The sequence below is a fragment of the Leptopilina heterotoma genome, unplaced genomic scaffold, assembly GCF_015476425.1.
Source record: "Leptopilina heterotoma isolate Lh14 unplaced genomic scaffold, ASM1547642v1 Lhet_65, whole genome shotgun sequence".
Lineage (NCBI taxonomy): Eukaryota > Metazoa > Arthropoda > Insecta > Hymenoptera > Figitidae > Leptopilina > Leptopilina heterotoma.
Genome location: NW_025111152.1, coordinates 1,969,163 through 2,210,622, shown reverse-complemented (window position 1 = coordinate 2,210,622; position 241,460 = coordinate 1,969,163). Strand labels below are relative to the sequence as shown.

The following is a 241,460-nucleotide window of genomic DNA, read 5'->3' as shown; positions in this document are numbered from 1 at the left end:
TTATAATAATTTAAATTGAATTGAAATAAATTAAAAAATACAAATACTGGCCCGGTACCGTACCGGTTGAATATTAGTGCCGGCCCGGTACTGCTGCCAGCTGTAATGTCGGTTGGACTTTATAAGCTCACTTTGCATTTACTTTCCATATGCAGGTTTAGGTTAGCGAATGTGGTGTCGACTTTGCAGCCTCAGGGTCCGGAGTTCAATTTCTCGAGTCTTCAGATTTTTCTATAATTGTTTATGTATCTCTGTTTCAGCATTTAATATATTTACTGTTTCCAATTTAAAATTAATAATAACATTGATAATAATAATAATAATTAAACAATTAATCAGACTGACATGTAATTTTTTTAACCGGTTGTTTTTTAGTGCCGGCCCGGTACTGTGTCAGATATTCATTAGTGCCGGCCTGGTACGGTTGCCGGATACCTACCGAAGTTATCATCCCCCAGTAAAAAAAGAAGTATTGAGTGGAGCGTTTAGGAATTGAGTGAAGCTCTGAGCCAATACGGATTCGAGTAAAAACCGTATTGGGACGTTTGACTCAATCTTTTTTTCATCCGCCGAATACTGTCTTATTTTAGCATTAAAATTAAAATCACATGACCAGAGTACACATTATAAATTGAAAGCACAATTGTCCTGGAATGTAAAAATGCCAATTTCGATAAGAAACAGTGAATATTTGTTAAAAATTGGTAAAAGCAAAGTTTGACAAGCGCGACTGAATTTACCATGTGAATAAATGAATTGGTAAGTTTAAATGGACGAAAAGAAATCTACTGTTGCCGACAGAAAGTTCCTAGAGAATTGTAAAACAATGAAATTTCATTGTTTTGTTCAAGATTTGTTGAATTTACCACAATTCTCTAGGAACTTTCTGTCGGTAGAAGTAGATTTCTTTCAGTCCATTTCGTCCATTTAAACTTGCCACTTCATTTATTCACATGGTAAATTCAGTCGCGCTTATCAAACTTTGCTTTTACCAATTTTTAACAAATATTCACTGTTTCTCATCGAAATCGGCATTTTTACATTCGAGGACAATTGTGCTTTCAATTTATAATGTGTACTCTGCTCATGTAATTTTAATTTTAATGCTAAAATAAGACCGTATTCGGCGGATGAAAAAAAGATTGAGTCAGACGTCCCAATACGGTTTTTACTCGAATCCGTATTGGCTCAGAGCTTCACTCAATTCCTAAACGCTCCATACTCAATACTTCTTTTTTTACTGGGCCGGCAATTTACCGGTACTGCGCCGGTGGAATGAACACAGTTATGCCGGTACTGGACCAGTACCTAGCCGGTTGTGCAGCTGGTAATAAACCGGCACTAAATGCCTTCCAACAATAACCGGGCCAGTACCGCCCCGGTGGATTATTCGGTACCGGCCCGGTACGTATGCCGGATACCTGCCGCAGTTATCATCCGGCAATTTGCCGATACCGAGACGGTAAAAATTACGGTCTTATGCCGGTACCGCCCCGGCACTTATAATCCGCCGTTTGTACCAGGCCGGTACCATCCCGGTCGTCAATTTCTACCTGGGAATTGTTGGATCGGGCTAATATTTTCACAGTATTTAGTACTATGTATGAGTTGAAGTGTATGTATGAGTATGTATGTATGAGTTGAAGATTTTGGATAAGTATGAACAGTGAGTTTTCTAAAAAATCGTAGCTTCTATATTATAAAGTAAAAAAAAGTTTGACCTGTATGTTTTTGGTAGGTTTTTTCACGCTCTTTCAAATGGTGAAAAGATTTTTTTAAAAAATTCAAAATTTAACCCTTTTTTTGAAAATTAAAAATTTTTTTGATTTTTTTTTCAAGAAGGACCCTTTTTCTTTTTTTTGTACCAAAAGAAAGCTTAAAATATGTACTTTCAATAACTAAAACGAAAAAAATGACGTTTTTTGTTGTTTTCGAATTATTAATTATTTAATTAATAAAAATGAATAAAAATTGAAATATTTTACAACAAAATAAAGTTAACGCAATTCTGAAGTTACTACTGTAAAGCACTACAAAATCTGCATCCAAAGAGGCCAATATGAAGTATTTTGGATAAATTGACGTTTTATAAATTGTTACATCCTGTATATTTTTCACTTTTATTTTTCAAATAACTTAAAATGGGCCCTATAAGAGTTACACTAAACAGACTAGACAAACATTCGAAAATTATCTTCTTCCCAAGAAAATTCGTTTAAACAACATTTTTATCGCTCACAGATTGTACCGTAAAAGGCAGTTCAAATTTCATCCTTCTTAACAGTTAACTTTAACCTTCCAAAAAAATAGGGGCGAGTCTCCAGTTGTGAGACAGTCAATTTGTTTTTAACATGCAATATTAAAAAGCCGATTGGTTTATATAAAAACATTTCTTTTTATATGAGCCAACTTTATCGAGTACGCCGAAGCGGATATATAAACTGTTTTTGTTAAATACCAACACTGTGTGTAATAATCGACTAAAAAGCGTTTTTTCAATAAATACAAAGTAATTTTTTTCCAAGTTAATTAATTGGAAAAGGTAAATGTAATGCATTTTCTTTTAGTGTTTTTCTTATATTTTGTGATGCAATATTGCATTGTTCCAATCTACGGTTGAAAATAATTTAATTTTCCTTTTTCAAAATAGCGCCAATTTCTGGGTGTGAGACACAGCATATCGCCAGTTGTGAGACGGTGTCAACACCCATCTGGGCAGCATAAAAAATACGACTTTGCAGGCATATTATTTAAATGTTGTTTTGATTTTTTTTTCTAGTATTTTTGGGCATGTCAAGTGGAAAAAAGTCAATTGATTCAGAAGAAATCAATTGTAATGCTCTTGTTGAAGCTATTAAATTGCCTTGGATCCAATAACTCGCCCGACGCTCGGAGGCACGCGCTAATACCAGTCGGGTAGCAGTGAGTGGTCCAGAGGCGCTCACTGCTCACTGACTGGCAGTTGCACGTTCCTCCGAGCGTCGGGCGAGTTATTGGATCGAAGCCCTGACGGAGGGTGTTGACTGAATGTGCGCTTATAAAGTGCACATTGGGTGCACATTTTTTTAATATGAAAATATTGGATAAAATTGATGGAAAATGTTGAAATAAACATTTTCAGTGAATAAATAAACATGTTTAGAGTAAATAAAAAAAACATTTATGATAAATAATTTTGAAACTAATTAATTATTAATAATTGAAGTGTGTAATGTTTGAGAGTAAGTCAAACAGTGCATGCCATTTCTTTTTTTTCTTGGTGAATAAATGCTTATAATATAAAAAAAGTGTTTGAAATACATAAAGGAATGTTTAAATTATTATACGTTTATTTTACCTTGTATTGTTAATTGTTATTTATTTAAGAAAAATAATTTCTTATAAAATGTGTATTTTCTAGTGAGAAATCTAGTAACATTAGTTTTTCTATGAACCGGAAGCCGTGAATATTTGTATGTTTAAAGGTGCAATCACACTTCTCTGTTGAAATCCAGTTCACAGCTAGTTAAAAAGGTGTTTCTACAATAACCTGCAAATGCATTTATTTTGTTTGATACAAAATAATTGCACAATCTGATTATAAGTTTCTTTAAATTAGTAAATTGAATATAAATTATCATCAATTCATATGCAGAGAAAAATACATGTCTATTTTTTTGCATCTGCCTCGTGCATTTTTCACTTATTTATTAGAATTATTAAAAGTTTTTTTTTTAACTTGACATGTAAACATAACCTATTATATTTACATTATTATCCGTGAAATAAATTCTTTTTGTCCACATCTAAAGTTTGACTTTTGTTTTGTTTGTTTTCTTGTTTAGAAAAAACGGATGTATTTTTCATGATTTATAATAAAATAATATTTTAAATTGGGAAATTTTAAAAAATTATGATTAACAAATAAATGTTGTTTTTTGTACGATTTTTATAACAAATTTTGTTTGAATGATCTGAATTATGCAAATTTTTTGTATTTTTATCTATAAAAAATATAAGAAAATTGTTAAAAAATTATCATTAAGAAATAGGAGATGTATCCAATATAAATTTTCATAAGAAAACAATTTGAATTACAATTGCTTTAATAAAATTCAAATTTTTTTAAAAATACTTACAAATTCTATTTGTCAATTGCAAATTTTTTGATTTTTATAAATGAAGGAAAACATTTTACTTAAAAAAATGTTCTGTTACATTTCTTTACGAATTTCTTTAATTGTAAAATTATTCAAAAACAATCATTTCTTTTTTAAATATTTAATTATTATTATTTTTCCACAGGAATTAAGATTTTTAAAAATGTCAAATTCAAACATAAAAGTATTATTATTTTATGTTAAGAATATTGTTACTGTAACTTCTTAAAAATTATTTCTAGCATTTGAAATCAATTATAATTTTTTAGAATTTTTAACTAAAACTTTTGTCTAAATCAACAATTTTTAATAACTTATGAAAAAGTTCTTTGAGAATTTTTAAATACATATTTGCTTTAAAATTCAATTTTAAGAAATTTCGATTATTCGGAAATTCTTCAATTAAATATATTAGAAACTAAAAACGATAAATAATTCAAAAAAATTCTATTAAACAAATTAAGAAAAATTAGTTTTATAGAATTCTTAATTAAAAATATGAAAAGTTTAAATTTTCAAAGATTATATTTTGAAATTCACTTTTAAATCCATATTTATTAGAAATTTCTAAGACAATTCAATTATTTAACTATAAAAATAAATATTTTATTAAATAATTGAATGTTTCTTAATATTTTATTTTCTAAAAAAATTTTATCAACAAATTTTTAAATAATTGAATTCTCTTCACAAATTTTAATAAAACTTTTTTAAGAATAATTGCATTTTTCGAGAAATTTGATGAATATTGTATTAAAAATAATTGAAATTTTGCCAAGCATTTTATAAAAAGCTTTGAAAATAATTGAATTTTTGAGAAAAATTTTATTATTTATAATGTTAATCGAAATTTTGACAAAAATTTTTGAAGATTTTTAAACATAATTGAATTTCTGTGAAGAATTTTTTAAGCAAAGAATTGTATTAAAATTTTTGACAATAATTTTATTCTTTAAAGAAATTTAATTAAAAATTTATTCAAAATAAAACTTAAATTCTAGTAAATAAATTGTAGTAAAGGTTATTAAAATAATTAAATATCTGATAAATTTTAATAAAATTTTTAAGAATAATAACTTTTTTCGAGGAATTCTACTTTTTCTACTTGCTACGAAACTAGAAAAAACAAACAGGAAATTTTTTTCGCTATCAACAAAGTTTTTTCTAGTTTCATAGAAAGTAGAAAAAGTCTTTATAAAAGGTTTGAGAAAGAAGCAAAGATATCCGAAGATTTTCAATAAAAAATTTTGAAAATTGATGAACTTAGCCAAAAAAAAATATAAAAATTCCAAATCTTTACAAACAGGATATTTTTTTACTATCAACAAAGTTTTTTCTAGTTTTGTAGCATGTACCGAAAAGTCTTTACAAAAGGTTTGAGGAAAAAGCAAAGAAATCCGAAGATTTACTATAAAAATATTTAAATTCGTTGAACTTAGCCAAAAAAAAAATAGGAAATTTGTAATTTTGTATTTTTCTGTCCAAGTTCATCAATTATTAAAAATTTTTCAGAAAATCTTCGGATTTCTTTGCTCCTATCTCAAACTTTTTATAAAGACTTTTTCTACTTGCTACGAAACTAAAAAAAACTTTGTTGAGGAAGAAAAAAATTTCCAGTCTTTAAAAATTTGGAATTTTGTATTTTTTTGTCTAAGTTCATCAATTATTAAAATTTTTTCAGAAAATCGTCGGATTTCTTTGCTCCTTTCTCACAAAAAAATTTGTTAATAGTAAGAAAAATTACCTGTTTGTAGAAATTTGGAATTTTTATTTTTTTGGCTAAATTCATCAATTATTAAATTATTTTTAGAAAATTTTCGGATTTCTTTGCTTCTTCCTCAAACCTTTTGTAAAGTCCCAGTAAAAAAAAACTAATTCAAACGGATTGAAATGAATTAAGATTTTTGGTAGAAAGCGGGATTCATTCAAGCTTTTTGTATATTCGATTGAATTCGATTGAATTTGCCTGAATTTGTGCAAACGAATTCGCATTCGAAAGAAATGACCAAGGCATGCATTGAATTCGTGCTGGCGAATTAAAAAAAATTAAAGGCCCCAAAACTTGTCCATTGAATTAGTAAGAATAGAAGGTTTGGAATTTCAATACAGTTTGACGAATTCAGGAAAATTGCAACATAGCTGCAATTCGTATTTGTCACAAAGCGGGATTCACTGAAGCTCTTTGTGAATTCTTTTTAATTTATTTCAATTAGTTTTTGTTTACTGGGGTCTTCTTCTTCTTGCTATGAAACTAGAAACAACTTTTTTGAGTAAGAAAAACATTTCCAGTGTTTAAAAATTTGGAATTTTTAGGGTTCCGTACCCGGTAGGAACCCTATTAAAACGGTTATGGAAAATGACCATGTACACCCCCCCCCCTAGCGCTCACAGTTTTTTACCTAAAGAGCTGAAAACTGATACACTTTTGTATTTTCACGTGTAGATTACAGAAAAAATATAGTAGAAATGATTAGAATTGATCTTCATTGCGTTTTGAGCGAAAACCTAATTTTTTTTAAAAATTTTTGACAATAATTATACCTATGCTAGTTCTCTCAATTCTTAGTCTAGTGGACTGGCGTTATACATTTTTATTTATTTTTTCGTCTAGATTTCAACAAACATATTTTTTTTAGCCAAAAACACAAAGTTTTTAAAAATTCTGTCAAAAATGCGTGTTTTTTACCCTAGCGCCCACAGTTTTTTATCTGAAGAGATGAAAATTGGTTATTTATTTATTTTCACCTGTAGATTACAGAACAAATACAGCGAAAAATATTGGAGTTGTTCTTTATATTTTTTCAGCAAAAATGTAGAAGTTTTAAACGTGGGTATGGAACCCTCGGTTTTAGTACGAGTTCTACTCGCACTTGTCCGGTTTTTGTATTTTTTTTGTCTAAGTTCATCAATTATTAAAATTTTTTCAGAAAATCGTCGGATTTCTTTGCTCTTTTATCAAACTTTGTCTAAAGACTTTTTCTACCTGCTACGAAACTAGAAAAAACTTTGATGATAGCAAAAAAAATTTCCTGTTTGTAAAAATTTAGAATTTTTTTTTTTTTATTTTTTTTTTCTTTTATCTTTTTTGTAGACTCTTTAAGAGTTAATATTTTTATCTTCATCATTGTTATGCAACTTTTGATTAAGATTAAATTATGAATTATTATTATATGAATAATGTATATTATGTATTTTATTGTACTTTAAAAATTGTTCTCATGGTTTTCCTAGAACAAAATAAAGGAAATTCTAAATTCTAAATTCATCAATTTTCAAAATTTTTTCAGAAAATTTTCGGATTTCTTTGCTTCTTCCTCAAACCTTTTGAAAATTCTTCTCTTCTCTCTTCTTAAAGACTGGAAATATTTTTCTCTTTCAACACAGTTTTTTCAAGTTTCGTAGCAAGAAGAAGACTTTACAAAAGGTTTGAGGAAAAAGCAAAGAAATCCGAAGATTTACTAAAAAAATATTTAAATTCGTTCAACTTAGCCAAAAAAAAATAGGAAAATTCCAAATTTTTAAAGACAGGAAAATTTCTTCTCCATTATCAAAAGTTTTTCTAGTTTCGTATCAAGTATAAAAAGATTTTTCAAAAGGTTTGAGGAGGAAGCAAAGAAATCCGAAGATTTTCTAAAAAAATTTTGAAAATAATGAACTTAGCCAAAAAAAAAAAAATTCTAAATTTTTACAAACAGGAAATTTTTTTCGCTATCAACAAAGATGTTTCTAGTTTCGTAGAAAGTAGAAAAAATCTTTAGATAAAGTTTGAGAAAGGAGCAAAGAAATCCAAAGATTTTCTGAAAAAATTTCAAAAATTGATGAACTTAGCCAAAAAAATAAAAAAAAATCCAAATTTTTAAAGACAGGAAATATTCTTCTCCATTATCAAAGGTTTTTCTAGTTTCAGTAGCAAGTTAGAGAAGATTTTTTTCGCTATCAACAAAGTTTTTTCTAGTTTCGAAGAAAGTAGAAAAAGTCTTTACAAAAGGTTTGAGAATTTTTTTTGAGTTTTTTTTTGGCTAAGTTCATCAATTATCAAAATTTTTACAGAAATTTCTATGAAATTAGAAAAAACGTTGTTGATAGCAAAAAAAATTTCCTGTTTGTAAAAATTTAGAATTTTTATTTTTTTGGCTAAGTTCATCAATTATTAAAATATTTTTAGAAAATCTTTGGATTTCTTTGCTCCTTCCTCAAACCTTTTGTTAAGTCTTCTTCTTTTTGCTATAAAACTAGAAAAAACTTTGTTGAGGAAGAAAAAAATTTGGAATTTTGAATTTTTTTTGTATAAGTTCATCAATTTATTATTAAAATTTATTCAGAAAATCGTCGGATTTCTTTGCTCTTTTCTTAAACTTTATCTAAAGACTTTTTCTACTTGCTACGAAACTAGAAAAAACTTTGTTAATAGTGAAAAAAATTTCCTGTTTGTAAAAATTTAGAATTTTTAATTTTTTGGCTAAGTTCATCAATTTTCAAAATTTTTTCAGAAAATCTTTGGATTTCTTTGCTCTTTTCTCAAACCTTTTGTAAAGACTTTTTCTACTTGCTACAAAACTAAAAAAAACTTTGTTGAGGAAGAAAAAAATTTCCAGTCTTTAAAAATTTGGAATTTTGTATTTTTTTGTGTAAGTTCATCAATTATTAAAATTTTTTCAGAAAATCGTTGGATTTCTTTGCTCTTTTCTTAAACTTTATCTAAAGACTTTTCTACTTGCTACGAAACTAGAAAAAACTTTGTTAATAGTGAAAAAAATTTCCTGTTTGTAAAAATTTAGAATTTTTATATTTATTTCGACTAAGTTCATCGAATATAAAATTTTTGCAAGAAAATCTTCGCATTTCTTTGTTCCTTCCTCAAACCTTTTGTAAAGTCTTCCTCTTTCTTGCGACGAAACTAGAAAAAAAAAAAAAAAAAAGCAAGTAGAAAAAGAGGTTTCAAAATGTTTGAGAAAGGAGCAAAGAAATGTGAAGATTTTCTGAAAAAATTTTAATAATTGATGAACTTAGCCAAAAAAATAAAAATTCTAAATTTTTACAAACAGGAAATTTTTTTCACTATTAACAAAGTTTTTTCTAGTTTCGTAGCAAGTAGAAAAGTCTTTAGATAAAGTTTGAGGGATAAAAAAATTTACAGTCTTTAATAATTTGGAATTTTGTATTTTTCTATCTAAGTTCATCAATTATTAAAAATTTTTCAGAAATTCTTCGGATTTCTTTGCTCCTATCTCAAACCTTTTAAAAATTCTTCTCTTCTCTCTTTTTAAAGACTGGAAATATTTTTCTCATTCAACACAGTTTTTTCAAGTTTCGTAGCAAGAAGAAAAAGACTTTACAAAAGGTTTGAGGAAAAAGTAAAGAAATCCGAAGATTTTCTGAAAAAATTTTGAAAATTGATTAATTTAGCCAAAAAAATGTGAAAATTCAAAATTTTTACAAACAGGAAATTTTTTTCGCTATTAACAAAGATGTTTCTAGTTTCGTAGAAAGTAGAAAAAGTCTTTACAAAAGGTTTGAGCAAGGAGCAAAGAAATCCGAAGATTGTTTGCCAAAAAAAAAAGGAAAATTCCAAATTTTTAAAGACAGCAAAAATTCTTCTCCATTATCAAAAGTTTTTCTAGTTTCGTATCAAGTATGAAAAGATTTTTCAAAAGGTTTGAGGAGGGAGCAAAGAAATCCGACGATTTTCTGAAAAAATTTTAATAATTGATGAACTTAGACAAAAAAAATACAAAAACCGGACAAGTGCGAGTAGAACTCGTACTAAAACCGAGGGTTCCATACCCACGTTTAAAACTTCTACATTTTTGCTGAAAAAATATAAAGAACAACTCCAATATTTTTCGCTGTATTTGTTCTGTAATCTACAGGTGAAAATAAATAAATAACCAATTTTCATCTCTTCAGATAAAAAACTGTGGGCGCTAGGGTAAAAAACACGCATTTTTGACAGAATTTTTAAAAACTTTGTGTTTTTGGCTAAAAAAAATATGTTTGTTGAAATCTAGACGAAAAAATAAATAAAAATGTATAACGCCAGTCCACTAGACTAAGAATTGAGAGAACTAGCATAGGTATAATTATTGTCAAAAATTTTTAAAAAAAATTAGGTTTTCGCTCAAAACGCAATGAAGATCAATTCTAATCATTTCTACTATATTTTTTCTGTAATCTACACGTGAAAATACAAAAGTGTATCAGTTTTCAGCTCTTTAGGTAAAAAACTGTGAGCGCTAGGGGGGGGGGTGTACATGGTCATTTTCCATAACCGTTTTAATAGGGTTCCTACCGGGTACGGAACCCTAAAAATTCCAAATTTTTAAACACTGGAAATGTTTTTCTTACTCAAAAAAGTTGTTTCTAGTTTCATAGCAAGAAGAAGAAGACCCCAGTAAACAAAAACTAATTGAAATAAATTAAAAAGAATTCACAAAGAGCTTCAGTGAATCCCGCTTTGTGACAAATACGAATTGCAGCTATGTTGCAATTTTCCTGAATTCGTCAAACTGTATTGAAATTCCAAACCTTCTATTCTTACTAATTCAATGGACAAGTTTTGGGGCCTTTAATTTTTTTTAATTCGCCAGCACGAATTCAATGCATGCCTTGGTCATTTCTTTCGAATGCGAATTCGTTTGCACAAATTCAGGCAAATTCAATCGAATTCAATCGAATATACAAAAAGCTTGAATGAATCCCGCTTTCTACCAAAAATCTTAATTCATTTCAATCCGTTTGAATTAGTTTTTTTTTACTGGGACTTTACAAAAGGTTTGAGGAAGAAGCAAAGAAATCCGAAAATTTTCTAAAAATAATTTAATAATTGATGAATTTAGCCAAAAAAATAAAAATTCCAAATTTCTACAAACAGGTAATTTTTCTTACTATTAACAAATTTTTTTGTGAGAAAGGAGCAAAGAAATCCGACGATTTTCTGAAAAAATTTTAATAATTGATGAACTTAGACAAAAAAATACAAAATTCCAAATTTTTAAAGACTGGAAATTTTTTTCTTCCTCAACAAAGTTTTTTTTAGTTTCGTAGCAAGTAGAAAAAGTCTTTATAAAAAGTTTGAGATAGGAGCAAAGAAATCCGAAGATTTTCTGAAAAATTTTTAATAATTGATGAACTTGGACAGAAAAATACAAAATTACAAATTTCCTATTTTTTTTTTGGCTAAGTTCAACGAATTTAAATATTTTTATAGTAAATCTTCGGATTTCTTTGCTTTTTCCTCAAACCTTTTGTAAAGACTTTTCGGTACATGCTACAAAACTAGAAAAAACTTTGTTGATAGTAAAAAAATATCCTGTTTGTAAAGATTTGGAATTTTTATATTTTTTTTTGGCTAAGTTCATCAATTTTCAAAATTTTTTATTGAAAATCTTCGGATATCTTTGCTTCTTTCTCAAACCTTTTATAAAGACTTTTTCTACTTTCTATGAAACTAGAAAAAACTTTGTTGATAGCGAAAAAAATTTCCTGTTTGTTTTTTCTAGTTTCGTAGCAAGTAGAAAAAGTAGAATTCCTCGAAAAAAGTTATTATTCTTAAAAATTTTATTAAAATTTATCAGATATTTAATTATTTTAATAACCTTTACTACAATTTATTTACTAGAATTTAAGTTTTATTTTCAATAAATTTTTAATTAAATTTCTTTAAAGAATAAAATTATTGTCAAAAATTTTAATACAATTCTTTGCTTAAAAAATTCTTCACAGAAATTCAATTATGTTTAAAAATCTTCAAAAATTTTTGTCAAAATTTCGATTAACATTATAAATAATAAAATTTTTCTCAAAAATTCAATTATTTTCAAAGCTTTTTATAAAATGCTTGGCAAAATTTCAATTATTTTTAATACAATATTCATCAAATTTCTCGAAAAATGCAATTATTCTTAAAAAAGTTTTATTAAAATTTGTGAAGAGAATTCAATTATTTAAAAATTTGTTGATAAAATTTTTTTAGAAAATAAAATATTAAGAAACATTCAATTATTTAATAAAATATTTATTTTTATAGTTAAATAATTGAATTGTCTTAGAAATTTCTAATAAATATGGATTTAAAAGTGAATTTCAAAATATAATCTTTGAAAATTTAAACTTTTCATATTTTTAATTAAGAATTCTATAAAACTAATTTTTCTTAATTTGTTTAATAGAATTTTTTTGAATTATTTATCGTTTTTAGTTTCTAATATATTTAATTGAAGAATTTCCGAATAATCGAAATTTCTTAAAATTGAATTTTAAAGCAAATATGTATTTAAAAATTCTCAAAGAACTTTTTCATAAGTTATTAAAAATTGTTGATTTAGACAAAAGTTTTAGTTAAAAATTCTAAAAAATTATAATTGATTTCAAATGCTAGAAATAATTTTTAAGAAGTTACAGTAACAATATTCTTAACATAAAATAATAATACTTTTATGTTTGAATTTGACATTTTTAAAAATCTTAATTCCTGTGGAAAAATAATAATAATTAAATATTTAAAAAAGAAATGATTGTTTTTGAATAATTTTACAATTAAAGAAATTCGTAAAGAAATGTAACAGAACATTTTTTTAAGTAAAATGTTTTCCTTCATTTATAAAAATCAAAAAATTTGCAATTGACAAATAGAATTTGTAAGTATTTTTAAAAAAATTTGAATTTTATTAAAGCAATTGTAATTCAAATTGTTTTCTTATGAAAATTTATATTGGATACATCTCCTATTTCTTAATGATAATTTTTTAACAATTTTCTTATATTTTTTATAGATAAAAATACAAAAAATTTGCATAATTCAGATCATTCAAACAAAATTTGTTATAAAAATCGTACAAAAAACAACATTTATTTGTTAATCATAATTTTTTAAAATTTCCCAATTTAAAATATTATTTTATTATAAATCATGAAAAATACATCCGTTTTTTCTAAACAAGAAAACAAACAAAACAAAAGTCAAACTTTAGATGTGGACAAAAAGAATTTATTTCACGGATAATAATGTAAATATAATAGGTTATGTTTACATGTCAAGTTAAAAAAAAAACTTTTAATAATTCTAATAAATAAGTGAAAAATGCACGAGGCAGATGCAAAAAAATAGACATGTATTTTTCTCTGCATATGAATTGATGATAATTTATATTCAATTTACTAATTTAAAGAAACTTATAATCAGATTGTGCAATTATTTTGTATCAAACAAAATAAATGCATTTGCAGGTTATTGTAGAAACACCTTTTTAACTAGCTGTGAACTGGATTTCAACAGAGAAGTGTGATTGCACCTTTAAACATACAAATATTCACGGCTTCCGGTTCATAGAAAAACTAATGTTACTAGATTTCTCACTAGAAAATACACATTTTATAAGAAATTATTTTTCTTAAATAAATAACAATTAACAATACAAGGTAAAATAAACGTATAATAATTTAAACATTCCTTTATGTATTTCAAACACTTTTTTTATATTATAAGCATTTATTCACCAAGAAAAAAAAGAAATGGCATGCACTGTTTGACTTACTCTCAAACATTACACACTTCAATTATTAATAATTAATTAGTTTCAACATTATTTATCATAAATGTTTTTTTTATTTACTCTAAACATGTTTATTTATTCACTGAAAATGTTTATTTCAACATTTTCCATCAATTTTATCCAATATTTTCATATTAAAAAAATGTGCACCCAATGTGCACTTTATAAGCGCACATTCAGTCAACACCCTCCGTCAGGGAGGCCTTAATTGTGTTTATTTGATAGTCATATTTTGGCGAATAAATATTATTATTTAGTATATAATAATATATATTATTAATATATTTAATTATTTCTACTAAACATAACGTTTTATGTCAAACTTATTAAATTTTAGCAATTTTTAATGAGTGTCTCACAACTGGAGACATTTTTTTTTGTTGACAAAAGCGATGTGCTCGGAAAATGTATCGTAAAATTTTTTGAGTTCATCGAAACACTATACTTTCTTTTAATAAAAGTTGCGTATTTCTGTTACCTTTCGAACGGTGTATTTTATTTACAATTTTGTTTGCCCGTTTACAATTTACGGGTCAAAAATAAAACCCGTCTCACAATTGGAGACTCTCCCCTACATTTTCCGAACAAAAGTCAAAGTGTTTCCAAATGTTAAAGGAAACCATAAATTGTAATATAATCTATGACCAGATGTCTAAAGAACGACCTTTTTAAGGGTACGGTCGAGAGTGCATACATATACACATTCTAAAATGTGTTTAAACAACAGCAACGTTAATTTTTATTTGCAAATGAACAATAAATAAAAATGATAAATAATTAATATTTTAATATTATTAATAATGTGTATAAATAAATATTTATTGTTTATAAAATAATTAATAACAGTACCCAGTAAGAAGTAAGGAATTGAGAAGAATTAAACATTTTTAACTTTTTACAGAAAATGTTAGATTATCAATTTTTTTGAATTCCGTTTCTGTCCAATTCCTATGTATTCCTTTTTGAGGCAAAGATTTCTTGAAAGTGAATTCCAATCAATTCCGTTTTAATACTTCTTAAATTTTTGAATTTTTGTGAATTCCGAAATACTGTGTGATACTCGGTAAGTTCAATTTCTGTCTATTCCGTTTTAATATTTTGTAATTTTTTAATTCCTTTGAAGTTTGCAACACTTTGAGATATAAGTGCTTCTAAAATTCGGTAGTCATAGTACAGTTTAAACAGCTGAGCGGACAAGCTGTTTGTCTCCGACAATGAAACTTGATGGTTCAAATCTTCGGACCGACAAATTTTTTTTCCGCTTAAAATATTAAAACGGAATTCAAAAGAATAAACTTAGCTTTTTTTCGGCTTCTCCAAATGAAAATGAAAAGAATTGGTCACAAACGGAATTCAAAAGAGTTAAAAATTTCGAATTCTTATTAATTCCTTACTTCTTACTGGGAAATAAATACCCACAAAGAATAATTATAAACAATAAACCAATAATAATTCACAAATTATTAATAATAATTTATAAAAAATAAAGGGTGCACTTCCGAAAGCAACATAGCTGCGATTTTGTTGAAACTTTGTATACTTACGTAATTTTGTGCCCTGATTACGAAAATCATAGTGAAAATTGGCGACTAGGTCATCTTCATGGTAAAAACCATAAAAAACACCATAAAATGTGGTTTTTTGCGTTTAACTCGCAAAAAACGCAAAATTTCAAAAAATGTTTCATACAAAAGATATAGATTTTACAAAAATGAACATATTTTGTTTTAACTATTTTCCCCTAAAATTGTTAGTTTTCGAGAAAAATGCAAAAAACCATAAAATACCATAAAAATTGGTTAAAATATGCTCTCAACCCGGACCCAATGCCCTTCCAACGTTTCCCTTTAAAAAAGCCCTTTTTAAAGTGCCTGGTGGGACGGAACATCTCGGAGCCGGGCGAAGCCCGGCTTCGCACCTGTCCTCGTCCTTTTTTACGTAGAAAGAGAGTCAAATTGACTTTCCTGTTGGTACTAGAAGGTACTCAACCCAGACCCAATGCTCTTTCAACGTTTCCTTTTAAAAATGCCCTTTTTAAAGTGCCTGGTGGGACGAAACATCACGGAGCAGGGCAAACTAAGTTTCAGTTTGATCAAAATTTGAGTTTGGCCCAACCAGGTCTTGATCAAGCACGCTTAAGCCAGACTGAGCCTTTAACTGGCTTCCTGTTTCGAACCGGGTTACGGCCAGGGTCGGTAAATGTATTATAAAGCATCAGTCATATGATATTTTTTATGGTTCAGACAAATTTATGATATTTTTTGGTTTTTTACGATTTTCTCGAAAAGTATTTAGTATTGGAAAAAAACGTATAGGAGAGAAAAGATGTGTTTTCCCAATGGGAAATGCCAGTGTAGTGCCGATGTTTACCACTGGCTTAGTACTCAGACGATTGTTCGGCGTAGTCTAACCGAGCCTCGACAATTAGTGCTGGCGCAGTACAGAATTTTTGTTTCGCCGAAGCTTGGACAAGCCATGGCGGCAAGTGCTGGCTGAGTATAGAAAAATTGTTCACAACGCTCTTTGCCAACATTGCTTTTTTGACATAAACTTGAAAAAAATTATAAAAAAAGTTTAGGAATGTTTATAAATATAAATTTATTGAAAAAAATTAATATTTTACTTTTCAGTTGTTCATTTTTTATTTTTATGAAATTTAATTATAATAATTTAACATAATTGTCTAATTTTGTAAATAATAAATTATTCTTACTATGAATAAAAAATTTTTAAAAAATTACCACGTAATTTAAGAATGACGTAAAATGTTAAATGCAATAAGTAAAGTAAAGTAATTTAATTATTAAAAATTTAGTTTAATTTATTTTATTTTAATTTATTATTTCTAACGCCCAATGGGAAATGCCAGTGTAGTGCCGATGTTCACCACTGGCTTAGTACTCAGACGATTGTTCGGCGTAGTCTAGCCGAGCCTCGACAATAAGTGCTGGCGCAGTACAGAATTTTTGTTTCGCCGAAGCTTGGACAAGCCATGGCGGCAAGTGCTGGCTGAGTATAGAAAAATTGTTCACAACGCTCTTTGCCAACATTGCTTTTTTGACATAAACTTGAAAAAAATTATAAAAAAAGTTTAGGAATGTTTATAAATATAAATTTATTGAAAAAAATTAATATTTTACTTTTCAGTTGTTCATTTTTTATTCTTATTAAATTTAATAATAACAATTTAACACAATTGTCTAATTTTGCAAATAATAAATTATTTAAACAAATTAAAATTATAAACAAAATTTAAACTTTAATCTCAATAATAATTTGGTTCCTATTAAAATACTATTATACTTCTTACTATGAATAAAAAGTTATTAAAAAATTACCACGTAATTTAAGAATTACGTAAAATGTTAAATGCAATAAGTAAAGTAATTTAATTATTAAAAATTTAGTTCAATTTATTTTATTTCAATTTATTATTTCTAACGTATCCCTATTTTTTTCTCATCTTTGACTCAATAATTGTATGTCTGTGTCTGAATGATACTGAGATATTAATACTTTACTGTACACATGTGTCGTTAGCATAGTGGTTAGAGCGTTAGTCTGTTAGTCCGTAGGTCGTCGGTTCGATTCCCCTCGTCAGCAATTTTGTTTATTTTCATAGGTTTGCGATATTTCTAGATTCCAATCGTTAGGTACTAAAATATGAAAATCTAATGCACACTTACTGTAATTGTTTATTATTTAATTTTTAAATGTTATAAACAATTTTTTTCTACTTCATTTACTATGTCCATTGTTAGTCTCCATCTTTAATACAATTTCTTTAAGAAGAGAAATATTTCATGAATAATAACTATTTATTAATATTATTTACCATTTTGTTGTTAAATTATTTATAATTATGAATTTACGACTAATTAATAACAATACGGCATTTATTGCGGCAATATTCTCAGCCAGCACTGGTCCAGTGCTGCGCCAGCGCTGTCTGGCAGCACTGACAGACAGTACTTCGGCAGCGCCAGACGGCGTTATCATCCCAGTGCCATGCCAGTGCTGGCTCTCAGCCTTGCCGCCAGTGCTGCCAGTGCTGGCGCAGTACTACGCCAGTTGTAAATTTCCCATTGGGTTACTAGGACTTACAACTTTTGTATGAAACATTTTTTGAAATTTTGCGTTTTTTGCGAGTTAAACGCAAAAAACCATATTTTTATGGTTTTTACCATGAATATGACCGAGTATCCAATTTTCACTATGATTTTCGTAATCAGCGTACCGAAATACATAAAAAAACTTTATTTTGTTAAAATTACATGTCCTTTTAGGGGCCGTCCATAAATCACGTGATGCTATTTTTGACCATTTTTGACCCCCCACCCCCCCCCATGTGATACACTATTGCATGTATTAGCGCCATTTTATCTGCAAGTCGTGATAAATTTGTTGACCCCCCCACCCCCCCCCTAAAGTGTCACGTGATTTATGGACGGCCCCTTAGTTCAGAGTATATTTTAACCAATTTTTATGGTATTTTATGGTTTTTTGCATTTTTCTCGAAAACTAACAATTTTAGGGGAAAATAGTTAAAACAAAAAAGGATATACTTACGAAAGCAACATAGCTCCGATTTTGTTGAAACTTGATATACTTACGTAATTTTGTGCCCTGATTACGAAAATCATAGTGAAAATTGGCGACTAGGTCATCTTCATGGTCAAAACCATAAAAAACACCATAAAATGTGGTTTTTTGCGTTTAACTCGCAAAAAACGCAAAATTTCAAAAAATGTTTCATACAAAAGATTTTTATTTTTATTTCTATTTTACAAAAATGAACATTTTTTGTGGGTGCACTTCCGAAAGCAACATAGCTGCGATTTTGTTGAAACTTGGTATACTTACGTAATTTTGTGCCCTGATTACGAAAATCATAGTGAAAATTGGCGACTAGGTCATCTTCATGGTAAAAACCATAAAAAACACCATAAAATGTGGTTTTTTGCGTTTAACTCGCAAAAAACGCAAAATTTCAAAAAATGTTTCATACAAAAGATATAGATTTTACAAAAATGAACATATTTTGTTTTAACTATTTTCCCCTAAAATTGTTAGTTTTCGAGAAAAATGCAAAAAACCATAAAATACCATAAAAATTGGTTAAAATATGCTCTCAACCCGGACCCAATGCCCTTCCAACGTTTTGGAAGGGCATATTTTTATATCGAAATCATAAATCGATATATATATATATATATATATATATATATATAAATATAAATATATATATATATATAAAACCATCGAATAGTTCATTCGTCGAATGCTCAAATAGTCGAATCGTCATCTGTTCGAATTGCCAAGTAGTAGAATGGTAAAGTAGTCAGAATGATCAAAACGTCGAATGATAAAAGCACCGAATGCTTAGAACATCGAACTGTTAATTCGTCGAATGCTCAAAACGTCGAATGCTAAAAACATCGAACTTTTGACGATTCGACGTTTTGAACATTCGACGTATTGACAATTCGATGTTTTTAGCATTCGACTAAATGACGATTCGACGTTTTGAGCATTCGACGTTTTGAACATTCGACATTTTTAGCATTCGACGTTTTTATCATTCGACGTTTTGAACATTCGACGAATTGAGAATTCGATGTTTTTAGCATTTGATTAAATGAGGATTCGATGTTTTTAGCATTCGACGTTTTTATCATTCGACGTTTTGAACATTCGACGAATTGATAATTCGACGTTTTGAACATTCGTCGTATTGACGATTCGATGTTTTTAACATTCGACGAATTGATAATTCGACGTTTTAAACATTCGACGTATTGACAATTCGATGTTTTTAGCATTCGACTAAATGCCGATTCGATGTTTTTAGCATTCGACGTTTTGTCCATTCGATTACTTGGCATTCGACTTTGTACTGGCTATTTGTTAAACAAGAGGCCATTAAAACAAGAAGAAGAAGAAGGCATTCGACTATTTGATCATTCGACGACTTGGCGATTAGGGGATATTATGCATGCGTCTCCGCGAAAGTCATTCGCGAATGCAAAGCATGAGTTAGAAAAGGACAGTGATATATTTGTGTCCTTGTCTATCTCATGCGTCTCGTTGGCGAACGACATTCGTGAACCTATTGTGCGTTGGACTTAACCCATTACTACCTAGCGTTACCAGCAGTTACCAAGCGGAAAAAGTTTTAAACTTTAAAGGCTCTTTCACAAATTACTAAAGCTTACAATAATTTCGTGGGAGAGAAAAGGATACAAATATCATTTTGTTTGCCTTTTCCAGAAAGAAGGACGGAATCTATTTCTATTCTCTTCTCTCTCATAAGAAATCAAATTACGATATCTGATTTATGTAAAGGTTTTGTTGCTGCGCAAATAAATATTATAATTAAAATTGAAAATGTATTTCGACGCATTATTCTATTATAGTAATTGACGTGTGAGTAATTCACAAATAATATCGATAAAAACTCAAAATTGAAAGTCAGTACTCGACGTTGAATAGCCAAGTTGATTGTATTTATTATTTTAATTGAAAATTGTGTGCGATTTATAATAACCCTACTAAAAATAAAATCACAAAACGACAGAAATTTAGTCAGAATCTCTGATGATTTTAGGCTGCATTTGTTACGATTGCAGCCAGAGAACGTCAGGCTTGAGTCATGTTTAATCAGAAAGCTTCAAAAGTAGTCAGGTTTTTTATACAAAGTCGACACCCTTTTTTACCTGGAAAAAGGTCAACTGACCGTCATAAAATTAAAGGGAAATCTTTTTATTTGTTTATATTCATATTTATTTAAACATTATACTTGTTTTTCACCGACTTAGAATTCATCTAACAATATGCTCTTATTATGTATGCAATATATCCTTTAGAACTTAAATTCAAAAATGATATCCTTTTTTATTTATCAATTACGGTTTTCGAGATACGTTACAGTTTTCTTAAAAAAATGTTTTTTATAATAAATTTTAGATATTTGTAATTGTGGAGATTTCTAGATTTTGAATTTATATTCTTTTTACTTGAAATTTTAAAAATGAAAAACTTTTGAGCAATAAAAATTAGGTTAGAAACCCGAAACTCGTAACAATAGACCCGCGATTCTATTGTGTGAAAAAAGGGCTACGCACAAATTTCAAGTTTTAACGATACTTTACATTTACCGACTATATTTCGGTGAGGGGCTGTAAATAAAAAAAAGATTTCAATGCTCAATAATCGCAATCCATAAACATCAGGATTCAACAGGAGCATAAAAAATCCTTTAGTCAGAATTAACCAAAAGCTTCAGGAAACGTCAAAGTAGTCACAAAACATCAAAATTTCTGACGTTTTCTCTTTATTCCTGATTTTATTTTTAGCAGGGAATTTATTTTTTTTATATTTTAATTCATTGAACTGTTAATCAAAGAATGTGAAGAAAAATACTGTGTTGAACTGAAAATTAATTATTAATTTGTGCAACTCAAAATAATTATAAACTATTCATTAAATTAATTAAAATTTAAAATTAATTAATTTAAATTTAAATTTTTAATTAATTAATTAATTTAAAATTTAATTTTAATTCGTTGGTGCTTTGTTTCGTTCGCTTATATGTTATTAATAAACTGTGAGTTGTGCGACAATATGTGATTTGAATTATTTTACATTCCCCTGTGGCTTTTGTAAGATTGAGCAGCCCGGTAAGAAGCGAGGAATTGAAAAGAATTCAGAAGTTCATTTCTCTTGAATGGGCGAATTTCCAAAATAATCCAATTCGGAGCAAGGAAAAGTAGCAAAATCTATTATTCTTAATTGACTTCACCAAAATATGAAACGCGCATTCAAAAGAGTGAGAGAGAACAACAAAACAGTCTGCTAAATTTCTATTCCACTGAATTGCTTTACTATAACTCAATATTTCACTTGTAAAAAAGGTTAGGTTTTGAAAACTTGACGTTAAACATGGAACACTTGAAAATTTCTTTCATTTATTTCAATAAGAGAATTTTTTATTTTATCGTGAGCACTGTGCGTTTTTAACCATATTTTCACTAGTTTTAATATTTCATTTTAATAATTTAGCACTGAAATCACAATGAAATTCACACGACGCGAAAAATAGCTGTCACTGCGTTTTATTTTAAGACAATAACTAGAGGAGCTCCTACAAATAATTGGAAAGATTAGGCTTTTTCAAATTGTTTGTCAAAAGTTCTATTCCTTTTAATGCGTTTCTAAAATTCGAAGCAGTCAATTGAAAAGAATAAACAATTTCTATTCGTTTGAATTGACTACGTAGAATCGCTTAAAGTCGATTGAAAAGAATAGCTATTTCTTATTTTTTTCAATTCGCTTTTACAAGATTTACTTTGTCGACAGGCTTCACAGTGCAAAATAAGTTCAAAAAAGGGGAATAGGGGAATTTTTTATTCAAAATAGGGGAAAATCTAAACATATTTTTTAGTTCAATTTGGACTCTTATTTTATAAAACCACTTTAAAAATTACTATAATTTAAAATTAATTTAGTTTATAACATTTATTAAACATTAATTTATAAAATTTATCACATTCCCAGGTGCGAATTTAGGTTGGCCGCCAGAGTTTGAAGGTTGGCCCAAGGTTGGCCTAACTTTGGCAAGCAAAGTTTTGGTTGCCAGAGTTTGCCCAACTTTGTCAAGTACTTGTGCCCACAGTTGGCCCGACTTTGCAAGCCAACCATTAAATGCAGAGTTTAACCAACCGTCGGGCCAACTTTGGCGACAAAGGTTGGCACAACTTATCCAAACGTAGTTTAAAAGACTTTCAGTTTCGGTTGGCCGAACTCTGGGCCACGGTTGGCCCAACGGTTGGCAAAACTATGTGAAACACAGTTTAATTGACTTAAACTTTCTTGGTTGGCCGAACTCTGGGCCACGGTTGGCCCGACTGTTGCAGCTTAAATATACATTTTGCGTTATGCACTCCCATGTGAGCGTAGCGTAGTGGTCAGTGTATAAGTCTTCGGTGCGTTAGGTTAGGGGTTCGATCCCAGCGAGCGATAGATATTTTCGAAAATGTATGTATGAGATTGTGTTTAATAATAATAGGTAAAGGTCATATCTGATGTTCCCGCTAATAATAACCTGTTAATTGTTTAAATAATTTAGTTTTTTAATAATTTTTTACCTTTGGCTGTTGAAGTTGGCCAAACTTTGAAAATTGTGGTTGGCCCAACTTACGCATCTAAAGTTGTGCCAACTTTGGCGTCAGTCTTTGGACCAACCATTGAAATGTATAGTTGGCACAACATATATGCATTGTAAGTTGGGCCAACTTCCTTATGAGTTGTCGGGCCAACCATCGTCGCCATTAGACGGCGACCGTTATCATCTGTATGGTTGGCCCAACCTCTGGCACGAGAAGTTGGACCGACTTTGTAAAAGTTGGCCCAACTATGGGCCGACCAAAAAATCGCACCTGGGTTATATCATTCACAGTAAAAACAAAGTCTTAAATTTAATGGTGGCTACCCAGTAAGAAACGAAAAATTGAAAAGGATTGAAATAATTCAAACTCTGTATGGTGTAGTAGAAATTATCCAATACTTTTGAATGCCATTTCTGTCCAATACTATACTATACTATACTACTATACCATGATAGGACCACGTTTCGTCTAAAAATGAATGCTATTCAATTCTTTTTGTAATTTTTAACAAAGACAAAATTTTTTTCTGAATGCTTTCCAATCCCATCCGAAATTATTACAGCCTGTCATTATATCACTTTTCAATTTTTCATTGGAACCGCGTTTCTGCATGCATTCAAGCAATCTTCTGGATTTTTGTAATTTATAAGATACATACGTAATATTATTACGTTCAATATTATTATATTGAAAAACAATTATTCAATATATGTATTATATAATAATAAAAATATAACAAGTTTCTTTTTTAACGAAATATTGAAATAGTCCTAAATATACATTCAATTAAGTATTGAAAATATGGCGGTATCATTGACGCGTAGTAATTCTACAAGTTTTATTTCAGCTTGTGACACTTGAGAGTATTTAAGATTTGAGAGTCCCATGCGAGCGTAGCATAGTGGTTAGCGTGCGAGATTTCGGTGCGTAAATATTCGGTTAGGCGTAGGTTCGTACCCCAAGCGTTAGGATTTTTCAAATGTCTATGTAATAAAAAATTGCGTTTAAGTGTATAAAAAAATGTGTAAAGTGAACTGTCAATGAATTGTCATTAGTATTTATCTTTTGCAATTAATTATTATTTTTTGTATTGATATTTGTTGAAATTATCATTTGGATCCGACCCGGTTGTCAGTCGGTAGAATGCCAGCGCTCAGCTGGCTATTAAATGAAAAATCCGCGGTCGGTAGAGTGCCAGGTCCCAGCCGGTTGAATTATACACGGAACGGCTTCTCCCGGCCGGTCAGCGGGCGGTAGAATGCCAGTTCCGAGCCGGTTGCCAGCGCGCTCCTGGCCTAGTCACTATTCGGTAGAATGCCCGTTCACATTCGGTTGGCAGGCGGTTCCGAGCCAGTACAGTTACACCGGCGTCAGTACGGGCTAGGATCCGCGCCGGTTGGAAATTTCCGCCTGGGATGGTCTACTTCCGTTTACACCTTGAAAAAAGACAAATTTCTGGCTTAAAGGAAGACTTTGTTTTTACAGTGTTCCTAAATTGTACGATACTTTTATTTTGTTTTCTATTTTTCTATTTCTATTATTTGTTTTTTGCTTTCTACATTTTATTTATTGCTTTCATAGCAAATCTAAATATTTTAATCCCTAATATTAAAAATACCGAATAATTTTCCCGAATTGGTACGTACTGGGTAAGGCTTTCTGAAGTGTACCAATGGTTTTTGAAGCCTGTTCTTAATGAAATAATTTAATTTTCTTTACAGCATTTTATTCTAGGTAGAATTTGAAAGTATTACCAAAAAAAAATTTTAGGTCCCACATTTAATTTACAAATTACAACTATTTTTGTTACGCGCTGTAACAAAGACATGGCGCGTGCAGTTTCAATTGGTTTCAATTTGTTAGTTATTAGGGGTCAATTTTGAAAATGTTAATTAAAATAAAATGCGGACCTTAAAATTTTTTTTGGTAATAGTTCCACATTTTACGTAGAATAAAATGCTGTAAAGAAAATTTAATTATCTCATTAAGAACATGGGACGTTTCACGTTAAGTGTGCCACCCCGTTGGCCAAAATTGAGAGCTTCCTAAAAAATTGGTTATACCCAAAAGTTATTCATATATGTAGGTACTTTCGAAAAATATGTGGCCTTTTGAAAAATCCAATATGGCGGCTCCAATATAACCTATAAATGTATCTAAATTAAAAAAAAGCGGCCTAAAAGTGCTAATAAAAAGGGATTGAATGAGGAAATCACCTATGAATTGGGGGTAAAATTAGCACAAGGATACATACTTTGTATTCTATAAGCAAAAACGTTAATTTGATATCGAATTTCAGAAAATAAATATGGCGGATCCAATATGGCGGACAAAAATTTTTTTATTTCATCAGATTTGATTGAAAGTTGTTACTCAGGGGTTTTTGGGGTCGCTGATGCCGAATCTGATGTTTATTTTCAGAAATTCAAAATGGCGGATCCAATATGGCGGACAAAAATTTTTTTATTTCATCAGATTTGATTGAAAGTTGTTTCTCGGGGGTTTTTGGGGTCGCTGATGCCGAATCTGATGTTTATTTTCAGAAATTCAAAATGGCGGATCCAATATGGCGGACAAAATTTTTTTTAATTCATCAGATTTGATTGAAAGTTGTTTCTCGGGGGTTTTTGGGGTCGCTGATGCCGAATCTGATGTTAATTTTCAGAAATTTAAAATAGCGGATCCAATTTGGCGGACAAAAATTTTTTTAATTCATCAGATTTGATTGAAAGTTGTTTCTCGGGGGTTTTTGGGGTCGCTGATGCCGAATCTGATGTTAATTTTCAGAAATTTAAAATAGCGGATCCAATTTGTCGGACAAAAATTTTTTTAATTTATCAGATTTGGTTCAAAGTTGTTACTCGGGGGTTTATGGGGTCGCTGATACTGAATCTGATGTCGATTTTCAGAAAGTTTTATATGGTGCGTTAAAAAAATGCTTTTTTTTCCTCTTATGCTTTTTCTGAAAATCGACATCAGATTCAGTATCAGCGACCCCATAAACCCCCGAGTAACAACTTTGAACCAAATCTGATAAATTAAAAAAATTTTTGTCCGCCAAATTGGATCCGCTATTTTAAATTTCTGAAAATTAACATCAGATTCGGCATCAGCGACCCCAAAAACCCTCGAGAAACAACTTTCAATCAAATCTGATGAATTAAAAAAATTTTTGTCCGCCAAATTGGATCCGCTATTTTAAATTTCTGAAAATTAACATCAGATTCGGCATCAGCGACCCCAAAAACCCCCGAGAAACAACTTTCAATCAAATCTGATGAATTAAAAAAATTTTTGTCCGCCATATTGGATCCGCCATTTTGAATTTCTGAAAATAAACATCAGATTCGGCATCAGCGACCCCAAAAACCCCCGAGAAACAACTTTCAATCAAATCTGATGAAATAAAAAAATTTTTGTCCGCCATATTGGATCCGCCATTTTGAATTTCTGAAAATAAACATCAGATTCGGCATCAGCGACCCCAAAAACCCCTGAGTAACAACTTTCAAGCAAATCCGATGCATTTTAAAATTTTTCTGTCCGCCATATTGGATCCGCCATATTTATTTTCTGAAATTCGATATCAAATTAACGTTTTTGCTTATAGAATACAAAGTATGTATCCTTGTGCTAATTTTACCCCCAATTCATAGGTGATTTCCTCATTCAATCCCTTTTTATTAGCACTTTTAGGCCGCTTTTTTTTAATTTAGATACATTTATAGGTTATATTGGAGCCGCCATATTGGATTTTTCAAAAGGCCACATATTTTTCGAAAGTACCTATATATATGAATAACTTTTGGGTATAACCAATTTTTTAGGAAGCTCTCAATTTTGGCCAACGGGGTGGCACACTTAACGTGAAACGTCCCACATGCTTAAATTTTCATTTGTTTATAAAAATTTATTATTATTTAAACAAATTACATGATAATTTAAAACTATAGAATTGGAGTTTTAAAAAGAAAGATTTTTTAAGTAAGTGGTTAAAATTTTATCAAATTATGTCGATTAGTTTTCAAGTAATTCATTTTTTTCGAAAAATCCTTTCTTAAAAAAGACATGGAGTGGAAAGGTCGAATGTATCGAAAAGTATTGAAGTAAAGAATGGGCAATGAGAATGTAAAATCTTAATAGAAGGGTGTTTTTAAAATTGTTTATACATGTGAAGGTGGCGCTGCACTCGTATGTTATTTAAAAAGAGCGCGTTTATATAAATTTTATTTTTGTTAAGAGAAAGTACACATAACAAATCTTATTTTGCATTGTCAAAAAAACGTCAATATTTCAAATATAAATAAGCAAATTATTAACTGAAAAAATTTGAATATTATTATTAATGAAATAATGGACTTGGACAATGGACATATAAAAACTAGCACCGTAGACGGCCGCTTGCGGCCGTCGGAGGAGCTAGTGTATTAAAAAATTAAATTGTTAATAACTTTTTAGAAAACAATTTTTTTTGAAACTATTTTCAGCTATTGTTTTTATTATTATTTACTTTTAAAATATAGTGTTTGAATGAAATTAAAATACCCTTTGATAATGATAATCATGAGTACTCTTCAAAAAGCCTTTCCCTACTGTTTTACCGAATGCACTTCTCCCGAATTCATATATCCCCGAAAAAAAACATTTTATCCATTTTTTCCGAAAGAAGTTGTTTTAAAATTTTTGAAAAAAAATTGTTTTTCGAAATAAATTGAATTTTTGTTGTGCTTTAGCACTTTTTATACACAATTGAGGGTTCCATCAAAGAACCGGTTATAAGTTTTTTAAGCTCGAAATCATTGCCCTGTAAATAAAAAATTAATCTGTTTTTAATCCCAATTTTTTGAGAAACATTTGAGTAATCTTGCTTTATACCAATATAAAATGTTTTCAAGAAATTAAAATTTTAAATCCTTTTTTTATTTAGAGGTCGAGAATTTTGAGTCACAAAAACTTATAACCGGTTCATTGATAGGGACCCTCAATTTGTTATCTTTGAACATTAATTTTGTGCTGTTTTGATATACTTTTCATCAAAATGCATTCGGTGAAAAATATGTTTAGGTAAATTCTGGTGAATGGTCGGATATCATTTTAAGAAATGTAATATTTTTTATAGCTTCACTTAATAAATATTTTAATCAAAATTTATAAATTAATAAATTATCGACATTGAAAATATCAATATATTTAAAATAGTAAAATTTCAACTAGACTTTATTTGTTTCAAAAAAACTTTATTTTGTTTAAATAAAAGTTTTATTTATGTTGAATAAAATTTTTCTTTAAAACAACTAAATAACCTAGATGGCTCTGAGACAAATCTACGTTTATTTAACTGAAATGAAATATATTTTATATAAAAAAAATTTTTCTCTTGCTATACAACACAAAATAGGGGAAAGAAGTAAAAAATAGGGGAAAAAGGGGAAATATTGATAAAAAAGGGGAAAAGGGGGAATTTTTTGAAATAGAGGAAAAAAAGGGGAATAGGGGAAACACTGTGAAGCCTGACTGTCGATTCAAAAGGATAGGATTCTGTATTTTTTTTGGAACGTTGAGAAGCAGAAAAATTTTGCGCATTCAAAAAAATAAAAACTCTTAATTCTTTTTTATCATCTCATTGACACGAGCAATAGAGAAGAATTAATTTTTCTGATATTTTGCTGTTCACAGAGGAATTGGATTTTTTTGGAAATTCGCCTATTCAGAAAGATTAAAAAATCCTCGTTTAACAGAATATTTCTGGAAATTTAATCTTTTTCTATTCCTCGCTTTACTTAAAAATTTATTTAAAAAAATGATTTTTATCATAAAAATTCTTTTGAAAGTAATGTTCAAAAATATGTTTTATTTTAAAAGTTATCAAATTTTAATTCAAAATGTTTTAATTTTCCAAAGAAGTGTAAAAAGCCTAATGTTTTTGAAATGCTAGTACAGACGGTACAGACTGTTTGTTATGAATGTACATAACCTAGCGTTGTGTTGTCGTGCTTGTGATATTATTATATTCTAAATTTAATGATTTAATTATTATTATATTAAATAATAATGAACAGACAACACAACGCTAGGTTATGTACATTCATAACAAACAGTCTGTACCGTCTGTACTAGCATTTCAAAAACATTAGGCTTTTTACACTTCTTTGGAAAATTAAAACATTTTGAATTAAAATTTGATAACTTTTAAAATAAAACATGTTTTTTAACATTACTTTCAAAAGAATTTCTATGATAAAAATCATTTTTTTAAATAAATTTTCAAGTAAAAACCTTTTCAACATTTACTTATTCAAAAATACCCGCCATGAAAGTACATTTTCCGACCATGAAAATTCATCAAGCCGATTGCTTGACCAATCTACCGGAGGTATAGAAGCACCTTTACCGGGAGTTTTCATCCTGCTTTGGACATTGAAATTTTCTACAATTATTTTAGGAGGTAAAAAACAACTTTTATATTGTAATGGATATTTATTTACATGATAATTAACATTGAACACTTATTTAGCTTTCTGTTTTTCCCCTCTTCGAGTTTTCATTGTAAAATTCACTTGTTTACGTTTCCACAAACAGAGGATTTTACATTTACATTGTAAACATTTTTTTCTTAAATCCTAAACAGTTTTCTAATTGTAGAATTTTAAAAACTGTGAACTTATTTTTTTGTTTATTTAAATATTTCTCTTTTTCTAAAATTTACTTATTCTCGTCAGGTACTGAGATGTCTAACCAACCTGCTTGTTCGCGCGGAGTGCTCACCTCGGGTGGAGAAAGCGTACTTCCAGAACGAGACCAACAGGAAGGACTGTCGTCCTCATTAGTCTCGATTGATGACGGTGAAATACACGGTGATCTTTCCGGCATCCCCGAACCAACGCCTGGTCAAATATACGCTACATCAACTCCAGCTAAGAACCTAGATTTGCTTACCGGTATGAACATAACTCAATTCCCTGATATGTCCTCATCCCAAACACCCAAGCGCAAAAGAGTGAATCCTTCCCCCACCACTAATGCTCCCACACAGCACAATGATTCTGGCGAGTCGCTGAGGCAGACTGCTAAGAGGGCCAATAATATGGTGATGCTTGGTGATTTTGCCCATTCAGTGGGTGAACACTCAAAAACGATCTCTGACACGCCTACCATTATCGCGTCCCCCTCCATCCATGCTGGGCCTGACGAGGCATTGGTTACCCTTGCTGATCCTGCAGCCAACACCGTGAACTCGAACGAATACATTGTCTATGAGGAATCAGACCTGAATTGGCATAGCACTGGTACTATGTCCCTCTATACAGCCTTCAGTGCATCTCCCTTTGTTGTTTTCATTGAAAGTACGGTGTCGGGATTAAATCTCGGCAAGTTAGACCCTATCAAGGTCATTGATCTCCTTACTCCAATTGTCTCTGGGGGTAAACAAGTCTCACGAACCGGCATAAACCAGATTAAGGTCGAGTGTGAGCATTTTCAAAGTGCCAATGACCTAGTTTCCTCCGCCGCCCTTAGAAATGGTGGTTATAGGATGTTCATTCCTGACACCTTTCTCCATAAACGGGGTTTTACTGACTGGTTTCCTCCTGAGCGTTCGGTCAGGGATATAGTCAGAGTCAGTTCTCCTGAGGAATTGAAGAACATAACCTGTATTAAAAGGCTGGTGCGACCACCAAACATTATTACCAACAGAGTTGAGTTCTCCTTCAACAGTCTCACTGTCCCAAGATTCATCACAGTCGGAGGATTCTCAATCCAAATCACCCCGGTGATTCAAAGACCCCGTAGATGCTTTAGGTGCCAGAGGTTCTGTCACACCAAGAACCAATGCAGGTCTACCTACCCCTCATGCGAGCATTGCTCAGGTAGACACCTCACAGACTTGTGTCCTTATAAAGAACTGCCACCATGCTGTAAGAATTGTAAGAGAGAACATGTCGCCTCATCGAACCTGTGCCCCATCTTTAAGATGGAGTTCGGGATCTTGAAATTGAGATATACAACAAATTGCAATCGCTCTGAGGCAAAGGCGATGTTTTTTGCGGAAAATGCAGATCTTGATGGAGTCATTCATTCTAGGAATGACTCCCTCATAGTTGCCCCCCCTCTCCCTGATGGACTTGTTGAACCTGAACCCACATATGCTGCTTCGGATAAGGCTGACCCTCGAGGGGAGGAACTCCCTTCTACCTCTCAACAAAAGACATTAAATCTCTCTTCCTTAAAATTGAATCTTCCACCGTGCACAACGGAACAACTCACTGCAGTAGATACATTAATTGCTTTAAATAGATCGAACTCTGATTTACTAGGAACTATACAAGAAAATCTGGCCTCTCCTATCTCTCAGTTGAGATCACTCGAGGATGAGTTAAACGAATACCTCAACCACTGAGGATCGTGGAGTAATGATGATCAGTATTGAGGGATCATAATTAATTTCAAATAACTCGTGTTGTTTATTGGAAAAGGGAACAATGAGAAAATTTGGTCTTTTTATATCCTTAAATTGCATGGTACTATTACTTTTTCTTTTTAACTGCATGTCCTTATCTTAGTTTCATACGAATGCACTCCCAATATAATTGGGTGGTTGGTTTGTTACATTTTTTTTCTTTTCTGTACGTTTGTTTCTGTTGTTCTCTCCCTTTTTTTATTGTTTTTGCGTTCTACTTACTAATTAATTTTGTCCTGAATGAATGAAGGATTGCATGTTTCTAATTTCCGACTGCCACAACAGTCCTTGATTTGAGTCATAATACACTCACGTAAAACGCCTAAACTTATATTTTCTGATTAAGAAAAATAAATAAATAAATAAATAAATAAACAAAATTTTTAAAAATTAAAAAATAAATAAATAAATAAATTAAAAGGAAAGAGGAAGGAAGGAGGAAGAAAAAAAGAAAAAAAAACAAAACCGTTTTTTGTTCTTGGTGTAAGGTTTTTGATTAGTGTTGTTCTCTGATTTTTCTTTTTTCTTTTTTTTCTCTTCTTTTTTTTGGAAAGAAGGGAGAAAAGTTTGAGCCGTTTATTGTTGTAAAGGGGATGGAAGTAAGAGAAAGAAAATTTAGGCTACTTAATTGTTATACTTCTCCTTTTAATTTTATTTTTAGTTAATTCTGTTCTTCCCTCCTTGTTTATTTTTGTCTTGGTTTGTGTTTCATCCCCATTTCTTTGCTTATTTGTGCATCCTTGGTCTCTTCCATCCTAAGTCGTTGCTTACTACTAAATATTACATTCTTACAAATTATATGAGTTAAGCTTTTATTTTTGTCTATTTTCATTGATAGGATGTCCTCTGCTGTCGGCCGTAGAGGCCTGCGTTATGGTAACTGGAATGCACACAGTGTCCTGAATAAGAAACCAGAAATCGAGTCATTGCTTCACACCCACAAGTTAGACATACTAATAGTTACAGAAACCTGGCTCACGAATAAGGTCCCAGTGTGGCAAATTAGAGGCTATCTCACCTTCCGTCATGATCGAAGGAGTGATCACCCGGGGGGTGGGGTGATGATTTTGGTTAAACAGGACCTAGCTGTTTCCCCTATTATAATTTCAAACTTAACACAGAGACATCTTGATTGTGTGGGAATAAATATCATCACAACCCAATTCAAAGTCCAAATCCTGGGAATATATGCACCCCCAAACATTAAAGTTCCAATGAAACAATGGACCGATCTTATCGAGAACTGTTCTTCTCAACATCCGATTATCTTTCTGGGTGATTTTAATGCACATTCTTGGACCTGGGGTTCCCCCTATTGCAACTTGAGGGGCAACGATCTCACCCAGTTAATTGAAGATTACGATCTGGTTCCGCTGAATGACTCTCTTCCAACTTTTGTTGGTGGTGATGGCAGGAACAGTAGTAATATCGACCTGATTTTCGTCTCCTCGCGGTTGTGTCAGTTTTCCCGCTTTGAGGTGGTTGAGGAGACTTACTCCTCGGATCACTACCTGATTGTTGCTGATCTGGATCTTCTCCCTAAATACATCAAATCCACAACTAATCGACTTAACCTTAAAAAAGTAGACTGGACCGAATTTTGCTCTCGGATTGATTCTTCCGTCGAGACCCTCGAATACAGTCTCAATGAAAACAATCAACCTCTAGAAACCTATAAACTATTTATAGAAAAGATAATTCAGTGTTTGACGGACTCGGGGGCATACTTTCCTTCACGCTTGAGGGGCACACGTAAGTCTCAACCCCTGTGGTGGGATGAAGAGTGTGACCAGGCTCTGGTGCGGAGGAGGGTTGCCAGGAAGGAGTTCATTCGGCTTCAGACAAACACCAATCGTTTGAGATTTAACGAAATAGATAATGAGGTTAAGTGGTTTCTTAGAAATAAAAAGAAAGTTGCCTTTGTTGAATTTTGTAATAACATCAGCCCTACAATGGGAATGAGTCATATATGGTCCAAGGTCAAAGCATTTGCTACGGCCACCCAACCCCTGAGAACGGGGATTTCTACTGACCCTAACTCTGAAATTTTTATAAAATTACAGAATGACCTTGTCCAGGAGGAAGTCCTACCAACACTGCTCCCACTGCTTACTAACTTTAATGGCGACTCTCTGATCAATAATCCTTTTTCTAAAATTGAATTTCACAATGCTATAAACAGCATTAAAAAAAATACCTCACCCGGCCCAGATTTTACTAAATCAATATTCCCGGAATCATGGAGAGATACTAGAGTAGTCTTCTTGCCCAAACCTCAGGGAAAGGGTTATCGCCCCATTTCTCTCACATCAAATGTCTGCAAACTTTTTGAAAAAATTATTCAGAAGAGACTCGAACATCATGTCGAATTTTACGATGGGATTCCTATGAATCAGTTTGGATTTAGGAGGGGAAGGTCGACGACGGACTGCGTTTCGGTCTTTGTAACTCCCAGTAAAAAAAAACTAATTCAAATGAATTGAAACGAATTAACATTTTTGGTAGGCTCCAATTCGTATTTGTCACAAAGCGGGATTCACTTAAGCTCTTTGTATATTCAATTGAATTTAATTCAATATGTACCAATTTGTCCAAACGAATTCGCATTCGAAAGAAATGGCCAAGGAATGCATTGAATTCGTGCTAAGGAATTGAAAAAAATTAAAGGCTCAAAACTTGTCCAGTGAATTGGTACGGATAGAAGGTTCGGAAGTTCAATACAGTTTCACGAATTCGGGAAAATTGCATCATGGCTCCAATTCGTATTTGTCACAAAGCGGGATTCACGAAAGCTCTTTGTGAATTCTTTTTAATTCATTTCAATTTGTTTTCGTTTACTGGGTGATGTTACTAAGGGTTTTACTAACCGAGAACATACATTCGCATTAGCGGTCGATTTAAAGGGAGCATTTTCTAATATCCTTCCACAATCTATTTATAATAGATTAATGGAACTGGAAACTCCTGCAAGAATAATCAATTTTATCTCTTTTATTATTACGGCTAAACATTTATACTTTGATTCCGAAAGTGAAAAATCTAGAGATTCTTTTATTGGTGTACCACAAGGTGGAGTTTTGTCCCCGTTGTTATTTAATCTGTCGTTGAGCAGGATTGGTGAGGTTGTTCCTGGTGCAGTCAAGTGGTTGATGTTTGCTGATGACCTACTTCTGTACATCACATCTAAGGATCTCCAATCCTCCCTCCGTCTCCTGGAAAAAAACTATTTTGGATTTGACACCTTGGCTCGCAGAAGTGGGCCTGTCCATATCCCCGGGAAAGTCCCAGCTGACTATCTTCACAAGATCAAATGAGAATTTCGAAAATTGTTTTATTGAAATCGAAAATTCCACGGTCACAGCACAATCTGAATTGACTTACTTGGGTATAATTCTGGACAGAAAACTCGGTTGGCAGAAACACGTAAGGGAAATTTCGCAGAAGGCGACCAAAACGCTTAATGTAATCAAATCAATGTCTAGGATCTCTTGGGGGGCGAGCCCGTCATCACTGCTCACCGTATTCAAGGGGTTAACTCGCTCACATCTTGAATGGGGTAGCCAGTTCTTTGCCGAGTCGGCCCAGAATGGTCTGAGGTCTTTAGATCGGATCCAAAATCAGGCCTTGCGAACTATTCTCGGTTGCATGAGGTCAACACCGATTGGAATACTCCTTTCTGAGGCTAATATCCCACCACTATCTTTGCGAAGATCTCTTATCAACAGGCGTCATATGATCCGCAATCTGTCCTGGACTTTAAATCCACTCTTCACAAAATTACAATGTTTACAAAATAGAATCAACCTGAACAACCAAAATTCTAATCCCTCTCCAATAATTCGATTGCCTCTGTTGACGGCGTTTGGGGATGTATCCCAGATTATGAGTAGGTGCGGCAGGATCAAAAAGCCCTCCCTCCGATTTGAAATGACCTGGAACGATCTCATTAGAGATGTTGATGTCGACCTCCAGATTGGTCTGGAGATCAAATCACATGTCTCGCCGGCACAGGCCTTTTCTGAATTGCTTCTGGCCAAGTACGAGGATTTCACTGACATTTATACCGATGGATCACATGATCCAGTTAAGAGCACTTCGGGTGCTAGCTTTGTCATTCCAAAACTAAATATAAATTTCAGTGTTCGTTTGAGCGGTCTCATGCTGATAGATACATGCGAGCTTTATGCTATCCTCTCAGCCGTTAAGGAGGCTGTCCAACAGAACCTGGACAATATACTGATTATTTCTGACTCACAGAATGCCCTCAATGAAATTAAATATCGTTTCATTAACCCCTCGCTACACCCTTTACTAAAGAGAATCATGAAGGAGATCAATGCCCTTCTGGATAGAGGCAGTTTAGTCTCGTTCATTTGGATCCCCTCTCACTCGGGTATCCGGGGCAACGAACTTGCTGATGGTTGGGCTCGTAATGCCCTATCCCTCCCCTTTGGTAATCTTCAGGGTGGCCCTCCTGGCGATCTTCTTCGGCTGATTGGCAGGGATTATGAACATTGGCTGAATCTCACATGGCCCTATTCCTTCTCCACTCCTCTAACAAATAAATACTTTAATCACATCACAGTTAAAACAAAAAGGCCTTGGTTCCGGGGTGTCGAGACATCAAGGAGAAATATCAATACTATAACTCGACTACGTACTTCGCACATCTGCACGGGAGAGCACTTCGCCCGAATGGGATGGACCTTACCTCTGGAGTGCCCTTGTGGCAATGACTTTAAATCGTTAATTCATTTATTTAAAAACTGTCCTTTGCTCTCTGCTCAGAGGCCAGCCCTCTAGGCATTTCTGTTGAAAAGGTTGCCACAATTCAATTTTGATGAGTTTAATATTGACCAACTAATTTTCAATCCAGATCTTGAAATAACAGTTAATATCGGTAAATTCTTTTCGAGTGGGAACATGATTATATGATATAAATTTCAAAGATATCTGATTTTAAATAAATTAAAATTTAAAATTGTAATTAGTTTTGGACTTTCTGGATGGGCTCTTTAATTGAAGCGAGTTGAATTGTATACTTAAAATTCCTATAACTTTTTCCTCTCACTATGGCAGTTGACTAGAATAATAGTAATGCTTGCTTTGGATTCCTGAATTAATTTTTATCGCAAAATACCTTACAACAATGGATATATCTTACTGATCCATAATTGTGCCAACAGAAATTTTGTTTCCTTTTTTTTAAAAAAGAAAAGAATTAAAAACGCACAAACCTCGCGCCACTACTATCATTGGCGTCAACAACAGAAGGACGCACACACGCCTCCTCAACCAACCAACACTAGTCATAACGGATCTAATGGAAATCACTGGCCGATGTATGGGTCGCAGCTAACGGCTCTGTAATAGTCGTCAATCGAGTAATCGCTTACTACAAGCCTGACTAACTTTGGACTGAAATAAAACTAACTACTAGGACAATTCTAATATAAAAACTCCGGATTAATACGTTCAATTATTAATCAATTAATAGTACTGGCTATTTGTATATACAAGAGGCCATTTAAACAAAAGAAGAAGAATCTCATTGACACGAGCAATAGAGAAGAATTAATTTTTCTGATATTTTGCTGTTCACAGAGGAATTGGATTTTTTTGGAAATTCGCCTATTCAGAAAGATTAAAAAATCCTCGTTTAACAGAATATTTCTGGAAATTTAATCTTTTTCTATTCCTCGCTTTACTTAAAAATTTATTTAAAAAAATGATTTTTATCATAAAAATTCTTTTGAAAGTAATGTTCAAAAATATGTTTTATTTTAAAAGTTATCAAATTTTAATTCAAAATGTTTTAATTTTCCAAAGAAGTGTAAAAAGCCTAATGTTTTTGAAATGCTAGTACAGACGGTACAGACTGTTTGTTATGAATGTACATAACCTAGCGTTGTGTTGTCGTGCTTGTGATATTATTATATTCTAAATTTAATGATTTAATTATTATTATATTAAATAATAATGAACAGACAACACAACGCTAGGTTATGTACATTCATAACAAACAGTCTGTACCGTCTGTACTAGCATTTCAAAAACATTAGGCTTTTTACACTTCTTTGGAAAATTAAAACATTTTGAATTAAAATTTGATAACTTTTAAAATAAAACATGTTTTTTAACATTACTTTCAAAAGAATTTCTATGATAAAAATCATTTTTTTAAATAAATTTTCAAGTAAAAACCTTTTCAACATTTACTTATTCAAAAATACCCGCCATGAAAGTACATTTTCCGACCATGAAAATTCATCAAGCCGATTGCTTGACCAATCTACCGGAGGTATAGAAGCACCTTTACCGGGAGTTTTCATCCTGCTTTGGACATTGAAATTTTCTACAATTATTTTAGGAGGTAAAAAACAACTTTTATATTGTAATGGATATTTATTTACATGATAATTAACATTGAACACTTATTTAGCTTTCTGTTTTTCCCCTCTTCGAGTTTTCATTGTAAAATTCACTTGTTTACGTTTCCACAAACAGAGGATTTTACATTTACATTGTAAACATTTTTTTCTTAAATCCTAAACAGTTTTCTAATTGTAGAATTTTAAAAACTGTGGGATTCTTTTAAATTAATTTAGAATTTAAATTTCGGCCGATGTCACGGAAGGAGGCTACTTCTGATTGGTCTTTTGTTGAAATCATCATCAATGTCGTGTAGATCCGGGGGATCAGCGTAACCACTATCTTCATAGCGAGTGCATCTTGATCCAGGCGATCTCGGCGGATGGACCGGATGAATACTGTAAAATATAGTTCATTTGAAATTATAAAAAAGAATTTTCTACTTAGATTATAAATATTGTAGAGTCAGTGCAAATGATAATATACCTGGTACATCTAGAAGGACTGGTTTCTAACGGTTCGTCATATCTTCGTGACAGCATTGTAAAGTCTCTGTGTGCTGCAATTATTTTCTGTAGGCGGGAAATTATTTCATAGTCCGGTGAACATATTGGTTCGGTTAATAATTTTGCGACGGATGCTCGGAAACTCTGCAACTGTAAAATGTTTAAATGTAACGATTTATGAAAAAAGGTACCTGAGAAGCAAAGACTTGTAGGTTATGTTTTATCGTTATATCTTAAATATAATATATATATTATTCTTTTGTAACTTGTACTGTAAGGCGGGAAGTATGAATTTTATAACTCAGAATAATTAATAAATTTGTGTAAGTTCAATTTCAAGTGTATTGAAACTTTTAGGGTGAAATAATATCCTGTACCGCTCCTGAGATTACGTATAGCCGTAAGAATGAGTTAGAGAAGGATAGGTATATTGTTTATCCTTCTCTAACTCATTCTTACGCTTACGGTTACGATTGCGGTTCCAGTTACAGATCTATTCTGCGTTGGCCTTAATGAACGATACTCAGTCCCCGCGATCCCCACTCGGACTGATAAGTACATATATAAACTGACGCGAAGATCGAAAATACGGAGTCGAAGTCGTGCTACCGCTGACGAAAGTAACGTTGATACGAGTGTTTTCGATTTTTTTTAATTTTTCGTATTACCGAACTCCCATTGTTGAAAATACGCATTTAATATCGTTGACTAGTTTCCTTTTAAACGTAAACCTACAATTGTTTTCTGCTTAGACCCTCTTCTTCATAGCATGTCACAAATAGTTTTATAAATAGGTATAGTTTAACAATATTTAATAATAGGTAGTTTTATTGATGCAATTTTTTTATTTAACTTTTCATCTTTTCTGAAGGAGCTTAGATCTAAATTCTGCAAAACATACCTGTGATTCTCTACGAGTTGTTTCGGTCAATTGTTGTCTAACCTCGAGAAGTGTTTGTTTAACTTGAGTTAATTCATCTCTGACAAGTTGCATCGAATGATCGTTAATTGATCTCTCCTGTTCTGTTGTTTCACTGGTTGTTCTCAACTGATCCTTCATCATTGTCACTTTTCTGTTGTATCGGGTCCTAAGCATTTCACTTTCAACTAGTCTCTTTTGAAGTTCTTCTATTTTCCTACTGCGCTCCAATGCAGCTATCTGAAACATTTTCCTTTGTAAGAACAAGAAACAAGAGGACATATTTTTTAATCTTACTTTGTAATCCGCAGCCTCCGTTAATTGGGCACTCAATTCCCTATTTCTTGCCTTCTCATCATTGGCTTGCATCTGTAAACGGTCAATTTGCTTCGATAGCTTCTTTGCTCTGTAAATAATGAATTTGTTGACATTTCTCTCGACTTCTAATACAAAACAAATTGTTTATAATTGTAAACAATTTGTTTGCAATAAAACAATTTTTATTCAAAAAAAAGAAAGAACCTAAGATTTGCCTCGTCCCTTTCACTCTGCAACATTGATTTCACTCGGACACTATCTTCCTGAAGACTAAGCTTTCTACGAAGAAGATCCAAATGAAGATCTCGTCGCTGCAATTGTTCTCGAAGAGTTCGAACCCTTCGTTGTAGTTGATAAACAACCGAAGTCTGAAAGAAACGAATGAGTAGATAAAAATCGGTAATATGCTAATTTCTGTATTTATCCTCCTTGGACTAGCCCCACAAAGCACAGTATTTTTCTGCAAGTTTGCTGCAAGTTTTCCATGCAAAGTTCGCAAGTTTGCATCCAAGTTTGCAACAAACTTGCATACAAATAAAATTGTCACCCTCTTGGCAAGTTTGCAATGAAAACTTATGGAAAATTTGCAGCAAACTTTCTAAAATACCTAAAACATTTTTCAAAAAAATTTTTTTTCAAATTGCATATATTTTGATGAACGATGCCTTCCCTGTAGGGAAGGTGACTAAAATATAGTGCGCAGCTCTAGATGTCATAGTAAACTACCCTACTGAAAATCCCTATGTAGGATCCTACATAAGATCTTACATAGAATACTAACTATAAATTTATAAAAAATCCTAGAATTATTGTAAGAATCTACGAAGAAATCCATAAAAAAGCACATATGGATTTGGCACAGGATTTTTTATGAGAATTGGTATAGGAACGCCCATTCGTGTTACTGGATAAAAATCTACGTTAACTCCAATATGATTACCTACATCTTTTCTGATATAATTTTGGTGTCAATTTCCTATGTCAATTTCCTTTATCAATTTCCACCATACTTACCAATATAAAATCTTACAAAAATTCTTACCCAGGTGCGATTTTTTGGTCGGCCCATAGTTGGGCCAACTTTTACAAAGTCGGTCCAACTTCTCGTGCCAGAGGTTGGGCCAACCATACAGATGATAACGGCGACCGTCTAATGGCGACGATGGTTGGCCCGACAACTCATAAGGAAGTTGGCCCAACTTACAATGCATATGTTGTGCCAACTATACATTTCAATGGTTGGTCCAAAGACTGACGCCAAAGTTGGCACAACTTTAGATGCGTAAGTTGGGCCAACCACAATTTTCAAAGTTTGGCCAACTTCAACAGCCAAAGGTAAAAAATTATTAAAAAACTACATTATTTAAACAATTAACAGGTTATTATTAGCGGGAACATCAGATATAACCTTTACCTATTATTATTAAACACAATCTCATACATACATTTTCGAAAATATCTAATGCTCGCTGGGATCGAACCCCTAACCTAACGCACCGAAGACTTATACACTGACCACTACGCTACGCTCACATGGGAGTGCATAACGCAAAATGTATATTTAAGCTGCAACAGTCGGGCCAACCGTGGCCCAGAGTTCGGCCAACCAAGAAAGTTTAAGTCATTTAAACCGCATTTGACAAAGTTTTGCCAACCGTTGGGCCAACCGTGGCCCAGAGTTCGGCCAACCAAGAAAAATCAAGTCAATTAAACTGCGTTTCACAAAGTTTTGCAAACCGTCGGGCCAACCGTGGCCCAAAGTTCGGCCAACCAAGAAAGTTTAAGTCAATTAAACTGTGTTTCACATAGTTTTGCCAACCGTTGGGCCAACCGTGGCCCAGAGTTCGGCCAACCAAGAAAGTTTAAGTCATTTAAACTGCGTTTCTAGAGTTTTGCCAACCGTTGGGCCAACCGTTGCCCAGAGTTCGGCCAACCAAGAAAAATCAAGTCAATTAAACTGCGTTTCACAGAGTTTTGCCAACCGTTGGGCCAACCGTGGCCAAGAGTTCGGCCAACCAAGAAAGTTTAAGTCAATTAAACTGCGTTTCACATAGTTTTGCCAACCGTTGGGCCAACCGTGGCCCAGAGTTCGGCCAACCAAGAAAGTTTAAGTCATTTAAACTGCGTTTCTAGAGTTTTGCCAACCGTTGCCCAGAGTTCGGCCAACCAAGAAAAATCAAGTCAATTAAACTGCGTTTCACAAAGTTTTGCCCACCGTCGGGCCAACCGTGGCCCAAAGTTCGGCCGACCAAGAAAGTTTAAGTCAATGAAACTGCGTTTCTAGAGTTTTGCCAACCGTTGGGCCAACCTTCAAACTCTGGCGGCCAACCTAAATTCGCACCTGGGTAGTTAAAATCTTACTTAATAATTATTAAAAATTTGTCTGTATAGAATCGTAGAAAAATTCCTACATTAAATCTTACTTAATTATTAAAAATTTACCTATATAGAATCATACCAAACTTCCTACATAGAATTTTACTTACCCTATTAAAAATACCCACATGGGATCCTACATGGGATCTTACGTGGGTATTCTTATACAAAAACCTGTATATAATATCCCAGATCCCACGTATGAATCCACATGGGATCCCATGTAAAAGCACATGTATATTTGGGACACGATTTGAAACAGGAATTCATGTGGGAATTTGAGTTTGTGTATATCTTAAAAATCCACATGAATTCCTATGTGAGAATACATAAAGGATTCTATAAAGGATTTCATATGGGTTTTCATGTTTCATATATAAGATTTCACATACGATTTCACAAAAGATTTAATATGTGATTACATTAGGGATCCATTGTGAGAATTTTCAAAGGATTAAAAATTATTTAATTAAAAATTAAATAATAAATTGTATTAGCATTTCAAATCATCAGGAAGAAAAAAAATTCGATAATTTGAAACACTTCTTCTGAGCTATAAACTCTCAGTTATATAGTGTTAAAAAATCATGTTAACAGGGGGAGAAGTCGCTCTCGCCACCTGGCGGTGAAAGTATATGAACTGTAGTATTCTGTATCATTAATAAAAAAAACCACATGAGATTCTATGTAAGATCCCATGTGGAAAATTATATGGAAAATAATTTACGATCTCACCTGGGATTTCATATAATTTTCATTTCTATGTAAAATCCTACGTAAGATCCCATGTAATTTCTTATGTTATTTCCCGCATATGAAACCATATGAGATCTTACGTAGGATTTTACATAGGAATGAGAATTATATAAAATCACAGGTGACATCGTATATTATTTCCCATATAATTTTCCACCTGGGATCTTACATAGGATCTTACGTGGTTTTTTTTATTAATGATACAGAATACCACAGTTCATATACTTTCACCGCCAGGTGGCGAGAGCGACTTTTCCCCCTGTTAACATGATTTTTTAACACTATATAACTGAGAGTTTATAGCTCAGAAGTGTTTCAAATTATCGAATTTTTTTTTCTTACTGATGATTTGAAATGATAATACAATTTATTATTTAATTTTTAATTAAATAATTTTTAATCCTTTGAAAATTCTCACAATGTATCCCTAATGTAATCACATATCAAATCTTTTGTGAAATCCTATGTGAAATCTTATATATGAAACATGAAAACCCATATGAAATCCCATATGAAATCCTTTATAGAATCCTTTATATGTATTCTCACATAGGAATTCATGTGGATTTTTATGTAGATATACACAAACTCAAATTCCCACATGAATTCCTGTTTCAAATCGTGTCCCAAATATACATGTGCTTTTACATAGGATCCCATGTGGATTCTTACGTGGGATCTGGGATTTTATACAGGTTTTTGTATAAGAACCCACGTAAGATCCCATGTAGGATCCCATGTGGGTATTTGATATATATTATATATATATTATATATATATATAATATATATATTATATTATTATTATTATTATTATTATTATTATTATTATTATTTATATTATATTATATATTATATATTATATATATATATATATTTTTTTTTTTACCGAGAAAACTGGAGAGTCAAATTCAGAGGTTCAAAAAGTGTATGTTTCCTTTGCTTATGAAGAGAGTTAAATAGTCCTTCTAAAATAAATTTTGAATTGATAATGGAAATCTACTTGTATATTCTCTCCCATTATATCTGAGGGTTATAAGTTGCGCAGAAAATGTGTACGATCTGATGCGCGCGAAATTATTTTTCTGACATTTTATGTATTTAATTTAGGGGTTAGGTTGCCATATTTATTCATTTCGCGCCGGATAAGGAAGGGATTTCTCAAGATGGTTAATTTGTCCCTCTGTTATAAACTCATTTTCCCTCCAAGAGAAATGGCACGAATATCTGTCAATGGTGTATTTGAACATTTAGATTGTTATCCAATACACGGAGAAAAAGGAATAGTTGACACATCCAGATACATGGATATCACAGCCATATTATATTGAAAAATACGGGATATCCATAGTTAAGGTTGCTGCATCCATATTCTATGGCTGGCTGTATATTGTTGGAGCAGCAAAAGATCTATGGTTGGGTGATCCATAGTAATGGAAATGGGAAACAAAAAATTGGAATCACTCAATTAATTAAATTCAATGTCACTTGAGATATTTTATACACATTTTTGTTAATTAATACACACCACTTATTGAATAACCGCATATTAACGAAATAAATTATCAACCGATGGGGGGAGGACACGAACCCTAGACCTAACGCATACTAAACACTAACGCTATCCACTACACTATACACACAACTACAATATTTGAGCATATAATATTCCTTATATACTCTACACATATTTCATGAAAATGAATTTACATAAACACAAATAGACAATAACGATAATAAATAATAAACAATTGTAACACTATTTATACACAATAAACTCACAACGAGATTATATAGACGCGACAGGAGACCGACAAGCGACGGACAAATTGAGACGACCATTTTTAAATGGATGCCATGATAATGAATTGCGCGCAACATGTATCGAAATCTTGAACTAACTATGGATCTCCCAACCAAAGTTTATATGGATGAGGCAGCCATATGTGAAAATCCATAGCATGAATTGTAAGCCCAACCATGCCTATGGATGTCACATCCATATTTAATTCAACAATATAATATGGCTCCCTCATCCATTGAATATGGAATGTGCTTCCATTCTGAAAGTTGTCTCTTCCATTGAATTGGATAACACAACAATATTCTGCTCAACAATATTTTTATGGATATCTCTTCCAGACCTTTTCTTTCCGTGTAGCTAACTCTCAAATATGAACGATTTGTCCCTCCAGATGTTTAGTCCAATACTCCAGTTTTCTCAGTGTAAGTACGATTCTATGTAGGAAGTTTGGTATGATGCTATATAGGTAAATTTTTAATAATTAAGTAAGATTTTATGTAGGAATTTTTCTACGATTCTATATGGACAAATTTTTAATAATTATTAGGTAAGATTTTATGTAGGAATTTTGGTAAGATTTCATGTAGGTAATTTTTTAATAATTAAGTAAGATTTTATGTAGGAATTCTGGTAAGATTCCATGTAGGTACTCTCTAAATCTGAATCAGCGAAAAAAGCGCTGCCCAGTAAAAAAAAAGTATTCAGAATAGAGAAAAAGTATTGGTGGAGACGTTCGGTGAATGCGTTTTCGCGACAAAACCGTATTGGTGGGTTACGGTGAATACATTTTGCTTACCGTGAATACTTTTTTTTTTAAACTTTCGATTTAAAGATTCCTAAGCAAAGTTGAGAATATTTATAAAGAGCGTAACTTTGACTTTGACTTTGACGTTACCGGCGGAACTTACTGTTTCACATACATTTACTTGGGTTTCTCAAGTTTCTGTCGGTATCGTCAATGTTCCTTTTCATCATCATACGTTGTAGGTTTGTCACATTTAATTTTTCATTTTTTCTCAAAATTTCTTATTTCCTTCTCGCAATCGTCATTTTTATACTTCAGGTCACTTACGCTCTTTATAAATATTCTCAACTTTGCTTATGAATCTTTAAAACGAGAGTTTAAAAAAAATGTATTCACGGTAAGCAAAATGTATTCACCGTAACCCACCAATACGGTTTTGTCGCGAAAACGCATTCACCGAACGTCTCCACCAATACTTTTTCTCTATTCTGAATACTTTTTTTTTTACTGGGTGTTTTAACCAGTGAACGAAGTTTTCACTGAAAAATAGTGGAATTTACTGAAGATCAGTGGATGTCACTGAAGCAATCAGTAAACTCTGCGTGTGCGCAGAAGTGTAAAATACTCGTAGCGTCATTTCTATGCAAATGTGTCACATTACGCGGAATGTTTTTTTTTACATTAGTGACAAATTAATTTAAATTGGATGAAATTAGTGATTAGTGAGTAGTGATTAAAGTAAACATTAAAGTGAGCATATTTTCTGTGGTTTCGGTGGTGAATTTAATAAATTTTCAAGTGGTTTTCCTTGAATTGGAAAAATAAATTTATAATGAAAATCTAACTCTAAATTCACAAAAATATTAGTGTTTTAAGTATAATAAAAAATAATAAATCATATACCCGTAAACATTTTAGACACATATTATTGCAAAATTTTATAATTGTTGGTTATAAATTGATTGAAAAGAAAATTAATACAGCTGCCATATTCGATAATACGTAACCGCTGATTGGACCAGCGACTATTCGCTGATTCTCAGTGGCATACTTATAGCTATTTGAATTAGCGACTATCCGCTGAGAATCAGTGAGTTTTCGCTGATTCTGATTTAGAGAGTAAATTTTTAATAATTAAGTAAGATTTTATGTGGGAATTTTTCTACGATTCTATATAGGCAAATTTTTAATAATTATTAAGTAAGATTTTAACTAAGAATTTTTTAAGATTTTATATTGGTAAGTATGGTGGAAATTGACAAAGGAAATTGACATAGGAAATTGACACCAAAATTATGTCAGAAAAGATGTAGGTAATCATATTGGAATCAACGTAGATTTTTATCCAGTAACACGAATGCGCATTCCTATATCAATTCTCATAAAAAATCCTGTTCCAAATCCATATGTGCTTTTTTATGGATTTCTACGTAGATTCTTACAATCAATCTAGGATTTTTTATAAATTTATAGTTAGTATTCTATGCAAGATCTTATGTAGGATCCTACATAGGGATTTTCAGTAGGGTACTGCGCATACATTTAAGTTTTTGCTATTTGGCGCAAGTTTGCTGCAAACTTGCAGTGCAAACTTTCCAAGTGGGTGACATTTTTATATTTATGCAAATTTTCTGCAAACTTGCAATGCAAACTTGCGAAATTTGCATGGAAAACTTGCAGCAAACTTGCAGAAAATATCTGTGCTTTGTGGGAGATGATCTAAAAAATGGAATAATTGTTGCGGCCAACTTTATTGTGACATTGTCTACATTTTTAATATACGTGAGATATTAAAGGAGTTAAAGAAGATTCCCAAAATCACTGCGGTACACGGAGAGAAATTTATAGTAGTGGGTAACATAATTGTGTATTGTGGTTAGGGTGACCATCTTTAATGCTACGTATACAGACGCAGCTATCTAGATAGTCACCGTTACCATCAATATCATCAGGAGTAACATCTTGGTAGTACGGGGTACAACTATATTTTTTTTAGCATCTGTGATGGTTGGCAATAGCATAATGATAGTATCGTGTAACATCATCTTTTTAACATCAAAATCTGACTATCCATTTCTCTCAGTGTAGGTGCTCAACAAATTTTTTCTTGTAAAAATAAACTAAGAGTTAGTGCAACATTTTCTACAGGATTTTTAAAACAAGCGCCTATTAGCTTACTTCTTTTAAGCAAGGCAGTTCGTGGTATAATCGTTCACGTCGAATCCTGGGAAACGTCGTATAGCTGCAACATAATAGCTGCAGCACAAAAGTGCATGCACATAGTATAACACACACAAAATTTTGTTGTCAATTTAAATGCACACAACACAAAACACAAAAACGACAATCAAACAAAAGATGAAAATAATTTCAATTGTTATTTTACCTTATCAACTAATTTATCAGTTTCCAATCTTGACAATTGTTCGGCGCGTACAAGTAACGACTCTGTCTGAAGATCCATGCCAATTTCTTGAGAAATCTCGTCCATTTGCATTGATTTTCCTAGTCTGTCCAAAAATGCTAAAAACTGTAAATATGTGAAAAATATTTCTTAAAAAGTATCAAATTTTTAAGGTTTAGCAATATTAAGGAAGTGATTTTGCCATCTTTTTCTACTTGATTTTACTGTTAATAATTAGCCTTGTATTTTATTCATTAAGGTACCCGGCCTCCATCCGGGTAGCGAATCTTTTCAATCAATTAAAAACACAGGCACACAAAAAAAAGTCAAAACCCCTACAACCCCCTTAACACCCGCAGGGTGGGAGCTCGAAATTCGAATTTTCACGAAAAGTCGATTAGGGTGTCTAAACCTACGTTTGTTGGGTCGCTGAAACCAAAAAAGACTACCAAAATCAAATCCTTTCCACCCTCAACCTCCTACAACCCCCTGCAATAATTTTTTTCAAATAAAACGAACCGATTTTTGGGAAATTGAAATTAAATATTAATTATCAAAAATTATTGCAGGGGGTTGTAGGGGGTTGAGGGTGGAAAGGATTTGATTTTGGTAGTCTTTTTTGGTTTCAGCGACCCAAAAAACGTAGGTTTAGACACCCTAATCGACTTTTCGTGAAAATTCGAATTTCGAGCTCCCACCCTGCGGGTGTTAAGGGGGTTGTAGGGGGTTAAGGGAGGGAAGAATTTGTCACAAGGGACGCAATTTGCAAACGTGAAAAGTCTGAATAGCGCGTCGCGTCGCCGGTTTACTTTTGACTCGTGTTTTATTAATAATATATAAGTCCATAAATTATATTTATAATTGGTGAATCTTAGACAGAAAGTTTAGTTTTATTAGTATGTTAATATTTTAATTCGATTATAAACAAGTTTATAAACAGTTTATAATCTTAATTTCACCTAATATATATGTGCATTAGCATTTAATTCTTTATCTTAAAGAGAGAAATTTCCACTGATAGTTTTAATAATTGTTGTTTGTTATAAGAAATTAAATGTGACATATGTTTATTTTAATAAAATTCAAGAATATGAACATACACTGTAAAAACAAAGTCTTTCTTTAAGGCGGTGTCAAAGTCGATTGGATTTTTGCATTGAGCTTCAATGGAAAAATCGCATCGACTTTGACACCGCCTTTAAGCTCGAAAGTCTTTTTTCAAGGTGTAAACGGAAGACTCCCCAATTGATACAAGTAAGGTGTTAAATAAACTGAAATTCAACTGTAAGCCTGTAAGAAGGCTGAAATTTAGCTACCCAGTAAGAAGCGAGGAATTGAAAAGAATTGAAATAATTCAAACTCTGTATGGTGTAGTAGAAATTATCCAATACTTTTGAATGCCATTTCTGTCCAATACTTTTCTATACCATGATAGGACCACGTTTCGTCTAAAAATGAATGCTATTCAATTCTTTTTGTAATTTTTAACAAAGACAAAATTTTTTTCTGAATGCTTTCCAATCCCATCCGAAATTATTACAGCCTGTCATTACATCACTTTTCAATTTTTCATTGGAACCGCGTTTCTGCATGCATTCAAGCAATCATCTGGATTTTTGTAATTTATAAGATACATACAGTGGCAGATTTTGTAAAAAGTGTTTGTGTTCAAAGAAAAACTTGCTGAAAAATTGATTGTTTACCAATTTAACGTCATTTAAACGAGTCAGGGCCGTTATTCTGTTAGACAATAAATCATAACCTAAAAATTTCAGAGACCTTTAAACACTTTTAACCCTCTTAACTGATAATTTAATAATTATTCCTTTTTAAAATAGCAAATAAATTCATGAGTGCAGTTATTTGAAAGTAATTGAACATTCTATATGTCAACAATATTAGTATTATATTATTATACTACTGTCGCGGAATTCAGAAGCATAGGACAAAAATGGTATTCAAAAGGATAGAATTTTTTTAATGCTTCTTAATCTTTGCTTTCTTACTGGGTATTCAAGAGGATTGATATCGTTACTTTTCATATTGCTCTCACTGGATAGAAAAGTATTGGACAGAAATGGCATTCAAAAGAATAGAATCTTTTTAATACTTTTCAATTTTTCGTTTCTTACTGGGTAGATGGTTTGGCTGAATTTTAGCCTTCTTATACTAGCTTACAGTTGAATTTCAGTTCATTTAACACCTTACTTGTATCAATTGGGGAGTATTCTTTTTAAACTTCTAATCATTACTGACATTCAGCCAATATGGTCTACTTCCGTTTACACCTTGAAAAAAGACAAATTTCTGGCTTAAAGGAAGACTTTGTTTTTACAGTGAAGTATTCAAAATATATCTAAAAAAATGCTTACGTGCTGTTTATCTCTACGTAACGTTTCTCTCGAAATTTCACAGGATGATAATTCTGATTCAAGTTTATGATATTTCGCTTCTAATGCAGCTCGCTCTTCCTCTAAATTTCTAATCTTTATCATTGTGGTCTCGACCATTTCTGCTTGACGATTTACTGACTCTGTGGTGACATTAACTTTTTCTTTTAGATTTTGGATTTTCTGTGTCAAAAGAGAAATTTATCACAAAATGGAAAAATGACTTTGAATATAAGATAATAAATGAATTCTCATTTAAAATAAAATATTATTTTTATTTCGGTTGCTTTTAATATAACATTGACAAATGTCAGTACCACAGCTTGATCTTTGTTATCGGCGAGAATTTCCCTTAATCGATCCTTGATGGCATTCTCATGTGATTCAACGAAACGATTTGGTGTACTGAGAAGAATAGCCATCGACTCTAATAGATGACGTAATTCATTATGAACCCTCTGTATTTTTTCTTCCTTGATTTTTAGATCCTCTGAAATTGTTCCGAACATAAGTTTTCTTCACTTTCAATTAGCACTTGTTGATCGAAAGTGAAGAAAGTTTAAAAGAGAAATGACCAACCTCGTAATTGGCAGATTAAAGTTTCCTGGCTGGATATATTTCCGCTTGCGCTAGTTATGCTGCGATTCGCATTCACTAGCTTGTCTCTGACATCGTTTAGTTCACGTTCGGCCACTCTGTACTGCATTTCCAGACATTCTTTTTCCTGAAGGAAAGAAGAAAACAGTTTTTTAGGGTATTCGCAGAAAAGAACTAAAGGTACAAAGAAACAGGTACCCGGTAAGAAGCGTACGAATAGAAAAGAATTCAATTTCCAGAAAATATGCTTGAAAACGAGAATTTTGAATTATTCTGAATACGCGAATTTACCTCGAAGCTCTATTCCACAGGAACCATCAAAATTTTAGAACAATCAATTTTTCTCTATTCCCTATTGAAAATCCCCATATGGGAAACCACATGGGAAACCACATGGGATCCTATGTCAAAAACCATGTAAAACCCTACTTTCATGAAGGAAACCACGTGGTTTACCATGTGGTTTCCCATGTCAAACCATATGGGAAATTGAGACAGGATTTTAGTTAGGAATAGACATGGGGAATTTGAACAGCTCATCTATGCATAAAACCATATCAAATCCCACATGTTTTTCCCAGTCAAATCCTAAACAGAATCCCATGTGAAAAACAGTATCATTTATTTATAATTACAGTACCGTCCGCAATTGTCAGTCCACCTATTTTTAAAGGAATGACAAAAATTTTTTAACATAAAATTCATGAAAACTAAAATTTTTTTTGGTTTATATTTTGAAAGACGATAAAATTTTGAAAAGAATAAGACCTTACAGAAGTCATTTGGCCAAAATTTGTAGAAGATATTCCTAAAAATCGTCATTTTCAATGTTTTACAAAAATTTAAATAACTTCTAAAATAATGAACGCTTTTTAATAATCTTAGGCTTATTTTAAAGGTCTTTTTCTACGGAATAAGAATTACTTATAGGCATTAACCTGTCATTTTTAACTTGGAATAAGCATGACGTCAAAATTGGACAAAAAATTGGAAAAATTTAAAATCAATTTTTTGTACTAAAAACTATTCTAGAACATATATAAAACATGATATGGTGTAGATTTTTCAAGAAAATTTAATAAAAATATATGTTTGAATTTCAAAAATTATTTTTCTTTTCATAATATTATTTCAAATTTTTGAATTTTTTTGTCCAACTTTGACGTCATGCTTATTCCAAGTTAAAAATGACAGGTTAATGCCTATAAGAAATTCTTATTCTGTAGAAAATGGTCTTTAAAATAAGCCTAAGATTATTAAAAAGCGTTCATTATTTTAGAAGTTATTCAAATTTTTGTAAAACATTGAAAATGACGATTTTTAAGAATATCTTCTACAAATTTTGGCCAAATGACTTCTGTAAGGTCTTATTCTTTTCAAAATTTTATCGTCTTTCAAAATATAAACCAAAAAAAATTTTACTTTTTATGAATTTTATTTTAAAAAAATTTTGTCATTCCTTTGAAAATGGGTGGACTGACAATTTCGGACGGTACTGTATTTTCCCAAGTCAATCCCCAAGTGAAAAACAGTATCATTTATTTATAATGATTTTTTCATGTCAAATCCTAAACCAAATCCCATGTGAAAAACATTATCCGCCTTATTGAATATCCCTACATGGGAATCCACTTGGGATTTTACAAGGGATTTCACATAGGATTTTATATGGGAATTGACATAGCATTTCATGCAAGATTTCACCTAGGATTTAATGAGATATCACATAGTATTTTATTAAAGATCCAATGAAGAAATTTTCAAAGGATTAAAAATTATTTAATAAAAAATTAAATAATAAATAGTATTAGTGTTACAAGTCATCAAAAAAGTAAAAAAACGATCATTTGAAACACGTCCTCTCTGCTACAGGTTCTCAGCTTTTATATACTTCCAGAATCGTCTCAACAGCGAGAGAAGTCACTTTCGCCACCTAGCGGTGAAAGTATAGGAATTAAGTATCATTACTAAGGAAACCATGTGGAATACCACGTAGGATTCCATGTGGTTTCCTACGTGGGGATTTACATGGGATTTTACTTAGGAATTTAAGTAGAAATAAATTCCCAAATGAATTCCTAAGTAAAATCCCGTGTAAATCCCCACGTAGGAAACCACATGGAATCCTACGTGGTATTCCACATGGTTTCCTTAGTAATGTTAAAGATTACTGTCGCTCCTATACTTTCACCGCTAGGTGGCGAAAGTGACTTCTCTCGCTGTTGAGACGATTCTGGAAGTATATAAAAGCTGAGAACCTGTAGCAGAGAGGACGTGTTTCAAATGATCGTTTTTTTACTTTTTTGATGACTTGTAACACTAATACTATTTATTATTTAATTTTTTATTAAATAATTTTTAATCCTTTGAAAATTTCTTCATTGGATCTTTAATAAAATACTTTGTGATGTCTCATTAAATCCTAGGTGAAATCTTGCATGAAATCCTATGTCAATTCCCATATAAAATCCTATGTGAAATCCCTTGTAAAATCCCAAGTGGATTCCCATGTAGGGATATTCAATAAGGCGGATAATGTTTTTCACATGGGATTTGGTTTAGGATTTGACATGGGAAAATCATTATAAATATATGATACTGTTTTTCACATGGGATTCTGTTTAGGATTTGACTGGGAAAAACATGTGGGATTTGATATGGTTTTATGCATAGATGAACTGTTCAAATTCCCCATGTCTATTCCTAACTAAAATCCTGTCTCAATTTCCCATATGGTTTGACATGGGAAACCACATGGTAAACCACGTGGTTTCCTTCATGGAAGTAGGGTTTTACATGGTTTTTGACATAGGATCCCATGTGGTTTCCCATGTGGTTTCCCATATGGGGATTTTCAATAGGGTTGCTCACGTCGATTTGCAGATAGAAAAGAATCTAAATTGTCTATTTTTTTTAATGCGCATAGTTTTATGGTATTAAAAGTTCTTGAAAAAAATATGGAGTTCTATTCTTTTGAATTGACTGGATTGACTTCTAACGCAATTCTAGGTAGTCAATTCAAAAGAATAGAATGTTCGACGAGTAAATATAAAATGTTTATTCTTCTCAATAGACTGCTTCGAATTTCAGTAGCGCATTAAAAGGAATACAACTTTTGACAAACAATTTGGAAAAGCCTAATCTTTCCAATTGTCTGTACACGGAGAGACTTTTAGTTAGAAAAATTACTTTATCGTATTTCGATATTTCTAATAAAACGTAAGAATTTAGGGATAATCGAGGTATAGTTAGAAGAATTCTAATAAAGATTATGGAAAGACATAGTCAACGTCACTTTTGGTAATAAGTCTCAAAGTTTTTTGAATCTTTTCTAAAGCTTTATACTAAAAGTGAAGATCAGGTGACGCTACCCACAAAGCACAGACATTTTCTGCAAATTTGCTGCAAGTTTTCCATGCAAATTTCGCAAGTTTGCAGCAAACTTGCATAAATATAAAACCCACTTGGCAAGTTTGCAGCAAACTTGCGCCAAATAGCAAAAACTTAAATGAATGCACAGTAGTTTACTATGACATCTAGAGCTGCGCACTATATTTTAGTCACCTTCCCTACAAGGAAGACATCGTTCATCAAAATATATGTAATTTAAAAAAAAAAATTTTTTTTAAATTTTTTAGGTATTTTAGAAAGTTTGCTGCAAATTTTCCTCAAGTTTTCATTGCAAACTTGCAAAGAGGGTGACATTTTTATTTGTATGCAAGTTTGCTGCAAACTTGGATGCAAACTTGCGAACTTTGCATGGAAAACTTGCAGAAAAATACTGTGCTTTGTGGGTACATATATATAGCATAAATATAGGGTAGGGGTATATACAAAATGCGTTACTAGGCACGTGTATACGTATATAATACATATGTATATAAATATATACATGATTTATTATAATATTATTACACAATTCAATTGTTTAATCACTAATAACTTTTGAAACGTTTTTAACAAAATACTTTCAAGACGATGATGACGCTCGGTTGTTTGCTGAGTGTTCGCCTAACATTAACTTGGTCTTCGGTTGTGGACGGAACTGTTCGGAAACCTTCGTGAAAATATTCTAATAAAATTTTGTAAAAATTCAAACTGCTTACCATTTCAGAGCGTGTTAGTATTGAAAATAATACAGTATCTAAAATTTTTTTACATTTAATAGTATTCAAAATAGTGGGTTTACAAATAAAAATATCAGAATGTATTATAAATAAGTTCCATATTCTCGTATTTGCAATTGTCTTAACATCAAATGATATTCTTTCTAAACTTTTATACTAACTTCTGTTCCCTAAAAATTACAATAGTAGATAAAAAAATAACACTACTTATTATTATAATAAGAACTATCATCATCCCCAGATAGCACAAAAACTTCCAATAAGTTTCCAGGAAGCTTCCCGTGGTAATTTCGGAAGTTACCTTCGGTAGCTTCCTAGAAACTTCTCTAACATACACCAATGTCCGCACTTGGAAGCTTCCCATGGAATCTTCTAGGAGGTTTCCTGGAAACTTCCTTGGAATCTTCCCTTGGAAGCTTCCTGCAAATTACCGGTGGAAATTTCTTGGGAGTTGTCAAAGAAAGTTTCCTGGAAGTTACTAGGAAGTTTCCAAAAACTATTAATATTTTTGTTAATGAAATTTTATTATTAAAAAAGCTTTAAAAAATATGAAATATTCATATTTTGCATTATTATAAAATAAAAAAATGAGTTTAATAAAAAAAAGGATTTTCATAACTACAGCACATGAGGGTCAGCGGACTCGAACCACAAGTCATAGGCCTCCAAGTGTGCTGCTGCAATGCGCTCAACCAAATCGCCACATGACATTGAGAAGCTAATTTATATATTATATATTTCATTCTATCTTACAGGAAACTAATTTCTATTTTATCGACTTATGATTATTAAAAATATTAATTTGCGTCAACTTTGTTTGACTTTTCTTAAATAATGTGATTTTTTCGACTTTTCTTCCTCATATTGCAATAAAATTCTAATTTTTGGGAATATAAAAAACTACTTGAATTTCAAAGATTTAAAATTAAAATTATTGAAAATTTCATTTAAAAAAATTGGATAATTTAAACTAAAACTCTGAAAAACTTTTATTCCAATTTTCTTTTAAAATTAATTAAATTTTTAAATTTGTATATTTAATTTTAATTGAAAAATTTTCGAATTATCAAAATATCGTAAAATTTAATTCAAATGAAATTTATTTGTAGGCATATATTAAATAAATCCCTTTTTTAATAATTAAATAATTTAATAATTTCAATTTTGGAAGAATTACTGTTGGTAATAATTAATTAGAATTAATTAAATTTTAGAAAATATAAAATTGCATTTTTTTAAATAACTGTTCTTGTAGAAAATATTTAACAAAATAAGTATTAAAACAACTTATAAAATATTAATAAATAATTTAATTTCATTATCTTTAATAAATTTTAATTAAAATTGTTTAAAAATCTAAATTTTCAAAATATCAAAATTAAATTATTTATTAATATTTTATAAGTTGTTTTAATACTTATTTTGTTAAATATTTTCTACAAGAACAGTTATTTAAAAAAATGCAATTTTAAATTTTCTAAAATTTAATTAATTCTAATTAATTATTACCAACAGTAATTCTTCCAAAATTGAAATTATTAAATTATTTAATTATTAAAAAAGGGATTTAATTTAATATATGCCTACAAATAAATTTCATTTGAATTAAATTTTACGATATTTTGATAATTCCAAAATTTTTCAATTAAAATTAAATATACAAATTTAAAAATTTAATTAATTTTAAAAGAAAATTGGAATAAAAGTTTTTCAGAGATTTAGTTTAAATTATCTAATTTTTTTAAATGGAATTTTCCATAATTTTAATTTTAAATCTTTGAAATTCAAGTAGTTTTTTATATTCCCAAAAATTAGTATTTTATTGCAATCCCTACTAAAAATCCCTGTATAAGATCTTGTACAAGAAAATGCACACGTTCAGCAGCTGAACTTGTACAAGTTCTGGTAAGAACATGTACAATTTCTTGTACCAGGATTTGGAACAAGTTCTTGTATTAGAACTTGTACAAGAAAATGTACGAGTCCTGGAAGATTCCATGGGAAGCTTCCAAGTGCGGACATTGGTGTATGTTAGAGAAGTTTCTAGGAAGCTACCGAAGGTAACTTCCGAAGTTACCACGGAAAGCTTCCTGGAAACTTCCCCGTGTAGAAATTTGAGTTGGGTTCTGATAGGGTCCTCGCTGTATTTCCCTACGGCTAGCAGGGTTCTGGAAGGGAAAATCTGGTCGGGCCCCGGCACCTTTCATCACGCTCGCGGACAGCGAGGAATGGAAGATCGGGCTCTAGCTTGATTTCCCTGTGATGGCCCTACCAGAAATAGAAAGCCACCGCTAGGACACTTTTAGTTCCCTTCAATCGCTCGGTTTATTAAATATTCGAATAAATACACGGAGAAACAAATGCTGTTGAATCAATGACACCCGGGCATTTTTATGATACAAAAATTTTTTTAGTTGTCGCTATTGCTTCAATAACACTATAATATTGTAACAAAAATATACAAATTGTAATAAAAATATACAAACGATAAATTGAAAAAAGAAAATTAGGTTTACATATTTTTTTATATATTATAAATTAAGTTTCATAGCTACAAATACTTCTATATATAAATCTTTTTTTTTTAACTTGACACACACTCACATACACATCTTTATAATTTTTTTATTTTTTCCAATCGAACAAATTTCCCCTAAACGGCTAAAATACACACACACACACAAATTTATTTTTTTTCGTCAGAAAAACACGGTAATACGGCATATCCCCCGAGCGGTCACCCATCCAAGTAGTAACCGCGACCAAAGTTGCTTAACTTTCGTGATCGACGGGAACCGGCGCGCTGCATTGTAATACATCCGCTTCTTAATATCGACCGCTTACTCTATAGTTAAATACCGTGCTTGAGATTTTTCTCTTATATTAAGTAATAAAAGAATTTATATTTCAGGGAATTTATATTTAATCAGTAATTAAATAAATATGTTATAATAATAATAAATAAATAAATAAATAAATAATAATAATAATAATAATAATAATTAACAATTATTATTAATTATTTATTATTATTATTATTATTATTATTATTATTATTATTATTGTTATTATTATTATTTATTTATTTATTATTTAATTAATAATTATGTTTTATGTTGACAAAGGGAAAAAAAATCTTTTTGTAGTTACATTTCAAAAATAGTTAAAGAAGTTAATTTAGTTAACTCTGTATATAAATTATGAAAAATATTTGTGTTCAATATGAACATTATTTTTTAATAAAAAATTATATACTCAAACAATGTATAATTACATTAGAACTATTTGAAACAAAAAATGAAAACAACACTCCTGTACCTTATAAAATTTATTTTTAATTTATTTTGCTTATTCATTTATTATTATCTTTAAAACAAAGTATAAAATTATCCTAAACTCTACTTGAGAAAATTTTGATAATTCGACAGTTTACTATTTTGAGAAAAAATTGTTTAAAAAATTAAAATAACTTATTATTTTATTTATATAATTAATAAATATTAATTAATATTATTAATTGGATTTCCTAACCCAACGTTTGCGATTGAGATATCGACTCGATATCTCTGTCCAGAATTAATTAAGGGGCCTTACCAGTTTTTTCCAGTACGAATTTCCTCTCTAGAATCCAAGCGGGATCTAGGGAGATATTTCTAATCCGAATTTCCTCACAAGAATCTTGCCAGTTCTAGTCAGGCTTTCCTAGGCTAGATTTTCTGGCGTGGTTCTAGCTAGAATCCAACCATTCGTAGGGAAACGTAGGGAAATTTCTACACGGGTCTTTTTGTGCTATCTGGGTCGTACCTCGATTATCCCTAAATTCTTACGTTTTATTAGAAATATCGAAATACAATAAAGTAATTTTTGTAACTAAAAGTCTCTCCGTGTAGGAGCTTCTCTAGTTATTGTCTTAAAATAAAACACAGTGACAGTTATGTTTCGCGTCGTGTGAATTTCATTGTAATTTCAGTGCTAAATTATTAAAATTAAATATTAAAACTAGTGAAAATATGGTTAAAAAACGCAAAGTGCTTACGATAAAATATAAAATGCTCTTACTGAAAGGAATTTTCATATGTTTAATGTTTAAGTCAAGTTTTGAAACCTAACCTCACTTTCTAGTGGAATCTTGAGTGGCAGTGAGTTAATTCAGAGGAATAGAAATTTCTACTGATTAGCTGTAGATTCTGATTCTTTTGAATGCGCGTTTCATATTTTTGTGAAGTCAATTCAGAATAATAGATTTTTTGAAATTTTGGTGGTTCCCGTGGAATAGAGCTCTGAGGTAAATTCGCCTATTAAGAAGAATACAACTTTTGAATTCTTTTCAATTCTACGCTTCTTACCGGGTAGAGCAATTGGTATTGCTTTGTTTAATGACAATCATTGGATAATTGGTAAATAAATTTGATTAATAATTAATTAAAATTAATTTGTCTTAAATTTATTTCTCTTGACAAGAATTGCGATACAAACCTGACGAAAACGATCCAAATCGATTAGCTGAGTTGCAACTTGACGTTGGAGTTGATCTTTCTCGGACGTAATTCGATCTAACGAATCCTTGCAGGTTCTAAAATCAACTTCTACACTTCCCAAATGAGTTTCGACAGTGGAGCTTTTAGTTCGGAGACGATTAACTTCCTGAACGAGTTCTTCTGCTTTATGAATAACCATTTCTGGACTATGGTGAGTACTATCACAGAATTCGGTATTCAAGGCGTGTGCTAATCTTCTAACAAAATCCTGCAAGTAGATAAATACTTATTATTTTGTAACGAAGACTCTTTAAAGCACCTTCTAATTTTTATAAAAATATGTATAAACCTGCAAATTTAGGCGCGCCCGTTCCTTCAACTGAATCTCCTCGGTAATGTTGTGTTCCACTTGACGAATTTTCTTCTCATACTCTCGTACCTTTTCCTCATGATATTTTACATCCCGTTGTAAACCCTGAATTGTGATTTCATTTCTGCCTTGACACGCATATAAATTTCTCTCCCTATCCTCCAGTTCCTTTAAAATGCAAATTTTATTTCGTAACAAATTAAAATACTGTCCCAGTGAGAAATGAAAGGTCTGACCAACGTCTAGTCGATGTCTAAATGGGTCTTTTTAGACCTCTTAGACGTCGAATAGACGTCGGTCAGACCTTTCATTTCTCACTGGGGTGTGGGAAATAATGCATAATTTTTGTATAAAGTAGATTCAAAAATAAATTTACCTGTATTCGTTTTTTAAGACTTAAAATAACAGAATTTTGTCGAGCTGCCTGTTCTCGAAGCTGATCCGCTTCAACCTGAAGTTCCACGACTCTTTGGTCACGTGATCGTACAGAGTTTTTCATTTCTTGAAGCTAAAAATGTTTGTATATCAATGTAATTATTATTTCAGTGATTTTAGTACTCTCAGTATTCGATTTTCGTAATTAATTTTTCTCTCACTTCAGACATTAATCTATCACGTTTATATTCCAGTGCTGCCAACTCGCTCCTTAAAGCTGTTGTGACTTCATGTGTCATTGCCTCTTCAGTTTCAATCTTTAAATAAAAAAATTTACTCATTCAAATTTATAATAAATATAAAATAATCGCAATTAATTGTAATGCTAGATAAGAAAGGCATTCGTGCTTGCATTCAAGAGAATTCAAGTATACAAATACACCTTCGCGAACGAGATGCATAAGATTCATTTTCACAGGGATCTCCGAAGAGAATCAATCTCTTAAATACATGGAAATGATATATTCTAAATGAAAGAAACATACAAAGTTCAAATAACAAAATGCATTGCTATACAAACTCTATTATACATTTTTCCAAATTATTCATTCTTTCTCTCATATATTTCATTGCTTTCATCCACATTCAAAAAGTGACGAATTTGAACTAGATTCCACGCACGTCTGACTCTGAGTCGCTCCCTTCTTCTTTTTCTTCTTTCCTTGTTAGTGTCCTATTGCAGAGCATATACTCAGTTCACTCAGTTCACCCGGGGGGAAGGTTGGCAAAATGTGGGAAAAGAACTATATTAGTAAAAGGGAAAAGAAAAAAAATAATAAAACCAAAAAAAAAACAACTCATGAAGAGAGAAAAAAAAGAAACAACCCAAAACAAAATAATAATAATTAAAATAGAACCCAGAGCATATGGAAATATGAGTATTTCATATCATTTGAACAACAACAAATTAAATTGTTATATGCGATGTACCCCCGCCTAAAAATCGGCCGAAGGCCTCAACCATCTCATCTGTAGGGCTCAAATCGCTCCGGATCCTCAATCCCCAACCTGTGGACCAAGAAACCAAAAAACTCCGGTCTATTTGGAGACAGAATAGGACATTCATTCAAAGTTCAATCTTCAACAGCTTCAAAGTTCTATTTTCAACCCTACAGGGGCAAATGAGATCCATTCTTCATCCCAAACGGTTAAAATGATCAAGGCAAATGACATGCCCCACAGTGGTCTGAAACCCGATTCTAAGTGGACAAAACTATTTTCTAAAAATTGCTTCAATAAAATTTTAATAAAACTTGTTACTCGGGGGTTTTCGGGGTCGCTGATTACGAATCAGAAGTCAGTTTTAAAAAATTCAAAATGGCGGGCATCAAAATAAAAACTTTAATGGATTTTAATAAAACATTGTATTTAGCAGTTTTTGGGGTCTCTGAATACGAATATATGAAGTCAGTTTTTAAAAATTTTAAATGTCGTATACAATATACACGGAGAAAAAAGGATAATTAAATTTACACTGAGCCCAGCTTAAAATCCCCGTACATGATCCTTAACCCTTAAACCGCACCCTGGGTGTGCGACACCCATATTCTAGCTTTTTACTCTAATATTTCGGTTAAATTCGTAAAAATTGAACATGTGTCGTTATTGGACGATACATTTTGTACTTAAGTTTATGTTCCGTGAGGGACATTAGTCTCCCAAGTGTCTTTGTGTATTTGATAACTTTATGAAGTTGTCGGCGAAAAATTTCTGCTTGTTTGACACCCAGTTTTTGGTTTAGGGTAATTTCAGTAGTTTTAAAAAACTCTTTTTTAATTATTAAAATTAAATAAATCATTATGAAACTTATTTTCCTTCAAAATAGATGTACTGAGCTATATAAGATAATTTTTCCAAAAGATAATATCCTATTCCAGCTTGGAGAACACACTTAAAAGTCCCCGGGTGTCGCACACCCAGTGTGCGGTTTAAGGATGGATTCGGCAGTGTGCGGTTTAAGGGTTAAAGGATCTTGTGCAGGATCCCGACCGGATCCCGTACGGCATTTTGGGACAGGGTTTCTGTGCAGGAACCTTAGCTATCAAAGGTTCCTGTATACAGGAACACTTGCAGGATCCTGACAGGAAACTTTTAAATTTTTTAAATTTTTATATGTTAAGCAACATTTGACATACATACCCAGTAAAAAAAAAGTATTGGAAGAGAGCGAATAGTATTGGCGGTGAGTTTCTGCCAATACGTTTTCGCGTGAAAACCGTATTGGGGGCATTCTGCCAATCCTGCTTTTTCACCGTCAATACTGTCCTCTTGAATCTTTCGATTTCACGTTCATTGACTCGACTTGAGTGTGTACTGTTGATCTATTACCACCCAATGGGAAGTAAACGATTGGTTCAATAATGGGCCATGCTTGGCGAACTCCGTTCCATTATTGGAACATTAATGGCAACCATCATTGGACCACCAATGGTTTAAACTTGGGATGATCACGCTACTGCCAATGATCGGTAGCCAAGCATCGGGCCATTATTAGTTGCCAAGGAATTGCCAAGGATACAAAATCGATTTTCAAAAGCTTGATTTTTTATTGGCAGCCAACAAAAAACCAAGGTTTTGAAAATTGATTTTTTTTAATTATTAATTAAAATTTATTTTTAAAAAATATATTTTTGAAAAATTTATTTAAAAAAAATATATTTTTCAAAATATATATTTTTTTAAATTAATAGAATATATTAATTTAATTTTTCACCTCTGGTAAAACAAAGATGAAAGACTGATAAATTCCCTCACTTTATATCTTACAGTGGAGGGATAACTGTGAATGTCTTTGCGAGAGAGGAGCACGTACTTATATAGAGCCAGTGAAACAGGTCACAAGCGAGAAGAAATCACTAGCATGCACTCTGGCGGCGCTTGTCGGAAGTGGCGCAACGTTGGTTGCCAAGCGCTGTGTCGATAATGCCACGATATGCATGCGCTCCAGAAAACAGTTCCGACAAGCGCCGCCAGAGTGCATGCTAGTGATTCCTTCTCGCTTGTGACCTGTTTCACTGGCTCTATATAAGTACCTGCTCCTCTCTCGCAAAGACATTCACAGTTATCCCTCCACTGTAAGATATAAAGTGAGGGAATTTATCAGTCTTTCATCTTTGTTTTACCAGAGGTGACAAATTAAATTAATATGTTCTATTAATTTAAAAAATATATATTTTTAAAATAAATTTTTGAAAAATATATTTTTTAAAAATAAATTTTAATTAATAATTAAAAAAAATCAATTTTCAAAACCTTGGTTTTTTGTTGGCTGCGAATAAAAAATCAAGCTTTTGAAAATCGATTTTGTTTCCTTGGCAATTTCTTGGCAACTAATATTGGCCCGATGCTTGGCTATCGATCATTGGCAGTAGCGTGATCATCCCAAGTTTAAACCATTGGTGGTCCAATGATGGTTGCCAATTGTTTTGCCAAGAAAAAACCATTGGGTACCAAGCATGGCCCATTATTGAACCAATCGTTAATATTGGCAACTTCCCGTTGGGCACATGATTTAGGGAGCTTTCGACGTTCGCGCTAGAGGTGATGTGAGTATAAATCACAGCGCTTATCTACACGGAGAGAAATCTGTTGCTCTTAGCGCATGAGCAGGCCGTACTGAAAGCGCATACACCATGCGTAAGTTGCAAGAAATCCATGCTGATTTTTCATGGATTTGAGCAACTGTGGCACAAGTGGACACAAAGCTGTGCAAAGTTAGCACCGGCCTTTGCAAAATTAGGTACAGACGTCTGTGCGTAAAGCGAACCAACATGTCTCTAGCGTTATTCGTAGCACATTTCTCTCCGTGTAGAAAATACCCTAAATCAATATGGTATAATAGACCAACATTTTGTCACATTTCATTTGTTTACATTTTAACAAAATTTTATATTTCCTGTTCGTTATCAGCATTTTTACACATTAAATCAATCAGTCTTTTTGATTAAAATGCCAAATCGAGTCAATGAACGTGCGATGAAATTGAAAGATTCAAGAGGACAGTATTGACAGTGAAAAAGCAGGATTGGCAGAATGCCCCCAATACGGGTGTTACGTTCAAATTCGTCACCTATATATTTCAATAGAAACAACGAATTTTATTTTAATTATATAAAATCCATTCAATCATTTTTGTAAACTAAAAACACAATCAACATTGTTACACAAAAACACATATTTATTGGCAATACTCATAAATTCCAACATTAAGCAAATTCTTAACAACCTACTTTTAATCGGGTATTTAGCACAAAGAATTAAGCAAAGTACAATTTTTCTTTATTTTAATATTGCAAGGTAAGGTTTCCTTCAGTTAATTTCAATTATTTCACAATAACGAAGTGGTTCAATTTTAATTTTCGCAAGTACCAAATTCTGCAAGTCGTCAGAATTTCGCTTAGTAATAACTAAGTGCAATAAACTGCATTGAGGATTTTCCCCACCTAATTGTCACTCAATAAAAAGAATTGACAAGGGGAAATCTGGGCAGTTTAATTCAGGCAAAGTTACCTGAACGATATATTGTTTTAGTCGTATAGACTTGATATTTTGTGATTTATTTGTGAATCAAAGGGCGTAGTCCCTAATTGTTGTGCAAAAGAAAATACCCAATGGGAAAAAAACCATTGGCGCATTAATGGACCAATAATGGGAGCCACCATTCCATTATTGTCCCATTATTGGTACCCAATAATGGACCACTAATGGTAAAATCATGGGAGGTCCACGCCGATGCCAATAATTGGCAAACCATTATTGGCACATTATTGGCTGCCATTAAAAAACCAATAATAAAAAAAAATTGTTTTTATTAAATTTTATTAAATAATAAATTTATTTATTTAATAATTATTTTATTTATTATTATTATTTATTGTTATTAAAAATATTAATTTTTTTAATTAATTATTTTATAGAAATGGTTATTATTTTCTATCACATCGAAATGTGAATAACCCTTTCGTTCAGAGTCTAAAAATTTCTCATTTGCTGAAGAGCATTGTTCGTTATCAAGATAAAATTTAAATTAATAATAAAATAATTTCTTTATTTTACTTTTCTTTAAATTCAATTCGTAACAACGGGTTTCACGCGAAAACGTATTGGCAGAAACTCACCGCCAATACTATTCGCTCTCTTCCAATACTTTTTACATTAGAGTTTATAATCTTGTCTGAAGCATGCATTTTTGCGAGATGCAATATATTGTCTGAAGCTTTCGTTACAGGGCTGATGTTAGGCGGAACTTTTCAAGCTTGCAAGATCCTTCCCTCGATAGTGCACTGTAATAATACAGACCTTGTTATGTAATACTGCCAACTATAGTTATACGTTATGTTTAGGAAAGTTTTTGCTTGATTTAAGATTCATCTTTAATTATCTGAAGTCAAAACTATTTTTATTAACTAATTTATATACTAAATAATTAATTAAATCTGTTTTTGACTTTATCTTCAGGTAATTAAAATTGAAACTTTTAATCAAGTAAAAACTTCTCTACAAACTAGTTGGCGAGTTAGGTACCTTTCACCTTGGAGCTTCACGTATATATAACAATATAATAATATATTAACTAACTTCACATTTGTAATAATCAACCTTAAAAACCTCTGAGTGACAAAATTTCAAGCAAATTTAATTAATTTTTTACCTTTTCGGTCGCCATATTGAATCCGCCCTTTTAAATCTTTAACAACTGGCTTCAGATTCATAATCAGTGGCCCCAGAAAATATTAAAAAAGGAAGTGATGTAAAAATCCATTAATGTAGTTAAAATTGTTTTGTCCAGCTAGATTCGTTCTTCCGACCACTTTTGAAGACCGGCGCACACTTTAAACATGAAAATATCGAAAAGTGGCAGAAGGTGTTCGTGGATACTAAAGGTAATGTCTTAATGAACATTTCCCAATAAATTGCTTTTCGAAATAATTCGAAATAACTAACTTCCGCCACTTTAAATTTTGTCATATACAAGTACGCAAACACTTACTTTTGAGGGTTGTTTTAAAATACAAGCATTATCAATAAAAATGTAAATGATACACTGTATACATATTGAACTTGAAAAAGCAACATAAAATCTGTCGATTACCTTAAAAAACTCAAATTGATTTTTTGGACCTAAGCCGTGTTTTGTCGTGGACAGTCAACGATTGAAGTTAACTACACTTGACATACCCATCTTTAAAACGATATATTGTCAAAAGTAATTGATATTTTTAACTTTTGACTTTTGCATTTGAAAAAGCAACATAAAATCTGTCGATTACCTTAAAAACTCAAATTGATTTTTTGGACCTAAGCCGTGTTTTGTCGTGGACAGTCACAGATATGTTTATTTCTTAAAACATTTTTTTAAAAAAGCAACAGTTTTATAGCATGCTCTATTGATTCAAAATAAGGTAGAAATCAAATCACTAGTACATGCTATTAAATTTATAACAGATTTAATTATATCTAAGAAATGCATTTCTTAATATTATAGTATTCTTCGTTAATACTATAACTTCTGTAATAATATTATATAAAATTTATTTAAATCTATAGTCCAATAATGAATAGCATATGTTATTGAACTAACCCTCCCTAGGGGTTTCAAGACCTTGCCGTTGGTGGGAGGCGCACGAGGGGCTTTACCCAGTGGGAGGCTACTTCTCGATATCTCTCGTGGGGAATGGGGGGTCGAACCCTTCAAAATGGGTCGGCTGCTACAGAAACCGAATTTTCTGTGTTTCGCTGGGCAGTGTCTCAGGGCACGGGGATTTAGAGGGATATCGAGAGAGACGGGATGGACAGAGGCTTAACCGCGGGTCCATTCCGAAGACTTCTCACTGGTGGAAGTCTGACCAAGAAGAAACCCTTCCATGGTTACGTTGGCTGTGCCATGGCGATTGAGGCGCGAGTCTCTGCCACCCAATCCGTGATGAACTCGTGTCCATGGATGAATGATACTAGGGTTAACAAATCCGTCAGGTTCTTCCGTGGGGGGGGGGGGTTGGACGGGGGACGACCATCGCTGGGCATTACTTAGCTCTCGTAAAGTTCGGGAACGGTTGTGTTACAGGAGGGGCCCGTCCTCTGGACGACCCGTCCCCGTGGGGGGCTCGAATGGAGGTATCTGTAACGAGACTCCGAGATACCAGGCGAACTCTCGGATGTATTTAGCCTTATCCTTGAATAGAGGCTCTTCAAGGACGGACCTTTTATTTCCTCTTTTCTCGTGGGACCAAAATGGATACTACTAATTTAAACAAAGATCGAAGCAATAACGCGGAACAGGCGGGCATTGCAGAGCCCCCTTCGGGGAATCTCAATGCTGGCGCAGGGACTACGCTTGGGGCGGGGGTTGAGACCACAGGGGACCAAACCTCGCAACAAGTAGATAGGGTTCAGCAACACTTGGGTAACCTTGCCCTTGATGGCAAGAGACTAAGTGGGGCTGCAGTAAGGAGGAGAAGGCGAGAGCGAGCTCGGGACTCTCTGAGAACCGAATCGCATACCGCTGGCTCTTCTCAGAACACTTCTGGAGTGGGGGGGAGGGCGTCGGGGTCCGGGTCGGGGAAAAGACGGCAGGACTCGGAGGAGGCTTCCCCTAGCAATAGAATGCCGCCAAAGAAGATAAGGGGCCCACAAGGGGGAACCTTATCGTTTGCGGAGATCACTAGATCGTCATTAGCCGGGGCGATCGTCGCGGAAGGCTATCCTAGGGTCCAGATGACGTTGGCTAATCTGGACCAATTAAGGGTAGCAATTCATGAGGAGATTGGGGGGGACGAAGTCGGACCCTATCCTCATTTTGGAGAGGTTCGCCTCACTAGGGGAGCGATCCTAGTAGAGTGCCTGGACTCAGAATCTAGGGAATGGCTAAATAGCCGTATACCTAGGTTCAGTCAGGCGTTAGAGGGTCTTGCCATCAAAGTGGTGGATCCGGCTGAGCTAATCAAGCTGGTAAGGGTTGTGGCGTGGGTACCCGGTCCTAGGGTGAACCAGGCTTCAATCCTTAAAAACCTCGGTAGACAAAATACCGGGGTGGATACATCCGCGTGGAGGGTGTATTCGGGAGGCGAGGGGAGAGCAGACCAAGCTTCGGCTGTGGGCTGGACTCTCGCGTTAGGAGTACCAGAGAGCGACATTGAAGCTCTCCAAGCCCGGCAGTTGAAACTGTGTTTTGGGCTAGGTCAAATCACTCTAAGAGTGGCGAGGCAAGGTACTGACACAGCTGCTGGGCAGGGTACCCAGGGAGGGGAAGCGACTGAGGAAACCGTGAATCAGCATTAAAAACGGCTGCTTCCGGGATTCATTGTGTGCAGATTAATTTGCATCATTGTAAGGGCGCTTCGGCGATTTTAGCCAAGAGCTTGACAAAGATGCAGACAGCTTTAGCCTTTATTCAAGAACCTTGGGTTTTCAAGGGGAGAATTAGACGTCTGAACGGCTGTGGCGAGCTGGTTAGTTTACCACAGGAACCAGTTCCGAGGGCGTGTCTGATCTATAAAGGTCTAGATGCTTTCCCACTTTTAGAATTAACTACTAGGGACTTAGCTGTAGTTAAAGCTAAGTATCTAGAAAAGAACGGAAATAAAAGGGAGGTGGTAATAGCGTCCGCTTACTTTCCAGGAACAGGGGATGAACCTGCACCACCAAGAGAGGTGGAGAGGTTGGTAGATTACTGCCAAAGGCGAGGGCTTTCCTTGTTAATAGGGTGTGATGCTAATGCGCATCATGTTGTTTGGGGTAGCACAGACATTAATGACAGAGGCAGAAGACTTTTAGATTTTCTGTTAGATACAGATTTAGACATTTTAAATCAGGGTAATGAGCCGACTTTCGTTACTGTTAACAGAAAAGAGGTGTTGGATATTACGATCTGTTCCAAGTCTTTAGGTGATGGCGTGAGGGACTGGAGGGTGTCTGATGAGGATTCCCTCTCAGACCACAGGCTTATTACGTTTAGATTGGAATCGAAGGATCGGGAACAGAAGTGGGGTCGTAATCCTAGGAGTACCGACTGGGCTTCATATAGTGAAGACCTCAGGGCCTCTATGGCGTGCTTCCCCACTTCCTATGGAACGATGGAGGAGTTAGAGCTTGCAGCGGAATATCTGCGAGATTCTATTATCTGTTCCTTTGAAAGGAACTGTGTAGTTAAGAAAATGGGCTTCAATGGGGGCGGTAAATGGTAACCGTAAGAAAGCTCTTTAATAAGGCTAAGAAACGTAGGCATCAGCGAGCATGGGATGAATATCATACCGCTCGCGATTCTTACAAGAAAGAAGTAGAGAGGGCAAGGGGTGTCAGTTGGAGAAGTTTTTGCGAGGGAATCGAGAGGGTACCAGAAGCTTCAAGGCTTCATAAAGTACTAGCTCGAGACCCAATGGCAAAATTAACTACTATTAAGCTGCCTAATGGGCAGTATGCCCAGGATAAAAGGGAGTGTCTAAAGCACTTGAATGAGGTAAACTTTCCGGGCTTTAGAGAAGGCAGGGAGTAAGACTAAGGAGACTGAACTAATGCTATGGAAGTGAAACCATTCGTCGCATTGAAACTATACGTAAGACTGAAAATTATGGTTTTCGCGCATGCGCACATGCAATATATTTGTCTCTGTCTTTCTCAGTAACTCAGATGCGACTGAGAAAATCATTATAAGCTACAAGTTGAGAAGGTTATGTTTAATGTTTGTGAATGTTGTGCGTTTCAGGAAATATTATTAATAATAACTATTAGTAAATTGAAAAAAAAATTAATTTAATAAATATAAATGTGCATACAAAAATATATACTAAAGAGTGTATATTTTTCAGTGATAAGTAATATATTAATAATATAATGAAATATTTATAAATGTTCAGAATCAATTTTTTTGGTATATAACTACAAAGTGTTTTATTCTTTGTGGAAACAATTGAACAATTCCTAAATAAATAATATTTACGAATTTGTAATTTACTTTAATTATATACTTTATAAATAAACAGCTTTAAATGTCACATAAAAGTTATCAATAAGTTAATTTATTCGTTTGTCGATCATTGTAATATGATGTTTTGCATCCTGGTATGCAACAAACCATAATTTTAAAATTTTATTTTAAGAATCATATGTCAAAACATAACCATAACCTATTGATAAGTTTTTGTTCTCTCACTTGCTTATATTTTACGATATAAAGAGAGAGAGCAATATGCGCATGTACTGCGCATGCGCGCGGAGCATAAGTTTTGTCATTCTGCGAGTATAGTTCCCCTATAGAAAAAGGTTTCATTTTTGAGAGACTTCACACAGTCAGTTCAGTCTCCTTAGTCTTACTCCCTGAGAGAAGGTCTGGAGAACAGCCATGGCATAGGACCAGGTAGGAACCGAGGAGATCGGGAACACTGGAAACTAGCAGCCAGGGTTGTAACTCCGGAAGGGATTGATTGGGCAATAAGCACTTTCAAACCATTTAAAGCTTCAGGGGGGGACGGTATATATCCGGTTCTTTTGCAAAAGGGATTGGATTGTATTAGAGTACCCCTGTGTAAAATTATGAGAGCTTGTATAGCTCTAAGTTATACACCGGAGTCTTGGAAAAAGACGAGGGTTGTGTTTATTCCGAAGGCCGGTCGGTCAGGGTATACTGCGGCGAAGGACTTCAGGCCAATTAGCCTAACCTCTTTTATATTAAAGACGTTAGAGAAACTGGTGGATAATTTTATTAGACAGGAATGTCTTAGAGATTTTCCCCTGCATCAGGGACAGCATGCATATAGAGCAGGCTTCTCAGTAGAAACAGCCCTCCATTCGGCAGTAGGCAGAATAGAGGGACAAATTAGCAGCGGGGGTTATGCGGTTGGCACCTTTCTTGATATCGAAGGTGCCTTCCCTAACACTTCTAGTAAAGCCATTTGTAGGGCAGCCAGGATGCGAGGTGTGCCCGAGCCGCTAGTTAAGTGGATCGATAGCATGCTTCGAGAAAGGGCCCTGGAAGCGGAATATGGTGAGGCTAAGGTAACAGGCCTGGTCTCAAAAGGGTGCCCACAGGGTGGAGTCCTTTCTCCTTTATTGTGGTGCTTGTGGCAGATGAGTTAATTAGAAACCTCAATAGCCAGGGTTATTATACGCAAAGTTATGCGGATGATTTCCTTATAATTATAAGAGGGCACGCAATCGAGACCCTCTTAGAACTTACGGAACGTGCACTTAAGATTGTCAGGGATTGGTGCAATCTGACTGGACTTTCTGTAAACCCGGAGAAAACGAACATAGTAGTTTTCACAAGAAAATATAAGGTACCGAGTTTGAAAAAACCGATATTTTATGGAAAAGAGATTTCCTTTTCTGAATCGGCTAAGTATCTGGGAGTAATACTGGATAAAAAGCTGGTTTGCAGGGAACATTTCGAATATCAGTATGGCAGGTTTTGTACCGCGTTTTGGGCGTGTAGAAGGGCGATAGGGTCATCGTGGGGACTAAGGCCTAATATGGTCAACTGGCTCTATCAGATGATCTTAAAACCAAGGTTTCTTCACGCGGTGGTTGTCTGGTGGTCTAGGACTCAACTGATAACGGTTAAAGAGAAACTAGGCCAACTGCAGGCAATGATTTTCAGGGGTATTACGGGGGCAATGGGGACCACGCCAACAGCTGCGTTGGGATTCATGCTAGCCGAGGTACCTCTGCATATTGCCGCGGTGAAAAAGGCGGCTCTTACTATGAGCAGGTTAACTGCGCAGGGAAGGTGGAGGGTTGGTGGTTTACACACCAAGCTTCCACGCTCAATTCTATCACTACCAGAATTAAGTATGGTGCAAGATAGAATGATCAAGTGGGTGAAATTTAAACCCCGCTTTAAGATCATTACACCTTCCAGAATAGACTGGAAGAAAGGTTTTCCACTTGGGGACGAAGTCTGGTATACAGATGGCTCCAAGATGGACTGCGGTGCAGGCTTCGGAATTTATCGGAAAACTGGCCGCATTAAAGTGGCTGAGTCATTAGGACAATATGCCACGGTCTGGCAGGCAGAGGTCTGTGAGATTTTAACTTGCGCCCAAATATCCATTCGAAATGGAACAAAGGGCAAGAGGATTAGTATTTGTGTGGATAGTCAAGCGGCCTTAGGGGCTCTGAAAAATCCCACAATAGAATCAAAACTCGTCTGGGAATGCCGCAGCGTACTAGATGAGTTGGGTTCAGTAAATAGACTTTCATTGATTTGGGTACCGGGACACTCGGGAATCAAGGGTAATGAAAGAGTAGGCGTCTTGGCGAAAACCGGTTCCGAGACGAAATTTATAGGTCCTGAACCAGCAGTGGCAATAATGCCATGCTTGGTTAAGGGAGCCATAGAAAGATGGGGTGAAAAGGAACATGAGAAGTATTGGGCGAGCGTTGGGGTGGGAAGGCAAGCGAAAACTCTGTTGGGGTTAGCACTCAACAAGAGGCGAGCGAGCGATCTCCTAAAACTCGATAAGATCAGAGTTAGAACCGTAGTTCGTCTACTTACGGGTCATGGACTATTGAACTACCATCAGCATAAAATAGGCAGACAAGTTTCACCTATGTGCAGACTGTGTGGGGAAAGTAACGAAACTTCGACTCACATATTATCTGAATGCCCAGCGTTAGCTAGGATCAGGCTATCTAGCTGGGGTCAAGCAATTATTGACCCTAAGCAGGTGAGCAACCTATCGATAGAAGAGATACTGGACTTCTGGAGAAGAACAGGACTCTAAGAAGTTGCTACAAACGAGCGAACTGGAGTTTGGTACAATGGGTTCTATAACCTAGGTGCTTACTTTCCCCTCTTGAGGAAAATCCAGCTCGATCTCGGTGTCAGATTAGATTAGATTAGATTATTGAACTAACAGTATTTGTATTCGAACGATATTGAACATGCCGTTTATTGCGACAAACAAATATGTCATTGATTCAATAGCATTTCTTCTCAGTGTAGGAATTGGACAGAAACGGAATTCAGAAAATTGATAATTTAACATTTTCTGTAAAAAGTTAAAAATGTTCAATTCTTCTCAATTCCTTACTTCTTACTGGGAATCAACCCCATGTAAACTGTAAGAGCCAGGGCTGGAGAGGCACCCCAACTGACCTTTGAAATGACCGTGAGAACATTGATGGCCTTGCTCGCCCGAGAAACATTTTCCCCACATAGCACAATAGTATGAGGTAAGGTTATGTTGAATACAAATCGTAAGGCTCATAAGGTTACACGATATTGCTGTGGTAGACCTAACGTGAACTAAAAACTTCCGCCATGGAGGTAAGGTTACATGTTAGGGTGTGGCAAGTATATATGATAAGGCTATGGTAACCTTACACGTTAAGGTTGATGTAACCTTGCACGTTAAGGTTGAGGTAACGTTACACGTTAAGGTTTGGCCTTAACGTTTAAAGTTTGGCCAACTTCAACAGCCAAAGGTAAAAAATTATTAAAAAACTAAATTATTTAAACAATTAACACGTTATTATTAGCGGGAACATCAGATATAACCTTTACCTATTATTATTAAACACAATCTCATACATACATTTTCGAAAATATCTAACGCTCGCTGGGATCGAACCCCTAACCTAACGCACCGAAGACTTATACACTGACCACTACGCTACGCTCACATGGGAGTACATAACATTAAATGTATATTAAAGCTGCAACAGTCGGGCCAACCGTGGCCCAAAGTTCGGCCGACCAAAATAATGTAAGTCAATTAAACTGCGTTTCACATAGTTTTGCCAACCGTCGGGCCAACCGTGGCCCAGAGTTCGGCCGACCAAGAAAGTTTAAGTCAATGAAACTGCGTTTCTAGAGTTTTGGCAACCGTTGGGCCAACCGTGGCCCAGAGTTCGGCCGACCAAAAAACTATAAGTCAATTATACTGCTTTTCTTAAGTTTTGCCAACCGTCGGGCCAACCGTGGCCCAGAGTTCGGCGAACCGAAACTGAAAGTCTTTTAAACTACGTTTTGATGAGTTGTGCCAACCTTTGTCGCCAAAGTTGGCCCGACGGTTGGCTAAACTCTGCATTTAATGGTTGGCTTGCAAAGTCGGGCCAACTGTGGGCACTAGTACTTGCCAAAGTTGGGCAAACTCTGGCAACCAAAAGTTCGCTTGCCAAAGTTAGGGCAACCTTGGGCCAACCTTCAAACTCTGGCGGCCAACCTAAATTCGCACCTGGGATTTAATATGAAGCCTTATTGTTAAAGTTTCCCCTCGAAAATTAACTAAATTTCCGTCTTGGTCTACAATTCGCAACTGAATATAGTCTATTGCCTTGACAGCGACTGGCAAGTAAATGACGTGATTTGGTACTTCTACTATTTTATATCCTGGTGGAACAATAGGAAAAAATTCATGAATTGTATGGACTCTTTCACCATTAATGTATGCTCCGGTTGATATGTTACATTCTACTCTTAATGAATTTATTTTAATGATTAATACTGGTTGATCAGACTCATGGTATTATTGAGCTTTTAATTTGCGAGGAAAAAATTCTAACAAACTACCTATAGAATCATTGGGTTTAAAATTAATTTCTTCATCACAATAAACTGTACATTTCAATGTATTATTGTTTGGCTTGATTCTAAAATTAATTCCTTTATTTTTTAAAATTAAATGCAAAACTTGATCAATATCACTAACTTCATAACTTCCTGTGGGTATAATAATTTCTTTATTTCCTGCGTAAATAGTACATTGTACAACTAGTGGCGAAAGTGTGATTTTTCGAGAGTGAAGTTTGCGGCTCGAACGTAGCGAGAGCAGCAATCACTCTCGAAAAATCATTCTTTCACCACGAGTTGTGCACTACGTTTTCTCCAACGCCTTGCGAGGAAAGGTTTCTTCGTGAGTTTCGTATAATTTTAATTTAAAATGTTCTTATGTTTAATATAATAAAAGACGAATGTTTTGAGTGGGGAAGAAGTTAGATACAAAATAAATGTCGGTCAAAGAACAAGAAAAAAGAATAAATTCATGATTTACTTTCGCCACGCCAAATTTACTTTCGCAACGCTAAAAATTACTTTCGCCACGCTGAATTTACTTTCGCCACGCTCTTCAGAGCAGTTGAGAAAAGTTCTACTTTCGCCACACTTTTCTACCAAGAAAAGTACTCCTTTCAGAGCAAGTGTTGGAGAAATTTATGTTTCCCAACATCTATATTAGGAATAGAATTAAAAGTTAAAAATTCAACAAGACCAAGAGCATAATTTTTAAAATTAGACAACTCTATTGGTGGGAAAAATTGAGATACTAAGATGGAAGAATTTCCAGACAACGTTAAAATAAGTGAATCGTTCATGATAAGGTCAAATTAATAACTGACGTTTGAACTAAAAATATTATTTATTTATATGCAAAGTATACAAATCAGGAATATTCAATTGATTACATAAAAATTTAAGACATAAATGTCTGCATACATATGTATTATAGTTTTGATATCGTTTATGATTATATTTTATGCTACCAACACCAAAATATTTAACAATATCCGAAGGTGGCCGAAGATAACCAAAGCTATCGAAATATATGGTTTTATCTTTATTCTTTTTATATGCACACTAGTGTGTACCAGGACCATCTTTATCATCTAGATTAATAATTGCAAATTTAGTTTCTTTAGGACCACGCATAGGTAGTTCATTTTGCATAAAAACTCCTCGAAAATATGGAATTTTTAAATGTTTTGCAAATTTTAATAAATCTAAGTCGGTTAGGGCTCGGTGAGGTAGCTTATTACTTCAAGTTTTTTTACTTGCATCCTTGTCCTGCTTTATAAGGTTTTAGGTGTAGCCCTAGACCTGTCCTATATGGTTTTAAATAGAGCCCTTTTCCCAACGCGATAGACTCCATTGTTTGATTGTGTCGTTTACTTTCCGCAAGTTGACGTTTTGCAGAATTTGCATCATTTACAGCTTTTGCTATGCCAGCTGCTCCCCCTGCTAGGGCCCCTGTTGCACTTAAACCCGCAAACAAAGGAATAAGAAAAGGTAAAATTCCTCCCACTTTAGAAGGTATCGGTAAAACTCGAGGTTTATTAATTTTTCCCCTGCCACGAGCAATTTTAACTGCCAAACGTGCACCTTCAAGTGCTGATTTAATAGTAGACTGTGCATTTGTATCTAATTACATAGATTTTTTCGCTGCGGTTACAATCTTTCTCAACGTTGATTTTTTTTCCCTCTTTTTCTTCATATTTTCTTTTGACTTGATTCCCATGCCCAATTTTGATTTGACCTTCATTGCATTTGTTATTGCGTAAGCTGCAGCTCTTTCACTATAATTTGCGTCAGGAGCAAACACACGATGCCAAGCTTTATCGGCAAGTACTCTATCAGCTGCGTTTCTCGCTTCTATACTTTCCCTATTTTTCGAATAAGAAATATCGTGCTCTTTACAAGCAGCGTCAAGAGGGTTGACTCCTGGATCACCTCGTGCTAATCTCTTCGCTAATTTTGTTCCTGGACCACACACGGAAAAAAATTTCTTGTGAAAATTACAAGATTTCCTGTGCCATCTATGAACGGCGGTTGTAGTATCCACAAACGGCTGAGTTTGGGAAATACACAAACCAGAATGAGTCTTGTCACAAACTTCAGTTTATGATTCAACAGCTTAAACAGTCACGCAGCAGACGACAAGCAGACGTTCACTTGAATTTTCTTGCGCATGCGTGGATTTCTTGGTGTTACAACAGATTGGTTTGTGGTACACACAAACCAGCTTGTTGGAAACACAAAACTCGCCTGCATAAAGCACAACTTAACCTATTTGTATATTTTACGAAAAAGTTTGTGTTTTCTATAAGAAATTTTTTTCCGTGCAGTATTGATAGCCAGGTATATGAAGTTCAAACGGTAATTTATTGATAATTTTATTCAAAACACCTCTACCTCGTCTTACTCCCAGTGGGCACTGGGACGTCTAAAAGACGTCTTAAAGACGTCCCTTTTTGTCCGCGGACGATTCAGGGACAATGATGGCAATGTCTCTGAGTCATCAAAAAGACAACTAAAAGACGTTCTATGTCTGGTCCAAAAGACGTCTAAAAGACATAAGAAAGTACGTCTAAAAGACGTCTTTTGGACGTCTAAAAGACATAAAAGGGACGTCTAAAAGACGTCTTTTGGACGGCCTTTTTACATTCCTTCAGATCTTAAATAAACATTTCTTTTATAACATTTTTTAAGTTGAAATTCAGTAATATTGTATTAAATTTATTTTAAGTTTAATTTTATTTTTTCTAAAATGTGGAGAAATAATGAAAAAATTCCTACGAAGCTGGGATCGAACTCGGGTACCTTGGGCTTGAAGCATTGCACCTTAAGCACCTCAGCCGTTCAAGACAGATATGAACCTCTAGAAAGTTAACGATCTCACTTGTCAATGAAATGAATTTAACTTAGAAAAATTCCAATGAATTTCACATTCATAAATTTCTAAGTCCAAGTTGAACTTAGAAAATAATATTTTCTATTTATGGAAATTTTTCTGTTTTCAAATGTTGAATGAAAAAGACGTCTTTTAGACAGCTTAAAGACATCCCCTCACAGCACCGGGATATTCAGGATATCCCAGAGACGTCCTGGGGATATCGATTTGTTTTCGGAAGTTTGGATATCCCTGGATTATCCTCTGGATATCCATGGACGTCCCTAGGATATCCCAGAGATATCCAAACTTCCGAAAACAAATCGATATCCCCAGGACGTCTCTGGGATATCCTGAATATCCCGGTGCTGTGAGGGTCTAATGGCCAAGACATAGAACATGAATAGGACGTCTTTACACTGAAAAAAAAAGTTCATTGAATCAAGTAGATGCATTTTCTTGACCTGATTTATTTGAAACAAACCCATATTTTCTTATTGGAAGAAATTTATTTTCTTGTGTAAAGTAATTTTGAGCATTGATCACAGTTATTGAAATAAGAAAATATGGGTTTGACATAAGTTAATATCTTACTGTTTCAAACGAACTGTTTTACATGCGCCAAGTCTCGAAAAAGTATTGAATCAAGAATATCATGTTCTCACGTCAAGTAATTTACCTTCAGTCATTTGGTATCTTGAGTCAAATAATTTTTTTATTTCCTTTAAAGCAACTATTTATTTCATCCAACACCCATAGTCTTGAGCCAAGAAAATGGGAAGATTAATATAAGTTAATAATTGTTTCAACTCAATTAAAAATTATTTTGTTTCAAAGAAATATTAATTAATCTAAGCATTTCTTTTACTTGAAGCATTTCTATATTCTCATGTTTCAAAAACATTAATTTCTTGCGAGAATGTTATATTTTCTGGAATGAAATATTTTATTTATTCAATTATTCAATTAAATGTAAGATCTTGAATTAAATCATTCTTTTGTTTCCTTTAAAAAAGTTTTTACTTAATTCAACGCTCATATAATCCTGATTCAAGAAAATACGAAGGTTAATATAAGTAAATATTTGTTTCAAGTTGATTAAAAATTATATTCAATTAATCCCATATTCATTTGAAGAAAGAAATTCATTTTCTTGTGTCAAGTAATTATTAGCATTGAACAGAATTTTTGAATTAACAATTTAGTATTTGGCAGAACTCAATATGTAATTATTTCAACCAAATATTTTACTTTTCCGAAGTACCAAAAAGTATTGAATCTAGAGTATCATGTTCTTAAGCGAAATAATAAAGTATTGTCTGGAGAATTCGTGTTTCTTGAATCGAATCATTTTATTTATTTGCTTTGAAACTTTTTTTTACTTAACACAATGCCGGTATTCTTGATCCAAGAAAATATTTTTCTTCAAATGTATATGCAACTTAAATATCAGTTTTTGAAAACTGTCCATTGAGGCTAGGATGGCATAGTGGTAGCGTGACGGCTTCTGGTGCGTGCAACCCGAGTTCAATTCCTCCGACCGTGGAAAATTTTCTTTCAAGGTATATTTGTTGTATTTGTGTTAAGTAATAATTAAATCTAAATATATATATGTAAAATAACAATTATTTAATTATTTAAATAAAAAATATAAATGTTAATTAATTAAATAATAAAAATGTTTGACCTAAGTATTAGAAAAGATGGGATGGGGGTAAGGGGGGGGAGGGGTAATTTAAGTAAATAATTTACTTGTATTGAGAAAGTATTTTTTTGATTAAAATCTATAAATTTTCTCACATCAAGAAAATATTTTCTCGGACAGAGAACATACTTTCTTGATTTGATACATAAATGATTTTGAATTAATATATTCTGCATTTCTTACATGCTACTTAACTTCTTGATCGAATTCCATATTTTCTTGGATCAAGAATATTTGTTCTTCTCACAAAATAAATGTTTTCTTCATTTAAATCTTGAATTACTTGAACGAACGTTACAAAAAATTGAATGAATCAAATAAAATAATTCAATTAACTATATATATTCTTAGAACAAGAAAATATTTTATTCATTTAATACATTTCATACTTCGTACAAGTCGATTAACTTCTTGGTCAAATTCCATATTTTCTTGGATCAAGAATATATGTTCTTCTCCCAAATATCCTATGTCAAGAAAATGGTTTTCTTGAATCAATACTTTAATAGTCTTGGCCGTATTCAATCCCACGATTTGCTTCAACCAAGAAAATTTTTCTTGGTTCAATACTTTTTTTCAGTGTAAGACGTCTTAAAGACGTCTTTTTGTACAAGTCCAAAAGACGTCCGCAAAAAGACATCCTTAGGACGTCTTTTGAACAAGTGTGCCCACTGGGCTCTTTTTAAAGTTTTCTTTAAACTAATTTTTTTTTTATTTACGCCCATATTTATATTCTTTTCGTGAACAAAACTTTTTCAAGACTAAAGTGGAAATTTATATAACCAATGTATTTATAGTTTTTTGTCATTTGACTACATACAGTCAACCTTTAATGATCTAACAAAAAAATTATGACAGTAACAGTCAATTATTACAGTAATAGTCAATTATCCCAGTTGCCTCCGACAGTAGGGCCTAACGTGGACCTTGCCCAAAGCATGAAAGAGTTAACCATCGACACAAAATCGCAAACATTTCCTAAAAAACTAGACCTAGCAGCATGAAGGAGTTAACTATAGACATAAAATCGCAAACCTCTTCTAAGAAACTAGATCCACATAAACGTCATTATTAGATTTGCATGCGAACGTTACAAGCGACTACAGTGAACTGACATTGAAACTATTAAGAACCTTGTATTTATAGTTTTAACCTCAGTTATCGTAAGAATGGAGTTTGAAGCACAATCGATTAAATTGACAGTCTACAATTTTGACACTCTTGTTCAAGATTGTAATAAGAAAACAGAAAATCGTCATAGAAATTTATTGCCAAATAGTGTGCGAGCAATATTTTGTGGACCGTCAAATTGTGGAAAGACACTTTACTTACTCTTTACTTGCTCTTTTAATACATCCCAATGGATTACGATTTGAAAATGTTTATGTGTACTCAAAATCGTTATATCAACCAAAATACAAATTTTTAGAAAACATTTTGCAACCAGTAGAGGGTGTTGGCTACTTTCCATTTAATGAACATGTGGATGTTGTAGAACCAAACAATGCGTTACCAAACTCAATATTTATATTTGATGACGTAGCATGTGAAAAACAAGATAATATTAAGGCCTTTTTTGCTATAGGAAGACACAAAGCTGTGGATTGCTTTTATTTATGTCAAACATATGCGCGCATTCCAAAACATTTAATACGTGCCCAAGCAGCACGGAATATACCCTGAAGATGAAGGGAATATTACATTTCATATTCGGAGTATTCCAGTAGAATGTTCCAGGGATCTTAAAGTAATATTTAAATGTCCGCCCCACAGGAATATTCCAAGATAACATTGAGGGAATGTTCCACGGTAATATCAAAGCAATATTCCAGGATAATGTTGAGGGAATGTTCCACCGTAATATTAATAGAATATTCCAGGGTCATGTTGAGGGAATGTTTCCAGGTAACATTAAATATGTTGAAAATGCCATTGAATCTCATTTTTACTAAAGAAAGAAGAAAAAAAGAAAAAAAAGTCAAATTTTTTCAAAGTATGAAATTTTGGAATGTTCCCAGGGAATATTCTTGGAACATTCCCTCAATATTCCCTCAACATGAACCTGGAATATTCCATTAATATTACGATGGAACATTCCGTCAACATCATCCTAGAATATTGCTTCGATATTACCGTGGAACATTCCCTCAATGTTATCTTGTAATATTCCTGTGGGGCGGACATTTTAATATTACTTTAAGATCCCTGGAACATTCCACTGGAATACTCCAAATATGAAATGTAATATTCCCTTCATCTTCAGGTTATATTCCGTGCTGCTTGGGTGACAATGTTAATTTACTAGTTTTATTCAAACAAGATGAAATGAATCTTAGAGATATTTATGATGATCATGTAAATACTGATATGACATTTATGGAATTTAAAAAACTTTGCAACTCTTGTTGGAAAAATAAGCATGATTTTATAGTGATTGATAAAGATCGTGATATCAATGAAGGCAGATATAGAAAGTGTTTTGATTGTTTTATAAAATTAGAGAAATGATATTCTTTATAAACAGTTTAATTCAAGACATTGGTCAATCAACATGTCTTCTACACACTTGAAACATTTGCGAAAACAAAAAGACATTCTTGGTCAAATTGCAAAAGCCAGTGATGCTATTCGACGAAAGCATAGACTGATGAAATTGGGCAAGGAAGAAATTGAACAGACTTTAAATAATACCTTTAAACCTATGGTGACACCAATTCAGAAATTAGTTGACGACATTGAAATTGTTAAACAAATTCGACCCGTAAAAATTAAAAGAGAGGGAGACCTTCCTTTAGAGTTTGAAGAAGGTCAAGAAGTTAAGAGAGAGAATGATTCATTTTTAAGAGATGACTTATCATTTGCAACAGCTGCTGATGATGACGATAACGGTGATGATTTTGATGATGATGGAGATGGTAATGGAGATGGAGATAAATCAGAGAAAGATGGTGCTATTTTATATCTTCAAATGTTGGATGAAAAGGGAAAAGATTTAGATCCTTCATATGGAGTTCGTAAATTATCTAAAGGGCAATTAATGATTGGTAATTCAGGAATAAATTTTGAACAAAATAATATTAGTGTAGGTAATAAAACATATCCTGCAACGAAAGGTTTACTTAAGCTTTTATTCAAAAAAAGTTCCAGAAGAAGCTGTTTTAAGTGTAGTTGATCGGGAAAATTATAAAATTGTTCATTAATTTTAACAGTTGTAGAAATTTTTATCATTTTCATGATGAGTATCGACATATTCGGACGTCAGTTTAAAAGCACAGAAACTTCAAATCGAGGTCCACCAGGACTTGGTTTTAAGTTGACTGCTGAAGGAGATTTTAATATTGAAAATAAGAAACTTTGTAATGTAGCTAATGCTGAGAGCAACAATGATGCGGTAAACTTGAATACTGTAAACAAAGTTATTGAATCTAAAGCGAACGCCATCTATGATGTAATCGGTTCTGTGAGAAATGATGTAAATGACAATGTTGTAAAGATTTTAGATTTAGAAGATTTGATAAAAAAATATTTTGAAAATCTAAGAATCAGTATTGAAAGAAATATAGAGATGATGTCTACCAACAAAGACATTATTTTACAATTAGACAGCAGACTGCGCACACTTAAAGGTAATTAGCAATGGAGGATCCAAAACTACAGTTGGTGAAAGAGTTACATAAACCAGCGAGAAAAAATTATAAGCGAAGAAATGTTGACATTCGAGGTATTGATGAGACTTGTCAAGCTGATCTTGTTGAAATGCAACCTTATGCGAGAGGAAATAAAGGTTACAAGTACCTGTTAACCGTCATTGATACATTTTCAAAGTTTGCCTGGGCTGTTCCAGTAAAGTCCAAAAAAGGTGAAGATGTGACTGCGGCAATAAAATCTATTTTAATTAAAAAACTCATACCGAAAAATTTGCAAGTAGATAAAAGAAAAGAATTTTATAATTCATATTTTGAGAATCTTATTAAAAATTATAACATTAATTTGTATTCTACTCATAGTAATTTGAAAGCGTAAATTTGTGATCGATTTAATCGTACTTTGAAGAATAAAATGTGGATGCAATTTAGTTTACGCGGTAATTACAAATGGATAGATATATTAAGTGATTTAGTAAATGCGTATAATAATAGTAAACATCAAAAAATAAAAATGAAACCAATAGATGTAAATGCTGAAAATGAAAATAATTTGATGTTTAATGTATTTAAAAAAGTTGCAGTAAACAGGAAATATAACAAATTTAAAGTTGGAGATAGAGTACGTATAAGTAAAGTTAAACATGTTTTTGAGAAAGGTTATACACCAAATTGGACTACAAAAATATTTACTATAAGCGATGTAAAAAATACTAATCCAATAACATATATCTTGAAGAATTATCAGGAAAATCTAATAAGTGGATGTTTTTACGAGCAAGAACTTTCTAAAGTTAAATATCCAGATGTATATTTAGTTGAAAATGTATTAAAAAACCGAGGATCTAATGTATTTGTAAAATGGTTAGGTTTTGATAATTCTCATAACAGTTGGATAAACAAATGTGAATTGTAATGTATTTAAGAAAGGTTAAATTAAAAATAAATTGAATTGTATGCATTTTTGTATTTATTTATCCTCTTTTTACAATAATTTGCCATTTATACATTGAATATTTGACATTTGTTGAATAGCTTCATTTGATATTTGTTTACAGTGAAATGTGACAATTTCAAACAATAATATCTCTAAATTTAAAACATTAGTTCTTCCCATCACTTTTTGAAGTATTCTACTGTAATGTGTTTTTGATGGTAATATTAGTTTCATCCGTGATAATTAAATATTTCTTGTAAGATGGTTTTTCAAGTGTCATCTAACGGACATTTATTTTACTTACTTATCATATCTATAAGGCAGAAATTAATCATTTCTTTTTTATTTTTAATTTTGTGCATGGTTTCTGAAAAAAATGAATCGTCTCTCACCGCTGGGGTATGATCCCAGAACCTTCCTATTGTCGGTAGGATGCTCTAACCAATTGAGCTACAGAGAGATCCGATATCATTCATTTCAGAAACCAAGCACACGACTTTTCAACGCAAGATACAGTGAGAGGTACATTAGTACAATATTCAAATGTGTTTTTGATAGTAATATTAGTTTCATCCGTGATAATTAAATATTTCTTGTAAGATGGTAATCAAGTGTCATCTAACGGATCATACCCCAGCGGTGAGAAACGATTCATTTTTTTCAGAAACCATGCACAAAATTAAAAATAAAAAAGAAATTATTAATTTCTGCCTTATCGATATGATAAGTAAGTAAAATAAATGTCCGTTAGATAACACTTGATTACCATCTTTCAAGAAATATTCTACTGTAATGTTTTTTAATAAAATCCGCGGCATGTTATGTAGACTTTACATTATTTTTAAAGATTAATTCTGCAATAGACTTTACAATTATATCTTTACTATACTGCAAATTGAATTTTGATAGTTCTACATATTTTTGTTCAACGCAAGGAATAAGTTCATTAAATACCCAGTAAAAAAAGAAGTATTGAGTGGAGCGTTTAGGAATTAAGTGAAGCTCTGAGCCAATACGGATTCGAGTAAAAACCGTATTGGGACGTTTGACTCAATCTTTTTTTCATCCGCCGAATACGGTCTTATTTTAGCATTAAAATTAAAATCACAAGACCAGAGTCCACATTATAAATTGAAAGCACAATTGTCCTCGAATGTAAAAATGCCGATTTCGATGAGAAACAGTGAATATTTGTTAAAAATTGGTAAAAGCAAAGTTTGACAAGCGCGACTGAATTCACCATGTGAATAAATGAAGTGGGAAGTTTAAATGGACGAAATGAACTAAAAGAAATCTACTTCTACCGACAGAAAGTTCCTAGAGAATTGTGGTAAATTCAACAAATCTTGAACAAAACAATGAAATTTCATTGTTTTACAATTCTCTAGGAACTTTCTGTCGGTAACAGTAGATTTCTTTTAGTCCATTTAAACTTACCACTTCATTTATTCACATGGTAAATTCAGTTGCGCTTATCAAACTTTGCTTTTACCAATTTTTAACAAAAAAATAAAAAATATTCACTGTTTCTTATCTAAATCGGCATTTTTATATTCCATGACAATTGTGCTTTCAATTTATAATGTGTACTCTGCTCATGTGATTTTAATTTTAATGCTAAAATAAGACCGTATTCGGCGGATGAAAAAAAGATTGAGTCAAACGTCCCAATACGGTTTTTACTCGAATCCGTATTGGCTCAGAGCTTCACTCAATTCCTAAACGCTCCACTCAATACTTCTTTTTTTACTGGGTATTGCAAATGAAGTTTCACTAAATGTAAATGATTGATCTAAACGTTCAATTGATATTAAACGATATGTAACACTAAAACGTATTGTAAACGTTTCACAATCCAGCACTGTTGCATCACAATCTACGTTGAAAAATCGTATGATATGTTTTACTGCATCACACAATAGGCGCCATTCTTGAAGCTCCAAAGACAATGATACTCGCGGATGGCTGCTTCTTAGTTAAATTTTTGGTATTATATTTCCATTTATGTCTAGTTCTGCTCCAACGACAACTTGTTTTGTAAATGATGGATTCAAGTTGTAAATTTTTGATAATAACATTTCTCTGCATGGTAAATACGACATATTTTGTCAACTACTGGTCAACTCCCTCACACGGAAAAAATTAGTTGCTGAAATTTTCCGCGACTTTCCCTATTGAAAACACCCACATGGGATCCAACATAGGATCTTACGTGGGTTCTTATACAAAAACCTGTATAAAATCCCAGGTCTCACGTAAGAATCCACATGGGATCCCATGTTAAAACACATGCATATTTGGGACACGATTTGGAGTAGGAATTCATGTGGGAATTTAAGTTTGTGTGTCTACATAAAAATCCACATGGATTCCTATGTGAAAACACATATAGGATTCCATAAAGGATAATATTATATATTATATATCCCAGTAAACGAAAACTAATTGAAATGAATTAAAAAGAATTCACAAAGAGCTTTCGTGAATCCCGCTTTGTGACAAATACGAATTGGAGCCATGATGCAATTTTCCTGAATTCGTGAAACTGTATTGAACTTCCGAACCTTCTATCCGTACCAATTCACTGGACAAGTTTTGAGCCTTTAATTTTTTTCAATTCGTTAGCACGAATTCAATGCATTCCTTGGCCATTTCTTTCGAATGCGAATTCGTTTGGACAAATTGGTACATATTGAATTAAATTCAATTGAATATACAAAGAGCTTGAGTGAATCCCGCTTTGTGACAAATACGAATTGGAGCCTACCAAAAATGTTAATTCGTTTCAATTCATTTGAATTAGTTTTTTTTTACTGGGATTATTATTATATATTACTATTATTATATATTATTATTATTACGTTCCTATTTCACATAGGTTTTCACAAAAGATTTGATATGTGATTACATTAGGGATCTATTGTGAGAATTTTCAAAGCTTTTAAAATTATTTAATTAAAAATTAAATAATAAATTGTATTAGCATTTTAAATCATCAGTAAGAAAAAAAATTCGATAATTTGAAACACTTCTTCTGAGCTATAAACTCTCAGTTATATAGTGTTCAATAATCATGTTAACAGGGGGAGAAGTCGCTCTCGCCACCTGGCGGTGAAAGTATATGAACTGTAGTATTCTGTATCATTAATAAAAAAAACCACATGAGATTCTATGTAAGATCCCATGTGGAAAATTATATTGGAAATAATATACGATCTCACCTGGGAATTCATATAATTTTCATTCCTGTGTAAAATCCCACGTAAGATCCCATGTTCTTTCCCGCATATGAAACCATATATGGGATCTTACGTGGGATTTTACACAGGAATGAAAATTATATGAATTCCCAGGTGAGATCGTATATTATTTCCAATATAATTTTCCACATGGGATCTTTCATAGGATCTCACGTGGTTTTTTTTAATAATGATACAAAATACCACAGTTTATATACTTTCACCGCCAGGTGTCGAGAGCGACTTCTCCCCCTGTTAACATGATTTTTGAACACTATATAACTGAGAGTTTACAGCTCAGAAGAAGTGTTTCAAATTATCGAATTTTTTTTCTTACTGATGATTTAAAATGCTAATACAATTTATTATTTAATTTTTAATTAAATAATTTTAAAAGCTTTGAAAATTCTCACAATAGATCCCTAATGTAATCACATATTAAATCTTTTGTGAAATCGTATGTGAAATCTTATATATGAAACATGAAAACCCATATGAAATCCTTTATAGAATCCTTTATTCTATTTCTTCGAATTGATATATTTGCGAATTGTTATTTATGTGAGTTGATATTATCGCGAATTGACTTTTATATAATTGTTATTTTTGTTAATTGTTATTCAGTAAATTGCCATTTTTGCAAAGATTTATTATATCAAATTTCTATTTTTAGAAATATTTATTTTTGCTAATTGTTATTTTGTAAATTTTATTTTTGCGAATTTGCATTTCTCGAATTGATATTTTTATGAATTGTTACTGTTGCTAATTGTAATTTTGCATATAGACATTTTTGCAAATTGTCATTGTTACAAATTATGATTTTTGCTAATAGCAATTTTTCAAATTGTTATTTTAACGAATTTAAATTTTTACGAATTGTTATTTATTCTATTTGTTATTTTTGCAAATTGTAGCAAAAAATTAAAAAAGAAATTTGCAAAAATTGTATATGCAGTAATGAAAATTCACATAATGTCAATTTGCATTTGACAATTTTGCTAAGAGTCATTTTTATTAAATGACAATTTGCAGAAATGACTTTTCGTCTAATTGACAGTTCTGACATGATGACTCGGTTTAACGATAATTCAGCCAAATGACATTTGAGCATAAATTTATTAAATATTTAAACAATAATTTTTACTTAATGGCATATATTGCAAATCACTCCTGCTATAAATATTTGAATTTATGTTTTGTGTTTTGATAGGTACTTACAAAAACTATAATATTTTACAGAAACTTACGTTTTTCAAAGTTGCACTTTATATAGAATTATAGACAGGTCGAAAATAATTTCTCACGTCGATTCGATAGCCGTGGTCGTTAATCGTTTAGATAGATAGGTCATAGATGCGGGGTTCGATTCCCAATAGGGTACAAAAGTTTTTATTTAATTCTTCTAGTTTAATTAAAAAGTTAGTATGTTTGGAGAGCATCAAGAATATGAAATTATTAATGGTCATAAGAATTTTTTATTATTTTTTTCACGAATATTTTTTTCAAAAATATCCGTCCAATTGTAACCAACTTGGATATTCAATTGTGAATCGATATCCAAGTTGAAACAAGTTCATATTGTACAATGTAACCTGCTTGGAATTTCCGGTTTACTGTAATGTTCAAACTGAGACCAGTTCATTTTTAACTTGACATTTCAAATTCAAACCAGTAAATACTTATCTACTAGTTTCAAATTGGAACTTACGTACATTAACTAGCTCAAAGCAAGTAGGTTCCTATTTCTACCCGGTTCTACTGGTTCTTAAATATAGGGCTTCTTATGTACCACACTATAGTCATTCCATAACGCCCAACTAAGACTCTGCTGAACCATATTAACAAATAATCAAAAAAAAAATTAATAACTGTAAAAAAAATCAACCGACAAATACAAAACTAAAACCCATAGGTAAGTAGGGCCAAGTGATGACCGGGGACGAAAAGTCCCAGAAAAAGAGAAAGGAAAAGAACAAGAATTATAACTCCATATTAACCATAGAGAAATTCTTCGAAGATTCCGCGGATTTAGAAAGAGCGGAAAGAAATTTCTCAGAAAAATCAGAAGTAGTATTATTAATTATTAGCATTTGTAACTAGACTATCCGATATATTCCTCGAAGAGGTGGAAGGTGGAGGAACTTCCCCCACACCTGTGCTTTCAGACCTCGAAAAATCAACTTGAGGTCTACGTACAGAAATCTGTTGGAGATTACGAATAATCGCCACTGGAAAACGAGGTTTCAAAATCCCTTGAGCCTCCAGAATGGCATCAGCTTCGTCATATCCACAAAAGTTTTCAAATCTGATTCTCATGACCTCAAATTTTAATGCATAAACAGAACAATCTTTTGAGGAGGCAACATGATTACCGCCGCAATTGGAGCATAGAGGGGGGCTTATTTTATTGTGACAATCTACCTCCTTATGAAAATCCACACAAAATTCACAGATCGGCCTGGAACTTCTGCATTGTCTGGTGATATGTATATACCTATGACATGTATAGCATCTCTTGGAAGGTGAAATAATTGGGATTGCTGAACAAGCAATGTTGGCAATAAATACCGTTTTTGAAATATTTGTTGAAGAGATTGTTATCTTAATAATATCCAAAGGCACAGCAGGGACCACCGCAGCACCATCCTTATTCTGTGGACGAGATTTTGTTCTTCTGCGAATTTTCAACACCTGAGGGCGAAAAGAACGATCTAACAGATCATAAATGTCACCCGCACTAAAGTCAATATCAACTTCCCTGACAAGAATTCGTCGATTGAAAAGAGAAGAAGGAATAAAGGCTCTAAGTCCTCTTTCAACAAGAACCGGAGAGTCAACCAAAGTATTGGCATCCTGCAATTTATTGCAAAAAACCTTAAGTTGGTTTTGCCCATTCGGTGTGATTCTCTTATGTGCAGCGATAATATTACCAATCAAATTACCGACCGATATCTTTTTCATCTTGCCCACGTTGTTATTTGGAATCAACGACTCAATTAAAACAATAAAAGGGGGAGAGGATTCTTGAGTGAATCTTTTCAATACCTCAAGGGATATTCTCTTCCAAGACAAGTATTCTGGAGTACACGTCATAGGAATGTAAGAAGCAATATTATCGGCTTTTCAACATCGACGACCTCCGAAACTCCACTAGCAATTAGTTCAGTTTGCGGAATGTCTAGATGAGTATTGTGAGGGGATTGTTCCAATTGAATAGCTGGAGGGGCGCCAATAGGCTTCTTCAGACAGAAACAACAGAACTCGGTGGAACAAGAGGCAAAACAAGCATTGGTTGTTTAGTTTTGACCTTTTTAGAAGAGTGTTCATCTATCTTGCTAATGGCATCAGGAGACAATTGCCTCTTTTTAAAATCGTTAACGTAAGTATATTTCATGATAATATTAGAATTCTGATTGCCCAAAGTGGAAGGATTAACCTGACCGGAACGAGAATAAGCACCTGCCGGTTTCGATTGTCGGGGACCACCCGCACCTCCAAGAGACAACTTGCCTCCAACTCGCGACAGACCAATCGTGCGTTACTCGATCGAGGCGCGGGTATAAAAGAAGCGGTCTGACCAGCAGCAGGTTAGATGGTCCGAAGACCGTTTTTTCAACGTTACGCTATGATAATGAATAGTTATACTTTTGTCCTTTTTTATCACATGCATTTCGCTCGTGAATCTATTGTGCTTAAGGCCTCTCTCTCGAATTCTAACCTCACCAATCACGCTTTCCTTTTATTTACACCACAATCCTTTACACTGTAAAAAGAAAGGTACTAATTTAGTACCAATTTTGGTACTAAATCGTAATTTGGTTCTATTTTAATACCGAAATTAGCTCTAATTTAGAACCTTTTTTTTACAGTGTAGAGAGCAAAAGGAAAACCCTCTACACTTGAAAACATCTACATTCACCACACAATTTTAGACGGAATTTTAAGTAATTATCTTAAAATTTTGCCAAAAACTTTTAACCCTTTCCAAACGCGTGCACAACTCATTCGAAATGAAAGCCTTTTTAATTTTATTTTAGAATATTCTCTCATATACAATAAAATGAAAAATATTGTATACACTTAAATAAGACGTGAAACAATGCTTCTAGGTTTTCGATTCCCTCTGCAACTGAATTTTAAAGGGATTATAAAATGATCTTTGTAGAAAACTTCCAGGTCATATAGATGCGCGCACGATATTTCTACAGAGCTGTTTATAGGACAAAAGATTACGTGACTTGAAATCGTGCAATGCACGAATAGAAGAGTCTTATGTGTACGGTCGAAATATACTCAAAATGAAACTTTGCAACATTTAGCGGAAATTTAAATATTTAAAAAGCGAATATTGAATATGTAAGATAATTTCATAATTCAAAATTCATTTATCAACTTGTCGATTAAAATTAAAATCTTTAATTTAATTCAATAACGATTGAATGGTAAATATGGCGTTATATATATAATAATTAAAATTTCAAATTAAGAAGTTGTCAAATTTGCAGAATTCAAAATGTCCGATTAAAAAATGGCAGGACAAAAAAGAAATGTGTATGTTTTTTTACCAATATGTAAAAAATTTCTACTAATATTAAAATAGAAGATTCCGAGGTATTATTTTATATATGTACATTACCCAAGGGACCATTCAAGTATTACGTAAGCATTTAAGGGGGAGGGGTCTACACTGAAAAAAAAATTTATTTGATTCAAATAATTCAAATTATTTGAAAAATATTTAATTGATTTAAATACTTTTTAGTTGGATCAAAAAAATATGTATTTGATTTAAATATCTGCAATTATTTGAATCATACTTATTTGAACCAAATAAATCGTACTTGATTCAAATAAATAGTTAATTGAATTGAATAAATAAATTTATTTAATACAAATATTGAATTATTTGAAACTATTCTTTCATTTATTTCACTCAAATACTTCGTTTATTTGATGCAAATAAAAATTATTTGACACAATAAATTTATTTTATTGATTCAAATAAGCGGAATTATTTGCTCCGAATAATTTATTATTCAAAGCTAATATAATATTTTATCAAGACAAATAAAAAAATATTTCAATCAATTAAATAATTATTTGAAACGAAAAAAATGAATTATTTGAAACTGCTCTTTCATTTATTTCACTCAAATACTTCATTTATTTGATGCAAGTAAGAATTATTTGATTCAGTAAATTTATTTTATTGATTCTAATAGACTGGAATATTTAATCCGAATAATTCATTATTTAAAGCTAATATACATTTTATCAAGACAAATAAAAAAATATTTCAATCAATTAAATAATTATTTGAAACGAAAATAATGAGTTACTTGAAACTATTCATTCATTTATTTAACCCAAATATTTCGTTTATTTGATGCAAATAAAAATTATTTGACACAATAAATTTATTTTATTTATAATTATTACAAATAAATTTATATTATTACTATATAAATTTATTATTATTGACATAATAATTAATATTATGAAAAAATATATAAATAAAAATATTACAATAAGTTGATTTTTTAAAGAAATATTGAAATATATTCGTAAATATACATTGAATAAAGTATTGAAAATATAGCGGCAAAATTGTTCACTGCCTTGTAGTAATTCTACAAGTTTTATTTCAGCTACACGGAGAGAAAAAAAGTAAGCGGCTCTACCTGTCGGTAGAGCGGTTGCGTTAAATGCGAAACAGCCGTTCAACTTGAGGTTAAGCACGCTGCTTACTCTCGAGGGGAGAACGGTTCTCCTTTTTGGGAAAAGCGGGTACACTTTTTGGAAAGTAAGCGGCTCTATTTGTGTGGAGAAGAGAACCGATACTCCTCAAAAAGTATAACCGTTCGACGTTTGCGGCGCAACTGCTGCGCTTTATAAAGGGAAAACAGCGCTCTCTTGCCAAATCAAACGGCTCACTTTTTTTTCTCTCCGTGTAGTGAGACATGAGAGTGTTTAAGATTTGAGAGTCCCATGCGAGCGTAGTATAGTGGTTAGCGTGCGTGACTTCGGTGCGTGAATATTCGGTTAGGCGTGGGTTCGTACCCCCAAGCGTTAGGATTTTTCAAATGTGTATGTAATAAAAATTGCGTTTAAGTGTATAAAAAAATGTGAAAGTGAACTATCAATGAATTGTCATCAGTATTTATCTTTTGCAATTAGTTATTTTTTTATTAATATTTGTTGATGTTGAAATTATCAATATTGAATGAAATAATTTTCATACTTGATTCAAATAATTATTTATTACATTAAAATATTCGATTTATTTGATTAAAATAATTTGAATTTGATTTAAATAAATAGTTATTTAATACAATTAAATAAAATATTCGGGTCAAATAAATATACATTTGAGTTGAATATATTTTGAATTTGATTCAAATAATCATTTATTAGATTCAAATATTCTATTTATTTGATTTGAATTAGTTGTATTTGATTCAAATAAATAGTTATTTGATACAATTAAATAAAATATTCGGGTCAAATAAATATATATTTGAGTTGAATAATTTTTGAATTTGATTCAAATAATTATTTATTAGATTCAAATATTCTATTTATTTGATTTGAATTGTTTGTATTTGATTCAAATAAATAATTATTTGGTGCGATAATATAAAATATTCAGTTCAAATATTTATGTATTTGGTTCAAATACACATTTATTGGAATATAACCAAATAAATGATTTATTTGAATCAAATAATTTTTATTTGATTCAAATAATTTTTTTTTTTCAGTGTAGCTATTGCTTATTTCCATTAGAAAAAATGGTGCTAATGCATATAAAAAATCTTACATGGGGGAGGGGGAGGGGGTCTAAAAACCTGAAAAATATGCTTACGTAATACTTGAATGGCCCCCAATGCGAAATTGCCAATGCTCACCATCGGCTAAATAATGGACCAATATTGGCTGCCAACAGTTTTTTCTTGGTCAAACATTGACAACCAATATCGGGCTATTATTGACAGAGTCTTGGGATGATCACGACTATGCCAAGCATTGGCAGCCAATATTGGATCACTACACGGAGAGAAATTTCTGTTAATTTTTGTAAGGAAATTATGGAAAAAATTACTGTGCTTCCGTATAAAATAGGTTCGTTTTGTTGGCAAAGTAGAATGTACCATTAACCAACACAGTTTATACCTAAAAAAACGAAAATATTTGCTGTCTCTTTAACTACAAAAATTACTGTGCTACCTCAACAAAGAAAATACACAGAAAAATAATTTGACATAAAAGCTATTTGTGAATGTGACATTCTTTTTTTACAATTCATATGTAATGAATTAACATAAATTAAATAATGTTTGTTAATTAATTACTGTTAATGTTTATTTGTTTTACATGTGACGCGATTATTATATTCCATGTATATATATCATGATATCAAATCAATATTTGAGGTTAAGTTGAAATTCCATAGTAAACGCATTGTATACAAGGCACACACGTTTGATTTCAAAATTTCTAGGTTAAGTGAAATCATGGACAGGAAAAATGATTTCATTTTCAATATATTTTTATATCGCAATAAATTAAAACATAGAAACGAAAACGTTGCAAAAATTTATCTTGCCGACAGGTGAGGAAAGTACGATAGTATAGCAATCGTAGCAATATTAAATGGATGTTCGTGATACTTCGGGTATCATCGGCCTTCTTCAACTTGACTTCATGCAGGCAGCACAGTAAAAATTTGTGGGGAGCACAGTCTATTTTATTAACCTGCGCATGACTATTTCATGGTACGGTTAATATATTTTTCTTTGGACCAAATTAGAAAGTCCTGGTTCAGCAATTTTTAAGGTGCTTTCAAAGAAATATTCCGAGGCCATTTTGGAAATAAAACTGTTTTCCATATGAAATAAAATTGTGCGCAAGTCAATATTTCTATTCTTCCGATACAAATAGTTCAGTAAAAACATTTTGCACATACTTTCAGGTGACAAGCACAGTAATTTTTATTGGAAATTTCTCTCCGTGTAGGCTGCCAAGGCAAATGCCGGACTTTCCAAGCCATGGTTATTCATTGGCAACAAAGATTGGACCAATATTAATGACCAATTATTCACCAATGCTTTAAAATTAAATTAATGCTTGGTTACCAATATTGAACCAACATTTGAAATCAATATTTTACAAATACCAACACATGGCAAAAATTTTTCAAAAAAAAAAAATTAAATTACTAATCTAAAGAAAGAAAAATAATTAATTTAATTACCCAGTAAAAAAAAGTATTCAGACATAAAGAAAAAATATTGGTGAAGACGTTCGGTGAATGCGTTTTCGCGACAAAACCGTATTGGTGGGTTACGGTGAATACATTTTGCTTACCGTGAATACTTTTTTTTAAAAACTTTCGATTTAAAGATTCCTAAGCAAAGTTGAGAATATTTATAAAGAGCGTAAGTGACCTGAAGTATAAAAATGACTATTGCGAGAAGGAAATAAGAAATTTTGAGAAAAAACGAAAAATTAAATGTGACAAACAGATTGTCAAATGTTGATCAATTACCAATGCTTTTCTGTGCCTACAACGTATGATGATTAAAAGGAACTTTGACGTTACCGGCGGAACTTACTGTTTCAATTTACTTGGATTTCTCAAGTTTCTGTCGGTATCGTCAATGTTCCTTTTCATCATCATACGTTGTAGGTTTGTCACATTTAATTTTTCGTTTTTTCTCAAAATTTCTTATTTTCTTTTCGCAATTGTCATTTTTATACTTCAGGTCACTTACGCTCTTTATAAATATTCTCAACTTTGCTTAGGAATCTTTAAATCGAGAGTTTAAAAAAAATGTATTCACGGTAAGAAAAATGTATTCACCGTAACCCACCAATACGGTTTTGTCGCGAAAACGCATTCACCGAACGTCTCCACCAATACTTTTTCTCTATTCAGAATACTTTTTTTTTACTGGGTAGAACACTCTGTTAAAAACAGAATGTGATAAAAGTCAGACAAAGACAAAATTCGTTTAAGTTTGAGAATGCAAGTGTCTCTTCTTATATAGAAGTGGTAACACAACTTGCTGATGAGTGAAAGAAGCTCTGGCGCACCCTGGTGTTCGATTTTGAAATGTCCCGCGCTGCTTCAAAGTATATGCTCGAAATTACTTTGGATAAATGCCACCAGGGTGCGCCACAGTTTCTTCCTCTCACCAGCAAGTTGTGTTACCAGTTCTATATAAGGAGAGACGCTTGCATTCTCAAACTTAGACAAATTTTGTCTTTGTCTGATTTTTATCACATTCTGTTTTTAACAGAGTGTTCTAATTAAATTAATTATTTTTCTTTCTTTAGATTAGTAATTTAATTTTTTTTTTAATTGGTCATTAATATTGGTCCAATCTTTGTTGCCAATGAATATCCAAGGCTTGGAAAGTCCGGCATTTGTCTTGGCAGCCAATAGTGACCCAATATTGGCTGCCAATGCTTGGCAAAGTCGTGATCATCCCAAGACTCTGGCAATAGTGGTCCAATATTGGTTGCTATTATTGCACCATCATTGGTACTGCTGGCTCCCAATATAGGACCATTATTGCGCCAATGGTTAATTTCCCATTGGGTATTTTAAAATTATGCTGAATGAATATATTGATTTTGGTATATATTTTTAGTTGTGATAAAGATAAGAATGCAAGGAACAGTGAAGAAAGCAAGCACTAGAGGTAGATATGCTCTTAAAATTAAAGGCATTTTTTATTTTTTGCATTATTCTCGAGTGAAAATATATATGTATATAATAATATAGGTAACAACGACAGGTAAAATCGATCCAATGCTATGGCAACACACCCTCGTTCTTCATCTACAGGTCAATAGCTTCTTCCATTGTACACAACTTTCAATTTGAATTTAGGCAATTGGAAAACAAAAAAATAACAATCAATCAAGTTAGGAACTTTATTGATTAATTCCGAAACATATCAAACAAATATATACTTTTATAATCTATAAATTTTGTGCTGAATTTAAAAATTAAGTTAAACGAACAAAGTACATTAAACTTTCAAATGTTTGTATTTCAATAAAACCATTTTTATGGAAAATTCCGAAAATTCAATTTTTTAAATATAAAAAGTTAAATAAGTGGGATTCTATTTTAAATTTTAGAGATTTATAAACTTTTCTAATATTATTAGTATGTAATTTATTATCGCCTACTAATTACAAATTACGATATAATTATATAATTATTATAAATTTATGTTAAAAGGGTTTGGATGAAATAATTGACTGAAAAACTAAATGCTTAGAAACGCCCACACTGGACTCCAGAAGGTTTTTTTGGTTATGTCACTTTTGACATTGCAAAAGAGCCAATAAGAATGTCCCACTTGCGACCTCTACTCGCAGTAATATGAATTAGATTAAAATAGGTGACTTATTGCATCCGACTAATTGAAATTGTAATTACAAAAAAAATTTTAATGTTTGATTAAACTTTGTACTTTATATTCAATTAAATTATACGCATGTCATTTTTTATAATTAAAAATTAGTGAATTGTAATTTTAAAAAAATAATATTTTACCGCAACTAAATAGTTTTTATTTTTCTATTTTTTGTTTATTTCTATTTAAAAATCCTCCTGTAAAGAAAAAAGCAATCTTATAATTTTTGCCAAACATACAAAAATAAAACGAGCAAAAAAATTAAACTAAATTAAAGTACTTGTCTGTATATTTGTTTAGTGTCAAATTGTAACCGTAGCGACAAAGATGTGCCTATCTTAACTTTTATAATTTTAATTTTTTAATTTTCTTTTTTTCGGTAAATATTTTATTATTAAATTTTTTCTTGTTAATCAAAAAATTGTAAAAAATCTTTTTTTAATATTTTGTTTTATAATAAATTATAGTTCTGAAGAGGACAGCTGTGCTGCCGAAACGTTAAAAGAAATGAAATTCTTTTATTTTTATTTTCCTTGACTCGGAGTGATCGTTAAATTTCACTATTTATTAAAAAAATTAAACACTAAAAAATAAAAATAAAAGAAATAATTAAAAATTTTGCCTAATATAGAGCTATAAAATCGATAACAAAGAAATTTTGAAATTTTATTTATAGTTTAAACTCCCAATAAAGTCATAAGTTAAAGAAAAGTTTAAAAACATAAAAATAAAAAAATAAGAATAAAAAATGTAAAAGATTTTTTTAGTTAAAAATCCCATTAAAAGCTAATAAATGTTGAAGATTTTTTGATTAAAAATCTTAAAAATATCAACAAATTCATTAAAAATTTACCTCAAAATAAAAGTATTAAAACTTTCTTTTCATTAAATATTTCGAAGAAAAAGATTTTTAAATTCTCTTAAAAATAAAAAGACGAAAGTGAAAAACATTTAAAAATTTAGTAGTAATTTTGCTCTAAAAAAATTTAAGCAGAAAATGTTGCCAAAGGAAAAATTGATCAAACAAGAAAAGGAAAGAGATTTGCAGGAATAAGCCAAAAACAGATTTGTCTAATTTGATGAAAAATGGAAATATAATAAAGAAAATCATTAAATAATTTTAATATAAACAAAATGAATGTATAAAACAGTATATTTCTGCTCAGTATAATTTTACAGTATATTCAGAAAAAAAAATTGTTTCAACAATTCAAAACTATTTATGAATATAGTCGTAACACGTGACATGTATACATATATACAGTTATTTATCGAAGCAGTGCGGTAAAGAAGTGTTAATTACTCGTACTATATAAACAAATATCAATAATAAAGAAGAAAATTTAAGTGCAAAATTTGCGGTGCATTGTTTTGATTTTGTTTTATTCAATTCGAAAAGACCTTTTGCGATGAGATGCAAAGGGTTTCAAATATCTTCAAATCATCGTCTTCACTTCCGTGCGTTTCCTTCGTATCCTCCTCCGCGGTTACCATAGTACTCATTTTTTTGTCTTTCCTTAAAGATCCCCAGTTGCGCGCCGAATCTATATTATAAATATTTTCCTTCCTTGTAAAATTCGATTTTTTCAATTTATTTCTAAAAATATTGCATGTATATTTCAAATTGTCACTGACATTCTTATTAAAAAAAAAATCCATACAAACATATATATTTTTCACGCGAAACAATGCTTGACAAGTGTTTCCCACGAACGCACGAATGTCAACACTTCAAGCAAGAAAGTACTAATGGTGGGGGTGAGTTAACGTCGCCATATTGCAATTCAACGAGACACAAGATAATCGAAATTTATCGATCCAAGAAGAAGTAATAATTAACTTTTTTATTCTGTTATACTAAAACTTACTACTTAATATTTATATTTTTTCTTTTTATTCTATTTTGATTTGATTTATTCTATTTTATCATACTTATTTTTATTTTTATTATTAATATTTATTCACATATTTATATCAGCATAGCCGTTTAATTATTATTAGACCTATATCACACCCCCTTAATTATTATTATTTATTTATTTATTACAGTCTCCTAATTATTGTTAAAGTCCTCTCACACCCTGCTAATTATCAATATTTTTATTATTATTACTATTTTAGCATATGATTATATAAATAAGTGGTAAGTAATATTTATTATTTATAATTTTAAATAATAATTTAACTTCAACAATTTTGTAAATTTTTTCGTATTTAAAATAGTGTTCTTAAATTCTCGAGAATTTAAGTTGGGGTAATTTCCCTGAGGAAATTACGGTAATTTAATTTTTTAAAGAGAATATAAGAGAATTTAAGAGAATATTGAGAATTTAAGTTTATTTATTTAAATAATGTATATTTATTATTTTTATTAATATAAATACATATAATTCAGCACAATTGCGATGATTACTTTTATCTAAAAAAATTCTTTAAGTTATATATGTAAATAAAAAAAGTAAAACCACAAATTTTTTAAGTTATAAATTTAATGTCATTTGCATTTATAAGGTTTATAAAATATGCGTAACTTAATACGAATAAAAGTTTAGATACTTTTGAATATAGATAAATAAAGAATAAGGATTATATTTAACATTATATACAATGAATTAAAAAATTTTTTAAATAAATATTTTGAAATTATTTGTGAATAAAGGCTTTCTGTCAGCTCTGCTGCGAGAGTAAGAGAGAAAAACCATTTAATTTGAATTTTCTGACTCTCTTGCTCTTATGTGTTACCATGACAACCTGCAGTCAGTAGAGCTGTGCAAGTACCTTTAATATATAGCATTTGTGGCATATTCTTGTTTACAAAATTTACAGAAGAATTTAATTGTTTTTGTATTCATTGCTTTTAAAATATTTCCATTTTACACTCTTTGGTTTTGTTATTTTTTAAATCTTTAAAAATATAGCCACTTTAATTAACAAAATAACAACTACTAAATAAAAACACAACGTCGGACAATCGAATTTACTACAGTGTAACGACAAAAGTGCGGTTATAGGCCTACGCAGAATAGAATCTTTAACCGGAACCGCAATCGTAACCGTTAGCGTAAGAATGAGTTAGAGAAGGATAAACAATATACCTATCCTTCTTTAACTCATTCTTACGGTTACGCTTACGATTGCGGTTCCGGTTAAAGATTCTATTCTGCGTAGGCCTTATGTCACATTCTCTTAAATTCTCAGAGAATTTAATCGTCGGTTATATTCTCGGTAATATTCTCGTTCTCGGTAATATTCTCTGGGTAATATAACCGACTTAGAACACTAATTTAAAAATTGCTTCTTTCATTGAACCCTTGTGAATAGGCAAACATTTATACACGAAAAAAGATAATTACAGATTTTGGTATCCTAATCTTCATAAAAGAAATCTATTTTATCTACTTTGCTTCTTGGACAATTCAATTATATTTATATTCAATGTATATTCAATTAACTTCTATTTCTCAACTATTCTCGAATAAATATTATTTCATCTATTTGAAAATATTAGTATTAATAATAATAAAAATAAAAAATGTACGTTACATATTTTGAAGATTTACAACTTGATACACGAGTTTGCGCGTCATACCCAAAATAAATGACATCTACACACATCTACACAACCCTGTTGATTACGCAAGGAACAGCAAGGAATAATATTCTCAGAGGAAAAAATTCTATAATATACAGCATCAAAGATGCCGTTTTTCAAATTCAGTCATTTTACTGGAAGATTGACAGAGAACAATCGTTTATTACCACTCAATCCAATTGTAAGTAGAAAAATTTTCTACATAATAATTAATAAATGTTTGCATGTTGAAAGTGAGGAATTTTTCTTTAAATCGCTAAACGCGTGTCGTCTGCTACAATCTAAATGATCAATGTCAAATATTTTCATTGAAAAAATGCTTTACTTTCTTGAAATATTAAATAAAAATAGCAATAGGTTTATTCTATTAATATCAAATTTTAGAATAAATAACCTAAATTTAAGATTGTTTGAAAATTATTGAATAAAAAGTGATCATGTAACAGACAGCCATACTCTATATAACCAGATTTTTTTATTTGATAAAAATTCAGATTTAATCCCGACAAGAAGTTCAAATTAAAGTAAAATTAAAATTATTTAATATTTTTTCAGAGGGAAAAAGATTTTTTATTCCATTTAATACATGAATTTTCAACATATACCAGCTATAAGAAATTGGTTACACTTCATCTTTTTGAGAAGAATTAAATTGACACAAAAATTTCTACCAGAATATTAGTTTATCCGAATATTGGTATCAATTAGTTACAATTCGACACAGGGTTTTTATTTAAAAAATTGTTATTATTTGATTATTATTTATTTATTTATTCAAAAACACACAGGCTTTTATTGCCCATAACTTGTATGTTTTACAAACTAAAAGAAATTAGATTTAGATCAATTATATTAATAATTAATCTAAAAGTTGGATCATTTGGGACTGAATCTAATGTCATTTGGAGTTTTTTTTATTAGCGAGCTTAAATGGAATTTTTTAGAAATTTTATTTAATTTTTAACCTTCCTGTCGAATAAAACTGCAAACTAAGCTAAAAATTCAAAATTTTGAATTTTTTGAAAAATTTATTTATAATCTACGAAGATTTGAGACGCCTGTTTATCCCCGTTTATGCAAATGCTCTAATAGTCATTTGATCTAATTTAAAGGTTATAAATATTCAAATGATCTAAAGAACATTGAATATAATGTGATTTTATATAAAAGTCTAATTAATAAAATGAGTTTATTCTATAATTTATTTTTAAGCCAATAATCAAAATATCCAATTCGCATTTTCTATAATCATAAGCAATTATAAAATTTTTTTACGCAAACTTTCAACTGATAAAATAGTTGTATAAGCCAAAGTTTATTTTTTATAATTTTATAATAACCTAATTTTAAAGTGTTATAATTTTTAATTTGTATAAATTGTAATTTAACAAATGTCTGTCAAATCTAAATGTAGTAAAATATAATTTATTTAAATAAAATATCTTTTTTAAAAAATGCTAACAACCTCGAATCGTCAATTGATCAAATATTCAAAACATCTAATCGTCATTTCGTCCAATGCTAAAAACATCGAATCGTCAAATGGTCGAATGCTTAAAACATCGAATCGTCAATTGATCAAATATTCAAAACATCTAATCGTCATTTCGTCCAATGCTCGAAACGTCGAATCGAGAAAAAGTTGAAAAATTTGCTTGATGTAAGTTAACATTTATTTAAATCAAGCAAATTTTTCAACTTTTTCTCGATTCGACGTTTCGAGCATTGGACGAAATGACGATTAGATGTTTTGAATATTTGATCAATTGACGATTCGATGTTTTAAGCATTCGACCATTTGACGATTCGATGTTTTTAGCATTGGACGAAATGACGATTAGATGTTTTGAATATTTGATCAATTGACGATTCGAGGTTGTTAGCATTTTTTAAAAAAGATATTTTATTTAAATAAATTATATTTTACTACATTTAGATTTGACAGACATTTGTTAAATTACAATTTATACAAATTAAAAATTATAACACTTTAAAATTAGGTTATTATAAAATTATAAAAAATAAACTTTGGCTTATACAACTATTTTATCAGTTGAAAGTTTGCGTGAAAAAATTTTATAATTGCTTATGATTATAGAAAATGCGAATTGGATATTTTGATTATTGGCTTAAAAATAAATTATAGAATAAACTCATTTTATTAATTAGACTTTTATATAAAATCACATTATATTCAATGTTCTTTAGATCATTTGAATATTTATAACCTTTAAATTAGATCAAATGACTATTAGAGCATTTGCATAAACGGGGATAAACAGGCGTCTCGAAGATTTATCTATCTTTACATAATCTTCTAATGCTTATATTAAAAGTTCTTCTCAATTGCAGGGCTCGAACTAGGTCCGTAAATCCCGTAAAAGTCCGTAACTTTGCTTGAAGTCCGTAATTTTATTCAAAAAGAATTAAACATTCGGAAATTGTACAATATAATTTAGATATTTTTAGAGAAATTACAAATGATTGCAGAAATTCAATTATTTTTAAAAGTAATAAAATTCTTCGCAAAAATGCAATTATTTTAAAAGATTTTTAAAAATTCCGTAAGTGAGGCTAAATTCGCTCAATTTTTCAATTCTTTTTTAAATAACTTTGGGAAACGATGAAAATAAATGATGGCACTGAAAATATATAATCTCTAACCCTTTCTCTTTCCTATTACTGCATAAAGAAATTAAAATATGTTGCAAAAAATTATTTATAAGCCGTTTTTTTGTGAGCGACTTTACCTTTAAATGAGGGTAAATTCGCTCACCATTATTATTCTGGCAAAATATATTATAATCTGCAAAAATGAAACTAAATATTCTTTAGAATCAGTAAAGAAAAAAATTAAGAATAATATACAAAGTTATTGGAATAAATATTTAATATTGTTTTATCAATAAGTAATTAGATTCAATCATTCAATCAAACGTACTCATAACCATAAAAAACAAGGTTAAGTTTGACAGTTTAGTGCTTAAACCGTTTTAAATCGTCTAATTTTCAGTTATAAGAGTTCTATTATTTAAAAAAATCGAATTATAAATTAAAGTAATTAACATACTTTAAATATCCAGGCCCAAACATCTTTTTTGTAGACTTATTTCATGAGCGAATTTACACAACAAATTTGAATTTTTTTTTAAATTGATTTTTTGCAGCATCTGTTTATTGCTTTCAGTTTTGTGCTTTATGAAAATCATGTTGGAGATACAGAAAATGTAATGTTTAGAAGAATTCAACTTAAAAATTTTGAAATAAAGCTTTATTCCTTATTTTTTTATACTATACTTGTTCAATATGAAAATTATTTACTTGTGGTTTAAACATAATTTTTATTGAAAGTTACCAATAAATTTGCTGTAAATAAATTTTAAATTAAAGTTTAGCATTTATATTAACCAAAACAATTGTAAATCTGAAATATTTCTGTCTAAAAAGTATGTTAATCGAATTTTAAAAAATAGATATCTGTTGAGCGAATTTACCCTACATGCGAGCGAATTTAGCCACACTTACGGATCTTATCAAAATTTCAATTATTTTTAGAAATAATTTAATTTTTCTTCGAAATTCAATTATTTTCAAAAATTTTCCTCAATTCAATGATTTTCAATATCTACTATTTTCATAAAATTTTCCAAAAGAATTCAATTGAGGGCGTGGATCGGATAACTGCCTGTAGCGCATGGCCGAAAGGGACTATACCAGTCAGACAATAGTGAGCGCCTCTAGGCCTCTCACTGATGTTTGACTGGTATATAGTCCCATTCGGCCATGCGCTACAGGCAGTTATCCGATCCACGCCCTCAATTATTTAAAAAAAAATTAATCGAATTCCTCGAAAAAATTCTTAACAATTGTATTAAAATTCGTCAAAAGAATTCAGATATTTAAAAATTTATAGATAAAATTCTTTATGAGAATTCAATTTTAAAGAACATGCAATTATTCAATAAATTGTTATTTTTGTATTTAAATAATTGAATTCTAGTATAATTTTCTCATAAACATTGATTTAAAAATTGATTTCAGTTAAAATTTTAGATTATAATTGAAATGTAAATTTTTAGAAATAATTGAATTTTGAAAAGGTTTGAATTTTTCATATTTTTAACTAAGAATTCCAGGCTTCGCACTCTTCTACTAAAAGCTACTATTTGCTACTTTTTTGATATGAGGCTACTTTTTGGCTACTTTTTTGAGCCTAATGCTACTAAAAGCTACTTTTCTGAACAAATAGTCAAATTTAGATTTTTAGTTTTCACATTTCCATTTAACAACAGTGTTAAAATCTAAAATCGTTAATGAAAAACGACAGTCAATAAGATATTAGGAAATAATTTTACCGACATTTACTCTATCAATAGTGACTGATTATAAATTGTGTTTAGATTTTCTTGAAAATGATAACCTTTAAATTTCCTGTTTTTCCCGGCTTTGTTCTAATTTTTTCCGGTTTTATTTTCTCATCAAATTTAAATTTATTTTATTTCGAACATAAATAAATCTACAAATGGTTTCCAAAATTTGTATTAGATTTTTTATGAATATTTGCCAATAATGTTTTTTTTAATAATTTTAATTAAAAATTTGAAAAATAATTGAATTAAACAAAGAATTTTTTCAATTTTTCAAAAAAAAATCTTGTCTGTTCATAATTATAATTAAAAATTTGATTAATTCAATTTCATTAAAATTTTTGAAAATAATTTAATTGTAAAGAACAATTTAATTATTTATAAAGATAATTGAAATTTCGAGGAGAATTTCAAAAAATTTTTAAACATAATTGAATTTTTGCAGAGAATTTTATTACTTTTGAAAATAATTGATTTGTTTTTTTCGAATTTTATGGAAATTTATGAAAATAATTGAATTCTTGTGAAGAATATTTTCCAAAAATAATATTCAAAAGAATTTAGTAAATCTGAAAACTTTTGCTATTTATGAAAATAATTGAAATAATTGAATTCTTTTGACAAATTTTAATCAAATTTTTAAAAATAATTACATTTTTCGACGAATTTGATTAAAATTGTATTATACATAATTCTATTTCTGCAATGAGTTTTATTATTTATGAAAGTAATTGAATTATTGCGAGGATTTTATAAAAAAGTTTCAAATTATTGATTTAAAAAAAAATCTAGATAAACTCTATTTTTAATAATTCAATTTTTTATGAAATTTTCATTCTTTTAGAAAATAATTGAATATTTGTGTAGAATTTTGTCAAAATTGTTTTTAAGTAATTGAATTCTTGTGGTTAATATAAATGAATTCTTGTTATTTATAGAGATAATTGAACTTATATTGCGAATAAATTTTTAAAAATAAAATTATAATTATACGGTGACTAACTTCCCTTGATTATTTTCGAAAAATTTAAATAAAATTCTTTAAAAGAAGTAAATTATTTGTAATAGAATGTAAAGAAATTTAAATTACATTAAAAATTTTCAATTATTTGTTTATAAAAATTCAATTATCTTGAAATATCAGAATTAAAAAATCTTATTTTTCAAAATTTTCAAAAAAAACTTTGCGAAAATTCAATTTTATTAAAAAATTAGAAGTGTGTAGGGTAGAGTGGGGTAAAAAAGCCATGGTGTAAAAAAGCCATTTGAGTTTTATTTAAAAACTATTAAGCCGATTTATCAGCTGTTTAGAATATAAATACTATTAGGTAATACGCAACTTTTGAATCTAGTTTGAATGTTGTACCTAGATTAATATTGTTTTTATTGTAATTTTAATTTTTTGTTGCTTTTTTGAAAACATTTTGGTGAACTTTTCAAACATATTACAGTCTGATTAAGTGAACGAATAATAAAAATAAATGTTTGTACATAAGGAGAAAAGCATACCGAAAACGTATACAATGTTAATTTTTGGAAATTGAACTGAATTAACAATTTATTTTTGCTTTTTTTAATAACTAGTCTTGGGTGTAAAAAAGCCAGGGCAAAAAATCCATTGAATATTTTGTGAAATTCACTTGTTTTCTATTTAAACTAACCTTCTTATTTTACAAAATTTCTCGTGTTTATTTAATAAAATAAATTAAACACGACGAAAAAGTAGTTCAAAGTGCATTAAAAAAATAAACAATGAATAAACGGTTGCAACGAAATATGTTATCTGTGGTGAAACTTAAAAAGAACTTCTAAAAAAGGTACGAAAAATTGGCAGTGCAAATCGAAAACAGGTAAACTTAATATAATTTTCAATTTTGCTTGCTAAAAATTCTTTCATATTTATTAAAATATTTTTCAAATAAGACTATTTGTCATATAAATAAAGGAAAACTATAAAAATACCTAAATTGATAACATGTTTTGCTAAAATCGTAGGGTGGCTTTTTCACCCCACCAGGTGGTGCAAAAAAGCCACTTACAGTGCTTCCGTAAAACTCTTATAACTTAGTCCTTTCATGAGATAAAAAATATTTCCGTCAAGAATTTTCAAGCTTAATAACTAAACTTTCAATAACAATTGGAAATTTGAGAAAATAATTTTAAATACAGATTTTACAGCATCAAAAGTAAAAATGTGGCTTTTTTACCCCACTCTACCCTATCTTTTTTTAAATTAACTAATAACAATTTTAATTATTAATCTTCGCACTTAGAAACATGAATACATTAGAATGTGACTCCTTGTAAAATTTAATTATTTATCAATTATTAAATTAAAATACTTTGAAAATTCGATTTTTTAAAAAGTTTTTAATGAAATTCTTTCATTCTTTTTTTGTCACCGAGGCTACTATTTCCTACTTTTTTTTCGTAATCGAGGCTACTATTTCCTACTTTTTTTTGTCGTCGAAGCTACTTTTTCCTACTTTTTTAAACTCATAATGGAGTGCGAAGCCTGGAATTCTGTAGAATTAATTTTTTTTGAGAAACTTTAATTGCGGATTTTTTTAAAATTATTTAAAGTTTTTATTTTCTAATATATATTTTTCATAACGCGTTATGAAAAATATCGTTCATAACTAGTGTGAGCAGTTGCCAATTTTTGAACGAGCTCTTTTTTTGGAACAAACTGTAGGCGAAGCTTACAGTTTGTTCCAAAAAAGTGCTCATTCAAAAATTGACAACTGCTCGCACTTGTTACGAAATATACTATAATTGAAGAATTTACGAATAATTGAAATTTTGTAAAATTGAATTGTAAACAAATGAATTTGCAAATTCTTAAAGAACTTTTTCAAAAATTGTTAAAAATAATGGATTTATAGAAGATGTTTAGTTAAAAACACGAAGAAAAGAAAAGTAATAAAATTCTTCTTAGGGATTCAATTATGTTTACAAATAATAAAACTCATTGCAGAATTTCAATTATTTTTAATACAATTTTAATGAAATTTCTCGAAAAATGTAATTATTCTTAAAAAATTTATTAAAATTTGTTGATAGAATTCAATTATTTGAAAATTTGTTGATAACGATTCTTTATGGGAATTGAGTTTTAAGAAACATTCAATTATTCAATAAATTATTTATTTTTGTAATTAAATAATTGAATTCTAGTAGATTTATCTAATGAAAATTGATTTAAAAATTAATTTCAGTTAAAATTTTAGATAATAACTAGCTGTCGTACCCGTCTTCGACGGGTTTTAGTTTCTACTAATATTTTTGAACAGGTGTCTACCAATCGGGAATTTAATTTGACTGGGAAAAACTAATGATTAGTTACCATTAACTATTTCATTAGGAAAATATTACTATTTGAATCAATAAATGACTTTTTCTATCAAATACTATTTTTAACCAATTCAGATTTACAGAACAGTATTAGTCAATTTGTAGTACTTTATGCGATTGTAGTATTTCAATCAGCGACTTTCACGAAAAATTCATGTCGTGTCCGTGTCGTGCCTGGACACGACACAAAGAACGCTAAGTAATTCGTGTCGTGTCCTGACACGACACGAATTAGCAAGTGAATTTTGTGTCGTGTCAAGGCACGGCACGGACACGACACGAATTTTTGTGTTTTTTCGTGTCCGTGTCGGACCCTGATTTTAATTAATATATTAATAATTAATACTAATTTTCCACCAGCTTTTACAGTTATGTAGAGTCTAATTCGAACTAATTGTATCGCAAGTAGACCCCACGTTACGACTGCTAAAATCAAAAATAAGACCTATATTGTAATCTGAAAGTAGGTCTTAAATTTTGAAAAATAAAAATATTACATCAATAGAAATTAAAGCAAAAACAATTTTTTTAAAATGAATTAATATAATAAAACTTTTTTTAATTAGATAAGAAAATTCCCGATTTTTCTAGTCGAATTAAATTCCCGGCTATTTCTCGGGATACCTTTGCGATTAATAGACACTCTGTTAAATGTATTAGTAGAAACTACAACACGTTTTCGATTCTCACATGGAAATCTACATGGGATCCACTTTCATAAAAGAAACTATATGGATTCCCATGTAAACCGTATGGTATAATTTTTCCATATCCCTATTGAAAATTTCCACATGGGATTTTACATTTTACCCGTTGTTGCGTAATGCCCGGATAGAATTTTGGAAAGCAACAACATACCCCAAACATTTCTAAAATTCAAGAAGAAAAATTTTAATTCATAAATAGGAATTTGTTATTTTATTTTGTAATAGACATCAAATTGAAGACTCTAAACTTGTTAATAAAATAAATATAATGAATGTAATTTAAAATTTAGAAACAGCAATCGATATCAATACCAATTTCCTAAAAAAATAAACAATATTCAACAAAAAAAATTAATTAAAAATTTTGTCGAAAATCAAAAATATGATTTTGGCTTAAAAATTCGGATATATTATTTATATTTCATTTTTATAGTGAAAATTAGTTGTATTTATATTAAAAAGTAGCTACATTCAGTCATCTTTAATTATTTGTTTATGGCTTCGCAACTTAAATTTGCTGAATGTGCAAAAAACTATGTAATCGGCCTGCGTGAGCAACCATGAAATACTTTTATCTTAAAACTAATTAAGTTTACAAAAGAAAAAATGATTTTTGTTACAAATTTATAAATTTTTTTTTTGTTTTACTATTAATAATTTTGTTACTTAATTGTTTTATGTTTATCTAGATACCCATTTATGGTCCAATATTCTGCCGTCCAGAGGAAAAAGATACATAAGCGACATTTTTGAAAAAATTGAGTTTTTGGTATCATGGGATTTCTAAAAAAGCTGCATTTAACTGTGTAAAAAAGAATTAAAAAATTTAATTATTTATTGCAAAAAAAGATTGTTTAAAAATGACAAAAATGGAAAAAGTTACGAAATACAGAGTTAAAAGATACATATAGCACTTTGTGGGTTCATATTTCGGTAAACGACGCTGCATACGTCACTAACTTACAGGACAAAATGATACACAAAGTCACTTATGTATCTTCTTACTCGGTAAAGGAGCCTGAGAGTGAGCTGACTTTACAGACTAAAAGAAGCGACTGTCTTTCGACTGTCTTTATGTATCTTTTTCCTCTGTAAAATGGTCTGACAGTGAGTCGAGTTTACAGAAGAAAAGCGATAATTTTACTACACTAGGCTTAGTTCTTTTATATTAAGTCGCTTATGTATCTTTTTCCTTTGGACGGCACCGCTCAGCTCGAGTAAGTTTACCGAGAAATAAAACATAAGCGACTTTGTGCTTTTATTCGTCTGTATTTATCACTACTAGAAACCCGTATGTCCATTTTACAATAGAAATTGTTTAAAAAATTAATTTTTTTTACATAATGAGAAGCAGAATATTTTTTTATTAAATTAATATTGATAAAAAATTTGTTTAAAAAAGTTAATTTGAATTATAGTTCCGGAGGCAAAAAGTTTTCTTTGATTTTCTCGGATTGATGGTAATGTCGCTTATGTATCTTTTTCTTTTGGACGGCAGTATTGGACTGCGGGAATGTATATTAATAAATAAATTATTATAAAATATGAAGAAATCGATTACTCCGAGTCGAGTTATCGATATCTTCATGTTTTATAGTTACGAAAAATTTAATTTATAGTTTCAAGTAAAATGTTCTCTTATTTGACTAGAATTGGTTATATTTTTGTCAGTAAATGGTCCATAATTTTTTCGAAAAAAACATAATATGGGCAATTCCACGTGAGATTTTAGTCGACCTCTTAAAATCGGACAAAAATATTTTTTTTTTATTCTGTATCGAAAAAAAACAGATACGTATTTTTTATTTTTGTTTAATTGTCCAAATTTTCGAGTTATGAATTTTCGAAATTTTGGACTTGTAATTATAGACCTATATTCAGTAGCTTATAAGTCCGAAAATATTGAGTTTAGAAAAAAGTTGCCAAAAAATAAAACTTTTAGTTTTCTTTCGACTTTTAAAAAATGTAAACAAAAAATTTTTTTTATAAACAAATTAATTTTTTTTTAACTTTGGACCAGATTTTTTTCAATTTTTTTTTAAATTTATTTATTCCTTACAATATAGAGAAGATTTTCCAAAAAATCCCGAGATGGGCCTGATGTGTGAAATAAGTTTTAAAACATTTTCAAAAATCACTTGCAAGCATCACAGTGGGATTTTTTTTACAATTAACTTTTTAAAACTGTCTACAGCGAAGACCCTTTTCCTTTTTAAAAAAAAACATAACATAAAAAGGTCGAATTGAAAAAAGTCGAACTCGAAAAGTATTGAAATAAGAAATAAGCATAAAGAATAAAAAAGAACATAGAAAGCACACCTCACACTCTAAATGGAAACGAAATAGATGGAGCTGTCTTGGGTTTATCTCAAGAAAAAATTATAAACCTGTGTTTCAATGAATTACACGGAAAAAAATAATTCGGAAATATATGAAATTTACAACTGGCGTAGTACTGCCGAAGTACTGTCTGTCAGTGCTGCCAGACAGCGCTGGCGCAGCACTGGACCAGTGCTGGCTGAGAATATTGCCGCAATAAATGCCGTATTGTTATTAATTAGTCGTAAATTCATAATTATAAATAATTTAACAACAAAATGGTAAATAATATTAATAAATAGTTATTATTCATGAAATATTTCTCTTCTTAAAGAAATTGTATTAAAGATGGAGACTAACAATGGACATAGTAAATGAAGTAGAAAAAAATTGTTTATAACATTTAAAAATTAAATAATAAACAATTACAGTAAGTGTGCATTAGATTTTCATATTTTAGTACCTAACGATTGGAATCTAGAAATATCGCAAACCTATGAAAATAAACAAAATTGCTGACGAGGGGAATCGAACCGACGACCTACGGACTAACAGACTAACGCTCTAACCACTATGCTAACGACACATGTGTACAGTAAAGTATTAATATCTCAGTATCATTCAGACACAGACATACAATTATTGAGTCAAAGATGAGAAAAAAATAGGGATACGTTAGAAATAATAAATTGAAATAAAATAAATTGAACTAAATTTTTAATAATTAAATTACTTTACTTATTGCATTTAACATTTTACGTAATTCTTAAATTACGTGGTAATTTTTTAATAACTTTTTATTCATAGTAAGAAGTATAATAGTATTTTAATAGGAACCAAATTATTATTGAGATTAAAGTTTAAATTTTGTTTATAATTTTAATTTGTTTAAATAATTTATTATTTACAATATTAGACAATTGTGTTAAATTGTTATTATTAAATTTAATAAGAATAAAAAATGAACAACCAAAAAGTAAAATATTAATTTTTTGAATAAATTTATATTTATAAACATTCATAAACTTTTTTTATAATTTTTTTCAAGTTTATGTCAAAAAAGCAATGTTGGCAAAGAGCGTTGTGAACAATTTTTCTATACTCAGCCAGCACTTGCCGCCGTGGCTTGTCCTAGCTTTGGCGAAACAAAAATTCTGTACTGCGCCAGCACTAATTGTCGAGGCTCGGCTAGACTACGCCGAACAATCGTCTGAGTACTAAGCCAGTGGTGAACATCGGCACTACACTGGCATTTCCCATTGGGAATTGATATTTTTTAATTTTCAATTTTTTTATTAAACTTCAATGGTTTTTACGTAAAAAAGGTTCTTAACAAATTTAATAAATTTTTAAAAATAAGTGAGTTATAATAAAATGAAAAAAACATGTCAAGAAATTTGCAATGCAAATATCTTGAAAAATAATAAAAATATTTAATTAAAATTTGGTATAGTTGTTTAGGACCCAAAATACTATTAATAAGCAAAATATAAAAAAAATCTGAGACATGAACCTTAACTCTCCTGCGAAATGACCCCAATGCGAAGATTTTTAAAATTCAAGGTATTCTCTATTTTTTTAAATATTATTTCATTTTAGACTTTAAATTTAGTTGCCTAAATTAAACATTACAATAAAATATAATAACAATTAGGCATTGCATAACCGGCTAAAAACAAAATAAACACACACCTAACCTCAAAATGAGATCAAACATTTCACATAGATATTCTTCTACATTCATTTGTAGCACTAGAACTTTATTACAAAACTGCACTCACTATTATATTTAAAACTAAAATTTTTATTAATTGAAACAATTAATACACTACGAACTACACCGAGACTTCCGTGTATATCAAAAACGAAGAAACTGAACAAACGCGGGCGCAGGCGCGCCGCAGAGTTTCGCATTCCTAAAAACTGTTTGGGAATGAATCTAAGGACTCTCGCACAGAACAGTCCCCGTTTAAGTGAACGTTGATACAAAGTTTGTAACAATTGAGTAGCTGAATTAAAATAAATGCAAATAATAATAATTGTACCTAATTCTTTTCACCTTTGAATTAATTACGGAATCTGATTGCACTTGTTGAAAGAAGATTATTGGCGTTTATTAAGATATTTAGCATTGATCTTCATTGAAAATCGTTACTAAACTTTTTAGGATAGAGAACCAAAATTTAATATTTCTTCCTATGATAATACAAATCATTCAAATTGTTTTATATTCAGTCCGAAATCTGAATTTTCATTTTTCTCCGTATAAGAGACTTAAGTCTCTTATATATACTAGACTTTACTTTTATTCAGCGCTTGTGAGAAACGGGGTCGGCACATCTTTTATTTCGATGAAGTTCGGGAATTATTATGAAATTTAAACTGGAGTTCTCCTTGATTAGACGCTTGTAAATACTATTTTAGAAGAAATATAATTTCTACGACAAAATTTCGATAATATTATAGACCAGTCCTGTATTTCTACAGGAATTTATTTACAATGCTGATTTTGAAAGTCTCACAAAAACCGTTTCGTAATTAGTTCGGAACGATTCAGATATACTTACATCGAATTTCTAAAAATTTCTGGAACTTTGCACAAATCCTCAATTATGGAACAAATTCAGGAATTCTTACAGAATTAATTTTTTCCGTGTAGGTGCATTTTAATTTACAACATATAAAAATATAAATAAACAATTAACTTTTTAATAAGAAAAGATTAATATAATGTAACAAAAATATAAATAAATTGATTTATAATTACTACTATTTCATTTTACATAATAGAAAAAAAAATTTTCTAATGGAAAAACGATGGATATCAAATAATAAAAAAACAAGAAATAAAAAAATAATAATTAAAAAATTAAAAATATAAAATTGAATGAAGAATAAAGCAGCAACGAAGTCGACCGCGAAGCGGTCGACGAGGCGCTAGTAATTTAAAACAAAGAACACTCAAATATATTAAAAATTATACGCTGTACACGGAAAAAATTTCGGTCCACCGGTTGCGCTGCCTATAGTACACCTGTTGTACTAACGTTCAGATGTAAATGATATCCCGGATTCCATGCGTCATATGCGCCGAAAACAGGAACGTATATTGTCCCCAATGTTGAAGACAACACTTGAACGTTAACAGAGACAAATGCAGTGAATCAAGAAAATAACTACAATTTTGAATCTCAGTTATTTAATTTTGTGAAGAAATTCTTTTAAGGATTTAAAATAACCGTGTATATTAATTTTATAATTGATTAATTAATATTATAAATTCAAATTATTATTTAAATTAATCCAAAAGACGAAAATATATATAAATAACTTTATAAAATTATTATTATGAAAATTTTTAGTATTATATTATTATTAAATTACACTGCAAAAATAAGTATCTTATTTGATATCTTAAAATAAGATGTAAGATGGAAAAATGGTATCTTACATTTTAAAATAAGATGTTTTCTAAAGTATCTTACTGATTTTTAAGATGCTTTATACGTCTTATTTCTTCTATCTTAAAAAAGTAAGATACTTCCTGTAAGTTTTTTAAAGTATCTTAAATTAAGATGTTTCTGTCTCAATAAGATGTTTAGCTATAGGTTACTTGTGAATTGTAAGATGCGAAAAATATTTAAGTTACTAAAACCTAAGATGCATAAAATGTTTTACATATAAGCCCATAGTTAACCTCAAAACTTTTTTCCCAAAAAATATGCTGAAAATGTGTATGAAGATGCTTTTAACATCTTAAATTAAGATATTTTAAATGACTAAAAAGTGACTACCATAACATCTTAGAAATTACTACCAAAACATCTTAATTAAGATACTTCTTTTTGGAGTGTATATATAATTTTATTTAAATTATTGTTATTAAAATTGTAAATTATTTCTGAAAAATTTTTTAAATTTCAAAAAAAAAATTATTTTGTTAAATAAGAATTAGTATAAAAATAAAATTTTTGAAATGTTTAAAAAATAAGGTTAAAATAAAACAAAGTAGTTGTTTAAAAAAATAGTAAAAATATTTTTTTTTGTCTTCATATGTTTTAAATGCCTACACTGTAATTATTATCTTTATAAGATAATAATAATGCCATTTTTTCAACAAAATCATATACGCGACAGCGCATGTACAATATAGCACTGGTCCCAGATTTGGAGACAAATGTTAGACTCCATTCAAAGTTCAACGCTTGCGCAGCATTAATACGACTGACGCACCGAAACTGGGACGAAATATGTCTCGGTTTAAGGGATAAAATTTGAATCGGCTACTAACACAACGGATGTACCTTAACGTACAAACGGTGCACCAAAATTTTTTCCGTGTAGGGGGCCGTCCATATACCACGTGGACAGTTTTTCAAAGATTTTTGACCCCCCCTCCCTCCTTGTGGACACAAAAATACATGGGATCGTGGACATTTTCAAACTTTTTTTAACCCCCCCTCCCCCCAAAAGTGTCCACGTGGTATATGGACGACCCCTAGACAGTTTTAAAAAGTTAATTCTAAAAAAATCCCACTGTGATGCTTGCAAGTGATTTTTGAAAATGTTTTAAAACTCATTTAACACATCAGGCCCATTTCGGGACTTTTTGGAAAATCTCCTCTATATTATAAGGTATATTAAATAAATTTAAAAAAATAAAAAAAAATATGACCCAAAATTAAAAAAAATTAATTTGTTTATAAAAAAAAATTTTAAAAAAATTTTTTGTTAACATTTTTTAAAAGTCGAAAATAAATTAAAACTTTCATTCTTTGACAATTTTTTCCTAAACTCAATATTTTCGGACTTATAAGCTACTGAATATAGGTCTACAATTACAGGTCCAAAATTTCGAAAATTCATAACTCGAAAATTACGTATCTGATTTTATCGATACCACTGATCTCTATATGGGCGATGTCCAAGTTAGTCCCGTGAGGGGAAGTAGCCTTCCCCCACCATGCGGCACACCAAGTCGAAACTGAGTCCCGAGCAACCCTCGCAGCGGGGGCGCTTGGTCCCTCAAACCCTCATTAAGGAAAACTGTTAATGACTTTTCTATAAAAATATAAATTTGTTAAATAGTAACATTTTTAATTTTTCATTGACATATTTAAATTCCTTACTTTCTCACGATTTCATACATATGTTGTTTATAAAAAAAAAGTTAAAATTAAAAAAATTTGTTATTTTTTTCAGATACATAGAATGAAGTTAACTCTACCAAAAACCTTACCTATTATCAAATAAATATTTACTGTATCACTTAGGTTTTATCTAAATCAATTTAATGCTATTTGACCCAATAATTGCATTATTTGAAGCATATACCATTTAACTTAATTTTTTAATTTTAACTTTTTTTTGGTAAACAACATATGTATGAAATCGTGAGAAAGTAAGGAATTTAAATATGTCAATGAAAAATTAAAAATGTTACTATTTAACAAATTTATATTTTTATAGAAAAGTCATTAACAGTTTTCCTTAATGAGGGTTTGAGGGACCAAGCGCCCCCGCTGCGAGGGTTGCTCGGGACTCAGTTTCGACTTGGTGTGCCGCATGGTGGGGATAAGCTGCTTCCCCTCACGGGACTATCTCGGACACTGCCCATATTAACTGGATGGGCGATTGCTGTAGAAAAGTGGCTTCCGGTGTGAAAATAATTGAAACCCTCTACGCCACGCTTTAGATGCCGGTGTAACAGCGTAGAGCGACTTTGATTGTGTGAGTTGCCGTGTGAGTGTGCTTTTGATATAGTGTGTGTGTGTGTGTGTTTGTTTCCAATGTTTTGACATCTCAAGTGCTTTAATAATTTTAATTTAACTTTTGTGATATAAAACACAGACAAGGTGTTAATTTGTTTATATTGTGGAAAAAAAGAAGCAAAGGGTGTTTCTTTTCACATGAAAGTACATATTTAAACAGTAAATACATATTATTGAAGTGTATATTTTTAGGTAATATTTTGTTTCCTTTTTGCGTAGAATATTTTACACACTTTTGCGTATTGTTAAACACATAATAGTGTAATGCTGAATAATTTTAGTTTCCTTACCAAATTAAAAAAATATTGTTCTTAATCAATTATTATTTAAACAAGTTGTTCATTTCATGATCATTAAGCTTCCTCAATATAATATATACCAATTGTTTAATTTTTTATTTTAGAATAATTATTTTAAAGTGTTAAGATAAAATGTCAAAAAATACAAAATTTCAATTTTTTGTGAAAAATTAAAATATTTATTAATTCTATAAATTTTGATAAAATATATACTTTATATACATAAATCGATTCGTTTTTATGTCAGGAATGCAATTTTGACAACAATTAATAAAAATTTTAATATAGAAAAAAGTTATTTCAAAAAATCCAAAAATTAATTTTTTCAAAAATTAAAAAATTGTTGAAAAAATTTTTTTTTTTAGATATTTTTGAAAATCCTTCTGTCTGATTTTTGGTATTCATGACCGTAATACACCTACAAAATTTTATCAAAATCCATCAAGACGTGTAAGAGAAAATTTGTCCACAAGAATCGGTGACATACACACACACACACATACATACACACATACATCCGGACATTTGTTCCTCTCGACGAATTATATATACTACACTTGAAAATTTGTAAAAATAATTGGTTCTAAAAAATTCGGAAATCGACATCACTATAAGGCTTCCTTTATGAGGAAGCAAAATAAAAATATTATTTCAATAATATTTGAGTTTATATAATGTTTGAATACTAAAAGTTCTGTTACTACACGGAAAAAAAAAGTTCGAGGATTATTCGGGAACTTCGTTCTTAACTCTTGGATACGGCGGGTAGTTCACAGAGAACTAAAGGTTGCCTCCTTGACACGTCCGCACACACACACACATTTATCCTTGAAGGTCACATACAATTTTTATTTTTTATTAAGTTTCTGAAATAGAAAAAACCATATGAGAGAAAAATCGACGGCGGCTGGAACAGAACTCGCGTACCCGAGGAATAGAAGTCCGGCGTCTTATCCATCTGAGCTAAACAGGAACGTTAAATACCTCAGCATAAAATAAATATATAAGGCACTCAAGTCTTACTGACTGTGAGACTTGTTGAGACTGGTGCGCACCAAGATTCCTTGACGAGTTCCCGAAAATTTTAGAAACAGTTGCGGCCAGTGCCATGAACTTTACATGAGAAAGTAATGAAAAAAAGACTATTGGACTATTTACAGCTTTTTCTAATACAGTTCCCGAATTTCTTTCAAACATTCATTGATTACCATTGAATGTTCGTCGCTAGTTCAGAGCTGTTACCACGTATCCAAGAGTTAGGAAATAATTCCTGAAATATCTGGGAACTTTTTTTTTCCGTGTATATTAATTAATCAGTTTTTAAAATAAAATAAGTGAATAATAAATTATTTAATTAAAAAAATAATTAACGGTTAATTAATTATTAAAATTAAAAAATTTGCTAATCAGTTAAGTATTTTTCTATACAGCAAAACGTATATCAATCTCACTTTTATATTTAAAAATTTCCGCTATTTGTGTAAAAGTGGGCATCTAAAATGTGGTGTTTCCGGTCTTCTAATATTTTGCAGTTTTAGATACAGTCGCCCATCCAGTTATATATAGAGATCAGTGTTCGATACAGTATAGGAAATAGTATATTAAGCAACAAGGGTATAAAGGCAGCCATTTGTTTACGGTGATTTTTGTGACACGAGTGGAGGTCGAGGGCGCCCGAGACCGGAACAAATCTGCATTACAGCTAGTCGTGATAGTGGGGCGTTTTTGTTTTATACTACCACAAACACATGAATTTCTTGCAATAAAAAAATTTATGACCTACATGTCAGTTTTTATTTTTATAGAAAGTTATTTTCATACACGGAGAGAAAAAAAAGTAAAAGTAAGACCGATACTCCTCAAAAAGTATAACCGTTCGACGTTTGCGGCGCTACTGCTGTGCTTTATAAAGGGAAAACAGCGCTCTCTTGCCAAATCAAACGGCTCTCTTTTTTTTCTCTCCGTGTATGTAAAGTCCAACCACCCCTGTCCGTCTTTCCCAGAAAGTAGTCAGCTTAGTGGTTTGCACTTTAATGTGCAAAAAAGTTCCTCGAGATGGCGCAGTACTCACTACTCGTCAGCAATATTCGTTACCTCATTCATTATTGTATTTGTTGTGTTGAAATCGGTTAGAAATCTCAACTAAATTTTATAAAAAAATGTGAAAGTAAAAAAAGTATTAACATTAAAAACTATTTTAATGTTGTAAAAAGAGCATATTGTTTAAAAAGTGAAAATGTTTTTAATAAGTAGCCGGCAAAGCTTGCCTTAGTTTAAAAATTTTTAAAAAAGTTTAAAACTTTTAAATTTTTATTTAGGGTCAAAATAAGTGAAACCGGCCACTTGAAAAATTTTTATCTCCAATATTCAAGTTATCTATGATTTTTAGTAGATATATGAGTACACTTTTTCCCCCTAAAATATTTTTCAAAAAAAAATTTTATTTTTGAAGTAATTAGGTATTGAAGTTTTAGGTCATTTTATTTTCATTTTATTATTACTTTGAAACAAATAAAGATAATTAAGTAATTTTTTTTTTAAATTAAAGCTTAAAGTCTATACTTTAAAGATGAAATAAAGCGATTGCTAAAAAATGAAAATTTATAATTGTTATTAACAATTCTTTTAAACAATTGCAAATTGAAGAATGTTCTCAATGTTTTTGAAAGATTAAATTACCATATATTGATGCGCAAAACTATAAGGATTCATTTAAAAAAAAGAAAAATGAGTAACTTCCAATATTATAGAAATTATGTAAATTTTGCTGACAAAATGCAAGCAAAAATTGACTCAAGTTCCTGGAAAAAGATAAAATTGCAAACGAATAAATAAGATCTTCTTTTGTTTTGTTAGAAACTTCACGCTTTCAAGCGGATTTTTAAGATTAAAAATCGATTTTGGCCTGCATTTTGGCAGAAAAATCTACACAATTTCTATAATTTTGGAGGTTACTCATTTTTCTTTTTTTTAAATGAATCCTTATAGTTTTGCGCATCAATATATCGTAATTTAATCTTTCAAAAACATTGAGAACATTCTTCAATTTGCAATTGTTTAAAAGAATTGTTAATAACAATTATAAATTTTCATTTTTTAGCAATCGCTTTATTTCATCTTTAAAGTATAGACTTTAAGCTTTAATTTAAAAAAAAATTACTTAATTATCTTTATTTGTTTCAAAGTAATAATAAAATGAAAATAAAATGACCTAAAACTTCAATACCTGATTACTTCAAAAATAAAAATTTTTTTTGAAAAATATTTTAGGGGGAAAAAGTGTACTCATATATCTACTAAAAATCATAGATAACTTGAAAATTGGAGATAAAAATTTTTCAAGTGGCCGGTTTCACTTATTTTGACCCTTTAATATTATATTTTTTATTCATTGTATACGTTCATGTTTGTTTTTGTCTTGAGTAAAATTTCATCTCAAATAATAAATAAAAAAATGGATTAAAGTTAACCCTCCGTCACACACCTAGGGAGGGATTCCCTCTACGGTTTCAGTATTTTTTAAATAACTTTTGTTTTCCTCATTGCAAAATAAAATCAGTTTCTATACCTTTCGACAATTTACTCCTCAACACATTTCTAAAAAAACATTTAGTTTAAACATAATTAATATTTAATTATGAAGCTTCAAAGCCAGAAGAAACTCGAAAAAGTGAGGTTATGTTAAATAAAAAATCAAGTTCTAAAAACATTTTTTGTTCCACTGTTGGTTGATGACAAAATTATATTATAAATATAATTAAAATAAATTGTTTAATGATTTTTTTGCTTATTTGTTAATGTTACATTATTTTTACATGTCGAGTGGAATTTCTTTGAAGATGTGCATTCGTGTAATTAATTTTTATTTTTGAGACCGAAAATTAATTTGATTAATTTTATAATTTAGAATAATTTACTACATATTTGTAAGTTTGTGTTAAAACTAAATTTTTGTTGATTCCTTTGTTTATGTTGTAATGTTGCTTATTTTACAATGTGGTGAGCGATTCCCTCTGAACGTGTGTAAGGTCGGAATATTTTCTCATGTGTGTGACGGAGGGTTAATGCTATTTATATTATCTAAATTTGTTTTCTTTATTTTAAATATACTATTTATCTATGACTTTCCTTTAACTTTTATTATAAATCAGTTTATCTGATAATTTAAACGATTTAAACGAAAGTCATCAGTTTATTGTACAACACATTTATGTATTTTCATACTAATTATTCAATTGTTCTATCATCTTTTATGAGTTAAAAATACAATATTATTTCTTATCGTGTATTTTTAACATCACTAACAACAAGATTTCATTATAAAAACAAATAATTTATTCGTTTCTATGATATTTTTCTATTGCTTTAGTGAATTTTGAGCGAGTGTTGAGAACAGCGCCATCACGTGTTACTTTTTGGCACATGAAAACGCAAACCACTAAGCTGACATATTTTTCCTTCAAAATACATAGGAGTCGGACTGGGGTGGTCCAACGCACAATAGGTTCGCGAAAGTCGTTCGCGAACGAGACGCATGAGATAGACAAGGACACAAATATATCTCTGTCCTTTTCTAACTCATGCTTTGCGTTCGCGAACGACTTTCGCGAACCTATTGTGCTTAGGCCTTAAATAGAAAAACATTCTGTCGGACAAAAATGTTGGGTCATTTGGCGCCTCGAACACGCTCAATATGTCAAAATTACGAAAATTTGTAATTTACAACCAAGTAGCTGATTTTTACAGAATTGAAATTTACTAATTTTCGTCATTTTGACATATTGAGCGTGTCCGAGTCGCCAAAGCTAAATTCATAAGGGAAATGAAGTTTTAAGAAAAAAAGGATAATTTTGTTCAAAAAATTTATTCACACTGAAAAAAGGTTAGAATTTGATAATTCCTTGTTACTCTTACTTACCGACATTAGATATTTCTCGGATGCAGTAAGCACGATTTTGTATTAGCGGTAGAATTAATAAGTTTTTCTTCATTACTAATTAATAATATATTATTATTTATTTATTATATAAATGTTCTTATATAAAATAATTAAATTTAATACAAAATCGTGCTTACTGCATCCGAGAAATATCTAATGTCGGTAAGTAAGAGAAACAAGGAGTTATCAAATTCTAACCTTTTTTCAGTGTGAATAAATTTTTTGAACAAAATTATCCTTTTTTTCTTAAAACTTCATTTCCCTTATGAATTTAGCTTTGTTTTACTTTGAAAATTTATTTCTATTATCTACATTTACTTTAAAATAGTGTTACATTAATAAAAATGCTTTAAAAGGCACCTCGTATACAAGCATCTATACACTTCTCATTACGGAAAAGGCTCGTATGAGAGATTTCTCATATTTCTCATACGAGCTACCGAGCTCGTATACGAACTCCGCGGTCCGTGTATCGAATTTTTTTTACTGGGTACTATCACCTTTAAGCTGCGGTTACACCTCTGCAGGCTGCCTGCCTGCGCAGGCAGGAGCAACGAGAGTAAGGGAGAAGTTTGAAGTCACTGACTCTCTTACTCTTGTACGTTACCATGACAACCTGCAGGCAGGCAGGCTGCCTGCAGAGGTGTAACCACAGCCTTAGCTGTAATGCAGATTTGTCCGACTCCATCTGAATAACAGATACACGATGTTTCGACCTGATGGTAATTAATAACAATTTTAGGCGTGGGCCCATGGACTATATATTATACTAATTTTGAAAGAAAATTTTTTCGATATTTTGTTGATATTAACTCTCTGCTGATGCTAACGATCGTTACCGTCAAAAATCGTCATTCTGGACGTCTGGTGGGGAGTATGGGAGTTACGTGCTTTGGCGATAGAGTGGGGATAAGTTAGCATCGGCTTTAAAAAATGATGTATGCTTAGAGTAATTCCTCTTTATAGGTGTTAAACAAAAATTTTTTTACTACTTGTGATTAAAAATTTTAGAAACCAGTTCCATTGGATACTGCTGAAGTACCACCAATTAGGTTCGACACAGTTAAAACACAAGCTGCTAAATCTGCTGCACCCTCTTCTGCTGGTGGTTCTAGTGTTGCCAATAACCCTGATTACGCTCGTCTTAATCCAAAAAATCATGCATTTATGAAGAAGTTACAGGTGATTGTACATTATATTATCTTCCCCTATCTATAGGTAGTAAATTAAACAATTAAATTCAAGCATAAGTTATCCCTATTAAAAATAATCACGTGTAATAAATAAATTTCACACAAATAAATATTTACTCGATATTCTAAGAATTAGATGCGCTTACTTTCGTCGTTTAATATTTTTCATTTGAATTTTCAGGCTGATTTGGAAGCTCCCGTATACTTGGCTAAAGGAACACCGGACAAAATTCTTTTTGGCATCACTGTTGCTATAGTAGTAATAGCTTCTTTTGAATCCTTCCGATTTTTGTGGAGAAAAGCTAATCCATAAAAAGTTTATAAATATTAAAAAATTTTGTAGATAAAATATGAGATATTCAATACCGTTCAATTCGTTGTAATTCTATTAAAACAATAATCCGATAAATTAACAATAAACTACTTTTTGTTTTACTTCTTTCACAATACATATGGGTAGTTCTACAAACGAGGGAATATTGACATTAATTTTATTTTCAATTTAAGTTGTAAAACTAATTGACTTTGATTAAGTCACTAAAAATAAGCCAATTTCGAAAAAAATTTCTTTAAGAAAATTCACTTCAAAATGTCAAATTGAGGCCTGTAACTTTGTGACATTCAACATAAAAATTTTTAAAAAATTAATTTTTATGTGTTTAGAGACAAAGTTACACTACAAATGGGCAATTCCACGTGAAACTTTTCTATGACATTTTAAAATCGGTTAAACATATTTTTTTTCGTTCTTTATAGAAAAATATTAAATAAATATTTTTTTATTTTTGTATAATTGCCCAAATTTTCGAGTTATGAATTTTCAAAATTTAGGATTTTTAAAAGTAGACCTATTTTGAGTAGCATATAATTTTGAAAGTATTGAGTTTAGAAAAAAGTTCTCAAAGAAAGAAAATTTTGGTTTTTCTTCAACTTTTAAGTAATTTAAAAAAAAAACTTTTTTCAAACTTTTAATTAAAAAAAATAATTTTTTTATAAACAAATTAACAGGCGCGGATCCAAGGGGTGGTTTGCAGGTCATGACCACCCCTTTCCAAGTTAATTTAACGTTGTTTTATATTTATAGGTATATATTAGCTGACCACACCCTATTCTGAAATATTTATATAAGTTGACAACGCTTTATTATAAATGCTGGATTCGCCCCTGCAAATTAATTTTTTTTAAATTTGGACGTGATAAAGGCCGTAGCAGTATAAGCATGTAAAAATGGCCCCCTCTTGGATTGGGTCCATATTTAGGGAATAATTTTGACCTATTATGAGACTTATTTTCACCAAGTTTCAACTCGAAAAAAAATTTTGTTTTTGAGTTATACAATTTTTTTGAAAAATTCAAAAAAATTCAAAAATTTTTTTTCCCTCCGAAATGGTTGAACCGATTTTCATGAAAAAAATTTGTTTGTACAATACAATATGAAAAGTTAATAAAAAAAAATTTTTCGACCAAATTCTAACAAAGAAAGTCAGTAAAAAGTCAGTGAAAAAAAATTTTTTTTAAATTTTTTTTTAAAAAACATTTTTTTTATTGAAATTTTTTTTGCACAACCGCCATTTTTTTTCTATAAAATAATAGTCATTTCAAGAGTAACATATATTTTTGCAAGATGATTGAAAGGGTACTTCATACTTTAAAAAATAAAAAACCGATTTTTGGCCCCTAAATAGTGCAGTTTTCTATATAAACGAGGGGTCAACATTTTTTAAAATTACATTAAAAATTAATTAAATTAAATTTCTAAAAAAGTTAATAATATATGCCTGTTTATTGTAAATATTGATTTTTTAGTATGTACAAGGTTTATTAAAAAAGTAAATGGACGTACACTACCGTCGGGAATTACCGGTACGGCTGCACGCGCACGGCCCAAAAGCATGTCAATCACTGAGAAAACGACTTATTTGATTCAAAAAAATTTTGTTTAAATCAAACTTAAAATATTTTTGCTATACAGTCAAATAAATTTCAGTTTAATTCAAACATATTTTTTGGTTCATTTATAGAAATAATATATTCAATTCAAACAAAATTTGAGGTTGATTTTAAATTATTTCTAATCAACATTTAAGTTTGGATCAAACATAACATTTTTAAACATATTCTTTGTTTAAACCAAAACAGAAAATATATTTGAATTAAACACAATTATTCAAACAAATATTATTTTTGAATCAAAGCAGTAGATATTTTCTATATATGTATGTATATTGGGATCTCACGAACCGATTAAGATTTTTAAACTCTTATGGTCTTAAGTTAAAGATAAAACTTAAACCTATGTAAATTTCAAATTTTTTCTACAATTATTAAAAAATATGCCAAAGTTGAAAAAACTTCAAAAATAATTTTTTTTTTTGTAAATTTTTTTGAAAAGTTGACTAAAAAATCAATATTTACAATAAACAGGCATATATTATTAACTTTTTTAGAAATTTAATTTAATTAATTTTTAATGTAATTTTAAAAAATGTTGACCCCTCGTTTATATAGAAAACTGCACTATTTAGGGGCCAAAAATCGGTTTTTTATTTTTTAAAGTATGAAGTACCCTTTCAATCATCTTGCAAAAATATATGTTACTCTTGAAATGACTATTATTTTATAGAAAAAAAATGGCGGTTGTGCAAAAAAAATTTCAATAAAAAAAATGTTTTTTAAAAAAAAATTTTAAAAAAATTTTTTTTCACTGACTTTTTACTGACTTTCTTTGTTAGAATTTGGTCGAAAAATTTTTTTTTATTAACTTTTCATATTGTATTGTACAAAAAAATTTTTTTCATGAAAATCGGTTCAACCATTTCGGAGGGAAAAAAAATTTTTGAATTTTTTTGAATTTTTCAAAAAAATTGTATAACTCAAAAACAAAATTTTTTTTCGAGTTGAAACTTGGTGAAAATAAGTCTCATAATAGGTCAAAATTATTCCCTAAATATGGACCCAATCCAAGAGGGGGCCATTTTTACATGCTTATACTGCTACGGCCTTTTAATTTTTTTTATTATTTATTTATACCTGATAGTGATAATATACAGAAAAATTTTCCTAAAAGTCCCAAGATGGGTCGATTGAGTTTAAGGAGTTTAAAACTTTTCGCTTGCAAGTTGCTCGTGGGCTACGCTACGCTCCTATAATTTTTAACCGATGTGAGTGTTGAATAACGAAAAATTGTAGGATATAGGCAGAATCGAACAGTCAATTGTAAAAAAATCAAACTGTCAAGCGTAGCGTAGCCCACGAGTTGTTTGTTATTACACAAAATTTAAGGAAACAATTAGAAAAAAATATTTTTTTGAAAATTGTCAAAAATACAAAATTTTGAAAATTTTTGTTGATTTTTGACAAAATGAGCTGTTCAACGAACTCAGTCTTCATTTTGATGGACTAAAGAAGTCCACCAAATTGCAAGTCGATTCATAAAAATTTACTCAAGTTATTGTGGAGACAAAATTTTCTACAGACAGACAGACGAAACTTTATCTCTAAATCAATTATTTTTAATAATTTTCCTAAAGTTCTTCGGGAATTCAATTATTTAAATACAAAAATTCAATCTTTTATAACAATTGTAACTGTAAATGTTTATAATATTTTCAATAAATTGCAATAAAGAATTTCTTAAAATGAATATTTTTTAAATGTTTTATAATAATTTTTGAAAGATGATATAGTTTTTCAATTATACAATTGAAAAATTTTCTAAACAATTGAAATTTGGTAAAATCTACGAAAAATATAAAAAAAATTATCAAATTTTATAAAAATTTTAATTATAAATATGAACATGACTTCTCCGAAATTCTAAAACGTCGAAAAAGAAAATTTTAATTTATTTTGTTCGAAGATAATCAAAAAATTATGATAAAACAATTTTAAGAAATAGTTTTTTTTTAATATTCTTATGTATTTTTCGAAAATAATTGAATTTCTTAAAAAAATTTTTGTATAATTTAACGAACGCTTTGCGCTCAATAAACTATTGGGCGCTTTGCGCTGTAAAGAATATAATATCATATATCTTGAGCGCAAAGCGCTCAAGCCCAATATTCTCTACAGCGCAGAGCGTTCAATCTTTGAGTACAAAGCGTCCAATATTGTTTAATTCAATTATTTTTAAAAGATTTCACTAAATTTCAATTATTTTAAAAGATTTTACCGAATTTCAATTGTATAATTGAAAAACTATATTATCTTTCAAAAATTGTTTTAAAACATTTTAAGAAATTGAGCTCCCGCGTCCAATAACTCGATCTGCGCTTGAACTGAAAAATTCAAGCCAGTCAAGCCGTCAAAAAATGGAAAAAAATAAAAGTAGGAATTTTTAATTTTAAAACATACTACCGTATAGAGCATAAAAATGCGCAACTTTTTTGTCTTTGATATTTTTTTGTGGGACTTTTATTTTTAATAATAATGGACAAAAACAGAATTTTTTTATTCTTCAATTTCATTGAATTTCAAAACATAAATCGACTTTTCTCAAACAAATCTGCATGAAATTAATTAAAAATTGATATACTTACGTACCAGGGTCTACTGAAGACGATAAAATGATTAAAACATTTTAAAACATTAATTGTAAAATTATTTGTTAATGTAAATAAAGACCTGTCGGTAAATACGTTTTCTCAACTTTGAAGAGAAAAAGTATGCGGTGAACTTTCGAGTTGACAAAACTTCCAGTGAGACATTTGTTTATTAACATGTCAAGAAGTTTTTTGGAAATTTTTATTTAAATCGGATGAAAAATAAACAAGATACATAATGTTTAAAAAAATATGCGTCGCGCGGAGTTTTGACATTTTGACGCGAAGTATTCAGGCCTATACTAGAAACCTTTTATCCACTCTTAAATTTTTTTATTAGATTTGTGGAAACAGTAACATATTTTTTCATTACGGAAAAATATCGTTTGTAACTAGTGCTAGCAGTTGCCAATTTTTGAACGAGCACTTTTTTTTAAAATTCTTTTTTTCTAAAAAATTTGTTAATACTGTTTGGTTTTTCAGACCAGATTAAAACATTAAATAATAAATAAAAATGTTACACTGAGAAAACATACTCGATTCAAGTAAAAAAATAATTTTAATTGATTTTGATTAATTTAAATTAGCTTGTAAGCTTAATCCTAATATGTGGACGTCCACATGAAAAGGGCCCATTTTGGCACTATTGGAGTTATATATATGGGCGTATTCCTGGCAAAATTTGGAAAATTTTGAGTGGTCTTAGAACTTTCTTGGTTGAAAATTCGCTGAGTTACGGAATTTCAAAGTTTAGAACTCCAAAAACCTCATTTCGAGAAAAACATAATTAAAGATTGCGATACCAACTAATTGTTGTATTTCTGGTTCTTCTTGGAAGTTATTCAGATAAGAATTGTTTCCAGTTTAGGGCACCTTGAAGATAAAAAACCAACAGGTTTTAAATTTTTAGAACCACCCCCTCCCCTTAATTTTGAAAATACGATAAATCGACAATATGGGCCCTTTTCTAGAAAGGACAGTTTTTCTATTAAAAAACCATTTTTTTACAAGATTAATGATTAGGTTAAATTTTATTGTGACATTTGAAAAAAAAGAATAGATATTAAACTTATTAAAAAATTTTTGACAGTCTCTATTATGAAAAAATTGACGCAATATCCAAATTTTCATTTCGCCAATTACGAAAAAAAAGACTCTAACATCAATATCTCTGGTTCTTGTGGGAAGTTATTCAGATAAGAATTGTTTACTGTCCAGAACACCCTAAAGATGAAAAATCAAGAGGTTTTAAATTTTTCGACACCACCATTTTTAAAATACGGATTACTTTTGCAAATGACCGACAAAATGGGCCCTTTTCATTTTTCTAAAGAACCAATGAAATCAAACAGTTAAATAATCGATAAATTAATGAAAACCGCATGATTCGACTTGTCAAAACATGTAGATTGATAATAAAAAATAAAAAAAAAATTAAGATTTTGCTCCAAAATCACTAAATTGCGATTATCTCGAAAACTAGAACCGACAATATGGGCCCTTTTCATGTGGACGTCCACTCCACATATATAGAAAATATCTACTGCTTTGATTCAAAAATAATATTTGTTTGAATAATTATGTTTAATTCAAATATATTTTCTGTTTTGGTTTAAACAAAAAATACCTATGTTTACAAATTTTATGTTTGATTTAAACTTAAAAGTTGATTTTAAATAATTTAAAATCAACCATAAATTACGTTTGAATTTAATATATTATTTTTATAAATGAACCAAAAAATGTGTTTGAATTAAACTTACATTTATTTGACTGTAAAGCAAAAATATTTTAAGTTTGGTTTAAGGCGTACTTGCGTTTGCGAAGGCAAAAAATAGGTCCCACTGTAATGTTTTTTTTCACAGACATTTTATTTAAAATATTAAAAACGATTTTTGCACCTTAAAGTACATTATAAAAACTACAATAAGAGAAAATTGTTTCGTTTTTTAACCGTTATTTCCGATTCGTAGAGGGCCCCAAAAATTGTCGATCTCAAATTTGTAAGAGTTTGCGGTGCCCCGCATAGAGCCTCTCCTGACTGTCTACAATCAAAAAAACAAAATTTATTCTTTAGTATACATTAATACTTAGTGGACGTATATAATGAAATTAAAAAAAAGTAAAAAAAAAACGAAAATGCGGTACTTTTAAAGTCAAAAATTCAAAAGATCAAAATCATCATTTCTTAAAAATTGACTTTAAAAGTACCGCATTTTCGTTTTTTTAACTTTTTTTTAATTTCATCATATACGTCCACTAAGTATTAATGTATACTAAAGAATAAATTTTGTTTTTTTTATTTTAGACAGTCAGGAGAGGCTCTATGAGGGGCACCGCAAACTCTTACAAATTTGAGATCGCCATTTTTGGGGCCCTCTACTAAGCGGGAATAACGGGTAAAAAATGAAACAATTCTTTCTTTTTGTAGTTTTTATAATGTACTTTAAGGTGCAGAACTCATTTTTAATATTTCAAATAAAATGACTGTGAAAAAAACATTAAATTTCAATTTTTTTTTTTTGGCGACACTTTCAAACTAGAAAGGCATTATTGAAATCTACTGTACTTAGATTAGAATTTTTGCACTTACTGTAGACGCTCCATTATATTTAATATAATATTTAATTTAATATTAGGCGCTACTTTTGTTCTTTTTTGTATACTAGACGACAATTGCGCGCCAACAGTGTTTCGAGTTTGACGATGAAAAATTCATTTTCAAAACATAATTAAATAAAAAGTTGTTCATTTCATGATCATTAAGCTTCCTCAATATAATATATACCAATTGTTTAATTTTTTATTTTAGAATAATTATTTTAAAGTGTTAAGACAAAATGTCAAAAAATACAAAATTTCAATTTTTTGTGAAAATTTAAAATATTTATTAATTCTATAAATTTTGATAAAATATATACTTTATATACATGAATCGATTCGTTTTTATGTCAGGAATGCAATTTTGACAAGAATTAATAAAAATTTTAATATAGAAAAAAGTTATTTCAAAAAATCCAAAAATTAATTTTTTCAAAAATTAAAAAATTGTTGAAAAAAATTTTTTTTTTAGATATTTTTGAAAATCCTTTTGTCTGATTTTTGGTATTCGTGACCGTAATACATCTACAAAATTTTATCAAAATCCGTCAAGACGTGTAAGAGAAAATTTGTCCACAAGAATCGGTGACATACACACACACACACACACACACACACATACATACACACACACATACATCCGGACATTTGTTCCTCTCGACGAATTATATATACTACACTTGAAAATTTGTAAAAATAATTGGTTCTAAAAAATTCGGAAATCGACATCACTATAAGGCTTCCTTTATGAGGAAGCAAAAATCAAATAATTAAACATAATTTATAAAAAATAGACATATTTATATAAAATAAATGATCATATTTTGTTTATTATAAAAAACATTTATTACATGAAGTAATACGAACAAAATCATCAAAAATTAGGCCTAATTTTATTGAAATTTACTCTCTAAATCAGAATCAGTGAAATTCCTACTTAAGATTAGTGAAATTTGAGTAAGAATCAGTGACTTTATTCTCGCGATTTGAATCAGTGGAATTAAACTGAAAATCAGTTAAAAATGACGGAAACTGAAAATCAGGAACTAAAACGAAACTAAAATTTCGAAACGGTTCTTGGTATTTATTCAAAAATAAATTTTATTTACTTATAAAATACTCATATACATTTATTTTATATTTAATTCAGGGTGTCCTGCAAGTACTAAGAAAAAAATTCCCTGACTTTCCCTTGACTCTTCCCTTCCCTTTTTTATAACAAATCTTTAACAAAAAAAAATTATTTGAGCTGGTAAATATTAACGTAATTTTATGGTAGTGAACTTAAACACTTTATTTATCATCATTATAAACCTTCTTTTGTTGTAAACAAAATATTACACACATAAAATCTGAAAAAAACAAAGATAAAATAATCTAATTATTTGTTTGTTGAAAAACCACGATCTAAAGCAGCGTTCCCATGAGATAAAATTAAAATCATTTTCACAAAGTTTTCCAAATTAGAAAAGCTTTTTGATGATGATTTCAAAAATGAAAGAGAACTAATAAACGAAAGTGATTCACTCATTCAAGTATCTGTTCGGCTGAAAATTTAAAAAATAAAAAAAATCTATTTCTTATGAAATTTAAAAAAAAATTCCTGATTTTGATTAAAATTCCCTGACCGCTGGACACCCTTATTAATATATTAATTATTTATATATTATTTATTATTAAACTTTTTTATAATATAAATATAATTTTATTTAAAACAAAAAATTGTAGGATAATAAAAAATTAATAATAAATAAATTTTAAAATACAATATACCGTCAGTTGTCAGTTTCTTCTGACCTTCTTTTCTCTGTTGGTTTATGTATTTCTTTAATAATTTCTTTTAGAATTAATCTTTTTAAATTTATAGATAATACACACTTCTCAGATGAAGCAGATAAATATACGTTTTATTATCTGCAATGAAAGACATTAGTAAAATTAATTATTTTATTAGTTATTAAAATATGTATAAAATTTTTATATTGAATTTAATCTTTCATAACATTTTTTAACATTTAATTTTAACAATTTTAAATATTTTATATTAGAATAAATTTAATATTAATATTATTTACATAAATTAAATATATAAAACTTAATCATTTAAAAATTAATTCAATTAAATTTATTTAACAATTATATTTATCTAAATAATTTCTTATCAATAATAATCAATGAAATATAAATAAGTTTCCTTAAAAAGCACATATTTATTAATTCATAATTTATTTAATTGGATTAAATCACTTTATTACGTCAATAATATATCTGAAGGAATCGCGTTAATTAAGATAACGATTTTCACGAACGTATTTCCAAAAAAGATTGAGACTATTTTTTTAAGTACTTGAAAGACGAAGATGATGAAAAAGATTTGGATAAAGGGAATATAGCCCTCTTACCCACACTACTTTTATTTTAATGTGTAAGTATATGTTCGTATAGTGAATGAACCTCTCTATTTCAAGTGTTCCACCTTTAACCACCTTCCACCTTTAATATTAATTACCGAATGATAAATCCCCTTTCTTTAATTAACTTTATATCTTCATTCAACTTATTTCATAGATTTTTAATAAATTCTTAAAGTTTAAATTTTTCTAAAAAATGCTACTATTAGGTCACTTACCTTATTAAAATATATTTCGACTTCATATTTATGCTCTCACAAGAAATTGTCAAAAATAGAAGAGAAATGACAATCTGAAAATGACAATTTATGAAAAAATTAATGCTATCAATAAAGTATTTGATAAATGTATATGTTGCAATAACTTATATGAATGGAAGATTACAATGAGTATATAAATTATAAATCTTAATGAAGATTTATAAGAGAAATAAGATTTTTGTCAAAAAAAATAAAAAATGAAATTTTTATACATAAAACATATAAGTTTCCTGCAAAGTTGCACTATAAATAGTTCAACTTTTCAATGCAAACTTGCTAAAAAATATTGCACTGTGGGATATTTTTATTTTTAATTAAAAAATTATTATTTAATTTATATGTTTAAATTTTAATTAAAAAACTAAAATAAATTGGAACGTATCAAGTTTGTAGTATAGGGTTCGTCCATATATCACGTGGACACTTTTGGGGGAGGGGTGGTTTAAAAAAGTTAGAAAATGTCCACGATCCAATGTATTTTTGTGTCCATAAGGGGGAGGGGGGGGGGTCAAAAATCTTTGAAAACTATCCACGTGGTATATGGACGACCCCATATTAAACTCAATTTTATTTTCTACAAAATAATAGACAAATAAAAATTGTGGGTATTAATATTTACCTACTAGAATAAAGGAATAAGAGTTTGAAAACCGAACATGTACTGGAATAACTTTCTTTAATTAGATTTGTAAGCGACACGTACTCAAAAAGAAATAAATTGAATTATTATATTGAATGTTGTCGAGACAATTACATATTAATATTTACATGCGTTTTATATGATTCACATGTTTTGAAGTCATTCATTTTTTAGAATTCGATATAGGGATCAGAATTTGAGAAATTTCATTCATTTTTTTTAATCTCCAGTACGAGAACATATTTTTGGAACATTCTTAATTAAGTGTTTGTTATATGGCTCGATCAATTTATGTTATATGTAATATATATTTGATTGACATTGATTGTGTTTTTAGTAAAAAAAATTTATCCAGCTAAGAACTACCTACTGTGGAAAGTAAAAAAATATACAAGTCACACCAAGAAAAATCGTTCAATATAATATAAAAATTTAATTGAAGATCAATTTTTACATAAGTGATCATATTCTGTATAAAAAGTTTCAATTTCCTCATTTTGTAATTAATAATTATAATTCTCTTTTAAATACGACTAATAGTACCAAAAATTTAATTTTGAACAAAAATGTCATTTATATATTATTTTACAATCCAGGGTTTCTTGTAATACTATTTTTTATCACAAACAAGTCAATCTCATAAGTGAAAGTGAAAAAAATAGAACATATTTATAAATCTCTGAAAATTAATGACAATCTTAAAATTAGTTTTTCATTGAAAAACATTTTATTATACGCATTGGGATATTATGTACTAAACTGTTGAATAAAAATCTCAATTTTAGTTTCGAATAAAAATATTTTAAGACAATATCACTTTTATTTTTAAAAAATGATAAAAACATAAAATATCAAATTTAAAAAAAATGTGAGTTCTATATATAGTTTCAGATCTTTTTCTTTATTAACTCTTTCAGACTCAGAATATTGTAGAATTTTTTCGAATTCTAATTATACAATAATAAAAGTATAAAAAACGTAGTTATAAAAACATCAAGAGTTTAACATTTAGTTTTTTAAAAATTGTTATTAATTTAATAAAAGTTTGTTCTAATAACGAAATTTTATTTAAATAATAATAAAATTTCGAATAAATATTTAAATTAAAAAAAATTGCATTTTTGCTAATAATTAATAATATTACTATTACTAAAAATTTTTTTAAAGAGTTAAGTTTTAAAATTAGAAAGAAATTTTTAAATTGAGAAAATGTAGTTAAAAGTTTATACTGAAATTTATAAATTTGGGATTCATTAAAAATAATAGAAATTAAACGCATTAATAATGAAAAAGGACGTTTCTATGAAGAAAAAATGTTTCTAATCTGAAAGAGTTAAATTAACAAGCAATTTGCATTATTATTATTATTTACAAAATAACTCTACTTATCTGTTCGCATCGCAATATAACAGTATTCAACAATATTATAAGTAATTAAAGAGCGCAATTAATTAATATCGTTGACCCCAATTCGAATGAAGATGATTGTTTCGAGTGAATGAAATACGCGGAACAATGAAAATATTTTCGAATTGGAGTGAACACGATATATGCATGTAACACAGTATAAAAAAGTTGTGCAAGTAAAGTCATCAGAATAAAGGTAGGATTGAAAGTGATGGAAGTGTCGTAAGATATTCAGAAAGGATCTGGTATGTAAATATATACACGTAAAATTGTATTTTGTAATATTAATATAATAATAATAGTAATATAATCCCAATAATGAAGTACTACCCAAGTAATAAATACTATAGATACAGAGTGAGTGAGTGAGGGTGAATGTGAGTAAATTAACTAATGGGGCTTAAAAGGTTCCTATGTACAAGTCAACTTTGTACTATGCAACTGACGCAATTGGCCACCTAGGCTTTCAAGCAGACGCACTTTTCTCTCTCTCTCTCGCTCTCTCCTTTCGCGATTTTCTTCCTATTTATTTTTTTAACTCTTACTGATCTACTTGACTTTTTGTGCCCTCATCGCCTCTCTTTCTTCCGTTCAGTCCGCTTAATACATAATTACCTAATCTCAGTGACAATTCACTTGATAAATTATTTAAAAACAATATTTTACACTATAATGGATATATGACGTTACTGGATTTTAATAGAATTTCTTCAACTTCATTGAGAAAGTAACAGTACGGATCTAAGAAACATAACGCAGACCCAATACTGTGCACGCGTATTACTTATTAATCATAATTATACTTATCACCAGGGGCTTGTACGAGGCTTGCATTCATTAAAAAAAGAAAACTACTATAAGTTTATATCATTTATAGATTATTTCGAGTAATGTAAGATCATTATCATATTGATTGGAACACTAGTAATCATAAAAACTTTTTACAAAATCTAATATACAATTAAAAACATTTGGATACATAAACACCTTAAAATCTGATGTTCAATTCATCTATCTACTGTAAGAGAGCCTAATGCGAATTCAAAATCACACCCACAGTTATCCATACGTACCATACATACATACAATATTTTGAGAGAAACGATTTCTCGTCACGTTCCTACCCATTCATTTTACAAGGTTTTTTTTTGACATTTACTAATTGCTTTTTTTAACGTAATTTACGTTAACAATTATTTAAAAAAAAATTGTTTAACCTATTCTAATTGTGTGGGTAAGAAATGTTTTACAGAAATGAGCTGTGCTTTGATTGCTGCATTTCGAAGTCTATTAACCACTTTCGATGATACAGTAGTACAATAATGATAAATTACTCATGTGGACTATCAATAAACGTTCAGTATTTTTATTATAATCTCTATGGTCAAAATGACGGTAAAGATGAGGCGTATGAAATAAACTTCTCTCGCAAAGCCCCAAGTGACGGAACAATAATAAGTGCATGAGAAAAGTGCGCATCTTGCGCAACATCAAAAGACATTGTTGGTCAGACGAGAGCTGCTGCTGTGTGATAGAGTTTCATTAGTGCTTGAACGTGAACAGGCAAACATGAAAGTCTATCCTTCGTGTTTGCATCCACTGCTAACCAAGAAAGTGCATTGTACCCTTCTAATACGTATCTGAAAAGAGCAATAAAGGCGCAATAAATATTTTATTTCTCTTCATTTAATTTAATTTAATTTAATTTCTTTAATTAAAATGAAAACACTTGAAAATACGACACTAACCTTAATACATCGGTGGTATATTGTGAATCAAGTGGATGAGCAGTTAGAGCACTTTGTTGTTGTAACAAATCGTCACTATTCTGTTGAATTGCAGGACTATGTAGATGAAGCGCATTTTTCAAAAATACTGGACAAACTCCTTCCAAATGAGGGCACGCTGCCCAAAACCAAGAAGGCATACTACCAGTTGGAGCCGTTGAAACCAAGTATCCAAGAGCCAAAGGCTGCTGTAAAAGTGTACCAACTTCTTCCGCTTGCTCAGATGCTGTGACCTATAAACATTGATAATTGGCATGTGTAATTAAGAAAATAACTTTCAAATACCAACAGAAACATTTATTATTTTTATTTCAGTTTATTTATTAACTGATTAAAAATTTTATATCGTTTTTAAGTAACAATTTTATTTATAACGGCAAACATAAGATAAAGTCAAAACACAATAGTTTCTTAATTTGTTGTTTCATTCGATTAAAATTCCTTGACTTTTGAAGAAAATTCTTTAAAAATAATTGAAAAAATGATAGACATTTCACTTACTCTTGGTGTGTTGCACTGAAATGGACTACCAGGACCGTCATGATTTCCTAATCCAGAACCCCCACCTTCACCACCGAGTGGCGACTCTTCCTGACGATGAGGACTTCCACTTGGACTCGGACCTCCACCAGCACCAGCTTCCGGCCACACGTTAAATATATCATTAAAGTCTCCCATTCCCTCCATCCCTTCTGGCATATCGTCATTCAATGCGGAGAATAACTCTTCATCTCCAAGTTCTGGACCATTAATATGTTGCTCTTGGAATGCAGTTTGAGAAGACTGGAGAAACCAAAATTCAAATATTTAATACAATTTTGTTTTAAACTAAAAATATTAGAAACATATTAGAAAAATCTGAAAGACAAAATTAACTTACTTGAGTAGTAGCTGAAGTTGGAAAAACAAGAATATGAGTACACGTTACATCTTGCGGAGTAGATAACTGACAGTTAACCGATGCCTGACTAAATCGTTCGTCAGGAGTAAACTGATCGGCCATTAATCTCAGAGTTGAATCCGGCTCTAATGACACTAAGCAAGCACTAAGAACACATGGAGCTGCGGTAGGATATAAAAGACTGCATTGTCCGCAAATTTCCTTTAAATGTTTCGAGGCCTTCAGAAGAGATTTCCTCGAAAGCAACCAACTCCAACCTTTTAATTCACCATGTCCTATGCGACCTATTCTTCCCACAACCAATCGCCACGGTTGGACCTTGAAAAATCAACATTTTTTTTTATTGCAAATTTATATATACAACGCCTCTGTTTCTTTAAAGGACTTCTAAAATAATCCAAAAATTAATTTGCAAATCTTTCCAATGGTGTTGTTTAGAGTATAAAAAATCAAAATTCAATTATTTTCATAAATAATAACATTCTTTGCAAGAATTCAAATATTTTTATAAATAGTTAAATTCTTCGTAGGAATCCAATTATTTTCAAAACATTTTATTAAAATTTCACGAAAGGATTCAACTATTTTCCTAAAATTTTGATAAAATTCTTTGAAACAATTCAATTATTTGTATAAATTGTAAAATTCTTCGCAAGAGTTAAATTATTTTTATAAATAATAAAATTCTTCTCAGGAATTTAATTGAATTGTGTAGAAAAATTTTAATACAATTTTGAAAGATAATTGAACCTGTTGGAGAAATCTTATTAAAATTGTATTGAAAATAATTGAATTCCTTTGAAGAATTTTCTTACTTATGCAAATAATTGAATTCTTGTGGTGGATTTTACAATTCATAAAAAATAATTTAATTGTTTCCAAGAATTTTATCTAAATTTTTGAAAATAATTGAATTTTTTGATGGAGTTTTATCAAACATTTTGAAAATAATGATATATTTAAAAAGAATTTCATCGAAATTTGCGAAAATAATTGAATTTTTATTAAAATTCTTGAAAATAATCGGATTTAATTAATATTATTTTTTAAAATAATTGTATACTTCCGAGAAATTTTATTAAAATTGTATTGGAAATAATTGAATTGTTCTAAAAAATGTTATTATTTATGAGAATAATGAAATTCTTGCGAAAAATGTTATTAAAATTTTTGAATAATAATAAACAAGAATATTTAGGTAATATTAGATTTATGTACTTAATAAGTGAATTCTTTAAATTTTGAATCTGTAATGATTTAAAAATTGATGTTTATTCTTGAAAATATAAAATTTTTTTAATTTACAAAATAATAATAAATGGAATACCGCGTTCTGCGCGTATCATGTGCTAGTTATTAATAAACACGATTACATTAAAAATTTTAAATAAATTCTTCAAAAAATTCAATTACTTTCAAAATTTTCAATAAAAATTATTTAAAAAATTTCATTATTTTTTTTAAAAATTTTAATAACAACATTCTTTGAAAGAATTCTATTATTTTCATAAATAATAAAATTTTTCGCGAGAATTTAATTAAATATTTTTAAATTTTTTGATAAATTTTTCACAATAATTCAGTGATTTTTAATGCCTTAATTTTAAAATTCAAAATATTTCAAAAGAAAAATTATTAAAAAGTTAGAAGACAAAGAAGCAAACAAAAACTAATTTCAAACTGCGAATAGATTCTGAAAAATCAAGTCTTATAAATTTTAAAAAATTTCAATTTTTCAAGAAATTAATTTTTGTTGAAAATAAAAAAAATGTAAGACAGTAAAAGTTATTTATTTACATTTTTCTTAGTGTAATCAAGTAAATTCATTTACACATTTTTGTAAAAGGATTTTTTTCATACTCGTTTTTAATAAAAATTAGAATCACAAAATGGCATAAATTTTTACTTATAATGCAATTCAATTGAAAAACAAAAATAAATTCAATATTATTATAAACTGGTCGTCAATAAGGTTAAAAATATTGTTTTAGTTTCAATATTCTTAAACGTATGTTAAATTGTGATTGAAAATTGTATGTTCATTTAGGAATAGTTTTATTCTTTGTGTAATTTTATGCAATTTGAATATTGTTTGTTGTTAATTTTTAAATAATTCTGATTATAATTTGCATTTGAAAATTTGGGCACTGCTTGCTTTCAAAGTAAGCATTTAATCTTTAAATTTTAATTTCGATGAAAATTTGGCTTTGCTCTATTATAAAATTAAAATTGTCTAAAAAGGCATTTTAAGTCCGTGGTTAATAAGGTAAATTAAAAACGTCTACTTTACTCCCTAGAATTAGAGAAGGTTGATAATTTGATACTTAAAGTTGAAAATGAAGATAAAGATAACTTACCCCCTGTGACATAACACCAAGAATGAAGTCCATCAGTTTTTGCAGACCAATACGTCTTGCGGAAGCACGTTTTCTTCTTTTTCGATTTGGAACGTCAATGTTAATGGCGGTGTTTTCGAATATTTCTCCACGATCGTCCGTTGCAACAGCCAATAACAATGATTGATCTTCGCTCAAACAGTAGCTCAAATAAAGCACAGCACATTCTTCAGGGCCAGCAATTCCAAAAGATTCCGGTGCCTCGCTTTTTGCTCTCAGCGGTGCGAGAACATATGCCGGTGCGTACAGTCGATAGGGTGATTTATTTCGTTCCTGATGTAGAGTGGCAATAGAATTACTAAGTGACTGAAAACCATTTTTCACTGGCTAATCGTTTTTAATTCATTACTTTCAAAAATTTTTTTATTCTTTATTGACAGCCAATACTAGAAAAATTCTAAATTTCTAACGATTTCAATAACATTTTGTAATAAGAGGGAAATATACTTACATCTTTACTTTTTAGGAAAAGATCGGCAGCGGCCGCAGTGCCGAAACCAGTAAGACTTTTAACAGTTGAATTATGATTGAGAAGACGCCGACCTTGCAAGAAGACAGTTAAAGCTAGGGCTCGCATTTCCTCCTGGATTTTTAGTTTTTCACGAGCTCGGCCCAATTCCATTACACTTTCTAAGGATATTAACTGTTAAATCAAAAAGTCAGAATTATTATTCAACTCTTCCAATTAGTGGAACTGGTATTGTTTATTTCTAGAAGATTATTTTTTCCGTTTTAAAAATAAAAATTATACTATTCGAAATTTAATTTTTTTTTTACTTTTTTGATACTTTCTCTGAGGCTAAAGCTACTTTTTTATTACTAATTTTGTCTAGAAACTATTAATTAATTAACATTAATTTAATTTACAAAATTACTAAATTCCGAAAAAGACATGAAAAACGAACACTAATTTTTCTTTTAAATATTAAAATAATGTAATTTTCAATAATTTGAAAAAGACGAAACAAGTCTTAGAACTAATTTTCTTTTTTTAAGAAGCAAATTTTGAATTATTATTTTAATTTTAAAAATGTTGAAGACTTTTTTTTTAAATATTGCTCGTTTTGTACTTTTGTTTAGTTTATTACTTCACTTCGAAACCTGTAATTATTAAAAAATGCATGATTAACCTGAATGCATGATTACCTGAACGTTAATATTTGATCTAATGTTTTCTGGCATACTCCGAACTGCAGCAGAGTATGCTCGTAGTAAAGCTAAAATTGCAAGCCTTCGACGATCAACATTTTCGGTGCCGCCGAGAGAAAATGGATCAACTAAGTAAACAACAATAGATGGAGGTTCAATTTGCTCGTCATCAGGGCCAATTGTTGCAGAAGCAGCAGTGGACGTATTTACAGAAGTTGGCGTTGTGTTGCCTATTGTTGAATTTGCATTCGGAGTTGCATTCGGAGTTTCACTGCGTGCATTTTCTCCTTCTTTGAAAAACAAAATATACATATTTATAAATGAAAATAGAGACAATTATTATTCTTTAATATACTAATATTCAAAATTTGTACCAGAGATGACATAAAAATTTTATTTCATTTTTCTCTCATTTCCAGACATAATTTTTACTTTTTCTATTATTTACACAATACAAATATAATTGTTCCCGTTATTAATTAAGGTTAGGATTTAAAAAATACTGATAAATAATTTTTGAAAAATATTGTTTCTATGTACAACCCTAAAAAATTTTGATAATTGAATACACAAAAACATATTTTTAATATATTTATTTGTGAATAATTTCAATTGTAAAATAAATTGAATCGAAAAATTCAATAACTTTCGAAATTATGAATTTATATATTTATATCCTTTAATTTAGGAAGGACAAAGAAAATTATAATTCAAAACATTTTTAAAAGTAATGAAATCAAATCCTTTCAAATAGATAATTTATTTCAATGCAATTTGACAAAACTTTTAATTGTTTTAATTTTTAAAATTATTTTCAAATGTCTTCAAAAAAATTTTAATTGCAATTTTTCAAAAACCTACTTTTTTAAATTTCTAAATTCAATTATTCATAGCTTCAATAAAATTTTTGTTAAATTTATTGTTATTATTATTATTTATATAATATATTAATAACTTTTTTAAATAAACATTTAAGGGTCAAACCATTTTATTTCGCCTAATGTATTTTTGACCTTTATAAAAAATGTCAATACTCAGGGAAAATATTCTTACATGTTCTGGGATGACGAAATGAACAATGATTTGTAAAAAATAATTACATTTCGTATAAAAAAAGATGTTATAAATTGAGAGTACATGAAAAAAGGTTACATTGACAGACATTACAAAATATTTAAAAAAGGAGTAATCACTTTAAGAAATATAAAAAAAGCGATTGATAGGTATTTATTTTCAAAGACTGAATTTGTGTTTTAAACTTGATAAAAGTATCAAATAATTTATAATAAACTGTAAAATATGTTATTTAAGTTTCTGTATGAAATGTCAAATATCGATCATATTTAACAATTTTTTTTGGCAAAGTAATTTAATTTTAGTAAATCAGAATTATTTGAATAATAAGAATTTTAAATACACTTTAATATTATTTAAATACTTTTTTAATTATCAACTGAGAAATATAAAAAAAATTTACCTTAAAAATTAACCATTCTTCATTTTATCGGGATTTTGAATGTTTGTAACTTCGTTGGAGAAAAACCGATTTATGCCAAATTTTTGGAGCATGTAGATTGAAACAATATCTTCCTGCTGCTAAAATTTCGCGATGGGTTTTGCACTAGTCTTCAAAAGAAATTGATTGAAAAAAGTGTTTATTTTGAAGGTTACAGACAAGTATTATAACTAACTTGAAGTTGGTTTGCTACTTGCGATAAAAGTCAAATTCAAAATAAAACGATTTTTTTAAAGTTAGTTTAAAACAAACCAACTTCAAGTCAGCTATAATACTTGTCTGCAACCTTCAAAATAAACACTTTTTTTTAATCAATTTCTTTTGAAGACTAGTGCAAAACCCATCGCGAAATTTTAGCAGCAGGAAGATATTGTTTCAATCTACATGCTCCAAAAATTTGGCATAAATCGGTTTTTCTCCAACGAAGTTACAAACATTCAAAATCCCGATAAAATGAAGAATGGTTAATTTTTAAGGTAAATTTTTTTTATATTTCTCAGTTGATAATTAAAAAAGTATTTAAATAATATTAAAGTGTATTTAAAATTCTTATTATTCAAATAATTCTGATTTACTAAAATTAAATTACTTTGCCAAAAAAAATTGTTAAATATGATGGATATTTGACATTTCATACAGAAACTTAAATAACATATTTTACAGTTTATTATAAATTATTTGATACTTTTATCAAGTTTAAAACACAAATTCAGTCTTTGAAAATAAATACCTATCAATCGCTTTTTTTATATTTCTTAAAGTGATTACTCCTTTTTTAAATATTTTGTAATGTCTGTCAATGTAACCTTTTTTCATGTACTCTCAATTTATAACATCTTTTTTTATACGAAATGTAATTATTTTTTACAAATCATTGTTCATTTCGTCATCCCAGAACATGTAAGAATATTTTCCCTGAGTATTGACATTTTTTATAAAGGTCAAAAATACATTAGGCGAAATAAAATGGTTTGACCCTTAAATGTTATACTTTTACTGCGATTAAAATGTTAAAAAAATTTCAATTTAAAAACCTTTTAAATTTAATTTATTATTTCTTAAATTTCCTGTTATAACGCTTTTAGTATTCAGTTATTTTTTAAAATTTTAATTGAAATTCTTTTTTAAACCAATTCTTAGTAGAATTCAACGATAATTGAATTTAATTATTTTGCAAATTTTTAGTTTTAACGAACTATTTATTTCATTAACATTTGGTGAATATTTTTTAACAACACTTCTTTTTCTATGCTTTTGGGATCGCTGATTACGAATTTGGAGTCAGATTTGAAAAATTCAAAAAATTCAAGTTGGTGGACATTTTTTTCAAAATTGCTCATATTCGCTTGAAACTTATTAATCGGGGTTATTTTTTTGTCCATCAGGAATTAAAATTTTAAAATGTACTTTCAATGTAAAATTTTTTGAAATTAAATTATTTCTAAACTTTTAACTGAAATTCTTTTTCAAATCAATTCTTATCAAAAACTTTTATAGGAGAATTGAATTTTTTTATATAAAATTTTCTTATTTTACTATTTTTTGAAAATGGTGTTATTTTGATCTACACGAGATGTAAAGAAATAAATAAGAGAAATGTAAAGAAAACGACTCCACTCACCAATAGATTCAGGCTTACTGAGCGTTCCATCAGGAGTAACGGGCATATTTTCTGCTGGCGCAGTTGTTGCGTGCTGTTGCTGTGGTTGTTGCTGATGCTGCTGTTGAGTTTGCGATTGAGACTGAAGTTGCTGCTGTTTATTAGAATGATTATCTCCAGTGTCTAACAAACTTCGATCCTGAATGACTTGAGTCAAATATGGAGCTAAACGATGATTACAAACTGTAGCGTAGAGCCGTAACAATTCTCCTATTTGATTTTCACCTAATAATTTGAACCAGTCGTCGACAGGTTGTTTGGAGAATTTTTCAGTTACTGATTTTCCTACTCGAAGAATACCATCTCGTGAAGCTTTTGAAATAGGAGTGTGCCTTCCCAAACGACAAATCTGCAAAATTTCCATTTTTATTCATTAAAAGTTCATGGAAACTATTTTAAAATTATGTACACGTGCTTCTATCGATTTTAAAATCTTAAGAATGTATTCATTATGTATCAACACTCGGTACCTGAATTAAATATTATATTTAAGCCAGGGCATAAGCATGATCAAGTTTACTCTTCGAGTTCCTGTAGCACCACCCTTGCATGTATGTAACAAGGTTTGTGACTCTAGGCTCGATTCTCAAAATATTTTGGAAAATTGATTTTTAATTTGCCTAAAATTCTAGTATTTCAACTTTAATTATTATTACTTGTTTTTCTTTAATGTTATTAACTTTTTACACTTTCGTTATTAAGATAGACATCGGAATTTTTTATAGTTACATAAGAAAACAAATAAATTTCAATTTTTGGTTCAAAAGAGATAGTATCGTCTCCTAATGTAACTTTTTTACTCTGAATTCGTATTTTTTGACAGATTCTTTAAAACATTTGATTTCTAAATAACTCTTTTTTCAATTTAATTTAAAATAAAAATTAAATTTAACGTTTATTGGAAAGGAAATTGCAAATATTTTTTAAACAGGCCTCAGATCGACTTTGAAACGCAAACCGAAGTTTTTTTAGTCGATTTGAAGTGAGGATCAAGTTTTCAAAATTTGCTTATAAGCATTTTTTTATTTTGAAAAATTGAAAGAAATGATTTTCTCACATAACCACTACGGTTAATTTCAAGATAGAAAATTTATATAATAATCTATTTCCATAACAATGCTTTCTTTATATAAGACGTTTTATTTTAGACTAGCAAATGTTACGCGCGATACATGATATTCAGTTTAATATTATTATTATAAAATTCAAACTCGAAAATTTTGAACATACTAGAATTTTATTACTTTTGAAAATAATTGAATTTCTGCAATCATTTGTAATTTCTCTAAAATTCTCCAAGTTATATCGTAAAATTTACGAACTTTTCGTCTTTTCTCAATCAAATTACGGACTTTACGGACCTTTTTTTTAAAAAAACTGACTTTTACGGACCTTTACGGGATTTACGGTAGAAAGAATAGAGTAAAAGAATACTGTACCTCATAAGTAGTAGAAAGTTCACGAAAGAATGTTTTAACTTTCTTGATAACACATTCATTGTCAGGCGCTAATATGACGTACGCTACATCTCTAGACCCGGCGTATGGTTCCAGTAGAAGCTTTTCCCAATAACTGAGAGCGTACGGTGAAAGTGAAAGCCAATCTCTGTCGTAGCCGACGACCAAAGCCGGGATGGGTTGCGGCTCGCAGCGATCGTCAGTACCTCTGCCAGCCAGACGATGGAACTGCCTCCAGGTAAGTGGCCCCGTAACAGTGTACGGCGCTTCCCACATGCGAGTGGTGCACTTCTTCTGCACCGCTTCCTGCAAGAGCGGCTGAAGCACCCTCATCATCCGAACAATGTCCCCACTGCACTGCGGCCCCTTCGCGCGCAGGAAAGCCCACTGATGTACGCCGCTGTTACGATTGATTCGCTCGTTGTGAGTGCCGTCCATTTTGCCTTGGTCTAATGCCGTCAGGGAAACCTCGTTTCCATCATTGAACTCTAACACATTCACTGTGGGTAGCCAAGCGGGATAACTCTTTGTCATGGCGTAAATTCTTGACGCCCTATACAAACTACTGGCTGAGCTTTCAACAATTAAACACTGATCTCTCAGCAGATCCAAAATATCGGGCGGCAATGAATCCAGAGCTTCGGGTATCTTACTGCCATTGCAGGAGAAGGGGGCGAGGGAGCCCTTCTTCTTCTCGGCGGGATCCTCGGCAATTCCCGTTATTTCCATTTCGTCTTCATAGAAGAGTCCAGCTTTATGAGACAGTCGTCGATTAACAACTGCACTGAAACCGCAACTACAACGAATTTGATCGTCCTCTTGAAAGAAGCTGTTGTTTGCTGACCAGGAACTCGCCAAGTAGGTGCCAGCGTCAGCGCCCTTGATGTTGCCCACCACCTTGGGACTGGCATTGCAGACGCACAGACTGCAACTGTCGAAGTTGTGGTCCCGAAAGATGTTGAGGGCCGTGTCGCCAAGGAGAATGTTGACGACGAGGGAATTTGATTCGGGCACGCGGATGGGTCCAGGAGTGTCGGCCTCGATGCTGTTTGGATTCTTGTTGAGATAGGAGGACGTGGTGGAAGTGGCGGGGCTGGGTTGGTCGTAGGGTGGTGGCGGCGGAGGTGGAGGAGGCGGAGGTGGTGGTGGAGGCGGTTGCCTGCCCGACATGGTAACGTTGTGTCCGCCTCGGTAGGGAGTGCCCGCCGGTGCTGGACTCGGTGGGCACAGCAATTGTTGCACTGAACTCGGCCTAGTGGGTGGTGTTGTTTTCTCGGAAATATTGGACGTTGCATTGCATTGCCAAGAAGGTCTGTAGACGCAATGCGATGGCAGTGAGATGGGCGAAAGAGCTTGGCTCGGCAAGTTGGTGAGAGGAGCGTATTTCGAGGAGCCAACGAGTTTGCAAATTGTAGCCGGCTTGAAGACGTACGACCAATCATCAATCGGCTCTTCAGGTGGAGATCCCATGTTGGGATAAATGTCTGGAAGGTGCCTGAAGGACCTTTGAGAGGTAGATAGTTCCGATTGATCCAGGGGCATGTCACTCAACTGGCAGGGCGATGCCACCGGATTGTGCTCCAGGGAGGGTGGAGTGGGGAACATTTTTGACAACTCTTCTGGTCTCAGAACACTCACGTTTCGATTGTTGTGTTTGTTTATGCTATCCAATTTTGATTCCTCATGCAAGCCACCTGATTTATTGGACCCAGGCGGTGTTTGTATCTGTAGTTGATTTAAATTCTGAAAGGAAAAAAGCATATGTTTTCAATAACTTATAAATACTGCCGTGCAAAATTCAAACACCGTAATTTACTTCTCAGTAACTTTTCAAAGCAAAGCTATGAAAGTTCAAATAACTTCATGGTGATTTTCGTAACAATTTTCTTCAAAAAATTAAGTTACGGTGTTTTCTTTTACATGGAAAAATAAATCATTAATGCTTCATAAATAAAATAATAGTAAATTTAATCTAAAAGATATATTAATATCAGTATGAAAAATAAATAAATAATATGTTGTTTTTTTCTAATTTCTAGAAACTAATTCTTTTTATTTTCTTATTTTACGACAAAAATTTCCATATATTATATCACATTGAATTATTCTTTAAAGAAAATAGAATTTATAGTGACAAGTATCTTTAATCAAATTTCAATAATTTAAATTTTTAATAGACTTTTAATTTAATGTTTTAACAGACTAATGAAAAATCAATTGCTCTCGTGAAATTAAAACTTTCTCTTTAAGAAGAACATATTCAGTTTCAAATGCTCATAATTACTTCCATTTAATATTATCAAACGACTTAATGTAAATTGAAAAAGTTTTTTCTGATTTACTCTAAAAGTTATTAGATACTTTAAAAAATATTCTATTACAATTATAAGGTAATTTACGTGAAATATCCCAAGTTAAAACTTCAACTTCTTGGAAAAATTGAAACTCGGGGAATTTATTGTTCAATCAAGTAGAAATGTGACCTAAAAAACATTTTTAACTTTTTCGAAAATTTGGAGGGGGTAAAGGGGGGTTAATTTTACCAATTTTGCTAAACACCGTCTACTTTTTCAATTTTTTCTGTATATGGGTGATTAAATTTAAAATGTCATTTTTGATCCTACTAACTTTGATTTATCGATGTTGGATTTTGAACTTAACGATACTCTATTTTGGTTGACTAGAATATATGATGGACAAAAATAATAGTGGTCGAGCAGGTGGAAGCAAATTTTAATTTTCACCAGGTGAAAAACGATAGGCAGAAATGATAAGAAATTTTCTGTTTTCGTTTATTCTTTTCTCAAATAAATTCTTACAACTTTAAAAAGTTAAAATATTTCAAATTACAATAATGAATGTTTCAACATGACTTAAAAAATATTTGTAATGAGTTCTGCCATAAATTAATATACTTTTGAAGACCAAAAAGACATATGAACATTGAGGGACATCACTGACATTTTTGAAAGATTTCACTGATAATTTTTTTTTGAACAGTGAGAATAAAATCAGCTTATAAATTACAATCCAGTATCAAATCTTCATTAACTGCATATAAGGAGTAAATTTAACACAAATTTATTAAAAATAAAATAACAAGCTGCAAGAAACAGAATTTTGAGGGGACACCACTGACAAGGGACACCACTGACATTTTGATTCATTTCTCAATTTCGAAAAACAAAGACTTTATTTTTAAGTTAAAGTCGGTGCGGGTTTTAAACCACGTGTAATACCTGAAAACGAGATTCAATAATATTTAAAAAATATTAATATTATAAACAATTTTTCGATGGGGACACCACTGACATGGTGTGGTCGACAAACTGATACTTGCTTTCTGCCACCAACCGTACAAGTTATAGATGTGATAGAATCTTGTAATGTTTTTTCTTTAAGAAGCTATACATATCACCAATACTATTAACGCTTAATAAGGCAATTATCTGCACTAGGTTATTTAAATATCAGACATGATATTGAAAATTTGCGATAATTACTTAAAAATATGAAACTTACGGACAGGCGATTTTGATTTTTTTTCTAGCACTGGATCAAAATTATTCTGCCAGCACAATTACTATATAAAAATATAGACTCTTAGCTGTACAAAATAATTTTTCTGGTACTTAAAATGTGAGAATCAACAATTTTTATTATTAGGTAAAGTTCTGATTTCTTAAGTGCGGACAGGGGACACCACTGACATTTTGCTTCTAATTTTTCTGCTAAATTTTTTCAGAGAATTTCTAGCGACTAAGAATTATTAATTTAAGTAAAAGGAGTGACTAAGAAAATTAATTGACTTCAAAAACTTTAATATATGAACTAGTATTCCAGATTTTTGAGCAGGACATGAAAATGACATTTTAAATTTAATCACCCATATACATGTAATGAGAAAAATTCTGTTCAATATCTTTCTGGAAGGTTTTTTCATGCTCTTTTCAATGGTGAATTTTATTTTTTAATATTTAAAAAATTGACCCTAATCTTTGATAATTAATATTTAATTTGCTATTTTCACAAAAATCGGTCCATTTTATTTGAAAATAAATTATTGCAAACGAATGTTTGTGTGAAATTTTATCAAAATTTTTGTTTAATAATTCAATTCTTTTGGGAAATTTTATTAAAATATTGAATATTAAAAATCATTGAATTAAAAAAAATTATGAAAAAAATGGAATTTTATTACTTTTAAAAATAATTCAATTCCTGTGATGAATACTATTATTTTTATAAATATAATTGAATTTTACAATGAATTTTATTCAAAAGTAATTGAATTTTGTCGAAGAATTTTACTATTCATTTATAAAGATAATTGAAATGTTGACAATTTTTTTTTAGATTTTTTGAAAATAATAAAATTTTTGCGAAGAATTTTGTTAATTTTGAAAATAATTGAATTCTTGTGATGGATATAGTTATGAAAATAATTGAATTTTGCAATGAATTTTATTAAAATTCCTGAATAGACTTGAATTTCGGCGAAGAATTTTGCTATTTTTAAATATAATTGAAATATTTACGAGAATTTTTTTTTAATTTTTGAAAATAATTGAATTTCTGGAAAGAATTTTGATATTTATTAAGGTAGTTGAATTCTTTTAAAGAATTGCGTTAACATTTTTAAAATTGAAGCTAATTTCAACAAATTTGAATTTAAAATTGAATTATTTAAATTAAATTTGAAATATAATTAAGTTAGGATTTAAAATAAATTATTGTCAGAAATAGAAAAAATTGAAGGTTTTTTTAAAATTCTTGATAATTTCACGGTTTTTGAGGAAAACAAAAAGACACAAAAATTCAGAATTTTCTTATAAGTTCTATATATTTAATTTTTTCCATTACTTTTAATAAAAATCCCTGACTTTTCCCTGAATACCCTTACCTGTGGCAACCCTGATCTTACAATTCCAAAAATAAAGAAAATTTTTGTAGAAAAAGTCTTAAGATAATGGAATATTAATATTTAATAGAAAAATTTGTATTCTGAATTTTAGTTTTAACCAAACTGGTTAAATATTTTTCGAAAGTGAATAAATGGACAATTTAAAATCAGACTCCTTAAAAAAGCAAAATGTATTTGCAAAATATAAAAAACTTTGAAATTGTAATTTTAGACCAGAAAAAAAATTTAACAGTCGAAAATTTTTAACTTATCGTTAGATAATTTAATTACTGCTTTGCGTTCACTAATTTATTATTTATAAGCAATTGACCAACTAGCCTAATAATAACTATTGTCATTCTTTATTATTGTCTTTCTAGGCACACCTTTATTTTGTTACTAGTAAAATGTCACAGCAAAAAGAAAAGAATGTAATTTTAGCAAGGTAACATATTCTTTTCTTTTTGCTGTAACATTTTGCTAGTGACACTATTAACATTTTGTAGCAGACATCGAATAATAGCCCAGGTTTAATAGCAAAATTTTCAAAATAAAATGCCTTTCTGTGTAGTGACTAATTAAGAAAAACGAATGTCAAGTTTCAACATGCATACTATGCATACTTACAGTCTCATCACTAGAAGTATCAGGATCAGAGTTGTCGAAAATTTGATCTAAATCTTTGTAAGATGCTTGAAGTCCTTCGTTAGTGAAAAGGGATCCAGGTTTCGGAGGATCGTCCCGCGGCCTTTTTAGTCCATCGACTGAACCACCATTTTCATCTCCTGCTGCATCAAATTCATACGGATCTGGTCTTCCACCACTATTAGCAGCATCCTGAACAAAATTTTATTCATTCATAAAAAAACCACTTTACTGGTGAACTAAATTATTTATTTATTTTTTAATGCGTAACGCTTAAAAATGTGAAGATGCTTTTTGATATTGTAAAGTAATCAAATTCAATCATTTAATCGTTTCACCATAATTAAATTATAGGAAAGCATTTAGAATTTCTATTATCTGAACCAGGTCGCATTTAATAGTTCCAGTCGTAATTCAACAGAAAGACATTTAAAATTTTCTAATTTCTCAAAGTTAATTCTTAATAATTATTTTTTAGTAGAAAAATATTTGTAGAGTATTTGCTATTAATAATGGGAAGCATGAATGTCCTACAAAATTGATGAGTTTTCATTTTTATTTGACAGAATTTTATTAGTATACAATTTTATTTAGTCTTTATTTTTTGAGTTATTCATTTATTGTTTAATAGAATTTTTATTGAAACTAATTATGAAATAACAATTTTTATTTAATCGAAACCAATTTTCCTAATATTTATTCACACGAATTATTATTTAAGCGAAGTTGAAAGTGATCGAAAAAGTAGTCGACAGAAAGATTTTAATGCAATTTTTGAAATTCGGCAATCAGAAAATATTAAGAAAATTGTGATTATCCAATTTTCGTATTCAAGCCGAAATATTTTTGAAGGTTGTTTTCGGTAATTTGCAATTGAGGGTGCAGATTAAAGAACCGGTTATAAATCGTTGGAGAGCCATAAATTATAACCGGTTCTTTGATCTGCACCCTCAATTTCAGTCAAATGATATTATGATAATTCGGAGTTTTAAGAATTCTATTGAATAATTCATGCAAGTAAAAATTAGGACAGATTTATGTCTATTAAGAAAAAATTAGGTGATATAAAAATAAGTTTTAGTAGAAATTTTAAAGAATACTAATACAAAAAATAAAAGTATAGCTAACGGAAAATTCAGGGCCTGGCACGGTGCGTCTAGTCAAAATTAAATGAAAAATGATATTACCTCAAATTTTTTTGTTGATTCTGTATCCTAGCTCTATATAGACATATCTTATGAAGAAACGAAAATTGTAAGTTTAGCGCTTTTTTTTAACGACGTCAATTACATTTTTTGATAATTTTTACATTTTTCAACATTTTTATATCATTTTACTTCCTCATAGAGGAAGTATTGTAATACCAAAATTTTTCGAGTTCGATTTTTTGACATATCTTTATGTTATTCGACCTCAGGAGTTCAAAAATGACATTTTTAAAAAATGTCATACCGTATGTGTGTGTGTGTGTAAACATCACATTTTCATAAATATCTCGAAATCATGAAGAGCTTTTGGGTTGAATTTTTTTTAAATTGTAGATCTCACCTGCGGACATAAAGTGAGAGTACTTTCTGATATATTAATAAAGTTTAACTAAATTTTTTTTTTATTTTTAATTTTGCAAAAAAAAGTTTTTTGCCCATAACTTTAAAAAAATGTTAGAATACCTATAAATGTTTTTCCATAATTTTGTAGAGTTTTTTTAGACGCATCTTTTGAGCCGTAATTGAACATTTTTCGTCCATATTGGCCGGAGATAATAAACTTTTAAAAATCAAAAATTTTGGAAAATAAGACTTTTTTAAAAATTTTGTTGAAAAATGTAGATGTAACTTTAAAATTATCGTTACTAACTTGTAGAGCATTAAAAAACGCTTCGATTGACCTACTTTTGAACCTAATTCGATAATAAATTTCGAAATTATTGGTATTTTAAAAATCAAAAATTGTGGAAAAAGACATCTTCTCAACCTTTTTGTTTGAAAATTTTTGTTTAACTATTAAACTATTATAACTATCTTGTAGGGTATTTAAAAATACATTTATTGACCCAAAATTCAATCACTTTTACCATATTTATGAAAAGTTATTCATATATTTCTGTTATTATTACCTCTATGAGGAAGCAAAGTGTTCATGAAATGAGCACCAAAATTATAAAAAAATATACAACTTGGCAGCAGTTTTAAACTTTTAAGGGCTACTCTAGTTTACAATACTCTTCACTTATAACCACGCTTTTTCAAGAGTGTAATTATGTACATGTTATATTAAATTACTGTTTCGTTGTCAAATCAATGTTAGCGGGGCTAACCGATACTAAACAATAACAAAGCATACACTGAATGTGAAATACATCACTCTGTTGGATCTATATTTACTTTTAAGTTCTTACGTAATTATATATGTTTAAAATGATATAAAAATGTTGAAAAATGTAAAAATTATCAAAAAATGTAATTGACGTCGTTAAAAAGAAAGCGCTAAACTTACAATTTTCGTTTTTTCATAAGATATGTCTATATAGGGCTAGGATACAGAATCAACAAAAAAATTTGAGGTAATATCATTTTTCATTTAATTTTGACTAGACGCACCGTGCTGGATCTTAAAACCACACATAAAATTTCTACAGCGGTATTCGTTGGCCCCTGACATCTTATAGGAAATTTCCTTGCGCATCTTTTTTCTTCTCATAATTTTTTTTTATATTTATATCAGTTTTTGAGAAAAGCAAAAAAACCATTGTTTTCTGATATTAAGTTTAATTGAAATTTCCACTTCAACTCATTTTGAAATGAAAAGTTTTTAATATTTTTGCATGAAATTTACAGGATTTACAGGATTTATGTTATTAATAATACCTCATTTTTAAATTGAAAAAAATTATTAATTTTTTTGTTACTCAGTGTTCTACTAGTACATGCTAATTTTCAAACGCATTTTGAATTTTGAAATTCAAGTAAAGCTAAAAAAAAGCCCACATACAAAAAGTTCGGGAACCAAATACATGATAAAGAAAAGGACAGGGATAAATAATTGTCGTTAAATAATTGAAAAAAGTAGCTCATTTTAGTCCAAAAGTGTGCAAAAAAGTAACTTATTTTATTCTGGGTCATCACCAAAATTTAATTATGTATTTCTCTGATTTCTAGAAAAATTGTTAATTTCACTTCTTATTCTGGTTAACTTTAATTCTAAATTTTTGTAAAATCCAATTATTTTCCATCAGTTAGAATTCTTCAAGAATACAATTTAAAGATTATTTTTAAAATTAAAAATATTAAATTCTTTCAAATACCTACCTATAAAATTTATTTCAATGAAATTTTGACGGAAATTATAATTATTTTAAATTTATTGTTTTCGGGAATTCAACTATCTTCAAAAAACATAGTGCTTTAGTAATATCTTATACAATAATATGTTATTATATCTTATTATATTAATAACTTAATTAAAAATGTTAAAAAACCTCATTTTTCAGAATTTCTAAATTAAATTAAATGCAAAAATTCAATAATTTTTGTTAAGGGTCAGACCATTATATTTCAAATAAAGTCGTTGCGGACTAATTTTTAAAAAAATTGATACTTTTAGAAATGAATCTGTATGATCTCTGAAGAACGAAATGAAAAGAATTTTATTAAAATATTTATTATTTTTCTTAAAATATGAGTGTAAAGTGGAGAAGGTGCGAAAAAACGGCACTTTTTTAGCAATTAGAAAATATTTAAAAAAGTATTAAAAAATTCTTAAAAGTGCAAAAAGATTTATTGATTCATGTTTAAAATTATTTGATTAATTAATCTTTAATAAAAAAACTAGTAAAAATATAAAAATAATATAGATAAAATATGTTTTTAAAGTCGATCCGTCAAATAACCTAATTTTGACGTTTTTATCAATTAATTACGAGAAGGTGGAACTATTGAATTAAATAAAAACTCACCGAATATAGAGTATTTTTGATGAACTTTCAGGATTTCTTATAATTTTTTTAATTTTTCCTATAAATATACAAGAAATATTGAGTTGAAAGTACGCGATTTCTGAATTGTTGCGTACTTTACAACTTAATAACTCCGTTAAAGAAAAATAAAAAAATTTGGCACTTTCACAACTTCTAAATCACAACGAAATCTATACACTCAAAAATTTTCTTTTTGGTCCCGGGTCTAATTTAAAAAATATAGAGGTTTAAAAATTGCACACTTTTTCAGGTTAAAACTATTTATTTTCTTAAAATTGAAGTTGGTTTTTTATTGTAAATCACGTTCCGATCATAGTGTTTAAATTAAAAGCCAACTTCAATTTTAAGAAAATAAATAGTTTTAACCTGAAAAAGTGTACAATTTTTAAACCTTTATATTTTTTAAATTAGACCCGGGACCAAAAATAAAATTTTTGAATGTATAGATTTCATTGTGATTTAGAAGTTGTGAAAGAAGGAGTTTACACCGTAAGCCTTAAATATAAGCCTCCGCGAGCATAAACGGATATGCCTCCATGAGGATATACTTGCGTCTGCGCAAAGTGTTTGCCTGCAGCTGTGTTGTGAAAGAGTTTGCCTTGACCACGTGTTCGCGCAGGCGCAAATATATGCTCCTGGAGGTATATCCGTTTATGCGCGCGGAGGCTTATATTTAAGGCTTACGGTGTAAACTCCTTCAAAGTGCCAAATTTTTTTATTTTTCTTTAACGGAGTTATTAAGTTGTAAAGTACGCAACAATTCAGAAATCGCGTACTTTCAACTCAATATTTCTTGTATATGTATAGGAAAAATTAAAAAAGTGACAAGAAATCCTGAAAGTTCATCAAAAATACTCTATATTCGGTGAGTTTTTATTTAATTCAATAGTTCCACCTTCTCGTAATTAATTGATAAAAACGTCAAAATTAGGTTATTTGACGGATCGACTTTAAAAACATATTTTATCTATTATTTTAATATTTTTACTAGTTTTTTTATTAAAAAATAATTAATCAACTAATTTTAAACATGAATCAATAAATCTTTTTGCACTTTTAAAAATTTTTCAATACTTTTTTAAATATTTTCTAATTGCTAAAAAAGTGCCATTTTTTCGCACCTTCTCCACTTTACACTCATATTTTAAGAAAAATAATAAATATTTTAATATAATTCTTTTCATTTCGTTCTTCAGAGATCATACAGATTCATTTCTAAAAGTATCAATTTTTTTTAAAATTAGGCCGCAACGACTTTATTTGAAATATAATGGTCTGACCCTTAAATAAATATTTAAATACTAACTTACTATTTATTTGTCCACAGGAATTAAATTTTTTTAATAATTTCAATGTAAAGCCTTCTTTAATTTAATTATTAATAAAAATTACAACTACAATTACTGTTGTCATAATTTAGTATTGATAGGTTTAGTACTATTGAGTAAAAAAAGATTTTACAAGAAAAAAAATTTTTTTCTTCTTATGTTTATGTTCTGTCTGCAGTTTTGGCTGTTATTCTCTGTTTCATTAATAAACATTGAATTACACAGGACCACAAAAAAAATTCGTTGAAAGGTTCCTTTGACCAAACCTGGTGTATTATATGTTTTTGGGGTCGCTGAAAACGAATCTGAAGTCCGTTTTGCTCCATCACGTCAGGATTTTTCCTAACCTCAAAATACATATCAGATTTTACGTGCCAAATAAAATTCTATAAATATTGACAGATTTACCTCAATCTCGGTATTAAGGCTTTATTGGGGATGCTGATTACGAACTTAGAGGCAGATTATCAAAATACAAAATGGCGGATTAAATATGGCAGTCGGATTTTAAAAAAATTCTTGAATTTTTACGAAACTTGGTATTGAGGGGTTTTTAGGGTCGCTGATTACGAAAATCTGATTTCAGATTTTTGAAATATAAATGAAGGATCTAATATGGCGGTCGGATTTATAAAAATTTCTTGAATCTTTACAGAACTTGGTATCTAGGTGTTTTTAAGGTCACTGACCAGAAATTCTTTTATGGGTCTGTATCCAGGGCAACTTCACGTTGTAACGTCGGGCAACTAAGTTATTCCGTTATATGCCAGAGTCCAAAAACCCACAGATACTAAGTTCTGTAGAAATTCAAGAAATTTTCATAAATCCGACAGATATATTAAATCCTTCATTTTTATTTTGAAAATCTGACTTAAAATTCGCAATTAGCGGCCCTAAAAACCCCTTGATACCAAGTTTTGTTAAAATTCCTGAATTTTTTAAAAAACCGACCGCCATATTTGATCCGCCATTTTGTATTTTGATAATCTGCCTCTAAGTTCGTAATCAGCAACCCCAATAAAGCCTTAATACCGAGATTGAGGTAAATCTGTCAATATTTATAGAATTTTATTTGTCTCACGTAAAATCTGATATGTATTTTGAGGTTAGGAAAAATCCTGACGTGATGGAGCAAAACGGACTTCAGATTCGTTTTCAGCGACCCCAAAAACATATAATACATAAGGTTTGGTCGAAGGAACCTTTCAACGAATTTTTTTTGTGGACCTGTGTTATTTAAATAAAAGACAAATGTTAATACAGTTCTACTTTATTAAAAGCAAAAATTAACTTCCTTAAGTTAATCCTTGAAAAAAATAATCAATTTTCTAATTGATTTATTAATTTTTTATTCATTTCAAGTTTAAAATTTGTAAAGGGCATCACAAAATAATCTCCACCGACGTCTACCGACTCTTAAATATTTTAGCACAAATTTAATAATTATTTATATTTTTATGAATTATCGCGAAAATTCCCATAAATAACTATATCTAATTTTCATAAATTATCATGAAAGAAAACATCAGGGACCGTTACGAGAGTTTATAGTTTCGTTTTAGTTTCTGAATTGACACAAAACTAAATTAACAAATTGAGTTTAGTTTGGTATCGACTCGAAAATAAATTAACAAACTGAATTTAGTTTCGTGTCGATTCGAAACTAAATTCATAAATTGATTTAGTTTCGTGTTGACCCGAAACTAAACTAAAAAAACTAAATTTTAAAATAAAAAAATTTAAAAGTGAACTTAATTTCCATGTGTATTAAATATTGAAATATTTTGTTTTTTGTTTAGTAATTTTTTGACTGACACTAAATAAATATTTAAGTTTTTCGGACTTTAGTTTCGAGTCGACACGAAACTAAACTAATTTGGTTAATTTAGTTTCGGATAGACACGAAACTAAATTGAACGTAAATTTTTAATTTAGTTTCATTTCAATAACGGTCTGGAACTAAAAAATCTCTTTTTCAATTTGTTTAAAAAAATTAAAAAATTATAAACAATTTTTCTGAACAGCCACGAATTTTTCTTTCTAGACTCTTTATCTTAAAAAAACATATTAATAATTATCATATTGATAACATTTTTTTTTTTAAGTTTTAGAAACGAAATTCTGCGCTACGTGGAGAATCACCCCAATAACATGAAAAAGTTTTATTTATCGCATTTAACAAAAGTTATAGCATTTTTGGATAATTATTTATTGTAAAAAAATGATAATAATTTCCTGATTTCCCGTTTTTCCTTAACTCATCGCCATCCTTCTTTAAACAGAATATTTTTTCCATTAATATGTATCAACACTCGGTACCTGAATTAAATATAATATTTAAGCCAGGGCATAAGCATGATCAAGTTTACTCTTCGAGTTATTCCTGTAGCACCATCCAAGCATATGTGGCAAGGTTGGTGACTCTAGGCTCGATTCATTAAGCTATAAGATTTTAACTTTCTTCTTCTTCTTTCTTAAAAGACTTTTGGCTTCGCCACTTGTCAGAACTATTAGAGTTTAGCACATGTATACGTCCGCATGAAAAGGGTCCACTTTGTCGGTTTAGATTCCGAGTTAATCGCAATTTACTAATTTTGAAAAAAAATCTCAATTTAAAAAATTTTTATTATTAATCCCTCTTATTTTGGAAATGAAAGGGGAAGGGGGATTTGAAACCTATTGATTTTCCATCTTTAAGGTGTATATGACTTAAAATAATTCTCACCTGAATTACTTCCTAAAAGAACTAGAGAAATTCACATTACAATTTTTAATTTCGTTTTTCTGAAAATGAAATTTTCGATATTTTCTTGTTATTCATAATAAAGTCCCTTCAAAAATTTTGTATGTCTACTTTCTCTTTTTTGATTCAAGTAACTCAATAAAGTAATATCCAACTGATTTTTAACTGCGTAAAAAAATCCGGTTCATTAATTAAAAATCGCATTTCTAGAAAAGGGACCACTTTGTCGAATTCTAAACTTATAAATTTTGTATCTTAAAGGTGTACTTGACTTGAAACAACTCGCTTCTGAACAATGCAATTTTTCTCGAAATGAGGTTCTTGGCATTCTGTTTTTAAGTGGCCAGAATCGGTTTAGGGAACAGTAAACTTAACTTAGAATAATTCCACAACAATTTTACATCTATAAAGATATCTAGATTTTTCCCTCATGTCCGAAAAATGTGTGAAAATTTCGGAAAACTCAAGAAAACTCAAAATAGTAAAAACAATCTATTGATGTTGTTTTAGAACTCAGAGAAGTAATTCAAATTCATTTCTAAATTATTTTCTGGTCTAGGAATAACTGTTGTAGGTATATTAATTGACGGGAGAGTCGGAAAATCTATAGAAAAATTGTGGAAATTGTAACAAATTGAGCTTTGATAGTCAATCAGTTTAGAGTTAAACAAAGTTAACTTAATTTATTTCTATAACATTTTTTGATCTTCCATCATATTTAGATTTTTCTCTAATATCAGAAAATGTGTAAACATGAAGGAAAATTTAGGAAAAGTCAAAATAATGTTTTGACAAATTTTCCATGGATTTTCAAACTTTTCTGGCAATAAGAAACCTACAACAATTCCGAGACCAAAAAATAATTTGAAAATGAATTTGTCAATTCTGAAACAACATCAATATATATATATATATATATATATTGAGTTTTCCTGAGTTTTCCGAAATTTTCACACATTTTCCAATATTAAAGAAAAATCTAGATATGTGGCTGTCCACGAGAAAACGCGGCTTAGCTCCCAAACGTGAATTTCACAGGGCGAGCGATTGAAGTACTACGATTGAAGTAAACTACGCTTGACATACCCATCTTTAAAACGATATATTATCGAAAGTAATTGATATTTTTAACTTTTGACTCTTGCATTTGAAAAAGCAACATAAAATCTGTCGATTACCATAAAAAACTCAAATTGATTTTTTGGACCTAAAAGCCGTGTTTTCTCGTGGACAGTCACATATGATGGTAGATCTAAAAATGTTATAAAACTAAATTCAGTCAACTTTGTTCAACTCTAAACTGGGTTTGACTACTAAAGCTCATTTTGTTCCAATTTTCACAAACTTTCCATAGCTTTTCCGACTTTTCCGTCGATAAACAAACCTATAACAGTTATTCGTAGACTAAAAAATAATTTAGAAATAAATTTGAATTTCTTCTGTCAGTTCTGATACATCAGCAATAAATTATTTTTACTATTTTGACTTTTTTTGAGCTTTCCGAGATTTTCACAGTTTTCGGACATTAGGGAAAAATCTAGATATCTTTATAGATGTAAACCTATTCTGACCACTTAAAAACAATTTGTTCCATTTTTCAATGATTTTTCATAAATTTTCCGACTTTTCCGATAGTAATCAAGCTTGTAGCAGTTATTTGTAGACCAGAAAATATTTTTAAATATGTTATGATATATTTCTATCCTTTTTAGGGTTCCGTATACCATAGGTGTACTGACGGAACCCTTATGAAATCACTCGTGTGTCCGTCCCAGCCACGCAAAATGGGCTGTCCCCCCCCCCCTAACTTCTACAAATCTCAACCTGGTGAGTTGAAATTCGGTAGGGATCTGCAGTTTCAAGTGCAGATTACAGGAAAAATATAGCGAACTTGATTGACGGACATATTTGCGAACGAGGAGGGAAAGAAATTCAATTTTTTCGAAAAAATTGCAAAAAATGACCCTGTCCCCCCCCTTTAACTTTTACAAATCTTAACTTGATGGGCTGAAATTCGGTAAGGATCTTCAGTTTTAAGTGCAGATTATAGGAAAAATATAACGAACCTGATTGGTGAAGATATTTGGGAACTAGGAGGGAAAGAAATTGAATTTTTTTGAAAAGATTGCAAAAAATGATCCTGTCCCACCCCTTTAACTTTTACAAATCTCAATCTGGTGAGTTGAAATTCGGTAGTGATCTTCAGTTTAAAGTGTAGATTACAGGAAAAATATAGCGAACTTGATTGACGGACATATTTGCGAACGAGGAGGGAAAGAAATTCAATTTTTTCGAAAAAATTGCAAAAAATGACCCTGTCCCCCCCCTTTAACTTTTACGAATCTTATCCTGTTGAGCTGAAATTGGGTAGGGATCTTCAGTTTTAAGTAAAGATTACAGGAAAAATATAGCGAACCTGATTGGCGGAGTTATTTGCGAAATTGAAGGGCAAGAATTTGAATTTTTCGAAAAAATTACACTGTCCCTACTTTAACTTTTATAAATTTAAACCTGGTGAGTTAAGATTCAGCTTGTATATTCTTTTTCAAGTGCAAATTATAGAAAAAATAAAGAGAATGTGATTGGCGAAGATAAGTACTATAAAAGAAAAAATATAAAGATTTATTAATAAAATAAAATAATAAAAATATTTATTCGAAATTTAAAAAAATATATTACTATTTTTTTAATTATTTTTTTCAAATTTTGTAAGAATTTTTGAAATAATTTTTTTATAAACAATGAGTTTTATTTTGGTGTACGGAACCCTCGATCTTAATGCGAGTGAAACTCGCACTTGTCCGATTTTTTTTCTCTTATTCTAAGTTAATCCTTATTTTTCTGAGTTTTCATGGTTTTCCCCCATTTTCACCGTATTCCCGAGGATATGAGGGGAAATGAAGGTTACTATTCGATTCCTGAGCTCAAAATCTATAAGAATTCAGTAGAATAATACATTGTGCACCAAGTACAGAAAAAGGTCGATTTTTGCAAGAAAGTTGTTGATTTCTGTACTTCGAAATGAGTGCAGGAAAGTGTACTTTCCTGCAAAGCATAGTACGGCGTTTTTTATACACAGGTGTTACACAAAGCACAGTGTGCACCAAGTACAGAAAGAAGCTTTTCCGACGAGTTTGATTACTGTTCTCGTTTCACTCGAGCAGCAAGCTTCAAACTCATCCTAAAACAGCTTTTTTTACATCTTCCTTTCCAAATTTAACTTTCCAATAGTTTTCATGCGGACGTTCCATGCGGACATTCTTACTAGACTTGAGCTTAGTTGTTTCTGCATAAAAATGTAAGTTTGACCCATAAGTGTAAACTTACCGAATTATTTGGAGGTTCTTGCTTGATTTCCATTTGTGTTGTTTGAGGTTGCAGGAGTTGGCACACCATTGGCGGATACAAATTGTTATTGCGACTGTTTACGGGTAGCGTAGAGAGTCCTTTAAATCGTTTAACGGGGTGATTAAGCCAGGCTTCCTGAGTTGAATAGTCATACAGCCAAGCGAGGGGTTGCTCCTCCTCCATAAGGGCGCCCTCGTATTCTTTAGACGACAAAATGGGTCTCTTGAGAGTCGGTCCTGGAACCGGACTGAACACCTGATTGACGCAAGTCGACAGAGTCGATTTAGGACCTTGCAGAGGTGTAAGAGGTGGGCCAGTATTCGTATGACTAGGAGGCGGTTGTGGGCTGAGAGTTGGCATCACTGGATCTGCTGGTGGCACTGAAGCTGGTTCAGAGTGTGGCGTTGGAAGAGGTGACGGAACTGGAGATCCCGGTGATCCCACTGAGGGGACAGGCAAACAATCTCCACCGGTCGGAGGACCCCTAGAGTATGATGGCGGACCTCCGGTTGGAGTATTTGGTGTTTCCATTCTATTGAGAACAATCCTGTTAAATTAGAGAAGAACAAATTTCGTACGTTCCAAGCAAAATTAAAATAACCAGGGTTGACACGCTTTTGCTTATTTCAAATTCCCTCAATTTTTCAGGTTTTCCAGGTTAAAAAACTATATTTATTTTTATCTAATCAATTTTTACAAATACTCAATCAGGATTGGCACAAAAATTTTATTTTGTTTTTCCCTGATTTCCAGCCAAAATTTTGATTTTTCCCTTGATTCTAAAAAATTTTCTGTTTCACTCTAAAAAGGATTAGGTTTTTAAAAAAATGTTCTATTACATTTATTTACGACTTTCTTTGATTGTAAAATTATTCGAAAACATTAACAATTTTATTTAAAATAAATATTTAATTATTATTAGTTTTCGGTTGGAATTAAGATTTTAAAAAAATTCAAATTTTTTTAAAATTCAATAACTTATACATAAGAATATTATTGTAAAACATAAAGATGACCGAGTGATAAAATCATTATTTTTATTTTATATTATAAGAATATTGTTACTGTAACTTCATCAAAATTATTTTCATCATTTCAATTCAATTATTATTTTCTAGAATTTTATCTAAAATTCTTCTTTAAGTCAATTATTTTTCATAATTTTTGAAAAATTCCTTTGATAATTTTCAAATCCTTTTGTTTACAATTCAATTTTACGAAATTTCGATTATTCTTTTTCAATCTAACTATTCTTTAATTAAAAATATATATTAGAAAATCAAAACTTAATAATTTTAATTTAAAATCTTTTCAAAATTCAATTATTTCTCAAATTCATGCTATAATGTTTTTAATATTCAATTATTATCTAAAATTTTAACTTAAATTCATATTTGAATCAATTATTATTTGAAAATTCTACGAGAGTTCAATTATTTAAATACTAAAATAAATAATTTATCTATTGAATAATTGAATGTTTCTTAAAATTGAATTCTCAAAAAGAATTTTATCAACAATTTTTTATGTAATTGACAAGAATTTTATTAAAATTTTTGAACATAATTGAATTTCTACGAAGAATTTTATTACTTTTGTAAATAATTGAGGGCCTGGAACGGATAACTGCCTGCTACGCATGGTTGAAAGGGACTATACCAGTCAGACAACAGTGAGCGCCTCTAGGCCTCTCACTGATGTCTGACTGGTATATAGTCCCATTCGGCCATGCGCTACAGGCAGTTATCCGTTCCAGGGCCCTCAATTGAATTTCTGCAATCATTTCAAACTTCTTCAAAATTTAATTTTTTAGTGCTTTTTTTAAACTAAAATTCTTCTATAAATCCATTATTTTTAATAATTTTTCAAAAAGTTTTTTGAGAATTTCCAAATCCATTTGTTTACAATTCAATTTTACGAAATTTCGATTATTTGGCAATTTTTCAATTAAGTATATATTAGAAAATAAAAAATTCAAATAGTTTAAAAAAAAATTCAATTAAACTTTTTCAAGAAATTACTTTTACAGAATTGTTAGTAAAAAGTATGAGAAATTCAGATTTTCAAAGATTTTAATATGAAACCTGTTCAAAATTCAATTATTTCTAAAAATCCACGCTGTAATGCTCTAAATATTCAATTATCTAAAATTTTAACAGAAATTCATTTTCAAATGAATTTTTATTAGAAAACTTTACGGGAATTCAATTAATTTAAATAGAAAAATACATAAAATTTATTGAATAATTGAATGTTTCTCAAAATTGAATTCTCATAAAGAATTTTATCAAAAAAATTTTAAATAATTGAATTCTTTTGGCGAATTTTAATAAAATTTTTAAAAATAATTTAATTATTTGAGAAATCTGATTAAAATATTGTATTAAAAATAATTGAGTCCCTGTAAAAAATTTGTAAATAATAATTGAATTCCTGGGAAATTTTTATTATTTATGAAAATAATTAAATATTTGCGTAGAATTTAATTACAATTTTTTATAAATAATTGAATTCTTTTGGAAAACTTTATTAAAATAGTAGATATTCAAAACGTTGAATTGAAGAAATTTTTTGAAAATAATCGTAATTTTGACGAAACTTTAAAAAAATTTACATAAAAAATCAAATCGAAAAATTACTTAACATTAATAAAAAGCATTAATAAACTCTCCTAAGTAAATTACTAAAAAAGAAATTAATAAAAAAAATTATTTTTCTGTTTTATATGTGTTACAAGCATGAAAGTTGCAAAGGGAATCACAGAATCGTCATGGTCGAATCATAATATATTTGAAATAAAATGAATAATTATTTATATTTTACCTCAAAACAAGTTTAGTAGTATAAAGTAAGTGAAAAAAAAGACGTGGAAAAAAAGAATTTTTGAAATCGATAATAATTTGCTTAAAAAATTAGTTTTTCTTGTGCGTCATGGTCGAATCAGAGCGTCATGGTGTAATCAACTTTACATGGGTGTTTATTGTAAAAAAGAAAATTATAATTATTTTGTCTGGCCCACCACGAATATTTCGTTCTTGAATATTGAACTTTAAAATTCTATATCGACTTTTACTTAATTTGAAAAAAAAAATTTCAAAAATAGTAAAATCCAAATTGTGCGCTACGCGGAGAATCACCCATATATTCAAAGAAGGAAGTATAGTTCCTTGAAATTATAATTCATTCATTCAAAATTGAAATTTTACAAAATCTCAAATTAAAACACTGAGAGACCTTTGGGATTGTAGCGGAACAACGTATGTGACAGCAGCTCCACTATGGTTTTGGTGCGCTGCGGTACAATTTTGGAAGCGTGACAGTCTAAAATGTTTGTAAGCAGCTGAACAACTTTTGGACTGTCACGCGCCCAAATTTGTACCGCAGCAACCCAAAAGTATAGTCCTATAGCGTACCAACAGAATGGTCAGCAGCAGCCTATCGAAAGTCTGCTGCTGACCCAAAGGTCTCTCAGTGAACCTTTTGAAGTTCATCTATTTATGAAAATTGTAAACGCGACTCTTTTAATATAGTTAATAATAGTTTATTAATAGTTAATTAATAGTTCTTCAAGGAGTAAGTTATTTAAAAAGAAATTGTTGTGAGAAATAGAAATAATTTCATAGTTTATGAGGCAAACAAAAAAGATAGCTAAATTCAGAATTTTCTTATGAATTCTAAAAATTTAATTTTTTCCAGTACTGTTAATAAAATTTGCTAATTTTTTGAGGTTTTTCCAACCGTGATAAGTGTAAATGTGTGATTAGTAAGCATTAAATACTCACTTGGAACAAGTGCAGGAAGACTTTTGAGTAGGGTCAACAAATGTCCATGTGCCTACTTCTAAGGAAGAATCGGAACATTTGGAAGATGATATTGGAGTGTCTAAAATACATTCAGCCCAAACGCGTTCGGGTAGTTCAGTAGCCGGCTTTAAAATACGTTGAGTCAGAAGAGAGTGATCGTAACCAGTGGGACTGCTTGGAGGTGACAAGGGACTGTCAACAAGTACTTCGTCCAAATCAGTAACTAAAACGTAACAAGAAGGATAACGCATCCGCACACCACCGACGAGAACTTCGACCAATGGAGGCAAACCAGATTCTTGCGAACAGCCATTAATCGGATAAAAATGTTTCCACTCTTCCAAAAGTTGACTATCCACTCGACTCACTTGGCCAGTCAAAGTGCCAGCGAGTCCATAAGGTGCTAGAATTACTGCAAGAAAGAAGCGAAAAGAAATAATGTTATTTTGGCACCTCTTTAAATCTGTTATATTCTGTACTATTCGGAATTTTAGAAAATACCTTTAACAGCAGATTGTGATGTTTGAGCACGATGTAAACAGGCTCTGGTTAAGTGTCGTACAGCAGGATGTTGTCTGACATCTACACTTGCACACACAGTACTCTCTCCATGAACAAAGAATGCAAATGCGAAGGACAAATGAGTACTGAAACATAAATAAAACATGTATAAATGTGTGGATTAATTCATTTACACTTTATTAATTTACTACTTGTGTAACTTTTTAAGTATTTTTTCTATAAAGTAGGTACTAAATTCTCAAAATTTCGAGAGGGAATTGTCATTTAACACACAAATTTTCCAAAAAATGTATTTTTCAGTTTTAATACCTAATACTCAAAATTTTTGTCTGGAATTTAAGGTAAGAATTTAAAACCGAAATCACGGTTCGCATGGTTGCCACAAAATCTAGATTTCAAAATTCCAGGCTTTTTCCAGGTTTTCCAGGTTAAAAATATTAAAAATTTCAGGTTAAAATTTAGGAATTATTTGTGATGAAAAAACAAGTATTTTACAAAACTGCATTTTTATGTTTATTTTTCTGAAAGTGATACTTTTGATATTCGATTTTTCAATATATTTTTTTAAAATTATATGGTTTTTTCTATTGAAACTACTTTATTTCATACTCAACAGTAAGAATTTAAGTTGCGCAAAATTAATTTGAAAATATTAAAGTCTTTCTTCTTTGAATTTTACTCGGCCCAATATGTAAAATTTGAATATTTATAAAAGCAATAATCAAAAATAAAAGCAATCAGACCATTAACTTTATTTTAATGTGCATTCACATTTTTTTAGAATATTTTTAATGTATAAAAAAATTTGAAATAAGAGGCACAATTGAATTGTAATTCAAATTTTATGCGTGTGATTTGTATTTTTATTTTCCACTATATTTTAAGCAAAATAATTGTTGGATACTTGTGATACTGGTGTAATACGAAAAATATGTCGCTGGTCAAATCATTAATTTCTCCAAAGTTTCTTATTTACTTTGCTCCAAAATTGGGGCACATATTATACTTTAGATGTATTTAAAACTGTGCATATGTTTTTATTTGTTCTAATTCTTATTTAATTATTTTTTTACGTGGATATTCAAATTGTCGCTCGTCAAATATGTCGCTTGGTCAAATCAATCGTTTTCCAATCAATCTGAAGTTTCGCATTTATTTGTTCCATGTTATTTATCACGAAGTAACCAAAAATGTAATAAAAAGTGACAAAATGAAAGAAAATCAAAGAAAAGAAAATAAAAAGCGAGAAAAAGGAAACGCAGAATGAAAAATTTATCAACGGAAGGCACTTAAGTAATATTTATTTATTTATTATTAAACGTTCATGAAACTGTTAGTGTTTTTTCAAGGTTATATTAAGATCCTCGATATTTTTTCAAAACAATTCAGCCAATCAAATAATTAGAAAAGTTCATGTTAATAATTTAAATACTTATCCGTAAAAAATTTTCTTTAATTTTTTTATTGTAATTTTGTCCTTATTAGTTGTATTAGACGTTTATTGTATTTATTTTCATGTTTAATTATATGTTTTTGTGATATCACACTGAAAACTAACTTATAAATTATAAGTTATTTCTCAGTGTGATATCACAAAAATATATATATTATATACATGTATATGTATATTATATACATTAGAAAATAAAAACTTAAAACAATTTAAAAATATTTCGATTAAGCTTCTTGAAAAAAATTAGATCCATAGAATTTTTAATGTATATGAAAAATTCAGATTTTCAAAGCTTTGAATTTGAAACCTTTACAAAATTCAATTATTTCTAAAAATTGCAATGAATTTTTAAAAAAATTTTTGAAAATAATTGAAAGAATTTTGATATTTATTAAGATCGTTGATCTTTTTCAAAGTATTGCGTTAAAGTTTTTAAAATTGAAACTAATTTCAACAGAATTAAAATTGAAATTTTTCAAAAAAATTGCTTCATTAAATGATTTATAAGTAATAACTTTATGGCAGTTCTTCAATAGGATTAAGTTGTTTAAAATAAATTATTGTCAGAAATAAAAAAAAAATTCAAGTTTTTTTTAGAATTCGTGGTAATTTCATATGAGGCAAATAAAAAGACACAAAACATTTAATTTTTTCCAGTACTTTTAATAAAAATCCCTGACTTTTCCCAGATTTCTCTGACCTATGGCAACCCTGTAAATTAGTATTTTTGGCTCTTTCAGATGCCAGAGTCGGAAAAGTACTTCAACAATCAATAAACATAATACAGCTTCTAAAATGGGGATTTCCATTTAAAATTTCCCCAAAAAATTATTCTTATTACGATTTCTTTTTCCAATTCTTTAAAAAATGAGAAAACACGTATTTTCTCATTTGCTTATTTGGAAATGGTGGAAGTTATGATATTTTAAAATTTGACATCAAAAGAAGAATACTTTTGAAACTCGTTTTTTTAATATGAGATAATCAACGTGTAACAATTTATTATCTAAAAAATGAAGACTAAGTCTAAAAAGTGACTTTTCACAAAAAAGAGGTCATCGATTTTTATTTTTTGAAATGCAGTTTCTAAAGGAAGATTTTTCGGTTTATACGAAAATCGTATTCTTTGATGCTACAATATTCTTTACAATTTTTGAGTTGCGCTCATAGTGTTTTAAAGTAATTTTAAAGCTCTCGCAAAGAAAAGAAACGTCTTTATTAGCGACAGGTCTTTGAAGTTGCCAAACAATTTTTCATGAATTTTTCGAGATGAAAATGTCACTTTTTCATTCACTTAGAGTGCTGAAACTTCTCCATGCTCTATTTTAACTCAAAACTTCCAAAGAAAAATTGTTCCAACACTCAGTGCAAGTAAATGCCAATTTCAAGAATTTTATATTAAATTATATATTATTTTATATTTATAATTTATAATTATAATAATAATTATTATAATAACAATATACTTATAATTATATATTAATTATATATATTATAAAAAAGTAATAATAAAACCAAGAAAAAAGAAAAACAACTTTTTTAAAAGATTTTAGGCTTTAATAGTACAGTAACAAGTTTCAAAATCTTAGGTGAATGGAAGCAGTGACATTTGTGTCATTATCATTACCAAAAATCTTCGAAAATATTCTTCCACTCTAAATCGGTTCATTTGAAGCCATTTGTAAACAGTTTTAATAATTCTTGAAAAAAATAAATCACTTTACATGAAGCATTTCGCATTGTTTGCCATTTTTGATTCGCCATCAAGAATTTGATTCTTGAGTAGGAATCTAACTTATAGTCAAAACAAAAGTTAATCCATTGTTACACGGAAAAAATTTCGGTCCACCGGTTGCGCTGCCTATAGTACACCTGTTGTACTAACGTTCAGATGTAAATGATATCCCGGATTCCATGCGTCATATGCGCCGAAAACAGGAACGTATATTGTCCCCAATGTTGAAGACAACACTTGAACGTTAACAGAGACAAATGCAGTGAATCAAGAAAATAACTACAATTTTGAATCTCAGTTATTTAATTTTGTGAAGAAATTCTTTTAAGGATTTAAAATAACCGTGTATATTAATTTTATAATTGATTAATTAATATTATAAATTCAAATTATTATTTAAATTAATCCAAAAGACGAAAATATATATAAATAACTTTATAAAATTATTATTATGAAAATTTTTAGTATTATATTATTATTAAATTACACTGCAAAAATAAGTATCTTATTTGATATCTTAAAATAAGATGTAAGATGGAAAAATGGTATCTTACATTTTAAAATAAGATGTTTTCTAAAGTATCTTACTGATTTTTAAGATGCTTTATACGTCTTATTTCTTCTATCTTAAAAAAGTAAGATACTTCCTGTAAGTTTTTTAAAGTATCTTAAATTAAGATGTTTCTGTCTCAATAAGATGTTTAGCTATAGGTTACTTGTGAATTGTAAGATGCGAAAAATATTTAAGTTACTAAAACCTAAGATGCATAAAATGTTTTACATATAAGCCCATAGTTAACCTCAAAACTTTTTTCCCAAAAAATATGCTGAAAATGTGTATGAAGATGCTTTTAACATCTTAAATTAAGATATTTTAAATGACTAAAAAGTGACTACCATAACATCTTAGAAATTACTACCAAAACATCTTAATTAAGATACTTCTTTTTGGAGTGTATATATAATTTTATTTAAATTATTGTTATTAAAATTGTAAATTATTTCTGAAAAATTTTTTAAATTTCAAAAAAAAAAATTATTTTGTTAAATAAGAATTAGTATAAAAATAAAATTTTTGAAATGTTTAAAAAATAAGGTTAAAATAAAACAAAGTAGTTGTTTAAAAAAATAGTAAAAATATTTTTTTTTGTCTTCATATGTTTTAAATGCCTACACTGTAATTATTATCTTTATAAGATAATAATAATGCCATTTTTTCAACAAAATCATATACGCGACAGCGCATGTACAATATAGCACTGGTCCCAGATTTGGAGACAAATGTTAGACTCCATTCAAAGTTCAACGCTTGCGCAGCATTAATACGACTGACGCACCGAAACTGGGACGAAATATGTCTCGGTTTAAGGGATAAAATTTGAATCGGCTACTAACACAACGGATGTACCTTAACGTACAAACGGTGCACCAAAATTTTTTCCGTGTATAATTTCGTATTTTAGAAGAAAAAGATGGACTAAATTTTAAATTTGTTTTACAGGAAGCGAAAGGAATATTTCTAAAAATTTAAATTTAAAAAATTAAAATTTGCATTTAAATAAAAATTACAATTTTTTGTCATTAAGAAATATTCTTTAATTCTAGGTTAGGGATCATTCACTTATTACGTCACGCAAATTTGGAAAAATTTTAATCCCTCCTCCCTTTACGTCACATTTTGTTACATAGAAATTTCAGGGTTGCCACGCTTTTGCTCATTTCAAATTCCCTGACTTTTCCAGGTTAAAAAACGGAATTTTTCCAGGTTTTTAAAACTACATTTATATTTTACAAAATTAAATAATTCCAATAAATTTTTACAAATACATGGAACTTTCAAATAATACTGTATTTTGTATTATTATATTTATCTTTTTTAAATAAATATTTAATTATTATTTTTCCATAGGAATTAAAATTCTTCAAAAGATTCAAATACAAACCTTTTTGAAATTAAATAACTTATAAAAAATTGTTATAAAACATGAAGAAATCGATCACTCCGAGTCTTCGACTCGGAGCAATCGATATTTTCATGTTTTATAATAATTAAAAATGACCGACTGATAAAATCATTATTTTATAATATAAGAATATTGCTATTGTTACTTATTCAAAATTACTTTCATCACTTCAATTCAATTATTGTTTTCCTGAATTTTTAACTGAAATTCTTCTTTAAATTAATTATTTATTTATTTTTAATAATTTTTGAAAAATTTCTTTGAAGATTTTCAAATCCTTTTGTTTATAATTCCTTTTGTTGGTTAAAAGTATAAAAAATTCAAACGTTCAGAGATTATAATTTAAAACCTTTTCAAAATTCAATTATATCTAAAATACTTTCTCTCTAAATTTGAATTAGTAAAAATGTTTACTAATTGGAATTAGTGACTGACTTTTTGCTTTTAAATTAGTAAATTTTACTATTGAATTAGTAGAAATGACTAGTTATTAGTAAAATCTGCTAATTCAAAAGCAAAAAGTCAGTCACTAATTCAAATTAGAAACCATTTTTACTAATTCAAATTTAGAGAGTTTAATATTCAATTATTATCTAAAATTTTAACTTAAATTCATATTTGAATCAATTATTATTTGAAAATTCTACGAGAGTTCAATTATTTAAAATACAAAAATAAATAATTTATTGAAGAATTGAATGTTTTTTAAAATTGAACTCTCATAAAAAATTTTATCAACAAATTTTTAAATAGGTAATTAAAAATCTTTTGACGAATAATTTTAATTTTCGAAAAATTATATTAAAATTGTATTAAAAATAATTGAATCTCTGTAAAAAATTTGATTGAATTGAGAAAATTTTTTGAAAATAATTGAAATTTTGCCAAGAATTTTATTAAAATTTATGAAAATAATTGAATTTTGGAGAAAAATTTTATTATTGTTAAAGATAATTGAAATTTTGAAGAGAATTTTTAAAAACTTTTATTAGGTGTGCAAAAAGCTCGAAGCTCGATCGAGCTTTTTCGAGCTTTTCATTTTTCGAGCCGAGCCGAACTGTATAAAAAAAAGTTAGCGTCAAATTCAGTTAGTCAAGCTTAACGAATTTTTCAGTTACTTTTTACTAAAAATACATTCCTGAACTTAGCGTCGACGCTAAGTGACGAAAAGCATTTTTTTTCCAAATCTAAAAAATTCAGACAATTATTTTAAAGGTTTCCGGTTAAAAAGTGTCGAGAAAACTTTATTTTAATCGTGAAAATAAATAAAAAAAATAAATTAATGACAATTATAATAAATATAATTAATTTATAATTTATAATTATTATTATTATTATTATTATTATTATTATTATTTATAATTAATTTTTTATTTATAATTATAATATTATTATAATTAATTATCTATGAAAATAATTTTAATAAAAAATATTTCGTTCATTTGAACGTTCATAAAAATAAAACACATGAAAAAAAGTCTTAAAAATGCAAGTTTAGAACTAAAAGTATAGTAAATAGTATTTGAATACTTTATATGACAATTCTATTAAATTATAAATTTTATTGCTAATTTTGTGAATAGCGGTACATAGAGATTGAAAATTTGTCACTAACATACCTATTACAACGATGTTTTTCAAAACCATCGTACGGTTGCACAAACCACTTCCCAAGACGAATAAAATCTCGAGATAAGAGGCATCGTTCAATCAAGTTGTGTAGAGCTTTGAAGAGAAGGGACCGACACTCGTATGATAAGCCACTTTCCCAAGATCCTTGTTCACTATCTGTAATTGAAATAAATATAAATTAATATCCAAATTTCTAAAAAGTTATCGCATAAGACATCTACAATCAAGAGAAAAAAATCTCGTCGTTCTTTTCTTATTCTTATTTAGATGATTATCAATCTTTTTAATTAACATTCAAATATTGAAGGACTAATCAAACGAAATTAAATTTTACACGTTTTAACAATTTTATAAAGTTTATAAAGTCACGACTTACGAGATGATTAAAATATGTAGATTATTCTTCTCGAAACTGAACCAAAGAGTTCTAGTATGTTGTTATGACCGGTAAAGTTGTTTACTTTTTATTTACAAGCTCTTGATTACATCATACCAAGAGATAGTTATTTGTTCTTTCGAGCAATGATCACCAATTATTATAGATTGCAAAGTAAGTGAAAAATTTATAGAACAACATTATATGGCATAAAGTTTATAAAGAATGTAATCCATTTTTAAAAAGAGTAGAATCCTTAGCAGCATCATTTTGCTGTACATGTGTATCCTTTGTTTAAAAACTTCAATTAAGGACTAGACAACCTTTCAGTAAAACTAAATCAGTTTCATGTTTACTATTTAGATGATCCAGATTTTTAAAATGTTGGTCACCGCAAAACATGTTTTTCAAAAAGACGTCGCGTCGGATAAGCTATTCCAATTTATTTCTTTTTTGCGGTTTCTCGAAATACACTTGATAATTTAATGTTGAAAGTTTTTTTTATAAAATTTAAAATAACAGCATTTCTACAAACTTCTTGGAAAATTCTATACGATTCAAGGTGATGATAAAATTTCCATGAAAGATCCTAGTAAGGAATTGTCTAGTACGTGTTACGATTAGAAAAGGAGATTTGTTATCAATTCTGAACATATTAAGCATTAAGGACATACACGTCAAACGTGTTTTGAGTCAACTTGACGAAAATATGAAACTCAAAAAACTTAAAGTTCCTTTTTTATTGGAGCTTCTTTCGGAACATAAAACAAGTTATCTCGATTTCTAGAATTGAGATGAAATTCCATGATAATTTTAGGTTTTTCGATCATTTGTAGAAACAGACATTGAGAGTAATCTTCAAGTTTTCAAATTCGATAGATTTCCACTAAATACGGAGAAACCTTTGGGTTGTCTATGCGCTCATGGCGAGGATATCAGTGACACACTGAAAGAAATGATTTCTGTATGATAGGAATTTGATTATGTTTAAGAATAAATTTCTGCCAAGTTTTGAAAAACCAAAATCACGTAACCTATAATTTGTAATAAAGTTTCTGTAATTCAAATTTCTGTAGGGGAGACTAGGCTGGTGCAGTTGTTACAAATAAAATATCTCAAAAACAGTGAATTATAGAGATGGGGTTCCAAAAGGAAAAATGTTTAGTTTTGATGTATACGAACTTGCTCCAATATGTTTAAAAATTATATGCAAGCTTTACAAGTAAAAAAATAGGCACATTGGTTTTTAGAGGCCAAAAGTAAATATTTCTCTGGTTGATATTTTTTAAATAACTAATAGACCTTAATATCAATTCTATGAGGATTTAGCTTTAACAAATTGCCTTGGTTATCCACATTTAGTGTATACTTTTTTAATAAAGTGATTTATTGTAAAAAATGTACCTGTTGTGCAATTGTTACAAGTGATGATGAGAACGGATATTTTTAAAAAAATTCGAAACAATATTAATGCTGCCATCTCTATGACACTGTCACGCACTATTACGTTGAGTCAAAAATTATGAATAATTAATAAAAGTTGTTATAAGAAATTATTTGTCTTCAATTTAGAAATGTTATAGATAATTCTATTCTATTGTAACAACCGACATTCACTTTGTGCAATTGTTACAATTTACACGCTGTCACTCAAATGCTTCTACCAAACAAATTGGAGTTAAACTCTAATCACTGTAACTGGTTTTCTCAAAATTGTAACAACTGCACCTAGTCTCCTCTATACCTCTTTGTGAGCGAACGAAACTAATGTGAAATTTGGTTAAGAGGTTAGTGCGCTTTAGAAATGTTCATTTAGTTCTAATGGTATGGTTGGAATACCCTGACTGTTGGGCTGTTTCTATTCCAGCAATACTGTATGGGTAATATAACCTAAATTACTGCTGGTCATTCCAATTTTTTCTTTCAGTGCAAACGTTGATATTTAAACAGCTCTACCAAAATATGGATGAAACTGAAGTTACCAACGTTTGTTCGACGAAAAATATAATACGTAACAATTTCCCCGCCTCAGATCCAATTTTTTTCCACATTTATTATAGATACTAATATTAGAAGTCATTAGAAATTATTTTCAAGTGGAACCAGGTCTGGGAGGGCAACGATTTTGATTTTTTGCACGGATTTTTCGAAAAATCCGCGACAAAAAATCAAAATCATTGCCCTCCCCGACCTGGTTCCAGTTGAAAATAATTTCTTATGATTCCTGACATTAGAATTTTTAATAAACGTGGAAAAAAATTGGATCTGAGGCGGGGAAATAAAAATTGTTTTGAAATTTCTGAATTTTCGAAAAATCCGTGATAAAAAAATGTAAAAATCGTTGCCCTCCCCGACCTGGTTCCACTTGAAAATAATTTCTAATGATTCTTGACATTAGTATTTTTTGTAAAAGTGAAAAAAAATTGGATCTGAGGCGGGGAAATAGAAATTGTTACGTATTATATTTTTCGTCGAACAAACGTTGGTAACTTCAGTTTCATAAATATGGATACTAAATGTCCAAAAATCGAATGATGTTGCCTTGAACAGTGGCCTGTATGTTTTTTTTATTTTTGATACTAGCGTCTCGTCGACCGCTTGGAATTATATAATAATAATAATAATAATAATAATAATAATAATAATAATAATAATAATAATAATAATAATAATAAAGCAGGCAAAAGATTGAAAACAGGCAAGGCGCCTGGAATCGATGGGATTAGTAACGAGATCCTAAAGTTGGTTATCGACACTTCACCCCAGATTTTGCTTCGATGCTTAGTCCTCCTGAGGAAAGGTGAAAAACCTCTAGATAAAGTCTCATCATACAGGCCTATATGCCTGCTAGATACGATGGGTAAACTTCTAGAGGATATGGTTCTGCAGAGAATGCAAAGCCACTTGACCGGAGAGAATAGTCTATCGGATCACCAATTTGGTTTCCGTAAAGGCAAGTCCACAGTTGATGCCATCCAGGCAGTTGTGGACATAGCCAAAGCAGGAAAAAACAAGTTGGGACCCGCAAAAAAGAAGAGCTTCTGCGCGTTGGTAGCAATTGACATACGCAACGCGTTTAATTCCGCAAGATGGAAAGATCTCATCGAGTCGATGGAAAAGAAAAACATGCCGCCCTACTTGTTGCGGATAATGGATAATTATCTTAGCGACAGGTGGGTTATATATGAGGGAGACACCTGCACTCTCAAGGAAGAGATGCAGCGTGGGGCTCCTCAAGGCTCGAGGGTGGGTCCATTTGTATGGAATGTATCTTACGATAATTTTCTGCGAATGGATCTACCCGAAGGTGCGGTGATCATCGGCTTTGCGGACGACGCGTTGTTCGTGTGCACTGCCGAGAGTGAGGAGGCTCTTGGGACATTGGTGAACGAATGTCTGCGATTAGCAAAAAGCTGGCTGGATACCAGAGGTCTTGAAATGGCCCTGGAAAAGACCGAGGCACTGCTGGTCACAGACAGACGTGGTTATGAGCTCCCACGAATCGTGATAGACGGATTCGAGGTCAAGTGGAGTAAGCAAATTAAATATCTTGGTGTGGAGTTGGATGGAAGGTATCTGTAGGCAGATTTCCCAAAAGTCCCTAAGCAAAAAAAAATAAGAATAATAATAATAATAATAATAATAATAATAATAATAATAATAATTACCGACCGCTCCAACATGTCCGTTTTATTTAAAATATGTTTATTATTTAATATAATTTATATAAAATTAGTTTAATTTTTGTTTAACCCCTTCACTGGCAGGGCGTTTCTGTCAGTGAAGGGGTTAATTCCTAAAGATAAATTAATTAAAATTAAATAAAAATTGAAATTCCAATGATATCTATGATATTAAGAAAAGCGACTGTAGATTTATCTCTTAAATATATTATATGTGAGTTTTTAAGGTACTACATTTCATTTAGAAATGTGAGTCCGCCCTTATATTTACTTTTTACATTGTCAATGCTCATTTCCTATTTCGATGTTTTTCGGTATATTCGACCTTTTATCCTAATGTCTTTTTTAAGAAAGGAAAATTTTACCAGTTTTACTTGTTTCATTTAATTAGAAAGATAAAAAATTTCTCACGTTAGTTAGGTTTTAAGATAGTTTGCTTTATGTCTGTCTGTCGGAATTCAGGCTGTTTGGGATCAACTTCGCAGACCTCTGAATGTTGGAACTAGTGCACCTCAAGGATCAGTTTTGGGACTTTTATTGCTTATACTTTATACTAATGATCTTAGGAGAGTCCTTAACTATATTCTAAACATATGTATTTTGTAGATGATTTGAAAATTCATTTACATTCTAGTCTCGAAGACTTCAAGGATAATCTAAGGTTAATAAATAATCATGTTAAGTCTATTTTAAATTGGAAGGAAACACCTCCATACATTTTGTTTTCAGATTCACAGTATCTATTACCTAATTCTTTCAACGTTACCACATCTCATATTAGGTATTGTTGACTGTTCCTATCCTTTCCTCTGCAATACTCGAAAATATTCGAGTAATGTAACTGTACTATAGTACAGTTAATTCTCAAACCATGTCGTATGGGGCAGCACTGACATTAACGACAGAGGCAGAAGACTTTTAGATTTTCTGATAGATACAGATTTAGATACTTCAAATCAGGGTAATGAGCCGACTTTCGTTACTGTTAACAGAAAAGAGGTGTTGGATATTACGATCTGTTCCAAGTCTTTTTGTGATGGCGTGAGGGACTGGAGGGTGTCTGATGAAGATTCCCTCTCGGACCACAGGCTTATTACGTTTAGATTGGAATCGAAGGATCGGGAACAGGAGTGGGGACGTAATCCTAGGAGTACTGACTGGGCTTCATATATTGAAGACCTCAAGACCTCCATTGCATGCTTCCCCACTTCGAATGGAACGCGGGAGGAGTTGGAGCATAGAAAAACAGTAAGAAAGCTTTTCAATAAAGCAAAGAAACGTAGGCATCAGCGAGCATGGGATGAATATCATACCGCTTGCGATTCTTACAAGAAAGAAGTAGAGAGAGCAAGGAGTGTCAGCTGGAGAAGTTTTTGCGAGGGAATCGAGAGGATACCAGAAGCATCAAGACTTCATAAAGTACTAGCTCGAGACCCAATGGCAAAATTAACTACTATTAAGCTGCCTAATGGACAGTATGCCCAGGATAAAAGGGAGTGTATAAAGCACCTGATGAAGGTAAACTTCCCGGACTTTAGAGAAGGTTCGGAGAACAGCCATGGCATAGGACCAGGTAGAAACCGAGGATATCGGGAACACTGGAAACTAGCAGCCAGGGTCGTAACTCCAGAAGGGATTGATTGGGCAATAAGCACTTTCAAACCATTTAAGGCTTCAGGGGGGACGGTATATATCCGGTTCTTTTGCAAAAGGGATTGGAGTGTATTAGAGTACCCTGTGTAAAATGATGAGAGCGTGTATAGCTCTGGGTTACACACCGGAGTCTTGGAAAAAGACGAGGGTTGTGTTTATTCCGAAGGCCGGTCGGTCAGGGTATACTGCGGCGAAGGACTTCAGGCCAATCAGCTTAACTTCTTTTATATTAAAGACGTTAGAGAAACTGGTGGATAATTTTATTAGGCAGGAATGTCTTAGAGATCATCCCCTACATCAGGGACAGCATGCATATAGAGCAGGCTTCTCAGTAGAAACAGCCGTTCAGCAGTAGGTAGAATAGAGGGACAAATCAGCAGTGGTGGCTATGCGGTTGGTACCTTTCTGGATATCGAAGGTGCCTTCCCTAACACCTCTAGCAAAGCTATCTGTAGGGCAGCCAGGATGCGAGGTGTGCCCGAGCCGCTAGTTAAGTGGATCGACAGCATGCTTCGCGAAATAGCCCTTGAAGCGGAGTATGGTGAGGCTAGAGTAACAGGCCTTGTCTCAAAAGGGTGCCCACAAGGAGGAGTCCTCTCTCCTTTATTGTGGTGCTTAGTGGCAGATGAGTTAATTAGAAACCTCAATAGCCAGGGATATTATACGCAAAGTTATGCGGATGATTTCCTTATAATTATAAGAGGGCACTCAATTGAGACCCTCTTAGAACTTACGGAACGTGCACTTAAGATTGTCAAGGATTGGTGCAATCTGACTGGACTTTCTGTAAACCCAGAGAAAACGAATATAGTAGTTTTCACAAAAAAATATAAGGTACCGAGTTTGAAGAAACCGATATTTTATGGAAAAGAAATTTCTTTTTCTGAATCGGCTAAGTATCTGGGAGTAATCCTGGATAAAAAGTTGATTTGGAAGGAACATTTTAAATATCAGTATGGAAGGTTCTGTACTGCTATTTGGGCGTGTAGAAGGGCGATAGGGTCATCGTGGGGACTAAGGCCTAATATGGTCAACGGGCTCTATAAGATGATCTTGGTGGTATACACACCAAGCTACCACGCTTAATTCTATCAATGCCAGAATTAAGTATGGTGCAAGATAGAATGATCAAGAGGGTGAAATTTAAACCCCGCTTTAAGATCATTACACCTTCCAGAATAGACTGGAAGAAAGGTTTTCCACTTGGGGACGAAGTCTGGTATATAGACGGCTCCAAGATGGACTGCGGTGCAGGCTTCGGAATTTATCAAAAACTAGCTGCATTAAAGTGGCTGAGTCATTAGGACAATATGCCACGGTCTGGCAGGCAGAGGTCTGTGCGATTTTAACTTGCGCCCAAATATCCATTCGAAATGGAACAAAGGGCAAGAGGATTAGTATTTGTGTAGATAGTCAGGCGGCCTTAGGGGCTCTGAAAAATCCTACAATAGAATCAAAACTCGTCTGGGAATGCCGCAGCGTACTAGATGAGTTGGGTTCAGCAAATAAACTTTCATTGATTTGGGTACCGGGTCACTCGGGAATCAAGGGTAATGAAAGATTAGACGTCTTGGCGAAAATCGGTTTCGAGACGGAATTTATAGGTCCTGAACCAGCAGTGGTAATAATGCCGTGCTTGGTTAAAGGAGCCATAGAAAGATGGGGTCAAAAGGAACATGAGAAGTATTAGGCGAACGTTGGGGTGGGAAGGCAAGCGAAAACTCTGTTGTGGCTAGCACTCAACAAGAGGCGAGCGAGCGATCTCCTAAAACTCGATAAGATCAGAGTTAGAACCGTAGTTCGTCTACTTACGGGTCATGGACTATTGAATTACCATCAGCATAAAATAGGCAGACAAGTTTCACCTATGTGCAGACTGTGTGGGGATAGAGTAACCCTTTAACGCCTGCGGGACATATATGTCCCACTTACAAAAACCACTGTAACTTTTTTAAATATTAATATTTTTTAAACGGGTTGGACTTGATTTCCTCAGAATCGGTCCAGGTATAAAAAAAAAATTAAAGTAAACAATAAAAATTTTTTTAATATAAAAAAATAATAAAATGTTTATGCAAATCGGAAAAATTGTTTAAAAAAGTCAGTTAGCTCATGTACAGACGCTGAAGTCAAAAAAAAATTTTTAAGTTCACTTTGTGAAGTGTTTTGAACCACTGAATACAAATATCGTCGCCATTTTGAAAAATTCACAAAAATTAAAAAATGGCGTATTAAAGATGGCGCACACTTCGAAGCAAAATTGTCTTACATTATCCGAACATTAAAAAATTAATAAAAAGAAAAAAAAAGTTCCTTAAGGTTTTCGGGGTCGCTGATTACGAATTTGATGTCAAATTGACATTTTGACAGTTGACAGCTGGCAAAACAATTGTCAACTTTTGTAAAACAGATTTATTTTGTATAAAAAAGACTTCAAAAGAGTTTTCGGGGTCGCTGATTACGAATTTGATGTCAGACTGACATTTTGACAGTTGACAGCTGTCAAAACAATTGTCAACTGTTGTAAAACAGAATTATTTTGTATAAAAAATTCCAAAAAAGTTTTCGGGGTCGCTGATTACGAATTTGATGTCAGATTGACAATTTGACAGTTGACAGCTGTTAAACCAACTGTCAGCTTTTATAAGACTAATTTCTCTTTAATAAAAGTGACGGAAAAAGGTTTTTAGGGTCGCAGATTTCGAATTTAAACTCAAATTAATGATTTAACAGTTGACATTTGATATAATTGTCAATTTTATAAGAAGTAATTTGGTTTATTTAAAAATGTCCGTAAAAGGGTTTTTACATTGCTGATTACGAGTTTGATATCCCATTGACAATACGCAGACAATACTGGCATAATAACAAAGAAAAAAAATAATAATTTCGTTTGTAAACAGTATTCCACATCACCTTCGAGGTTCCTATAAAGATGCGTTAGATTTTTTTGGTAAATCTTCGCCTGTAGCCCTATTTTAACACAACTCTTATAATAATTATAACTCGTATAATTTTTGCTGATTTTATAGACACTTTTGCATAAACAAAATTAGTTATTTTAAAAATTGACAGTTGGTTTGACAGCTTTCAACTGTCAAATTGTTAATTTGACGTCAAATTAGTAATCAGCGACCTCGAAAACTATTTTGGAGTCTTTTTTATAAAAAGTAAACCAGTTTTACAAAAGTTAACAGTTAGTTTGACAGCTGTTAACTGTCAATTTGACATCAAATTCGTAATCAGCGACCCCTAAAACCCTTTATGGAGTCTTCATAAAAAAATAAATCAGTTTCACAAAAGTTGACAGTTGTTTTGACAGCTGTCAACTGTCAAAATGTCAATGTGACATTAAATTCGTAATCAGCGACCCCGAAAACCCTTTACGGAGTCTTTTTTATAAAAAATAAATCACTAATGCAAAAGTTGACAGTTCGTTTGACAGCTGTCAACTGTCAAAATGTCAATTTGACATCAAATTCGTAATCAGCGACCCCGAAAACTTTAGGAATGGCATCTCATTAGTTTATACCTTTTCTTTGTTTTTCTCGGGTGTTAAAGGGGTAACGAAACTTTGACTCATATATTATCAGAATGCCCAGCGTTAGCTAGGATCAGGCTATCTAGCTGGGGTCAAGCAATTATTGACCTTAAGCAGGTGAGCAACCTATCGATAGAAGAGATACTGGACTTCTGGAGAAGAACAGGACTCTAAGGGGTTGCTATAAACGAGCGAGCTGGAGTCTGGTACAATGGGTTTTATAACCTAGGTGCTTACTTTCCCTTCTTGGGGAAAATCCAGCTCGATCTCGGTTGTTAGATTAGGATTATTAACTATATCAAAAAATTCTTTTCCCTTTAGTCCTACATTCCCAGTAAAAAAAATTCGATACACGGACCGCGGAGTTCGTATACGAGCTCGGTAGCTCGTATGAGAAGTGTATAGATGCTTGTATACGAGGTGACTTTTAAAGCATTTTTATTAATGTAACACTATTTTAAAGTAAATGTAGATAATAGAAATAAATTTTTAAAGTAAAACAAAGCTAAATTTATAAAGGAAATGAAGTTTTAAGAAAAAAAGGATAATTTTGTTCAAAAAATTTATTCACACTGAAAAAAGGTTAGAATTTGATAATTCCTTGTTACTCTTACTTACCGACATTAGATATTTCTCGGATGCAGTAAGCACGATTTTGTATTAGCGGTAGAATAAATAAGTTTTTCTTCATTACTAATTAATAATATATTATTATTTATTTATTATATAAATGTTCTTATATAAAATAATTAAATTTAATACAAAATCGTGCTTACTGCATCCGAGAAATATCTAATGTCGGTAAGTAAGAGTAACAAGGAATTATCAAATTCTAACCTTTTTTCAGTGTGAATAAATTTTTTGAACAAAATTATCCTTTTTTTCTTAAAACTTCATTTCCCTTATGAATTTAGCTTTGTTTTAAAAGAGAAAATTCATTTCTATTATCTACATTTACTTTAAAATAGTGTTACATTAATAAAAATGCCTTAAAAGTCACCTCGTATACAAGCATCTATACACTTCTCATTACGGAAAAGGCTCGTATGAGAGATTTCTCATATTTCTCATACGAGCTACCGAGCTCGTATACGAACTCCGCGGTCCGTGTATCGAATTTTTTTTACTGGGTTTTTTAACTTCTAAACTTATGCTTTTCCTTCGTCCACCAAACATAATTTAGTAAGTCTTTCGTCATCTAACTTTTACTTATATTTTATTGCTGGTATAATAGCCCAATCAGTACCCATACTATTAGATTATTATTTTATTAATTGTTTTAAGACTTTAAAGTCACTATCGCTTTTTTATAAACAAATACACTCTTCTGCTACACGGAGAGAAATTTATAATAGTGTGTAACATATTGATGGTTAGGGTGGCCATCTTTAATGCTACGTATACAGACAGCTTTCCAGATTGTAGCATTTACTATCAGAAGATTATTGAAATTTGATTGTACAGGTATCAATCTTTGATGTTAAAAATGGTTGGTTGGGGTTATACCATCAGAGATTATTGCCCATCACCAGAAGAGGGCAGAAGTATGCAGAGCGAGCACATTGGCCGAGCTGTCATATTCTTTGCATTACATTACTTCTCAATTTTTCATTTTTCAATAACGGTTACTTATGAATTTAAACAGTCTTTTCGGTTATTATAAATTAGAAGACGCTTATTCAGTGTATGTAAGCAGATTTTGTAAAAAGTGTCTGTGTTCAGAGAAAACTTTGCTGGAAAATGTTTGTTTACCTATTTCAGGTATTTTAAAGCAGTCAGTGCCGTTCATTGGGCGATAATCGGAAGTCTCATTTAACCTACAAAGTTCAGAGAAAATAACAAAAATAATTAACCAACTGACAAAAGTTGGAATCAAAGATTCCATATTTCACAACACTGCAATATTTTTTACAAAATTGTCTATTTTAGATGAATTCGGAAACACGTAAAACACTCAAGAATCTTTTCAATTGCATTGAAACGTGTTGTCATAGACGTTAAACTTCGACAATATTTGATAGTAGTGACTACAATCAGAAAGTTAGCATATGTATATGTTCTCGGGTAACATCTTTGATTGTAAAAAGTGGATAGTAGATTGTACCCAGTAACATAATGATGGTACCACGTACAATCTTTTTTTAACCATCTCAAATTCTAACTATCCATTTCTCTCAGTGTATCGTTTATCCACACTTATGACATCTTATCGCATTGTCAAATTCAATAGTTTTACCATCCATAAGCATTCTGCTTTGATATTGTTTTAAGCCTTTACCAATCGTTTTTTATTTTCAATAAGAAGCGGTACCGATAATTCCATCCAACTTACTGACTCTTCAATTAATTCAAAAAATTTTGTAACTTGAGTACACCAATTGTATTTATTTGTCAAAAGTTTATTTTCTGATAAAATTTTTAATCTTATAAAACATTGTTTTTGTTATCTATTCTCTTCCATATTTAAAATCTTTTGAATAAAATCCAATATTCTTTTAAAAACAATGGATGCTAGCTTACAAGAGCCCATCATTCTTAGTGTAAAATATATCTCAATCTCAGTGTAAACAAAAAAAGTAAACTTTAAAATACTCACCACAACTTAGGAGTTCCGAAGAAACTAAACCACTCAGTTCAGGCTCTTCTCCGTACCAAAATATCCACAGTTCCTTGGCGGCATTTAAGGAAAGTGGCGGTGGCGCTGGTGATGTTGTGATGCCCATGTCAAAAATGCCGCCACCTGTTCCAGATCCTGGACCAGTTGTCGGTGAGGCAGCCACTCTCCGCCATACGCAAAGAATATCTCCCGCCAGACAGCGGGAGAAGCTCGACAATATTGGATCTTCAAGGGGAGTACCCCCAAAGCTTGTAGTGGTTTCACCATAGACAAGCTTTCTCCATTTGATGCCGCAAAGATCAGTCTGTAACCATAATGAATAATAGCATTATACCATAATGTAATAATAATTATTGCTTTTAATAGCAAATATAAACATTCATAATTTTCATCCAGGCACATATTTCCTGCGTGCAGACCCACAAATATTTACAGAATCCGTAAGTCAGACATATTGCTGCAAAATTTAGAAACCGTAAGGTCCATATCAAGTTGCAGGTTTCTAAAGTTGGCGCAAACGTTAAATGCCAAACATTTTTTCATTTTTAAAAACAAAAGAAATAAAATAAAGTTTTCAAAAGTCCTTCCTTCAAAAGAGTGCTAAAATTTTTGAATAAAATCTACATTTTGTTCAAAAATTTTAGCACTTGTGTCCATTATATTTTCTGCAAATGACAGTGAAAATACACCAAAATATGCTGTGACCATCGATTCAAATTATGTTCGACATATTTGGAAATGAAAATACACGAGGCTGAAATTCGCAACGTATTTAGAAACAAAAGCCAAAAAAATAATACAACGATTTGACGAATTAACTTGAAAAAAATGCTTTCTTGATTTTTTTTGTGTAGGCGCTAGGGGGGAGGTCGCATATTATAATGTAATATTTATTTATCTGAAAATTTTAAATTAAGTCTCAATTTTATTCATATACACATTTTTTTCCAAACATATTGTATCATCAGTTTATTCAAGTTGAACAAAAGCAAATATTTATACATACAAAGATATCAAGCCCATTAACCTGCAGTAACTGCTTCTCATAAAATGAATTTAAAAATAATTTCAAAAAAATCATAATTCAGATTCGCAAATTATATCGTAAACAATGGCGCGTGAAAACAGTTTTCATGCTGCCCATGAATCTGAAGTTACCAACGTTGATTCAACGAAAAACTTAAAAAAAAATTTTCTCAGGATATAAATTTTTCTGGTATATTTTTAACCCAAGTAAACTCTCCAAACCCTAAAATAAAAAAAACGTGGGAAAAAAAGTGATTTTTATTTTTTTTTTGGCAAATTTTTTCTAAAAATCACGAAATTTCAATTAAATTTATAATTCCTTGCCTCGGTAGTCATTTTTTTCTTTTGATAATTGTTTATTCTAATGTCGAGTGCCATATAAAAAAAATTCCAAGTAGTTCCAAGTCGGGGAAAGCAGTGATTTTGGTTTTTTTGTCACGGATTTTTGAAAAATCCGAGCATTTCAAGTAATTTAATAATTCCTCGCCTCGGTAGTTACTTTTTTCTTTTGATAATTGTTTATTTTAATATTAGACGTTATTTAAAAAAATTTCAAGTGATTCCAAGTCGGGGAAAGCAGTGATTTTGAATTTTTTTGTGTCACGAATTTTCCAAAAATCCCGAAATTGCAAATTAATCAATGATTCCTCGCTTCGGTAGTAATTTTTTTCTTTTGATAATTGTTTATTTTGCCATTAGACGTTATTTTAAAAAAATTTCAAGTGATTCCAAGTCGGGGAAAGTAGTGATTTTTATTTTTTTTGTCGAATTTTTTCCAAAAATCACGAAATTTTAAGTAAATTAATAATTCCTCGCCTCGGTAGTCATTTTTTTCTTTTGATAATTGTTTATTCTAATGTCGTGTGCCATTTAAAAAAAATTCCAAGTAGTTCCAAGTCGGGGAAAGCAGTGATTTTGATTTTTTTAATGAAATTCTAGGATTTTTGGAAAAAATTCGACAAAAAAATAAATATCACTGTTTTCCCCGACTTGGAATCACTTGAAATTTTTTTAAAATAACGTCTAATGTTAAAATAAACAATTATCAAAAGAAAAAAATGACTACCGAGGCGAGGAATTATGAATTTAAATGAAATTTCGGAATTTTTGGAAAATTCGTGGCACACAAAAATTCAAAATCACTGCTTGCCCCGACTTGGAATTACTTAAAATTTCTTTTAAATAACGTGTAATAATAAAATAAACAATTATCAAAAGAAAAAGTAACTACCGAGGCAAGGAATTATTAAATTACTTGAAATGCTCAGATTTTCCAAAAATCCGTGACAAAAAAAACAAAAATTACTGTTTTCCCCGATTTGGAAACGTACAAAATTTTTTTTAAATAGCATCTAATATTAAAATAAACAATTATCAAAAGAAAAAAATGACTACCGGGTCGAGGAACTATGAATTTATTTAAAATTTCGTGATTTTTGAAAAAAATTAAAAAAAAAAGAATAAAAATCACTGCTTTTCCCACGTTTTTTTTATTTTAGGGTTTGGAGGGTTAAAAATATACAAGGAAAATTTGTATCCTGAGAAAATTTTTTTAAAAGTTTTTTGTTCAATGAACGTTGGTAACTTCAGTTTCATGCTGCCCTGCGTAAAGTTAACACATTCGTATGATTAAAAACAGATAATTATATTTTATTAAGAAGATTTTAATAGAGTCAGCGACATTTTGTTACTCAACTAAATTGTTATTTTTTTACTACTTTATTCGTTAAATTAAGCACATAAAGTATTAAACGTGGAAAAGAATCATTTTTGGAATTTATAAAACTTTCTATTCTTTGATGTTTCCAATCACAAAATCAAGATTTGTAAGTGATTATGAACCTAGCTAAAGCACTTAATTTTAGAAATTAAATTTTAAAGTTAAATATTTAGTTTGTTTAAAACCAACATCAAATTTTGAAAAATTAAGTTGACGCTGATAACTAAAGTCGGGGACAAAAGAAAGCGACTCCGGCTTTTTTTGTTTATATCTCATTGAAAAAAAATCTCTAAACATTCTGGTAAAAAATTTATGAAAGCTTAAAGTCTAGAGAATGAAACAAAGTATATTTCGAGACCACAAAAATTTTTTTGCAGTAGCTATGACACAAAATGTGCCAAAAAACACAGTTTTTCGGCCCTTTTTTTCAAGTCTACACTTTCACCTGTTCCCCAAGCGAAACTGCTAGTAGGAAAAATTTGAAAAAATTCACAGATATTCTTTAAGGTGAGTACAATTAATTTTTGTTTTTGAAATTGAAAAATAATAATTAATTTATTGTTTACACAGATTTATTCAGCTTAATCCTATCTTTTAAACAAATAGAGATAAAATGACGTTTTTTAGCTTAAAATGTGCAATTTTATAGTAGGATAAAATTAGGGGAGAGGGCCCCAAGGTGGTCAGGGCCCTAAGGTGGTCACCCTAAGAAAATTTTTGTATATTAGTTAGTATCTTCAAATGTTTTTTGTTATTGTTATTATTTGAAAAGACAAAGATTTTAGTAAAGTTTTGAGGTAAATAGTCGTATGAGTCTCTTTGTAACGTGAACGTCGTAAAATTTCTGTTTTTAAATGATCGAGAAATTTTTTTCTCAGGGTGTTAAAATCATCGAAATTAACCATTTTAAATTAGTAAAAATCGTTATAATTATCTTTATATATCGTACAATAATATTCCAAATGAATATAATTAATATTGTGCTTTAAAAAATTTTTTCATTAACGTTTAAAAAATTGTGTCTTGGCTCTAAGGTGGACACTTTTTTGGCCACAAGGTGGTCACTTTTGATTTTTTATGAAAATGTGTTTATACGCCATATTTATCAACATTTATCACTGTGAATGTGAATATTATCAATTTTCAAGTTTTATGATGAATAATAATGAAATAGAATTATTTTCAAAATTTTACCTAATACATACACAAAAAGTATCATTTTTGACGAAAGGACAAAGTGCAAAAAAAAATATGTAATATGTTTCTGTGATCCTGAAAAACAATTAATATTAAATAAACAACTTAGTAATACGTTTTTTACATTTTTTAAAAACTTTTTTAGTGAATTATTGTATGGTGACCACCTTGGGGCCACTTTTTTAAAAGTCGAATTTTCAACTTTTTTTAAAAAGTGCCATAACTTTTTTTTTATTAATGAAATGAAAAAAACTTTATGATAGGAAGTTAGGTAATAAGATAAAGTTTCAAACGCCGTATTATTGAGCTTTATATATAATTCCATTTAAAATCTACAGTCGTTCAAAAGATGGGTGACCACCTTAGGGCCCTCTCCCCTACATAAATTAAAAACTAAATAAATTGAATATTTTTCTCAAAAAATGAATATATATATTTTGGACTTTAATGAGAATCGACGTGTGGCTGCCATAAAGCAAAAAGTTGTAGAAAAAAAGTGTACAATAGAAAAACCCAGAAGAAAATCGCCAGATGTGGGATTGCACTCAGGGCTGTCTCTACGCTTAACAGATAAAATCCTTGAGTGGCTCCCAATAAATGAGACAAAATTTTATCAAATAATATTTTTAAAGAGAACAATTTTTTAAACAAAACGAAACTTTATACATAGTTTATGCAAAATTAATTTTGCATACTAGATTTTTAAAAAGTTGTACTACATTTTTATAGTTTTATGCAAATTTGATGTAAAAATTTTTATTTAGCAAAATCAGTTTTGTAAAAAAATTTTTTTAAATCCAATTTGCAGTTTTTTTTGCAATATCCCAATTAGAACGTAATATTACTGTAATATAACATGTAATATAAGTAATATTGCAATGTATTGGTAATATTATTAATAGCATTACAGTAATAATACATGGTAATATTACCGTAACATTACAGGTAATGTTACAGTAATTTTGCAGTAAATAAAATAGTAAATTAAATAATAAATGTATAAAATTTCGCTTAGGAATATAGCATAATTTATTATAAATTAATAAGTAGATAATAACAGGGTGTCTAGTATTTTCGTTCAACAAAATTCCCGGTTATTTCCCGGATTTTCCCGGTTATGTCCAAAATTTTTCCCGGTTTTTTTTTCATCAAATTTAAATTTGATTTCGAAAATAAATAAATCTTTAAATTTTTTTAATTTTTCAAAAATAATCTTGTCTCTTTTGTAATTATAATTGAAAATTGGATTTTTCAATTTTATTAAAATTATATTGATAATAATTGAATTTCTGCAAAAAAAATTTCACTATTTATAGAAACAATTGAATCCTTCCAAAGAATGCTATTATTTATGAAAATAATTTAATTCTTGTGAAGAATTTTATTAAAATTCTTGAAAATAATAATCATTACGGTCACTAACTTCCCTTGATTATTTTCGAAAAATTTAAATAAAATTCATTAAAAGAATTCAATTATTTTTCAAAAAATGTAAACCAATTTCAATTATTTAAAAAAATTTCAATTATTTGTTTAGAAAAATTCAATTATCTTGAAACAATAGAATTAAAAAATTACAACAATCTTATTTTTTAGATTTAAAAAAAATTTTGCGAAAGTTCAATTTTATTAAACAATTTTAAGTATGTATATTTTCTTAAATTAACTAATAAAAATTTTAATTATTAATCTTCGCAGTAAGAAACATGAATACATTAAAATTTAACTCTTTATAATATTCAATTATTAATCAATTATTAAATTAAAATACTTTGAAAATTCTATTTGTTTAAAAGTTTCTAATGAAATTCTTTAACAAATTTAATTACATATTTTCAGTCGAATTGATTTTTTACTATTATAAATTACAAATATTAATTAATAAGTAGTAGTTTAAAAAATTGTTCTGTTTAAAAATATTATTTTTTAAAATTTTGTCTCATTGACAAATCCACTCAAGGATTTTATCTGTTAAGCGTAGAGACAGCCCTGAGTGCAATCCCACATCTGGCGATTTTCTTCTGGGTTTTTCTATTGTACACTTTTTTTCTACAACTTTTTGCTTTATGGCAGCCACACGTCGATTCTCATTAAGGCCAAAATATGTACCTATATTCATTTTTTGAGAAGAATATTCAATTTATTTAGTTTTTAATTTATGTAATTTTATCCTACTATAAAATTGCACATTTTAAGTTGAAAAACGTCATTTTATCTCTATTTGTTTAAAAGATAGGATTAAGCTGAATAAAGCTGTGTAAACAATAAATTAATTATTATTTTTTAATTTCAAAAACAAAAATTAACTGTACACACCTTAAAGAATATCTGTGAATTTTTTCAAATTTTTCCTACTAGCAGTTTCGCTTGGGGAACAGGTGAAAGTATTGACTTGAAAAAAAGGGCCGAAAAACTGTGTTTTTTGGCACATTTTGTGTCATAGCTACTGCAAAAAAATTTTTGTGGTCTCGAAATATACTTTGTTTCATTCTCTAGACTTTAAGCTTTCATAAATTTTTTACCAGAATGTTTAGAGATTTTTTTTCAATGAGATATAAACAAAAAAAGCCAGAGTCGCTTTCTTTTGTCCCCGACTTTAGGTGCTAGTTACAGCTTCTTAAAAAATATTTAACTTTAAAATTTAGACGGTGCTGATAACTACTATCGATTCAAAAAGTATAGTCAGTTGACTTTGAAGGCTTATAACTTGAGTAAAAAAAATCGCACAATATTGAAACTGGATGAAATCAGTAAGTAATTTATTTCTACGTTAATGTAGAAAATTAGAAACTAAAAAAGAATTTTTTCTTAAAGTTATTAATTTTTGAAGGGGAAAAGAACATGTTTTTTGACACTATTTTCAATAAGGCCTACTTTGGTAACATGTAACTCGTTTAATAAGAGTCCTATGAAGTTCCTGATTTTTTCTATGTTCATTAAATCTTTCTGAATAATGTTATTTAAACAAATAACCGTTATTATAATAACTTTTTGAGATTATTAAACGAAACCGTAGTTGTGTTATCTTTGTTGGAAATTAAGGTACGAAGATGAGACAAAAAGCACACGTTACGGAAAATACGACACTGCTTACGATTCACCAAAGAAATTTTGTGAAAAAAATTATTTTAAGTAATTATTTGCAAAAGTATTTACAGTTTTTTGCTTTATTGCACCATTAACAGTCAGGTGCATACTACTGTAAGTCTTTTTGTCCGAGACTCCAAGTTTAGCACTACTACCTTTTTTTGGTTATTTTTTTCTGTGGTTGAAACTGATTTATAACTTTAAAGATCTGGTTTCTAAGGATGTACAGAGGTGTAAACACCCAAAATATTTTTCCTGACTTAAAAAATTCAAAATTGTATGTAGGTTTGGGTAGAAGTGACCCGAAGTCCTCACTTACCTGCTCTTCTACAATAATACATTTTCTCGCATTTAAAATATCGACGCCTATGGGAAATGGTTTATGATGGTGTGCACCTTACCTCTAATGGTGCAATAAAGCAAAAAACTGTAAATACTTTTGCAAATAACTTCTTGAAATAATTTTTTTTCCAAACTTTCGTTGATGAATCGTAATAAGTGTCGTATTTTCCGTAACGTGTGCTTTGTCTCATCTTCGTACCTTAATTTCCAACAAAGATAACATGACTACTATTTCGTTTAAAAATCTCAAATAGTTATTATAATAATTGTTAATAGTTTAGATATTATTGTTCAGAAAGGTTAAAAAGGTCTAAAAATAATTTATGAACCCGATATGATTCTTATTGAACGTTCTACAAGGTCTGAAAGTAGACCCTGTGAAAATGATGCCAAAAAAAATGTACTTTTCTGTTTCAAAAATTAATAACTCCTGAAATAATTTTTTAAAATTTATTTTATTTTCTACAGTAACGTAGAAATGTTGCAGCTACTGATTCCAAATTATTTCAATATTATGCGATTTTTTTTTACTCAAGATATAAGTGGTCAAAGCCAACTGACTTTACATTTTACACCGATAGTAGGTGCCAGTTTCAGCTTCATTGTGTGATTTTCAGTAAATAGTAGTAGTACTGACGAGGTACCCGTACTTTTTGCATTTTCAAATTGATTTTTTTCATAATTTTTAAAATCGTATTAGGTTTTCTGACATCTTAAATGTATCCATACAAAGTGTTTTTATTTTATTTATAATGTACCTTTCTTATTTATTTATTCGGAAATAATAAACAAAGTTTCTTCACCCATAAAAGGCGGACAAGGTACCCGGGTACCTCTGTACATTTCATGCAGATAAATGTATAGAAAGTTCTTTTAAAAAATTATGAAAATTTTCATGAAACAATTTTTATAGTACAGCACATAATTTTTTTATAAAATATGTAATTTAGTTACTATAGTTAAATAATAATATCCATAAGAAATCGTCAACAAATTAAACATAGGTACCCGGGTACCTCGTCCGTCCATAGAAGGTGTTTTTTTCCTCAGTCCCGCAAAGGTTAAATGCAACACTATTCGAAGTACCAAACTTTAACAGCATATGTCAGTGTTATGGATCACGTGTTCACTGCCCAATGTTAATAATTAGCAAATAATTTTTTTCTTAAATAACTGAATAAATTGAACTTGAATTGCACAAAAAAGTCTAAAATACAACGAGGAAGAGTTGTAAATTCCAAATGCTTTGATATTCATTTCTATAAAGTTAGTGTTGGACAAATTATCCATAAAATTATTATCTATAAATATCTCTGCTTATAAAAGTCAATATGATGTCAAAGTATTTGATTGGTACCTTGATTATATTTGCAATCGAATGAGACAAAAACCAAGTCAAGCGAATAAATAGTTGAAAAGTGTATAAAAGTGTAGAAAGTGAAAAAGTGTACTGAAAGTTGATTTTTTGTATTATTGTAAGGCGATTTCTGCATATCCTTAAAGTATTTTGAAATTAATTCATTATTAAATAAGTATCACAACTTCTGCACAATTCAAACCTTCTTTATCATATTTTAGACTTTTTCACAAAATTCTAGCTTAATATATTCCATTTATTGCTCTGAAGGTGACTATAAGCGAAGCCGATTCTGTTGAAGTAACAACAAAATGTTAAATTAGCAACAGTAAATGCAAACTTAATTTTAATATCGTAAACTTGCTACAGACAACTAGTTGAGGTCCCTGAAGTTGGCGTCGACGATCAGTGTCATAAACTATTTTTTGGTATTTTTAGTGATAGAAATGTCACTAAATTCAACAAGGATTCTGAAAATTATTATTATTTTTTTGCTTTTGAAAAAAGAAATCATTTTTTGATACTCAGCATCGACGCCAATTGAAATAACAAGAATTCCAACTTGAAAGAATAATAATCATTATTTACACCAAGTTCTAGAATTCTTGTTAATGGGTTTATAAGATGTTAAAATATGAAAAATAACGTTAACAGCTTTCTAAATTTGAATATAGAGATTTAATAATTCAATACCTAGAATTGATCTACTAATAGCGAATTCGGTTATCTGCACCGGAGCACTCTCGGAGTGCTCCAGAGCAGGAGTAGCATGTTCGGTTTGACAAATGTGCTCTAGTGCAGATCGTTTGGAGTATTCGCTTTAGCAGCACTGCTCCGGCGCAGATCGTTTCGAGTATTCGTTTTGGCAGCACTGCTCCGGCGCAGATCGTTATTTGTGTTCGAATTAAGAAGTGTGCACTCTCAAGGATCGAAAGGTGCAACAAAATTTGCTCCCACAATTTTGTTAGTGCAGTTTAAAAAAATGTCAAGAGAAGCGGCAAATTTAAAAATTTCACTTCTAACAGATTTAATTGACACCTCTAGCGATAGTAGTGAAGCCGAATTATGTTTTTTATAATGAATTTTGTATTTAGAGAAAGACTAACATTCAATATTTTAATATTTAATAAAAACAGTAAATAATTTTCAATATTTTTAATATTTAAATAAAAATACTCATTATAAAGTAATTATTTGGTCTCAAAGAAATAACCTTTTCACTTATTTTATTATTGTTGTTGTTAGTAGTTCAAAATGTCAAATAGTGTAAACAAAATTTATATCAGAAATATTATTCGATAATTTTGTGATTAACAATTCTGCTATATCAAAACATTGACCGAATAAAATTTTAATATTCTAATAAAAATATCAAATTTTTTGCTTTTAAAAATATTATTTATGTATACATCATAAAATATTTAATTTTAAGTAAAATAATTTTACATTTAAGAAGAAAATATATTGCATAATATAATCTATAATAGTATATATAATATAATAAATATAATATTATATTACATTATATTATATAAGTTTAATTAAATTTAAACTTCGCGCCAAACGAGCAGTGTATGCTTTACACCATAGCAGTTCATGTTGTGTTCCTGCTCCAAAAACAGTCGAACTTTGACAGTGTTCATGACGTCATAGAGTGCCTCAGAGTAGAGCACAGCTTTTTGAGAGCAGAGTAAACTATACTCCTACACCGAGCAAGATCGCTCTCGGAGCAGATAACCGAATTCGCTATAATTAAAGTATATAGTAAAACTCCTCTGAAGAATTATAGTAAAAGATAATCAATTTTCAGCTAAACTAGTTCTTAGGTTATGTTCACAATATAAATTATTAATATTTTTTTGAAACAAATGCCCAGGCGCGAAAGACCAATGCTGACGATGGATTGAAGATTTATTGAGCCTTGAACGCCCAGCCTGGGTAACCCAGTTTTGAAACAGTCTTTATACCACTGTCACTCAATGTTGATTCAGCATTGGACACCAATGTTCGTTCCATGCTCGATTCAAGACTCGGTCAATCTTCGTGAGTGAAGCTCGAACATCTGATCTTAATTCAAGCCTGAATCAATCTTGACAGTTTATTTATTGACGTGTGCACTTAAAAATATTAAATATAAATATTTATAAATTAATTAATATTAAAATATTTTTTATGATAATTTTGTATACTATTTAAAAATTATTATTAATTATTATTATTATTAAGATATCAATTGGTAAATAAATATTAATATTTATTTAGTGTATATTATTTATATTAATTATTAATTTATTAATAATAATAATAATAATAATAATAATAATAATTATTATTATTATTATAAAAAAATATTAAATTAAAAATAAATATTAAATATTATTTTTTTTATAATAATAATAATAATAATAATAATAATTATTATTAATTATATAAGATTTATATAAATATATAAATAAAGTTAAATTATACATTATTATTTTTTTCTTGCACAGTGTCAAATAATTGTTTTCAAAGTTCAAGAGTTTCGTTTGTCTGAAAAATTTTTAGTGAAAAAAATGTTCATTAGGGTGTAATAAATATTTATGCCTAGTAGTTTTACACTAGGATTAACTGTTTAGTAAATATGTATTATCAAAAAACTATTTTTTGTCAAACGCGTGCGATTAAACACAAATGACCTTGAGACTTTAGCATTGCCAACTTAAGAGTTTAACGTATGTGTTGAGTTGGTAATGCTGGAGTTTCAAGGTTATTTGTGTTTAGTCGCGCGCGTTTGACAGAAAATAGTTTTTTGATAATATTTACTAAACAGTTAATCCTAGTGTAAAACTACTAAGCATAAATATTTATTACTACCTAATGAACATTTTTTTCACTAATAATTTTTCAGATAAACGAAACTCTTAAACTTTGAAAATAATAATTTGACACTGAACAAGATAAAAAATAATATATATAATTTAACTTATAAAATTGTCATAAAAAATATTTTAATAATAAATAATTTATAAATATTAATATTTAATATTGTTCAGTGCACACGGTAATAAAAAGAAAGTGAATATTGTATCAAGATTGACCGAGTCTTTAATCGAGCATGGGACGAACATTGGTGTCCCATGCTGAACAAATATTGAGTGACGCGCCGTATATACAGAATATACGGCGCTGGCATTGAAATAGTAGATTAGGCGAGGTGCCTTCCAGCCTTCTGTGGCCGAGCGGTTAAATGCGTGCGTTGAATACTTCCGGTATGCGTTAGGGGGGTGGGAGTCGTGAGTTCGATCCCACATGCGAGCGAATATTTTTCATTCTTTGTTTTAAGCGTTATATAAAATAATAAAATTGTGTGTTGTGTTGTGAATAAAAACTTGTGAACATGTTTGTAAATAGTGTTAAGAAGTCTGCTAAAAAATAGAGAAAAAAATGTATCGATTAACAGAAAAATTGTCTTTTTTTACTAAAATTATTTTTTTAATATTACTATTTCAAATGACATTTATTGTTAGTAATATATTATTTATATGAAAATAATATAATTATTATAATAGTAACTTATTTCCAAACAAACGCATATAACATGAATAAAAATAATATCAATAATATTCATTACTATTATAATAATAATAATAATAATAATTATTATTATTAAAATATTATTATTATATACAATTCATATATTCATATTATATTGAATGAGCGCGAGAGAGGCGTAAATTTGGGAACAGTGGAAGCAGCCTTGTTTCAGTCCTGCATTATAGGGTTCCGCAGCATTGATTGAACATTGAACGCCAATCTACAACAAAGACTGGAGCGTCAGTCTTAAATAAGTGTTACATTATAGCTAGAAGCAACCTTCGTTCCGCCGTCCCACCAAGGCTTGATCAATGTTGACCAAGCCTCAACGAAGGTTCCGTAAAGCCTGAATCCAGCGTCAGTTCTCGCCTGGGTGTTCATTTACTTGTTTCTCAGCTCCTCCTTTATTTTACTATCAACATATTTTGTAATAAAAAAGTTTAACTTGAATTAATAAAATGAATTATAGTTTTATTGTCAAAAGACATTATAACAATAATTAAGTTAACTAACTTGCTTGATTACGTTTACTATAAAAGACCTTGTCATTTTAACTAACAGTAAAGAGCCTTAACAACGAGGTAAAACAGTTGATTTCCTCTAAACGGGTGCTAGGTATTTTCTTAGTGCAGTAAAAACCATACTTATTTCATTGAATTTAGTGAACTACGTTTCTTTAATGAATTAGTGATTTTCATTGACAATTTATCAAATTAAATTGATTCTCAGTGAAAATTACTGAATCGTTAAATTTGAACTTTCTATAAAACAGAATCAATTAAAATTTTAACTGATTTGAATCAGTGACTGAGTTTCTGCTCTCAAATTATTTAAATTTTCCTGATTTATCAGTACAAAATATTTGTGATGATAAATCAGTAAATTTTGAACTGATTTGAGAGCAAAAAGTTATTCACAAATTTAAATAAGTCAAAACTTTAACCAATTCAGTCTTAGAGAGAGTATAAGTAAAATTTCTTACTAATCTGAATTAGTGACTGACTCCTGACTTCTGTTTATTTTCAATGTTATTAATATTAAATAGTAAAAACAATTCTAGTAATAATTACTAAATTTTTACTAAAAGTACCTACAATATTTGTTTTACTAAAAAAATGTTAGTTCAGAATTGAAATCAATAAACTTTTCAAATAGTGTTGCCGCGATACGAGACGAGGCGATAATTTTAACTGTCTCGTCTTGTCTCGTTATTATAGGGCAATTTATCGTCTCGTCTCGTGTTTCGAAAATATTACATATTATCGTCTCGTCTCGTCTCGAGTGTCGAGAATGCTACACATTATCGTCTCGTCTCGTCTCGAGCGTCGAGAATGCTACACATTCTAGTTTTCTCTCGTCTTTTTCAGCTTTCTTTATAAAAGTATAGTATTGTAAAAAATTTGACGTGTTAATTTTTTTTAATGTTAATATTTATCTTAGATATACATATATGTCTGTAAAATTTTGTTCGCACATTACGAAAAAATGACTTGACGATTAAGGTGAGACTTGGTAGTCTCTCAGGTATTAGTCTGGTTTAAAATTTTAGCTATATTGGAATAAAAAATGTTAAGCTGAATAATAGTTACAATTTATTTTCAAATAATCAAAAATGCAAATTTTTTTATTTTTTGCATTAAAAAAATGTTTTTGTCTCCAATAACTGATTACTTGTTTTGTTTACTATCAAATAAATTTTATTTGCTTCAAATTCTGAATTCATTGGTTCAAAAATAATTTATTTCAGTAAAATAAAAATTATTTCATTCAAGTTCAAGTGAATACTTTCTTATTTGATTCAAATCAAATAATTTTTAAAAAGATAAATATAAAAGTTGCTAACTTTTTTAGCTAAATATAGAACCCATTTTCACAATAATATTTAAAAATAAGCAAAGAAACTAAATTTATGATCCAAACCCAAATTTTTTTTTTCACAATTTTTTTAAATTTATTTTTCCGTTAAATATTGATAAATTAAAAAAAACACTGAAAAATGAATTAAATTTCAACTTTTAGTTAAAAAAGAATTTATTTACTAAATATTATGTATAAAAAAAATATAATTTATATAAAATATTTATAATTTCTTATATTTTGTTTAAAAAGACTATTAAATGCAACGTAAACAATAAAAGATTTTAGTATACATATATCTATCATATTTTATATATATATGTTAACCGTAACTATATATTTTCAGAATAAAACTTTGCAATTTAAAAAAAATTCTCATCGAGAATTCTCGTCTCTCGTGACACCTCTCTCGTCTTGTATCGTTTTAGCGATAATTAAAAAAATACTGTCTCGTCTCGAGTCAAAGTTCTCTCGTCTCGTCTCGCCTCTCGCCATTATCGCGGCAACACTATTTTCAAAGTCCGACAGTCGTTCTGAATGTTTCAAATTACCCTAAAGTTTTAAACGTGCAAATAAACAAATTTCTTTTATATTCAAATACTTTCATAAATATAAAAATAATTACTTATTAATTTACTTATCTTTCATTACAGTCTAATTTATCATTGAAAATGTTGAAATGTACAACAAATTTCAATTTTGTGAATGTTCAAACATTTTTTAGAAGTATTTTGTAAATTTAGAGTGCATGTAAAAAATTAGTGATTTTTACTATTTAATTAGCTAAAATTTAGTTATAAATAAGTATAATGTTGCTTACTGTTTATTATAAAAATTGAACTAATTTAAAAGCAAAAATTCAGTTACAAATTAAAATTACAAAGAATTATTACTACACAATTTGAATTTAGAGTAAACTGACAACTGTTTGCAGTTTCTGCGTACTTCTGCAACAGGTTTACTTTTTTTTGTTTTTTTGTTTTATTAATTTTTATTAATTCTTGATAAAATTTATTTCCAAAATAGTAAAATTAATTTCAGGAAAAGAAAAAAGTTATAGAAATACGTGTGAATTCTAGACAGTAAAGTTTCATTATGGAAAAAAGTAAAAGTTACTTTATTCGTTTTTTTCAGAGTGCAGAAACAATATTCAACTTCCATGATAGTCCAATATTTAAATTAATTAATTAATTAATTAACAACAACAAATAAGCAATATTTTTTTTTATTTTGATAAATGGAAAAAAATAGTGGATTAAAATTTTTTAAAAAAATTTTATTACTGTTTACTAATGAATTTTTACTGCAGTGATAGTACTTATTCAACTATGTTTTGAAAACACTAAACAAAAACAAATATTTCCTTCAAACAATCGCAAATTTTTCATTTCTTGAAAACATTAAAAAATGCATACGAGAAAAAATAAATAAAAATATCAAAGAAAAATTTCATCTTTTTTATTTATAGGATTTTTTCAGCCCTGTAAAAAATAGATCGTCAAATTGCTTTAAATAAATAACTTTTCAAATTCCCTGACTTTTCCAGGTTGTCCAGGTTAAAAAACGGAATTTTTCCAGGTTTTTAAAACGAAAGTTATTCGAAAACATCAATAACTTCATTTTTAAATAAATATTTAATCATTATTTTTGTTTATAGATTCTTTTATAATAATTAAAACTTGCTACTTTGTTATTGTAACTTCTTCAAAAATTATTTTTATCATTACGATTATTCATTTCTAGAATTTTCAACTAAAATTCTTTTTAAGTCAATTTTTAAAAAATATTTTTTGAAAAAGTTCTTTGTGAATTTTCAAATTCTTTTGTTTACAATTTAATTTTACAAAATTTCGATTATTCTGACATTTTTCAATTAAATATATTAGAAATTAAAAACTTCATTAAACTTATTGAGAAAACTTAATTCTATTAAATTCTTAATTAAAAGTATGAAAAGTTCAAATTTTCAAAGATTTTATTTTGAAATTCATTTTTAAATCAATATTTATTAGAAATTGTACAAGAATTCAATTATTTAACTATAAAAATCAATATTTTATTAAACAATTGAATGTTTCTTAAAATTGAATTTTCATAAAGAATTTTATCAACAAATTTTTAAATAATTGAATTCTTTTAGGAATTTTTATTAAAGTAGTAGATATTAAAAATCTTTGAATTGAGGAAAGTTTTTAAAAATAATTAAATTTTCCCAAGAATTTTATTAAGATTTTTGAAAATAATTGAATTTCTGAGAAGAATTTTACTACATACTTTTGAAAATAATTGAATTCCTGCAAAGATTTGTAATTGCTTCAAGATTAAATTTGTTTTAGTGTCTTTAACTAAAATTCTTCTATAAATCTATTATTTTTATTAAACTAGTTAAATATATTTTCTTATTTGATTCAAATCAAATAATTTTTAAAAAGATAAATATAAAAGTTGCTAACTTTTCTAGCTAAATATAAAACCCATTTTCACAATAATATTTAAAAATAAGCAAAAAAACTGAATTTATGATCCAAACCCAAATTTTTTATTTCACAATTTTTTTAAATTTATTTTTCCGTTAAATATTGCTCATTAAAAAAAACACTGAAAAATGAATTAAATGTCTCTCGTGACACCTCTCTCGTCTTGTATCGTTTTAGCGATAATTAAAAAAATACTGTCTCGTCTCGTCTCGAGTCAAAGTTCTCTCGTCTCGTCTCGCCTCTCGCCATTATCGCGGCAACACTAAATTGTGACAGCAGCTCCACTATGGTTTTGGTGCGCTGCGGTAAAGTTTTGGGCGCGTGACAGTCCCAAATGTTGGTGAGCAGCTCACCGAAGTAGTGGGAATGCCGCCTTTGGTTTGCAGCTGAACAACTTTGGGACTGTCACGCGTCCAAGATTTTACCGCAGCAACCCAAAAGTATAGTCCTGTAGCGTTCCTTCAAAATGGTCAATAGCAGCCTATCGAAAGTCTGCTGCTGACCCAAAGGTCTCTCAGTGTAGAAAACAACAATTTTCCAGGATTTCGATCAAAATTCCCTGACATTTCCAGGTTTTCCATGTTTCCAGGTTGCGTAGCAACCCTGTAATTTAATTGATATTTATTTGATAATATTATGGTTTTTTTAAATGAAAATATTTTTTATCGATTCAAAAAAAAAATCATGAAACTTAAGTTACCAACGTTGATTCAACGAAAAACTTAAAAAAAAAATTTTCTCAGGATACAAATTTTTCTTGTCTACTTTTAACCCAAGTAAATCCCTTTAAACCCCAAAAATAAAAAAGACGTGGGGAAAGTAGTGATTTTAAATTTTTTGTCGAATTTTTTTCAAAAATCACGCAATTTCAATTAAACTAATAATTCCTCGCATCGGTAGTCATTTTTTTCTTTTGATAATTGATTTTTCTGGCATTAGACGTTATTTTAAAAAGATTTCAAGTAATTCCAAGTCGGGGAAAGCAGTGATTTTGGTTTTTTTGTCACGGATTTTTGGAAAATCCGAGAATTTTAATTCATTTAATAATTCCTCTTTCCTCGCCTCGGTAGTTATATTTTTCTTTAGATAATTGTTTATTTTAATATTAGACACTATTTAAAAGAAATTTTAAGTGATTCCAAGTCGGGGAAAGCAGTGATTTTTAATTTTTTTGTGTCACGAATTTTCCAAAAATTTCGAAATTTCAAATTAATTAATGTTTCCTCGCCTCGGTAGTCATCTTTTTCTTTAGATAATTGTTTATTTTGACATTAGACGTTATTTTAAAAAAATTTCAAGTCATTCCATGTCGGGGAATCCATTTCCCCGCCTCAAATACAATTTTTTTTCCACTTTTATTATAAATACTAATGTTAGAAGCCATTAGAAATTATTTTCAAGTGGAACCAGGTCGGGGAGGGCAACGATTTTTACATTTTTTTATCACGGATTTTTCGAAAATTCAGAAATTTCAAAACAATTTTTATTTCCCCGCCTCAGATCCAATTTTTTTCCACGTTTATTAAAAATTCTAATGTCAGGAATCATAAGAAATTATTTTCAACTGGAACCAGGTCGGGGAGGGCAATGATTTTGACTTTTTGTCACGGATTTTTCGAAAATTCAGAAATTTTGAAACAATTTCTATTTCCCCGCCTCAGATCCAATTTTTTTTCTACATTTATTAAACATACTAATGTTAGGAATCATAAGAAATTATTTTCAACTGGAACCAGGTTGGGGAGGGTAATAATTTTGATTTTTTGTCGCGGATTTTTTAAAAAATACGAAAAATCCGTGCCAAAAAATCAAAATCGTTGCCTTCCCCGACCTGGTTCCACTTGAAAATAATTTCTAATGGCTTCTAATATTAGTATCTATAATAAATGTGGAAAAAAAATTGGATCTGAGGCGAGGAAATTGTTACGTTTTATAATTTTCGTCGAACAAACGTTGGTAACTTCAGTTTCATCGGGGAAAGCAGTGATTTTTATTTTTTTTTCGAATTTTTTCCAAAAATCACGAAATTTTAAGTAAATTAATAATTTTTCGGCTCGGTAATCGTTTTTTTCTTTTGATAATTGTTTATTTTAATATTAGACGCTATTTAAAAAAAATTTCAAAAGATTCCAAAACGGGGAAAACAATAATTTTGGTTTTTTTGTCACGGATTTTTGGAAAATTCGAGAATTTCAAGTAATTTAATAATTCCTCGCCTCGGTAGTTACTTTTTTCTTGTGATAATTGTTTATTTTAATATTGGACACTATTTAAAAGAAATTTTAAGTGATTCCAAGTCGGGGAAAACAGTGATTTTTAATTTTTTTGTGTCACGAATTTTACAAAAATATCGAAATTTCAAATTAATTAATGTTTCCTCGTCTCAGTAGTCAATTTTTTCTTTTGATAATTGTTTATTCTGGCATTAGGCGTTATTTTAAAAAAATTTCAAGTCATTCCAAGTCGGGGAAAGCAGTGATTTTGATTTTTTTTTGTCGAATTTTTTCCAAAAATTACGAAATTTCATTTAAAAAAATCAAAATCACTGCTTTCCCCGACTTGGAACCACTTAACATTTTTTTTAAATGACACACGACAGTATAATAAACAATTATCAATGTCGAATGTATCGAAAAGTATCGAAGTAAAGAATGGGCAATGATCCTTTCTTAAAAAAGACATGGAGTGGAAAGGTCGAATGTATCGAAAAGTATCGAAGTAAAGAATGGGCAATGATAATGTAAAATCTTAATAGAAGGGTGTTTTTAAAATTGTTTGTACATGTGAAAGTGGCGCTGCAGTCGTATGTTATTTAAAAAGAGCGCGAATATATAAATTTTATTTTTGTTAAGAGAAAGTACTCAAAATAAATCTTATTTTGCATTGTCAAAAAAAAACGTCAACATTTCAAATATAAATAAGCAAATTATTAACTGAAAAAATTTAAATATTATTATTAATGAAATAATGGACTTGGACAATGGACATATAAAAACTAGCACTAAAGAGCTAGTCTAAAGAAAAAAATTACTACCGAGGCGAGGAAACATTAATTAATTTGAAATTTTGAAATTTTTGGAAAATTCGTGATACAAAAAAATTAAAAATCACTGCTTTCCCCGACTTGGAATCACTTAAAATTTCTTTTAAATAGTGTCCAATATTAAAATAAACAATTATCACAAGAAAAAAGTAACTACCGAGGCGAGGAATTATTAAATTAATTAAAATTCTCGCATTTTCCAAAAATCCGTGACAAAAAACCAAAATCACTGCTTTCCCCGACTTGGAATTACTTGAAATTTTTTAAAATAACGTCTAATGCCAGAAAAATCAATTATCAAAAGAAAAAAATGACTACCGATGGGAGGAATTATTAATTTAATTGAAATTGTGTGATTTTAAAAAAAAATTCGACAAAAAAATTAAAAATCACTATTTTTCCCATGTTTTTTTTATTTTAGGGTTTAGAGGGTTTACTTGGGTTAAAAGTAAACAAGAAAAATTTGTATCCTGAGAAATTTTTTTTTTAAGTTTTTCGTTGAATCAACGTTGGTAACTTCAGTTTCATAAAAAATCTCCGTGGCGTTACCATTTTATCGATCATTAAAAATTCTCAATAGAAATAAAATCTAATAATAATAATAATAGTAATAAAAATAATAACTGAAAGATACGTTCTAACAAGTATTGATTGGCAAAGATTTTGTGACCAGTACCAATTTTATATTTACATATGAATAATAAAAACAAATTTAAAAAATTTACTTTTAATGTAGTCTGGCCGTTGGAATTATCAATAATATTACTATTATAAAAAATAAATATTCATTATACGGATAATGATTATTGGTTAGCAGAAGGAGGTTAAAGTTTTGAACGTTCAAATGAACGAAATTTATTTATTTCTTCTTCAAATTAAATTTTTATTACTATAATTTTGCGTCACTATTAAGCAAATTAATGATAATGTTTCTAAATGTAAAATTTGAGTTTTTAATTTGAATTGTAATCAATAATCTATGAAAATATTTTTAACAAAAAATATTTCGTTCATTTGAACGTTCAAAACTTTTTGTTCATAGCAGACCTCCGCGTAATAAAAAAATTTTGTTCCAATGTTATGCGCTCCTGGGATTGTTTAGAAAGTTGTGTTGCGTTAAATAGTGTAGAACGGCTTTGGGGGAAATATAGTAAGGTCAGTTTCTTGTCAGCTGGTTGAATCATTTTTTCTTTAAAAAAAATCTCGAAAAAATAATTGCAATTGTGTAAACACATTTTATAAATTTGTGAAAACAAAACTACAAAACAATTTTTACACTTTCAGTCATTGTATACGTTGTAATTGAGGGGAAAAAAATGTTGACATACATATATAATAATTGACACATATCTAGTGAGATACAACTGTCAAATAAGAGTAAAACTCGATAAATCTGAGTAAAATTTTGAATAGATAAACTCGGTAGACCCTGTTGCATGTTTAACATTCTAAGGCCGATGTAATGGTGGTTGTGGTGGTGTTCAATGCATTCTCGAGTTTCGTCCTTGCAACCAAACATGACAGAAACAGAAATTGAGAGATCTGAATGACGTGATTCTCGAGTAAAGCTAATCGGCTCGATACAGAAACGAAAATAAGAGGAAAAAATGGAATCGTTCGAAAGCGTAAAGCAAATCGAAACTGACTTACACTTTGTGACACTTGTGCATCTTACATGTGCATATTAATTGTTGTCTATGTGCGTGGGATAATAGACAGCGCAGACACAGACACACGCGCGCGCTTACACACCCATGCACACAAATATATATATATATATATATATATATATATATATATATATATATATACACACATAATATACATATTTAAAGAATAACTGCAGTAAAGAGAAGAGCACAAGAGAGTAAACGATATATAAACAGAAAGCATTGAAGCGAGAAAGAAAGAGAAAGCGTGAGAAGACGAATGAGATGTAGTTACTAAGTATTAATAGTAGTAGTAGTAGTAGTAATAATAATAATAATAGTAGTAAAATCAATTGTACAAAAGGAGTTTTTCTCTGAAATGAGGAATATTCGAAGCAAAATGAAAATAGAAGAACGTCTTGAAAGATGGTTGTCACATGACAGCCTGTAACAGTAAGTGTTCTCTCTAGTCTAGGGTGGACATTGCAAAGTCAGAGTAGTTCACTTACCAGAGCAAAGAAATTTGTGTGGCAATCCTCTAAACTGGCGCCGTTCGTTTGATGCGACGGGTGCGTCATAGCTTATCCATTGTACACTGATTCACTATTAGCACTACACAACACGATTAAGCCCGAAATTCCAAAACGAGATCACTACTTGTCGAGAACATTTAAGAGGGTTTTCACCTTTCAATGGCGACTATAAAATGGCGGATCATGGGAAACAACAAGCGCAGCCGCCGAGGCGCCTCTAGCGTTAACTGACGAAGGTTTTTCACGTTTCTCTTCTCACTGCACTGGTACTTCCTTCTCACTTGCTCATCAAGTTGAGCCTCGTCGCCTCGGCTTACCGCAGCAACGCACCTCACCTCACTTTTCACCGCTCACCTCATCTCAACAACCAATGAACCCAAGTTGCTGCTGCTGCTCTTACTACTATATACACTACTACTATTGCACTGCTGCTGCTGATCCTCGTTCCTGACTCCGAAACACAATTATTGAAATTGAACCAAGAAAAATATGGCGGCACTTAGGAAGCATGCTTCTTTTTTTCCTTCCAATTCTCTCTTGAGAACAATAATTTCCCTCGAAAATACATTGGCGGTATAAATTTTTTATTTATCGGCATACAACAACAAAACATATTTCCAATAAATTCACTTCTATTAAACACAACTCACAAATCATTTTTTTTTTCACGATTTTTAGGGACCAACTCCGGTAATCTCGCGAGGAAAGAAAAGAATCGTTGCTGTTGAAAAAGTCACTCTCGAATCAACTCGAGTGTCTCTTGCTGCCAAAGGGTAAGTCATTACTTTACTTTACTTGACTTTGCAAATTCATTTAAACTCTTCTTTAAACTTGAAACACGAACAATCTCTCATAAGATACCCATCTGTATATTCGTCCATGTTTATCCTTTGATCGTTTTTCCCCCACTTCGATGATAAAATTTAACATAAACTGCTTTGTTTGTAAGTTGCTCTTTTTTCCGTCAAACTAGAAAAGGACGCGCTAACGGTTTTTCTTTCTATCTTTCAATCGTATTTTCAACAATATAAAACAGCATTATTTTAGACAATTTAACCTAAAAAATTATATTAAAATCACTAAAATAATTGAATGAGTTGGACATTTTTTTAAAAATGAAAGTTACTTGTTTTTAAAAATTAGTTTCACTGTTGCCTAATCGCTTAGGAAAATACTTCAAGATGACAATTTCTTTAAAATTATCTTCTAAAGGACAGTTTAAATTATATAATTTCATGCAAAAAAAAAATAGTGAATATTTTTATTTTAAGGCGAATTAAAATGGAAATTTTTATTAAATGGGCAAGTTTTCAAAAGCTGATAAATCCATTTTTTTTTTAAATGGAGATAAACATGAATTTAATATTTTGAGGACCTCACAAATCGACCTGTCACTGTTAAATTTAAGATAAAGAATTTATTAACAACGAATTTTAAATTTAAAAACTTTTTGACATAACCAAGATGATTTATAATTTTTATCTTTTTTAAGAAAAATTACCAAAATCTTTAAATCACTTAATTATGATAGAGTTTGGTTAAAAATAGATCGTCTTAAACATAAAAACATTGTTATAGAAATAAATTATTAAAAATTTTTTATTTTAAAATTAATTTCAGTTGTTAAGTGAGGAAAGTCATTTGTTTCAATTTCTCGAAATAAGAAAATATGGATTTATCTAGTTTTAAAAACTTACTCCTGAAATATGATCAGAAGTGTTTTTTAAACAGTTATTGAAAACAGGCTTCATAGTGCTTCCCCTATTCCGCTTTTTTTCCTCTATTCTAAAAAATTCCCCTTTTTTTATCAATATTTCCCCCTATTTTACGTTGTTTACTATACGATAACACATAAAATTTTTATATGGTCAGCCATACTATGAAAAGTTTTAAAAATGTTATGGTAATAAATTTTACTTTATAAAATCCTTGTCAATAATACTTTTTTTAATGTAGGAGAAATATATACTCGAAAATGAAAAATACAAGATGTAATTTTACTATTTTGAATATTGATATTTTCAATTTTTATAATTTATTAATATTTTCACTTATTATTAATCAATTTATAAATGAGAAAATAATGTGCTACGGCACATTATTTGGATTGACTGTAAAAGTAATAAAAAAAAATATTTTAAAAAGTAAATCCAATGATATGGAGTCGGTTGTAGATTCTCCAACAAAAATTAAAATTAAAACAACAACAACTTAAAACAACTCTACAATGTAGAATCGAAGGAACAAAAAATATAATTTATTAATATAAAGAAAAATTTTATTAAAATTTTTAAAAATCTCAATTAAATTCTTTTGAAGAATTTCTTTCAATTATTTTATAAACTAATGGAGTTTCTTTAACAATTTTAATTAAAAATTTTAAAAGCAATTGGATTTTATAAAGAAGAATTTTATTAAAATTGTATTGAAAATAATTAAATTATTGCGAAGAATTTTACTATTTATAAAAATAATTGAAATGTTTCGAAGAATTTTTTAAAATTATTAAATTTCTTTAAACAATTTTATTAAAATTAAGGGGGCAGTCTGGGTCTTTTGCGAAGAAATGGCGACTGTAAAAAAAAATCTCGAAAATCTGGTTGACATGATAATGATATCTCCAGTCAGAATAGACGGAATCAAAAAATTCAAACGGATTATTAAAATATATATATATATATATAGATAAGTGGTTACAGCCAGAACTAAAATAAAAAACTTTCATTGAAAAATAATAAAATGTCGGACTTTTTACTTTTTTTAAAAAATAACAATTTTTAAAAAACTTTTCCACATGAATTTAGAACTAATTTAGTGCTCTAACATAACGTTAAAAAGAATTTTCTGTATCCCTTTGCCGAAAGTACTGTCTTCCCGGTCTGATTTGGCTCCGGGAATAGCGACTTTTGTGGCCGGCTCGACAGACCCAACGAGCGCTCTGATTGGTTACAAGAATTTCAACACACGTACATGTTAGCATAGCAACCACACAAACACGTTACTTACAGAGCTCACGTTTTGAAAACAACTGACAGTCATCAAAATAATGCATGAAATTTCTTATTTTCCTTTATTTATTATTATTATATTTTGTATACTATTAAATATTTATTTGTAAAAGAAAATTTCTTGTTTACTATTTTTTAAATTTTACTTCCAATTATTTTTTACTTATAATTTTTTTTCATGCCCGCCCCGACCAGCTAAGTCTCGGCTTCGCCTCGACTTTGCAAAAGTCGGGCGGGCAACTTATTCAGCTATTTTATTATTCAAACAATAATTATTTAATGTACTTTCGGCTGGGGATACAGAAAAATTGTATACGACACACGGCCAGAAATTTGGATAACCTAGCGAGCGTAATATATAAAGCCTCGGCCTTATATATCACGCCGGCCAGGAAATCCAACTTTCTGGCCTAGTATCGTAATATACTATTTCCAAAACTACCCTTAATCTCAAAAACTACCTAACGAAAAAAAAATATTTTTTCAAAATTTTTTTCATAGAAATTTAGAACTAATTTAGTGCTCTCATATAGAATTAAAAGGAGTATTTTACAAAAACTACCCTTAACCTCAAAAACTACCTAGCAAACATAAAAATGTATATTTTTTCGAAACTTTTTTCAAAGGAATTTAGAGCTAATTTAGTGCTCTAACAGAGCATTAAAAAGAATTTTCTAAAAAATACGCCTAACCTAAAAAAGTAGACAAAGGAAATAAAAAGGCATTTTTTAAATTCTTTCTTCACAACAATTTAGAACTAATTAAGTGCTAATTTAGTACCATATATAAAAAATTAGAGCTGTTAAACTTCTTAAGGAAACGTGTGGTACTACATATATGCTTGACGTATAGCTCCAAGTACCATACCCTAAAAAATAAGAATTTTTAAAAAACGCTTTCACAGGAATTTAGAACTAATTTAGTGCTAATTTAGTACCATTTATAAAAAATTAGAGCTGTTAAATTTTTTAAGAAAACGTATGGTACTACAGGCTTGACGAATAGCTACAAGTACCATACCCTAAAAAATAAGAATTTTTAAAAAACGCTTTCACAGGAATTTAGAACTAATTTAGTGCTAATTTAGTACCATATTTAAAAATTTAGAGCTGTTAAATTTTTTAAGAAAACGTATGGTACACTAAAAAGTAAGAATTTTTAAAAATCTCTTTCACAGGAATTGAGAATTAATTTAGTGCTCTAACATATCATTAAGAAGAATTTTCCAAAAAACTATCCTCAACCTCAAAAACTACCTAACACAAATAAAAAGGCATATTTTTCAAAAACTTTTTCCATAGGAAACATATTTTTTGCAACACTAACCTGTAAATTTCAATTTTAAACACTGAAAACAGTGTGTAAAGTGATTTTCAGTGCGTAAAATGATTACTTTACGCATTCTAGTGACTGTTCGATGTGAAACAATGACATAAAGCTTTGAAACAACAATTTACAATCACATTTTTTTATTTTAGCTTCAAGAAAACTTAATTCACAGTTCCCCCAGTAAATTTTTGTTTTGAAAATTCTCAATAATCAAATAAACGAAATATTATTTCAATAGGTATAAATATTTTTAAAAATTCTGAAGTGTAGTAAAAGTTATAAACGTTAGTTAAATATGTAGAAAAGCAAAAATTATTTTTTAAGGTAGTACTACACTTTAGAATTTAAAAAAATTTTATTTTTTTTTATTGTATTTTTTAAATCCTTACACTGAGAGAAATGGATAGTCAGATTTTGATGTTAAAAAGATGATGTTACACGATACTATCATTATGCTACTCCCAACCATCCCAGATGCTAAAAAAAATATAGTTATGCTACCCCGTACTACCAAGATGTTACTCCTGATGATATTGATGGTAACGGTGACTATCTAGATAGCTGTCTGTATACGTAGCATTAAAGATGGTCACCCTAACCACAATTATGTTACCCACTACTATAAATTTCTCTCCGTGTAAGGCTTTAAAAAACACCTCCTAAAGTATTCGTAACCAACTGTAAATAATAAAAGTAAATTTTTCAAAAAGTAATCAATAAATATAAAGAGCCATTGACAAATTAAATGAGGTTTGAAGGGGATGGTGGGGTCCAGCTTTTTGTTACGACCACTAGAAACATTGGTGCTAATGTATGTAACAGTGTCTGAAATAAAAAAAATGGTGGGGTTTCAATTTGCAAAAGAATTTTAGGTAATTTATGGATGGCCTCTAACGATACATATTTATAAGTTTAAACGCGTTTTTCTCAAATTGCGGACAGTTTATCTCTGAATCTACTGAACCGATTTTAATAAATGATAACTCGTTTTGTTTGTTAGCATGTCCTGTGTGACAATTTACCAGAAAATGGTCAAAAAATTTAAAAAAAAACATTTTTGCAGACTAGAAAAATACTGAAAAACATAGTGTATTTTTAAACAAATTATTGAAACATCTGCTATTTTTTTATTTTAGTCGATTTTTCATTATTGGTGGTAGATTTCTATGCAAGACACCTTCCTTTTTAAAAAGCAATTTGGATTTTTTGTTTCCGATTTGTCAATCTTGAGATAAACTGTCCGCAATTGGACAACTAACTTTTTGGAGTTTCGATCTGGATGCTGTCTGCAGATTATGATGTTAAATAAAAATTAAAAACAAACCATTATTTTTATTCTCAAAATAAGTACTAATATAGGCAAAAAAGTTTTTTAAATATTTATAATAAAAGACCTGAGAAATTTTTTTTTTAAATTTGGTCTTTTAAGAGCCTTCTAAAGTGTAGTAGTAGGGGAGAGTGGGGCAAAGGCGCTAGGTTTACATTTATTGATGTATATTTTTTAAATTAAGCAATTAATTTATGCGGTCTTTGTTTTTTCTTATTCTAAAACTAATCAAGAAGAAATTTTAATAGTTGTTATTTAGTATATTATAATTATAAATACATTATTTAATGAAATATAAAAACAATGCAAAAAATGCCTTTGCCCCACACGCTGGGGCAGCGACGTTTTCGCTTATATTTCTAAAAGAAAGTATTTATAAGCCCTAAAAAAATTAACAAGTGATATTTATTAGTACAATATTTACGAAACATAAGGTTAACAACATATTATTAAAAGAATTAAACTATTTAAATAAGAAGTAAAAACTTTTTGTGATTTTAACCTTATATTGTGAATTAATACATAGAAAATTCGAATATTCAATTGTTTTTAACCAAATTATGTTCAATATTGCCTTTGCCCCACATAACAAACTTTTTTTTTACTTTAAATTTCAAATATTTAGATACAAAATTAAACTAAAACACTACTCCATCCAGTTGTGTAGAGAAATATTTAATTTATTTACATGTTACGTTTTTAAAAATTAAATACTTAAACTTATGTTTTAAAAAATAAAAGTTTTGTTCAGTAAAATTATCATTTTGTTTTTGCAAAACAATTTTTTTGTTATATTTCTTAAAATATTTGATATTTTTAGGTTTTTCTTTTTTTAATCAATTGGTCTGATTGCATTGCAACTTAATTCTTAATACCAATTGGAATAGGCAGAAAATAAAGGAGATATTTTAAAAAACGTCTTTGCCCCGCATAGCGCCTTTTCCCCACTCTCCCCTACCTTAATACAGAACATAATATTACACAATCTAAATAAGAATTAGAAATTTCTATACTAAGTAGAAAATATGGAAACGTTTACTAATTCAATAGAACAATTTGCTAATTTCTAGTATAAACCTACTCAATTAACACTAGAAACTTAGTAATTTTATAGAAAAAAACCAATTATACGTATGCAAAGAGTTACATTTAATTAGTAGGTATTTTATAATAAAGTTAGTAGACTCTCACTAATACACGAGTACTTTTAGACTAAAATGTAGTACAATTTTTATGGGTTTGAGATTAAATGCAGCTTTTTGGAAAAATCTATTTAATGCCATTCTAGAGCACTAAATTAGCTATAAATTCCTATGAAATTTTTTTTACAAATTTCGCCTTTTTATTTTCTGTAGGGTAAGTGCACTAATTCCTGCGGCATTTCAGCTAAGATATCTTTTGCGTAGAAAAATAGTATATTACGATACTAGGCCAGAAAGTTGGATTTCCTGGCCGGCGTGATATATAAGGCCGAGGCGAAGCCGAGGCTTTATATATCACGCTCGCTAGGTTATCCAAATTTCTGGCCGTGTGTCGTATACAATTTTTCTGTATCCCCAGCTGAAAGTACGTTAAATAATTATTGTTTGAATAATAAAATAGCTGAATAAGTTGCCCGCCCGACTTTTGCAAAGTCGAGGCGAAGCCGAGACTTAGCTGGTCGGGGCGGGCATGAAAAAAAATTATAAGTAAAAAATAATTGGAAGTAAAATTTAAAAAATAGTAAACAAGAAATTTTCTTTTACAAATAAATATTTAATAGTATACAAAATATAATAATAATAAATAAAGGAAAATAAGAAATTTCATGCATTATTTTGATGACTGTCAGTTGTTTTCAAAACGTGAGCTCTGTAAGTAACGTGTTTGTGTGGTTGCTATGCTAACATGTACGTGTGTTGAAATTCTTGTAACCAATCAGAGCGCTCGTTGGGTCTGTCGAGCCGGCCACAAAAGTCGCTATTCCCGGAGCCAAATCAGACCGGGAAGACAGTACTTTCGGCAAAGGGATACAGAAAAAATATTTATAGCAAAGGAATTAAATTACAATTTTTTAAATTAATTGTTTGTAATCTTAAGAAATTTTTACAAAAATTAATACAGGGTGTCTACTAACCGGGAAAACCGGGAAATAACCGGGAATTTTATTTGACCGGGAAAAACCGGGAATTAGCCGGGAATTTTATACCAAACCGGGAATTTTTTCACAAAAATTAAAAAAGTTTTATATTATTTTAATTTGTTTTTAAAAAATCAATTTTTATTTCAATTTTTATAGATATTTATACTGTTCTCTAAATTTAAGTTAGTTAAAAATAATTAATTTGATGATAAAAATCAGTTACCAATTCAAATATATTATGTAAATAAATTTAAAAAAAATTATGGAGTTAATTGAAATATTGTGAAATTCGACTGAAAATATGTAATTAAATTTGTTAAAGAAATTCATTAGAAACTTTTTAACAAATAGAATTTTCAAAGTATTTTTATTTAATAATTGATTAATAATAATTGAATATTATAAAGAGTAAAATTCTAATGTATTCATGTTTCTTACTGCGAAGATTAATAATTAAAATTTTTATTAGTTAATTTAAAAAAATATACATACTTAAAATTGTTTAATAAAATTGAACTTTCGCAAAATTTGTTTTAAATCTAAAAAATAAAATTGTTGTAATTTTTCAATTCTATTGTTTCAAGATAATTGAATTTTTCTAAACAAATCATTGAAATTTTTTTACTTTTTTTGAAAAATAATTGAATTCTTTTAAAGAATTTTATTTAAATTTTTCGAAAATAATCAAGGGAAGTTAGTGACCATAATTATAATTTTATTTTTAAAATTTAAAGTCCCTCTTATAGTTTTAAATCAATTTTTTGCTTCTAAAAATTATACTATTCTATTATTATTTAATAATTATAATTATTAAACTTCTCTTAAATTTTTATCATTTCAAATTTCTGAATGTTCAAATGAATGATATTTATTTATTTCTTGAGCAAACTAAATGTTTATTACATATTAAGTAAAGAATTAATTATTGCTGCTTATTATTTTCAAAAATTTTAATAAAATTCTTCACAAGAATTAAATTATTTTCATAAATAATAGCATTCTTTGGAAGGATTCAATTATTTTTATAAATAGTAAAATTCTTTGCAGAAGTTCAATTATTATCAATGTAATTTTAATAAAATTGAAAAATCCAATTTTCAATTATAATTATAAAGAGACAAGATTATTTTTAAAAACTTGAAAAAATTCTTTGTTTAATTCAAGTATTTTCCAAGTTTTTAATTAAAATGATTGAAAAAAACATTATTTTCAAAAAATTTAAAGATTTATTTATGTTTGAAATCAAATTTAAATTTAAATTTGATAAGAAAAAAAAACCGGGAAAAAATTAGGATATAGCCGGGAAAAACCGGGAAATAACCGTGAATTTTGTTAAATGAAAATAGTAGACACCCTGTAATAGCCTATAAAATTAGAGCGTTTGATTATAATTAAATAATTAAAAAGTATATCAAAAGCTTCTAATTCTGTGGGCTGTGTCAATTGCTGCGCGTCAGTTTCTGCGGCCTTAATAACATGCATTTAGATGTCATTTTGTCCACAGCAATTGAAGTACATGCATTTTACAAACATGTTTCAATTTCTGCGGTAAGCAGAATTGAAAGTTAAATAATTAAACTAATTATATTTTTAATGTGTAGTTTTTGAGGTTGAGGATAGTTTTTGGAAAATCCTTCTTAATGCCATGTTAGAGCTCTAAATTAATTCTCAATTCCGTTGAAAGAGATTTTTAAAAATTCTTACTTTTCAGTGTCAGGAACTTATAGCTATATACGTCAAGCATATGTAGTACCATACGTTTTCTTAAGAAGTTTAACAGCTCTAAATTTTTATATAATGGTACTAGATAAGCACTAAATAAGTTCTAAATTCCTGTGGAAAAGTTTTTAAAAATTGTTATTTTTTAGGGTATCGTACTTAGTAGCTATTCGTCAAGCCTGTAGTACCATACGTTTTCTTAAAAAATTTAACAGTTCTAATTTTTATATATGGTACTAAATTAGCACTTAATTAGTTCTAAATTGTTGTGAAGAAAGAATTTAAAAAATGCCTTTTTATTTCCTTTGTCTACTTTTTTAGGTTAGGGGTATTTTTTAGAAAATTCTTTTTAATGCTCTGTTAGAGCACTAAATTAGCTCTAAATTCCTTTGAAAAAAGTTTTGAAAAAATATACATTTTTATGTTTTCTAGGTAGTTTTTGTGGTTAAGGGTAGTTTTTGTAAAATACTCCTTTTAATTCTATGTGAGAGCACTAAATTAGTTCTAAATTTCTATGAAAAAAATTTTGAAAAAATATATTTTTTTGTTAGGTAGTTTTTGAGATTAAGGGTAGTTTTTGGAAAATTCTTTTTAATGCTATGTTAGAGCACTAAATTAGTTCTAAAATCATATGAAAAGAATTTTGGAAATATGTGCCTTTTTAATTTCTGTAGATAGTTTTTGAGGTAAAAGGTAGTTTTGTGGAAAATTTTTCTTGTGCATTGTTTAAGAACTCAATTAGCTCAGGTTAAAATTAGTTTTTGGAAAATATCTTTCAGTACTAAGTTTGAGAACTTTATTAGCTTTAAAATTCTATCGAAAAAATTTTTTTTTTAATTTTGTTTCTTAATTTTTATTAGGTAGTTTTTGAGGTTAAGGGTAGTTTTTGTAAAATACTCCTTTTAATTCTATGTAAGAGCACTAAATTAATTCTAAATTTCTATGAAAAAAAATTTTGAAAAAATATTTTTTTTTGTTAGGTAGTTTTTGAGATTAAGGGTAGTTTTGGAAAATTCTTTTTAACGTTATGTTAGAGCACTAAATTAGTTCTAAATTCATGTGGAAAAGTTTTTTAAAAATTGTTATTTTTTAGGGTATGGTACTTGTAGCTATACGTCAAGCTGGCAGTACCATACGTTTTTTTAAAAAGTTTAGCAGCTCTAAATTTTTAAATATGGTACTAAATTAGCACTAAATTATTTCTTAATTCTGGTATAGAAGAAAAATTTCTTTGTGAAAGTGGTACTTGTAGGTTTACCTACCTTGTAACCACTTACCTATATTTTAATATAGGTTTGAATTTTTTGATTCCGTCTGTTCTGACTGAAGATATCATTATGTCAACCAAATTTTCGAGATTTTTTTTTAAAGTCGCCATTTCTTCGCTATTAACAACGAAAAATATAGAAAGAAATCTTTTTTATTTAGTCTAATATATGTGTAATAATATGTAAAAATTTTAAAATGTTTAAATAAATTTCACTATGAAAAAGAAAATTCTTCAAAATACGTGCAAAAGACCCAGACTGCCCCCTTAAGTATATTCAAAATAATTGAATTCTTTCCATTTTTTTGACAAATATATTTCAAAATTGCATTGAAAGTAATTTAATTTTTATATAGAATTTTTTAAAAATATTTTGAGAATAATTGAATTATTTTTAGAGAATTTTAAATTCTTGTTGAAATTGAATTTTATGGAAATTTTTGAAAATAATTGTATTCTTTCGTGTAATTTTATTTAAATTGTATTAAAAATAATTTAATTCCTGCAAAGAATTTTAGTAATTATAAAAATAGTTGAAATATTTAAAAATAATTGAATTCATCCGAGGAATTCAATTAAAATTGTTTTGAAAATAATTGAATTCCTATAAAGAATGTTACTATTCATAAAATTAATTGAATTCTTGCGAAGAATTTTACTATTTATGAAAATAATTGAAATGTTTCGAAGGATTTATTAAAATTTTAGAAAAAAATTAAATATTTTCGAAATGTGTTAAAAATTGAATTCTTCCGAGGAATTCAATTAAGATTGTTTTAAAAATAATTGGATTTTTGTAAAGAAATAAATAATGTTTAAATTACTGTTTAAATAAATAATTGAATAGTTTAGAAAGATTTATTAAAATTTTAGAAAATAATTGAATTCTTTCGTAAAACTTTATTATAATTTTTGAAAATATGAACAGTAATAATTAATTTTGTACTTAATAAGTGAATTTCTTTTGCTTTTTGATTAAAATTCTTTAAATGTAGAGGAAAAAGTAAAGGTATCGTGCAAATAAATTTAAGACTGATAATGTGATATAAATTTTTAAATGTTTAATAAAAGTTCTAAACAAAATAAACTTTAATATACAGCAATTTTAAAGGAGATTTATTAAACAAAATTCCAGACTTAACTAAAAAATGTACGTTTAGATTTTCCCATATTTTTTCTGTTATTTTGAATACAAATTTTTTTTAAAATATCAATGAACCAAAACAAATTATTGTACAATTTATTATTTTGATTGAGTATTTGTATGAAGAATAAAAATCTTAAATTAAAATATATTTATTATCGTAAAAAGGAAAAAATTCTACGCAATTATATTCTACACGGTGAAACTCTACGCATTTATAGTTGAAATTCTCACTTGTTTCTAGTATAACTATGCGTAGAGTTTCACGGTGTAGAATATAATTTCGTAAAATTTTTTCTTTTTCACGATAATAAATATTTTAATTTAAGATTTTTATTTGTGTAGAGTTATCTCATATCTGACATTGAATTAAATGGCATAGAATTTATAACTAAACTAAAAAATGGAATTAAAATAAAAAAAATGATATTTTCTTCTGTGTCGAGTTTAATTGCGTAGAATTTAAAAAAAATCTATTTATTAAAATTAATTTATTTTTGTAGAATTATCTGGTGTTGAATTTAACGGCGTAAAGTTAGTAATTTACAAAGAATAATAAAAAATATATTTTATCATCCATAGAATTAAATTTTGTAGAATTTATGGGTGTAGTATTTAGTCCTGACGAATTTAAAAACTCTTACGTCATATTTAAATCTTTGCCACCGTTTTGAAATTAATCAAAGACTCTGAAAATCTTGGAGTAATGAGTACCAAGCAAATCTAATAGATTTTTGAACGCTGATTTATTTGTACGCTCCTTCAAGTTATTTTCTGTTCTTCTTTGAAAAGTATTTGTGGACGTGAATATACATATAAGGACAAACAGGAAGTTTTTCCGTGACGCTCCCTACAGTCCTGCACTATAAGGAGCGTCACGGAAAAGCGATCTGCTTCTCCTTATTTCGCCTTATGTGAATTTACCGTAAAAAAAGTAATAAAGCGAGAGAGTTGCGATTTGCTTAATTTAAAATGACCGTTTTTTTGTTGAAAGGAAGTGAAGATTATCCAAAAAAGAAAAAGACGATTTTTCGGACGATAACATTTTCCATTTTTAATTATACGAAGGACATAATTAATATTTAATAATATAATTATATCACCCAGAGGAAAGATGTATTTGTCATACAGCGTTTCAAATTGAGTAGCACAGGCTTTCAGTGCAAATAGAAATTTATTTACTACAACTAAAGAACCTCGCAGGAAATAAATTATTTTTGGGACCCAAACGATTTTCTTATAAATTTTGAATTCTAAGTTTATATTCAATCTGAAGAAAAGTATTGAAGTCAAAAACTTATAAGAAAATCGACTACTGTGACCCAAAAACTAATTTATTTCCTGCGGGGTCCTTTTACCAATTTATATTAAAAATTTGGATCAATTTATGAATTGATCCACATTTTTAGAATCAATTCGTTGCATTTTGATACTTTCAAGTGAACAGTGAAACAAATAAAAAGGTTAGCATGATGGGAGACAAATATACATTTAACGCAAATATATTATAAATAAACTTTTTTCTACACTGTTAACTCTGTTAAAAGGCAAGTATTAAGTTGTAACTGCGATTTTGGGTATTAATTCGTCATTTGGTTCCATTTTAATACCTGAAAAAATCAGCTCTAATTTAGCACTTTCTTTTAATATTCACTTTACTTTCACTTTGTTTTAACATTATAACACCAATTACTTAATGAATAATAATAAAATACAATAATAATTTTTTCAAAATAAAACTTATCTAAATGTATTGATTTTCAAATTATTGATATAAAAAGTATTACTGCGGAACTGTAATTTAATAAAATACAAGGTTAATGTAGTTCTAATGCGGAGTTATAGAACAAACAATATACATAATATGATATACAAAGAAATAAATGTTACTTCCAAGTAATAATTTCATATTTTAACGTATTTTAAAATTAGAAAAACAAATTAAAATTTAAAATATTGGTGAAATGGTAAATAGAAATTTAATTTTCAACATTTTAAACAATTAAACTTTACAAACCAAATCTGACCGTCTGAAAAATAACCGGATTATTACCATGTTGACCCGATTAATAGGGTTAAAGTTATGTTATTCAGTAGTCACGTGTCTCACATATTTCACTATTGGACATATGATGGCTGAATAACATGACCTTAAAGTTTAAATTACAATTATACTTACTGGATAGAAATTAGAAACAATGATGACTCAGTCTCCAAAGTTACACTTTTAACCTTGTTGAAACTAGGTTGTAGTTTCACTGCAAAAATAGGTGACTTCTTTGATACTTTTATATATTAAAAGGCAAGATAGAAAAATGGTATATCTTCTACCTTAGAAAAATATGTTACTTTGGCAAATTTTCTAAAGTATCTTAGATTAAGTTGTCTTTGGCGTTATAAGATGTTTAGGGATAAGATACTTGCGAAACGTAAAATGCCCTAAAATTGTAAAATATAAAAATTTTTTTACATAAGTGACTTAAAAACTTAAGAAAACATGAGAAATTAAGATAGCTTGTTTTCCCAGTGTTATATAATAGTATTATGACAAAAAATTTTGTCAGCTTATGCATTAATCTTTACCCTCGGAGCACACACCTCTTTTTTCGAACATGAAGCACACTCAGGGTCTTTGTGACTGTTCAGTTTTTAAACCTCTACCACATTTAAAAATTTCTCATTAGATCGAAAAAAATTGTTTTCAATATTCTATAACACTGTAGAATAAGTCCCCATACTTGAAAAGTTTAATTATTTAAATATTTAACGCTTGCTCTGAAGGAGTAATTTTCTTCGTAGAAAAGTGTGGCGAAAGTAGAACTTTTCTCAACTGTTCTGAAGAGCGTGGCGAAAGTAAAATTTGGCGTGGCGAAAGTAATTTTTAGCGTGGCGAAAGTAAATCATGAATTTATTCTTTTTTCTTGTTCTTTGACCGAGATTTATTTTGTATCTAACTTCTTCCCCACTCAAAGCATTCGTCTGTTTTATTATATTAAACATAAGCACACGTTTAATTAAAATTATACGAAACTCACGAAGAAACCTTTCCTCGCAAGGCGTTGGAGAAAACGTAGTGCACAACTCGTGGTGAAAGAATGATTTTTCTCGAGTGATTGCTGCTCTCGAGCCGCAAACTTCACTCTCGAAAAATCACACTTTCGCCACTAGTTGTACAATGTACTATTAATTTGAAAAAAATGCTGAAAGACCCACCTAAGCTTTTTTGCTCATAATTCATTTTAAAAAAATTAATTTATATGAACATACCATTGTAAAGAGGACCTAAAAGCTACAAATTTGACCCATAGATAATTTAAATTGGCAAAAATTAAAATTTTTACATTAAATTATAAAAATGATGTAAAATCAACGTTTCGAAATTTAGGCTTGCAGGTTGACCCACCTTGAAAAATTGATAATAATATGAAACAACTTCAATAAATGTATTAAATTTTACTTACATTTAATGTTTCTGAACATAATAATTTCGATTTAAATATCCATTGAATTGAAAGTTCCTGTTGGCTAAACGATATCCGTTCTCCATTTTAATGCTGACATCCTTATTAATAAAATCAGATGTCTGTCTGTACATTGCTTAAAACTTCAAAATGTTAACATGATTAGTTATTATGGACATCAGGGATTCCAAAAATATTCTTAAAAAATTTAATGTATGTACGTATGTATGTACGTATGTCTGTCACAAAAACTTTGTACCCCAATCACACAAAAACATGTAAATCGATTTAAGTCCAACTTGGTAGGTTATTAGGTATTGACCCAAGGAAGGTTTATAAATTTACAGATTTAAAAAATATTAATTAGAACGGCAGAAAAATAATTCAAAAATAATAAAAAAAATAATTCAAAAAATCGAAAATTTCAAAATTTTTAATTTTTTCATGGATTGCTTTTAAAGTTTCTATACTTGAGTATCACATGTTATTTAGTCACATTTTAGCATAATTTTGCAAAAAATAAAGTCCTATAACTAATATGTAAGTATACAAATGTTTTCAAAAAATCAAAAATTTCAAAATTTTACATTTTTCATGGATTGCTTTTAATCTTTCTATATTTGAGTATTACATGTTATTCAGTCACATTTTAGAATAATTTTGCAAAAAATACTATCCTATAACTAAGATGTAAATATAAAAATATTTTCAAAAACTTCAAAAAATGGAAAATTTCCAAATTTCACATTTTTAATGGATAGCTTTTAAACTTTCTAAAATTCAATATTATATGTTATTTAGTCAGATTTTAGCATAATTTTGCAAAAAATACTATCCTATAAGTAAATATAAAAATATTTTCAATATCAAAAAATCGATACTAATTACTATGAAGTTTAATTCAGTAGTATTTTTGGAGTCTCTGATTATTATTTTGACGTAAAAATAGTGTAATTGAGAATTATTTATCAAATTAATCTAATATTTTCAAGAATTTCAGAAATATTGAAAATGCAAATTTTTTATGATTAAAATGATATTGCAGGATGTCAAGAAATTGTAAGTCACCTCTGATACAATACAAGCATATTATATGCCACTAGGCAAAAACTTATATGTTAAAACGTTTTTTTTATTTTAACTCTAGATTTAACTTTTAGAGATGTTTTGAGCAATGTAAAGACAAAAGTTAACACGGTGTCTATTTTATTTAACAAAATTTCCTGCTTTGTCCTTTTTCACGGTTTATCTTTTTTTTGTTAAATTTAAATTTACTTGATTTTATCCATAAATAAATCTACAAATGGCTATAAAAATTTACTTATTTTTATGAAAATACTCTTTCTTAAGTTCATATAAAATATAGATTATATTACTAGCTGTCGTACCCGTCTACGACAGTTTTTTGTTTCTACTAATACATTTAACAGGGTAACTACCAAACGGGGAAAACTGGAAAAAGCTGGGAATTTTCCAATCAAATTAAGAAAAAGTTTCATTATATTAATTCGCTTTTAAAAAATTGCTTTTTACTTTAATTTTTATTGATGTATAATATTTATGAAAACAGACCCGGGTCAAAATTTAAGCCCTACTTTCAGTCTAAAATATAGGTCTTATGTTAGGTTTTAGCAGTCGTAACCTTTGCGATACAATTAGTTCCAATTAGACTCTACTATAACTCCAAAAACTGGGTGGGAAATTTGATAAATTTTTAATGCATTAATTAAAGTACTACAAATTGACAAATATTGTTCTCTGCATTTGAATTGGTTAAAATAACTAATTTGATAATAAAAAGTCAATCACTGATTCAAATAGTAATATTTTCCTACTGAAATAGCTATAATGGTACCTAACTAATTATTATTTTTTTCCGGTCAAATTAAATTCCTGAGCTATTTCCTTATTTTCCAAATTGGTAGACACACTGTTAAATGTATTGGTAGAAACTAAAACCCGTCGAAGACGGGTACGACAGCTAGTAATTTAATAATTAAAATCAACCATAACTTATGTTTAAATTCAATATGTTTGACGGAACAGCAAAGATATTTTAAGTTTGATTTAAACAAAATTTATTTGAATTAAATAAATCATTTTCTCAGTATCGAAAGTTTCTTAAAAGTTGGAGTTGCGTGGAAGCTCGTGGAACATTGTGTGAAAGTTCAAAATTTCTTAAATTTATTTTAAATTTCTGAAACTTTCACAGTCAGGTTAATTTCAACTTTTAGGAAACTTTCGGTGCTATATGGGAGAATTATCATTTAACATACCTTCTAATCTAATTTAATTAGCCGAGCCCAATCTGTAGTTCCCCCACAGAGAGTGGGCACTTAGGTTACCTCCTCTATAGCCAATTATTTGGGGCATCATTTATAGAGCCAAGTGCAATATATACTGGGGAATCTTTAAAGGAACTTAGGTTACTACCTATTGTACCTGACTCCTGTTCGCTCGCTTAAAGTTTTACTTAGAGGCCTATTCTCTTCCAGAAGTCCAGTATTTCTTTTATTGATAAATTGCTAACTAGCTCAGTGTCAGTAAATGCAAATTGCGATCCTAACTCTCATCTTATAGACTATGCTTGCCTTACCACTCAAATTCTTGCCCAATATGTTTCAGGTTCCTTTCAAAACTATCTTTCAATGACCACTTCTGTTTCAACCAAACACGGCATCATTTCACTGCAAAAACTGGTATCTCACTCGTGTCTTAAAATGAGTTGCTTTAAGTGGTTAAACCCTTGAGATACAAAATCTGTCTTATATTGAGACATTTCATTTCATCTCGTGTCCCATTCAGTGGCGGATACAGAATTTACTCCAGGATCCCCCTGGATCCGCCACTGGTCTCATTTTAAAACATTAAAGGTGACTCAATGCTTATAAGACACATAAAACGTCTTCTTACTGTGAGACGGATACTCGAAACATATCGTGTTTTAAAATGAAGTGCTAAATGTATGAGACATTTTATAACGTCTTAAAATGAGACACATATCTGTTTCAAATATGTGGACACAAGACATATATATGTGTTTCAAATATGGGGACAAAACGTCTCAAAATGAGACACTTGTTTTTGCAGTGTTCTACCACTGATTCTAGGCCTATCAATACCGTCTCGGATCTTGTTTTTGCCAAGACATCAGCTCTTCCTTCTATCCCCGTGGCATTCTTAGATGAGCCTTGATTCTATTGTGGGATTTTTCAGAGCATGTAAGACTGCCTGACTAACCGTCAAATGCTAATCCTTTTTCTTATTATTCCATTTGCAATTGACGGATAGTCAGGCAGCCTTATAGGCTCTAAAAAATCCCACAATAGAATCAAGGCTCATTTAGGAATGCCGCGAGAGATAAAGGCAGCCAGTTTTTCGAAAAATTCTTAAACCTGCGCCGTAGTCCACCTCAAAGCCGTCAGTGAAATATACTTGGTCTTCAAGTGGAAAACCTTTGTTCCAGTCAGTTATTGAACACCGTTATAAGATCTTTATCTTATAACGGTGTTTAAATTTTACTCTTTTGATCATCATATCTCGCACCACACTCAGTTCCGAAATCGATAGAATTGAACGTGGAAGTCTGGTGGGTTTTCCGCACTAAAGCTCCACTTTCCCTAAACAGTTAGTCTGCTCATAGTGAAAGCAGCCTTTTTCACCGCAGCAATATGTATAGAGGTTTTTCCTTTAAAATGAAGCCCAACGCAGCAAACTGTCTAAAAACTGTTCATGACCCATATGGGTGATTTTCAAATAACTTTCATTTTTTTAAAAAGACGTTTGCCCATTAAAATAGTGAACCAAATTTGACTTTCATTACATATTACAGTACATTTTTGTTATTGAAGTATAAGTTCCAAAGGAAACTACAAGATCTTGAATATTTTTAAAGTTTCATTTGCGATGAAAAACGCAAAAGTTACATACCATGCACCTGGCTGACGGACCTGACAAGTGTGCCACAGTTAGGACACGTAAATAAATAAATATTTTCTTTTCAATATTCGTACTTCAAAATAATGCTAATAAAAGTCAATTAAAAAGTATGCCACGGACTTGACAATTTTACCCTATTTTCTTAAGGGGACCGTACACCACTTTTGCGTGTTTTTTCAACATTTATTTTTTCATAATAAAATGTATCGAAACACTGAGCTCTTTTCACACATATTAACACACATATTGAGGATTAAGAAAAAAATATTTTTTTATTTATTCTGCCCTTCATGACGACAAAATGGCGGCTGAAGTGATTATCGGGAAAAAAACTGGTTGACACGATATCTCTGCTTCAAAATGTCGGAAACAAGAAATCCAAAGAATTTCTTAAAATATATGTCAGTGGCTATGGCATGAACCACAAAAAATGAATTTGAAAAAAAATGAGAAAATGGCGGCGGTTTGAAATTTTTTTAACCCTTTTTCCCCCCTAAAACGGTAAAAAAATGGATGTAGAATGTTGGTTGTGGTTCATGCCATAGCCACTGACATATTTTAAGAAATTCTTTGGATTTTTTGTTTCCGACATTTTGAAACAGAGATATCGTGTCAAGGCCAACGCAGAATAGATCTGTAACCGGAACCGCAATCGTAACCGTAAGCGTAAGAATGAGTTAGAGAAGGATAAACAATATACCTATCCTTCTTTAACTCATTCTTACGCTTACGGTTACGATTGCGGTTCCGGTTAAAGATTCTATTCTGCGTTGGCCTTAAAGGTCAGAATAAATAAAAAAATATTTTTTTCTTAATCCTCAATATGTGTGTTAATATGTGTGAAAAGAGCCCAGTGTTTCGATACATTTTACTATAAAAAAATAAATGTTGAAAAAACACGCATAAGTGGTGTACAGTCCCCTTAATGTTAACTATGATTAATGATGCAATATAATGTAGTGAAAATTGATTAAAATTGAGCAGCTACATGCAACAACTCGCCAAGTACGTGAACGCAGGTGTTAATACCAGTCAATACAATTGTCTATAAAGATATACATTTAAAATAAAATTACTTTAATTATTTAACTTTAAATTCTGCTTACCGCAGAATCTCAAACATGCATGTGAAATGCATGTACTTCAGTTGCTTTTGATATTCTTTTTAATTATTTAAATTTAATCAAATGCTATAATTTTATAGGCTATTAATTTTTGTGAAAATTTCTTAAGAATACAAACAATTAGTTTAATAAATTTTAAATTTAATTCCTTTGCTATAAATATTGTTTTTCTATGCAAAATATATCTTGGCTGGAATGCCGCAGGAACTAGTGCACATACCCATAATACTTGAAGAGGAATTTATAAAATTTTTGCTTAAAGCATTTTCGAAAACGGTTTCCTAAAAAAGACATGATTTGCGGTGAACATCATCATTAAATTGACCCACTATCGCGGAAGTCAAAAAATGAAGTGAATTTGGTTAGAAGCATAATTTTACCCGACCCCAACGTTTTTTTTGTTTATTTTTTCTCAAGATGCAGCCACTAAAAATTAAAAAAAAAGTCGGAGTTGGGCAAAATTATTCTTTTAACCAACTTTACTTCATTTTTTGATTTCCGATAATGTGTTTATTATAATGATGATGCAAATCATGTTTTTTAGAAAGCGTCTTCGAAAATGCTTTGTCAGCGACATAATTCTTAATAATTTTAAACAAAATTTTTACAAAATCCTCTTCAAATTCTAACTAACAATAAGCAAGAAAAAATTAACATGTAAACTTTTGCCGTTTCTTTCCTATAAATTTACAAAAAATATCCTTTTTTCACCCATTAGACCCTTCCCCCCTAATACAATTTTGCTCCAAACAACTGGAATCTCGGCGATATATGCAAAAAGTTAACAGAATTGATAATTGATAGAATTATTTTAGAGCGATTTTTTAAACTGTCCAATCATAAAAATTTACTCTAAAAATCTGTTCGATAGTTAAATTTAAAAATGTGTACTGCAATAATTCTGTTGCATGTGTTGTCGTAAATTTAGCAATACTGTTTATAGAATTTATCACCTAGAAATCATGAAAAAATCAAGGAATTTTGCAAAATGAAATTTGTAAAAACCCTTTCAGTTACATTTCCAAAACCTGAAAATAATATAGTTTCCAATACTATAATCGTCGACACTGATTTCAGGGAGCTAATAACAGAACTTTCTTTATTATGAAATTGTGGTATAACGTTGTAATTATGTGTAAATAATATGTTTCAGATTTCTGCGAAGTTACAAAGGATACGAACCCGCTAGTGATATTTCTGAACGATTGAATGTTTTGTGCGAAGAAAATGGATATTCAACAGAAGATAGGACAACTCTAACAGATGGAGTTAAGCGTTTTAATTTACTAGTTCGATGCGAAGAAGAATTTAAACACACAATTCCAAATTCCTTGCTATGCAATATAGAAACAATAGGTAATTTTATCAAATATTTTAATAATAAATTAAATTTTAATATTAATACATTATATTATCATCTTCAAATAATTTGAAAATAAATGTAACAACCCATCATAAAATATGTTACTTAAAGTCTCAAAACCTGAAAATTTTCTGAAAGTTGAAATTAACTTGACTGCGATCTTCTGAATCTTTAGTCCCGAAGCTTATATGAAACTAGAAATAAATCTTTAAATGTCCGCAGTTTTTCAATTTTGGGCGCAAAAGTTGACTGAACATTTCATGAAAATTTAAGTTTTTTGTTAAATTTAAATGAATTTTTTAACAAAAAGAGAAAGCTTAAAGAAAATTAATAAAAAGTTTTTGTAAGATATTTTCCCTCGTAAATGGCGATATGACGCCAAACCCTCCTTATTACTTAACGATAAAGGGACATTGTAACGGTGGGCAGTTTGTGGTGAACCTTCGGTCCGATAAGACGTATTATTTTAATAAATCCTGATATCACTTAAGAAGTGTTTTATTTAATTAATAATTACTCCCCTCACAAACTTCAGAAGTGGGATTCTAATCCAAACGCCCATTTAAATAAAAAAAAATTTTCTTTTAATTAATTAATTCGGCCGACTTCTTACGATTATCGGTTCACCACAGATCTCATTTTAGTTTTGAAAGACGCGACCCAAGTTTCAGTCTCTTAAGTGTTTCGCGTCATAATTACTTACTTGTAATTAATTTTATAAACTTCCGGTTATTTTACTTGAGACATTTAGACGAAAACTGAATAACATCTTCTGAAATATCTGTGAAAAACGGAAATTTTCCTAAGTGAATGAATACCACGTGGTGACACATATTAGTGAATTTCAGGCTGATGTGATCCTGAAAACTTACGAAATCTTTCGGATTATTAAAAAAAAAAAAAAATCACGTGAAAAGTGTTTGTGTCGAAAGTGGTAAAAAAATTTGAAAATTTCTGAAAAGCGAAGATTTTTATGTTTGACGAAACCATTATCATTAATGGCGGCCTCAGGATTTCCTTTAATTAGTTCCTGAAAGTGAACGTGACGTGATGCTTAAATCGCGACAATATTCGTAATTGTCATCAGATTTGCGCAGTTTTGCCTAGTACGAAGTGGTGGGGATTGGTTGGTGGGGATACTTCTACTCACACTCTTCTGATGGATCCCATAATATTTACAGTAGCCACTCTTAAGGAAGTAGCTAGGATATGTGGGGTAACAGCCTATGGAACAAAAGCCGAAATCATAAGGCGCTTACACGTTTTTGACCCAAGTGGTGCCTGGATTCAAAAGGCAAGTGATATTCACAACGATCCGAACCAAGAGAACAATACCGAAAGGGAACTTGAAGAAACAGATGAGAGTCAGCTGGGGGGTACCTTACCCCCTCATTTGGACCGCCAAGATAAACCGGCAGGGTCGACGAGTACTGGTTCCCATCAATCACAACAAACAAACACACCACCTCCAACCATGAATACAAGAGACAAGGAGATGGAGTTAATTCGAAGAGAACGAGATCTTCTCGAAAGGGAATTGAGAATCACGAGACGTGAATTGGATTTGCAGCGTGTAGGAACTCCCGCCTTATCTGTGACGTCACATGGGTCACATTGGTCACAGGGTATCAATATCAATTCTTTAAAGGAAATGTTGTGTGACTTCGATGGAGATAAAACCAACTTCCGCAACTGGAAAGAACAGTTCCAACTTCCGTGTACCATGTACGAGATGGGTGATCCTCGTGCGCGACTCCTGATGAGCCTTAAACTTAAAGATAGAGCATTACGGTGGTTTCATTCGAAACCGGAATTCATCAGTATGTCTGTCGAAAACCTTCTGATGGAGATGACTACTATTTTTGACAATCGGCAGAGTCGAATGACTTTAAGAAAAAATTTCGAAACTCGAGTTTGGAAATCGTCGGAGACCTTCAGCAACTATTTCCACGATAAACTAATTTTGGCGAACGCCGTACCGATAGACGAAGAGGATTTAATGGACTACATCATCGACGGGATTCCGGACGTCACCCTCAGGGATCAAGCCAGGATTCAGTGTTTTTCTGAAACAAAAAAATTATTACAAGCTTTCGAAAAAATTACTCTTAGAAATGCCACTGGGAATTCAATCGAAACAAATAAACCCCCTCCCTCCCCCCCCCCCGAATAGTCTCAAGAATGGTGGCCCTTCCACAGATGGTAATCCATCGGTAAGAACAATACGATGTTACAACTGCAGCAAATTCGGACACCTATCAAGTGAGTGCAAACTTCCTAAGAGACAAGCAGGTGCTTGTTTTAAATGTTTCCAAATGGGTCACGTATTGAAGGACTGTCCTGGGAAAAATACACAGCAACGGGTTTCCAAGCAAATCAGCAATATTACCGAGGATCAACGAACGAAGAACGAAGATGGTGTAAATGTGTTATCTGGTGACATGTTTTGTGATTCGTCCGAAAAAATGAATGAAGTTTCTATTGAAGAACGGTGTTTTAAAATATGTAATTTTCGATTTTACAATGGAGTGAAAGAGAACGTGTCGTCGTTGGATACTCTCCTAGATACCGGCAGTCCAATCAGCTTTCTTAAGAAAAGTTGTGTTCCAAGCGAAGGTATGAAGTCTCTCGAGCCGATGAATTGTAAGTACACCGGAATAAATGATAGTACCTTGAAAATGTTGGGTGTTGTAAGAGTGAATGTTTCTTTAGACGATTGTGAACGCGAACTAGAATTGTTCGTTGTACCCGACGATACGATGCGTAATTCTGTTATTCTTGGCCGGGACGCGTTAAAGTCATTTAATCTGGGGTTGAAAGCATTACCTTTGGCGGAAGCTATAATTACGAGAGAAATTTTTAACATTAATATGCCCGAGGATGATAGTGCAGATGCGCTGGAGGTGAATCCGGAGATGGACGCGAATATACAAAACAGATTAATTCAATTATATTTTATTGAGTATAAAAATAAAAAACGCCCGATATGTCCGAAAATTAATATGCAGTTAACGTTAAGAGTAAAGAACGATGGACCAATTTATTTCGGGCCGCGTAGATTATCTTTTGAAGAAAAAAGAGAACTTCAGAAAATTTTAGATATTTAAAAAAAAAAATAATAATTCGAGAAAGTGATGCTCAGTATGCTTTTCCAATTGTCCTAGTAAAAAAGAAAAAAAATTCCGAATATAGATTATGTGTGGATTATAGATTTCTTAATAAAATCCTTTTGAGAGATAATTATCCCTTACCACTGATCGAGGACCTGCTTGACAAGCTAAAAGATAAACAATTTTCCACAATACTAGATTTGAAAGATGGATTCCATCACATCTCAATGTCACCAGATTCTATTAAATATACTGCATTTATTACTCCGCTGGGGCAGTTTGAATATCTAAAAATGCCTTTTGGCTTGAAAACTGCTCCCGCGAAATTTCAGAGATTTGTCAATGCTGTCCTTGAAGAGTTAATAAAGTCGGGTGATGTCGTTGTTTATTTGGACGACATACTTGTCGCTACTGAGACATTGGAGAGGCATTTTGAGATCCTTAAGTCGTTGTTTAATTTGCTGGTTGATAATATACTCGAGTTACGGATAGATAAATGTAAATTTTTACAAACGCGAATAGAGTACTTGGGGTATGAAGTATCTGCTCAGGGTTTGAGACCAACTAATCACGGAATTCGGGCCGTAGTAGAATACCCGATTCCACGATGCATACGCGAAATTCAGTGTTTTCTGGGCCTATGTGCATACTTTCGTAAATTTATGGAAAAATTTTCAATAATAGCTGCACCTCTTTATAACCTTTTAAAAAAAATATGACATTTAAATTTGACAAAGAAGAGATGCACGCTTTTGAAACTTTAAAGAAAAAATTAACGGAAGCACCTGTTTTGGGAATTTACGGTATAAATGACGAAACAGAACTGCACTGCGACGCCAGCAAATTGGGATTTGGTGCAGTCCTTATGCAGCGTAAATCCGACAATCATTTTCACCCAATCTTTTACTTTTCTAAAAGGGCAACAGAAACGGAGAGTAAATACCATAGTTTCGAGTTAGAAACTTTGGCAATTGTATATGCGCTACGCCGTTTCCGTATTTACCTCCAGGGAATTAAATTTAAGATAATAACTGATTGTAACGCGCTTAAGCTGACGTTAGAAAAAAAAGATGTACATACACGAATTAATAATTGGGCACTGGAATTCGAACACTATGACAAAGTATTTGAACACCGCGCTGGGGAAAAAATGAAACACGTTGACGCCTTTAGTAGGTCGGTCAATATTGTGATTGTCGAAGAGAATACTCTCGAGGATAATTTAACCATATGCCAAAATTTAGATCCAAAAATTCGTGAATTGCGTGAAAAGTTACAATTGTCGGAAGATAAATTATACGAGATGAGAAATGGCCTTATTTATAGGAAGCGGAATGATGGAATCCTTTTCTATGTGCCTGAAAAAATGGAAAATCAAATTTTAAAAAAATATCATGACGATATGGGACATTTTGGGGTAGAAAAAACAACTGAGATAATTCTTAGAAATTATTGGTTTCCGGGAATTAAGGAAAAAATAAAAATTTACATTGCAAATTGTCTTAAATGCGTGGCTTTTTCTCCATTGACTGGCAGGAGAGAGGGATTTCTTCATCCGATTCCTAAGGGCAGTTTACCTTTTTTAACGTGCCATATTGATCACTTTGGCCCTATCTCTAGAAATGTTACCTCGAAGCAATATATTTTATTAATTATTGACGGCTTCACAAAATTCACAAAATTGTATGCGGTGAAGACCACAGACACGAAAGAAGTAATAGACTGCTTAAATAGCTATTTTGTTAATTATAGTCGACCGAAAACAATCGTCTCAGATCGCGGGAGATGTTTTACTTCGCAAAATTTCAAAGACTTTTTGAATGAGAAAAACGTTAATCATGTTCTGATCGCGACAGCTTCGCCGAAAGCCAACGGACAGGTTGAGAGGGTAAACCGGGTAATGTGCCCCATGATTGCAAAACTCTCTGAACCTGTTGTGGGTAAAGTCTGGTTTAAGATGCTCGCTGACGTTGAGTTCGCCCTGAATAATACGATCCACAGTTCGACGGGAACAACGGCCAGTAGGCTACTTTTCGGAGTAGATCAGCGAGGAAAAATCGTTGATAAAGTCGCGGAAAATTTGGGGCCAGCTCAAGGCAGCGAGAGTACTCGTGACTTTGAGCAAATCAGATCTGAGGCGAGTAAAAAAATTGAAAAATCACAAGAATATAATAAAAATTATTTCGACAAAAAGAGGAAAGAACCTCACATTTATGAAGTCGGTGATTACGAAGTTGTAAAAAACTTTGACACATCCGCGAGTGGACCAAAAAAATTAATTCCTCTGTATAAAGGTCCGTATGAGATAATTAAAAAATTGCGTAACGATCGATACGTATTGTCTGATGTCGAAAATTTCCAGGTGACACAAGTACCGTATGTGGGCACCTGGGAAGCTTGTAATATTAAACCATGGCAATCCGAAATGGTCTTTGTGATTTTCGAATCTTTTCCTGAGTATTTTGTATAACAGAAAAAATCTGGAAAGTATGAGTGTGGGTGATGAATTTTATGTAAGAATAATTATAATCCTAAATTGTAGTTGACGACGAAAAGAAAATGTATCAGTTCGAGGTCGAACTTTGGTCAGGACGGCCGAATTGTAAGATATTTTCCCTCGTAAATGGCGATATGACGCCAAACCTCCCTTATTACGTAACGATAAAGGGACATTGTAACGGTGGGCAGTTTGTGGTGAACCTTCGGTCCGATAAGACGTATTATTTTAATAAATCCTGATATCACTTAAGTGTTTTATTTAATTACTCCCCTTACATTTTAAAGAAACTTATAGGTACATTTTTTTTAAATTAAAAATTTTAAACTTTCATGCAATGTTTAGTAAAGTTTTGCGTCCAACATTGAAAAACTGATGACATTTAAAGATTTATTTGAAGTATCATGAACTTCGGGACTAAAGATTCAGTAGGTTTTAGTCAAGTTAATTTCAACTTTCAGGAAATTTTCTACCCTCACATCCACATGATGCAGAGGGTTACATGAAACTTTTTATGCTAAACCCAAAAATGGCTTTTAATTCATGTTAAATATTTAATTTTTCAGGGGATTTAAGATGTTTTTATAATACCTCAGTGAATGCATTATCGCCTCTTGATTCACTAAAATCCATGGAACTACCAAAAAATTTACATGTGCTTTATGAATATAATCGCTTCCATCCAGGTGTGTTAATTTTCTTTTCTTTATACTATATAACGATAGATGTAATAGTTAAGAATATTACATAATTTTATGAAGTAAAAAGATATTTAATTTTTTCAAATTAAATAGGAGTTTTTCCCATTTGAACAATAGAAAATGCTTCTGCATCTATAACACACATGTTCACAAATTTTTAAAAGCATATGCAAGTTACTTGGTTAGGTATTTAATTGTTTATGTAGCATTGCTATTTTTAAACAAAAACTGCCTCCTTGTTTCAAAACAGGGTTGCTACGCAATCTGCAAACCTGGAAAACCTTGAAATGGCAGGGAATTTTATAAGTAAACTTTGAAAAATCCTGTAAAAGTCAGGGAATTTTGATCGAAATCCTGGAAAATTGTTGTTTTCTAAAGTTATTGTGTTTATTCTTGATATCTAATTTCACTTAAATACTTTAAAATTCATTCAATTTTAAAAGAATTGCCTTTACAATTTTCATAAGTAGATGAATTTAAAAAAATTTTTATTTAGAATTTTGTGAAACTTCAACTTAAAATGAATCTTATTAAAAATATAAAAAAAACTTAGATTTAAAAAAAATTTTTAAAACTAAAATTCTTCTGAAAGTAGTTAAATTTTTTAATTTATATTTAACTAGTTTTATTAAAAATAATAGATTTATAGAAGAGTTTTAGTTAAAAACACTAAAACAAATTGAATTTTGAAGCAATTACAAATGTTTGCAGTAATTCAATTATTTTCAAAAGTAGTAAAATTAAATTCTTCTCAGAAATTTAGAGCTGTGCAAAATTCGAACCGAACCGAGTTTTGTTTGGTTTTGGGGCGCTGAAATGTCAAATGTCGGTTTTTCGACATTCGAATTAGGCGAAAAAATTCGAACAGTTCGGTTCGAATTATTTTGCACAGCTCTACAGAAATTTAATTATTTTCAAAAATTTTAATTATTTTCAAAAAATGTCCTCAAGTCAATGATTTTTAATATCTACTACTTTAATAAAAATTCCTAAAAGAATTCAATTATTTAAAAAAAAATTTTAATAAAATTCTACGCAAACATTTAATTATTTTCATAAATAATAACATTTTTTACAGGGATTAAATTTTTTTTATAAATAATAAAACTCAATGCTGAATTTCAATTATTTTTAATACAATTTTAATAGAATTCCTCGAAAAAAGTTATTCTTAAAAATTTTATTAAAATTTATGAAAGAAATTTAATTATTTTAATAACTTTTGATACAATTAATTAATTGAAATTATTTTAAATAAATTTTTAATAAATTTCTTTAAAGAATAAGTAAAATTATTTTCAAAAATTTTAATTAATTCTTTGCGTAACAATTCAATTTTTTAAAAATAATTTTAATATTATTCTTCGCAGAAATCCAATTATGTTTAAAAATTTACAAAAATTCTTGGCAAAATTTCAATTATCTTTATATAAATAACTAAAATTTTTCTCCGAAATTCAATTATTTTCAAAACTTTCAATAAAATTATTGTCAGAATTTCAATTATTTTTAATACAATTTTTATTAAATTTCTCGAAAAATGCAATAATTCTTAAAAATTTTATTAAAATTTGTCAAGAGAATTAAATTATTTAAAAATTTGTTGATAAAATTCTTTATGAAAATTAAATTATAAGAAACATTCAATTGTTTAATAAAATATTGATTTTTATAGTTAAATAATTGAATTCTCGTAGAATTTTCTAATAAATATACTTATTTCAAAATTAATTTCAAATTAAAATCTTTGAAAATTTGAACTTTTCATACTTTTAATTCAGAATTCAATAGAATTAATTTTTCTCAATAAGTTTAATGGAAATTTTTTAATTATTTGAAGTTTTTAATTTCTAATATATTTAATTGAGGCCTTGGATCCAATAACTCGCCCGACGCTCGAAGACACGCGCTCATACCAGTCGGGTAGCAGTGAGTGGCCCAGAGGCGCTCACTGCTCACTGACTGGCAGTTGCGCGTTCCTCCGAGCGTCGGGCGAGTTATTGGATCCAAGGCCTCAATTGAAGAATGTCAGAATAATATATAATCGAAATTTCGTAAAATTAAATTGTAAACAAAAAAATTTGAAAATTCACAAAGTACTTTTTCAAAAATTTTTTTAAAAAAATTGCCTTAAAGAAGAATTTTAGTTGAAAATTCTAGAAATGAATAATCGTAATAATAAAAATAATTCTTAACCCTCCATCCGTCGCACCTTTTTTTGTAACGCGATCCGTCGCAGGTGAGGGAAATTCTCACCCTCATAAATTAGTCCAAACTTGTTCTAAAATGCCAAATTTTTTTTTTGAATGTTCATTAGAATTTCTAAACAACCTATTGGCAGTAAAATTAACTTTTATTTCCTGTTAATTATTTAAATAAAAAAATAATGACAAATTAATCGAGTATACGCGGTCAGTCGCATGGTGAGAAGTTCCCTCACTTCGCGTCAAAAATCCCCGACATTTGCTGCTTTCAAATTCAATAACAAAGAAATTAAAATATAAAAAACACAAAAATTGTTTTAATGTAAAGAAGAAGAGTGTTGTAAAAGGTACTGAGAATATGAAATTATAATTTTTTGTATTTTAAAAGTTATAAATAAAAAAAGAAACTGGGTGAGGGAAATTCTCACCATGCGACGGATGGAGGGTTAAAGAAGTTACAGTAACAAAGTAGCAAGTTTTAATTATTATATGTTATTGAATTTCAAATTTTTGAATATCTTAAATTAAGATACAACCTTTTTAAGACAGTCAATGTTGAATTTACGCAATGGATTTTGGAGGATTTAACATTGAAGCAAACAGTGCTGAATTTAACACTGCGATCTTAAATTAAGATATTTACTTTTTACTGTGAATAGGTTTTTTTCTTACAATAATAATTAGCGTAAGTAACAGAATCAGATATTAATTTTCTTTTGAATTTTTCAGAGACTGACACAAAGTTTGAAGGTAAAACTGCTTTTCCATGCAGTTCTACAGTTGTAACAGGTTTAAAATACAAAAAGAAATATCCTGGTCATAAGCAGGCTTTAACATCAAATGACAAAGGCATGTTCGATTTCTAATAATTTTGAGATATATTAATTTCGATAAAGTAATATAATGTACAGAAAAATATATTCCAATTATTATCAGTTTCATCAATATTTTATTCTTCAATATAACCTTTTTAAATGTTGTTTCTTATTTTCATAATTTATTATTGGAATCATTTACAAATCCAGGGTTCCTACAGAACCTGAAAATCATGAAAAAGGTATGGAATTTTTAAAAGTCCCCTGGTCCCCTGAAAATCATGTAAAAGGCCTGGGATTTTTAAGAGTTTATACATTTTTCAAGTTTTCCTTTTTTCCTCTTTGATAATTTCAAAAGTTTTCAGATTCAATTTTTTTTCAAATTTTTAAACTTTTTAGTTTAAGTTTATTTTTATTTTAGTTTATCCCAGCTAATACCTTTTAAGGTATTAGTCGCGTAAAATGATTTTCGTCAAATTTTTTTCAAATTTTGCATACTTATTCCTGAAGTATTTATCTACAGAATGAGACCAATTTCATTAATTTTTACCGTTTCAAAGCTTCAAAAAATTAATTCAAAGTTCATACATTTTGCATGGAGGGAGCACCCAATGCATGTATTGATTTTGTTTAATAATTATTTATATGATAACTAATCGTCAGATTTTGAAATAAAACTACCAAACTATTCAATTAGATGAAACAAATGAATAAAAAAAACATGACATTTTTTGACCGCACCAAGCTATAAATATATTGACAGAAAGTTAAAAAAATAACTAAATTATATGAATTTTCATACGAACGAATAGAGTTGGGAGTTAAACTGTCTCTCTCAAGGCCAACGCAGAATAGATCTGTAACCGGAACCGCAATCTTAACCGTAAGCGTAAGAATGAGTTAGAGAAGGATAAACAATATACCTATCCTTCTTTAACTCATTCTTACGGTTACGCTTACGATTGCGGTTCCGGTTACAGATCTATTCTGCGTTGGCCTTAATACCTTAAAAGCATGAAGTAGTATAAGAACACCCAACGCCAATAGTTATAGTGGCAAAAATCAGCATCATTTTGGGGGATCAGAGTTACTATTATGAGAAAATATAATCTGCACAACGTTCAGAGGCAGCGCGCTCATGCGGAGAAAATGTAAAGTACAGAATAAGTTTTAAGCAGACGATATTTTAATACCAAATTTCCACCACAGAGGCGCAACCTCTGAACGTTGTGAGAACTCTCAGGCCGCAGTCCCATGGCAGCGTTTTGCGTTGCGTTGTAATGAGAGAGAAAAAGACGCAAATATACGTTTGCTGCATTCTCTCTCATTACAACGCAACGCAAAACGCTGCCATGGGACTCCAGCCTCAGCCTCATAACTCTGATCCCCCAAATCACGGAGTAATAATAAGGAGACTGCTCTCCAGCGTATCCCCTAGTCAAACTGGTGCCAGATTTCTGCCTTGGTTCACTGAGTAGTAATGGCTTTTCAAAAATAACGCGCATGTTATGTTTTACTGTTGACAATATATATTATACTATTAAATAATATTAATAAATTGTAATATAGGAAATGTGTGAGTAGATATTAATTATATTAGCATTATAGCGATTATAGCATTATATTATATTGTATTCATTCACTTTATCATACAAAGAAAAGAATTACTCCGGTTCGACAACAATAATCTTTTTATTAATATCTACTCACACCTATATTACAATTTATTAATATTATAATATATTGTACTTACTCTTCTCTTTGCAGTTTGTTAATTAATATTTTTTCTTATTTAAATCTTGATTTTCCCGTATAGTTGCTGTTGTCAACAATAAAACATAACCACACTTTCTAACTCGCACGTCAAAATAATGATCTCTCTCATCGTTCTTTCAAGAGTGACTTCTTCTTCTTCTTCTTCTTCTTCTTCTTATTATAGTCATGGGTTGAACACAACTCACGACACATTGGCAACGTACTGTGGACTAAAGCCTTGTACATACAGCCATGATCTATCTGAAACATAAGTA

At 30.0% G+C, this 241,460-nt stretch overlaps 5 protein-coding genes across 13 annotated transcripts; 3 read left to right on the top strand and 2 right to left on the bottom strand.

Moving 5' to 3' along the window:
* The first annotated feature begins 34,471 nt into the window (after nucleotides 1-34,471).
* On the top strand, nucleotides 34,472-36,115 carry LOC122509979. Its single transcript, XM_043624343.1, has one exon. It carries the CDS (start codon nucleotides 34,472-34,474, stop codon nucleotides 36,113-36,115), a length of 1,644 nt encoding a protein of 547 aa, XP_043480278.1.
* A 1,464-nt stretch (nucleotides 36,116-37,579) lies between these two features.
* On the bottom strand, nucleotides 37,580-99,002 carry LOC122509934 (coiled-coil domain-containing protein 170). 6 transcript variants are annotated; one of them, XM_043624268.1, is made up of 16 exons: nucleotides 98,913-98,979; nucleotides 98,649-98,791; nucleotides 60,070-60,165; nucleotides 59,850-59,981; nucleotides 59,453-59,641; nucleotides 59,102-59,371; nucleotides 50,481-50,625; nucleotides 50,219-50,391; nucleotides 49,884-50,084; nucleotides 47,494-47,637; nucleotides 47,286-47,363; nucleotides 39,632-39,795; nucleotides 39,407-39,515; nucleotides 39,092-39,349; nucleotides 38,171-38,340; nucleotides 37,580-38,082 (listed from the first exon to the last, which is right to left on the bottom strand). In XM_043624268.1, the coding sequence occupies exons 2-16, from the start codon at nucleotides 98,748-98,750 to the stop codon at nucleotides 37,941-37,943; spliced, it is 2,373 nt and encodes a 790-aa protein (XP_043480203.1). In that variant the 5' UTR covers nucleotides 98,751-98,791; nucleotides 98,913-98,979; the 3' UTR covers nucleotides 37,580-37,940. The 6 variants fall into 6 exon arrangements, with proteins under 6 accessions (XP_043480203.1, XP_043480202.1, XP_043480204.1 ...); XM_043624267.1 differs by having other exon boundaries at nucleotides 98,883-98,948; XM_043624269.1 differs by having other exon boundaries at nucleotides 98,909-98,948.
* A 1,851-nt stretch (nucleotides 99,003-100,853) lies between these two features.
* Nucleotides 100,854-124,211, top strand: LOC122509937 (cytochrome c oxidase subunit 7A-related protein, mitochondrial-like). Its single transcript, XM_043624273.1, has 3 exons — nucleotides 100,854-101,020; nucleotides 123,607-123,777; nucleotides 123,970-124,211. Exons 1-3 carry the CDS (start codon nucleotides 100,946-100,948, stop codon nucleotides 124,099-124,101), a joined length of 378 nt encoding a protein of 125 aa, XP_043480208.1. The 5' UTR covers nucleotides 100,854-100,945; the 3' UTR covers nucleotides 124,102-124,211.
* An 11,687-nt stretch (nucleotides 124,212-135,898) lies between these two features.
* Nucleotides 135,899-208,406, bottom strand: LOC122510001 (mediator of RNA polymerase II transcription subunit 13). Of its 4 annotated transcripts, none has more exons than XM_043624373.1 (16): nucleotides 208,277-208,406; nucleotides 186,416-186,740; nucleotides 174,554-174,722; nucleotides 167,762-167,907; nucleotides 167,240-167,672; nucleotides 163,437-164,004; nucleotides 152,045-152,254; nucleotides 146,497-148,257; nucleotides 145,019-145,406; nucleotides 141,879-142,171; nucleotides 141,184-141,375; nucleotides 140,694-141,038; nucleotides 138,316-138,654; nucleotides 137,937-138,218; nucleotides 137,397-137,668; nucleotides 135,899-137,288 (listed from the first exon to the last, which is right to left on the bottom strand). In XM_043624373.1, exons 1-16 carry the CDS (start codon nucleotides 208,343-208,345, stop codon nucleotides 137,156-137,158), a joined length of 5,925 nt encoding a protein of 1,974 aa, XP_043480308.1. In that variant the 5' UTR covers nucleotides 208,346-208,406; the 3' UTR covers nucleotides 135,899-137,155. The 4 variants fall into 4 exon arrangements, with proteins under 4 accessions (XP_043480308.1, XP_043480311.1, XP_043480309.1 ...); XM_043624376.1 differs by having other exon boundaries at nucleotides 140,694-141,005; XM_043624374.1 differs by having other exon boundaries at nucleotides 141,879-142,168.
* A 205-nt stretch (nucleotides 208,407-208,611) lies between these two features.
* LOC122510003 (39S ribosomal protein L50, mitochondrial) lies at nucleotides 208,612-239,556 on the top strand. Its single transcript, XM_043624378.1, has 5 exons — nucleotides 208,612-208,873; nucleotides 208,979-209,073; nucleotides 229,894-230,096; nucleotides 236,277-236,396; nucleotides 239,345-239,556. The coding sequence occupies exons 1-5, from the start codon at nucleotides 208,790-208,792 to the stop codon at nucleotides 239,479-239,481; spliced, it is 639 nt and encodes a 212-aa protein (XP_043480313.1). The 5' UTR covers nucleotides 208,612-208,789; the 3' UTR covers nucleotides 239,482-239,556.
* The last annotated feature ends 1,904 nt before the right edge of the window (nucleotides 239,557-241,460 follow it).

Excerpts from the sequence above, each read along its gene's own strand:
- LOC122510003 (XM_043624378.1), top strand. The coding sequence starts at position 208,790 with ATGGCGGCACTTAGGAAGCATGCTTCTTTTTTTCCTTCCAATTCTCTC. Across the intron at positions 208,874-208,978 it reads CCCTCGAAAATACATTGGCG|GGACCAACTCCGGTAATCTC; the intron begins GTATAAATTTTT and ends CACGATTTTTAG. Across the intron at positions 236,397-239,344 it reads ATATAATCGCTTCCATCCAG|AGACTGACACAAAGTTTGAA; the intron begins GTGTGTTAATTT and ends TGAATTTTTCAG.
- LOC122509934 (XM_043624265.1), bottom strand. The coding sequence starts at position 98,906 with ATGGATTTTTTTTTTAATAAGAATGTCAGTGACAATTTGAAATATACA. Across the intron at positions 60,166-98,648 it reads TTTGCATCTCATCGCAAAAG|ATTGAAACTGAAGAGGCAAT; the intron begins GTCTTTTCGAAT and ends TTTTATTTAAAG. Across the intron at positions 59,642-59,849 it reads GTCTTAAAAAACGAATACAG|GAACTGGAGGATAGGGAGAG; the intron begins GTAAATTTATTT and ends TGCATTTTAAAG.
- LOC122509937 (XM_043624273.1), top strand. The coding sequence starts at position 100,946 with ATGCCGTTTTTCAAATTCAGTCATTTTACTGGAAGATTGACAGAGAAC. Across the intron at positions 101,021-123,606 it reads TATTACCACTCAATCCAATT|AAACCAGTTCCATTGGATAC; the intron begins GTAAGTAGAAAA and ends TAAAAATTTTAG. Across the intron at positions 123,778-123,969 it reads CATTTATGAAGAAGTTACAG|GCTGATTTGGAAGCTCCCGT; the intron begins GTGATTGTACAT and ends TTGAATTTTCAG.
- LOC122510001 (XM_043624373.1), bottom strand. The coding sequence starts at position 208,345 with ATGACGCACCCGTCGCATCAAACGAACGGCGCCAGTTTAGAGGATTGC. Across the intron at positions 186,741-208,276 it reads ACACAAATTTCTTTGCTCTG|ACTGATCTTTGCGGCATCAA; the intron begins GTAAGTGAACTA and ends TTATGGTTACAG. Across the intron at positions 174,723-186,415 it reads TTCGGAACTCCTAAGTTGTG|ATAGTGAACAAGGATCTTGG; the intron begins GTGAGTATTTTA and ends TTTCAATTACAG.
- LOC122509979 (XM_043624343.1), top strand. The coding sequence starts at position 34,472 with ATGACCTACTTCTGTACATCACATCTAAGGATCTCCAATCCTCCCTCC.